The sequence below is a fragment of the Eublepharis macularius genome, chromosome 3, assembly GCF_028583425.1.
Source record: "Eublepharis macularius isolate TG4126 chromosome 3, MPM_Emac_v1.0, whole genome shotgun sequence".
Classification (NCBI taxonomy): Eukaryota; Metazoa; Chordata; class Lepidosauria; order Squamata; family Eublepharidae; genus Eublepharis; species Eublepharis macularius.
This window is the reverse complement of record NC_072792.1, coordinates 97,970,535-98,216,333: the sequence shown is the minus strand read 5'-3', so window position 1 is coordinate 98,216,333 and position 245,799 is coordinate 97,970,535. Positions and strand designations below refer to the sequence as shown.

The 245,799-nt window shown below is 42.9% G+C and overlaps 4 protein-coding genes across 9 annotated transcripts; 1 reads left to right on the top strand and 3 right to left on the bottom strand.

Moving 5' to 3' along the window:
* Positions 1 to 7,893: 7,893 nt before the first annotated feature.
* Positions 7,894 to 49,869, bottom strand: CRYZL1 (crystallin zeta like 1). 4 transcript variants are annotated; one of them, XM_054973367.1, is made up of 13 exons: positions 49,724 to 49,869; positions 47,650 to 47,721; positions 41,860 to 41,937; positions 39,530 to 39,602; positions 36,950 to 36,994; positions 34,388 to 34,456; positions 30,174 to 30,307; positions 28,032 to 28,143; positions 25,831 to 25,929; positions 13,413 to 13,531; positions 10,887 to 10,992; positions 9,930 to 9,975; positions 7,894 to 8,214 (listed from the first exon to the last, which is right to left on the bottom strand). In XM_054973367.1, the coding sequence occupies exons 2-13, from the start codon at positions 47,713 to 47,715 to the stop codon at positions 8,115 to 8,117; spliced, it is 1,047 nt and encodes a 348-aa protein (XP_054829342.1). In that variant the 5' UTR covers positions 47,716 to 47,721; positions 49,724 to 49,869; the 3' UTR covers positions 7,894 to 8,114. The 4 variants fall into 4 exon arrangements, with proteins under 4 accessions (XP_054829342.1, XP_054829341.1, XP_054829344.1 ...); XM_054973366.1 differs by lacking the exon at positions 49,724 to 49,869 and adding an exon at positions 49,395 to 49,454; XM_054973368.1 differs by lacking the exons at positions 7,894 to 8,214; positions 49,724 to 49,869 and adding exons at positions 8,232 to 8,369; positions 49,395 to 49,454.
* LOC129325601 (translation initiation factor IF-2-like) lies at positions 14,447 to 15,484 on the bottom strand. The gene is made up of 2 exons (XM_054973371.1): positions 14,879 to 15,484; positions 14,447 to 14,715 (listed from the first exon to the last, which is right to left on the bottom strand). Exons 1-2 carry the CDS (start codon positions 15,313 to 15,315, stop codon positions 14,706 to 14,708), a joined length of 447 nt encoding a protein of 148 aa, XP_054829346.1. The 5' UTR covers positions 15,316 to 15,484; the 3' UTR covers positions 14,447 to 14,705.
* Positions 49,870 to 50,054: 185 nt separating the features above from the next.
* On the top strand, positions 50,055 to 203,049 carry ITSN1 (intersectin 1). 3 transcript variants are annotated; one of them, XM_054973365.1, is made up of 39 exons: positions 50,055 to 50,293; positions 74,852 to 74,911; positions 81,328 to 81,420; positions 84,498 to 84,561; positions 99,468 to 99,628; positions 99,945 to 100,124; positions 100,947 to 101,040; positions 102,583 to 102,683; positions 106,233 to 106,296; positions 107,128 to 107,265; positions 108,412 to 108,527; positions 109,356 to 109,618; positions 112,934 to 113,083; positions 113,301 to 113,441; positions 116,858 to 116,945; positions 117,450 to 117,589; positions 118,878 to 118,999; positions 125,594 to 125,823; positions 126,052 to 126,173; positions 129,925 to 130,172; positions 132,299 to 132,458; positions 139,551 to 139,756; positions 140,122 to 140,201; positions 144,806 to 144,972; positions 149,804 to 149,849; positions 152,480 to 152,601; positions 154,866 to 154,983; positions 158,601 to 158,792; positions 184,098 to 184,219; positions 186,040 to 186,146; positions 186,941 to 187,124; positions 187,533 to 187,631; positions 191,358 to 191,525; positions 192,674 to 192,886; positions 196,647 to 196,768; positions 198,989 to 199,071; positions 199,159 to 199,242; positions 200,084 to 200,257; positions 201,083 to 203,049. In XM_054973365.1, exons 2-39 carry the CDS (start codon positions 74,884 to 74,886, stop codon positions 201,229 to 201,231), a joined length of 5,139 nt encoding a protein of 1,712 aa, XP_054829340.1. In that variant the 5' UTR covers positions 50,055 to 50,293; positions 74,852 to 74,883; the 3' UTR covers positions 201,232 to 203,049. The 3 variants fall into 3 exon arrangements, with proteins under 3 accessions (XP_054829340.1, XP_054829338.1, XP_054829339.1); XM_054973363.1 differs by lacking the exons at positions 184,098 to 184,219; positions 186,040 to 186,146; positions 186,941 to 187,124; ... (6 more) ...; positions 200,084 to 200,257; positions 201,083 to 203,049 and adding an exon at positions 159,092 to 160,523 and having other exon boundaries at positions 50,060 to 50,293; XM_054973364.1 differs by lacking the exons at positions 184,098 to 184,219; positions 186,040 to 186,146; positions 186,941 to 187,124; ... (6 more) ...; positions 200,084 to 200,257; positions 201,083 to 203,049 and adding an exon at positions 159,092 to 160,523 and having other exon boundaries at positions 50,061 to 50,293; positions 100,056 to 100,124.
* Positions 203,050 to 205,770: 2,721 nt separating this feature from the next.
* ATP5PO (ATP synthase peripheral stalk subunit OSCP) lies at positions 205,771 to 215,116 on the bottom strand. The gene is made up of 7 exons (XM_054973370.1): positions 215,044 to 215,116; positions 212,712 to 212,762; positions 211,280 to 211,390; positions 209,968 to 210,097; positions 209,459 to 209,571; positions 207,836 to 207,922; positions 205,771 to 205,958 (listed from the first exon to the last, which is right to left on the bottom strand). The coding sequence occupies exons 1-7, from the start codon at positions 215,068 to 215,070 to the stop codon at positions 205,845 to 205,847; spliced, it is 633 nt and encodes a 210-aa protein (XP_054829345.1). The 5' UTR covers positions 215,071 to 215,116; the 3' UTR covers positions 205,771 to 205,844.
* Between the last annotated feature and the right edge of the window lie 30,683 nt (positions 215,117 to 245,799).

Here is a 245,799-nt window from a genome sequence, read left to right as displayed (position 1 = left end):
TCTTGCTTTCTCGTTGCACAGTTCCCAGTTTGGTTCTTTCCCCACTACCAGCCTGCGTTGCGATGCTTGGGTAGGCCACAATCTGAATCCAGCGGAGTGACAAAATTCCACCGAACCGCAGACGCTTAGAAATACTTACAGAAATACTATTCCTCCCTTTTATTGCAACCCCCCCACCCCCGTAGCATTGCTGTTTTAAGTAATAATACTGGAATTAGTATAGTCTGAAACATTTCTGTCTCTAGCTTTATAACTGCAACACATGAACCAGAGATAATTGGCCGTTTTGGATTTTTTAAAAACCCAGAAGTTTTTTGGATCCATTATTTAAATAATTTGAGAAAATTGGTTCTGACTACACAACTTAAGAACCGTGTAAAAGCCAGAACAAGCTTCCAGTAATTAAGATAACTGTTAAATATGGTGGGATATCTTAAAGATACTTGAGAACAATAGTTTAGAAATGAAAATACTGAAATATTTTTATTAACCCTTTCCCAGCCATAATACTGAAATATTTTTATTAACCCTTTCCCAGCCATAATACCTAGAATAGCATGGCATGGGCATTTTATCTGCATTTATTTGGCAGAAACAATAAACAGTGTCAGAGACACAAAACAATATCTTAGAAATAAGACTATGGCATGGTTTTATTAACCCCTTCCCAACCAAAATTACAATGCCAGATTCCAGGGGAGCTTAACCAACCAAATAAATATATATAGGCCTAGAGGGCAGGAATATACCAAACTATAAACTCCCCACAGAATCCATGTTCCAATATACTTTTAGTGTAGTTTACTGATCTGTGGAAAAACAGGCCAGAATAGACACTTCCCTTTGGTCTATGCTCACCAAATTACAGGTGCAACAGAACTAATAATGATTAACACTTAGGACTGCCAGCCTCCAGGTGGTGGCTGGAGATCTCCTGGAACTTCAGCTGATTTCTGCACTATAGAGATCAAATCCCCTGGGGAAAATGGCTGATTTAGAGGGTGGACTCTACGGCATTATACCCCAATAAGATCCCTCCCCTCCCCAAACTCTGTCTTCAGGCTCCACCCCCCAAATCTCCCAACCTGGAGCTAGCAACCCTAGTGACTCATTAATTTATAGTCTGCCTTTCTCACTAAGGCTCAAGTCAGATTACCCACGTCTAATAATGATTTCAGAAATCTAAAACGAGAAATCTGAACAAAGTATAAGCATGATTTATAATGATAAATGATACATGATAAGCAGAAAATGGTATTAAATAAGTAGAAATATGATGCAGTAAGAGCAAGATAACACATACTGCATACTGCAAGAGATAACACACACTACACAGTAGTACAGTGCACAGACACATTCCCTTCATCAAAATATCTCCTAAAGCATTCTATTATAACCCTATCACCTTTTAAAAAATGACCTCCTGAACCATTCTGTTTTACACATTTAATGGAATGCCAGAAGTGTGGAAGCCTTGCTGACCTTCTCAGGCAGGCCATTCCACAAACGGGGGGCCACAATATAGAATGCATGTGTATGGTCAGTTGCTGATCTTGCCCACTTTCAGGGGGCCTTGTTTAGTTGGTGAAGTTGTCATGCTGGGGCGTAGGAGGAGAGGCAACCCTGCAAATATGAGGGTCTAAGGCCATAAAGGGATGAGTAAGTTATGGCCAGTACCTTGAACTGCATGTGGAAACTTATGGGCAGCCAACAGTGACTACAGAGTGGCTGTAATATGCACGCTTGACCTAGCTCCTAATAACAACCGAGCTGTGCCATTCTGAACTAATTAGAGTCTCTGAGTTGACTACAAGGGAAAGCCTATATAAAGTGCAGTAAAAGAGTCTAATCTCATTGTTAGCATGGTATGGAACTAAATGGCCAAATCAGGGTGCCATCTTCCAGGCTAAACTGAGAAAAGATTTTTTCCAGCTGTATTAGCTTGCTTCTCCAGTAATGCTTGGTCCCCTAGCTTTTAACACAGTTGGGCTAGGATCAGCTGAACCCCATCAAAGGTGAGTAGCACAATATCCTTCAAGACCTCAGGCTTCTAACCAGCATTACCTCCGCCATGTCAGAATTGTTTCAGTTTATTTGTCCTTTGCCATTTAACCACAGCAGTCAGGCACTGGCTCAAGACCTCTAACATATCCCCAGGATATTTGGATAAAGAAATATAGAGCTCAGTGGGTGCCATCAGTATTTTGATGATACACAATTCCCAGACTACACATGATTTGTCCGAAGGGTTTTACATAGAGATTGAATAGCATGGGTAATAAGACTGCACCCCACAGGATGAGTCCCACATTGATGACAACTGGTCTCCTCTGGTATGTGCAGAATAATTTGAACCAGTCCACCGCACATCCGCCAATACCTACTTGTGCCTCCAAATACTTCAAAAGGATTGCTTTCAGACAGTGATCATCAGTTAAAGCCACCAGTGCCATCTGTATTCCATAGCCTGACTGAAACCAGACTGAAAATGGCCCAGAGCACATAAGTTATCCCAGAAGGCTTAGAGCCTGTCCCCGTTCTCTGAATCCCCTTACCCAGGAAGGGCAGAGTAGAGACAGGGTGATAATTGGCCACATCACTTTTCTATAGGGACTTTTTTTTGAAGTAGTGAGCAGGTAACTACCTCTTTGAGTGGCTGAGGGAAGCCACCTTGAGTCAGCCATTTACGCTGGTCAACAATGATTCATTCATGAAGTGCTAACATGATTTCAGCAGCCATGATGGACAAGGGTCCACAGCACAAGTAGTAGCCTTCCTAGATCCCAGGAGCCTGTCAACATCCATCCTAGTAACTGGGTCAAAATAGATCCAGAGGAGTTAGCCGTGTTAGTCTGTAGTGGCAAAATCAAAAAGAGTCCAGTAGCACCTTTAAGACTAACCAATTTTATTGTAGCATAAGCTTTCGAGAATCACAGTGCATCTGACGAAGAGAACTGTGATTCTCGAAAGCTTATGCTACAATAAAGTTGGTTAGTCTTAAAGGTGCTACTGAACTCTTTTTGATTTTGGGTCAAAATAGTTCATAAATGTTAAAATCAGCATCCAAATAAGAACATATTTGAAAGACTTTATCAGGAAAAACATTTCCAAAAGTATCACTATTAATTTTCTTTTCCTTGGACAATAAAGGTCCAGATTTAGGAGTCGGTAGATGCCTCAATTGGGATGATTGTGAACTGGCTGATGCAATTATAGCAGAAAAGTAACGCGTCTTTGCTGTTGTCACTGCTGCTTCATAGGTCTTCCACTGAGCTCTCCAGTACGCTCTTTCAGATTCAGTACAAATTTTTTGCCAGTGTTGCTCCAGATGTCTCTTGGCCTTCTTCAGGTCACTCTGCAATGTAGTAAACCAGGGGGCCAGATTCTACGCTGAGGGCAAGAGAGATTAAAGAGCATGGATTCTGTGAATGTGATAGGTGTTGACCAAGGAGAAGTGGCCAATTTGGCCTGTTTTGGTATTTCAGTGTGCATTCTGTGGAACTTTTGATTCAGGTATGTCCAGTCTATTCTTAGAAATATACAATGCACCTGACACATGTTGGACCATGGGTGCACAACCAGACGTGGAGTCACACGTATATCAGGTGAACTCACCTTAAAAAGCACTTGTTTGCATGGTGCTGTGAGGGTGGAGAAGGAGCTTCTTGTTTCCCTCCCTCTGCCTTTGTCAGTGGAAAGGGCAGCAGGGAGTGCCAGGAAGGACATGTGGAACCAGAGAAATGCACCTGACCTGTGTTGGACTATGGGTGCACTGGCAAAAGCAGGATGGGAGGGCAACCAGAAGCTCCTTCTCCCCCCTTGCAGTGCTTTCTCATATCACTGAGTGAATGACTCCTTTTTAAGGTGAGTTCCCCCAGTGTATGTCTGACTGTGAGTCTGGCTACATACTCATGATCCAACACGTCAAATTTATTGTGTCGTTTGCAATCCTAAGTCTGCTTGACATACAGCCCTTTACAACTATTTCACTAAAGCTTTAGATAGATGCAGTTCCAATTATGATTAAATGGGATTGTGATGTAAGAATTCTGCACTTACTGTTGGAACATACCTGACCATTTAATTGGTTTGCCAGAATAGTCTGTCCACTTGTAACAGGATCTAGTATATGATGAATTTTTGAACTGATTCAGCATGAAGGAGCGTTACATGAAAACGGTAACAATGCATGGAGCTGTAGCCCATTGGTAGAGCATCTGCTTTGCAGGTGTAACCCCTATGAGGTAATTGGTTTAGCCCAGAGGGGTGGGCAAGAGGCAGGCTGCTGAGGAAGAGGCTGGTTGCTAGGGAGCTGAATAATTTATATGCTCTTATCACCTTGAATAAGGTAATCAAATATTGTATGTAAACCATATGACTTAAAGCAGTGTTTGTGTATTGTGTTTGGTTGGTGTTACTGGGATTGTATTATTTTTTGCAGGGCTGTAATTCTCCAACAGGAGAACAGAAGCCTGGGCTACAGTTGCTCTGAATTAATGAAAAAAGACTCACCACTTCGTGAAATGTTGAACTGTTTTACCTTTTCAAAAACATTGTTGATTTAAAGTTTTCTGTATGGTTGAACTTATGAGTTAGTTTTTTTAAAAGTTGTATTTTATTAGTTGTTAAGAAGTTTTTTTTAAAGAAAAAAAATCTTTCTTAAATTTGTGTGGAAGTTACTTCCTAAGCCCCATAGAACCCATGAAAAGAGAAGTTACACAGGCAGAAAGTCTCAGGTTTTTAAATTAATAGTTAATATTGTTGCTATGCTTGCCTGATATTGCCAGTAGCTGGCCCCTCAACTCCCTGTCGGAATGTCCTCTCACACATCCCTGCAAATTTTTCAAGTGGCACCCTGTCCAGCCTCCCTGCCCCGCTCCTCTCCTCAATGTAACTTCAGGCAGTAGGGTGGGAATTGAAGTGTGGCCATGAATGTCTGTGAGAGCGGGGGCACTGAGGACTTTCATTCTCTGACAGTCTGAGCTGCGGCATCTGAAAAGCCAGGAAGATGGTCCCTGCATGTGGGAAGTTGCTGCCAGGGGGTGGGGTTTGTGTAGTTACTGGGCATCCCCCTCCTTTTCGCCATTTGCGGAAGCAGGGATGGACTTGGGAAATCTAGCGTGGGGAGGGGCTGTCAGTCTATGCTGTGGGGGGGGGCATTGCCCCAGGCCTGGGGCATGGCTATCGAGGTCCAACCCGCATTCTCGCATTGTAGAGATGCAGTGATGTGTTCAAGTGGCGCCGCCGCAAGTATGTGGGCGCTTTTCTTTCCCCTCGCTTCCAATCGGCCTTCTGGCCTCCCACATGGTTTCAATGGGCTCATTGGAACGACCCGCCTCCTCCCCACCTACATCTCCGAAAGGGGGTGTTGGTGAGCAGTGGGGATAGCGCCCTCCCCACTGGCTGTGCCTCTGCTTTCCCCTCGCCCGCCTGTCAGGGGAGCGGTGCAGCCATTGGCCGGTGTGGGCGGGGTTGTCAGGGGAACAGCGGGCAAGTGCTCTTGGCTGCAGATGTGCCTCGCCTCGCTGAGCTTGGTCGCCGGTGGGACTCTCCGGCAAAAGTCCATAGGGAGGAGTGGGGTGCCGCCACATTTACGTCCATGCATGAGCGACAGCGGTGTCTCATGGCTTAGGACTGAGCTGTTAGTTCCTACATGGACTCTATCCTCAGGCCCTATGCCACCAACACACCCAGCTATTTACGGGACACCACTGACTTCCTCAGGAAAATACAGTCCATTGACAACCTACCAGATGACACCATCCTAGCAACCATGGATGTGGGGGCTTTATACACCAATATCCCACATGCAGATGGACTGCTAGCCATAGGGAATACTATCCCGGACAAAACCACAGCACACCTCGCCACTGAACTTTGTCACTTCGTACTCACTCACAATTACTTCGAATTTGGTGACAACTTATATCTACAGATTAATGGCACAGCCATGGGCACACACATGGCACCACAATATGCTAACATATTCATGGCGGACTTGGAACAACGCTTCCTCAGCTCCCATCCACTGGAACCACTACTGTACTTAAGATTCCTGGATGACATCTTCATCATTTGGACCCATGGGAAGGAAGCTCTTGAGAGATTTCATCAGGACTTCAATAACTTTCACCCTACTATCAACCTAAGCCTGGACCACTCTACACAACAGGTACACTTCCTGGACACCACTGTACAACTACATAATGGACGAATAAATACCACCTTATACCGGAAACCAACAGACTGATACTCATATCTACATGCCTCCAGCTACCACCCTAAACATACCACTCGGTCTATTGTCTACAGCCAAGCCTTACGTTACAACCGTATCTGCTCCAATGCTCTCGACCGAGACTCGCACTTAAGAGATTTACAAGCATTTTTGGGACTACAGTACCCACCAAATGAAGTGAAGAAACAAATCAACAGGGCCAGACTAGTACCCAGAAACAGTCTGCTCCAGGACAAACCTAAAGGAACTAACAACAGAATACCACTGGTTGTCACCTGTAGCTCCCAGCTCAAACCCATCCAACGTATCATCAGTGAGCTACAACCCATCCTGGAAAATGATACCCCTCTCTCAGAAGCCCTGGGTGGAAGACCTTTCCTTGCCTACAGACAGCTCCCCAACCTTAAACGACTTCTCACTCACAACCATGAATCGGCCAGCAGAGTCACCAGCACAGGTACCACGCCCTGCAACAGACCCAGATGCCAGCTCTGCCCCTATATCTACCCAGGGAATACAATTACAGGACCCAATGGCATCAACTACACTGTCTCTGGCTCTTACAGCTGCTCATCCTCCAATCTGATATATGCCCTCATGTGCCAGCAATGTCCTTCTGCTCTATACATTGGACAAACCAGCCAACCTCTACGCAAAAGAATAAATGGACACAAATCTGACATTAGAAATGGAAACGTCCAGAAACCAGTGGGAGAACACTTCAATCTACCAGGACATTCCATCAAAGACTTAAAGGTCGCTGTAGTTCAACAGAAACCTTTCAAAAACAAAATCCAACGGGAGGCTGCTGAACTGGAATTCATATGCAAATTTGACTGTCAAGCTGGGACTGAATAGGGACTATGAATGGTTATCACATTATCACAGGTAACAGATTTCCTTTACAGAGGCGGGGTCTGGGGGAGCTCAGTGGCACCTGGCGTGGGCTTTCGGGGACCACAGATCTCTTTGTCAGATGCATCTGGCAGGGAGAGCTGTGGTTATCGAAGGCTCATACTGCATTGGAATTGAATGGTCTAGCTGTTTGGCTGCTACAAACTAACAGGGCAAACTCCTTTGAAGCCAACTGATCCACACACCAAAAGGAGATGTTTACATATACTAGCAAAGGAATGTTTTGGTTGCTCCCCCCCCCCCCCAATTGCCTCTTCTCTCTCCTCCTCTTCTCCTCCCTCCTCTTCTATATTTGACCAGTCTCTGTATCATGCATCTGACGAAGAGAACTTGATTCTCGAAAGCTTATGCTACAATAAAATTGGTTAGTCTTAAAGGTGCTACTGGACTCTTTTTGATTTTGTTAGTTCCTAAGTTAGTCTTATACTGAAACTCTTAAAACAGTAATAATATCACAGGAGAATCAGAATCACACAGCAAAACCACAATGAAAATCAAGTCAGTTTTAAAAAACACTTCTGGAATTCCCTGCCAATGTGAATATATTTCCAGTTATACCCTTTCTCCATTTTAGTAGGATATTTTCTGTCTTGGCTTCCTCCAATATAGTATGCAGAAGTCCCAGTGAAACAAAATACTACCAAATATAAAAAGTAAAAACTCTGACATAAACAAATATTGTCTCTTCAAGCCAAAGTTTTTACTGTTGGGGAAGGGGTCACGCACAAAGAAGAATAGGACTCGATTTATATTTATTACTTTAGAGATGGCTACAGGCAAAATGAAAGCTCTGATTAGAAATCTCAAATGTATCCCCAGGACTTACAAAGAATCTTAAAATAGTGATTACATCATCAGATGTCATTTACTTACTCACTGAACACTATTTTATACATATACACTATACAAAAGTGTGTAATGTTCCACTTCATGTGGCCTCATGAAGCTAGGAATCTGTGCTTCAGAGCTGGACAACTTGTCTTTTTCTTGTTTGATTCTTCTGAACCATTTCCATAGAAACTTTAGCTTCATACAATGGGATTGGCTCATCCAAATGAGGCCTAAAAGAGAACAATCAGAAGTGTCTAGAATGTATGCTCACTCAGACAGAAAAAAACTCCACACATTTCAGGACAATTTCAACAGACTCTACCTTTTAGCACTGCAAGCCTTACTGCTTCAGGAAAACGAATGTGTTATAGTTTGGCTAAGTTCCCTGGAACCACACAGAAGAACAGCAAATAAGAAGCAGATGTGCAATGTATTACACACATTTTCAAAACAGCTTTTAAAAGTAGTTTTAAATATGACCATTTTTGTTACCTTTGAGAATACATTTTTTCAACTCTTGCATTCATCTGCATGCTCAAACACAATGACTGTCATAATTCACATGGCAAGTATGCTACATGCTAACCATTAGCAGATTATTAATTATTGGTAATAATTACCACTAGAAACATATTAACACTAGGACACAACAAGGCTCAGTCTCCTGTGTCTCAAAAGGTGCATTTCCCTTTAGCACTGTTACTATAAGGGAGCTAGGGTAATAAGTGGTTTTGTTTTCTACCTCCCATCAACCCCAACTGTAGCTATAAAAAAGCTCCCCCAAACACTGAAATGACTCTTTGTTGCCCCTTACCTTCCACTCTCCAATATCACCAGTATAGGGAATTTTTCTCTCCCCAACCTGTAAATTAGTTACCAGGTTGGATGGACATAAGCAGCAAATTATTTGCTTCCAATTAGCCTGTCAATGGGCAGAATGAGGGGGTATATATGCTCAAGTCTTCATGGGAAGGGGGATGTATAGAAATGAAAAGCCATTTTTCTGCATGAGGTCTTCCAGGTATGCAGAAACACCTCTATTGTTTAACCCTATAATCAACATTTTGGTTTTAAAAACCTGGCTCCCTAATTTGTTGTTAGCATTTTAAAGGGAAAAAATTATCCTGTATATCAGCGCCTCTCAGGTTGCCCAAGACATCTCGCCCATCTTCTCTGGCACGGTTTCATTGACCCATTTTCTCTGATATGTCTGCAGCTCTGAGCAGGGGCCAGTTCAAATTGGCAGTGGGAGCTGCTGATCATACCACATGCTGTAGTGAGCACATGCGACTTAAGAGCATATCATGTGAACTTTTGCTGCTGTAAGCAGTAAGCTCTAGCAGATCAATTACATTTCCATCAGTTTATCCCCTTTAACTGTAATACACTCAACTGCCTCCATTATTTTCTGGGCATATGCAGTCTGCATCAGGCCATTTGGGTTTTTCCCCCTCCCATCATTTTCTGCATAACTGAGGAGTTTCTCCTGAGTATACAGAAACTTCTGCAGGGCTTGTGGGTGGACTAATTTTGCTGGTTTTGTATTGGCATAAGGTATCTTTTTTGCTATTCTATATCTTAATGGTGATATGGGCTGGGACACAAGAAGCAGTTTAGGTTAATCTAGGAGATTTGTAACATGTCAGTGGAATTTTTGCCTTTCTTTTCTTACATCTATCACCAGTTGCTTTTAAAACTCTTGTAAGTTTGCCATACCATGCAGGGAGGTCCTGCTTAATAAAAAATAAGTCTATAGTCCTCTTGGGCTCACAACCAGTTTTGTGGTTCTTTGGATCTCGGGCAATGTGAATCGCTGCAACTATGTATCATACGGGTGCAATAAAGAAAGACCCAAAGATTTTAGTGATGTAGAGCTATACAAAGAATTAGCATTATTTATGTTACCGTTTGTAGAGATCTATTTCATTGTAATAATATGGCATACCTAAAAACACCATTTGATAACTTCTCCATTATATCTTCTAGCATGCGTATATAAGAAGATTGTCAAGGAAAACAACCTGTACTCTTGTATAACCAAGTAGAAGTGTGTGTTAGTGTTCTTAAAATTACAGTTCTTTTATAAGATATATTTGTTCACACATGAAGAAATAATACTTTTATTTTAAAATAACAAAATAAACTTAAAGGTGTTTTGTACTAAATAGTAATCAAGTTACTCATATCTCATGGAGTCCCACTCCTGTACACATCAGTAGCGTTTACTTTCTCCTCTAGAAATCAATGGAAGCCATTTGGTTTGTTTGCAAGAAAGTAAAGTGCTGTACTGAAGGACAGCTCTAGAGGAGAAAACAAAAACTCCTCCCAATTGTTAGGTGCAAGATAATCTGGGATCAACTTTGTTTCTGAAAAGTTCAATAGAACTGTTATCTAGTTAAAGCATAAGCATGGTATGCCATAAATGAGGATTCTTTAGTGCAGCAATTATTATTTCAAGACAATAACTTTGAGAGCCTGTTTGTAACCTGAGACAATAAAGTTTAATCCATGTTACCAGTCTAAGATTTCATAAAGTTGACTGAGTGAAAAGTAGCAAACACTATATTGGTTGTTTAAAAGGGGTACTATAAGTGACATACATACATACATACAAGGTCAAGAATGGGCTGCACGACCACAGATAAATCTGTACTAGTTTTAACCATCATTAACTCTACTGCTCCCATTCTCTTCGCCATAATAAAAAGACACGAGCTTCTGCACCAACTGAAATGTTTTGATGATCGTATGACAATATATGTACATTCTGTCACCACTCTAGTCAGGTATATTAATCAACTAGATAATCATTCGAAAACAATAATATATAAAGATAAAATAATGATATAAATCATTCCAAAAGAAAGGATATAAAGATATAAATGATATAAAGAAAGGATATAAAGATACTTTCCTTGTTTCATATTTGATAGATTCCACACTTCTTCATTCAGAAAAGAGATGGTAGCACCTTTGAGGAAAAGGCAACGACTATCTGGAGGATCCAACTTTTAAAGAAAAAATGAAAATTAGTTGAAACAGAACAAGTGTCATTTACAGCAGCCAGACGCTGAGTTTGGCCAGTGGGGAAACACCACAGAACAGAACTAAGCAGTATCCAAGCACAAGCACAAGGCATTCCTTTACTTCAGTTTGCTTTTGTTGGGCTTGGTTGCAACAGTGTCCCTTGCTTCAGTTTAGTTTGGGTGGAATGGATATAATTCCTTCACTTTGGTTCTGGGAGGATTCATTCCTGTGCTTTAGTTTGCTTCTGTTGGGCTTTCTCTGGGATAAGCTCAGCTTACATTTGGGAGTGTGCCTTGGCCATGGCAGCCTTGCTCCAGTGTGTTTCTGTAATGAAGTCAGCGTTTACTTTTTCCCCATAGGAAACAATGGAGTGTTTCCTATGGGAAAACTTGTTCAGGGGCTCATAGAACTGGTCTTCGGGATCCAATCTTCCTGAAACTTAAGAGGGGGAGGGCGTCATTAGAGGACAGAAAAATACTTTATATCCTTATATAAAGATACTTTATATCCTTTCTGTGGCTCATCCTGCATTAGGCAGGGAGTTGGACTAGAAGGTCTGTATGGCCCCTTCCAACTCTGTGATTCTGTGATAGTCAGGAGTAGGTCCCCTGAAAATCTGGTGGAATTTGCAGGAAAAATCCCCCCTGCCTCCGGATAGCTCCCAGGCACCTTCTTTGGGGGATCATAAAATTACCCCAGTCCAATCTTCATGAAACTTGGGGGCTCTTTAGAGGACAGTCAGGAGGAGGTTCTAGGGTTGCCTGGCCCCCTCAACTTCCCAGTGGGGGATAGGGGCCTGGCACTTACCGTTGGGGAGGGGTGTGTGTGTGTGCAGGAAGTGACATTATCAAGCGGCCCCTGGGAGCGTGCCCGTGCTCCACAGGGGCCCGCATCAGGCCTGTTTTCGGCCACTGCAGAGCACAGGAATGCTCCTGTGCTCTGCAGCGGCCCCAAATGGCCTTGATCCAGCCCAGATCCGGCTAATTTCAGGCCAGTTTTGGCCTGGATCAGGCCCATTTCAGGCTGCTGCAGAGCACGGAAGTGCTCCTGCACTCTGCAGCAGCCTGAAATGGGCCCGTTTTGGCCCAGATCCAGCTCGTTTCAGGCCCATTTTGGCCCAGATCAGTCCCAGTTTGGGCCGCTGTGGAGCGTGGGAGTGCTCCTGCGTTCCACAGCAGCCTGAAACGGGCCCAATCCAGGCAGAAATGGGCCCCATCCAGGCGGCTGCAGCATATGGGAGTGCGCAGCACCGCAGGGGAGCACGCACCCCCTGCTGGCCAGGTAAGCGGGGGCAGGGTGTAGGGGGGGGGTGGGGGATCCCCCACTCCCGGCGGGGGTTTGGCATCCCTAATAGGTTCCCTCCAAATATGATGAAGTTTGATTGAAAATGACCCAGCCCACTGGATATCTCGGAGTGATTTCCCCATAGAATTTCTCAGAAATATGCAAACCAAATTAGAGAATCAATTCGAAATTCGGGAAATGCCAAACTTTTTCTCAGATTTTGTAAAAAAAAAAAAAAATCAAATTTAACTCATTTGTTTGTGGTGCACAGCCCTACTGCTGACCTCATCTTACTCTTTTCTTCCTTATGATTATCTCTCTCTTTACAGAGACTTCCTCTTTTATGCTGTGTCTCACATTCAGAGCTGGATCCTACTATACACGTGCACAACAACTGCGAACTTCCTTAGGTTCCCCTCCCTCAGCAGCATCTTTCTCTGGGAAAGTTGATTCCTGGAGAACTAGGACCTGTGTGGACTAATAGCCATGCAGGTTGGGTGAATGCAGTGGGCAGGGGATGAAGTTCCTCTTCCTGAGCTGACAGAAAAGGAAGTAGTGGATGGTTTCATCCCTGCCTCCTGACAATTGTGATAGTTCATCCACAACCAGAGCAATAAGCTTTCACAGGCTTTGAAGAAGCTGCTGGGGGGAAGGGAATAAGGGAAAGCTCTGCAACCACCAGTGACTTCCACTAAGATTGCAAGATTCTACTCACTAAGAACTATTTTCTCCAATTCTCCATATTTTGCCCTGATTGCTTCTCATCCATGACTTCCTCTTACAACATTCCTCTCTTTTTCCTGTCAGCTCAAGTAGATCGACTGATATTCCTCCTCTTCTTCTCCTGATTTGTTCTATTCTTTTTCTGGACCTGCATCATCTTCCCCACTTCATGTGAATGTTTCTCCTCTATTTGAATACGTACTTTTCCAGTAAGGCTTATCTTGATCACTTCTTTTTTACTCTCTCTTTAATGCTTTTTATTCATTACCTGGCCCTGCTGTCTCCCCATATCCCTTATTTTAATCCACACATTGCAAAATTACTAAACACTATTAGTAATAAATCTGAGACTAACATTTAGCAATGACTGTATAGAGAAATTATCCATTCTTACTTGAAGATTTTCCTCTGTGGTAACCCAATGGCCTCCAACGCTGAGCAGAGTAATGATGTCATGTTTGTGTGGTAGCAAGTGTTGTGAAGTTGTTTCACTTTCCTTACTGTATAATCTCACTGAAAAAGAAGCAAATTTCCTAAGAAAATAAATTTCACATCTAATAGTCTCATGACTTTTTAAAAATATATTAAGGATTCATCTTCTGTTTCTACTATATCCATATTTAGCACCAACTTTTATTTTTGCCCTGTAGTATTTCAGCAGCATGATCCCCAGTTCAGCTTCATCACTGTTCTCCTTATGGTCATGAACAGCAGGAAATATAGATTAAAATCTGCAGAAATGATGCAAGTAGCAGTCTCTTGCCTGGAGCAAGGGGAGAAGGATCAGTAAATTCAAGCTGTTCCCTCTGCAAAAGTATGTCACTTACATCATATTAATTCCAATGTGATCCCTAATCCCCCCCCACCCCTGCCTCTTATTCTGGAAAGAAGCAATGAGAATGGATTAAAGCCTGCAGAAGTGAACAAATGTCATAAACTTCAGAGGAATGGCAGGGAAATGCTGCAAATGTCTAATATGGAAAGGAGCCAGAACAAAAAATCTTCACAAACAGAGCTAGCCACAACTATAATGCAGGGTTCTACAAATCCAAGGAAACATCCCCAAATTTGCAGGGAAAAAAAGATTTATTAAAAAACTCCCCCGCCCCTCTGCAAAAACTTTTAAGAGGAAAGTGGGAGGGACTGAGCTTAGAAAACATTTTGAACTGCACTAGCAATCCAAAATGACATCTGACATTGCAGTAGTGGAGCTGGCCATCAGCACCATAACGAAGAGGAGGTGAAAGGAAGCCGGGGAAACAGAGCCATTACAGGATGTGAGGAAGATTTAGGGGAGGGGATGGAACTTCCATTCCCACTCAAATCTTCACAATTCCCCACTTGTAGTATCAATACATTTTTTTGCCATCAAGTCACAGCTGACATACAGTGACTCCATAGGGTTTTCAAGGCAAGAGATGCTCAGAGGTAAGTTTGTCATTGCCTCCCTCTGTGTAGTACCCCTAGACTTCCTTGGCAGTCTCCTATTTAAGTACTAACCAGAGCTGACCCTACTTGGTTTCAGAGATCTAACTAGATTGGACTCTCCAGGGCAGGCCAGGCCAGGCCAGGGCAGGGCAGGGCAATCAATCTCTAATTCTCAACATGACCAAATCTATGGATACTTAAATTCAGAGATGAAAGCCATGAACAGATCTTTCTACAAACCTGAAAAATGCCCCAGGTTTCAGAAGAATCTGAAAACGTAAAAAAATGGGTGATTAACTCCCCCACCCCCGCAAAGAAGCAGGGCCTGAAGCTTTAAGAAACAAATGCCCTCAGCAGCCATTGCTAGTTTCTGGCGCCCGCTCCCGCGGCCCGGACGCAGGCCTCCCCCCAGCCCCTCTCGGCCCTCCTCACCTCAATGGGCCGAAGTTGGGGGAAGCCCCTGGAGCAGCCGGAGAGAAGACAGGGATGCCAGGAGGGCCCGGCGAGGCAGCCGCTGCGGGAGAGGCGGCCGAGGTGGTCCTGGCAGCGGTGGTGGTGGCAGGAAGAGCCACCACCGGGACGACGATGGGCGACGGAGGCAGCATGACAGCCGCGGCGGCGCGGGCGGCCCGACCCAGGCAGAAGCCGGGGCGCCGGCGGCCGCGGCGAATGCCGGGCGAGCAGGAGCCCGGCGGTGCGGCCTCTCGGCTCCTGGCAGGGCGACGGGTCCGGCCGCCATTGTGGGCGGCCGCACCCCGGACCGAGATGCTGAAGTGGCAGGCGGGCGGGCCCCCGCCGGCAGGGTGGAGAGTGAGCATTGGGCGAAAGGGCAGAGGTGTTGGGAGAGCGCACGAGAGCAGGGGAGGCATCCGGGGAGAGGAGAACTGGGAAGGAAAGGGCAGGGAAGAACAGGGAGGGGCTTTGGAGTTTGGTCTCACCTGCTTCACGTGATGGGTCTGGCTCTGGGGGGGGGGAGGGTCTTGGGAGCAGGGATGGAAGTAAGCAAAGAGAGGAGGGATAAAAGGCAGAGGGCTCCAGAAGCTGAGGCCGATGAGGAGTGCTGGAAAGGAGAAAAGGACAGAGAGAGAGAGAGAGAGAGAGAGAGAGTATGCTGGCAAGGAGGCTGGGAGGCCAGGTAGCCCCTGCCCCTTTTTCTGAGGCCTGTTAGGGTGGAGCCCCACCTACCCAGGGCAGAGAGAGAAGCGGCCGACCCGGGCGGCCAGCGCCAGGGAGGCAGCGGACCCGTCTGGACGGGCGGCCAGGATGGCCACCCTGCCCGCAGCAGCGCATGCGCCCCCGCCTGATCCTGACAACATGGCAGGTCTTGCCCCAGTGGTAAAACGCTCTCTACCTCATTTGCCCACGCCCTGCGGGTGGACTATTGGCTGGCAAGTGCTGAGACCCGCAACTTTCCAAGCACCGCCTGCATCATTGTCCCGCACGGCCTCGCCTGGAATGGACAGTGGTCAGGCTGCGGGGAGCCAGGGCCCGGCTGGCGCCGCCAACGCGAATCCGGCAGGGCCGATGATCGATCTGGTCCAGTTTGGGCAATGGCTGGCCGATCAACATTTGAGCGGACGGCGGAGGCAGCGCAGTGGCCAGCGGCCCAGTGGACGTTCATCTTGGGCCCTTATCTCACTGGGGAGGCGCAGGCGGTACTCAAGGCCCTTCCTAAGGAAGATGGCGCCAATTATCAACAATTGAAAGTGGCCATCCTCGATCGGTACGCTGTCACGGCAGACTCGTATCGACAGAAGTTCCGGGCCATACTGTATTGGAAGGCTGAACGGCCACACACCTTGGTCACAGCTTTGTGAGATGCGGCGTACCATTGGCTCAAACCCGGGACGGATGGAGAGAAGCGGATTGTCGACCAGGTTATCCTGGAACAGCTGCTGAACATCTTGCCCCCGAAGGCCCGGTACTAGGTAGCGTGTAGCAGGTCCGAAAGCTTGAAAGATACCACGACGCTTTTGGAAAACTTTGTGGCGGCAGCGGATCCTCGGGAGGGCAATCGAGAGGCTCCGGGCGGGCGAGGTGCTGGCAGGGGGCGTCCAACATTATTCCGGCCCCGGACGGGCCCGGACACCCCTGCGGGGTGGTGGTGAGCCCTCCCCGGGGCGGGGGCGGGAGCGGATTGCACCCCTTCCGGGAGGGGGCTGAATAATATCTCCCCCAAGACTGTTGGCAGACCCAGGCCCACGGGCCACGAATGGAGGTGGTGATCGCGGGCCCTGCTTCAAATGTGGTCAGAAGGGGCATTTTCAGCGAGATTGCCCGATGATGGAATGTGATGAAGGGTGGGAAGAGGCCCTCCCCATCTCGGCACAGCAGCAGCGACCTCCGCCCCTGCTTATTGTCATGGAGATAGCAGGACGACGGTTGTCGGCGCTGCTGGATAGTGGAAGCTCCATCTCAATGGTCCGCTCTCGTCTCCTTCCTCCGCGTCTCCCCGTCATCCGTCGGGCCACAGTAGCCTGTTTCCACGGACACACCGAAGAATACCCGGTGGTGAAGGTTCCGTTGCGCTATCAGGGCCACTCCTGGGAGGTGGAAGTGGCCCATGTGACAGCTCTACCATACCCGGTGCTGCTGGGAAGGGACGCCCCGGCATTCATCCACCATCTTAAGACCTCACTGGCTCCCGAGGAGGCGTTGCCGGCCTAAGAAGCCCCTCCCCGAGAGGCGAATCCACCACCACTGGACCCTGAAGGTTCCAGCCAACAGTGGCCCACCGACCCAGCTTTTTGCGCAGACCAAGAACGGGACGAGACATTGAGGTCCCTGCGGGAGGAGGTGGCAGTGAGTGAGGGGAGGTTCGGGACCCTCGACGGGCGGGGAGGTACCCCCGAATAGTGTGGGAGCAGGGTGCCTGGTATCGTGTCATTGAGACCCGGGGGGAGGAGGTTTGCCAGCTCCTGGCCCCGCGGTCAGTCTGTGCAGCCATATTAAATTCGGCCCATGACCACACCTGGGCGGGCCACCAAGGGGCCAAGGGGACGTTGGCCCGAGTCCTAGCCCACTTCTTTTGGCCAACCGTGGCGAAAGATGCCAAGGAGTACTGCCGGACCTGTGCCGTCTGCCAGCGAGCTTCAGGGCGACCCCCGCCACGGGCGCCCCTTAGTCCTCTCCTGGTGATCCAGACTCCGAACGGATCACAATGGATTCCATAGGGCCGTTGCCTCGAACCCCAAGAGGGAACCTATTCCTGTTGGTGATCATGGACTATGCCACACGATACCCGGAGGCCATTCCCCTCCGTACGATGCAAGCCCCCACGATGGCCTGGGCCGTGCTTCATTACTTTGCCCATGTGGGGCTGCTGCGGGAGATCTTGACGGACTGCGGTACCTCCTTCACTGCCGGCCTTACCCGTCAACTGTGCCGGACGCTGGGTATCCACCAGGTTTTCACATCTGTCCACCATCTGCAGACTGATGGCCTGGTGGAACGCTTCAATCAGACCCTCAAAACAATGTTGCGAAAACTAGCCGGGGACCGGCCTGCACAGTGAGACTTACTGGTAGATCCCCTGCTCTTTGCAGTCCGGGAGACCCCACAGGCATCCACGGGGTTCGCGCCATTCGAGTTGGTTTATGGACGGTGGCCCTGCGGAATTTTGGACGTGATGGAGGACCAATGGGCCCTGGTCGCGGAGGCTCCAGGACACCCAGAAGCCAAATACATCCAGTCATTGCGGAACCGCTTGGAAACAGCCCGGGCCCTAGCCCAGCAGCATTTGGAGGCGGCCCAAATCGCCCAGAAGCGGTATTATGATCAGGGGACAAGGTTGCGCTCTTTCCAAGTGGGAGAGCCCGTGTTGGTGCACTGGCATATCTTGAGGCCTGAGGCGACAGATCCGTAGCAGGGGCCGTTCCCGGTGGTGAAGGTTCTGGGACCCCTGTCGCACCTTGTAAGGTGTGGAGAAGTGCAGCGGGATGACCGTCGGATTCACGTGAACGACCTGAAGAACTGGCGGGAGCGGCCCCCCGGCGAATGCCAGCTGGCTGAGGACCCCCTTGAACCTTCAGACGGTCAGTTGCCGTGGACCCCCCAGGGTGGGATACTCGCTGCCCCGGTGATGGAAGTGACCTTGACCACCGAACAGCGCCAGCAGCTGGAACAACTGCTCCAGGACGTGCTGGGGGGGTCTTTTCAAACCAGCCGGGCTGTACCACCTTGGTCCAGCATACCATCCCCACCCCTCCCGGTCAAGTGGCAAGGGCCACGTGGCGTCCGCTGCCGCGTAAACAGTGGGAGCTGGTGGCCCGCGAAGTGGCGGACATGCTTGCCATGGGAATCATCGAGCCGTCACAGAGCGTGTGGCGCAGCCTGGTAGTCCTAGTGCCTAAGCCGGATGGAACAGTGTGCTTTTGTGTGGACTACCGGGAGGTTAATAAGATCGCCAAATTTGATGCTTACCCCATGCCGCGGGCCGAGGTCCTTGTTGAACAACTGGGGACGGCAAAATATTTGTCGGCCTTGGATCTCACAAAGGGCTATTGGCAGGTGCCCATGGCCCTAGAAGATCAAGAGAAGACAGCTTTCGCCACCCCGCAGGAGTTGTTCCACTTTCACGTGATGCCATTCAGGCTGCATGAGGCAGCGGCCACTTTCCAACGGCTCGTGGACCGCGCCCTGGCTCAATGTCAAACTTTTGCAACGGCATATATTGACGACATAATTGTCTATAGCCCTGATTGGCCTTCTCATGTGCGACATCTACGGCAGGTTTTTCTGGCGCTCTGGGCAGCCGGCCTTCGAGCTAACCCCAAGAAGAGTTGTTTGGGGTTCCAGAAGCTCTGATACCTCGGATACCTGGTGGGAAAGGGCCAATTGCGTCCCCTTCCAGATAAGGTGGCCTCCCTAGAAAACTGTCCTCGCCCCTCCACTAAAAGGCAGCTGCGCCGCTTCCTGGGGCTCGTGGGATATTACGGGAGCCCCACTATGCCAGCACTATGCCAGCAGGGCAAGCCCCCTTACAGACAGTCTTAGGAAGGACCAACCCAACCAGATACAGTGGACGGAGGCCAAGGACCGAGCCTTCCGGGATCTTTGAACAGCCTTGACCAGAGTGCCCGTCCTCTGAAACCCAGATTTTTCCCGCCCGTTTATCGTGCAGACGGACGCATCTAATACCGGGCTGGGTGCCGTCCTCTCCCAAGAATTTGGTGATCAGGAACACCCCATTTTGTTTCTGAGCCGAAAGTTGCTGCCGGCTGAGCGGAAGTATGCGACAATTGAGAAAGAGGCCCTGGCGGTGAAGTGGGCCGTGGGGGCCCTTCAGTACTATCTGGTGAATAACCCTTTCACCCTCGTCACTGACCACGCGCCCCTCCAGTGGATGGCCCTTTTGAAGGACCATAATGCGCGAGTCTTACGATGGTACCCCGTCCCTTTTGCCTTTTAGTTTTACGACATGCCATCGACCCGGGTCCCAGTATGCCAACGCGGACTTCTTGTCCTGTATGCTCAACGGAGACCAAGATGACACCACGGCATCAAGGGGGTGGAGTGTCCGGCGCCCGCTCCCGTGGCCCGGACGCAGGGCTCCCCCCAGCCCCCTCTCGGCCCTCCTCACCTCAATGGGCCGAAGTTGGGGGAAGCCCCTGGAGCAGCCGGAGAGAAGACGGGGATGCCAGGAGGGCCCGGCGAGGCCGCCGCCGCAGGAGAGGTGGCCGAGGCGGTCCTGGCAGCGGAGGCGGAGGCAGGAAGAGCCGCCACCGGCCGACGGAGGCAGCATGATAGCCGCGGCGGCGCGGGCAGCCTGACCCAGGCAGAGACTGGGGCGCCGGCGGCCGCGGCGAAAGCCAGGCGAGCGGGAGCCCGGCGGTGCGGGCGCAGCAGCGCCACGTGGCCTCTCGGCTCCTGGCAGGGTGACGGGTCCGGCTGCCATTGTGGGCGGCCGCGCTGGCTGCATCCCGGCCCGAGATGCTGAGGTGGCGGGCGGGCCCGCCCCCACCGGCAGGGTGGAGAGCGAGTATTGGGCGAAAGGGCAGAGGTGTTGGGAGAGTGCACGAGAGCAGGGGAGGCAGCCGGGGAGAGGAGAACTGGGAAGGAAAGGGCAGGGAAGAGCAGGGAGGGGCTCTGGAGTTTGGCCTCACCTGCTTCAGGTGATGGGTCTGGCCCTGGGGGGAGGGTCTTGGAAGCGGGGATGGAAGTAAGCAAAGAGGGGAGGGATAAAAGGCAGAGGGCTCCAGAAGCTGAGGCCGATGAGGAGTGCTGGAAAGGAGAAAAGGACAGAGAGAGAGAGAAAGCAAACGTGATTATGCTGGCAAGGAGGCTGGGAGGCCAGCCAGCCCCTGCCCCTTTTTCTGAGGCCTGTTAGGGCGGAGCCCCACCTACCCAGGGCAGAGAGAGAAGCGGCCGACCGGGCGGCCAGCATCAGGGAGGCAGCGGACCGGTCTGGACGGGCGGCCAGGACGGCCACCCTACCTACAGCGGTGCACACGCCCCCGCCTGATCCTGACAGCTAGGAAACCACAAACATATTGCCAGGCCTCAAGCCTTGTTTTTTTGTCAGTGAAAAGCAAGGAAATGGGCCAGGGCCCTTCTCAGGGCTCTTTGAGGGAGTACTCATTTGGGGAGGCCAGGCAGCAACACAGAGTGACTAGCCACCACCAAACATGTATGACATACTCAGACCAAGGGGCTTGCTACTGTTCAACAACAGTCACCTCACTAAAGCCAGTGTGGTGTAGGGGTCAGGGTTTCAGACCAGGATTTGAGAGACCCAGATTTAAATTCCCATTCTGCCATGGAAGCTTACTAGGTGGTCTCAGGCCAATCACACACTTTCAGCCTATCCTACCTCAAAGGGCTGTTGTGAGGATAAAATGGAGAAAAGAACAATGCAAGCTGCTTTGGGTCCTCATTGGGGAGAAAGATGGGGTATAAATAAAGTAAATAAATAATAAATATAGCTGGAGATGAATAGGAAAAATCAAAGGCATAATTATAGCATGAGGGAGACTTGTTTTGACAGTAATACATGTGAAAAGAATTGAGAGATCTTAGCAGATTATACACTGAATACGAATGAGCAGTGTGGTAGCTAAAAAGGCAATGTGATTTTGGGTTGTATCAACAAAAGTATCTCTGGTATCACTTTGCTCTACTCTGGCTAGACCTCAATTGGAGTACAGTGTTCAGTTTTGGGCACTAGAGTTAAGAAGGAGGTTGACAAGCTGGAATGTGTCCAAAGGAGTGCAACAAAGATGGTGAGGGGGTCTGGAGACCAAGTTCTATGAGGAAAGGTTGAAGGAACTGAGTAAGTTTAGCCTGGAGAGGAGATGACTGAAAGGTGATATGATAGACCTTTTCAAATTTTTTATTTATTTTTTATAATGAATTTTGTTTAGAAAAGAAATAGAGATAGCAATTCAAAGTGCATAGAACCTTATACAAAGTACATTAGGCTATATCAAAGACAGTATATATAATATATAGTAATAAATTTGAACTACATGGAAGATATAATCAAAATATGTAAAATACTTTTACTCCTCTTCCTCACTTACATTATAAAAAAATAAACAAAGGAAAAAGAGAAAGGGAATGAGCTATAATACTTCTAAATATATTTGATAACCTATTTTGGGGGGAATTCAGGATAGGTAAAATGTTAAACATTTTGTATTCTACATTATATTCTATCACACAATATTTAATATATTTAGTTATTAGGTTCACTATTTAGCTTAACTATTAGTCTATTTTAGTATCAATTGTCCATTCTGAATTTTATAGTTAACTTATTATATGTATACTGAATTAATCCAATCATGCAGAGAGCACAGAAATAATAAAGAGATAATAGAAACGATACATCCTATTTAGAAAAAAATTGACAATTTCTGTAACCTAGATATATAAATCACATTAATTATGTAAAAGAATATGAGTTTCAATATAAATTTCCCATCCATCATCAGATATCTCTGAAGTTTGTCCGAAGGTGTACAACACCAAACATTTTACTTTCCACATTTAACTCAGCCTGATTATTTTAATATTAATTATATATACCAAATCTTATGAATTGCCTACTATATAATTAAGTAGTTCTTCCAACGTGGAAAGAGAAAACAAAACCAAGCAAGCAATCCACAGGAGTAAGAATGATGTTGAGAATTTCATAACATAGTCATTAGAACAATAATAATTGTAAGTAACAGAATATATAAACTCAAAGTATGCGTAAGTGGGACTTTAAACATAATTAATAGAATCAACCATAATTGTAGGTAACAACTCAAAGTATATCTTTGCTTCAATAATCCTTAAAATCTTAATAGAAAGGGCCTCCTGGATCAAAGTCATCTTGGACCTTCACGTAGTCTCCATAGAGGCTGAAATCGTTGCTTCTAAGTTCCATTTCCAAGATTTGTTTTCCTCCATCTGCTCTTGATATGAAGTCTGCTTGTAATGCTTGTGATGATTCAGTTTGCCTTTGTGTCTCCCTAGATTTCTTCAGCTGTTTCTTAAGTTCTTTAAGTTCTTGAATAACTTGATTAATTCCTTGGGTTCCCTGTTTTGTTCTTTGCAATCCAAAAGATGATTCAGATCTAGACTCCTGATACTCATATAATCCATTCATGGTCTGGTCGCTTTGTTGAAAATATGGTGATTCCTTATCTTCCGGGCCTGGTTTCTGAGTTTCTTGATTCACTCCGCGCATCAAGGTTAAATATTTTCATACTCTTGTTTTAGTTCTATAAACAAACTTCCAATTTTGCTTGAGAGAGAAGATAATTTGAGATATTATATCTGTAAAATCTTCTGTAACCAGCTCAATGTTGGCCTTTTTCATAGCTGCAACCATTTTTCTCAGTTTAGTTCTTCCTTCTTCAGGCCAGTAGGTGGTGATTGCGTAGCATAAATGTCTTTTTCAATCTGCCTGTAACACCCAAGTCCAAACTACACAGTTGGAAATCAGTTAATGATCGGCCATATTTTTTCATGTCTTAAGATAAAATTATAAACATCTAACCTTATATTCTTTAGGTCCTGTATTTTAGGTAATTTATAATCCAAGATTGACCCAACTGATCCAGCTGATTGGAATCAGTTGTCTCATTTCTTCTTTAGAGAAGAGTAAAATAAGCAGGCAAGGAAATTAGAAAAAAGAAAGTAAGAAATGAAGCAGAGATAACATCCAAGACTGGCTGAATTCTCAGATGCAATTAACAAAGTTCCATAATTGTCTGTAAACATACCAAGATGAAACACTGTTCTGATTATTTTTAAGTCCCCAAAACTGCTATTTACTTGATAAATCAGTGGCTGGGTTTGTGAGCACACATCTTTTGTATGGAAATCAAAAATAAGGCACAAAAAATAAAGCACAGTTGACAGTTTCCTTCCTCTTGAAAAGGGAGAAAAAAAGAAGAAAGGTCCTAGCACAATTAGATAATTAAGTTTATATTTATAGAGTCCCCAGGCTGGCTTAACTGGCTTTTCGGCCATCTCAGTTCTGCTTTGCAGGTGGTCTTGTGTCTTCAGGAGTCGGTGAGTATCTAACTCTCTAATTAAAGAGAGCCAAATAGTTCCCCAATCAATCCAATATCGCATGCTGGGTGCCTCTTAATAAGAGACAGGTTGCAGACTGATTTGTTCAATCCTCCCTAGCTATAATGGCCCTCAAAGCAGAAACTAGCACGAGAGCTCATAAAAATGTGTCACTTGGTCAGCTGCCATGTTGGGGGAGTCGCCTTTTCAAGTATTTGAAGAGCTGTCACATAGATGATGGAGCAGAGTTATTTTTCTGTGACCCCAGAGAGTTAGACCAGAACTAATGAACTGAAATTAAGTCAAAGCAGTAGAAAGGACTTTCTGACAGTTAAAACGGCTCAGTGGAACTGGCTTCCTCAGGAGGTTGTGGGCTCTCCTTCTTTAGAGATTTTAATGAAGAGGCCCATCTGACAGCAATGCTGATTCTATGACTCAATATGAATTTAGACAGATCGAGAGGACAGGAAGGGATGAGCTGGTGATAGGCTCTTGTGGTCCTTTCTTACAAGCCCAGGGTAATGCCAATAGCAACTTTGGAGTCAGGAAAGATTTTTCCTCCAGATTGGTAGGGGACTCTGGCGGTTTTCTGCCTTCCTCTGGGCACAGAGCAGCAGTCACTGGGAGGGCAGGGGAGGGGAGTAGCTGTGAATGTCTTGCATTGTGCAGAGGGCTGGACTAGATGACCCTTCGGGGACCCTTCCAGCTTTATGTTTCCAGATTTGTCAAGGAACCACAGAAAATCCTTCACGCAGCTACTAATCCTTCAGGACATACAGGTTTAGCAGACGTTAGTGGAGTATGTATGACATATCTTGTGCTTTCTTCTATCTCTATTGACTAACAAGGGAACTTTTTAACATTACATTACAACTATACATTAGTCTTTTCATCATGAATGAAAGGCATATCTCAACAGCATGACAGCATTTTAAACTCATCTATACTTGGAGACTGATCAGTTCAGTCTTTTGCTTTACTATTCAACAAAACAAAAAGACTCCTTGACATCGAGATTCAGAATCTCAGGAGTCTTGCAATAGGCAGATGTTCACCCCTAGGTTTGGAGGTTTTACCCCATGGGTATAGGGCAGAATATCTCACTTGTTTAGTGGCCCCACATTATCACAGAGCTTATTCATTAGCTCAGTTTAATGTGCTACCTTCTGCGATACTTTATGGGAGATTCCATAAAACACCATATGCTAACAGGTTACGCACTTGTGCTCAGCGAGACATAGAAACCCTGGAACATGTCTTTTTGTATTGTACTTATTACTGTGATATACGTCCCACACTCATTGACCCGCTGTTGCGAGAGCAAATTGGAAAATCTGATAAATGTAAAGTTATCTTCCTATTGGCTACTCAGAACCAAAAAGTTATTGAAACTGTAGCTAAATTTTTGTATCTTGCATCTATGAGGCGAGTTGTGTATTTGTAGACTGAGTTCTGGTTGTGTAGAGTGTTTTTGTTAACATGGATGTAATGCCAATAAAGGTTGCTGAATTCTGAAAACAACACTTCTGCCTTCAAGTTTTGATGTGGAATAATTTACCCATTTTTCATCCAATTTCTCTGAAATTTATTTTCTATGTCTCTCACCCAATAGATCCCCTGAATCAAGTTACTCTGATACATCATCTCAGTTTAATTAAAAGAGAATTCATGGTTTTAACAGAGAATGCATCGCATGTCAACTCTAGAGCTACTCTTTTGGATGTATAATATTTATATATACAGAAAGAGGACATTGTGTACAGTAAGAGATAATTTTAATATACAGAACTATATAGTAATGGACTACTACTGAATTTGTTAATAATGTAAATTTAAATGCTATATATAATAAGATTTTTTGAGCAATTACAGACCTCCTGCATCGAGGATAATATCCACTCCCAACCCGCCAGTTTCTTCCAAACAGCTTTCTGTCAGGTCATATTTTCCATTTGACTCATCGATAATACGAGCTAAATGGGATAAGAATATTAGTCAACTACCATAATAACTTAGGTGGAAAAAAATGCAGTTCCTGGTCTTCAAACCAATCCAGAAACCAAGGACATAAAGAGAATAATTTCATTTTCCTCAACAAGGTGCAGGAAACAAAACAACTATAAAAGATTAGGCTTGAATAAATTAACGGGGTCCAATCTTCTTGAAATTTGGGGTGGGGATCTTTAGAGGACAGTCAGGAGTAGGTTTCCTGAAAATGTGGTGGAGTTTGCTTGAAAAATGCCCCCCTACTCCTGAACAATGTGCCCCCAGCTACCCATTGTTCCCTATGGTGAACAATGCCCCCCCCCCCCCAGAAAGGCCCCAAGTAGTTTTCCCCATGGAGAATCATGGCTGGATATGAGATTCTCGAATCTTGCCGAATCGGATCAGAGAATCTTACCCAGATTTCAGGGATCCTGGATTTTTTGGGGATCCCTGAAAACCAAATCTGAATTTCTGGGGTGGGTGGGGGGCTTAGTATACATGGCTAATCACTGACCCTATCAGTGATTATACAAGATGGACAGTTTTCAACAAAAATTTTGAAGCATCAGCCCTTGTTATCTCCTGGGTAGGGGATTTGGTCTTTCATCTTGTTTGTTTGACATCCCCATCTGAAATTAAAATTACACACACACACAATATACCACGTTTAAAATTTCATTATGTTTACAAACCACTGGAACAAAACATGTCACAGGGTGTTTTGTGGTGGGGATAATAATGACATACTTTTTAAACTGCTCTGGGTGGGCATTAAGTTGTCCTGAAGGTCAGTATATAAATTGAATTTTGTTGTTGTTATTGTTATTATTATTACTATATTCTCTGCCATATTATACAAGGCTTGGCTATGTTATTAAAAAATTATGATATACTGTCCTAGTCTGAAGTCCAATGATTCACATCTAAATTTCCTGTGAAAAGTTGTAACCTGGTTCAGAAATGTATTTTTTTTGGCATGGAAATGCCATTAGTTCAGTTCTTTTTTTTCATTTTTCATGCTATGTAGATTGTCTCATTTCTCACACTCAAATTAGATGCCATAGTTACAATATATAGCAGTGTGCAGTATAGAAGCTGTCCAAGAAAGTTATTTTACATGAATGGAAACTATATTATCACACCAAGTTTGGAATACACAATTTCAGAATGAGGAGTCAAATGAGGAATGGTGGAGTTTTATGAAGACGAGCTTTCTAAATTGGGATAAGCGTTCATTCACTAGCTTCATGGATATGTGATTGTCTAAAATTAATGATAAACTTTTAAAACAGGAAGTGTGCTTTAAAAAAAACAAAAAGAAGACACATCTAGCACTTCTGTACAAAAATGACATTAATATAAAAGGGAAGTATTTAGGAGATGGAGAAGCTTTGCAGCTGTTTCATTAATGAAGAGCTATTTTTTAATTATGCCATAATCCATCTGTGCATCCCACCTACCCACCTAAAATTCAGTTTTCCTTCTCTTAGCAGCTTATAGGCAGGAGGATACTGCAGGCTCTCAGGTTCTTCCACTCTAATCCAAGACCAACATTACCTACTAAGAAGCTACCAAGAAGCTAAGTATCTTAGAGAGATACTTATGTGGACATATCCATAGATTTTTCTTCCTGCCTTTGGATTCTGACACCATGTTTGCAAAACACATTGGAAACTGTCTTGTTTGAACTGGACCTCAAAGCCACCTAACTTTTCTTAATTTCAGCCCTGGAGCTCACAATGTTCAAAGAAGCAGAATAATAAGGAAAGCGTTATGTGCCTTCACAAGCCAGCAGTGACGAGTTAGTGTGCCCTTCAGCCTAACAGCTAATATTACAAAACTGGTGCTGTCCTACTTTTTTGAATGGCTGAAAGGAAAAACAAACAAGCTACCAATAAATAAAAAGGCTACAAAGGAAAGAATGCCAACTCCATTTTACAAATGTTATACTAGGAAGAACACAACAATGCTATTTTGTCTTTTATTGAAGGTTATAAGTAGCTGTACAGTTTCATAAACTGAATATTTAGAATAAATGTTTATATGACAGGGGCTTAAATAAGTTTCATAAAAAGCCAATGTAACTCACCCAAAGAAGGTGTAAGCCTCTCAAGATACTGTTTGTCTTCAAGACTATACACAGTAGAAATTACCTTGGCTCCTCTATGTTGTGCTAACTGAATAGCTATTGTACCAAATGACTGCAGGAGAGAAAACAAACTGTTTTACAATCACACTGAGAATATGCTTGTACACACACACTTATACACTCTATGTCATGTACTGGTGAATTAAAAAAGGGGTTATAGACCTTTATTCTTTCCCCAAGAACATAATACAGCTCAGAGATCTGGGAACCATTCAGGTGATTCTCACACTCAGAACCTCTAGTCCCAGTGAGATGGAGAGCAAGTCTTAGGTTCATCCACTGCTGTCTTTGCTGGAACTCCTTTACTAACCCCTCCTGCCAAATAGAGATTTGCAATATTTCTCCTACAAATGAGTAGAGATGTTAAGTACCTTAAACTGTATTTTGCATTAGTCAGAAATATGCAGTTTGATGTGCATGTAGGATAGGATACTTGTGCTTCTAGGTCACTTCTACTAAATGATGATAAAATCTATGACAAAATAGCAGTCAATGTTCCTACAGAGGGCAAGATGGCCCACAATTCACTAAGGAGTGACAGGTTCACTTTTACTTCCACACGGTGTGTATTCTCTGTTTCCCTATCACCACCACTACAAATACAGAGGCATTCGTACCGTCTATGGAACATTCACATGAGAGTTTCATGCTTTCTGTTAGCCACCATTTCCCTACATCCCCCCCCCATGCAACACCAGGGCTTTTAATTAGATCTGTAACCAAAAGGACCATAAGAACATACATGCCATACAGACCCTAAAGGCCTATCTAGTCCAGTATTCTTTTCACACAACGGCCAGCCAGCTGCCTCTAGGAAGGCCTCAAGCAGGATGACTGTAACAGCATCCCTCTGCCTGTGCTCCCCAGCAATTGATATAAAAAGGCATATTGTCTCTGGTACTGGATGGAGTCGATCTCCATCATGACTAGTAGTCCAGTCCTCTATGAATTTGTCTGCTCCCCTTTTAAAGCCTTCCAAATTGGCAGCCATCACTGCATCTTGTGGCAACATGTTACACAATTTAATTACACAATGTGTGAAGAAGTACTTCTTTTTAACAACAACAACAACAACAAAATAACATTTGATTTATATACTGCCCTTCAGGACAACTTAACGCCTACTCGGAGTGGTTTACAAAGTGTGTTATTATGATCCTCACAACAATCACCCTGTGAGGTGGGTGGGGCTGAGAGAGCTCAGAGAAGCTGTGACTGACCCAAGGTCACCCGGCTAGCTTCAAGTGGAGTAGTGGAGAATCAAACCTGGTTCTCCAGATCAGAGTCCTGCTGCTCTGTCTGGAATCTCCTACCCATCCGCTTCAATGGATGATCCTGGGTTCTAGTATTACGAGAGAGGAAGAAAATCTTCCTGTCCACTCTCTCCATACCATGAAAAATTTTATAGACCTCTATCATGTCTCCCCTTACTCATTTTTTCTCTAACCTACACAGCCCTAAGAGAGGTAACAGATCCTCATAGTGCCATGTTTATAATATAACCTGGGAAATCAGAGGAGCTACCATATTTACTGAAAAGGCAGATGACCATGAATGTAAGATGACCCCCTCCAAGTTATATACAGTAAGGTTTTTTATATTATTATTCAACATAACTTTAAATTGGGTTTGGAATTTAAACACACACCCCTTTTGATTACATCCATGAAAAAAAACCTTATTTTGCATTAGATCATGGCAACAGATCTAATGGCAATAACAGTATTGTGCTACAATGCAACAGTAATTAATTTTTTTTTAAGCAATAAAAAAGCCCTGTGGTGGCATGGTAGGAGAAATGACAGCTGCAAGGGGCTAACAGAACAAAAACAGCACCAACATGGGCATAGCCTTCAAAAACGTACACCTTCCCATCCAAACACTCACTTTCTTTCTGAGACATTCACACCAAACCAGGTCTGAGAAATAATGTACTGAGGGCAGAGAAAGCTTGGAAAGAAGACGATTAGAAGATGGCTTTTTATGGATGAGTTTGAGAATGAGAGTTTAAAAAAAAATAAAGCAACTGTTTCCTAAGTAGTTTTCATGGAATGCCATTAAAATAGTTTTTCTGTTACCTACACTTGCTCCATCCATTACAAGCAGAGTTTTTTCAGGTGACACGAAGGAAAGGTAATGTAGAGCTGTGTATGCACGAACACCATCACAAATGGTCCCCACTGCTTCAAGCCAGGAGACTTTTTCAGGTTTATGAACTGTTTTATAAGGGAAAATGAAGGGGGGGGGGGGAAACATACATATTGGAACAAGTTTTAATGCCACCTTTAAGCTTGTCTTAGCTGTTTGTTATAGCCTGTTTTGAAAGAGAATGTTTAATTTGCTGTTTCTAAAAGAGAAAAATCTTTTCTGTCGCAAAAATAATAATTGGCCTGTTGTCAATTCACTGATACTCTTTCACAGGAATTTAAATAAAACATTTTGTAAATTTGCCAGCTTTCTTTAAGCTGGCAACTTTATTAGCAAATGAATAAATAGGTTCTTTCTTTAAAATTGATCAACATCAATGAGTTAAATAATTTTGCAGCATTTTTTAAACAGCATGATAACTGATTTTACAATCAAAAAGAGAAACTAGAATATCAGAATTTGGAAAAATAAGCGCTGTAAAATAATGCAAAAGATATGTTAAGATACTGTAGGACATAATATAATATTGCTCTGAATAATGAGAATTCCAAGACTAGTTTCATTAGGTTTGACAGCAATTATTCCAAAAGAACTAAAGATGTGATGTAATAAAACCATATACACAGGAAAATCTGATCTTGATTCTAATTAAACAAGATTTAGGCTACCTAACAGCTTCTTTTTACTAAACAAAAACAAAAAGGATTGTGGTAGTAAAAAGGTATTCAAAACATAAATGCAGGAGTACTCAGTGCAAGACTTCTAACATTATTAGTGCAATCCTAAAGAGTTACTCCATTCTAAGCTCATTGATTTTGATTATCTTACAGCCTCTCTACATGAGACATCTTACATGAGAACGTTCAAGTGTAGGGAGACGCAATGCTAGCTGGGAAGTGTAGTTTAAAGATCGCTCCTCAGAGGGTTTGATAATTTCCTCTGCCTTTGAAGGCTCTGTCAATTTCAACTCCCCTTCAGGGAGAAGAAGAAATTAACAACCCCTGGACAAGGCACTCTGCAGAGAGGTGAAATTGACAGAGCCTTTGGCTCTGTCTTTTTAAACCACACTTCCCAGCTAACATTGCATCGCACTACACTTAAGCGTTCTCATGTACGATGTTTTGTGTAGAGAGACTCTTAGACTGGAGTAACTCTTCTTAGGATTGCACTGTATGAGTACTGATTTCCTTTCCACACCCACTGGTGCAGTGGTGTAGTTGAGGCAGTTGACTGGGGAACTCTTAACTCTAAACCAAGCCTGATTGTATTTGTTGGACCAAGATCAAATTTGTACTGGCAAGAATTACACAGGCTTGTCTTTCCCGGAATGCTCTAAATAAACATTACTTTCTTCATCCAACCTTCCATTCCTCTCCCTTTTCCATTCGCTACCACTTCAAATGTCATAAAAATAAAAACCCTACTGTTCAATTCTATGCAGAGTTACTCCAGTCTTAGGTCCACTGAAATCAACTCTGTGTAAGATTACACTACAAATTACTAGAAAACCTAAATCTTGTTAACATAACAATGTGAATAAATTGAGGCAAATTAATTCCCATAGGGTGTGGAACACACACAAATAAGTGTATATTTCATCCTAATATCATTCTGTAGCCATTTATGTAAAGACCACCCAACAGAGTTTCAAAACTATTATACCATCCACTATGACAGAGTTAAATTGGGTTGTGTTGCTAGCAGATGTTTAAACAAACAGTTCAGCTTCCTGGATTGGATATTTGCCAGAAATTTCATTTCACTTTAAAGGTGGACGTAAAGGGATCCGCATCCAAAGGCCTCCTTACGTGGGGATTTATATTTTTTCATTCTGAACAACTTTTGAAATTGAAGGAGCAAAGCATCTTTTGATATAGTGCCCCTGAATGTCATCAAATCTTACTAAACAACATTTGATTTGGGATGAGATGGTATAAGAGTTTGGTCTATGGTGATTAATCTGTGTGGCTCATTCACACATGCCAGTTAGCACTTAATCCTAGGACTAACTAGGCTTGTCACTTGCCTGCTGGGGGCAGGAGATCTTTTCCCCCAGCTCCCATTGCCCACTGGCACTGGGAGGAAGAAAACTGCCTTCAAGAAATGGTGTCACTTCATTTCTGGGGAAAACCTGGATGTGATGTCACATTGCTCCAGGAATCACAGGAAACTCTGATTTTACCATACTTTCTGGCAGTTCTTAGAGATGTGACATCATTTCTGGGGTTTCCTTGGAAGTGATGCAATGCTGTTACCCAAATGTGCCTCCCCACATATCCCTGCCTCCTTGGACTCCTGCCGGCTTTATAACTGTGATGCAACTGAGAGAGTCTGCTGTTGAGAAAACAAAAGCCCGTCTAAGCATGTGGAGATAACTGTGCAAGTCAGTGGATTATGGGCAAAGAATACATAGCTGCTTGTTTTAATGCTATCTTTATACTATCTTTTGCCTTATATTGGGTACTGCAAATAATAAAAGGATTTTCAAAGTAGGCCCTATTCTTAAGCCATGACATGTGTGCAGAAGCAGCCTTCAGTGTGTGCAGACAAATGTGGATCAAAACATTCCCCACTATACAGTGCAATGCTTATCCAGCGCCAAAATAATCTGGTACATGCCACTTTTAACAAATGGCACTTGTTATACTGGCACTATATTTGGGACTTACAGAGCCAGGTTTACTCAAAACTAAGTCCCATTTTATTCTGTGGAGCTTACTCTAAGGAACGTGTTTGTGTTCTTAAGACTGCTGCCTTTCAGCACAATCCTATGTATGCAGAATTATTTCAGTCTAAACTCTGTGCTGGATTAACTCTGCATAGGATAGCACTGTAAAGATGCAGTCTTAAGCACATTAACTAGGAAGAAAATTCTATTAAACTTGGTGGGAATTATTTCTGAGGAAATATGCTTAAGCTTATGCTGTAGGTAGCATTGCCAACTCCAGGTTAGGAAATTCCTGCTGATTTGGTGGGGACCTCAGCAGGGAATACTGCCAGAGTTCACTCTCCAAAGCAGCCTTTCTTCCCCGGGCGACTTATCTCTGTAGTCTGGACAGCAACTACAATTCTGGGAGATCTCCAGGCCCCATTTGAAAGCTGGCAACTCTAGGTGTAGGTCACTTGACTTGAGCCAAATCTGGATCTACGACTTCACCATCACTTTGAGTAATACAGTAATAATGAGGTTAAATCCCAAGTACTAGGACTGGAACTCAACTCACAGAATGGAACTTTCCTGCATCCCTCCTCCCCCTGAAATGCTGACCCCAGGGTGGTGGTGGTGATCAGGGAACTCCTAGGAATAGCAGAGTGTTCAGTGTGTAGTCTGCAGTGGAAGGGGGGAACCTGCAAAAGTTATCTTCTATTCCACTTTTGAACCTGATCTTTGGCCAGGATCCAAACCATTAACTATCACTTCAGAAAACACACAATTAAAAACATAGAGCAAGCACAGAGTGCAAAGGACTGCAGATAATCACTTAAATTTGCCTGATTCCAGACAATAGTCTAATGACAGAATTGGGCAGGGGCAGAACCACAAGAATTCCAAATCCAATTCCCCACTGAGTAAAAAGAAATGACTTAAAAAACAAGAGTGCAACCCCAACATAAAGGAGACAAATGAAATATTGGCATTATATAATGCAGGGATTTTCCTTAGTTTCTTATCTTTTGGATTTGCCCAGTGTTTTTTTTCTTTTTAGTATATAAATAATTCCTCTGCAAGTAAAACAAAGATGCCCTAGAAGAAAAGATGACAGTTGAAAGAAAATGCAAAGCTCAAAGCAAGGGTGAAAATTGCTTTCAAAAATGGTTGTTTGAGGAGTTTCAGGGTCAATCAGCAAGAAGACAGAATGAAGCAACAAGAGAAACCGCAGAAGAGAAATAAAAGAGTGTCACAGCTCTTGTGGTTTCTGTTGGAACATTAACTCACATACTAGTACTATATTGCTACTATTGTTCAGAAAAATCTTGATTACACAGTATTTAAGACTTCAGTTTAAGACAGTGTGCATCTGAGGACACTCAGGCATTGATAGTTACATACTGATTTTAAAGTTTCAACTTCTTTTAATAGCATTATTCTAAACTGTCATACCTTTAAACTCAGAAGGCTGAATTGGTTGCTAATATGAGATACATACCTAAATAATGCTCATGAATGACAATAACTTCACACAAACCAGACTCGTCTGAATCCAGTGGCAAAATTCCTATGAAAACAAAACAAAACCTTAACAGTTCAAAACATAGAACAAACACATTTCCAAGCAGAATCATTAGCCAAACAATTCACTGCTATCTTATGTCAGTTCAACATAATGCAGCTGCAAGAGAGAAAAGTTGGAAACCTCAGCATGCTTTGCCCAAGTATGCCTTCTTATAGTTGGTAACAGATGGGTCAGAACTGTATCAACTCCACCTTTTAATGAACAACCATTTTACAGAAAAAAGAGTTAGAGAAATATAAATTTTGATAAACTAACTCATGAATAATGGTTATGGAGCTGAGTATTACTGAAACAACAACTTCTGCATACCTTTAAAGTTTGCTCACAGGATTGCCTGAGGACAACTACAGATCACCAATTTCTTGTGCTGTTAATATTATTTGTGTGAAGGGATAGGGAAAATTATCTATCACAGTTTGTGCTCCTCTTCCCATGTTCTTTCACTCCTTCCTCTATCTCCCACTACTTCTTTAAAGAAAAAGAACTGGTCATTTTGCACCATAACTCTTCCTAGCCTTCCTCTTCTCTAGCAAAGGAAACAGCCTTGGACTTTGTTTTTTAAATGCTGAACTGGCACCAGTTTTTTAAAACTTTAATTATCTCTGAGAAAGATTTCTAGAGGAGGATTGGTTGAATCACTGATGTATGATAGGAATTGCCTAAGAGTTGTAAGCTAGGATTTATGAAAAGACAGAATGAGATAAAACAGTTCTATTTACCCCAAGTACACTTGAGAAGGGCTTCAGGGCAAGAGTGGCAAAATTACCCACTCCATTCTCTCTGAAAGTGGAGAACATTGTTCTCTGCACTGAAATGATAACAAGACCCTCACATTTTGAGGCTCCATTGGGATCTAAAAGAGTAGATTACTACACCGTCTCCCTTTTACATCAACAGAAAAGAAAATGAGCAAGAATCTTCTTAGGTAGCCAGGGTCACCATGAAGCTCACTTGGTGATCTTGGGCTGGTCACTTTCTCTAAGCCTCAGAGTTGATGTGACAAAGTAGGGAAGGAAAAACAACATGGCACTATGAGTTCCTTGGAAAAAGAGTGGGATAAAAATGTACCACAGAGATACTGAGTATGACAACTTATATAGTTGATGCAATTACATAATCAAGGTCTAAAGAGTTTAAAATGAGAAATGCTCAGGTCATCAACGCTGTGAAGGAAGCCAAGTTCATGAAAAGGATTGTTGGAACTTACCCCTCCTTACCGGCGCCTAGGGTTGCCAGCTCTGGGCTGGGAAATTCCTGGATATTTTGGGGGTGGAATCTAAGAAGGGTGCAGTTTGGGGAGGTGAGGGACCTCAGCAGTGTACAATGTTAGAATCTACCCACCAAAGCACTATTTTCTCCAGGGGAACCGATCTCTGAGACCTAGAGAACAGTTGTAATTCCAGGAGATCTCCAGCCATCATCTGGAGGTTGGCAACCCTACTGGAGCTTCCTGAGTGCCCTGAATCCTTGGGAAAGGTTTGGGATGCAGAGAAGAAATGGAAGCTGGAAGGAGGAGAAATTACTCCCCCACCCCACCAACCCATTCTTGCACAAACTAAGCGAGAACTCACAAAAGAGAATTAAAATCTCCACTCAGCCATAAAGCTTCTTGGGGCAGTCATTGGTTTCTCAGTCTAATCTGTCTCATAGATTGCTGTAAAGATAAAGGAGGAACGATAAAGGCTACCCTAGAGAAAGAGTAGATAGAAATATAATAGGGAGATAAAGAGGACCAATCTCTTCCCTCCAGCTCCCTGTATATAACACATTCCATTGTTGTTTTTTATTTATTTATTTACATTATTTATAGTCCACCTTCCTCATTGAGACTCAAGGCAGACTACACACTGTGAGTTATACAGTCAGTTTCAAGGACATTTCAATAAGCAATGTAATATTGTCTATAAATGCAAATTTGCAAGGATTTTTGCCAATTCCCCACACCTACTGCAGTCTCCACCCCACCCCCAATTCACCTCTCATGCTGTTTCTGTGGCTCCCGCACACCATAGGGGCAGCAGTCTGGGGAGCTCAGTGGGCTGTTGTAGAAGGCAGGAAATTATCTGAAATCACTGTTTTCTTGTGCAACCCAACGTCAACAGGAATGAGTCAGTCTGATCCAACAGCTAGAGTGCTGCAAATGGATTTGAAGATCAGATAAAAATTCCTGCTTGGTTATGAAGCTTGTTGGCATAGGACAAGACACTGTCTCTGGGTGCACTGCTATTCTCTGAGTATCTTGGAGGAAGAAAGGCATACAAAAGTAACACATATTCCAGTGTGTCAACAGCAACATTTACATTAGCTTTTAATGACTGAAATGTTTTGGAAGTCTTCCAAAACACTGAACAATATTTGAGAAAGAATACAAAAATCTAGTGTTGAGTGATAGCTTATAAGAAAATTAACAAAAGGGCCTGATGCAATTCTAAAATATCAACATTTTAGTGAATTATATAACATGGCAATACCTACCCACTACCTCATCTTGTGGCTGAAAAGAGGACACTTTCCCCCCAACTGAAAGAAAAAAAATACAAAGGGAAAATAAACAATTTTCAATTGAAACAAATTGTATTTTTTGAAAGAATCGTATTTTCTAATGAGTTACAACACAGCCTGCCAGGTATGATTTCCTGGTCTCAGAAAGGATGGGATAGAAAGGGACAGTGTTAAGATCTGTGAAGGTGAAAGAAAAACTGGCAAAATTCTCTCAGATCTGGAACTCAGTGATTGCCCTCAATGGAAGGGAAGTAGATTAGTTATGTCCAGCAACATGCAGGAATCACAGAGAAAGAGATAATTTTCTTTAATTTCCTGCCTGAGTCTGAACAATCCATGCAAAACCCTCTTTATGTCCACAGATCAGTCTACACAATGAGGATCAAAATGTGGTGCAAGCAAAAAGAAGTGCATACAAGGCAAAGACCACAAGGGACATGCAAATGCATTGCATCATAAAGTGCAGTCAAAGGCCATTTCCACACATGTTGAATAATGCACTTTCAATACACTTTCGTAATCCTTTAGAAGTGGATTTTTTGTTCCACACATGGAAAATCAGTTTCAAATCATCACTAAAGAGTATTGAAAGTGGATTATCCAACGTGTGTGGAAGCAGCCCAAGATAGGACACCTCCAAGGTCACTGATTCAGTACAATCTGTGGAAAAACAATCCTCCAACAAAGTGCAATGATTGTAATATAGAGCATGAGGAAAACCTATGTATCAGTCAGCCCAAGGGAAATTGAATTGGGTGCATGTGCACCTCACCCATATTCTGCCAGCTCCTTCCCAAAGAGAAGACTGCTGATGTCTCTCTTCCTTTTTCTCCTGAGTTGTGGCAGCTCATGATTTTTAGCAGCAATACCCAAATATGGCCATGATAGCATACCAGGATTGTTTAGGATTGCAAACGAATGGGCAGAGAGTTGTGATGTGTAAAAGGGGAGATGCGAGAAACCCAGCAAACCCAGGCAAAAGTTCTGGTTGGGTGTGCACACCATACATTACAAGGCATTCTTGAAATGAGGGTCCAAGATGGATATTGAACTTCAAAAACTCCAAGGGTAGCATTTTTTCCAACATCACACCAATATTAATTTAGCTGTCATTTCTTCAGGAAGGATACAGTCATCCCCATATAAAGGAGGAGGACTGGTTTTTGTGTTCCTGAGTTTGCTCCTAAAGCTGATGTCATCACGTTGGTAAAACTAATTTTAAAATAATTACTGCAGTACAGTAAAGCACAGTCTGCTTAAGTAGCTAACTGTAGTAGCTGCAATAATAATAATAACAAATAGAGCAGTACCTCAACACAGAGCAGGCCAAAGCTTTTTTCAAATGTTACCAAGTAAAGAATGCCACCAAGCCGGAAAATGTACTTCATTTGCAATTTCTGATGATATTGGTGGTGGAGGAAGATTCTTTTCAGAGCCTGGATTACATGGTTAGTTCACAGTAGCAGAGGCCTGGAAAGGCAGGACTGCTCTTTGTCTCACTACTCCATGGAAATGGACTTCAGTGAGGAATGGGGGGGCATGGGATGCATGGAAGAGAAATGCTCTCAACTTCCCATTCATTACTGAGGCAATTGTTCCTGTCAAGGGTAGGCTCCTTTGCTGCTGGAATGAATATAGAGAATGGCTGTGGGTAGTGTAACCAATAAGCAGAAACCAGGAGGGGGCTATTCAGAATGAAGCAGGCACGATTCTTAATGGCTTGGGAGGAGTAAGCTGTGGAAACACACTGCCCTTCCCATACATAAAGCATGTGAACCTTCCCCTTTACAAAGGCCAGCAGAAGAGGCCTTGCTCCAATTTTTTTTTCATCTGGTATCAGTTTGGTTGACACCTGGATACAATCTGTTCAATCTCTCTGTTTAAAGACTATTAGAAATTATGTGATTTCAATGTATGCTGGGTGATTTGGTCAGATGTGTTTATTGTTTTATCAGTGATTAAAGTTTGGTCTTATATTTTACTACCGCTTTTAGACTATTTTTTGTATTTTATTGTGTGTTTCATTTTAAAATTGAATTTTTAGATTTAATTGTTACAACCTGCCTTGTGGACTTATGATGCAGCACAGTACTGGAAAGAGTATGAACAAAACCCTAAAGCAGCTTTCAAAAACAGGAGGGACACTGCGCCCCTGTCATAATGGTATTGTTGATAGTAGCTCCACTGTCCAGCATTAGGAGTGATAGGCAGGTTGTGCCATCCACTGCAGAATTATTTTTCCCTTAAGAATTGATGGTAGCCATTTAGTTAAAAAGGAAAAAGTGTTCAGAGGCATTACAAGGTGGGGTTAACTCTGCTCCTTGCACTAGATGACTACCAACAATTAACTCAAGTCTGCGTGGTCTAATTTTAGCTTCTGTTTCTTATTCCAATGTGAAAAAGAACACTGGGGGAAAGTTATATGAATGCCGGGAACTGGATTTTATATACAATCAATGGCTCCGTTTTATACAGTTCAAGTTATGCTTACTGATTTCCACATTCATTTTTCACTGTCAAATGTTGCAATAACATTATGAATAGTATACTCACTTTCCAACACAACACCAGCAATTTCCCTCCCAATAGGTAGAAATTCCTTCTCCATCTTGATTTCTGATAAAAGCTAAACCAATCAATAGTTAGGATGTCTATTGCCAGGATTAGTAAACATATTGCAAAAGTCAAATATGATATGGAAGGAGTAAATACAGCCTCCAGTCAAAAGTGGACTCCAATCACTCTTTGATTAGTCAGAGTAAGAGGATGGAAAGGGTGGATGACATGACCCAGAAAATCCAGAACTCTTGATAATACAGGCTAGGGAGTGGTGCAGAATTTCAGTTCTTCACAATGGCTATAGGATGTTCTCTGTATATACAAAACATGAGTCAGCGTGTGGACAACTAGCAAACTAGATACCAAATACTTGAAAGAATCCACTTTGAGTTTCTGTGAGAAAGGAAGACTATAAAAATGAAGTAAATTAGATAAAGGTTGCCTAATAGTTTCAGTCTTCATATAATCTATCTACCTTCAATTTAGGATTTCAGCAACTTTACCTAATTGCTAAAACGCTGCGAATGTAACTGTGCAAGTAGTCTTCCCTGATCATTCCTTGAACACGCACTTTTTCTATTAAATAATTTTAATTGGTTTTAGTAAGCATTCCAATGTGATTTACAACATCTGCTTTGAATCTTCATGTTCTTTACTTTGTCCCAATCTGTTTCTTCCAAAATACAAAGTTAAATAGGTTTTACCCAAGTTTAGTCAGATATCTAGCAAACTAAAAAATAATTTTCACAACTGTCATTTTTAATTCATTTAAATTCAGAGGTCATCTATAAAGCATATATAGAAGGAACACAGTAAGTTCGAGAACTGCAGTAGCAGACAATGTAATATATGGATCTTTAGGCTATATATACTTTTGAATGTTTAACTTTTCATATTGTAGCTCTGATTCTTTAAGCAATTAGGTACACATTATACAGGATTATGGAATCATAGCACTAAATGTAGCACCAAAGGGAATGCTTCAACTGTAAGCAGAAAACATTCACATTCTGTTATAGCCAGAAATGGCACCAGAGAGGGGGTATTTGAAAGAGCTTCTACACAGCAGTTGATGCAGTGCAACCCTAAATAAATCTACTCAGAATCCTATTCAGGTCTATTTAATGGATTGCACTGTAAATCTCATACATACATAAGCACATGAGGCTGCCTTAAACCAAGTCTCACCATTGGTCTATCAAAGTCAGTGATGTGACTGGCAGGGGCTCTCCAGAATCTCAGACAGAGGTCTTTCACACCACCTGCTACCTGATCTTTTTCACTGGAGATGCAGGGATTGAACCTGGGACCATCCACATGCAAAGCACATGTTCTACCTCTGAGCTATAACCCCTTCCCATGTCAATACATGGATGACCCTTGTAGTACAGAAAATGTCTTCACTGAAAATATTCATTCTTTAATGTCAACTAGTGTCTGCGTATAAACTCTCCAGGCGATGGATGAAATTTATGCTGCAAGCTGCTCTGTCTTTTATGGCTATTGTATGGACTGATCACCATGAGGAAGATTGTTTCAAACAGCTCGCACATAGCTGTTGTAACATGGAAACCAGCCATTTGGGTCTTTCACACTACTTTTTTTTTTAATAAAGTACATAAATATTAATTTCCAGGCTTCAGAAATGTGGGAGTAGATCCATATAGTCAGTTTGGTGTAGCGGTTAAGAGCACGGGACTCTAATCTGGAGAACCAGGTTTGATTCCTCACTCTCGAAGCCAGCTGAGTGACCTTGGGTCAGTCACAGCTTCTAGGAACTCTCTCAGCCCCACCCACCTCACAGGGTGTTTGTTGTGGGGATAATAGTAACATACTTTGTAAACTGCTCTCAGTGGGCATTAAGTTGTCCTGAAGGGTGGTATATAAGTTGAATGTTGTTGTTGTTGTTGTTGTTATATAAATAGTGTTTAATTGCTGGACCAACTTTTTACCTGAAGATGTACAGGCTGGAAACAAAGACTGGAATTCTATTCAACTAACACAACAGCAGTTTGCTACATCCTAATAAACAAGGAACTGAATCTTAATTTCTCTTACTTTGTCCCTATCCCCATTCTGTTTCTTTTACAGTACAAGTGAAATAGGTCATACCTGGTGCAATCCTAAAGAGTTACACCTTTCGAAGTCCACTGAAGATGAAACTTTGCTTAGGATTTCTCTGTCATTTACATATGCACCTTTGCCATATGCAGGCAAATCTGCCACATAAACACACTGTAATAATACTGATATGTTTAATTTACTGAGACATTGATTCACTCTTAGGAAAAAAACTCTTTATTTTATAGAAAATAAAGTAATACCTTCATATTAATCCGGTTGAGAGCACAGGCTTTAACTTGCACTTTTACACAGTTGTCATTCAAAACAGGAAGGTTATCCTAGAATAAAATTACATGACATACATACTACAGAACATATAATTAGGAAGCAACAATAATTTGCTAATTTTTTTGTACAGGAAGTTAAATATCTGACTCTAATGCAAAAAAAAAAGAGTCAAAGATTATGCTCTGAGGGGGGTATAACAGTGCCCCAAAACAATGAAGAGATAATAATGAATTCTGTTATGGTGAAGAAGATATATGATTGACAGCTGACCTTCAATATCCTGCATGCTTCAGCTAGATCACCCCTTCCCAAAAGAGTGCGCAAAACAGTATGCACTCCTTTCTGTGAAGTAGAAGACATCTTCCATGCAGTTAAATGAAGCTATTTCTGGTCTGGATTACTTCTAGAAGAGCCATGCGGGATAGTGTCTTGTTTCTCTGGGATCCCCCATGGTTGTTCCACTGACAGCTCTAAGAGGCTGATGCGATCAGAGTGGCAAGGAAAAGGAAAGATTTTTTTCTGTGTTAAAAGAAACTGCTTTCTCAGAATGAACAGCTCCCAGCCTTCAACGGGGTACAATTGAAACCTTCGCCGACGGTGAGCCTGAGTGTGACCTTGAATGCCACACTTTCAATGGAGGCCCAGGTCGTGACCATTGCCAGGTCTGCCTTTTTTCATCTTCGATAGGCCAGGCAACTGGCGCCCTATCTTTCGCCCCGGGACCTGGCCACAGTAATCCATGCAACGGTCACCTCCAGGCTAGACTACTGCAACTCACTCTACGCTGGGCTGCCCTTGGGCCTGAACCAGACGTTACAGCTGGTCCAGAATGCAGCAGCACGTGTCCTTACCGGAACGCCAATCTGAGAGCACATTCATCCTGTGCTGTGCCAGCTGCACTGGCTCCCAGTGGAGTTTCGGATCCGGTTCAAGGTGTTAACCTTGGTGTTTAAAGCCCTTCACGGACTGGGACCTGCATACCTGCATGACCGCCTCTTCCATTACGTCCCCTGCAGGGTGTTGCGCTCTGCAGACAAGCAACTCCTGGTAGTCCCCGGCCCGAAGGACATCCATCTGGCCTCAACCAGGGCCAGGGCTTTTTCTGCCCTGTCCCCGCCCTGGTGGAAGATCTCCCGCTGGAGATCCAGGCCCTGCAAGACCTGTTACAGTTCTACAGAGCCTGTAAAATGGAGATGTTCCGCCGGGCCTTCGGTTCAGTGCCAGCGGGTATCCTCCTTCTTCCATCTAAGACCACCACTTTTTCTGGGGCTGCCCTCAGCCATCTGCTATGCCCATATATGGACTCCCAATATTTGTTTAAATAGCCTGCTCCTGGACTATTTTAATGACTTTTAAAAAATTATTATTGCTTTTATGGTTTTGTGACTTTTAATGTATTTTTTTTATGTTGTTAGCCGCCCTGAGCCCATCTGTGGGGAGGGCGGGGTACAAATCAAATCAATCAAGGCTGAGGAAAGTGATATGGGGGAGGGTCAGATTACCTCTCTCTCCCCCAGCAGCTTTGCCAGCCCAAATCAAAGCGGTATTTCTCCAACAGAATCTTGCTGCATGTTTGTGTGCAACAGTCTTTTCCACCCAAAGAAACGTTTGATGATATGCAGATTCTTTCCGTGTACACTGGGATTGTGGCCACAAAAAGACACAAAAAGCAGAAGAGCAAGCAAGGGAACCCACAATTACGTAATTACTGACAGATTGTATTCTAACTTTACTTTTAACTGTAATGAGCAACATGTTAAAATATTTCACAATTTCAGTTCAAGAGACATAATAGCATTTTACTGTCAGGCAACTTATCCGCCTTGAGCCTGCTGATGTGGGGAGGGCGGAATATAAATCGAATAAAATAAAAATAAATAAATAAATTCCTCTGGTTGCAGTATGTCTCTTTTACACCTGATATTTAGTATCAACATTGCATTACAGTCTTAATCAGCCTATGTCTAAACTTTACAGCTTGTTCTTTAGATAGGGCTCTTAGTTCTTCCTAGATTACAATGGTATAGTTCCACCTTTGCAAAGATTTATAGCTGTAGTTCATTACTTTAATGTTATAAAACAATGCACTGAAGAGAATACATGCACACTTCACTGCCCCCACCCCCAGAAAGTCTGGTTTTTACTTCCTCTGATTCATGCTGTTACTAAAATTCCCACCCAAATTACTTTCTAATCTGAAGAGCAACTTTTACAAACAAATCTAGATCTTCTTCTCTGCTATAGAGAAAGCAACTCCTGCTCTAAAAAAAAAACCTATTAAAAAGATAAAAATAGTTTCACAAGAGAGCTTTCATTTAAGTCTGTATGGTTTACGAATATAGCATTAAAGCTTTAGGTCAAGAAACCTACAGAAATTTTTAAAAATTGGAAGAATTAGGTGTACACCAGAAAAAAAAAATTGAGTTTCCCGCTTTGGGATTACCCGAAGCGGGAAAAAGCTTCTTAAACACTCGAAATCCTAAGTGGCAAGGCGCTTGGTATTTAAATCACTTTGGTACGCTCTGTAAAGATTCAGAGCATTCCAAAGTGAGGGGAGAAGCTTCTAGCCCCCAATCGCCCCCCACCCCACTTACCTGGCCCTGAAAAGGGGTATTTAAACCCCCACGAAAGCTGATTGGCTGGGATTTCCCTGCCAAACAGCTGATGCCAGGGTTTAAATGCTCCTTTCCCTGCCACTGCGCAGCAGCACGGAAAGCGGTTTTTGGCTCGGTGGCTTGGCAGGAAATCCCTGCCAAGCTGCTGATGCTGGAGTTTAAAATGCTCCTTCCCGTGCCACTGCGCAGCAGCACGGAAAGGGACATTGTAAACTCTGGCTGGCTTCCATCAGCAGCTTGGCAAGCTGCTGATCCAAGGGGGGAATGCTGTTTCCCCAATACTTCAGAGTGACAGGGAAAGGGTATTTAAATGTTCCTTTCCCTGTTGCTGCCAAGTTGCAGGGAAAGGAGCTACCCTCCCCTTGGATCAGCTGCCTCCCATCGGATGGGCTGACAGGAGGGGAATTCCCCTCTCATCAGTTGAAAAAAGCAGCCGCATTTAAAGGGCTTTTTTCAGCTGATGAGAGCGGAATCCCCCCCTCAGTCGAAAAAAGCCCTTTTTAATGCTGGCCACTTTATAGCTGATGGGAAGGGATTCCCCTCTCATCAGCTATAAAGCAGCCAGCATTTAAAGCAGGAATTTAAATGTTCCTTTCCCTGTCGCTGAGAAGCAGCAGGGAAAGGGCATTTTTCTCCCCCACTTGGATCAGCTGCCTGGCCAGGTAGCTGATCGAAGGGGAGGGATGCTCCTTTGCCCGCTGCTTTGCAGCGACAAGGAAAGGGCATTTCCCTCCCCCTTTCAATCAGCTGCTTGGTGGAGATTTCCCAGTCAAGCTGCTGATCCCGGGGTTTAGATTGCTCCTTCCTGTGCTGCTGCACAGTGGCATAGAAAAAGGCACTGTAAGTCCCAGGCAGTTTCCATCTGCAGCTTGGCAAGCTGCTGATCCAAGGGGCAATGCTCCTTTCCCTGCCGCTTCGTAGCTAGGCAGCTGATCGAAGGGGGGAATTTTAAATGCTCCTTTCTCTGCTGCTCTGCAGCGGCAGGGAAAGAGCATTTAACTCTTACCCTTCGATCAGCTACTTGGTAGGGATTTCCAAACAACTGATCCTGGGTTTTAAATGCCCCTTTCCCTGCTGCTTTGCAGCAGCATGGAAAAGAACATTTAAACTCCTTGACCTGAAGCTTCCCGAAGCAATACGAATCACTTCGGGAAGCTTTGATTCAGGGTTTCCGAATTGGTCCCCGCATGCTGGGCCTGATTCGGAAATCCCGAATCTTTGCAAATTGGGTCCGTTTCGGTTATTTTACCCAAATTGGAAACCCGAATTGCACATCCTATTCTGTTAATAGAAAGCTACAATAAACGTATTTCAACAACCTCTATTGAACATGTTTAATGACTGTCTACTGAGTGGCAACATTCTATGTTCTTGGAATGATGCCAGCGTAATATTTATGAATAAAAAGAGTGAGGAACCAACAACCTCCAATTCATACAGACCAGTATCTTTGCTAAAAGCAGACTATAAAATAATCATATTTTTGCAGCAAGGCTAAATAACATATTACATAAATATACATATTCTGATAAAAATGGATTTATTAGTTACTTAACAGATAACACCAGATGTACAATTTTAAATGATGCTGAAAAAATATAAATAGCCTCAATGCTGTTAGACCCCAAGAAAGCATTCGACAGAACAGAATGGAGCTTTTTATTTCTATCTTTAGAGGTATGCGACATTGAAGGGAATGTCTTGAATATAATAAAAGTGTTTTACAATTGTCTGAAAGTATGTCTACAAGTGAATAAAATTTTATCAGTACCCATTACACTTGGTAGAGTACTTGGAAGGGTTGGCCTCTGTCTGCCAATCTACATTATAAAACATATAAACGTATTAACGATCCAAGAAGTTTATTACAGGGGCTTTTACAAGCAGACATTCAGGAATGGTTCTTGATTTTATGGCTGCAGCAAAAATGTTATTTGCATAAAATATGAAAAAGACAGATACTTTAAATCTTGGATAAACAAAGCTTGGGAAACTGTCAAATTATCCAAGGTAACTGAATTGATTAACTTAAGTGATGGAAAGGCAAATTGGACCTATTTTTCAGTGAGCTGGAATCCTTTTTTAAATTTTGGGATAAGAAACTACATTTAAATTTTGATGTATTTAATTGTGCAAAGTTCTTATAGGGTATAAAGTATTTGGCAAATGCAGCCTACGAGATACCTTAGAATTGTTAGTTGAGCAGGGAATAGTTATTCTGATATTTCTAGTTATATTTATTTATTTAAATTGATTTAAAGAATGATTCGGAGAACTATTTAACAATTATGACTTATGTATTTTTAAGTTTTGCATATTTCACTGAGGCATCATGATATATTTGTTTACATATAGTATATTTGTCTCAATGAATATATTATAGAAAACATTACATTGTCTGACTTGTAGCAACTTGTAAATCACATGAAATAGAAATTATTCGTATTATGTAATTAAAAATTATTTTAAAAACATTAAAACAATCTAAGAACTTTAATATGCATGGATTCACATGGAATATTGTGATCTTTGTACAAACACTGGCAAATGGCCCATCAGCATCTAGGTGAAATGACAGTTACATGCATCTCTTTAATTATTTTTTTATTTGTTGCAAAAACATCTGTCTCCACTGTATTATTATGTACAAAGCTGCAGTGCTCAAGATTTACCTTGGAAATCTATATGCAAAATCTTAACTTTGTTCAGAACTTACGTCTGATCTACCCTCTGACTTACAGGCCATTCTGCAGCATTTCCCCTTACACTGCTACCCATCTACTAATTAGGACTTCCTGATTCAAGTGGAAAAGGGTTCTTGTGTTTTTTATAGTTACACAGAAAGGATCATTTTAAAACCAACACTGTGTAAATGTTGAAGAGAGAAACACACAGAATCTGATATCCTACTACAAAAGACTCTTATGGTGATCATAACAGAATACTGTCACAGTCATGTAGTTGTTACATGCTTTCCTTACATGTGAGTGTACAACCCTTATGTGTGTATCATGTATGTCGCATCCGTAGGACACATATAGCAAAAAGAACTAGTGCTGTCCTAAGAAGGTGGTCTCAGAATCCTATTCAGGAACGTTCAATTAGACAGGCCCAGAAAAGTGTTCCTAGTATAGCACAGTAACTCACCTTCTCCAAGATGACAAAATTAGTTTCTTCCCCAGATGATATCTGCTGCCAATATAAGCCCTTCATAGTTACCTTAAAATATAGAAATGAAATAAATAAATGTTAATCTAGAAGAAGTTTAAGAGAAGGGAAGGAAAAATGAAGTGATGCACCTGCTAAATAATGTAACAGAATGTGAATGTATCTGTGTCACACTACCACTGCTGAAGCAGTGAATCAAAGGATGTGAATTTTTAAAACTACACTTTATATTTAATAAAACCAGATTATTCATTTCAGCTCTTGCCCCCTCATAACAATATAAGCTCTGCCAATGAATCTCATTATTTAAAAATTGCAAAGAAATAAAGAATAATGATGCCACCTATTTTTTTTTCTTATTGATAAAGCATGACTCAGTAACACCTACTGAGCTCAATGAGACTATTTTTGGGGTAAACAGGTCTGTGTTTGTGGTGTACGTATGAAAAAATTCATTGCCATGATTATCTGTGGCCTTGATAATTCTGCAAAACAGAGTGTTATTGTCCCATTCCCCTCCCACCCACCCCGAACAGGAATAAAAATGTATGAGCTACTGAATTGGCCCTAAAGCTACCCGGTTGGTTTTTGGTTAAACTGAAACTTGAATTCAAAATCCCCAGATTTAAGAACATTATGTGTATTTCATTAAACTGGGAATCAGATCACGCTTGTCTACTCACTAAAATATCTTTTGAGTGTGGATAGATGAAGGGTTTTCCATCTGTGTTCTGGGGAACTCTGAGGTTCCTACAAAATTGATGAGAAGATTTGAAATGACAGCTAAGTTTCCCTGAAAAGTAGCTTATGGCAGTGCTCATAAATATTGACCTTTTCCTGAAATACACAGTAGAGCAATTGAGCACATTCTAGAGTACACCTCAGTCTTTGTTTGAACATTAAGGGAGCAATCCTAAAGTTGCTTTCCTGGGAGTAAGCCCCATTGAATAAGATGGAACTTACTTCTGAGTTGACCTGCTTAGGATTGCTTCCTAAGCGTACTCAATGCAGTGTTCCAGTGCCTTCTACAGGAAATGGTGAAAGAAAGAAACCAACCAACCCTGTGAGGTGCACACGCATTTTTTCATACACTGCCACATGCTACAAATCCTGAAAGCTCCGTTTTCACCACCCCTCCCCAGGTTTCTGGTTTTAACGACAGAGAGGATTTCCTTCTGTAATTTTCACTGCTCTTCTTCAGTTTCATTCTTGAATCCTCACTAATTCTCTACCTCCGTTCTCCTTATTTTCAATCTTATCCCCAACATACAAAAATGACACACATGGGCTTGTATAGAGAGCTGCGAGCAGGTGAGGTTAGACACCGCAGCTTGCTTATACTAGCCTTGTATGTAATGAACAGGTAGTTCTCAAAATGGGTTACGTCGGCATTAGATGAGCGACTGCGTTCGCAAACACTGCAAAATCCCTTTTAATTCAGTGAACCCCGTATGAGGGTCTGGTCGTTCCTGATACAATCGAGAAGAGCCACGACATTATCGTACATTGCACCTCCGGAGGTCCACATATACACGCGCCTGTGCAGGAGGTAAAACGGGGAGCGTGGAGAAACGAAGCTTTCCCTTCCTAAGACTAGGGCTTAAGTAAAGCAGCTACAGAGCAACATAAATGTACGGCGGCTAAGGGGCGGAAAGGCCAGAGGACGCCTCGCCCCTAGCTCGCTCCATACGAAGAGACCCCGGTTGCCTTGTCACGCCCGTTACCTCTCACAGGCCCCTTCTCCGATTTTCGCCCGAGCGCCTGAAAACCCTAAAAGAGAGCCGCGCAGGAAAACAGGCAGTGAGTAGTCGGCACAGTTGTCACTCAACAAGCGGGCGGGACGACAAGAAAGGCTTCTTTCCCGTTGGACCCGCGCTTTCCTATGGGAGCTCCCTTGATAGTAAAGACTACAGTTCCCAGAAGGCAGAGCAACTGAAAAGTGCCTTTTGGTCCGAGGTTGCAGCGCGTTGACATTGACATTGCTTAAGGAGAGGAAATAAGAACAGAGCCTTGTGAAAAAGATGGTTCACTTTTGAATGAAAGGCGAGATTACCTCGTTATGCTTCCCTTTGTTCTTAAAAAAAGTAGGCGTAATGATCCCTCGCCCCTAATTGCGTCTCCAGTGCGTGTCTTGCCCTTTAGAAAAAGAAGAAAAGAAAGAAAAGGCTGAGCTTCTGTTTCTGGCCAGCGACGGGAGTCCTCGACCCCCCCCCCCCCCGCGATCGCTTTATCAATCTATGCTGGAGTCTTCCGTAAGCGGTGACTCCGTGGCCGTTCCCGTTCCCCTAATGGTGGATGGGCGCGTCCGTCAGGAGGAGAGAGGTGGGCTCTCGAGGTGGGCGAAGGCTTGGTTGGCTGGCTGGCTGCCTCCGGACTGGCGCCTGCCTCTGGGGCGCGCTCGTGCGAGCGACGGGAGGGTTTGGGTGTGCAGCCCTCCGGCGCCTGTGAGAGGGAGCGGGTCGGCTCTTCTCCCTCCCCTCGGCTAGACGCAGGGGCGGCTGAGGAACGGAAGCGGCGGTTACGGCAAGAGCCTTGGCGCGAGGGGATGGCATTTGCCGTCGCCGCCGCCTCTCCGTCCCTGCCTTGGGCGTGAAGAGGACGCCCGGGAGCCGAAAGATATGAGGTAGCGGCTCGTTGCGGAGGGGGAGGCGAGGGCGGGGGGAGTCATCGTGGCGAGAGGGACGCAGGCGCGCTGGTGGAGGCGGATGGGGGGGGTCTCCACCCCCTTTCCCCTCACGCCCTCGGAGGGGGGGGTTGCCTTCACCCGCTGCTGCCCGCCCGTGTGACCCTCCATGTCTGCCCTTCTGGGCAGCTCGGGGTTTTCTCTCCGGCATTGCCCCCTCCTTCTCACTGGGCCCTCTTATCGAGCCCCCTTTTCTCCTCCCTTGATGCGTCTGGAGGGCGGGGGAAGCTGGCTCTTCTACTGAAGGCCTTTGCCGGCTGCCGTGATTTCTTTTCTTTTTAGAGCTACTGGTCCATCATGCAGGGCGCCCCGATCTTTTTGAGGCTACTTGGAATTAGCAGAACGAGGTCCGGGGGCCTGCCGGAGAGTATGCCGAGAGTGGCTTGGGGAGCTTTTTAAACTTTGCTTGGCAAGCGACTGCTGGGGTCTGCCTTGCCTGAAAGGCGAGATCGACGGCTCAGTTGCATGGTTTTTGCAAATCGGCTTGTTCGTTAAATTGAAATTTCTGGCAGACTGTCAGTGGAAAAGATGCAGCAGGCATCTGAGCTGAAGCATGAAGAAATAACTTGCCTAGTGTCCGGGATTGAGAATTGTTGGTAATCCAGAAATCGCTGCCTAAGGGCAGCCATGGTTTCTCAAGAGGAATCTCTGTGACATTCTCTAACAAAACGGAAAGGGAGAGTGTCCACTGTTGTGTTTTTGACTGGACCTTACACTTTCTATTCCTTGTCCCCTTCTGGTGAAAGAGGAATGCTACCCATTGGGGAAGAGAAGACCATTATTATGTTATTTTTGTCTTGGGTTAGTAGAACATAACGGATTCATCACTTTAATACATACAGGCACTTAGCTCAGTTTTCTATTTATGTGTGTACTCATGAATGGAATTTTTTTTTGCACTCTAGGAAATTAGCTACTGCAAGCAAACTCACTGCTAGATTATCTGGAGTCCAGTAAATATTTTTAAGAAGATCATTGTTTTTATAATGACACTTGATTACTGTTTCCATCTGGAGCAAGTTTTACAGATACAATCTATGGAAATATGACAACAGTGGTTTTCTGCTAATGTCTGCCATTTTGCAAATAGCAATACTTTTTGGTTGTGTTATTAATGCATATGATTGTGATGAGTATGGAGCCACGGTTGTTATTACCTTAAATATCATATGGAACTTGCCACATATTTTGTTGTAGTATCTGACCTTTAAGTTTCAGTACTGTTTTAAGACTTATGTCCAAACTGGAGATAACTGGTTAGGCTATAAATGATTTGAGAGTTACAGTATTTTCCAAGATGAATGTATGCACCAGCTGCAATGTTGGAAGAATCAAAAGTTGTTGTAGAGTTGGTAGAATTGACTTGGTAGAATCACAATGCACTTTAAAATAAGGATGTAGAATATTTCTTTGGTTCTAGTTGAGAGATTAGCAAGTGGAGCTTTTCCAGGCCAAATCTGAGAAGTATTATAAGGCTCCCAGTTACCAGTTTAGAGATGAAAGAAATGTAAGTGGCATCTGTGGCAACAGAGCCAGTCACTTCATGGGGAATTTTGAGAGATGAGCAACTTGCAGTGGTACTAATTATTAACTAGGATCTATGTAGTCGGTTTGCTCTCTGTGTCCACATAGTACATTTTTTAGTAAAATATTAATAGAGAAAAATATCTAATAGAAATTAAATAAGCTTTAAAGATCATGCAGCACTGAAACTGGAATCTGTGAGGAAAATTTCCAGGCAGTAGTATGTTTGTGCTACAGTAATGAAAACTCAGATGATAACTCCCACTGATGCAGAAAGTTTCAAGGAGGATAGCGCCAAAATGGTATATCAGTTCTTCACTGCTAATGGCAGGAAATTCAAAGTTGAGCTAAATTAGAGAAAATGTTATTTAAAATATACTGATTCAATATGTAGCCGGCTTATGAGCGTTTAGAATAGATCTATTTTAGATTTGTGATTTTTGTGTATGATGCATAGGCTTGGTAATATATTTGATGGTATTTTGTAGATATACCCATTCCTGATGAGATTCTTGAAATGTAATCTTGTTCTGTTTTGTTTGTTCTTTTTATTATTGCCTTATTACTGCTAAATTCAGATTATAGTATTTTTTAAAAAATAAATCCCACCTTCTAGACCCTTCAAAAAAGGCTGGACTATAAGATTGTATGAGAAGAGTACTACAGTTGCTTACATCTTTTATGTAACTGAAAGCAGGTCTACAGATTCTTTTAGGTGTCAGAGAAACCTGCCAGTAGCATGTGGAGAAAATGCATATTTCTAGCAAGACAGGCAGGCAAAAAGAAGGAAATGGTCTCTAATTCATACCACAGAACGATTGGTATTTAAGTGAAAGCTGCTCATCTACCAAGCTTGTATGATTTGTACTTGTATGCTCTCACTTTGGCAGCTTTTCAGCAGTAATGTTTTCACACAGATGAGCTGTTTCAGAACAATTTCTCCAGTGTATTAAGTCCAGAATCTTGTCTTCAGAATTAGCAAGGAAAGTGTTGCTTAAAGCTTTAGTAAAAGGAATTGATTGTTTTAGTCTCTCTCTCTCTCTCTCTCTCTCTCTCTCTCTCTCTCTCTCTCTCTCTCAACAGTGACATTATTATGAATTTGTTAAAATGTCTGTTTCCTAAGAACTGTCAAATTTTCAGTGTAATCCTAATGACTTTTTCCTGGGAGTAAGCATAGGACTTATTTCTGAGTAGATCTATTTAGAATTGCTCCCTAAGAAACTAAATTTATGTTCCAATTTTAGGCTTACATATACTCAAAGAGATTTCAGTAGAGTTGACTTTCAAGTAAGTAGGCTTAAGTGTGAGAGTGCCAATAAATAGATTTACACAGGAGCTGACCATTATGCTTATGGAAATGGGGCTAGGCATGTTTGTTCTTCACATTTGCTATGAATTTCACAGTAAAAAAATTACTCAAACCCTCAGATGTGAGGCAAAATATTTTCCAGTGCTTTATTTTTTTATTCAGAAAATGTTCTATTTCTAAAGATTTGTTGTGGCATAAAATTAATATCAATTAATCGGTGCCGTTGCCAATATAATATTAGGCAAACTTTGCAGTTTCAAAGTTGTAATTAATGTTTTTCAGTTATCCTTGGGAATTAGTGCAAGAGGATATATGTACATTTTATTGGTTTGTAATCTGAGATGGGGTGGGAATTAAAAGCACAAATACATATATTAATTAAATTAAGTTATGATAGCATAACTTGGCTGTGAATGTGAAATCAAAACCAAAGCTAAAATTTTGATTAGTATATATCCTCTCACGTGGTAGAAAGGATGCAGTAATCATTAAACTGATATAGAACTAAGAAATAATGCAAATGATGAGGGGCCCTAGTGACCTATTTGGTTGAGAGCAAAATTCTGTTGAAATAGATGAGTAAACAATAATAATGAGCTTATATGTAAAGGTTAGTGCCACACAGAGCAGTGAACAAAGTCAGTGTTGTTATCCCCACAATACAGCTGGGACTTAGAGGAGTGGCTTATACTGCAGTAGCATGTCTATAGTATCTCAAGTACAATTCTTTGGATGTGCTAAAACTAGTGGGTCAACACTTTTGAGTGCCTTTGGAATGTTGTGAGGAAAGGTATAGGAGGGGCAGAGTGAAGCTTAGCCATGTGCACATAATTTTTGTAAAAAGTAACCCCACTACTGATTTTGAGGTGGATAGGAACTGCTACTTGACTAACAATGAAATCCTAAACAGAGTTACTCCAGTCTAACCCATTAATTTCAATGGGCTTGGACTAGAGTAACTCTTCTTAGGATTTCACTGTAAAGAAATGGAGTTGCCCCTCTCATGTCTAGTTTGAAGTGAGGTAATAAACTTGTGTTTAGGCTTGTATTACTTCATTGTTTTGGGAACCATTCACACAGTACATTCAAAATATTTTTGAATTGATAAGAAGGCAACTTAAGGTAAATTACTGTAGCATACAGTTTGTGATGTGGTCCATTTAAATGTTAGTACCATTGAAGCCAGGCTGAAATCAAGGTTTTAAGCACTAGTTTAACCAAGGCTAATATTAGCTGCTTGGATCTCTAAACCAGTATGAAGAAAGACAAGGGGAGAATTGATATGATTAGACGGGAAATGCTCAAGTTCATGCCGTCTGATCATACTTGATGACTAGCTTATGATAGCACCAGCAAACTGTCTTGCATGTTTAAAGGTGAGGGCAGTTTTGGGCTTTGAGGCCAGACCCTCTGCTTATTTTCCCTGTACCTAAAGTCATCAAGGACGTCTGCCGTTGATCACAAGCTAAATTCTAAAACTGTCTTTTCTCTACTTGAATAACATAGTAATTATTTCTAGAAATAGAGAATGGAGTTTTTTGAGAGAAATTTTGCTGCCTTTCTAAAAATGTTTTGGAATGTGATATTGCTCTACAAATGTTTTGTAAAGGTCTGAAGTCATTAGAAACTCCAGCAGATACACATCATTGTATGTGGAAGTTGTCGGATGCAAGTTTGAGAGGCATCAGCAAATGGTAAGGTCTTAGGAACCTTGCCCTATGTTTAGAAAACTGCTGGGATTGTGAATTCTGGGCTCATACCCTGTGTCTTGCAGATTAGGTTCCTAACAAGGTTCTAAAGTCATGGATGTATCCTGAGTTGCATTGGTTGGTGAACAATCCTCCTGCCCACTTCTGGAGCCAAACTGCCAGAAGACAACTGAGCTTGGGCTACCGTTTTTGAATAGGAGAAAGGGGATATGCCATTCTGTTGTTTGTTTTATATCAGGTAAGAGCTGGTTGTCCTTGAGCTTCTATCTTGTCCAGAACCAGGTTGGAGCTGATCCCTGGACCTATTTGTTCCGTCCAGATCTGGGTGAGACCTGGCATCTGTTGGTTAAGTGTTGGTTATCTGTGCTTGTGTTCGTGAGAGCAGAATGGGATGGTACCTCTGTCAACAGAGTGTGGGGTAGTGGAGGATATGTGGTGGTGTACAAAGAACAGGCCCGGTAAAGGGAAGAGAGAGCATACATTTACACACTGTTGCCCCTTCCGGGTCTTCTTCCATCCAGGGTGACACTGGTGACATATCAGCATCCAGCTGGGCTATAATATCTTGCTTTGAAATGATAGGTCTATTACAGGGAAAACAGCAGCCATCCAGGATTTAATTCAGAATGAAAGGGTAGACCTGCCATGTGTTACTGAGAAGATGGGAGGAGTTCTCCCAATTATGCCTCCTTCAGGATATCCACTGATGCCATAGTATTAGCCTGGCAGGTGGGGAGGTCTATTAAGATTCTCTCCCCCTCCCTCAGTACGTCTGTTGCTGTACTGCCCCCCCCCACTCAGGTGTCTCCCTGCCTAAGCTAGTAGAGGTGGTGTTGAAGACTCCTAGGCTGGTTGTTTTGGGAGACTTCAACAGCTTAGAATTTCATGGTCTCCATGACAGCCATGGGCCTGTCTCAGGTAACTACAGGTCCTGCATTCTGTGCAGGTCACACTTTTGATCTTGTGTTTTGCTCTTGGCAGGAAGAAGGTGATCGAAGGGTGGGGGGATTGAAGACAGTTCCCTTGTCATCAGGGTGGATTTGATTTAAATCAAACTGATTTAAATCATGATTTAAATCACGATTTAAATCACTAGTCAGTAAGGCTTGATTTAAATCATAGTTTTCTACATAAAGACTCATTCGGGCCACCAGGCCTTGCATTTCTTTGTTGCAGTGTTTGCATTTTGCACGCATGCCTGCCTTACCGATAGGTAAAGGAACTTCATTAAAGTATTCCCAAACTGGGTCTCTTTTATGGCCTGCTGCCATTATAGGTTTTTTCCTCCAAGGAAAGAATGTGATAAACCTCAGGTCATACACACAAAAGATCCAAAGACTTGTGCAGTATTGTGCTCAAAAAGTTTCACTTTCATTTTGTACTGCTTGCCCCTCCCTCCTCACACTTAGTTTCTTCTTGTGCAGATCTATTCCACTCCAAACAATCAGAAAAATATTGTTTCTATTCACTGAACTTCTTGAAACTTAGCACTGAAGGGGTTGATTCTGTCTTCATAGGTTTGTAGAACAATAGGATTAAGGTCTTTTTCTCAACTCTGTTCATGTTATAACATTTTTGCTGTGAAGAAGAGGCATGTGATCTCTGCTGAGCTGACACAAATTCAGTTTTGAGAACTGGATAGAGTTTGAGGGATTGGGTGATGGCTACCATCCAGAAGAGGTTGTCTAGGAAAAAGAGCGCTGAGCAACCAGCACATCAATGTGGAAGCGTTTGGACAGAGGTCTGAGGGTGGCTCATGGAACCGAGGGCATGCACCCAACTATGGCGGAGGTGAAGTCCAGTTATACTGTGGAATGTGCTCTGGGGCAAGATTGCCTCTTCTGCCCCTAAAACAATAACTTAATGGTTGTCTTCAGGGCCACACAAAGAACTGGAAAGTTGTCTCCGGGGTGGGAGAATGCATGGACGAGCCATCTCCAGAGTGAGATAATGAACTGGGTTGGTTTGATAAAAACCTTCCTGGATGAACTAAAGTTATTAACAATGACTGATGATGGATAGGTAGGTAAGGCTATCAGAGCCCTGAATTGCCTAAAAATGGAAGAGTATTTAAGGGAAGATCAGTAGGGTGTGTGTTAAGGTGATTAATTCAGGAACTCCAGGTACTCTATTGTCTTAGGATCTTTGCACATCTCCGGGGCGAAAGGGCTGAAAGTTGGCCTCGCCTGACATCTCACATGCTAGTAATTTTCCGACTTCCAGCTAGGATCTGGCTTCCATATTTCTGCATGGCTTGGGCAGTATTTTGTGTTTAAAACACAGAGACAGGAGCTTATGGCATAGCTGTATTTTCAAGCCTTCTTAGTATCATGAGCGCAAGTCTGAAGGCTAACAGTGGTAGGTATCAAAATTCCAAAAAACCTATACACAGACTCAGACTGGACAAGCTGAAAGGAATCTCACTGAACTAGACAAATTGGCACCCCCTGACCGTCCTATCTTGTCATTGCTATAGTAGAGTCCAAGCAGATGAGAGATTTTATCCACAAAGTGCTTAGCAAAATGATCACAACAGGCTATAGAGCAGTCCATGTCCTCTTTCTGTAGGCCCCAACCATCCAGAACAGCTCTGCAAATCTACACTGCAGATAAAATAATGGCAGAGAAATAATTGTTTCTTTGCTGCCATTACTGCCACAGAAGAGACTAAAATGAGTTCTAGCTCTTGTTGGATTCATCCCGAATCTTTCTTCGCTGTCTCTCTAGCTGCCTCCCTTGCCTTTTCAACATCCACAGGCTCTCAGTAAACCAAGGGACTGCTCAGGCTCTTAAACATTAGAGAGGGTGCCTAAGAGTGATCATGTTAATTTCCTGAATCATTTTCTCATTTCACAGGTCAACAGCAGCATTGACAGGAGCACCAACCATATCAGCAGGAAAATCCCCTAATGCCATTTGAAAGCCAATCAGATCCATTAAGCTACAGAGGCAGATCATCTTAATTGAGCCCTCAAAAATGCGGAGTCTTTGTATCCCTGTAAGTCTAAGAGCCAAGCTACAAGTGACGCCTTACACAGGTTGGACACTTGTCAGTTTCCTTCAAGTTTTGATGGGAAATGTAGGCGTCCTGGTTTTACAGCTTGGCTGTCCATTACAGCTGCAAGACCAGGATGCCTACATTTCCCATCAAAACTTGAGGGAAGCTGACAAGTGTCCAACCTGTGTCAGGCGTCACTTGTAGCTTGGCTCTGAATCTCAACAAGTAGTGATATGTGTATGACAAGCAGGGTGGATAAAAATCAATGATTTTTTTTAAAAAATCAAAAAAATCAGATTTTTTAAATTTAAATCGGATTTTTTTGATTTAAATCGGATTTTTTAAATTTAAATTGGATGTTTTTAAATAAAATGCTTTTTGAGGAAAATATATTACCATCCAAAGGTTATTCCATCATGAAATAAAGATTAGTTTTTAATTATGTAGAATAAGGCTGTATATGTTTAATTTTTTTGGTAAATAAATTCCATTAATCCATTCACAATGTCATGCTCTTCCAGAGGTTTTTGTAAGATTGTTGGGCAGTTTCTCTGCCTACAAGATATTATCACAGATGCTTGGTTTTGCAGTTTTCATCACTGTTTCTCTAGTTAGCTCTGTGTGTGTGCTGTGTGTGTATTTGCTGTGTGTATTTTATGACATTGAGCTTTATTATTTTCAATTAAAAATCCCTTTTAATTGAAACATCTATCTCATTATTGAGTTTTCTAGCTAGAACAATCATATACGCAGTTGGAGATCTCGCAGTTACCCACCTCTCGCTACCTCTCCTTGCATGCTAATACCCCAACTTGCAAGGAGACGTCATTGGGTAACACCACCTGCTCATATGACCCTTGTCCCTTTTGGCTGCTTAATTCTGTCAGGGGAGCTGGTGAGGGAGCCCTGATAGAGGGAGTGGCTTGGATCCCTTCCAGTCTGTTTTCAGGTCTGGTCATGGGATTTTAATGGGCGTAGTCACCTAGGTAGATGATCTTCACCTGGACAGGGGGTGTGATCAGTAGCTTTTGATACTATTAAATATGGCATCCTTCTGGACTGCCTTTCAGGATTGGGACTGGGAATCACTGCTGTATGGTGATTTTGGTCCTAACTTTGAGGGTACCTTTCAGAGTAGGGCACTGAGGGATTGCTGCTCTGCCCTTTGATCTCTAACTACAGGTTCTATCTAGTTCCCATTGCCTTTCAACTTCTATATAAAGCCGCTGAGAGAGGTCATCAAGAGATTTGGGCTGCATTGCTGCTAATATGTGGCTGACACTCAGCTCTTCTAGTGGATTCAGGGAGGTTGTGGAAACTGTGAACAGATGCCTGGAGGCAGTTTTGGGAAAGATGGGGGCTAGAAAACTGAAACTTGATCTCAATGAAATAGAGGTGCTTCTACTGGGGGGAAGGTTTGATCCAGGCATTGGGATATCTCCTGTTCTGGATAGGGTTGTACTCTCCGTAAAGGAGTGTGTTTGTAGCGTGTGGGTGCTGCTGGACCTGTGGCTCATGTTCGATAATAGAGAGCAGCAATGACCAGGGGTGCCTGCATTTCACCATCTCCAGTGCCTGGTGGAAAAGATCTTGCCACTATGGTGCAGGCCTTGGTAACATCTAAATTAGGTTAATACAATGTGTTCTATGTGGGGTTTCTTCTGAAGACTGTCTGGAAACTACAGTTGGTACAGGTTGTTGAATGGAGTGGGTCATAGGGACCTTCTAGTCTTGTCTCTGTATTTGACTGTTGTCTTTAAAGGCTCCAAATCAGTTTCTTTAGAGCTCTATGGTATGCCATAGGAGAACATCCACTGTCTGTAGCCACTCTAGGACTTTGTATCTCCCAGACTCTGTGGTATGAGTCCATGCTTCAAAACTGGCCTTTTACTCTACTGAAACTGTTCTCTGAAGTCTGGAGATCACTTGTAATTATGGGATAACCCCAGGCCCCATCTTGAGGTTAGTAACCCTAACTCAGATTCATGTCAGCCATTAATTTGTAGTATATTATAAAAGTCTATAATATCTGCTATAATTACTACTACTAAATCCTTTATAGTGATACAATATTTAAGAAGGTTTAAATTGGAAATGATTATACCTTAGAATTCTCTCAAATAATTCTTGTTGCCCTAAATATTCCTAATCAGAAGCACTGTATGCATTTTGCTCTTAAGTCATCAGTTTCTTCCCTGGGCGTTTAGGGGAGCAAGAGGAGCACACTTCCCTTCGCTGCTGCCAGCATGCTCCCCTGCTCCCCTAAATGCACTCGGGAGCCGAGCAGATGAGACTCTTTGAGAAAGAACCTCTGCCAGGAAGAGGGGAGATTCTCCATCTTCTCCCTGATAGAGCTTCTTTCTCACTACATTTCCCGTGGAAACTAGCAGGAAGCTGATGAGTGTCCTTCACACGTCAGGCGTCTTGTCTGTTTTGACTCTTAGATATTTATCAGGAAAGCCTGTCTTCTCTGTCACACTGTGTGATTCAGAGCCCCTTGTTATTATTTTGATTAGCAAAAGAGAGAAATGAATACTTAGTGATAAATTTGTTTCTTGTTTCTTGCTCTAGTTCTACTAAAGCATCTCTCAAGTGTATTTTCAACTGCTCATATTAAGGTAATCTTAATTGGTTCCAGGGCTTTTTTTTGAGAGGGAACACTCCAGAATGCCGTTCCAGAAGCTCTAGAATCTGCCCACGTGATTCCTTCCTCCTTCGGCCCTGCAGGCTCTGCAGAGGAGATGAAGCTGCTTTGAGTTCATTCTGCTTTTATGAGAGAGAGCGAGTGAGTGAGCAGAGGCCCAGCATGAGCTCTGCAGAGGAGGATTAGCTGCTTTGGGTTCATTCTGCTTTCTTTTCATTCTTCTCTGAGTGAGAGAGAGAGAGTGCAAACAGAGCTGCTGGGGCTGGCTCTCCAGAGGATCCTTAGCTGCTTTGAGTTCATTCTGCTTTTTTCCCATTCCTCTGTGAGTAGAGAGAGAGCTGGAGCCCGGCACGAGCTCTGCAAAGGAGCTGCTTTGAGTTCATTCTGCTTTTTTTTTTCATTCGTGAAAGAGAGAGAGAGAGAGAGAGAGAGAGAGAGCTGGGACCCAGCACAGGCTCTGCAGAGGAGGTTTAACTGCTTTGAGTTCATTCTGCTTTCCCCCCATTCCTCTGTGAGTAAGAGAGAGAGAGCTGGGGCCCAGCACGTGCTCTCCAGAGGAGGCTAAGCTGCTTTGAGTTCATTCTGCTTTCATTTCATTCAGGGGTTTCTGTGTATGTGTGTGCTGCTTTGAGTTCATTCTGTTTTATTTTCATTGTGGGGGTGGGGGGTGGGGGGGCTGTGTATGTGTGTGTGCTGCTTTGAGTTCATTCTGCTTTCTTTTCAGGGGGTGGGGCTGTTTGTGTGTGCTGCTTTGAATTAATTCTGTTTTATTTTCATTCGGTGCTGTGTGTGTCTGTGTGCTGCTTTGAGTTCATTCTGCTTTCTTTTCATGGGGCTGTGGGGGCTGTGGAGTGCTGTGTGTGTGTGCTGCTTTGAGTTCATTCTGCTGTCTTTTCATGGGGGAGGGTGGGGCTGTGTGTGTGTGTTGCTGTCATTCTTTTGTTGACTGAAATTGGCATTGTTATGGTTCCCACAGCTTTTGAATGCAGATTGGTTCTGTGTTAGTTAAATATATCAGTTATGGTTATTCCAGTTTTATGCTAGGAATCGATAGCTGTGTCCAGGTCACAGAAGGCTTTCATCAATATATTCATCAGCATATAGGCGTTCTTATGTCTTAATAGCTGTAACTCAAATGGTTCGCCCCACCCTCAGCTGATTAACATCACTGAAATTGCAGTGGACATATGGGTGCTAAGGAAGTTTTTATGAATATTGTTTGTGTGGGACATTGGAATATTTATGAGCATTTCACAATGTCACAACAGCTTAGCCATTGGTAAGGTAGAGTTGGCAGGCACCAAAAAAAAGCCATTTAAAACTAAATATAAATCTAATGCAGCTAAAGTTGAGTATCTAATTTTGAATTGCTCCAGTAAAGCAAAACTCTCCCTAAAAATTTGAAAATTCAATATTCATTAGATTAGGAATTTCAGACTCCATGGACTTTTGAGAAAGAATTTTGGATTTTTTTTCTATGCTGGCAGAGGGAATCTGTCAGAATTTAGATTTGTGAAATGGGTTTTGGATTTTTAGAGGCTCCTCCTTCTTGCATATTTTAAAATATGATTCCAGAAATGAAATGTTTGGGAAAGGGAATGGAAGATTTCACTTTTTGTGGAAGATACAGAAAGGAAACAAACCCTTTCTCATAATAGTGTAATTTTCCAGCTTACTAACATTTATCTCGTTGTGCTGCATTCCGGGGGCGACGTCACTGCCGGGAGTGATGTCATCACACATTTCTGGGAGCACATGTGATAATAGAGAGTTCCACCACTTCTTTTCCCAGAAAAAAGCCCTGATTGGTTCCAGCGCTAAACTTAAAGGATATGTTGTTAATTTGAAAAGTTGAGATGTGTGATAGAAATAATTATATAATCTGAAAAAAAATTGTCATGACCAAATACTGTAATTTGTGGCGGTTCCAGTTTAAATACAGAAAGTACGTTTTTAATGTCCACACACTCAGTAGTGCTAGAATTAGCTGTTAACTTTGACTAATGAATATTAACGGTTTGGTGCACCTACGAAGAAATGGAGATAAATTTACAGTGTACCAGTAGGTGTATACTATTGTGCTATCAAATGACTGAATTCCTTTCTTTTTTAATTAATTAATTAGATTTTTAGTTCACTCCCTCCTAAGCGGGCTCAGAGCGGAACACAGCATAATAATATACATAAAAAGATAAAAGCAGTGGTAGCAATTATATTATATTAAAAGCATCCCAGTACAGCACACATAATGCATCCCCATTTTTTCTAAACAGCAGGGCCCGCAGTACAGGGTGGCCATCCATCTGATGACAACCCAAGTCGGGAAGGCTTCTTCCCCCTACCCTGGCAGGAAGCCGGTTGGAGAACAGCCCTCCTCAACCCCTATAACCCTGGCGTAACATTTCTGTCTTACGTTTCTGGTGGAACAACAGCAGGTCCTGCTGGGTTCCGGTCTCCAAAAACAGAGAGTTCCACCAGGTGGATGCCAGAGCTGAAAAAGTTCTGGCCCTGGTTGAAGCAAGGTAGCTGTTTTTCTGCTGACTGGAGCATTCTCCAGGGAACAAAGGGTGAGAGATAGTCCAGCAGGTATGCTGGTCCCAGTAGTAATTAGTAATGTTACTAATACATGTAGAAATGTGTTGCTTCATACCATTTATTACTCCTTGGTATCTTGTAAGATTAAGAAATTCCAAGTGCCACAAGACTGTCAGTGTGTATAAGATTCTTTCTCTTTAATAAACTTGGCATTGCACTGTTATGTGTCAGGTTTTTTGATTGGAGAGTTACATAAACATGCAACATGCAAGAAAAAATGTTATCCCTGTAGCAAGGCAGCAGCAGTAAGTATGGTACTTTAATACTCCCTTCTTCCCCACCTTTCCCCATGTGTCTTTATTTTTTTCCTCTTTGGCGTTAGGAGAAGCCTGAAACAAGATCCAAGCAAATGAGCATCCAACCCTCGTTTTTTTAATTAGGGGAGAGTTACAACCCTGTGAGACATTCTTGCATTCTACCCCTTTAAGCACAATATACATCCTGTTTCCTGATGGCAATTCACATTCCCCACTGATCACTTCTTGGGTTTCCTTTTTCCCCTCTTTCTTTACACCTGGGGCTCATATTCGAAAATAAAAAGCTGGTGTGCATGAGAGTGCCCTGTTAGTGAATACAGGGACAGAGAAGGGCGTGGTGGTGAACAAACTGGGCTCCAACATGGCAACATTACTATGCATGCTCTGAAATTACATCACCTCCAGCCCCCACGAAAGGCAACTTGAAATAGATGCTTCTCCACTCATCTGGAATAAGAAAGCAGACACCAAATCGCCTTGAGGTTGTGCAGTGCAGAATGCTAGGAGCCCATGCCAATTCAGTGCTGATCGGAGTGAATACTCAGTAGTGTGGGCTTAAAGTGTGTTGTGCAGAATGGACCATGGTCAGGAATTTCCCCTTTTTTCTTGATGTGTTGGTGGTAAAAAGTGCTGTCAAGTTGTAGCCAACTTATGGCAACCCCACAGAATTTTCAAGGCAAGAGATGAACAAAGGTGCTTTCCTGTTGCCATCCTGTGCGTGGTGACCCTAGTCATCTTTAGAGCTCTCCCATCCAATTACTTGGCTTGCCTGGGCTATCCTGGTCATGGCTTGATATGTACTGTGTTTTAATTCATGAAGTCTGTCTGGATAGTGGTGTCTGTGCAATGAACATAGTTTATTATAGATTATCTGCCACCTACTACTCATCATTCCCTGAATATTTACTTATGCCTAAACTTTGTAGAAAAACTCAGTTTAGACTTTGATAAATTGGCAGGGGAAGAAAGTTTCATAACTTCGAGGCAGTATCTGAGAATCCTTGTCCATATGCTAATTTTTTCAAATGGAGCGCCTTGTTTTCAGAGTTGCAGAAAAATTACCACTGGCTATTATCTGGCTGTAATTTCAGTATGAACATCTGTTGTCATTTTAATTTGGTGTTTATGTGGCTATCATAGAAGATTAGACCAGACCTTGAGTCAGGATCCTTGGATAGAGTTGTTAGATTCTTTGCAACTTCCGGAGTCTACAGAGGCACAGTGTTGATTTAGTGATATGTATTATATTCTTTTTAAAATACTTCTTAATGTAATGGTTGTATATATGTTCTCATAACTATTATGTTAATGTATGTTTTAGTCTGCTGGTCATAATAAATCATTGATTGGTACATTGAATATTCATTGAAAGTTTGTTTAGGATTGCACCAGTGTTTCAATAATCCTAGCTTTTAATGAACCGATTAGCAGATGCAGAGTATTTACAGTTATGAATGCTGAGAATAGTGCCTACTTTGATGCTGATATATCCAATGAAAATGTGCTTTTTAAATGGGAAACTTCTTGGAATGATTGTGTTTGGGAAATGTATTTAACTTCTAAAATACTATGTCTTTAACCGGTTCTATTTTTAATTTCCATTTAGTTCAAGATTTCTTTGAGGGTATTATGGAGAAACTTGATGAAAGTATAATCTGATCAGGGTGGATTTGATTTAAATCAAACTGATTTAAATCACGATTTAAATCACTAGTCAGTAAGGCTTGATTTAAATCATAGTTTTCTACATAAAGACTAATTCTTGCTGGTATAACTTTAATATGCAAGTAGATGGAGATTTTTAGAATAACAACTTTTCATATTAGTTTTACAGTTGTATAAAATATTGATTTTAATACTATTAGAAACACATTATAGTTAATTTATTGTGAGATGAATTATCCCCAGTTTAGGTTAATCATTCATATTTGGACAACTTTTCTGTTGTACTTTATTGGAAGGAGAAAAATAATCATTACTTTAATAATAACAATTTAAATAGTTTTATTTATTCAACTGAAACAATACCATTACAGCATATGTTATTTGCTTAAACAAACATCCATGTTTGTTAACTAATTTGGCTGAACAAAATATATATATTTTAAGAAACTTAGACTGTCAGCCCAGCCTACACATGAAAAACTTAAATACTGTCCTCTGTAGCTCACTCGTCATCTTCATCTTCTTCTTTGTTCATAATCTGGAAAAGAAAAACAAGCTTTCCTGCTTTATCGGGTCCCAAACGATTTCTCAGTTTAGACTGAATGAGCCCAAAGGAAGAGAATATTCTTTCAACGCCTGCAGAAGAAGCTACTGCTGTTAAAAGTGAAATCATTACTTGAACAGTCTCTAAATCCAAGTGCTTAAGTGACTTCCACCAGTTCACTGGTGTGACTTTCTTTAAAATATCTTCAGCAAACATATATTTCTTGAATGGTTCCTCCTTAGCTCTGAAGTTTATTATAGTTGGCATTACAGATGGATGATTGCTGGATACCCATATCATAGCTAACTCCTCTTCCTCAGCACTTACGTTTTGACCCTGGTACTGGATATTGACAATATTTGCCAAAAATGAGCTGGAGACAGTGCTTGTCCCATTCATTTTTTTTAATGCTTGTAATTTAATTCTGTCCATGTGTAGTTCTGTTTTTAAATGTTCACTCAGTTCCTTCCAAATTTCAACAGCATCAGCAATAAAACAGCTATTTTTCTGTATTTTGTTTAAAGCTTCAGAGATGGGTTTCAGGATGCTCAGCATATGTTCAACATTTCTCTTAAGCCCAATGTTGAGGATTTTGGCCGTGACAGTGCCATCTATTTTATCTCGATTTTGTTCACAGACTGTCATCAGAATAGGCCAGTTCTTGATATACTGCTCAAAACAGTCCACCACAGAGTTCCATCTAACATCTTGTAGGAGCGTTAGCTTGGTTCCACCCATCCTTTTCAGAGCTGCTGCAGCAAAATGATTGTTACAGAAGTATTTAGCAATTTCAACAACAGTAGTCTTTATTTCTGGAACACTTAAGTCTTTGGCTAAGAGGTGCAGCAAATGAGCACTGCAACCATATGTTATTAGCTTTGTATTCCTTTCCTGCTCTTCTAAATTTCTTCTCATCTTGGATACATTTGCAGCATTCTCTGTGACCAAACTGCGTACTAGACATTTGAATTTTTGTTCACATGTTGTTATAGCTTTTACTGCCACTTCTTGTAAGTATTCTGCTGTGTGTGCATTTCCTGACATATCAATTGTGCAAGGAAGACTTTCCCTTCTTCTGTTGTTATACAAGCACATACAACAGGATCATTGTGGACATTACTCCACCCATCAATACTTAGGTTAACAATTCTACCCTCCAGAGCTGTTGCACATTGCTCCATTTCTCTGTCATGCACTTTATCCAGCAGTTTCCCTGCAACATCTGCTCTGCAGGGTGGACTATATCCTGGTCTCAGTGACTGAACCATATTAATGAAATGTGGGTTCTCAGTCAGACGGAAAGAAGAGTTCATTGCATAAACAAACTGGGCAATTTTTTCATCAATTAACTCTTTTTCTAATCTGCTAGTTTTTATCACAAACTTATCTATGGTGGTTCCAGGAGGGAAGGGTTTTTTCTTTCTTTTAGGTGATATACTGTGGGTGTCTGATGATGATGCAAATGAAGCTCTATCCGGGATGGATAACTCTGAAACTGTAGAACAGGAGGACGGTGATCTTGAAGGTGGATAGTTTCCAGAATCCTTAATGTTGACGATGAATTCCCCTAAACAAAAAAGTCAATGCTGTTATTTTATTGTTTATACAATTTCTGCTTATTGTACAGCACTGCCCCAAAAGGAATATTTGCTTTTCTTCATAACTGTACCAAATGACAGTAACATGCAGTAATAATAAGAAATATAATTTTGCTCAAACATGACAGTTCAAGGCAGTCTTTAGAAATATGATTCAATAAAAATGTTTACCAACCTGAAGATCCTGCCTGTTCAAATGTGTTTCTTTGGTCATCTTCATCACAGCACTTCTCATGATGTTGCCTCATTCGGGCCACCAGGCCTTGCATTTCTTTGTTGCAGTGTTTGCATTTTGCACGCATGCCTGCCTTACCGATAGGTAAAGGAACTTCATTAAAGTATTCCCAAACTGGGTCTCTTTTATGGCCTGCTGCCATTATAGGTTTTTTCCTCCAAGGAAAGAATGTGATAAACCTCAGGTCATACACACAAAAGATCCAAAGACTTGTGCAGTATTGTGCTCAAAAAGTTTCACTTTCATTTTGTACTGCTTGCCCCTCCCTCCTCACACTTAGTTTCTTCTTGTGCAGATCTATTCCACTCCAAACAATCAGAAAAATATTGTTTCTATTCACTGAACTTCTTGAAACTTAGCACTGAAGGGGTTGATTCTGTCTTCATAGGTTTGTAGAACAATAGGATTAAGGTCTTTTTCTCAACTCTGTTCATGTTATAACATTTTTGCTGTGAAGAAGAGGCATGTGCTCTCTGCTGAGCTGACACAAATTCAGTTTTCAGAACTGCAAAACCAAGCATCTGTGATAATATCTTGTAGGCAGAGAAACTGCCCAATAATCTTACAAAAACCTCTGGAAGAGCATGACATTGTGAATGGATTAATGGAATTTATTTACCAAAAAAATTAAACATATACAGCCTTATTCTACATAATTAAAAACTAATCTTTATTTCTTGATGGAATAACCTTTGAATGGTAATATATTTTCCTCAAAAAGCATTTTATTTAAAAACATCCGATTTAAATTAAAAAAATCCGATTTAAATAAAAAATCTGATTTTTTTTGATTTTTTAAAAAAAATCATTGATTTTTATCCACCCTGGATCTGATCAGCATTTGCAATCTTACGAATGGCTAAATCCATTTCAGTAATCTCAAACCTGCAGCTGAAGTCCATAGCTTCAGTAAGTTGTTGTGCAGCTTTAACTGATTTTTGTTGTGGTGGTGGTCTTATAGTAAATAGGGAAAATAAATTCTGGGGAGAAACCAGTATGAGGAAAAGGGTTAACACCCTTCCTGCTGTAAACCTAACCCAGATTTCCTCCTCCTTTTCCAAGTGGTTTCAGGGTAACTGATCTTCCATGACACATGTCACACATATGCTGACCTAATTTTATACTGTGTGGTTTGAACTTAATTTTGAACCTCATTTTATATAATTGAAAATCCAAGTGTAGAAAGGCTAGGAACTGAGACTAAAACTGGTGATGGGTATGGGAGAAGTCTGGAAGAAATACAATGCATAATTATAGGATGGGGGAGACTTGTCTTGGCAGCAGACTTGACAGCAGACTAGATGCCAAGATTCTGCTCCGGTTAGACCTCACCTAGAGTATTGTGTTCAGTTTGGGGCACCACAATTTAAGAAGGGTATAGATAAGCTGGAACGTATCCAGAGGAGGGCAGTAAAGATGGTGAGGGGTCTGGAGACCAAGTCCTATGAGGAAAGGTTGAAGGAGCTTAGTATATTTAGCCTGGAGAGGAGACAACTGAGAAGTGATATGATAACCATCTTCAAGTACTTGAAGGGCTGTCATACAGATGATGGTGCAGAGTTGTTTTTTGTTGCCCCAGAAGGTTGGACCAGAACCTTCTGGGTCTCCTTTGGAGGTTTTTAAGCAGAGGCTAGATGGCCATCTGACAGCAATGCTGATTCTGTAAACCTAGACAGATCATGAGAGGGAGGGCAGGAAGGGTTACATCAGGGCTTAGTTCTTGTGGCCCTTACACGCCCAGGGTAATCGCCACTTTGTGGTCAGGAAGCAATTTTCTCTAGGCCAGTTTGGTCAGGGATCCTGGAGGTTTTTTGCCATCTTCTAGGCATGGAGTAGGGGTCACTGGGGGTGTGGGGGGAGGTAGTTGTGAATTTCCTGCATTGTGCAGGGGATTGGGCTAGATGACCCTGGAGATCCCTTCCATGATTATATGAAGTATTTTCTGTATTATTACTTAGTCTGTGGTTTCTTCCGCACTTAAACAGATTGTGTTAGTGGGCAAGAATTGTTCATGTGTAAAGGCATAAATAGCCTTTTTGTACTTAGCCAGACAATGGGGATTCTTGTAGGGCTCTTACTGTACTTCCTATCATCATCCAGGGATTTTTATTAATTGTCATGGCAGTTGATGGATAAGCAACATGGAGAAGGAAATATACTTCCTTGGCTGAATTCTAACAAGCATTGTGCCTGCACCTGTTGGCTGTTTCATGCATGACAAATTCCCTACATGGTATAGGAAGAATAGTATATAAATTATATACAGTAATGTGAGGAACCAGTGTATAAGTCATATAAAGTCAAGTGAAAATTGCTGAAGTGTGTTGGGAAACACAGAGGTCCTCGGTTTCTAGATGTGAACTTCTTGATTGTATCCTGCAACTGCTGTGTGTCAGTAGAATGGAAATCTGAGTTCTGGAGCTTGCTGGTGTTACTCTAGCTGCCTCCTAGCTTGCTGATCTTAAACATCTATCCTAGAATAGACGGACATCTCCTTGGCTCTGCTAACAAACAGCTTTTTGCTGTTTTGAATAAGATTTAATTAAAAGAGAGCTGCTGTAGCATAGTGGATAAGTGGTTGGACTGTGAATCAGCACTCTGCTGGTTCAACTCCCACTAGTGCTATGAGCCACTCCTCACAGTCCCCTCCTCAGCTGTATTGTGGGAATTAATAACACTGACTTCGTTCACCACTATGGGAGGGCAATAATCTGTCCAGAAGGGTGGTACATAAGCACACTGTTGCTGCTGCTGCTGCTATTATTATTATTATTATTAAGTTGTTGTTACTACTACTACTACTACTACTACTACTACTACTACTACTACAACTACTACTGTTAATCTGGTTCCTTAAAATAGGCCTAGCTTTGAAAAATGAGTCAAATGTAGGAAGCAGAAAATGAGAATCAGACTAGTTCAGATGCAAACACTTGAAAGAACTTTGTCATTTATATATCCTGCCTTCTTGGATGTTTGGTTAGTCAAAAGAGACAGAACATTAGTCTGCTTTGGCAGTTGCACTTGAAAGTTTCAAGTAGAAGTCTTTCACATCACCTGCTACCTGATCTTATCTGAATGTACTCATGATTGAACCTGGGATCTTCTGCACGCACAGCAGATGCACTGAGCCAAAGCACTGCCCAGCATAATTAAAAACTCTGTAGCACAACCTCACAGCTAATTTTGTTTCTATATTTTTTGCTTCTCTTTTTGATTTGGCTGCTTTCTGGTTTGCTTCATTCCTTCATATTTTTAAGTTTCTCTGCCAGTGCTGGGTGCTTGTGATGGGTAATCAACGGTCTCATGGAAGTTAGATTTTTATCCTCCTTTTCTTCCCGGAAGTTCAGGGCAATATACATGACATATACATGACATAACTGTCCCTCCCGAGGCTACCTACTGACTTCTATGTTAGTTTCAAACCCATGTTTTCCTGATGCTAGTCCTATACTCGACTATCTAACCAAATCTTCACTGGCTAACACATACATAGTTGGAATTTGCACAATATTTTTCTCTATAGTTCAGTAGGTACTGAAGTGTAAGATTAATAATTTCATCACTATCAACAGGTAACTTTTATACCTAGCGCTTTATAAGTATTACCTTCCTCACAAAGATACAGAAGTAGCAGTTCCCTACTCCTCATGAGCCTGAATCCTGAAGTTAGTGAACTCTCAACTGGCTGTTCACCATGAACTCCTGCCATCCCAGAAAGTATGCCTTGTGGGTTTATAATCTCTCTGTCTGAACCTGTTTGATTATTTTGTAAGATGAATGAGTTTCCAGTTTGCTGGGTACACTGTAGAAATCCTTGGGTTTATTTCAGATCTGAACACTTTGCCAAGTAGCTACTTAGAACTCTCTTGCACTATCTGCAAGGGTTTTTCCTTGTATTTGATTCCAGTCTTCCTTCATTTGCTCATTGATCTTCGTTACAGAGTGTGGCCCTGTGGCAATCAATCCCCAAATAGCACCTCTCCTCCAGGACTCTGAGCCAATCCTTGTGCTTATAGCCTCAGACATATCCAAGTGATTGGCAGCCAGTCAGAGCCCACGGAACTCCACTGCATGGTAGCGAATAGTTTAAAAAGAGGAGGAAAAACTTTTCAGATAAGGGATTCGAGGTACTGGTTAACAGTGTCAGTTTAGCCAGAATTTTTATTTGGGTTTTTAGGTAGGTGGGTAGGCTTGGGGGAGAGAGCTTATTTTTAGGTGATAAATAAGCACCCTGGTAAAAGCCAGATGCACTGTATTTACCTGGGCAGTTTCTAAGAATGTGGGACAGAGATGAAAGGGAAAAACCTACACCTTTGTGGGAACTTAAGTTTTGGTAATCAGGTCCAATAAGCCTGCTAACGGTTAAGACCTAACCTGAGGTAAACTTTCTGAGAAAAAGAAGCAAGAATTTCTCCTCAGTTTTTATTTACTTCAGTTGAAAGCCTTGAGCCTAAAGTACAGATGCCTCAGTGTGTCACCAGTGACATCATTATGTCACCAGAAAGCCCCCCCCCCCAATTCTGGTAAGTCTCCCACCAGTTGCCAGCCTTGTGGAGGCAACCCTATTGGCAACTCTCTCAAATTTGATTCTCTCTGAATGAATAAGAGTTATTCCTAAGTGCTGTTTGTATTAAAGATTTAAAATTTCCAGAAATTTTGAAGCTGTGGAGGGAGGGGGAATCTTTTTTCAGAAAAACAGACATTTTGGGGAAAATGGAAACGTGCAATACTGTCCTATCAAACTTATATTGCTAAAGTAAAATTAGTTTACCATTTGTAACTTACTTAGCATATAAATTTGTGATATTTGACAATTTTATGGAACTAAAAAGTTATAAATGCCATAGTTTTCTACAAAATTGCAAATATTCTCAGTACTTGAGAGAAAATTGCGACCTGATGATCCTATGCTGCCTCAGCATATGTACCTTAGTTCCTGCTGGATGCTGTCTTCTTCCTTCTGTGCTTACTGCTAAGAGAGAGTTTGGTTTTCAATGAAACTTCAAGAGTTTGCCTTTGAGACTTTGGTGCCATTTATGCCTTACTTCTGATCTTTTTTCCCATTCAGCAAGGTAGAGCAATAGGCTACTTGTTACCCAGTCTGTGGGTTTGTGTGTCACAATAGTTTGAGGGAGAGGTAAAAAGGTCAACCACAAGGGAAGAGTCAGGTCAAAAGGATAACAGAATGCAACAGTTAAGAAACAATGAAATCCCTGTGTGTCTCCCCTCCTGATAATTAGGTCTCCTTCTAGGTGTAGAAATGGATTTAAGGAGCTGTATATGTCTACAGGATGTCCACCTTGTCTTTAAAAGCATTTCATTTAGTCTAAAAGAGAAAGTATTTTATAGGGTTTTTAAAGTACTGTCCCAAATTTCCAGATTCTCTGTTTGGAAAAAAGGCCTGGGGGGAATGTTTTTTTCCCTAGGCCTTCATACCTCAGGTTTGTATGTATGTACATGGCTAAAAAAGAATCAATATCATCCTTTATATTCTAACTTATAAAGATAAATCCCCACAGAGCTTACTGAAAAGTAGAGCAATGGAGACAGGCTAATAAGTCTATAATATTTCCGATGGTGACCTCGGAAGGTTTTTTTAACAAATGTACAGGTACTGCATTGCATAAATACTCAATGTAAATGAGCAAGTGATCACTTAAGATAGTTGTGAGACACTGTATGCCTTAGTGTTGTAGTCCAAGGGTCCCTAACCTTTTTTGAGCCTGTGGGCACCATTGGAATTTTAAGAGAGGGTGGACAATGCCACCCCAAAATGACTGCCACAAGAGGTGGAGCTAGACCCCAAATGGCTGCTACAGGAGGCAGAGCATGTGCTCTGTATACCCTTTCCATCGCTTCTGAGATTCTCCAAATTAAGCCTGTATCCATCTGTTTCCAGATCTATCTTTTCTAGTGGATGAGTGTGCCTGCTCTAAAGGCCCACCTTGGGAATAGGAGAAAATTATCAGTGAAAAAATACCTCTGAGCCTGCCACCCCCCAACATTAACCACCTCAATTACATAAAGAATTGGCTGCTAGGGTTACCATCTTTAGTTTGGGAAATTCCTGGTGATTTGGGGCTGGAGCCTGGAGAGGGCAGGGTTTGGGGGGAGGGACCCCAGCAGGATATAATGCTGAATGATCCACCCTCCAAAGCAGCCATTGTCTCCAGGGGAACTAAGCTCTGTCATCTGGAGATCAGCTGTAATTCTGGGAGATCTCCAGGTCTCACCTTCAAACTAGCACCCCAATGCCAGTTCCTAGCTACATTTACCTTCATGCGCACGGGCCATGTCCAAATGTGCCTGGGACCTCCTTGGAAGCCAGTAGAATTTGCTTCCCTGACCAAGGGCCTGCGCTTGCCCTGCATCTAGACATGCAGCCCCTTGCCTTCTTGGAACAAACTTGAATCGGCACCCAAGGCTGAGCCAGGAAGGGACACTTGCCCAGGTGAGACAAGAATGTAGGGAGGCTTCCAGACTGATTCTCTCCTTACTACGGTAGCTGGGTAGGTGCAGGACAAGAGGAGGTATTACTTGGCTGTTGCTAAGACTCTGCTTCTCCAGGGCTGGGGGCTGGAGAGCCGGCTGCCAATGGACAGGCAGCTCCTGACTAGTGAAGCAAGAGCACTCCAGAGGCTGCAGCTGGCTGGGCAGCTGGTGGTTCTGACAATCAGTCCATCATACTGGACTGCTGCTACTGCTGCTGAGCCTTGGCTAGGGCTTGTGAACATGCTGATGTGCAGGCACCTCCAGTCTCTTCTGTCGGGTGGCTCTTCCTCTCCCTGCCTGGCAAAGGCATGTGCCTTTGCCAGCCAAGCCTCCCTGTGCGCACTGATGCCCCCAAAGCTGGCATGGAGTTGAAGGCCTTGCTGGAGCAGTCAGTCCCAGTGTGGGTAAAACCTACTTGATGGTATGCTTCTTCAGGGGAGTCTTCCCGGCCAGCACCAAAGCCACCATGGGTATGGTCAGGGAGAAGGTGGTGGAGACGGAGGGTGAACACATCATGTGCAGCGGGGGAGGGGCTTTTCCCAAGTTGTTCACAGGTGCTGGATGCAATCCACAAGTCGTATGTTTGACATCCTTGGTTTAAATGATGTGGTTGAGCAAGCGCTAGGCTATGATGAGCAAGAACTGGGGCCTTGCTGCAGTTCAGAGAACAATTACAATTTGAATGGGAGTAGTGCTGCAAGCAGCAAAGTGGATAATAGGCATTAATAGTATTTGATTGGTGTTTTGTTAACATTTACCCAACTTTCACATTCAGGGTTTTTTCCTGTATGAATGATACAATAAATGGCCCTATATAATATAACAAATATATACAATGATATAGTTAAGTGGCTTTGAAATAAGTTGTTACTGTTTCTTACATACCTGTTACATACCTATTCCAGTGTACCACTCTTTATTTCAGGCATCAATTAGCAAGTGAAAGGTGATTGAACCATGGCTCAGTTTCCAACAGCTTTTGGGAGTAAGTACCAGGACAGTCTTATACATCTTGGTTAGAATAAATTTTATTTCAGAAAGTGTTTTGTACTAATAGCTTGATTTTAAGAACCAAAAATCTTTATCTTAATAGACAGAGCAATTAGAAAAATGCTTTACAGCTTGTATGAGGTGAAGTATTCCTGGGTTATTGTAAGAAGAAGGGATGGCTGGAGCAAATCCATCAAGAGCCACAGCTTGAGGACCCCATAGATGATCTGTGGGCTAATACACTCATGTCCGACACTGTTGTGGGGTTTATGCCTAAAGTGAGTGAAGACATATCTATCAGTGTGACTCACCTGTCTTCAACAGAGATCTACAAGTTTTGTCTGGGCTTGGTAGCTAGTTTGTGTTTCTAGTAACCTGTGATATTCAGCTTTCTTGCTGGCAACTTTATAACAACATAGCTGTGCCCCTTTCATACCCTCTGTCGAGGGAAATTTTCAGAGGTTACATGGTGGTGGTTCTTCAACAACCCATGATTTTGATGCTGCATCTTGGTGCAGGATGCAACCCAATGGTTATTTTGGAAGAAGTAGTTCTCCCTCTGAGGCGAAGGACATCCTGGGTGCTTTCCCACCATCCTATCAGGGAGGCAGGAAGTTTATTTTTCTTCCCCTTCCTGTAGTGTATGGATGGGAACACCCCCTCAGGGCTCAGTTCTTTTCCTGCCTCCAGGGAGAGCAGATCACTATAGGCTAGCTCTGCTACCTTTTCTAATCTCTTTCCACTAATCTCTACTTTCCTTCTGACTTCTTGCCTTCCCTCCTTTATCTGACTGTCCCTCCTCTCCTACTCTTCTTCTCCCTCTCCCTGATGGCGAGGAAGGAAAGAAGAGAAATGTTTTCAGTGGAGTCATCGGACTCTGAAGAAAGTTTTATGGAAAGGGCGGGCCGTTCCCAAGGAGCTGTCTTACCGATAGCGGGAACAAGCCCAGCCGGCACCGGCATGTCTTCTAAGGCTATGCGGCTCCCCGGCGAGAAGACCACCGGAGAGGAAGAAGCCGAGCCAGAGCCCTCCAGAAAACGGCCCCGTCTGCCACAGAGGGAGCCGAAGAGTCCAGCGCGCCACAGCCGGACGGCCGAGTGCAGCGCAGAAGAGCGGGACTCCATTTTGGCGGCAACAGCAGGCGCGGAGAGCGATTTCCCGCCGAAACAACAGGACGTGCTTCCCAATCTCCCGGTGGGAGATTTGCAGACGAAGCGAATTACGGAACAGCGCAGAGGTAACAATGAGGGTCTGGAGTGCCAAGTAAGTGCTGTCCCTCGTGCGATGCCTCCTGAGTTTGTGTCCTTTTTCAGGCAGACAATGAGGAAGGAAATTCTGGCCCTTTGTAATGCCAGTCCGCCTCAGCCACCACAGGCCCCTAGCCACAGAAGCTCTAATGAGTCACAGGGGGTACAGAGTCGTAGTGGGCCCTGGCCTACCAAGGCAGCAAGGAAGACCCTCTCTAATGGAAACGTAGACAGAACCACAGGGTGGCTGGAAGACGAGCCCTCACCTAGTGAGGACTCTGATATGGGGGATTTCCTTCCTGATGAAGAGGATGAGGAGGAATCCTCGGTCCAGGATCAGCCCAATAGACTATTCCATGCAGAAGATTACCAATATCTTCTAAACAAAACATTGGCTGCATTGGACTTGCAAGAATCCAAGAGGGGGGAGGAGGACGAGCCAACCCCAGGGGGCTCTAAAACAAGACCCAAGGGAAACAAAGAATTTTTTCCTAGGTCAGAAGAGAAAACTAAGGTCTTCCCCTTCCCTGAATATTATGAGTGACAACTCAAAGCAGAATGGGCTACGCCAACTATGTGTAAACATGTCCCTAATGCTGTTAAGAAACTTTACTCTCTCCCCAGATTTGCTAACGAGCTTTTACAGGTGCCAGCCATAGACACACCGGTGGCAGCTCTACAGTCCCAAGGTCTTCTTTCTGAAGATGGCCAAGGGGTCATCAAGGACAGCATAGACAAGAAGGGAGAGAGAGCATTGAAAAGAGTGCACGAGGCGACAGCTATAGCTATCAAGGCCTCAGCCATAGCATCAATGGTGGCTAGAGCTTCAGTGGTATGGATCAGGAGAGTGATCGAGCTATTACCAGAAAATAACAAACACTTACTAGAAGGAGCTAATAGGATATTAAAAGCCAGCACCTTCACTGCCGATGCCACCTTAGATGCACTGTCCTTCTGTTCGAGAGCGATGGCTTCCACTACGGTAGCAAGACGTCTTCTGTGGATCAGAGTGTGGCCAGCGGACATCCAGTCAAAAGTGAACTTGACCTCCTACCCGTATCAAGGAAAAAAGCTGTTTGGAGACCACCTTGATAAGATCCTGGTGGAAACAAAGGACAAAAAGAGAGCTCTACCTAGGTCCTTGAGATGGAACAATAGACGTTCCTTCCAATTTCTATCCTTCAGGACGAGCCACACTCTTCCTAGACCTCGACAGGACACAAAACGATCATGGAGCTTCCAGAGACCCCAAAGCCGCAAGGGGAACTTTGGGAACAGGCCGCACAAGCAGTTAGGAGGCCGTAACTACAGACCTGATGCGGAGGACAAAGGTCAGAAACCCTGACTCGAAGGACGCTCCGGTGGGAGGGAGACTGCTTCTTTTCCAGCAGACCTGGATGCAATCCCAGGCGAATGCCTGGGCCTTGGAAATCGTCTCCTCTAGCTATTTAATAGAGTTTGTCTCTCACCCACTGGAAAGATTTCTGGTCTCTCCACTCAAGAAGGACCCGACCAGATGTGCGATTACAGTCAAAGCCATTCAACATCTTTTCAACAACAGAGCAGTGGAACCAGTCCCTCCGAACGAAAGCGGGACAGGCGTCTACTTGATTTTCTTCACTGTTCCGAAGAGGAACGGCGATTGGAGATCCATACTAGATCTAAAGTATGTGAATCGCTTCATCAAGATCTGACGTTTCAGGATGGAGACACTTCGATCCATCACAGAGGCTCTACGCCAGGGAGATTATATGACATCAATCGACCTGACGGAAGCATATCTCCATGTTCCGATAGCCGTGTCACATCGTTGCTTTCTCAGGTTCTGCGTCGGAGACCTACATTTTCAGTTCCGCGCGATGCCCTTCGGTCTTGCAATGGCTCCAAGGGTCTTTACGAAACTCCTCATCGTTCCAATTGTCAGGCTTCGGGAGAAGGGACTCCAGATTCATCCGTATCTCGACGACATCCTGATCAGATCAGAGTCAAGAGCCTCCTCCATCAAAGACACTCAGATGACAATCCAGTTTCTAGAGAGACACGGGTTCCTCATCAACAGGATCAAGTGTTCTCTGCAACCATCTCAGAGACTGGAGCATCTAGGATTGATCATAGATACGCAAGAAGGCATCTTCAACCGTCCAGAGGAAAAGATAACAGACCAAACGCATGGCTCTAATTGTCATCAAACAACGACGTTCGCTGATCATGGAACTCACCAAACTACTGGGACTCCTCGTGGCCAACTCAGAAGCTGTCTATTGGGGACGTTTTCATTCCAGGCTGCTACAAGCTCTGCTGAGGCCATACCAATTCCAGATAGCACAGAAGCAAGGTGCAGGTACCTCGCGATGTCAAGGACAGTCTCCTGTGGTGGACACGTGGGGACAAACTCAGACAGGGCAAGAGCTTTCTTACCCTTCGATACATGCAAATCTTTATGGACGCCAGCCTGTCCGGTTGGGGAGCAACAATGAACGAAATCCCAGTTCAGGGAACCTGGTCCCTGAACGAACGGACGTTACCAATCAATGTGCTGGAGATGAGAGCTATATACTTGGCTCTGATCCATTTCAACCGCCAGACTCCCCTGTTGCACATACTCATACGCACAGACAACGTGGCAGCAAAAACTTATATCAACAGACAGGGGGGGTCCAAGTCCTCCCGACTCCAGAGAGAAGCGAACAGTATCATCTCCTGGGCGGAGAACCATCTTCTTTTGCTACAGGCGGAACACATAAAGGGTTCCTGCAATGTCCAAGCAGACTGGCTCAGTCGGGAGACATTACACCCGGGAGAATGGTCAATCAACAAGGAGACGTTCACACTCATCACGGCCCATTTCGGCGATCCAATTGTAGATCTGTTTGCGTCTCCCCTAAACCATCAGGTGTCAAGATACTTCACCAGATATTTCCATCAGGAGGTGGAGGGCACAGATGCACTAACATCGATCTGGCCCAGGGGACTCTTATATGCCTTCCCGCCTCTACCAGTACTTCCGAAAGTGCTCCGAAAGATACAGGAGCAAGAAGCCAGCGTGATCCTGGTGGCGCCCTACTGGCCGAGGAGACCCTGGTTTTTGACCCTACTCCTCCTTTCAGAATGCCCTCCATTTCACCTACCAGTGCGACCAGATCTCCTTCACCAGGGACCAATATGGCATCCGAATCTGGAATGGTGGTCCTTGACCGGATGGAGATTGAACGGAGAGCGCTCATCCAGACAGAATACACCTCTCAGGTTGTGAATACTATTCTAGCCTCCAGAAGAATGTCTACTCAAAGAATTTACAACTCCACATGGAAAGCTTACGTACGCTGGTGTCGTCACAAGAAAGTGGAACCGCTTACTCCATCGACAACAGTCATTTTGGGATTCCTCCAGGAGGGTATCGATAGAGGACTAAAACCAGCCACTTTGAGGAAACAAGTGGCTGCCATCAGCTCAATCGTCCCAAGAGTGGGAAAGACACCCATAGTGGCGCACCCTCACATTAGACGGTTTCTTCGGGGAGCAACCCTGTTGAGCCCTCCTGCGGTACATCGTTTCCCGACATGGCGTCTTCACGTGGTTCTTTCAGCGCTCACTAAACATCCATTTGAGCCGATAAAGGACATTTCCCTAAGATGGCTAAAGCTAAAGGCCATCTTCCTTGTAGCAGTTACTTCGGCACGATGTGTATCTGAGTTAGGGGCTCTCTCGGTGAGACCAGACCTGTATATCTTTCATAAAGATAAAGTAGTATTAAGGACAGACCCAACCTTCCTGCCCAAAGCCTTCTCAAGGTTTCATCGGGAACAGGAAATTAATCTCCCATCCTTTTGTCCAGATCCAAAACACCCAAGAGAGCGGGACTGGCATAACTTAGATGTCAGGAGAACGATAAAAACCTACATTATTAGAACAGAACCCATACGAAGGACGGATTCCTTGTTCATTAACATTTCAAACCCTAGGTTGGGACAACACATGCCTCCTTCGGCCATAGCCTGCAGCGTCAAGGCCTGCATCAGGGAGGCATACAAGGCTCTCAAGATGGAAGTCCCGGACGGGATTACTGCCCATTCGGCCAGGAGTGTGGCAACTAATGCGGCCTTAAGAAGAAGCGCCTCTGTGAAAGACATCTGCAAGGCGGCTACGTGGTCGACCTTTATCAAGCATTACCACCTGCACACCTATGCATTGGCTGATGCAGCATTCGGCCAAAGAGTGTTTCAACATATAATAGGAGACGAAGACCTCATCCCACCCTGAATTTCTGGGGACTGCTTTGGGAGCACCCAGGATGTCCTCCACCTCAGAGGGAGAACGGGCCTTTGGACACTTACCGTGAAGGGTCCTTCTCCTCTGAGGTCAGGAGGACATCCTGCCCTCCCAAGGTCTTCGCCCTGACTCTACTTCTACTACTTTCTGTTTACCTGACTGTTTACCTGATGGTTCTAATAGGGTTCTAGTCACCTTGTGTCTTTTCTTACTTATAAAGTTGACTAACAGTTCTTTGTTTTGGAAGTTTTTTCATCTTTTTACTGTTATAGGATAGTTCTATTTAGACAAGGACTGCTGAGGGGAATCTCCCGAAATGAGCCCTGAGGGGGTGTTCCCATCCATACACTACAGGAAGGGGAAGAAAAATAAACTTCCTGCCTCCCCGATAGGATGGTGGGAAAGCACCCAGGATGTCCTCCTGACCTCAGAGGAGAAGGACCCTTCACGGTAAGTGTCCAAAGGCCCGTTTCTGCCTCAATGCTCTGTTGGCAGCCTTTAAAAAAAATAACTTGCTGGTCTTACAACTAGAGTATACTAGAGTTGTTCCTGCTCATTGTTAGAGTAAAATGTATTGCTGCTACTGGTAATGTGGCAGTTGCTGACCCTTCAGCCAGCACACTCTGTTTGTGTTGTTTGTACCTCAGGGCATCACCTGCCTATATGGGCAGATCTACAATGAGGACCTTCACAAAACAGTCTTATCTATAACTCTTGCACAACTGCCAGGCTTTCAGAATGCCTTGGATCTCAAGGAGCTGTCTAAGCTCCTTTCAGGATGGAAGAAATGTTTTCAAATTGGGTTGTGTTGTAGAATATAAACATACTGTGAATATTAGTGATTATTCAGTAATAAAGCTTCCTTTTGTTTTATCAATTTCTTCCCTATAAATAGGCAACCTTGACATCTGGGCAGTAACTGTAGATGAGAGAGCTAAGCATGATCAGCAGTTCCACAGTTTGAAACCAGTGTCTGGATTTATTACTGGTAATGTGTTCTTTTATATAATTTCCATTCCACAGCCATGTAATTTGATGCTTCTCAGGGGAAAACAGTAGATGCGCCAGCCCAGGTCCATGTACCCAAGTGACAACCAACTAGTGTTTTAAGACCTAAGAAGAGGAGAAGAAGTCTAGACATGCATGTAGCCATGCGGTTGCAAAGATACACTTGTCAAAAATGAAAACCTATTGAAATGAGAGAATGAGCTAGTGCGTAGCCCATCACCTCCAGAATTATACCATATGAGGCCGTCAAGGTTCCTGATTTATCATCTCAGGGACAACCCCCCCCCCCAATAAAAAGTGCTTTGAGTCTCCCTCTGGATTTTTTTTTGTCCTTAAGAAAATGGCTTGCTATATTGTATGCACTGAATAAACAATTATTGGCATGTACTCAGAAGGCCAATGTCAATAGCACTTTTTACCTATCTATGTGTGCCTCTTCAGTATTTATTGGAAGGCAAAGAGGCAGAATGTACAGCAGAGTCAGGGAAATAAGCTTCTTTCTAGGCTTATTCACTTATGGCGCATGGGAAAAATTTCATTCTGAGGCTGTTGATTGCCCCACATAAGGGGATCAAATTAAAAACTTTTTTCCATCATGGGGGGATGTCACATCACGACGTTTTCTTGGGATGCCTAGCCCATCACAATTGCCATTGCCTTCCCCAGTCATCTAACCTTTACCCCCAGGAAACTGGGTACTCATTTTACTGACCTCAGAAGGATGGAAGACTGAGTCAACCTTGAGCTGGTTACTTGAACCTGTCTTCTGCCAGCATCAAACTCAGGTTGTGAGTAGGGCTGTGCTATTCGGGTTTCACTTCGCGTAAAGATACCCAAAGCGGACCCGATTCAGCAAGCTTTAGTATTGCTGATCCCGCTTCGGAATACCGAAGCAAAGCATTCGGAAATGCTTCGGAAAGCTTCGGGGCTTGTTTAAAGGGCCGTGCCACTGCTTGCAAGCAGTGGTGGGGCCCTTTAAACATCACCCCCCCACCTCCCCCCCACCTACCTTGCAGTGGCTCCATGCCGGCTCTTCTGCCGCAGCCCTTTGAGGGGCAGGAAGGGCTGGAGGAGGCAGAGAAAGCCTTTCCTGCTCCTCCAATGGCTGCCACGGCATTGGTGCACCACGGCCCTTTGAGGGGCAGGAAGGGCCGGAGGAGGCAGCTCCAGCCTTCCCCACTACCCCACAGGCTCGGGCGGCGGTGCGGTGGCAGAGGAGCCGGCTGGCTCCAGGCTGCACAGCCTTGTGCTGCCGCTGCCACTGTGGCAGCAGTCCACTGCCCAGCTGATAACCCTCCTGCCACCAGGTAAATGGGTGGGGGTTGGAGGGATCTCCCCAGGGTTGGGTGGGGGGTGGAGGGGTCTCCCCAGGGGGATGAGGGGTAGAGGGGTTGCCTCAGGGAGGGTGGTGGGTGGTGGTGGGGAGTTTTCCCCCCTCGCTTCAGTATGCTCCAAATCTTCACAGAGCATACCGAAGCAATTCCGGAAACCCGAAGCCACTTTGGATTTGGGGGTATTCCGAATCGGTCACCCGTGCACAGCCCTAGTCATGAGCAGAGCTTGGGCTGCAGTACTGCAGCTTACCACTCTTCGCCACAGGGCTCCATAAGGTTTCAGTATTGCAGGTTTAGTGGTTTCTTTCCTGGCTTTTAGTTGCTCCTTTTTAGGATTTTAGTCTGGGTTTGCACTTGCATTTCTATTTTATTAATGGTTTTTTTGTTGAGTTTTATTTGTGTTTGTTTTTGTGAACTTCCTTGAACTTTAATTGGGAGATGGTCTAGAAAGAATTTAAACAAACTGGTCTGTACTTCATTTATTTTAATATGGCATCTCCTTAACTAATTATTTGTCCACATGAAGAACTAAAGATTTAGATTTTTTTATTAGATGGCCAGGTAAACTGAAGATTTCTCCTGGAATATAACAAATTTATATGTTCAAATGTTGCCTTATTCTCTGCTACTTTGCATGTTAGCCATACATCTTCGGCTGACAGAAGTTTTGAAATTACATTTGTTTTCTAAAAAGTATGGAAATCTGTGTCATTTATTTGTTGGTTAGTAAAGATATATCCTGTGGAGAAAGTGTTTTGTTTCCTTGCTTTACAAGGCATAATTCCAGTAAATGATAGCCATTAAAATGGACTAGGAAGCAGGAACCATCTGTTTCCCTTTCTTCTGTCAAAGCTGATGTTAATGTAGTGTGCATTTCCTATTGACTAAAGTACAGGTGTTTCGGTTTGTAATCGTGTGTATTTCAGAATCTGAAGAAATGTATCAGTGGTAATAAATTGTTATTAGAATGCTATATTATTGTGACTGTATGGTTTTGTTCTTTCAGCTAGTATAGCATAGTGGCTAAGGTCCAAGCAACATGTTACATTTTACAAGTGATTGCCAGAGAGACTTTGGTGGCTGTAATTTTGTTATAGCAATTTGTTAGAACACTGCAAAGGCCTGACTCTGTTGGTACCATGCTGCAGGGGTAGGAGGGCCTGTCTCCCCATGCCTTGGTACACTGTTTTCCCAATCCAAAAGGGTCCCAGGAGGGTGTTACTTTTCCCCTCAGGGCTTCATGTGCACTGAATGCCTGAATGTGCAGCCCCTCTGCATGGTAAATGAACTCCCTGAGGTGGTTTCAGGCGGGGAAAATAATGCAGGAGAGAAAGGTAGGAGCGCTTCCTCCCTTTGTGCTACAGTTTCCACCAGAATCAGATCCCTGCAGTGTTTCTAAACTGAGTTGCACCAAGAAATTTGCTGCTAGTGTCCTACTGCACATGTTAAACGTAATGTGTAGTTTGGCCCTAAGAAGTTGATCTGTGAACTATCAAGTAACCAATTCATACCTTGCCTTTAGCATGAACACACCTTAGGCATCACTGTCCACTGCCTGCCAGATAGAGGTAATAAAATTGACCTACTTATATGGTTATTGTAAAGATTGTTCAGAAAATGTGTATGGAGCACTTTAACTCTAAAAGCATGATATAACTGCCGATACTTGTTATTATCCAGTTCTTTATGGCTCTTACTGGAAAAATTACCTCCTTCTTTACAGGAGATCAAGCTAGGAACTTTTTTTTCCAGTCTGGATTACCTCAACCAGTTTTAGCACAGATATGGTAAGTTTTTAATTTAATTTTTTTTGAAAATTAACAGTTTGTTGCAGCCAAAACAATAGTTTCTTGTGATGCATTTGTCTTTAAGGTGCCACAAGGCTCTTTGCTACTGTAGAACTGTCAGTGACCTGTAGTCTGCGTAATTCTTTTACTGGCCTCTTTATGGGATTTGTGGCTGGCAAGCCCATAATCCATTAAGAAGCCTCTTATGTGGGCTTACAAATCGAGCTCTGATGCTTCTGAAGACAGTAACCAAATTTAAGTAGGCTTGAGTTTTGCTCTACTCATGCTGAAATTTAGAAAGAAGGGGGACAAGTAATAGACAGTATTATACTTTTCCTTTTGAAACCACAGAATTTACAATTTCTGTGAAATCTGATATCCCTGTTTGTGGTAGAACTAAATATTTTTCATATTGTCAAATCACTTCCTGTCTTTTGCATGTCCATATTTTTGGTTACAGCCATAAATTCTAGTATCACTGACATAGTTTTATGACTGAGAGCATTCCAAGTCTGGAAAGGAATAAAGCAGGCTTCCAAAAATGTTCTAATGTATGGATCTTTGCTTAACAAAAGCTGATGAAAAGGAGTATATTTGTCTTATGGATTTAATGTGACATTTGATTAATGATAGAACATCATTATGTGACACTTGGCAGCAATAACAATACAGGAAATTCCATTACATATTTTTCTTTTAACTATGTGTTCATTTTTGTGTAGCAAATAAATTATCTGATAGATCTCAAATAGAATCAGGATTTTAACGACATCACATTGACTTGCCATCAGTTTCATTCAGATTTTGGTGAAATGAGTTGAAATCTTACAGTTTTAAATTATTTCATTGAATATATTTTTCATGCAGACAGTGTAACAGTAATTTCCCAGATAGGCACTCTTAAATGCTTTCAGGTTATTGGGATAGAGGCAGCTGCTCTGCTCAGCAAAGTTGGGAGACTTCCTCCAATTTAAATGATTCTTCCTCCAATGGAACAGCCTCTTAGGTTGGAGGAAGGCATTAAATGTTGGTGAGCACAGTGGTTGAATCCATTCCAATCTGTTGAATAGTTCGAAAGTTTCAATTTAAAAAATGATTTTAGGGAGGCTGTATCATAGTTATCAAAGGTATTATATGTGCCAGTTTAATTCACTTAAGAATAACCGCTTGATAACCACTGATTCAAATCAAAAATTTCCATTTATTAGATACCTCCTAAATAAAAATTCATACTTACTGCGCAGTCCTATGGCCGGCCCCAACGCCGGCGTGCCTGCACAGATGGAGCAGTGGCGCCGCCAGGCCATATCCTGTTCCAGCAAAGTGCAGCGGCGCCAGCCCTGGCAGCAGCGCAGAGATGCAAATTGGGAGAACCAGAAAGCGTTGTGGGCGGGCCTGATGCGCGGACACCGCCGGGCACAGCCAAAGGGTGCTGTTCCCCACAAGCAGCAGGGGGAGGGGCCAGGATAGGCGCAGCCAATGGGCAGCACGCGATCCCGGCCAGGCCCCAGAGCAGCAGGCAAATCGCGCCCATGCCGGCAGACCACCCCGGCTCGTGCGTTGGGCGGGGCTCGCAGTCGGGAAGGAGAGGGGTGGGCGTGGTCTGAGGAGCCTCTCCCTCATTTGCCCAATGCAGCGCCAAGTCCGTGGCGGCCGCGTCCAGAGAGGTTGGCATGGGACTGCCAGGCGCCCTGCCATGAGGAATCCAGGGCAGCAGCCAGTCCCGGCAGTAGGGAACAGCCACCAAGTCGCGCCGAAGGGGAGGGTTGGCCTGAGGCTGCCACCAAGAGGCAGACACAGCGGGCCTGCCCCCGTCCCCATCCCAAGGCAAAGACCACAGACACCCATTGCACAGAAATCAGTCTTTATTATTATACCATCCCACCTCCCCCAGCAGACGTGAGGAAGGGGAGGCATGTAGGAGAGGGTGGGTGTCGAGGGACCATGGAGAGGCTGGGCTGGGCAGAGCCCATTTGGAAGGACAGGCAGCCAGGGGCCCGTCGACGGCCCGGGCGCTGCCTTGCCAGCCGCCCCCCCGGTCGCCCCCTGCGCCGTCCGGCGCCTGTGCGAGTGCATGGTCAGAAGCAGCTGCCCCTCCACCCAGCCTTCCCGGCTGTGGCGACCAGGTCACGCGGCCAAGCCCCGCTTCGCTGCCCCCGCCCCCCAGGACCCTTCCCCCTTGTCTCCAGCAGCTGTATTACACCCTGGGCTGCAGCCCCGCCTGTCCAGCAGAACACCCCACCCCCCGGAAGGTGGCAGCGGGGCTCATCGGCGAGGCCGGCGGCCAGACCCCCTTGGCCGTCCATGGGCCCGGCCCCTTGCATGCAACTGGGCCCGAGGAAGGGGCGCCTCTGGGGCAGGTGGAGCTGCTGCAGCGGGCGGGGCCGGCGGGTCCAGGATGGTGACGAGGCGCCCGAGCAGGGCTTTGGCACGGGCTTGAGAGGCGCGGAGCCCCTCTCCTACCTCCAGTACCGCGGCCATGAACTCCCACCCTCGGTTGTTCGCCTCCTCCCATGCGGCGTGCACCTCTAGCCGCTCCCTCTCGATCGCCACCCACATCGCGGCCAGTGTCGGGGGAAGCCGCTGGGCAGGGCGGGGGCCGCGAGCCCGTGCGCCTGGAAGGACCCCCTCCATGGGCCCCTCCCTGTCAGAGGCGGAGCCAGGTCCTTCCCGCACACGGCCCATGGCACCCGGGAGTGGGGGGGCTGGAGGGGAGGGGGCTGCAGCCTGGGATGGCTCCTTGAACGGCTCTGTCGACAAGGTGTCCTGAACCAGCGGAGTCCCAGGGCCACCGTCACCCTCCACCGACACAGGGAAGTCGAGCGACTGCAGGAGAGCCGTTCCGGCCGCAGAGGTCCTCCTGGAGGGTGGCAGCTCGCGCAGCTGGGCAATCACATCCCCTTCTATCTCCAGGCGCATGGTCCCTGCCGGAGAGAGACGTGGGTGAGAAGAGGGCCCAGGGAAGGAAGAGCAGTGGCCCGACATGGGCCACCACAGGTCACTGAGCCGGGCCAGGCACACCCATCTCAGCCGCGGGCACAGCCCCCCTCGAGACCAGCTGGCGCCACGAGGGGCCTGGGATGCATGGCCGAGGCCCGTGGCCAAGCCGGTCCCTGGCCCCACCAGCAGCAGGGCCACAGATACATACCATGCTCCGGATCCATGCCCCCCGACGGGCCCGGTTGAGGCTCCTCGTCACTGGCAGCAGGGGCTTGCTGCGGCGGTGGAAGGGCTGCCTGTTCCTGGGACCCGCTCTCTGCCAGGAGGGGCACTGACCCTGCTGCCTCTGCCTCCGCCTGGCTTGGGTCCGGACCCTCAGGGGCTGTGCTTACCCACGGGAGAGGCCCTGTCACACATGCGCCACGATCCATGCTCTCCCTCCCCCCCCTCGCCTCCCTGAATCCACAAATACTAACCGGGCAGGACCTCGACGCCCAGGCCGCCCACCACCGCCTCCGGGATGACCGCTCGCATGACCGCCTCTGGGCCTGGGAGCCCCTCGTCGAGGGCCCGCTCATAAGGAACCCCCTGAGACATGAGGAGGCGCACTCGTTTGCGCGTGGGCCCGAAAGAATCATTCCAGCGCTTCATTGTGGAGTGAGCAGTGCGGGGCGCGTTGCCCACGGCTGAGACCCTCTCAGCTGCCATCTGCCAGAATGCCCGTCGTCAAGACCGGGACGAGGCGCCCCTGTTCGTGCTCAGGGCGACCTCTGCATTCTCCACCACGAGCCCAAAAAGCAGCACTCTCTCAGCCTCCGTCCAGTTTGCCTGGCGCTGGCTCCCGCCGCCACTAGTGCTCACAGCAGACATGGGGGCAGTGCCCGCTGGAATGTCCGGTCCCCGAGATAAGTGGTGGGAATCGGCCACCTAGTCATGTGCCCACCCACCCCCTTGGCAAGATGGAGGAGGGCACAGGGAGTGCAGGACCAGGAAGGGCGGCTGGGGCGGCCCATGCAGCGGACAGAGGACCCGCTCCCGAGCGCCACTCACAACGGGCCGCTGAGACTGGTAGGCCTGCTGCTTCCAGGTGGTGGGGGGGTTCAGGGTGCTTGAACTTAACCTGCGCTCCTTCCAGGCAGGACCCCGGTCATCCCCGCCTGGTGCCTGCCACTGCCGTCGCGGCTCCCAGCCATCCGGACCAGCCACCTCTTGCAGGCCGTGTATGTCCGAGTGGCCCTCAGGCGGCGGCGCCTCAGATGCCGCCGCCGTTTCCAGGCCAGGGTGCCATCCCTGCTCCTGGGTGACATGACTTGCCTGGACCGCTTTCGCCTGGACAGGGCAGCCATACAGGCTGCGAGGAGCTTGCGCCCGCCCTTCAGGGGCAAGCTGCGGCTCCCCGGGGCATCCCCGTCCTCCAGAGGGTCCTGCTGTCCCTCCGCTACCTCGCGACCGGCTCCTTCCAGGGAGTGATGGCTGAGGCCTTGGAGGTCTCCCAATCATCCGCCAGCCGCTGCCTGCATGCCTTCCTGGATGCCCTAGTTGGTCGGATCCGCGAGCACATCCTCTTTCCCACCTCGGAGGCAGAGTTGGCACCCATCTGGGCAGGCTTCTCCTCCTTCGTGGGCTTCCCCAATGTGATTGGCGCAGTCGACTGCACACATGTGGCCATGTGTGCTCCCAGAGAGGAGCCACAGGTCTACAGGAATCGGCACCGGTTCTACAGTATCAACGTCCAGGCGGCCTGTGACCACCAGGGGATCTTCACGGACCTCGTTGCCAAGTTCCTGGGAAGCGTCCACGATGCACAGATCTTCACCACCTCTGGCCTGAACAGGCTCCTGCCATCATGGCCCGAGGGGAGCGGCTGGCTCCTAGGTCAGGAGTTGGAGGGGGAGCCGTGGGGGGACGGGGATGGGAAGGGAGATCCTAATGCCGCCTCCCCGTGCAGGTGACCATGGCTATCCATTGCTGCCCTACCTCCTGACGCCCTACCCTGCGGATGAGCCCGCCGACAGAGCCAACTACAACCAGGCCCACCGGCGCACGAGGATGGTGATCGAACGTGCTTTCAGCCAGCTGAAAATGCGCTTCAGATGTCTCCACCACACGGGCGGCCGCCTGGCCATGCAGCCGTTCACTGTGGCCAAGCTCGTGGCTGCCTGTGTCATGCTGCACAATATCGCCATGCGCCAGCAGCTCCCCTTACCAGCCATGGAGGGCCCCGGCGAGGACCCCTGGCTGCCTCCTGCCAGCCGCCTTTCCCCTGACGCCCCTGAAGAGCCCCAGGAGCATCACCAAGCTGTGCGAGACAGGGTCACGGAGCACCTGTGGCATGCTGCGCGCTGAGGGCCATGCCTGGCCTTGGGGGGCTCGGCCGGCCAGACACTCGCCCTTTGCACCCCCATGGTGTCCCAGGAGGCCCCTCCAAGTGCCCGCTCCCGTGACCCCTGCATGTAGAGAGCATGGGAAAGCCGCCCCGGCCGACAGCCACCGCCCACATGGACACGCTGCACTGGAAGAGCAGTTAGGGAACTGCTCGTTTCCAGGGCCGCATCGGGCACCCAGAGAGCAGCTTGCCAACCCAGCACGCCGGCCTCAGCAGCCAGGAGGGTGAGGGCTAGGTAGCGCGCTGGAGCAGGGGGAGGCAAGTAGCCCCGCCACAGTGTCCCTTTTACAGGACAGGGGCCCAGCTGGGGTCCTAGATGCCTGTGGCTGGGATGGCATATTGGCAGCTGCCTGGCCCTCCACGGGGACAGGCTCCAGCTTCGGCCGCTTCCTGCCAGGCTCCTCCACTGGGTCGCCCTCCGGGTCTTCAACAGGTGGCGGGTAGCGGGGTGGAGACCAGGCGGTGAAGCCCCTCCCAAGTTCCTCCTCATCTGGCGAGGGGCTCCGGGTGGACGCTGCTGTGGAAGCAAGAGGTGGGGGATGGGGGCGTCAGGGCCCCTGTGGGCTCTGGGGCCTCCGTCATGGCCGCAGTCCACCCCACCCCATACGCCCATGCCCCCCCTGTTGTCTAGACTCACATGGTGCCGCTGCTCGGGCCTGCTGGAATGCCCCATGAACCCGGTCCATTGCGGCCATCCACCTGTCATTGATGGTCCCTGCAGAGGGGGGAGGGAGGAAGGGCACCCGTTGGTGGCAGCCCGGCATGTGCTGCAAGCACCTGCAACCTGGGCCTCGACGGAAGCGGCTGGGACGCCTCCGGGCCCTTATGGCCTGCCCTCCGCGACAGCGGAGGAGGCCCCCCAGATGGCGCTGAGGCCCATCTGGCGTAGAGGGACCCCGACTTACTGTGCGCGGGGCCCGCAGCCACCTCCTCTTCCAGGAGGTCATGCACCACCTCGCACAGCGCCGCGTCTAACCACGCTCGCACGAGGCGGGCCTCCTCTGCACGGCCCGGGAAGAGCTCCTCCAGGTAAATTGGGCGCGCTGTCATCGCACCCTCATCTGCCAGGAGGTCATTCCCGGCTGCCTTGGCAATGAGCTGGGCCCCGAGCCTGGCCACCCACTGCTCCCGCCACCCGTCGCCCTCCATGCTGCCAGGACCGCTGTGGGTATTGTGTTTCTGTGCTGCCCACCGAACTACACCGCTCGCCAGCATGACCTTGGAGGGTCTGAGATGTAACAATTCCCTATCTTCTGTCTGGCAGCTGCATAGGCCAGGGATAGGCTCATCAGAGGCCTCCCGGCTTGGACCTGTGGGTTGGAGGGGAGGGGGCCGCGGTGGTTGGCTTCCTATGGCCCCAGGGCCCTCGTCCCTTTCGAGGATGCTGCGCTGCTGAGGTGCATCCTTGCCACATGCCAACCCTTGGGCCTCGCCCTATGGTGCGCTGCGGGTCGGGGAATAAAGCTTATCTGCCCATAGACCCATGTCTGCCTGCAATAATTCGGAGATCTGCCGGCCATATCCTGTTCTGGCACCATGAGCCCATGACCAGGCCCGCGCTGACAGCGCATCCCTTCCAAAAGGGAGGGGGGGAAGAGAAGGATGCACAAGGACTGGCCAGGGGCCGCTCTGGCATGTCTTCCATATCGCCCTGACGCACCTGCCCTGCCTGGCATGCCGCCCTGAGCTGGGGTGCTCGCGCAACTTGCCATTGGGGGGCCCTCCCGGGGTCTGGGGTGGCCACTCAGCCTCCATGGCCCGGGCGGGGGGGGGGGAAGCACTGTGGCAGCCAGCCGGGGGACCTCGGGCGCCTGCGTTTCGGCCACTTTGCGCGGGTGCTGTACTCCTCCACTGCCCCTGTGGGCGGGGCCAGCGGCCTCCCCTGCAGGATTGGTGGGGCTGTCAGCCTAGGAGTGTGTCCCACCCCCCCGCAAGGCAACGCAAGCGACCACAGATGCTGAAAGCAGGAGACGGCGCCGGGCCAGGGCGGAGCCACGCGCAGCCTCGGACACACCCCACCCCACCCAACAACCATGGCATGTTGGCGTGGGAGGCTGGCAACTGCCCCGCAGGATTGGATGCAAGGCGAGGCGCCGCGGGGCGGAGGGTGTTGGAATGGCCAATGGGGCTGCCACAGGCACCCGAGGGGCCGTACCCGCTCTGGGGGGAGGCCGCTTATGGGACTGTGTTGCTGTGGCTGCAACGGGAGCGACCCTCCTCGGGCGCGCGGGACCTCCTGCCGGGATATGGCATCCGCCTGCCTCTACCCTAGTTTCTTTGCTGATGGGGCTAGGGCTTGGGAGAGCGGACCGTTTCCCCTGCCATCTCCCGCCCCCCTGCAGCAGCACCCCTGGCAACCCTCTCCCTGGCTTATCAGGTGCCAGCTGCTCGCCCTACCAGGGATTGATCGCCCTAGGTGGCTCCCCCCTCCCCGCTGACATGCCCTGCCCCAACCCTCTTCCTGACGTTACTGTGAGGGGAGGGGGGGCGAGGAGGCAGAACGGGGTCTGTCAGATACATTTGTGGCGATGTGCAGGTTGAGATATGTGACGGGAGTGTTGGGGGAGCGGCAGAGGACGAAGTCAGGCTCGCAGACACAGAAGGTAGTTGTTTTACAACTCGTTTTATTGCACTGGAACAAGTGGGCTTGTTTTTAGGCTAGCAAGAGAGCCGGGGAATTCTTCACAGCCCTCCTTCCCGCTCGGTGGGGCGGGGCTGAGATGCAGGCCGCGGCGCGAAAGTGCTTCCTGGGCTGCAGCCAACCCTCCATCAGAGATGTTTGGGGAGGGCAGGATGCGGGGGAGCAGCCCTGCCCTGGACGTGCCTGTGGGGGAAAAAGACACATGTGGGCTTTGCCTCGTTCCACTGGCGAGGCAAGCCCCACACTCCGCCATCCGGGAGGATGCACATAGTCGAGGGCAGCAGTGACCAGCTGATGCATGACGGTCTGGCGAGGATGCACTCGGCCATGGCAAGCCTTTACCTTTAAGGGAAGGAATGAGCTGGTCATAACAAACACCTGGTCGCATGTGGTTTTCAGGGCGCTTCCCTCTGAGGCGGCCAGGGGCGGCCATGGTCGCCCCCCACCCCTGCTGGGCCTCACCCGAAGCGGCAAGTGAGCGGGTGGGGTCAGGTGAATGGGCGGTTTGCACTAATCTGCGGAACGGGTCCCCCCTCCCCTACCTCCTCCTCACCTGTCAGCGCTCTATCAGTCAACACCAGGCGGGAATACCAGAGTCAGGGTACCTGCAAGGAAATGGAAGAGGCTGCTGTAAGTTCGCCAAGTGTCACTCCCTTCTCTCACGGAAGGGTTAATTTGTTTGTGCTTAGTTAGAAGCAACTAGCTTGCATGAGCCCAGTTAGATGTTGAGTTGTTCTTCCTGTCGGGGTAAAAAGGGGGTTAGCCAGACATTTGCACTTCTTCCCTTTTACGGGAAGTGCCCCCACTTTTTCACAAAGTCCCCCGAGTGCATTCTGTGCCTGCCACCGTGAATGCCCTCACCCCCGTTCGGTGTTCAAAGGGGCAACGCCACGCAGCACACGGACAGAGCCTCCGGCGACGTGCTCACTTACCTGAGGGTTTTGGGCGGTGCTGGCCGGATGTTTTGTAGGGCCCGGTCGCAGGTGATTGGGTGCGGAGAGGGGGGCTCGTCCCCCTCACGCTGATTGGTCCCCAGGATAGTTCTCATCCTATGCTCCTTCGGGCCATGGAGGCGGGGCTGAGCGCTCAGAGAGGGGGCCGGTTTTTCGCCGTTCCATGAGCGCCTATGGGCTACGACTTCTTTTTCCGTGGCGTAGCTTTTTTGCGCCGCTGGGGGCATTCCCGCTTCTGGAGGGACTTAGGGAGCAGACTAACTCCGACCCCGCCCTGTTCCCCGCCCCCCCCCTGCGCCAGCGTGGGGCTCTACGCCACTCCTCCTCCGCCGCCCGGGCACCTGTGGCTTGCGCCGGTGCCGACCCGCTGGCAGGCCAACGCCGCGTCCCAGCGCGGGCGGAGGGCGACTTACGCGGGCGTAAAGCCCAGATACGCCATCGCAAGCCTTAGTTCGGTTCCTATTCAGTTTCCCCGCCCCTCTTAGGATTGGGCTGTAATTGTGGCAAAAGTAAAACATTCTGATTTTAAACTGTATAGAGCCTTTATGTACCCTTATGAGATACATAATAAGTTGTTTATGTTTAACTGCACATTTCACCATTTTAGAAAACTGTATAATGCTTATTTTTAGATATCAGTGCTTATAACTTCAAATAGGATCTGTCTTACTATTTGTAGCCAGCCATAACAGGTTTTTTGAAGAGATGTATTGGTTAGAATCAGCAGTAAAAGTGTTTCTTTTTTCCACTGCTCCTTTTTTTTCTTCCTCTTCTGTTTTATGACTGCTTTATAATTGCTCTGTGTAATGATTTTAAGTAAATGGGTGCATGTGTCTTTAAATGCTTGGTTTGAGCTAGGTGAAGAGTGGGGGTGAAAGAGGGAAGAGTGAGTGATACGATTGGTTGATGACTGAGAGTGAGGGCAGAGTGAATGCAGTTTAGACTGACAGTGCAAAGAGAAAAGTTTGAGTCAGAAGAAAGCAGGCTAGCTGTGTGCTGCCTGAGAATTTTTAAGCATTTCTGTGAGACAAATATTGAGTTAGAGAAAGAGGCTAACTGTGTGTGAAGCCTTAGAAGAGATCGGTGTGAATGAGTTTATAGGAAGTAACTTTAAGAACTAAGAACTACTTTTATGAAACCAATACGCTTCTTGAAAAATAAACTTTTATTTTGTTTTGTTATATCCCAGTGTAGCTGTCATTGCTATATCCCATTCATATCCTCAGGGCCACATAGAACCACGAAGGAGCCTGATGCTTAAACACGTTACCAAAGGGGAAATTTGAATAAAATATTTTGGAATAATATATTCCTGGTGGCAGCAAACTACCCAGAGGGTGTAAAGGAAAGATTAAAAGAAAAATCTACTCAAAGAAAGTATAGGTCATAACACTCTGCCCCACCAAAAAGTAAATTCATCCAGAAACATGCACTGGCCCTGGTTACATGACTAGGGGTGTGCAGGAGGGGGTTGATTCGGGTTTCCCGCTTCGGGTTTACCTGAAGTGGGAAAAATTTCGGAAATACCTTAATTCCGAAGTGGCTCTGCTTTGGGTATTTTTACCCGGCTCTGCTTTGGGTATTTTTACCCGAAGCGAATACCGAAGTACACAGTCCTATACATGACAGATTATTGTTCTTTGGCTATTAGGTACATTCAGAAATATTTATTGTTATATTACTGACCCAGTTGCAGAGATCAAGGTAGTTCCTAAGGCATAAAATAGGTGTGTAAGTTCAGTCAGATGGATCAGTGGAAGATACCTGGGGTATTGAGATGGAAGCAGCTGCTCTGCTCAGCAAAGTTGGGAGACTTCCTCCAATTTGAATTATTCTTCCTCCAATGGAACAGCAGGATGATTTTACTTCTTAAATTGATACTAAGAAGTAGCTTTTTTGGAGCCATAAACATAGGAAATAGAAGCATTCAGTGGCCTTTCATCTCCCTGTAGAATTTTGCCAATGGCAAGCCATAATATAATATAAGCACATGAACATTAGGGGTACGTGATGATTTATGAAATATTTTTCCATACTTTTTTTTTTGTGACAAAAAGCAACCTTTCATACATTCATAAGAGGGTCATAAATTCTAGGGAAACATTTGTTTGCAGTAATTTCAGATTTAATTTTAAACTATATTTTAAAACTAGGCAATTTTTACATCATGTTTTTATCCTCCCTGAGACTATACAGATGTGAAGACAAAGCAAGTTAGAAAAGTGATTCTTTTTATAATAAACCAAAAAAAGGCATTAAATGTCAGTTCTCAAAGTATCTCAGGCTAATTGTTGCTGGCTAATGAGGTACAAGGTGTTCCAAAGTCTTTTTTTAAAGAATCTGTTAACTGCAAAGTAATACATGTAGTAAACTGCTGTATGTAATAATAATGAATCTCTCTTAGATATGGGTAATAAACTACTACTTTAAACCCCTGGCTTATTTAGTTAAAACAATTAACAGAGCTGGTATAACTTTGTCAGATCATAGAATCATAGAGTTGGAAGGGGCCATACAGACCATCTAGTCCAACCCCCTACCCAGTGCAGGATCAGCCTAAAGCATCTCTGACAAATATTCATCCAGCCTCTTCTTGAAAACTGCCAGTGGGGGGGAGCTCACCACCTCCCTAGGCGGCTGATTCCACTTTTGAACTACTCTGACCATGAAAAAGTTTTTCCTAATATCCAGCCGGTACCTTTGTGCATGTAATTTAAACCCATTTCTTCGGGTCCTACCCTCTGCTGCCAACTGGAACAGCTCCTTGCCCTCCTCCAAATGACAGCCTTTCAAATATTTAAAGAGAGCAATCAGGTCCCCCCTCAATCTCCTTTTCTCCAAACTAAACATTCCCAAGGCCCTCAGCCTTTCCTCGTAGGTCTCAGTCTCCAGACCCCTGATCATCCTTGTCGCTCTCCTCTGCACCCTCTTGATTTTGTCCACATCCTTTTTGAAGTGAGGCCTCCAGAACTGCACACAATACTCCAGGTGCAGCCTGACCAAGGCAGTATAGAGAGGGGTTATGACCTGCTATTTCGATGCTATGGCCCCTTTGATACAACCCAAGATTGAATTAGCCTTTTTTGCCACCGCATCACACTGACTGCTCATATTTAGTTTACAGTCCACTCTTACCCCAAGATCTCTTCCACATATACTACTGCCCAGAAGTGTATCCCCCATCCAGTATTTGTGCTTCCCATTTTTGTGGCCCAGATGTAATACTGTGCACTTGTCTTTGTTGAATTGCATCCTATTCACAGCTGCCCACTTCTCCAGAGTATTCAGGTCTTGTTGAATTTTAATTCTATCTTCTTGGGTGTTTGCTACTCCTCCCAATTTGGTATCATCAGCAAATTTAATGAGCAGCCCTTCCACTCCTTCATCCAGATCATCGATAACAATATTGAAAAGTACCGGGCCCAAAACCGAGCCCTGCGGCACCCCACTGGACACCTCCCTCCAATCTGATGAAACGCCATTGACCACCACTCTTTGGGTGCGGTCCTCTAACCAGTTCCCTATCCACTGAACTGTCCTATAGTCCAGTCCACAGTCTTCCAGTTTGCCCATCAGAATGTCATGGGGGACCTTATCAAAAGCTTTACTGAAATCCAGATAAATCACGTCAACAGAGTTTCCCCGATCCAGTAAGCTGGTCACTCGGTCAAAGAAGGAAACCAGGTTGGTCTGGCAAGATCTGTTAGGGACAAAACCATGCTGACTTCCCCGGATCACTGAGTGGTCCTTCAGATGCTTACAGATTGATCCCTTTAAAAACTGTTCTAATGTCTTCCCAGCAACAGAAGTCAGACTGACCGGCCTGTAGTTTCCCGGGTCATCCTTCTTCCCTTTCTTAAAGATTGGGATAACATTCGCTCTTCTCCAATCTTGTGGCACATCCTCAGTCCTCCAGAAGGCCTTGAAGATGATGGACAGGGGTTCTGCAAGTTCTCTAGAAAGTTCTTTCAGCTCTCTTGGGTACACCCCATCCAGCCCAGGGGATTTGTATTCATCCAGTGCAGCCAGATGCCTCTCCACAACCTCTCTGTCAATGTCAATTAGGTGGCCTGCCACATTTTCTACTATCTCTAGATGTGCCTGAGTTCTTCAGGGAGAAAACAGAGGCAAAAAAGTCATTAAGCCTGTCTGCTTTTTTCTGTCCTGCATCAGAGTTTCTCCATCTACTCCCAACAGTGGTCCAATTGCCTCTTTTACCTTGCGTTTGCTTCTCACATATCTGTAGAAGTTTTTCTTATTGTAGCGAGCCCTCCTGGCCAGATCCAGCTCGTACTGAGCTTTGGCCTCTCTGATGGCTGATCTGCAGTACCTAGTAACCCTCATATACTCCTCTTTAGAGGTCTGTCCTTCTCTCCATTTCCTGAACATTTCCATTTCCTTTTTCTCCCTTAGCTTATTCTGGAGCTCCCTGTACATCCACATCGGTTTCTTGGAGCCCTTACCATGTTTCTGTCTTGCTGGAATAGTGAGGGCTTGAGCTTGCAAAAGCACGTGTTTGAGAAGGGCCCACCCTTCACTCGCTCCTTTCCCTTCCAGCACATTCCCTCACAGAATGACTTTCATCAAGCCTCTGAGTTCATTGAAGTTGGCCCTATGAAAATCTAACCTATGACTCTGGCTACGAACTTCCTTGCCCCCCCCCCAGCAACTGGAATTCAAGGAGGACATGGTCACTTCCCCCTAAGGTCCCCACCACTTTCATCTCATCTACCAGTTCTTCCCTGTTGGTTAATACCAAGTCTAGTATGGCCGAGCCCCTTGTAGCTTCCTCCACCTTTTGAAAAAGGAAGTTATCAGCCAGGCAGGTCAGGAAATTGTGTGATTCATGACATTTTGCCGAGCCTGTCTCCCAGCACACATCAGGGAAGTTGAAGTCACCCATAATTACAAGGTTCTGATGTCTGGATACTCTACCAATCTGTTCAAAGAGGGCAGCATCTGTTTCTTCTCACTGGTCTAGTGGTCTGTAGCAGACTCCAACAATAATACCCTTTGTCCTTCCTCCCCTTATTTCTACCCATATGCTTTCCACTGAGCTGTCCACCCCATTCTCCATAACTTCTTGACAATTAAGCCCTCTCCTCACATACAACGCCACTCCACCTCCTCTTCTACTCTTCCGGTTTTTCTTGAACAACTCATACCCATCCACTAGCACATTCCAGTCATCCCACCAAATCTCAGTAATTCCTACTATATCATAGCCCTCTGTTTGCAATAGAAGCTCAAGCTCTTCTTTCTTATTACCCATATATAAATCATTTGAGACTGTTTTATCCTCTTTACTGTATAATAGGCTTCCAAAAGATGTCCACGGTATCACATAACAATAAAAATACAAATAGCAGAAAATTGATTAAAATGAGATGCATTAACAAATAACCAATTCCAACAATTTTACTAAAAGCAAATTGAAACAAAAATGCCTTCAATTGGAATCTAAACAACAGTAAAGATGGTTCCAAGTGAATTTCTTGGGGGAGGCAATTCCAAAGTCGTAGTACCACCAAAATATTTCATAATGTTCCTCAAGTTTTCCTTGCTAGTCCCCATATATAATCTAGATATAAAAATAATTGATTTTAAGAAGTAGCTTTTTGGAGCCATAAACATAGGAAATAGAAGCATTCAGTGGCCTTTCATCTCCCTGTAGAATTTTGCATACAGTAAGATTCAGTAACAGAGTTCAGGCTTTGTATGCAGAGGATTCTAGTTTTGCTTCCTGGCATCTCTACTTTAAAAGAATCTCAGGTGGCAGGGTTGGGAATGTCCTGTGCCTTAGACTTTGGAGAGTTGCTGCCAGTTAGAATAGACAATATAAGACTAGATAGAACAATTATTTAACGCCGCTTCATATATTCAGAGTTTCAAATTGGGAATCTCTCTCTCTCCCTTTATCTCTCCCTTGTTTTTGCCTTTAGAAGTGTTTTTGAGGTCATGCGTTAAAATCAATTGTTTTTTGTAGGGCTCTTGCAGATATGAACAATGATGGAAGGATGGATCAGCTGGAGTTTTCTATAGCTATGAAGCTTATCAAACTAAAACTGCAAGGTTATCAGCTCCCCTCTGCGTTGCCTCCTATTATGAAACAGCCTCCCCTTGCCATTTCCAGTGCATCAGGATTTGGTAAGAGCAGACATCCCCTTAGCATTTTAATTTGTTTATACTGTTAGACTTCTTGCATATGACTAAATATTGTTTTCAACTCAGTATAGAGTGAATACTTTTCTCTGAAGCAGATCTTAGTTATCTTTTGTCAGAATTGCTTTGGAAGATGTGGTCTCTTCACCTGATCATTTTTAGGCTGTTCATGGTGGTTTCACCATTTTATTTTCATTTTACCCTGCAGCCAAATGTTAAACAAGGTTATATAATTCTTTGCTTTGTAAACAACTTAAATAAAAACATAGACGATGGTAAATTTGAAAAACTTTCCTTTCAGGAATCGGTGGTCTTCCCAGTATGCCACCTCTTACAGCTGTTGCTCCTGTGCCAATAGCATCCATTCCAGTAGTAGGAATGTCTCCACCTTTAGTATCTTCTGTTCCTACAGCAGCTGTACCCCCCCTTGCCAATGGAGCACCTGCTGTTATCCAGCCACTGCCTGCTTTTAGTCATCCTGGTATGCATGAATCATCAACTCTAGTTTTGCTAATTGATATGTAATTATTTGTGTAACTGAAGATCTAGAATGTAGTATTTGAATGCAAACCTTATAATAAAAGGTAAAGGTAGTCCCCTGTGCAAGCACCAAGTCATTACTGACCCATGGGGGGATGTTGCATCACGACTTTTTCTTGGCAGACTTTTTGTTACGGGGTGGTTTGCCATTGCCTTCCCCAGTCATCTACACTTTACCCCCAGGAAACTGGGTACTCATTTTACCAACCTCGGAAGGATGGAAGGCTGAGTCAACCTTGAGCCAGCTATTTGAACCTGGCTTCTACCAGGATCAATGTCAGGTCATGATTAGAGCTTAGACTACAATACTGCAGCTTACCACTCTGCGTCACGGGGCTCTAAACCTTATAATAATAATGAAGTTCTAAAAGACAGCCAATGGTTGTCTTTTAAAACGGTACATGTATTTATGTATCAAAGAAGCAATTAAATAAAATTATGAACAAAATATAGATCTTTCCTAAATAGCAGGATTATTTTACCTCTTGAATTGATAATGCTGATCACATAGCTGTGTGATAGTTTTATATAGCTTGTTACTGTATTTTAATGAAGAGACATGTTTGCTAATATTAATCAATTTAAGCAAATTTTTAATATGTTTAAAATTAGAAGTTTAAAATAAAAAGGGCACCTGGAATAGCAACTATGATTGCTTAATAGTTCAGTACATATGACCTAGTATTTGGGAATCATTACTTATCATTAACTGGCTGACTGTGCTTAACTTTCATGTGATTAAAATGTATTTTTTGTATTTCAGCCACATTGCCAAAGAGTTCTTCCTTCAGTAGATCTGGTGCAGGATCTCAGTTAAATGCGAAATTACAAAAGGCACAATCTTTTGATGTGGCTGGGTAAGTGTATCTGATTTTCTTTATGCAGTTTGGCCACTTTGTCATAGATGAGCCCAGCAGATACTCAGACACAAATCCATTTGATTTAAGGGAATTGGCTGCTTGCAAATATGCAACTTCAGGAATGTGACCTTGAAATATAATGGTAGAATTCAAAAGAATGAATTCTTAAGTTAGAAGAATGCATTTCTGTCAAAGTTGGAGATGTTTGCATGTAACCATAATTATATACAGACTGAAAAACATTTCATATTGCACATCCCATCCCTTTTTGTGTGGTGGAAAGCTCTACACCATTGCATCACTTAAGCAGTTGTCTTCCACTTCTGTTCTTGGTGGCAGAGCCTCTCTACCCCATTTGTCATATACTCTGTCCTACAAAGACAGAATCTCCATATTTTCCCTCCTGTGCTTGTGTTACTTCTCTACGTACATTTTCCAGAAAAAAAAATCATGCTTTCTGTAGCCAATCAGAGGTTGTACCTTGCTTGTTATATCAAATTAATGAACCATTTTGCTTTCATCAATGATAATGTGCAATCTGAAGTTTGGAGAAAATTTATAATTTAAACAAAAATCTTCATGGCAGCTGACACAAAGGAAAACATTAAAACACTACATCACATATTATTTCTAACACCAACCCAATAAAATGACTAAAACAGAAGCTAATAGGTCATGTATTAAGAGCATAGCAAATAAAATATGTTCACTGAAGCTTTAAAAAAATAAAGAATGCACCAAATAAGAAGGGTATTTGAAAAGTTGGATTCTGTCACTGAAATGACACTGAAGTGGACAATCCTTTGCAAGTGTAGGTAACTGAACTGTGAGATGAGCTTAATAAATGAGCAGGTAAATATGGGAGCAAGGAAAGATATACTGAGAGTCTCTCCAAAGGATAAAATGGAAAGGAGGAAGAATAGCAATTTACTGTGCAAATTGTGGTGTGCACAAAGTTTGATAAATACAAACTTGATTCCTTTGGACCAGTGTCGAGTGGGGTGCCAAGTTCAGATAAGCCTAATGATGTGTGAGCTGCTTCAGGCATTCTGACAGCTGCTAACTTCGTAGACTAGTTTTCACTTTGGATTCAGGCTTGAACATCGCAGAGACTGCCATAGTAGCCATGATAAACAGTTCTAGTCTGGAGATAGACAAAGGAAATTGATTGTCCCAGACTTCTTGTTGAGTAAGTCTTTTGGGGCAATAGGTTTTATGTGGGAGTCATGATTTGGCTCTAGCTCCAGCTCCTCACCTCTCCTGAGTCGTATTCAGAGGGTAATATTGGGAGAGCTACTCCTTGGCCTTATTTAATATGTCTTGTAATATACGCTCTCAACTCTAGAACTTGGTACTATCCAATAAAACTTGGATATACTCTGACAAATGCATTTAAATATTATTCAGTTGTAAATTTTATAGAAACTGTTAGAATTTTTAAAAACCATAACTATGTGATTCTTGGAGCTGTTCTTTACTCAGTTGTGTGTTTTGGTTATGAGAAAAATATAATTGCCTGGGTTTTTTATATAATTCCAGTACATCTCCTGCAGCAGAATGGGCAGTTCCACAGTCATCAAGATTAAAATATCGGCAGCTATTCAATAGCCATGACAAAACAATGAGTGGACACTTGACAGGTATTAGAAAACACTTTTGAAAATAATTACTTTTAAAGCTGTTCACTTGGAACTAAATACAGTAGAGATTGTTTTAATGTAATGGTTAAGAGGATGAAATGTGTGGTTTGAAGTTTTCAGCTTTGTCATCTACTTACTTGGCTTCCTTAAGTAAGCTACTGATTTCTTAGCACATATACTCTCCCTGGTAATATATACATAATGAAACTGACCTCCATTTGCAAGTTTGTTTTGGGAATTACTGAGAATGATTAAAAAGCGCTTTATATAAATGCAAGGATTTGACCAGAATAGCTGCCTGGGCAAGATAATATATCAGGAGTAACTAACTTTGCTTCCAGTCCTCTCATTGTGACTGCTAGGATGAAGACAGCCTTGAGCCTGTACCACTTAAACACTGTAGTATATAGATTAGTTCAGTATGAAGAAAATGCAGCAACACGGAATAGCCATTACCACCCCCACCCTGAAAGATTATACTGTTTATGATGCAAGATTGCTGATTTGAGGACATCATACCAGTACAAAAAGGTCATAAAACAATTAATCTGTGTGAAAGCAATCATGGTGACTGACCTCCCTTTTCATTCATCTCTGCTATTATTACTAGAACAGTCTAATACTCATGAGGCAATCTTTATTCCAATGTAAAGAGTATAGTTTTTTAAAAAATAAACAGGATACCTTAGTGTGTTGAGAGCCTCTTCCCAGAAAAGACTTGGCAAAGTTCCAGATTCCCACTGATTACCTGAAGGTGATGGATAGAACTTGTACAAGTTGTTCAGCTCTCGTTTTCTTTGTCCTCACGTTACCTTTAAGGAGAAAATTTTTATTCCCCTTAACCACCATGACAGTTAAGAGTCTGTCAGTAGATCACAGTTGATAGTATACTTTGATTCAGTAATTGTTCAGAAAAGTAGTTGGCTTAATATGGTCACTGCCTGTGATAGAAAACTGATTCACATCTGTTCTGTTTATGGATCATTCAGACCCAGTTACTGTGATGGATGTTGACAGGATCCTGGGATCTGTGGTTACCACTTACGCCCTGGATTCTTGTCCATCCTAGTTGCTGAAACCATGTAAGAAAGGACCACTTTATAAAACACAAGCCAATTCTCTTGTATGCTCTGTTAGCCATTGTAAATTTACAATGTGATCTCTAGTGCTTCTTCTTTTTCTGAATCAAGCTTCAACATCTGGCATTTTTCATTCCATATCTGATAAGATTCTTAGTTGAAGAATTTTGAGCATCACTTTTTTTGTATGGGAAATAATATGATGGTCTGATAAGTTGCTGCGCTCTTTGGCATACCCTTTTTGGAATTGGAATGTAGTGTGAGGTTCTGCCAGGTAGATTCAGTAACTTCTCTGCATGAATTCAGAACTGCATGAGTTAAAGCTTTATTGATAACCTACTAGTTTAGCAATCCATTACAGGTTCATTGCTAGGAATGAAGTTCTGCACCAAGCCCCCAAGTCTATATTGATTTCTAAGTACAGCCCAGTGCCCACCGCCACACCCTTAGTTGCCAGCCTAGTCTAGGTTCCCACTTTCCATCCCCCAACAGATACGGTTTGTAAGCAAAAGCAAAGCAACTAAGGATGAGAGCAAAGAGGATGTTTTAGAAAGTTCAGGAGTTCCAAGGTTATGCATCCATGACAACGATTCTTCTTCTCAGGAATCAGGCAGATAAGCTCAGGAGGGGCCCCCTCTGTACGTTTTCACAGGACAGAGACAGAGGAGACAGCCACAGCTGTCTCTAACTTAAGAGCACAATGTCCATTAGAGTCCAGTCCTTGGCCCAGGCTCTCACCAGGCGGTCGGGGTTGTCAAACCCCTAAAGTATGGCAGGGGATGCCAAGACCCTGACATGTAGATTGTTTCCAGTCTATGGGCCACTGTTTTGTTTTCAATATTTGTTGACATGTTCTTGTTAAGATTTTGATGGACTCCATTTCTGTAGCTTGAAGTAACTCTATTGGTACACCATCTACTCTTGGTGGTTTCTTTCTCCCAATTTCTTTGAGTGCAGTTTTCACTTCACTTTCTAAGGTTTCAGGTTCTTCTTTGCATATTCTTCCTTGACACTGTTTCTGGTTTCAACCCATAGTTCTTCCAGCTTATGATCAATTAAACTTAGTTATGAAATTTGTTCTTTACATTCTTCAGGAATCTTATTTAGATTATATTTTGGCACAATGATTCTTTTCAGCTTTATTCTAATTTTTTATATTCATGATCGGTACCACAGTCAGCTCTTAGTCTTGTTTAGCAGAGAGAATAGAGCCTTTCCATCTTCTGGTTCCGATTATGTAATCTGTTTGGTTCCTGTATTGGCCATCTGGTGATTTCCATGTATACAGTCATTTATTGGGTTGTCTGAAGTATGTGTTTGCAATAAACAAGTAGTTGGCTTCACAGAATTCTATGAGTCACTCGCCTGCTTCATTTTATAATCCTAGTCCAAATTTTTCAATGATGTTTGATGCTGCTTTGTCTCCTACTTTTGTATTCCATTCACCTTTGACTATCAGCATATCTTATTTAGGTATATGATCAATTTCTTCTTTGATGCTTGCGTAAAAGCTTTCAGTTTCTTACTCTTCAGCATCTGTAGTTGGGGCATAAACTTGAATGAAGGTTACCTTGAAGTCTGAAGTCCATGAAATCTCATATTAATTGGTCAGACTCTGCATTATAGCTTGTACTACATCTTGCATCACTATAAGAGCAACACTGTTTTTTCTGAGTTTTTCATTTCTGGAGTAAAAACCCCTTACCACGTTAAGGTATGTATCCAAGAGGGGTTTAAAGGAGTCAAGCTGCACTATAAAAATGATTCAGGATGATGTTTCAATAGAGGGCATGTGACTATGGACTATGCTACTAATACATAATATCATTTGCTGTGTGCTTTTATCTTCCTCACTGCATTTATATTTCTACTTACGTAATACCATATATTGAATTATTTAACATGGTATGTTTAATATTTATGTCTTGCTCCAGATTTCTGCAGTCCTAGTCCTATTACATTGTTTATTACATATCTCCTTATCCTATTGATTGTACTGTCATATAATGTAATCCACTTTGAGTCTCCATGAGAAAAACAGACTACAAAAAATATAAACAATATAATAATATAAATAATGTGCTGTGGTATAGTAGATAAGTGATTGGGTTGTGAATCAGCATATGCTGGTTCGAATCCCACAACTGCCATGAGCTCAGTAGGTACTCCTCTCAGTCCCACTGATTTTGTTCACCTCTCTGTATACTGTATATATTGGCACTCAATCATAGATTGACAGCATGTCCATAACTAAAGGTTGAGACCATTCAGAAAAATGGATACAGGTAGAAAATGTGGTAATTGTTCTATGATCTTCTGTCAAAACTTGAGTGCCTCTAGAGAACTGATTTCCTAGTAGTACTGTTTGTTGAAAATAAGGCCTTATCCCATGTGGTTATTTTGAAAATTGTATACTCAAAACTACATGCATGTGGTTATGTTGCATGTCTCAATGCTTTCAATTCATTAGGTCCACAAGCAAGAACTATCCTTATGCAGTCAAGCTTACCGCAAACCCAGTTGGCTACAATATGGTAAATATTTCTTATAAAACATAATTGAACCTACATTTCTCCTCTCTATACTTCCAGTCATTTTTAATTCACCGTTAATTTTTTCATTTGTCTTTCCCCTCCACAAAAGTGCAGTTACGCACTCCAAAGTGTCCCCTGTGGAGTTGTAACTATCCAACAAACCACTAACCAAAGTGGCTGGTGGATGTGAATTCTTTTGAGGCTTCTCTTCCCTCCAGCAATCCTTTTTGATGCCTGGATGTATGGGACCTGCATGCAGCCCCCCTCCATTGTTTGCAAATAGAGCCAAGTGTGTGGAACTAGGAAGAAAGGGGCAATTTTTACCCAGTTCTTCTTTTTAGCCCCTGACCAATGTAGCTTTTTGTCCATGTGGGTCCCATGACTCTCCAGGAAGGGGAAACTACACGTGCTGCTTGGAGCTTCTTAGAGATAGGGCACGCTAAAACCATGTAATAAAAATACATGCATAATAAAGATTGTCAGGCAGGGAAGAAGAAAAATGGATTTCCTTCAAGAGGCAAGGTTTAGCCCCCAACTCAAGTGCACTTTTCTGTCATGTAAGTGAATAGCATATCTACTGGCAGTATATTGCCCTAAGAAAAGGGCTCACAGTATAAATGGATATGGGAAGGGGGAAAATAAGATAATGTAAAGCAGCTTAAAAATACTGATCGCAACCCAAAAAAACCCCATCTCTCTCATAGAGAACAATTCTTCTGAACATGAGGGTGGGGACATCAAAAGGGGCCACTCCCAGTTGTAAGTAATGTCTTCTCCTGGCTTTGATGAGGGGGGGGGGGGAAAGCCAATAAATACATTTTCTTTCAATAGGAATCTTTCAGACATTGACCAGGATGGAAAATTAACAGCAGAAGAATTTATTTTGGCTATGCACTTAATCGATATGGCTATGTCAGGCCAGCCGTTGCCACCTGTGTTGTCTCCAGAATATATTCCTCCCTCATTTAGGTAAAATTATTGCAACACTGCTTTTAATTCTGACTGCATGATTAGTGGTAAGCTAGAAGAGTGAATATATATATTTTTGTTCATTTCTGAGGAATTCAATAAAAGGATTTAATATTATAATGGGGGTGTATCACATACAAAGTATGGTGTATTGTGGTTTTTCTTAAGTTACAGTTGCTACAGACGATCTGCAATCTTCTATTCTTTCTGAAATCTTCTATTCTTTCTGAAAGAATAGAATAGAAGAATAGAACTATCCGCCCTGAGCCTGCTTGCGGGGAGGGCGGAATATAAATACGATGAAATAAAATAAAAAATAATAGTTGAATTACATTTTTCATGAGATCAATAATGTACAGCTTTGCTTGTGGCAGACTGCATTTCTGTTAGTTCATGTCCAACTGATTATCATTATTCATGATTGCAAACTGCGATTTGCTGTGGCTTGACAAATGCTTTTAAAGTTGTTGAGTAGTAGAGCACTGAAATGCAATCTCATAATGAATGTTTCAGATGACCAGTTGGCCTCAAGGACAGAGTTACTGAAAAACAAGCAGCCATCCACATTTTATTTTGAGTTGTTCATTTATGAACTCTGCTTTTCAGTTTTACTATACACATGGCAAGTTCACTACAGTAAAAGTGTCTCCTGTAATCTGTCGTAAACACTTCATGTGACTTTTATCAGTTGCTGCATAGCTTGCGTGTATGGATGAACTTTCTAAAGACTGAATGTTTTTTATCTTGAATGATTTACATTTAAGTGGATTCAGTTTACATATTCATGTGTTAATCATTGGCTAATAAATCAGTGTGTTTCTGAGGCAGAGCTGCATCACAACATAACATTCTTGAAACTTAATTTTTATATTTATGTATTTAGAAAATTTTGATGCCACTGCATCAGAGACCTGCTCAAGAGAGCTTACAATTAAAATAATAAGTAATCAATATAAAAACAACAAGCCAATAAAACAAGCCATTAAAACAAGTTCAGGGACAGCATAAATAGTATAAAACTATCCATTAGGAAATTAGTAATCTGCATTATACTTTAAGTAGCTAATTGGCAACAGTTTATTACAGTAAGATTATATACATACATACCCATATTTTAAGCAACTTATGATCTGTTTTTACTGGCAGAAGAGTTCGTTCTGGAAGTGGTGTATCTGTCACAAGCTCAGTGTCTTTAGACCAAAGGTTACCAGAAGAGCCAGTATTAGAAGAAGAACAGCAACAGCTGGAAAAGAAATTGCCTGGTGAGTGTTTAAATGAAAAAGGTCTGTAGCTTTTTGGCATGTGGGGTGAGTGGGGGCAGGAATGGAGCCATATGGCAGAAGGACTTGTGGTTGTGTGTTGTAAGATTTTTGTGAATTGCATGTGCCCTGAGTATACGTGGGGAAACATTGATGTAGAATCACTGTTAATTTGATCACTCATCTTGATCTAAGCAGGTTAGGTGGGAGGAGCCTACATCACAGTTTTTCTCCACACTAGTGCCACTACTTTTGTATCTGAAACAAAGCTGGTGTGAGAAGAAACTTCCCACATGACTGGTCCTTCTGACATTATCTCTGTGGCATGGAAGCTGTTGCCTTTTGCAGGATTCTGGAGAAGTGGCATAAAAATTTCCTGAATAAAGAAATATATTTTTGAGTCCTTTTCACACTGCAAAAGAAATGTCTGAAAGATTCCTATAACTAGTTGAGTCCTTTATAGTCATTTATTTACTGGGACTTGTTCTATTCTTAGTATTTCAGTAGTTCTACTGTGAATGCATGATAGGAACTTGTCTCATGAAACAATCCCTGTTTGTCCACTATGAGCTGCTGTAGTAATCACCAGAATAATATGCAGAGGGCATATCTGAAAATATGGTGGTGAACTCGTCCCCAGGATCTGTAATCATCCATTCCTGTCTCCTTACTTACTTAACAGTAGTCACCACGAGGGCACACTATGGACAAATTTTACATAAATTATGAAACTCTAAGTATCTCTGATAGTGAAACATTGTTTGTCCCTAAAAATTCTGAAATAAAGCACATTCCAGTTATATTATATATAATTTTCTATTTTCTTTTAAGTTACATTTGAAGATAAAAAACGTGAGAACTTTGAACGGGGCAATCTGGAGCTTGAAAAGCGGAGGCAAGCCCTTTTGGAACAGCAAAGAAAAGAGCAAGAGCGCCTTGCACAGTTAGAAAGGGCAGAGCAGGAAAGGAAAGAACGTGAGCGACAGGAACAGGAGCGAAAAAGACAGCTGGAGTTAGAAAAACAGCTAGAAAAACAACGTGAGTTGGAACGTCAAAGGGAAGAAGAAAGGAGGAAAGAAATAGAAAGGCGTGAGGTAAATGGACAGTTTCAGAAGAAATACCTACTTGTCTAAAAACAAATTTTGAAAAAGGTATATTAATGTGCTTATTTTTAATGCATAAGGGGAAATCTGTTCCTTAATAAATTGTGATGGAAAGAAATTATATGTGCAAGGCTTTCTGAAAGGTGTAAAAAAATACCCTTTTTTAAACTTGAAATCTCAAGTAAATTCATGTGAGATTTTGCTCTACATAGAACTAAGTCCTTTTGTATTCATATGTTACTGTGACAGCTACATTTGAATTATGCTGGCTCCCAGTTTATTTTGTGGATGCAATTCATAGTGCCATTATTGACATTTACAGATCTGTGTGGCTTGTGAACAGGTTACCTTAAAAAAGTGGCCTCCTGTACAATCCCCTGAGTTTTAAAAAGGTATTCAGGACACTCTGCTTTCAGGATTAGTGCAGGAAATTGCTTCTTTGCTGTTTACTTATTCTCCAGAGGTGCCCTCTAGGGTTGCTGTTAGTTGAGTAGGATTCTAAAATGTGGCTTTTTAGGTTGGTTTCACCTTATAAATATAGTGCCTGGTACTTTTGGATATTAAGATTTTTATTGTGATTTAGCTGCAAGGTACTTTGAGAGTAGGAGAGTGCAGCAAAAAAATTGCGGGAAATCTGAATTTTTTTGCTGAATCTGAATTGATTATCTAATTCGGTTTGGCTATCTCTGAAAATTCAGTAATATTCAGCCATTATTTCCTATGGGAAAATCTCTCTGGAGGCTATCTGGTATGTGTGTGTGGGGGGGCACTTGTCAACCACATTTCACCAGATTTGAAGGGAATTTATTCCTGACTGTCCTCTAAAGATCCCCCAAGTTTTATGAAGATTAGACCCCGGAGAGCCAATTTTATGGGCCAAAGAAGGTGCCTCCAGCCACTCTCCATTATTCCCTATGGTGAAAAATATCTGAGGGCTATCTATGAAGTTGGGGTGGCATTTTTCATGCAAACTCCACTAAATTTTCAGAGGACCTGTCTGTCTGTCTAGACCTTGAAAACCCCAGCTACCGTTCCCAAGCACTGAACCATCAGCCTTGTGGGGAATCTAGTTCTTAAGTTTGCAACCTTTCAGCCCCCAGGTTTGTTTCTGGGAGTACAGGCACACATTCAGTCAGTAACTCTTGACACCAGAAGTAAAATATATTGTGTTTATTAGATTCAGATTAGGAAGAGTATATGTAGGGCAGGAACCACTCTAATAAGCACAGAGCAATAGGCATTGAAAATAATAATTCTCTGAAGTAGCTTCCAGGCGTTGCTCATACTCACAAACAGAAAGGACAAACCATGCCAGGCAGCTTTGATCATCATGGTATCTGGCATGGAGCAAAACCTCTCTCACATGCTGGTAGAATGATTCTGGCTAGAGAGGATCAGATTAAATTCACAATGCTGTAAGGAGCCATCTCTTCAAGAGCTATCAGCGAACCAGGGCACACTTAGATAATAGCGTTGCTAGCATGAGAAACTAGGGAGGGTAGCCAGAGCTGATACTCCCTTCCATGCAAGGACATCTTCCCTTGGGAACAACAGGCTGCAGGTGCAGTTAATTAAGAAGCCAGTTCATTCCTTTCTCAGAGGCCAGGCCAAAACTGGGCCTGTGGAAACACAGTCCTGAACCAAAGTTACTTGGGCAAGCCAGCCATGCAGCTTATAAGGCTGGTCTAAACACTGCCATCTAATTACACCCCCAAGTTTCAGGAAGATTGGACACCAGAGTCCAATTCTATAGGCCCCTGAAGAAGGCACCCTCAGCCACTCTATTGTTTCCTATGGGAATCCCCCCAGAACTAACAGAAGCAAACTGAAGCAAGGGAATGCCTTGTCTTTGTGGCTGGGTACTGCTTGGTTAGGTTCTATAGTGTTGCCCTACAGCAGTGCCTGGCTGCTGTGAATGACACTAGTTCTGTTGGGCTAAGCTGCAACAGTGTCCCTTGGTTTGGATAGAATGGGTGTAATTCTGTATGAAGTTGGGCCCTTTGCTTCACTTTGGTTGTGGGGGGATTCCATTCCCTTGCTTCAGTTTGCTTCTGTTAGGCTTTCTCTGGGATGAGCTCAGCTTGCATTTGGAAGTGTGTTTCTGCAATAGGAGTCAGCTTTGACTTTTTTGCCCATTGGAAACAATGGAGTGGCTGCACTTTGTTCAGGGTCTGTAGAATTGACCCCCAGGGTCCAATCTTCCTGAATCCTGGGAGGCATTTAGAGAACAGTTAGGAGTAGGTCCCCTGCAAGGTTGGTGGAGTTTGCTTGAAAAATGTCACCCCCAGCCTTCCTGATAGTCCCCGGCTATTTTTCCATATAGGGAATAATGGAGAGTGGCTAAGGGCACCACATTTGGGGGCCTATAAAATTGGCCCCCAGGTTCCAGTCTTCATGAAGTGCGAGGGGTCTTTACAGAACAGTCAGGAGCATGTTCCCTACAAATTTGGTAGTTTGAAAAATGACCCTCGCCCCCACCCAGATTGATTTTCCCATAGGAAACAATGGCTGAATTTTACTGAATTAATTTGTTAAACATTCAAAATACCATTTTTTATTAGAAATACCTGGATTTCACCGAAGATTTATATGATCTGAAGAGAAACCAGAGTGATTTTACCAAATCAGCCAGAATTCAGTATTTTAATCCAAATTCTGAATCGAACTGCACACCCCTATTTGAGAGTCTCTTCAAATTATACATTTTAAAATAAATCAGTAAGAGTAGCTTGCTTCTTAAGTTGACTGCTCTTTATCTGATCTTACTTCTTTATTTCAAAGATGTAAATATATGAGTTTAGAAATAATTTATTAGATAAAAGTTAATAAAGCATAGCAGCCTGCTAACACATGAAATTGCCCAAATCTTTGTTTGCCAGGCTGCATCTCTGTAGCCTCCTCTTTTCGTTCTTTATTTTGCAGCCCCTTTCCACTTTTATACCATTGGTTCTAGAACATTAATAACCTCAAAGCCATAAGATTGTGCACATAATTTTGGTTTGGGATCTCCTTTAACCTAGATATCATACCTACATTCTCTAGTATATGCTGTAATTCAGTGTAACGATGATGGTGTGTTAACCACAGGACCTTCCAGTTTAGACATTACTTTATGTACATGATGAAGACGCAGACAGGTGCTCTCACAGTTGTTGAACATAGAGGCATAGCAAAGAAGGTGTATCAGAACAGGTTGTACAAATAAACTGTTAACATAAATCCAGTTCATACAAAATACTAGTTTTGTGTTTGACTCATTTATAAGGAGACACACAATGAATTACTTTCATATGCACTCTGCTGTAGGCTGCAAAAAGGGAACTTGAGAGGCAAAGACAGCTTGAGTGGGAACGCAATCGGCGGCAAGAGCTTCTGAATCAAAGGAACAAAGAACAAGAGGATATAGTTGTTCTAAAAGCTAAGAAAAAAACTTTAGAATTTGAATTGGAAGCTCTGGTAAGTAAAAATGCTTGATGCTCCGTTTACCTTTAATTAAATACTGATGATTTGAATTTGCCATAGAATGAGTTCATGACACAATGGAATAGTTTCCATAATTATTTTTTCCTTTCAATTTACAGGACACTCTAAGGCTAGACTAAGAATATTTGCAGTCATATTGCATTCTAATTAAAACTTGAGTAAACCAATATAATTTTTTTTCTTGTTGAAGAATGATAAAAAGCATCAGCTGGAAGGTAAACTTCAGGATATCAGATGCCGATTGTCTACCCAAAGACAAGAAATTGAGAGCACAAATAAATCTAGAGAGCTAAGAATAGCAGAAATTACACATTTGCAACAGCAGTTACAAGTAAGTGTGTGGTGGTTTTAAAATATTTAGTTATTACATCCAGTCTATTCTAAAGTTAACACCACAAAATAGAACCGAGTGGACAGTGATCTGAACTGGTAATTATTAGAAACCTTAACGTAACATACTACTTTGTAAACCTCTTGGATCCCATGTTGAGAGCCATGCAGAATTGAAATATTTTTAATAAATAACATTAATAAAAACAATAACTGCATGGCAAAAATTATACTCATCCAGAGTGACAGTTTTTATCATGTATGTAGTGATTCAGTGGGCTTAGACTCTTTTTAGGATTACACTGTTAAAGCTTGAATGTCTCCTTAAAGTCAATTTTAAAGGATTCCATAATTGTATTTTTTTAAATAACAGAAAATTAGAATAGTAATTTTCAGGATATTAAACAATAGCTCAGTTTGTCTTTCTGGAATTTAGATCTGTTTTGAAGTTAGCAAATATTTATTTTGAGACCTTTCCCCTTCCCAAATCAAGCTAGCCTTTTGTGCTTTTGGAGCATGTGGAATAACATGTTTATTTTAAAAGCTCAAGGCTCTGTCCAACCAAGCTAAACTCTTTTAGTCATTGATTTCAGTGATGGATTTAAGTCCATGTTGCATTGTTTCTGTTGAAATAAATTGGACTGAAAATTGTTACGTTGTAGGAAGCTGAGGTTGTTGAACACTTTGCTGAGTCTTGCTTAACTATATTTCCTGTTTAAGAGGTATAAGGCTAGCACTGTGGGGCAAAGTACACTGAACATTGCAATGACACCAAGTGAAATCCAGTGGAAAGAGTTCACAGAAGGAACTGGCAGAGCTAACCTTTCCCCAGCTTCCTTTCCCTAATAACCTGCTGTTTGTCCCCAAACCTTCTTGTTTTATCCCTGATTTATTTAGCAGTCAATTCCCAAGTGTTGAAATTTATTTGGTTATGATTCTTCATGTAGAAGAATCTTGCATTTTTACTGTGTTGGGAGTTGGTTTATTTTGTTCAGCATGTCTCTTAAATAATCAGGATTTTCAAGCAATTATACTTTCTTTTTTTTAAATATATTTTTTATTTTCTAAACAATACAAGGGATAGATTAAAAAAATGGAACAGAAATACAAATTATACTAAAGGAAGATTAAGGTACCCATTACAAAGTTTGTCTAGAATACAATAACCATATTTTGTTTAGATATCATATTTGGATTTACAACAACTGGAAATGTTTCCTCTCTATTATATTTCACTTTAAAATCAAATATTGAAAATATAATATTGTATTGCACAGTATTTAACAAGCGAGTATACTTTAGTCTTCAATGATGTCACAACACTCCCCTGTAATTTTTTTTGTTCATGCTTATATCAATAGATTGATATCAATAGATTGATATAAGGACTAAATTATTTTAAGGTTGAAAATGGGGAAGTCTTTGCATGGGGAAGCCTAAAAAGGGAGCAGCTCCACCACCCATACCTAACCCCCACCCCTGCCCAAACCAAAGAACCCTCCTGGGATGATGTAAAACCAAGAAGGGGAGGCTGGCCACAGTGCAGGGAGGATAAACTGATCTCTGTTGCAGTAGAGCCGAGAGCAGCAGTACCTATGTGCTTTTCAAGCTGCAGTGTTTGTTCCAACAACAGGTGGCTACTTCCCTCTCCCTTGGACCACTGAGGCTTTTGCTTATATTTTTTAAACTGTCAATTTCATGTTGAGAGTGACCTAACATTGTAATAAAAGGTACAGTAAGTTCTCTGAATTCCCAGCTTTTATTTTTTAAAGAAAGGTAAGTCTCTAGCACCTTTGTGGAGATATAAGGAAAAAGGCATATTTCTGCAGTGAAAAGGACTAGAGACTTGCTTTTTTAAAATGAAAACTATGAATTCAGAGTACCTCCTGCAGCTATTATTACAATAAGTCAATCTATCGATATGAAATTAACAATTAAAAAAGGTCAAAACAAAACCAGGAAAGAAGGAAAGGAAGGGGAAGAGCAGTTTGACGAGGATGAACATCCAATCATCAAAAAGTGGGTTGGGGGTGGGTGGAGCTGAAACAAACATTATGCTCGAGTGAAAAAAAATAACTCAGAATTGGTTTTCAGAAAAGGATTGGGGCAAAAGTGGTCTGAACAGAAGAAATTCAGGAGAAAACCAAAAAATTAAATGTGAAAACTAAAGGTAAAAAATGCATGCAGAACTAGGGATAAATCAAAGCAGTCTGAGGTGAGAACTGATGGGAAAAAACTGCAGAAAACTGCTAAGAATCAATGGAGCCTTTAAAAGTGCTCCATAGAATGGGGTTCTGTAGCAACATGGGAGCATTGGATAAAAATCACCGCTCTCCCTCGTCCGCTTATTCCTTGAGTCAGCAGAGCAGGGAGAAGGAGACGATTTTATTCCCCCACCCACCCCGTTGCTGCAGCAGTCCTATCCTGTGGCACATTTTGCTTGCAAGCCTCTCCTGTGCCTCAGAGAAGAGTTTTGAGGCAAATGATAGGCTTCTTGGGAAAGGGGGAGACACAAATAGATCCACTCTGCCAAATCTGTATGCCTCCTGTTGCTGAGGGCATGCTTTTACTGAATAGTTCTGCATTGTTTACTATGTCATATCAACCTGCTTGTGCTTGTTTCATAATTTTTTCCAATTCTGTACCCGACTTCTGCTTGTTTTCAAATTTGTCTTTTTTCCCTATTGTATTGCTTATTGAATATCCTATTGAGTGATCATACTGATTTATACTATGTAATCTACCTTGAGTCTCAGTGAGAAAAGCAGACTATAAATTACATAAATAAATCTTTCTATGAACGTTTCTGCTGTCCAGGAAAATCTTGTTAGCTGAACATCAAGGAGCAAACTTCTAACAGCCAGGTATAGCGGCAGGAGGACACGGTCATTAGCCATGTTGGACGTTGATTAAATTCACGGCTGCTGGTGCCTGCCACTGTGCTTATTTCGAACTGGTTTGGTTCAGATTCTATGCTGTGAATTTTTACATGCAGCTTTTACATCCCTGTAACACTACAACACTGTGTATTGTGCACAGTTGGCCAAAATACGTTAACTGAAGAGGGAATTGATTGCCTCTAGTAAATTCTGTGTCCTGGAGAAAATATATTTCTACACATAAAATCTGGTCATAACAGCTTGATACATAAATACAAACAAATGGTACTTAGGCCTACTTTTAATTTGGAACTGCATGGAGTATCGTGATATTTTAAAAATGGGGACACTTATAAAGCAGTTCTTTTAGGTGGTGGTGGGTTATAAAGTTTTGCTATTCATTTTCACATGTAGTTGGTTAAATATTGAGTTAATGAAGTGTGAGCAAAGTATTTCCATGAATGACTGAAATCAGTTTGAAACTTGTGGATGAGGCAAAAATAAAGATTGGCAATAATTCCTATTTTATTCTTTTCAGGAATCTCAGCAAATGCTTGGAAGGCTAATTCCAGAAAAACAGTTACTTAATGATCATTTGAAACAAGTTCAACAAAATAGTGTGCACAGTAAGTATATTTTAAAACATCGGGTTGGTTTCAGCAGCTTTTTCATTCACCATTCTCCTTCTTTATACAGCCTACGTCTAATGTAGTTTTTGTACATTCAGGTCTTATGATCAGCAGCATAGCTTATTTTGGGTTGTCTGTGAAGGCCCTTTCTTCCTTTTTCATCAACAAAAAGCTGGTTGGCTCCAACTCGCTATTCCATACTTTAAGTGTGTGAGCATGGATCCAGAGTTGCCTTGGCTTGAATCCAGTGGTGCCTTAACATAATTATACAAGTTTGTTTTTTGATTTCTGCTAATCCCCCCTGCCCAATGGTGTTTCAAGTCCTGTTCCTGAAGCAGGGTGGGGGTGGCACAAAACTGTAGAGGAGAGTGGAAAGCAGAAAAGTGTAATTCTGTAAGCAGAACTTCACTTTGGTGTTCTTAGGCTTCAGCCCCTTTATTATATTTAGTGCTCTGAGATCTGAATGTCTCAGTGTAATAGAATATCTATTTTTAATAACAGGAGATTCACTTCTCACAGTCAAAAGAGCCTTAGAAGTGAAGGAATTAGCATGCCAGCAGCTTCGTGACCAGTTGGATGAAGTAGAAAAAGAAACCAGGTCAAAACTTCAAGAAATTGATATTTTCAATAATCAGTTAAAGGTAACCATGACAACTGCTATTGTCTGAGTAAATCTAAAAAGCGACAAGGTAATAATAACAATAACAATAATAACATTGATTTATATACTGCCCTTCAGGACAACTTAACACCCACTCAGAGCGATTTACAAAGTATGTTATTATTCCCATAACAATCAACCTATGAGGCGGGTGGGGCTGAGAGAGCTCCAGGAAGCTGTGACTGACCCGGGTCACCCAGCTGGCTTCAAGTGGAGGAGTGGGGAATCAAACCCGGTTTTCCAGATTAGAGAACCACTACACAAAACTGGCTCTAAGGTAGAGGAAGTAATATACTTTACTGAAGGGACATAGATTGTTCACAAATTTTAGCTTATTCTTCTGCAAGTCAAAATCCTAATTACATAGTTGAGCAAGTGCAGTTCTGCAAGCTCAGAAGTAGAAGAATAAATTATGTAAATGTATGATGAATTGAGGTACAAAAATGCAACTTTGGCATCAGATGATATGTACCAGCTTTTAACTTAACTGTGCATCTGCAACAGATTCTCTTTGTTACTACAAAAAAAATCTGCCAGGAGCAGGGGGGACTGCCTGAGTGGGTCTGAGAGGTAGTTAATGCCTTGGACTCAGGAGATCCCAGTAAGTATCAACTGCTTTAAAAGTTTTCATCCTTGAGCCAAAGTGGTGGATGGAAAACTTCAAGGTTTCCTGAATGAAGCAGATTTTTTTCGATCCTTTCCAGTCTGGTTTTAGGCTTGATTATAGGACTAAAGTAACCTTGTTCACCTGCTTTGGCATTATAGGACATTATCCTCCAAGAAGATGGGGAAAGGCTCCTTTGCAGTCCGTCTTACATAAGAAATGTTAGATCATTCTTTTTAGGTGACATTTTGCAGTTAATATTATGGTGGTATTTTGAGAAAAGTTATATAGCTGCGTGTTTCTTTTTCTATGAGACAGGCTTTTTGTGAGCTGCTGTGATTGGTAGGCAAGGTGACATAAATATTTTAATAAATTGGATAGTCGATGATAATGTATACTTGGGGTGATGGTGGCAGTGGATTAAAGGTTGAGAACCACTGCAAATCTGTCCTCGTGTAGCACCTAGTGAACCTAAAGTGATTTGTGGTCGTTTGGAGAAATTTGATTTAACTTTTTATGTACCAAAGCACAGTAGAGTTGAATAGTGGGGTAGTTAATGTAGGACCACTTTGTTCCCAAATATGTGGTTCCTTCTGCTTTAGAAACATAACTATTTAAGATACTTTTGTGTAGTATATGGTAATAGACTACTCCTTTATTGCAGGAGCTGAGAGAGATACATAATAAGCAGCAGCTGCAGAAGCAAAAGAACATAGAAGCTGATAAGCTAAAACAAAAAGAGCAAGAGAAAAAAACTGAATTTGAAAAGCAAAAAGATAGTCAGAGGTAAGTTAATTTATGGAAACCTTATTTCATAATTACTATAGACACATCTGCTGCATACTGAGTCAAGCAGTTGGTTGATCAAGGTCAATATTGTCTACTTTGGACTGGTAGCTGCTGTCTTCAGGGTCTTTCACATCGCCTACTACCTGATCCTTTTAAGTGGAGATGCTAAGGATTAAACCTAGAACCATCTGCACGCAAAAGAACTATTATAGGAACTGTGGAATCTCTTGGGCGTTTATACTTCATACTAAATGCAGCAGCTGCTATTGGAACGGTGCTAATTTCCCAGCATTTTACTCCAGCTGAGATGCACTTACTCCAACCCAGATGCTATCTACAAGCCCAGACCCAGACCAAGGCACCTACTACCACAGTTGCTTGTCAGGTGCTGGAATTTCCTGAGGCTGCCTTGGTGTCTTTGGGGCTCGGGTGGCTGGAGACTGTGAGACCTGTTACTGGCAGGCTGCGCTGGGAGTGAGTGTGAGAAGCTGTGGTGGAGCGCTGGCCGGGTGAGCTGGGTTGGGTCAGCTGTTGAGCTAAGCTGGAAGCTGGAGGCGAGAGACCTGGAATTTGCAGCCAGAAGCCTGGGGCCAGAGTACAGAAACTGACCATCATGTTAGCACCCTGCTTCTTCCTTGTAGCCAGCTATTGCCCTGCTATTCCATTGGAGCAGGGTATGGTGGCTGTTTGGAAGGCCTGGATGATGCTGAAGCCTCTGGGGAACTTTGGGGGCTGACAGCTGCCTCCAGAGGCTTTCAGAGGTGCAGTGGACTAGTGGAACTCGTTGCGGCTGCTGGTACTGTATGTCTCCAGAGCCCCTAGAGATATTGGTGCCATCGGGGCCACCAGGAATCCATCTACCATACTATTTCATTGGGAGTATTCATCAACTGATGGGTTTAGTAGGATGCTGCCGGTTTTTACCCTCTTCTAATTTATGTCTTGGATACTATACATCAGTTATTTATTGTGTATGCTTGGTGGGTTGTAGGGCAACTCCACTGGTTTGTTGATTGGCTTTATGTAATTATGAAACTGGTCTGGATTGACTAGGCCAAGGAGAGAGTGGGATACTTGTGGCATACACACAAGTTGTAGAGGGATAGCAGATATTGACGTGTGTGGGTCTATTATAGGAATTATTGTGGGTCTGCTGTGGGTATGGGATGGTGATTATTGGTGAGGAGGCTGGCTGGGAGTCCCAGTATTCTGAGGACAGTGGAGGTATGGTAGTGGGACAAGGTTTAGAAATTGAAGGGCACAGAGATATGGTATGGCTTGGTGCCCTTCTAACCTGTGCCCCATTCCAAGGTATGTTGGTTGCAGGGCTCGGAAAATTTTGTGAGTAATATTTTGTCTCTCTGCTGTGACCTGCTGGCTACAGTTGATACAGTAATGGAACTGGAGGCACCTTGGCTGTCTTCTGGTCCTGTATTAGATCAGCTTAGTCCACTCTTCCCAGACGAGGTTGACAGGATCCTGTGGGGAATGAGGCTCACCATTTTCCCGTCATGGGCAAGGCCAGTCATAGGCAAGGCCATTGCTGATGGGCTTCAGGCTCCGATGGAGGCCATTGTTAATCTTTCCTTAAGCTCCGTGGTTTTTCCTGGAGCATTAAAGGAAGTGGGGGGGGGCCTCTCTTGAAGAAACCATCTTTGGACCCCACTGACCTAGTCAGTTACCACCCAGTTTTGAACCTCCTGTTTCTGGGTAAGATGATTAAGTGGGCAGTGGAGGAACAACTGCAGGTATTCCTGAAGGATTCCTCTGTCCTGGATCCATTCCAGTCCTGTTTCTGCCCTGGCCATGGGATGGAGATGGCATTGGTCACCCTAACAGACAATCTCTGCAGGTACCTGGATCGGGGTGAGTCGGCACTGCTGGTATTGCTGGATATTACAGCAACAGGTCAGTTACGATCTATTGGCCCACGGTCAGTTATGATCTATTGGCCCACTGCCTCGCTGATGTGGGGATACGTGGGACAACCTTGCAGTGGCTGATCTCTTTTCTCCATGGTTGGGGACAGAGGGTTGCACTTGGGGAGCAGTAGTCGCCATGCCACCCCTTGGTGTGTGGCATCTAGCAGGGGGCGATACTCTCCTTGATGTTATTCAACATCTGTATGTGCCCCCTCACCCGGCTGGTGTGGAGTTTCAGGTTGGGTTGTCATCAGTACACAGACAGCCAGACTCCACCTCAGATAATCTGTCCAGGGCTTTGAAAGCCGTGGCTGGGTGATTAAAACAGAGTTGACTGAAGTTGAACCCTGTAAAGACAGAGATCTTGCATCTGGATCGTGGGTTATCAGGGTTGGGGACTTCTTGAGCTGGCGCCAGTGGTGAGTCTAGGTGTAATTCTGGATGTCTCATTGTCAATGGAGGCCTAGGTTACGGCAGTTGCCAGGTCTGCATTCTTTTACATTTGCCAAGCCAAGCAGCTTGCCCCCTACCTGTCGACCTGTGATTTAGCAGCAGTGATCGATGCAACAGTCACCTCCAGACTGGATTACTATAACTCGCTCTAAGCTGGGCTGCCCTTGGCTCTGCTCTGGAAGTTACAACTAGTCCAGAATGCAGCAGCACGTGTTTTGACCAGGACGCTGTTCTGGTCACATATTACACCTGTTTTGCGCCAGCTGCATTGGCTCCCAGAGGATTTCCAGGTCAGGTTCAAGGTTCTGGTTTTGACCTTCAAGGCCCTTAAGTGGACTGGGACTGGCATACCTGCGGGTCTATCTCTTGCCCTATATTCCCTGGAGGTTGCTTTGATCAGCAAACAAACAGTTACTGGTGATCCCTGGCCCCAAGGAGGTTCGCATTGCGTCAACCAGGGCCAGGGCTTTTTCAGTCCTGGCACCTGTCTGGTAGAACTTTCTGTCTGTGGAGACCCAGTCTCAAAAAGATTTGTTATCATTTCACTGGGCCTGTAAGATGGAGATGTTCCCCAGGCTTATGGGGATTGAGACAGGCGAATCATCCAACCAGCCCCTCCCAGTAGTGGTGGGGGAATATGTGCCCCAACCTTTATTTGTTAAATCTCAGCCACCCTTCCCCGTGGATCTTAAGGATGTTAGATGTAGGGTGCAAGATGGGCTATCTTAACATGTTTTTATCGCTGTATTTATATGACTGCTACCAGAGTTTTAATTGTTTTTATTATATGCATTTATATGTTGTTAATCCACTCTGAGCCCACGTGTGGGGAGAGCGGACTACAAATAAAATAAAATAAATAAATAAAGCAGATGCTCTACCACTGAGCAGTGGCTTATCCCACAATGAAAAGGATCTGATCAAAATTTTGAACATTTGGATCTCTTAACAATTTGTAGAAGAGCCATTGCTTGTGTATTTAAAAAAGACTGAAGTATAAGACAGGGGTCTTCCAGTCTTTAATTTACTACATGAGCATAGCTTATCAGTATGGATCTCTAGATGGTATCTTGATAAGGGGTAGAGGTATTGGCAGATCATTTATTTCAATCCATGCTCATATTATGAATTTCATATGAAAGTCATTCTCTCCCCATGCCTTTCATAGTTTTTTTCCCAGATAACTACTGACCTGTCAGAGGAGAATCCATATAACTGCTGACCTATCCGTACTTGGAAAAGTGTTAGAACAAATCAAACAGTCAGTCTTTGAGCATTTAGAAAAGAAGACTGTAATTACTAAGAGCCATAATGAGATCCCCAAGAGCAAGTCATGTCAGACTATTCTTACCTCCTTTTTGTGATAATTACTACTTTGGTGGTTCAGGAAATGTTGTGGATATAATTTATCTTGATTTCAGTAAGGCTTTTGATAAGGCTCCACATGATATTGTAGCTGACAAGCTGGTAAAATGTGGTTAGGATGGTTTTACTGTTAGGTGAATTTGTAATTGGTTGACAGATCAAACCCAAAGAGTGTTTGTAAATGGTTCCTTATCATCTTGGGGAAGAGTGACAAGTGGAATTCTTCCAGAATTTTCCTGGGACCTGTGTTGTTCAACCTCTTTATAAATGACTTGGATGAAGGAGTAGAGGGGATGCTCATTAAATTTTCAGATGATACTAAATTGGAATAGGTAGCTAATACTCTAGAAGGTACACTGTATTATACTGTATTATCTTGAAAAGTATGATCTTGACAGGCCAAAAAACTGAGCTAAAACTAAGAAATTGATTTTCATCAGAAATAAATGTAAAATTCTGTGTTTAGGTAGGGAAAAAAATCAAAGGTATAATTATAGAATTGATGAGAATTGTCTTGACAGTAGCACATGAGAAAAGGATCTAGGAGTCTTCCTAGACTATGCGCTGAACATGGGTCAGTAGTGTGATGCAGCAGCTAAAAAGGCAAATGCCTGATAGTGTCCAGGGCCCATTCCGCATGGCACACTTTAAGGAGGTGCTTCTGAGTATTCACGGTGATCAGCACTGAATTGGCTTGAATCTGGCATTCTGTACTGCATGACCTCAAGGCAGTTTGGTGTCTGCTTATTCCATATGAATTGAGATGTGTCTTTTTGAAGCCACCTTTTGTGGGGACTAGAGCCCCCACAAAAAAAAATTCAGCGCATGCATCCTAATGTTGCAAAGTTGGAACCCACCATCCCCCTCTTTCTCCCTGCCCTTGTATTTGCAGTCCCGTGCCCATCAATTTTTTACAAAAAAAATTCTGGAGAGGCAGTTGATGGTGGAGTTCTAGGAGGAAAAAGTACTTTTCGCACTTGATCTACTAGCTTCTGGCAGATTGATCTCATGTGATTTGAATTGTCTGCAAAATGGCACCTCTCTGCCAGACCAAAATGTTCAAATGCTACTGCCCCTCAGAAATGGCATTTTCACTGGCCTCCTCATATCACATGACCCTGTTCTGGAATGTTGAAGGAGGATGCTTGACACCCCCCACCTCTATTTCCAAATCACCGTGAACATGAGCCCTGGTTGTAAATAAAGGAAATAAAAAAGTATACTGAAGAAGTGATTATTGAAGCTGTTTGTGCTTTTTAAAACCCATGTATGTTAAATAACTGGTTGAGATTTTTCAAGGGTTTCAGGTGAAATGTCATCAGTATGCTGATGAAGCCCAACTGTATCTCTCATTTTCCTCTGAGCCAGAATAAGTAATGGAAATGCTGAACATGTGTTGGAGGCAGTAATGGACTAGATAGCAGTTCACACATTGAAGAGATAAGCTGGAGGTGTTGTTACTGTGTATATGTTGGACCAGGATGATGGTGTAGTAGCTCTTTTGGACAGGCTAACATTCACCTGAAGTATTAGGCTGGCTGCTTGTATGGTGCTGCAGATCCAGCATGGTCATTGAATACCAAGAGACATATGTGGTTCTTTTGTGAACTTCAGTTAGTATACTAATTACACCCTTTCCTAGGAAAAAAAATACCTCTCTGTGATGATTCATGCTCTTATCAATGTTACAGTTAGGTTATTGTAATGTGGTCTATGTGAAGATCTCTTGTAAATTTGAAGATCTCTTGTAAATTTCCGATGGTCCATCATGTGACAGCAAGGATATTGCCTGGGAAACCATTATATTAACCTTGAATAACATATCTGTTTTTGCTACCATTTTGGTTTGGGGTGCAAATAAACATGCTGGTAGTAAATGCTCTGTCTCTTCTGGGCCCAGGATTTCTAAAGGATTGTCTACTATTATATGAAACTACTCATCCACTGAGGTCTTATTCAGAGGCCCTAATCTGCATAGTGCTGCTCATGGAAGTGAAATGAAACGTATTTGGGAAAGTGGAATATAAATAAATACTGCTTTGGAATATATCTGAAGAACAGCTACTGAGCCTTATCTTTTGGTCAACATAAGGTAGCAGCCTGAGCTTCAGTAGAGGCCTCCTTTGGCAGCCAGGTATCCTAGTAGATCCTGAACTAGCAGAGAGATAAGAACAGGCAATCTTATACTTTTATATGTTCATCAGAATCTGCAATGCTGTGTGGGACCATGTTTGCATTTGCCTCTTGTCTTTCCTATCTTAGTAGCTTGTACAGGAATACAGTGGTGCACCCTGTTTTCATACTTACTTACTATTCTATGGTGTGTGTGTGTGTGTGTGTTTTTAAAGTGTTTGGTCTTTCTGAAACTTCGGAGTAGTATACTGCTCTCAGAAACTGGCGTGCTGGAAGAAAAATTAACTCAATCCTGCCTAGTTGCCTTACTGATTGAACAGAGAAACTTTACCATAAGCCTTAACATTTATATTTGTCAGTTTCTATCAGCAGTGGATCTATTGATTACAGTACTCTGTGTGGTGGTGGAAAGTGCTGTAAATCATACAGCTGTAAATCGTAGCTGACTTAGGGTGTCTCCTGCTGGGGTTTTCAAGGCAAGAGACTAACAGAAATAGTTTGCCCTGGTGTTTTTTGTTGGTCTCCCATCCAAATACTAATCAAGGCTGACCCTGCTGAGCTTCTGAGATCTGACAAAATCAGGCTTGCCTGGGCTAACCAGCTCAGGGCAATCTCAGTAGGCATTGCAAATAATATGAATACATAGTCACAACAGTCTGTTCAGATTGTGAAATATAGTGCTGTGTAATGCCCGTTTATTTTTCTGTACTTTCATTAGAAGAACCCAAGAACGGGAGAGACAGTGGCTTGATAGAATACAGCAGGAAGAAGAACACCAGAGACCAAGAAAAATTCAAGAGGAAGAAAAAACAAAATGGGAAGAATTAAGCAACAAGAAAGAACATGAAGATAAGAACAAACACGAAGTACAAGAAAAATTGAATAAGATTTTTCATCAGCATAAAGATCCTGCAAAGCTGGCTGTCCAAACTCCTTGGTCAAACACAGGTACAAAATAATGGGAGACAATGTGTATGTATTAATATATTAAGTTTATATATGAAATTGTATTAATGGATAACTGTGGAATAATATTTCTGCTTCATTGTCCTGAAGTGGAGATAAAAACTTGAAGTATTATGGTTGTATAAGATCAAACACTTCTATGCAAGTCAATAGGACTTGATTTTTATATATAATATAACTTTTTAAATATTTTTGTTTTTGTGAGTGTAGAAAAGACTCCACTAACAATTTCTGCTCAGGAAGATGTGAAGATAGTGTATTATCGAGCACTATATCCTTTTGAATCTCGAAGTCATGATGAAATCACTATCCAGCCAGGAGACATCATCATGGTAAGAAAAGAATGTATCATTATGAAAGCATATTTTTGCACTTTACAATAAAGTGCCTTGTGATAATGGTAGTTATGACAGCCAATTAACTGAAGCTTAATCCAGAAGATTGAGGGTGTCATTGATTGACAATGGGATTGTATGGGGCTGTGGTCTCATCCAGACTTGATTATTACAATACTTTCTAAACATGATTGCCCTTGAAGACTGCTCAGAAACATTTATTAATTTAGGAAATTTTTGTGCCTTCTTTCCACCCAGGTTATGGCCCCCAAGGTGAAAAACAATAAAAACTTTAAAACAAGCTTTTGATGATGTTTTGCCATCTTCTGGGCATGGAGCAGGGGTCACCGAGTGTGTGTGTTGATGGGAGGGAGGTAGTTGTGAATTTCCTGCATTGTGCAGGGGGTTGGACTAGATGACCCTAGAGGTACCTTCCAACCCTATGATGCTATGATTCTAAATGCATAGTACACAAACAATAATTAAACAAGGCACATACAAATTAAACAAAACACAGGAATACCAAACGTCACCTGCTTTACCTGCTGGTGGAAAACAATGAAAGAGGGGAACAGATGAATCTCCCTGAGAAGATGTGCCATGGCTGAGAAGGCTCTTTATCAGGTTGCCTCAGACAGCAAGGACACCCAGAGAAGGGCTCCTGAATATAACTGCAGTGGTCAGGTAGGTACTTATGGGAGGAGAAGATTCTTAAGGTATGATGGCCCCAACCCATGTAGGGTTTTAAAAGTCAACACCAGCATCCTGAATTGGACCCAGAAGCTAATTTGGAACAACATTAGGTGCCACGAGACTGGACTGATATGGTCCCTGAGACCAGTCAACATTCTGACTGCAGCATTCGGTACTAGTTGTAGCTTTTAAACTCTCTTCAAAGGCAGCCCCATGTAGAGTACATTTCAGCAGTCTGATCTAGTACCAGAGCATGTACTACAGTAGAAAAATCTTTTCTGCCCAGGAGAGGTCTTAGCTGGCTGGTGAAAAGCACTTTTGTCCACCACTGCCACCTCCTTATTCAGCAGAAGGCCTAGATCCAGGAGCATTCCCCCCCACCACACACACACACCAGCTACAGGCCTGCTCCTTTAGACAGAGTGCAATCTCATCCAGAACAGGACACACATAATTCCTGGGTCAATCCTTCTACCCACCAATAACACATCCATTAGTTCACACAGTGCAGTAGCAAGACTGCTGATATCCCTGCCAAGAACATATCTTGCGAGTTCTGAAGTAGCTGTGCTGACTTCTAAGCCCTTCCAAGTTCTCATAAATATTGGAACCATAACAACTGGCATCTCCCATTGAAATATCTAGATACGAAGATCGCCTTCTGAGGTCTGTTGAGTGCCACTGTTCACCAAAGTGAGGTGGATGGTTGTAAGGGATAGGTGACATCCTGATACATTATTTTAGGAATTAGTTTAACTGATTATTTTCTTTATTTTAATGATTAGACTTATTGCTGCTAAACAAATCTTATAGTTAATTGGCTGTTACTGATTCCAGTATCTTAACTGTTTGGAAAGCTTAACTGTTCGTTTATTTGCTGCTGAGATATTGAATTGTTGATATATATTTTTAATTTCTGCTGTTTTCTAATAATCCTGAACATGTTGCTGCTTCTATCAGGGATTTTACATATGGTAATTGGTTTTCATTCTGTTTTTCTTGCTTATCTTGAATCTTGGTTATGAGATGGTATATTACTGTTTCAGTAATTAATAGCATGCTTTGAAATAATAATATCTCATAGATTAAACAGTCTAAAATCACACAGTATCTAAGAATGGTAGATTTAATGGATAACCAACTAATCAAAATCCGGTTGTAGAGGCCTAGACCTTGGGTTGTGTTCAGAAAAAGAGAACTCAAGGCTCTATACATGTCAAACTGCAAACTTCCATATCCATAAGATGAGACCAATTGTAAATGTTGCTGTGGCACAGTGGTTAAGTGGTTCAGCTGTGAATCAGCACTCTACTGGTTTGAATCCCACTACTGTCATGAGCTCAGTATTAGTATTATTATCATTACTGTTAAGTAACATTTAAAATGTTGTTCCTGTGCTCTGTAGCTGAAGCAAGTTGATTGATTTTCATTTTTCTTAACAGGAATGTAAGTAGACAATTGTAACAGAGGATTCCATTTTTGAGGCATAGGCTGTAATTGTTGGAGGCAACCACATAGCAGGAAGCTTGTTCAGAGTAGTTAAGTGTTTTCCCCTCAAACGTTTATTGTTTAGATCATCTTAGGAAACAAATCCAGTGTGGATCTGTGACTTTTCCTGATGCTTTTCATCAGGGAAGATTGATCTAGAAAACTGTTAATCTTGGCAACTAGAAATCGCTCTCCTGTACTACTATTAAAAAGAATTTTGATAAAGATAAAAATGTATAGAATAAATCTAGTCACCATAGTTTCTAACTATGTTAAGTGTAAGTGTAAGTGATGTAGGGGGGCTTACTGATATATTCTAATTTGATACTTCCCTTTGGAGTTTTCCTTTTAAAGTTCTTTTATTGATGAATGGTGATATTCAGCAGCTGATCTGAGAGCATCTTGGCAGGTTAAAATGTTCTACCACAGACTTCTCAGTGTTGCCATTTTTATGTCAAATTTGACAACAGTTTCAGTGATGAATTTGACTGTCGCTCATGAAAGCTTATATTTTGATAAATGTCCTAGTCTTTAAAGTGACACAAGACTTCCTTTAAAGTGACACAAGACTTTTTGGTGCAACAAACTAATACAGGTATTCCATTTGATAATATAAGAACAAAAACAGTTGTGTGTGTAGAGAACTATAAATTATAAATACTAAATAAATAGTTGTGAACATTTCCTAATTGTTCTTTTTGGCTATATTGCCTCATTCTTGTTTGTCAACTATACAGTTGAGCTTCTAAACAAAAAAGTCAGATGTTTAGTTCCTGAAAGAAATACTAGACTGCAAATGGAATATGTTTTAGTTGTCCAGAATCTATTATTTGCCTTATTTTTGTAAAATATATTGCTGCTAATACAAACGGAGGAAAATCTCAGATTAAATAGCAGCGATCGGAAGTAAACATCTTACAAACTGCAGGTTTCAAACCAAATATAGACTTATCTACCATGGTGAGCTTCTGCTAATGGAAGGGAGAATATTTGCCTCTCCTACTGCAGGCCACCAGTTCATCCCTCGTGCTATTCCTGAGGGCGCTCAGTCTTACAGGGGCACCATTTTGGGCTGCAGTTGGAATTTTTCAGTCAGCATAAAGCCTTTGCAAGTTGGAGGGCTTTTGAAAGTACACTTGCAAGTCTTAGTTGAGGAAGCAGAAAAAATATTGTGTAAATGTTAATTTTAATTGTAGATTTAAATTTTTAGCATCATGTATCTTACCACTGTGGTTCATGCCTCAGAAAAATCTAGAATAACCAGTTATTTAAATAATCCTTCTCAAATCCTTGTCAATCAATTTTCTTGGGTCCAATTAGTTTGAACTAATAACAGCTTTCTGAAAGTGTCTGCTTTAATTCCTGTTAGAATTTCATCAAAGAGCTTTGCCGAAATTCTTATATGTATACTTCAGTAATTTCATGAAAGTAGTTATGGTATCACTGATTGACTAGCCCATAAGTAAGAATACTGCTTTTAAATGTAATGTTTCTGGAGAATGTGTTAATTGATGGATAACAGCCATCTTTATATTCCATATAGCTAAACTGTTATTTGTGCTTACAGGTGGATGAAAGCCAAACCGGAGAACCTGGATGGCTTGGAGGTGAACTGAAAGGGAAAACTGGATGGTTTCCTGCAAACTATGCAGAGAGAATTTCTGAAAGTGAAACTCCGACCTCTGTAAAGCCAGTTATTGACACTACAGCTGCCCCTAAAGTTTCAGTGCGTGAAACTCCCACAACACCTCTAGCACCGCCTCTCCCTGCAGATTCAAGTACTACTGCCAACAACTGGGCAGACTTCAGTTCAACGTACGGTTTCATTGGAATTCAACACTACTCTTATGACTTTAGAAGGGAATTATCCACAAAGGGTTAATGTAGTCTTGTCAATAAATTCATAAAAGTGATACCTCAAAAAAAAAAAAAAGATCCTACTTGCTCATACATGGTGCTTTTTGACACATTCATGGCACAGTGAAGATATGTCTGGATAACAAGTTCATTAAAATTACTAGCCTGTAAATTGTTAGTAGATTTGTCATACGGCAATTTTAAAAATTTTAAATTCTTTTTCATCTGTGACATTAGGAAAAAAGTTTAGAAAGTTCAGCAATTGTAGGGTTTCAGTTTAAAGGGGGAGGTAATTTAGAGTTTTTTTCTTTGATCTTTATCTTAATGTAATCTCAACATAGTTGTGACCACCTGGCTATCTCCAGAGATCCAGAAAGGACAGCATGACTCCTTGAAGACCACCCAATCAGCCTCTGTGGCCCTGCAAGGCCTGTTTGACACCTCTGCGCTCTGACCTAGCTAGAAGTAAACATGGCCAGGCAGGGACTGCATGGACAGCAGGCTGTCAGAACAACAGCTGGGGCTGGGCAAAGGGAGAGAAAAGAGAAGCTGCACAGTTTGGGAGAAGAGATCCGCAGCCTGTCCTTGCCTGCCCTAGGAGGCAGGAGCTGCCAAATCTGCTCTGGGCTCAGCAGCTGGAATAGGCTCAGTGCTTAGTAAGGGATGGCGGGGAAGGTTCCCCAAGCTCAGCAGCATCAGATTGAGCAAGTGAGGCAAGACAATGATGCTGGAAAGAAGAAGCTCCAGAGAGAGGTATGAGCATCTCAGGCCCCAGGCAGGCTGACACTGGACAGGCTCCACAGCCAGACTCCCAGGGTTGCAGGGCAGAGGGCCATGCAGGAGAAGAGGGCACACCAGTGTGAGGAACTCTCCTGGAGACAGAAAAACCTTGGTGGACCAATGGTCTGACTCAGTATAAGAAAGCTTTGTGTGTTCAAAACACTAAAAATAGACATGTTAGCATTATATATGGACAGTAGATTTACATTGCTGTTTGCAAACGGCAAGAAAAGTATTCCTTTCAAGCTTCCCACCCTGCTGCTTTTTTCAGCTGATGGGAAGGGGAGGATGGACCTAAAGTGTTGCTGCTTTCAAACGCCCAGCACTTTTTTTCAGCCGATGGTGGTGGAGAAGGAGGCCGCTCTTCCCTCTCATTGGCTGAAAAAAGCAGCGGGGCGGGATACGAATCATTTCAAGAAGCTTTGCTTCAGGATTCCTGAATCGACTCCATAATGCTGGGGCCGATTTGGGAATCCCGAATCTTTCTAAATCGGGCCCAATTTGGGTTAAACCCAAATCAGAAACCCGAAGTGCACATCCCTAATGGGAACACAGTGACAATAGAATAAAGGAACAAATAAATAAAGGCTATAGTTGCCCAGGGGCCTTTTATTGCTGGTTTCCCTTTAAAGACTCTAGCCAAAACAAAATACCAATTATTTATTTAAGAATTTATTTAAAATATTTATATACCCACCCATTTCCCAAACACCACAGTCTAAGGTGGGTGAATATATTTGGTGGCCTGTTTTAGCAGTATTTTTGCACAAGTTGCTTCTTTTGTACAGTAAAACTGCAAGACTTTGCAACTGAACATCCACATCTCCTCTCTGCACCTTTTTTTTTACTGCTGGAGCTCAGTATAAGAATATGAGATGTAATAGATGGTCTCAGAACATTAAATAAGTACAGTTTTTACTTGTAAATGCCCTTGCATTATCCTCCAACTCTATACCACACGGCTGTAATCTTAAGGAAGCTACACAGAACTTTTAAGTCTGCATTGCTCATTAGAATTTTCTTCACACATTTCCCTATGATTTAACATCAAGGCAAGGAAAATACAGACTGACCACTTAGGATACGACTAAATGAGATGTGGGAGATCAGGTCTTCCAGCATCCTTTAATTTATTTAAAAGCAGCAGGGGATCTCTTTTGGATTGGGGGCACAATGCTGAGGTGCACTGGGTCTAACCTTCCACCATTTTGAAGCATATGTCATAGCCGCTAACTGTACAGGAATAAAAGGAAGACGTTCTTGACTATAGTGATTATTGTTATACCTCCACATTTTTTCTTCAGATGGCCAGCAAGTACTAGTGATAAACAGGAGACTGATAACTGGGACGCTTGGGCAGCTCAACCTTCCCTTACTGTTCCGAGTGCAGGGCAGCTGAGGCAGAGATCTGCCTTCACCCCCGCCACTGTGACCGGATCATCTCCTTCTCCAGTTTTGGGTCAGGTGAGTTGCTGCTTTTGTGTGGGAATTGCATTACACAAAACTGTGCCTGGTGATACATTTTACATTTGTGCACTGCATCTGTCAAATAGTTTGTTCTCCATATAGTGTTCATTAATCCTTAATGGGGATGTGATATTAAGATGGAGCGTCTTCTGTATGCAGAAGGTCCCAGATTCAATCTCTGGCATCTTCAGTTAACCGGTAGGTCATATGAAAGACTACTGCAACCCTGGAGGGTAATGGCCTTGATGACCAATGGTCTGACTCAGTATAACAAAGCTTTGTGTGTTTAAAACACTAAAAATAGACATGTTAGCAATATATATGGACAGTAAAGTTACATTAAGCAATTTAGGAATTCTCATTTATCCAGTCATTAAGGCTGAAAAAATGCACAGTAATGCTGTCAATTTTATACTCAGAATAACATATTGGTATTATTTAGTAATGATTTAATGCTGTTTCCAGCCTCCCTCTTCCTCCAGACCTCCACAAAGTTGATACTGGAGTCACATGGGGCACAGGAGACAGCAGAAAGGAGGGGAAACCGGGCAACATCACCCAACTCCCTCTTTTACAGTTTCTGCTAGTGCAAGAGGTACTGTTGGTAGAAGAAGGGGTTGGGGGGAGTGATTTTGCTCAGTTTCCGTTCTCTCTGCAGCCTCTTGTATCCCACTGCATTTCATCCATGATGCTCCCACAATCTCTGTCATCAGCTTTTCAGAAGCCTTCGAGGGCTCCTAGTGGAGGCAGATGAGATATAGGAGTGCTTTCCAATCACAGTTCATATGATCCAACACTTTTTTCATCATTGTGTCTTCAGTGTAGTCCCACATGGGGACTGTACATGTGCAAGCTGGCAGCAGACATTCCAAAACTCAAAACCTCACTTTTTCACATACTTTTCTAGTGGGCACGGGTATAAAATGCAGGGCGAGCAGATCCCTTCCCCAGTTCTTTAGCCACTGCTGAAGAAGGACGTACGTCAAGCTCCTCTCTTCGATTCCATGCAAGTTTCTACAGCCTTCGGAGCCCTGGCTTCGAAGGCACTTTTTAAAAAATGCTTGAAGTGTGGGTCTAAGATGGCCCAGTCCGATGGGCACGCCAAGTGTCTAATGCGCCTTGGCAAGAATCATGACATGCTGCACTGCAGTGTCTGCAAGCAATTCATACCTAAAGCGTGCCATGAAAGGGCATCGCATTTGAAAGTGGCTGTATGGGAGTCAACTCTGAAGGGCATCCAACTTCAAAGTTTCGAAAGCCGCTGAAGAAGGACTGCAGCACCCAGAATGGGCCTCCTCAGTACCTCCATTGGCTTCAGCTCCAAGTGCCAATGTTGCAAACTAGTCGGTTCCATCTACTAAAGACTCCAACCTGGCTCGGTGCCAGTCTGAACCTCCATCGTAAAAGGTCAAACTCAAAGTGAAGCATGCCAATAAGCTCTCTTCTCAGAGGCCTCATAGAAAGAAATGAGTGTCAGTTTGGCTCTGTCTACTTCGATAGCTTCAAGCCCACCTGTGGTTTCAAGAACCCCATTTCCTACTCCAAGGCATTGTTCCACTTCCATTCCGTCTCTCTCTGAGAGAGAGATTCCAGATATTGTAGATCTGTTGATGGCGGTGTCTCCACTACCACCATCCCCTGTGCCACTTGCACAGAAGCAACCATCCTCATTGCTTCCACCTGCCGGCAGCAGTTGCCTTGAAATGGCCAGAGGTCATAGACCAGTTTGGGCCCGTTATCAACCCTACGACTCACCATACCATTATTATACCTACGGCTATGATGGATCTCTGTGTCCGTGCCCACCACCACACTCCTTTCTTCCAGATGATTATCATCTTTCAACTGTTGCTAAGGCCAAACTGGCCTCAGTTCCACCAACAGTTCCTGAGCACACCGAGACAGTGGAACTAACACTTGCCCCACTAATGCAGTCTGATGAAGGCTCTGATACTGGATCTGACATAGCATCTAAATTCTCCCCACCTGAGTGCATAATAGAGGACTCTGCCATGTGACCAAGTGTAGACCTGTGTCTATTCTGAGCCACTAGATAGAATGGTGAGGTCCTTTGAGATAGAAGCTACCTGCTCCTATTTTGACAGACTCTGTCTCAAAGTCCTCTATTCTGAGGCAACTGGCCCAGTTGCGTTTCTGATTATGCAGGGAATGATAGATATCACAAAAGAGGTTTGGTTGACTCTGACATCTGTACCAGCAACGTCAAAAAAATTAGACAACCTCTATAGAACCAAGTAGGAAGGGGCTGGGTTCTTATTCAATCACCCTCCTGTAGATTCCATTGTAACTGAAACCCTTCAAAGCAAGGGTCTTCCGAAGAGCTCCCATGGATAAAGAGGGCAAAAAGATTTTCTAGAAAGGAAGGTCTGTGCTTCTTCAGCACTAAACTTCCGTACTGGTAACTATGAAGCCATTATGGCCAAATATCCTCTGGGACAAAATTGGTCCCTATCTAAGCCTCATCCCTGATGAGAAACAATGTCTCACAAAGATCCTGCAAGGGGAAGCCCTTCGGCTATCGAAACAGCAGATTCTCACTGCGAAACATATTGGCGACTGCTCCTTGCAAGCCATGGCCTCTGCCATTGTTATTAGAAGATCTGTGTGGTGTAGGATCACTGCTTGGCGCCCCCCTCCCAGATTTCTCTACAGACAAGAAAAGGTCTTTATCGTCAAAGGGCAGGTCTTCCACCCGCAATCTGGCGGGGGGGGGGGGGTGCTTAAAAAGAATAAGGATGATAAGGAGACTGCTAGGTCTCTTGGTATCACTCCAGTCATACCTTATAAGAACCGGTTCCCTCCTAGCCCTTGTCCTCATTACAATCCTAGATACAATCAGTTTCCAATTCAACTGAACCAACCATTCCCTAGGAACCAGAAGCATACTGCTTCAATGGTTCCACCTAATCAATCTCAACGGAAATCTAAGGATGGGTCCAACTCTCCCAGAGAACAGTCAGGTTCTACCAAACAGAGTTTTTGATGCCAAGCCCTCTTCTCTCTGTCAATCATTCACTTCCATTTCCTGCCTGTAGGGAAATCACCCAAGAGCTATGGGTATTGTCCATAGTCTGGGAGGGTTATTGTCTGAAGTTCAGATCTGTTCCTCTCAACATTCCTCCCCAGTAGAATGCCGTTCCTCCTCTCACATTGTTGCTGGAGGAAGTTCAAAACCTGTTAGTAATACAGGTGATAGAATCAGTTCTGAACAATGGTTCCAGTGGAGTTCATTCTTGCTGTTTCATGGTGGATAAAAAGTCAGGGGGTTCCTGCCCCATCTTAGATCTGAGTTTTCTAAATAAATTCATCATTCCAAAAAAGTTCAGAATGTTATTATTAAAGGGTGTTTTACCCCTCTTAGAAAGCCATCTTTAGTTTGTTACTGTCGATTTGAAAGATGCTTACTTTCATGTACCAGTAAATCAGAGTTACAGAAAGTATCTTCGTTTTCAGTCTTGTTCCAAAAGGTTCCAATATGAAGTTCTCTGTTTCGGCCTTTCCTCTGCCGCTTGGGTCTTTACCAAAGTTATGGCAGTGATGGTCAGTCACCTTAGGGAAAAAGATTGCACTGTATTCCTCTACCTTGACAACTGGCTTATTGTGAGCCAGTTCAGAGAGTCTGTATCTCATCATACTTCCCTAGTCCTGCTAACCCTTCACCTATTGGGTCTGCGGGTCAACATGGAGAACTTCTCCCTAGTTTTGCAACAGAATGTAACATTCATGGGGTAGTGTTGGACTCCACATTAGCTCGGGTTTTTCCCATCCCAGAACAGATAAGCCGACTTCTATTTGCTCTGAACAGAGTGTGCTCATTCAGGGACCAAAGTGCAAAGCAAATTCAAAAACTGTTGGGTTTCATGGCTTCTCTGACATTGAAAGCGCCATTTGCCAGGTTCCGACTCTGGCCACTACAAAATTGTTTTGTCGGAGTGTTTCATCCTCACTACCAGAACCTGTACAAGTGGTTCTCGGTTCCGAGGGTTGTACACAGATTTCTAACCTGGTAGACCAACAAATGGAACCTAATGGTAGAGACGCTTTTTGGTTTCAACCCTGTCCATCTCTCCATTTACACAGATGCCTCCTTGTAAGGATGGGGGGCATACTCACGGGACAACCTAGTAAAGGGTCTTTGGTCTCACCATGAGTCCAAGATACACATAAACCTTCTAGAAGTCGGAGCTATATAATTTCCTCTGAAAGCTTTTATTCACATTGTCAAGGGCAAAAATGTACAGATATGCACAGACAACACAGCTGCCATGCATTGTTTAAACAAATTGGACAGGGGGGATGGCCTCCCTGGTCCTCTCCTAGGAATCTTCCCGGATTTTGGAATGGGCAGTTTACCATCATATCTCCCTATCAGCCATCCACATTTCTCGGGAAGGCAATACCTTGGCAGACGCGTTGAGTCCGTCCAGGGACCAGAATTACAAATGGCCCATCCACATGGATTTCCTAAATCCAGTGTTTCTAATCTGGGGATTTCCCACCATAGACCTCTTTGCTACTTCCCTCGACAAAAGGTGCCCCCCAGTACTGCTCTTGAGCAGGGAAAGGGAAGTCATTCGTCGGAGATGTTTTCCAGATACCTTGATCAGCCAACCTGCTTTATGCCTTCCCTCTTGTTCCTCTCATGACCTTAGCTCCCAGCAAAATGATGAGGGAGCACTCTTCGGCAATTATGTTCACTCATTATTGGCCGAGGCAAGCTTGGTTCTTCACTCTATCTAGAATGTTGCATGGCAGGACGTATCTCTTCCCCCTGTCACCAACCCCTCTGCAGGATGACATGATTCTTCACTATGACCTGGATACTCTAAAGCTGACAGCTTAGTTTGTGTTCCCCCTGGGTTAAAATTCTCTTCCCCACTCAGAGAAATCCTTTTACAGGCCAGAAAGCCTTCCACTCGGAAGTCATACTCTGGCAACTGGTAACGTTTTTCCCTTTGGGCTGTTGAACCTGGCTTGAATTCTTCTTCCTGGCCATTCATACTGGACTATCTGGTTCTGTTAAAAGACCAAGGGCTTTCTCATTCCTCTTTAAAAGTCCATCTGGCACGCATTTTGACATATAATGAAGGAATACAGGGAAAATCCCTTTTTTCCCATCCTCAGTATAAGTCCTTCCTTAAAGGATTAGCCAATATTTACCCTCCTGTGTCCAAACCCACTCCTCAATGGAGTCTATAGTTCTAACGACTCTCATGCATAAGCCTTTTGAACCTCTAGATACCTGCCCTCACAACCTTCTGACAACCAAAATGGCCTTCATGGTGGCCATAACCTCTGCTAGGAGGGTGAGTGAATTGCAAGCCCTGAGACACGATCCACCCTTCCTAAGGATGTTTGCAGACATAGTAATTGTCCATCCAAGCCTCCAGTTTCTACCCAAGGTCATCTCTGCTTTTCATCTGAATCAGGATATTGTCTTGCCTATATTTTTTCGTACTAACCAATACGGGCACCACCAGAAATGAACTGTAACAAAAAAACCCAAAAAGGTCTCCAGTGGTATAAATACCATAAATTGAATTATATTTCCTGATTTATTTTTTAATTTTCTAAGGTTATTAATTTTTATGAAGTTTCTAAGCATTAAAGTGCAAAGTGCTAATTATGTGCAATAATATTAACAGCCATTCATAAAGTTCATAAATATGCCACTAAATATTCAGAGATACAAAAATATGATATAGAACATTCAATGAGTATAAATACATCATAACATGTCCAATCACAGTCCAACTGGTGAACAGTTCATGAAATATACTGTTTCACTTCACTTTAAAGAATGTTGTTTTCCGTTGTTGCTCAATCATGAAAGGGACCTTCCCGGATCTGCTGTTTAGCAGAAGAGCACCAAGGCTGAACGTTACATTCAATATACAGCCGACGGGAAAATTGCCAGCATCGTTCTCAATTCCCGTTTCATATTTCCACTTCCTCATAGGCTTATTTTTAACTGAAATAAAAATATTTTAAGACATATAGTATCATGTGCTCTGATGTTCAGACGGCATGGTTGTTTGGAATACTTGCAACACTCTCTAATGAGCCACACTATCCAGTTGGAAATGGTCTGAGCAGTGACCTTCTGATCTTTCTTAGGTCCTCTGAAAGAAATGAACAGGTTACGGTCCTTCCAGAAGGCAGTAGTCCTGTCTAGGTAGAAACACAGGGCACATTTAATGTCCAGAGTGTGAAGGAGTCTCTCAGACTCTATAGAGAAGGCATACGAAAAAATAAACTGTAACAAAAAACCCAAAAAGGTCTCCAGTGGTATAAATACCATAAATTGAATTATATTTCCAATCCACCTCAACAGCATTTAACTTGGGCATTCCATTAGTGGACTTAACGTAAAGCGGCCACCTAGTCGACTCAGTCCACCTTTGTTAAACACTGTGCAATTCATGAGGACTTCAGAAAGGACGCAGCTGTCGGCCAAGCAGTCCTAAAGGGTCTCTTCCGATGAAGAGCAACACACCCACTTCCGGGGTAAGTTAGCTTGCTAGTCTCCCATGTGGGACTGCACAGAAGACACAATGAAAACAGGGTTGCGCTTACCGGTAACTGTTGTTCATCGAGTGTTCTTCTGTGCAGGCACGTATCCCTCCCTCCTTTCCCCACCATGTGCTTTTTTACTTTTACTACTTTACCTTCTTCACCAGCGGCTTAGTGAACTGAGGGAGAGGTCTGATCCCCACCTTTTATAGCCATGCCCACTAGAAAAGTACGTGAAAAGGTGAGGCAAGCATCTCGTGCCTTTTGGAGCTTTGGAATGTCTGTAGCTTGCCTGCACATGCGCAGTCCCCATGTGTGCCTGCACAGAAGAACACTCGATGAACAAGTTACCGGTAGGTGTAACCCTGTTTTATCAACACAGTGTGTTGCCTCACAATAAGATGGGCATACATAATTGAAAATACGTCATACAACTCAAAAGTAATACCTAACATAATATAATGGTGTTGTATCTAAATCATCTCAACTATTTCAAGCACTCTTATTTCCTCAAAGGCATTTCATAAATTACTGTTCTCTTCTGTATTGAACTAGGGTGAAAAAGTGGAGGGACTTCAAGCACAAGCCCTGTATCCTTGGAGAGCCAAGAAGGACAACCATCTTAATTTTAACAAGAATGATATAATCACAGTGTTAGAACAGCAGGATATGTGGTGGTTTGGAGAGGTTCAAGGTCAAAAGGGATGGTTTCCTAAATCATATGTGAAGCTTATTTCAGGTCCTATAAGGAAATCAACAAGGTATTTTCCTTACTTGTCTTAAACATCATAGGATCTTTACATGATAATTTGCTTTAGATGATGACTAGGTTTCTTTCTATCCTAAGCAGTTCCTTAGAAAACAACAGTAGCAGTGTCTAGTAACATATCTAGCAAGCAGTCTTGAACAGGGCTTGTGTCATGGGTGAAATCATATATATAGTCTATTTGTTGAAAGTAGATTAACTTTTTAAAATACACAATGTGGAAGTAGTACTAAACTTTATTCAACTTTTCAACGGTACCTTGCCAAAAACAAATGTTTTTTATTTGCATTACTTTGCTGTTTTCAGATCATCTGGTTCTACAGCAGTGTTAATTTATACATGTACACTTTTTTCTTTAAGTATGGATTCTAGCTCTTCAGAGAGCCCTGCTAACCTAAAGAGAGCATCACCAGTTACAAAAGCTGCTGTATCAGGAGAAGGTAAGAAGATCACTGTGACCCCCTTACATACCATAAGCCTTCATATGTAGCTCTGGGGGCTTCTTATACAGTTACAGCAGTCACAAGATTCCATTTGTCTAACCTATATTTATCAGGCAGAGAGCCCTGACCCAAATCCATATAGGGTCCCCTCTCTCCTCTTCCAGAAGCTGTACCAGACAGGCAGCCTGTTCTCTATATTTACTTCCCCTCACCCAGCTACTGCCCAGAGCTATTGGGGAAAGGGAACTTTGTGTTTACTTTCCCTAATATACCCTGGCACCATTAACTTCAACGTGGCCTGTTGGTCTGTGACTAGTATGTTTGAGGTTTATTTATGTGCTTTAATTCCCCTCAGCCAACAACTTCAAGCTAGCCAAGGTTAAAATAAAAACAAGAATAAGCTTTATTTACAACATAAAACACTGAAGTGAATGATTTTAAAACTCAAAAATATATTATGGTTAAATGGGGAATTTTTCAGTGTATCAGAATAGGTTTGTAACAGCCACAGTATCTCTGCTGCCTTCTCTCAGCAGCTCCAAAAGCCTTCTCTCTGCAGCTTCTTTCAAAGAGACTCCAGCTGTCACTGGCTCAGCATTCTACCCACTCTCATTGGCTGTGTTCTCAGGAGAGGCAGAGCTGGAACCAGTACTGTCCTTCACATTGCCTTGACAGCTCTGAGAGTACATTAAAACATTTATTATTACATTGTCTGATATGACATTTTTTGATACTGATAGCGATATTAATCGTCCCTTTATTTTTCAGGAGTATAAAGAGCTACAGTTTTATGTAAGAAATGCAAGGTCATGTTAAGCATTTTGGCTGTCTATAGTGGGGAAGAGAAATGTCCAATTTTTTAGAAAAAAATACCAGATATTATATTTAACTCTAAAATTAAATGAACAAAAATCCGGTAGCACCTGGACTCTTGCTCTTTTCTGCTGCTACAGACAGATTAATACAGCTACCCATCTTGATCTAAAATTAAATGTATGGAGTTAAATGGGTTTGAAGAATAAGACACACTAAATGCATAAATTGATGAAAAATGTTAACTAGGCTTGTTTAAAAGTACAAGAATTTTTAGTTAAATCACCTTTCTTTTAACCAATTAAAATTTAAATATACTTGCATGTGTCTAAAATATCAACATAAGTGCTATTTTGAGAGGTGATTTAAAATTCCAAAACAAATGCATCAATTCATTAGGTTGAATTCCAAAGTACCACAAGTAGAGTTCCACTTAAGAAGCCAATCTCCCACTGTCTCCTGTGCACCTGCCTCCCATGTCACCAGAAAAAAAAATTATTCCTAAAGGTCATGGAACCCTCAGAAACTGCATGGAGGAAAAACTGTAACTTGCATGTGAAGTCTACAGACATTCTGGATGTTTTACTTGCATGAGTAGAAGTGTCTTTCACATGCAATTTTGGATCCAACCTATTGTTGAAAGGAAAGATAATATTAAATATTTCTACTACATAGTATACTATGTAGTAAATAACATCAAAAACTCTTAATATCACTGGCAGAAATTTGCTGTTGTCAGTTAAATTTGGCTGCCTGATTAATTAGCTAATACTTTGATTTATAGTGCAATCATAAGCAGGGTCTTATTTAAGTCAATTAGGTTTAGTCTCAGGAAGCTGTCCTTAGGATTGCACTGGTGGTGGTGGAGAGTACCCTCAAGTCAGAGTTGTCTTATGGCAACCCTTGGTGGGGTTTTCATGGCAAGAAACTAACAGAGGTGGTTTGCCATTGCCTGCCTCTGCAATCCGGTCTTCGTTGGAGGTCTCCCATCCAATCACTCACCAAGACTTGACTAAACCTAATTAGCTTCTGAGTCTGATGAGATCAGCCTCACCTGGGTCATCCAGGTCAGGGCTAGGATTGCACTGTTAGTTGTTAAAATGTATCTCAATTAAACATACTGGTCAATGCTTTACAATTTATGAGTGTAAAACTTATTTACAAAACAATAACCTATATAGATTTTTGTCCTTTTGATAATTCAAGGAGGGAAAACTTATCTGCCGTAGTATATTTTTCTACCATTTGAACATTACAAGAAATTAAATCCTCTTTGAAGAACTTGGTATTCAGAGTGTGTTCCACTGAAGCCGTGCTCCCTCTTAAGTAGAGGTGGGCACAAACTTCAACACAAACCAAAACAAACGCACGAACCAGAAAACGCGGTTCGTGGGGCCATGTTTTCCACGAACCCCATGACTTTTGGGCCCAGTTCATCACTTTTGTGAGCGGTTAATGACCCCAGACAGGCTGGCACTGCTGAGGGGTGTGTGAAACTGACATCCCCGTTCTCCTGCTGCCTGCGAGCGGCAGGAGGAGCTGTCAGTTTCACACACCTCACACTGGGTTCAGACAAAGGGCTGAAGCCAGTGCGGGGTCTGTGAAACTGACAGCCCCGTTCTCCTGCTGCCAGCGAATGGCAGTGAGTGAAGCTGACAGCTCCTGTTCTCCTGCTGCCCTGAGTGGCAGGAGAACAGGGGCTGTCAGTTTGACAGACCCCATGCCAGGTTCAGCCCACGGACTGAACCTGGTACAGGGTCTGTCAAACTGACAGCTGGGTGGCAGTAGTAACCCTGAGTGGCAGGAACGTAGTAACCCTGTCAAACTGACAGCTGGACGGCAGTAGTAACCCTGGCTGGCAGGAGAACGAGAGCTGTCAGTCTGACAGACCCCGCGCCAGGTTCAGCTGATGGGCTGAAGCCAGTGCGGAGTGAGTGAAGCTGACAGCCCCGTTCTCCTGCCACTCAGGGGATGGGAGAACAGGGCTGTCAGCTTCACTCACCCCGCACCGGCTTCAGCCCATCGGCTGAACTCAGCATGGGGTGAGTGAAACTGACAGCCCTGTTCTCATGCCGCCCAAGCAGGAGGAGAACGAGAGCAGTCAGTTTGACAGCTACCCTGAAGGACTACTGGCAGCTAGGAACAAGCTGAGAAAAGTGGCTGGCCCAGGAGCCAAAACTTCCCAGAGTTCCAGCAGAGTGAATTCCTTACCCCATCCTTTCAGTCCTTTTCCCCAAAATTGGCTGTCGAGGTGAAACTGAAAAGGAACGTTTGGAGGATTTGAATCAAGGTCTTTTCCTCTGCGATTCCCATCTTTTTAGGCTGAGCAGGCCCCTTTTGCATCCTGAAATACACATAGGCTATAGCTCTAAGAACAAGTAGCAAGCTGCATTAAATAAATGGGACTTACTACTGCTTGGGGGACAGGAGAACAGGGCTGAACGCAGCACGGGGTGAGTGAAACTGACAGCCCTGTTCTCATGCCACCTGAGTGGGAGGAGAACGAGAGCTGTCAGTTTGACAAACCCTGCGCTGAACCCACACCGAACCCTGAGTGACAGGAGAATGGGACTGTCAGCTTCACTCACCCTGCACCGGCTTCAGCCCATCAGCTGAACCCAGTGCAGGGTGAGTGAAACTGACAGCCCCGTTCTCCTGTCCCCCAAGTGGCAGGAGAATGGGGCTGTCAGCTTCACTCACCCTGCACCGGCTTCAGCCCGTAGGCTGAACCCGGCACAGGGTCTGTCAAACTGAAAGCTCCCATTCTCCTGCCGCCCAGGAGAATGGGAGCTGTCAGCTTCACTCACCCCGCGCCAGCCTCAGCCCATGGGCTGAACCCGGCATGGGGTCTGGGGTCTGAAGCTGGTGCGGGGTGAGTGAAGCTAACAGTCCCGTTCTCCTGTCCCCCGAGTGGCAGGAGAATGGGGCTGTCAACTTCACTCACCCCGCATCGGCTTCAGCCCATCAGCTGAACCCAGCGCGGGGTGAGTGAAACTGACAGCACTGTTCTCCTGCTGCCCGAGCGGGAGAAGAATGAGAGCTGTTAGTTTGACACACCCCATGCCAGATTCAGCCGATTGAGCTGAAGCCGAGGTGAGTGATTCTAACAGCCCCATTCTTATGCTACTTGGGGGACAGGAGAACAGGGCTGTCAGTTTCACTCACCCCATGCTGGGTTCAGCCAATGGGCTGAAGCCAGTGCGGGGTGAGTGAAGCTGATCGCCCTGTTCTTCTGCCATTCAGGGGACGGAGAACAGGGCTGTCAGTGTCACTCACTTCGCAATGGGTTCAGCTGATGGGCTGAAGCTGATGCGGGGTGTGTCATGCTGACAGACCCGTTCTCCTGCCACTCGGGGGACAGGAGAACCGGGCTGTCAGTTTCACATGCCCCGCGCCGGATTCACCTGATCAGATGAAGCCTGCACGGAGTATTTTGAAACTGACAGACTTCTCCTGCCTCTTCAGAGCGACAGGAGAAGAGGGCTGTCAGTTTAAAATACCCCACACTGGCTTCAGAAGCCGGTGCCAGTCATTTGAATTCCACAAACTACAAATCACAAACTGATTCATGAACTGGTAAAAGTTCATGGAAGTTTGTGGTTTGTGGTTCGTGGAACAGTGACAAACCACAAATCAGGTGGTTAAGGTGTTTTTCAGTTCGTGCCCATGTTTACTCTTAAGTAATGCCTTTAAGGAGAAGAAAAATACTGTTGTTCATAAAACATTTATTTGTAAAATAAATATAATTGATAATTCACAGTCATTTCTGTATCTTTTTACATTTTTAGAATATATTGCCATGTATACTTATGAGAGCTCAGAACAAGGAGACTTAACATTTCAACAAGGGGATTTAATTCTGGTGACCAAGAAGGATGGAGATTGGTGGACCGGAACACTGGGTGAAAAAACAGGAGTATTTCCCTCGAACTATGTCAGACTGAAAGATTCTGAGGTAAAGACAGTGTGTGTGTATGTGTGCACGGACACACCACATACAAACATACAATCTTCTTCCCATCTTTTATTGTATATGATTACAAATTGGCAAATTGAATAGCTGGTGTAGGTGGGGAGAAGTACACACACTAACACACATGAAACTGCCTTATCAGACCATCAGTCCATCAAATTTAGTATTGTCTACTCAGACTGGCAGCAGCTCTCCAAGGTCTCAGCCAGAGGCTTTTCACATCATCTGCTACCTGACCTTTTAACTGGAGATGTTGAGGATTGAATTTGAGTCCTTCTGTACACAAGCAGTTGCTCTTCGACTGAGCCACTGCTCAGTTGAACTGAAGAATGCCAAAACCAATCCTGATTATATATATATCTGTCATAAGAGTGAATATATCCATAGAGGGTTGCATCTGACTGAATTCTGAGAAAATTTGTTAAATTCCACAGTCATTAGTTGTATTATTACATTCATTCATGAAAAATACTAAAATATTAATGCTCTTTTCACTGCAGGAGGAAATAAGTAGACAGACATCAGCTGTGTTCAACTACACTGCCTGTTCTTGATGCCAGTTCAAGGTAGCCCTGATAAGCTCCATGCTTTGCAAAGAGCTTCTTGGGAGCGTGCAGGATGCCTTCTGTTTTCACTAATGTCAAAAGATCAGGAGCATTGTTGGGTACATGAAATTGCTACAGCTTGTCTCATCCATAAGCCAGATTGGATAGTCTTTCTGTTGTGAGCAACATTCAGGTATCAAGAAGTTCTTTGTGGTCACAACATATAATGGGATTTGTTCCCAACATTTGCTTTCCCCAGGGAAATAAAGTAGTATCAGGAATTATCGTAACTTCTTGTCTTATCAGCCAGAGAAAACAGGAGCCAAGATCAGAGGGCTGTAGTAGTTGGAAAAAAGTCTTGTCAATTGTACGATTTCCATGTTACTAAGGAATTCTCAACATGGGACATATGTGATGGAACTCTTAAGACACTCTTCCTGCAGAATTAGTGCAGAAAGTAATACTTAATCAGTATTTGTTTTTGGATTGCAATGCACATTTCCTACATTGAACTAGGTATTGTAAGTTGTATAGTATGTTACAACTGTTCAATCTTGGTATTTGTTTTGATAAAAATATGTGGCTGGCAACTGTCTATAATACTATAAAACCTTCAACATTGTGAATTGATTTGCTTCCCAATGAGATGAAACCTGTTCACAGGACTATTTTACTTTGTTAAAAACACACTCTTTCACTAGCTGTGTGACTGTTTCAGTATATCACACTACTGCTGAAAACAGGAAATAAAATATATTGCTAAATGCAATCTGTCCTGTTCTCTGATAATTCAAATGTAAACATTGCTTACTGAAGGTTAGATTCAGTGATCTGTAGGTGCAGGGAGCATTGATCTTTCCCATGTGTCCTTCCCCTCAAGCAGTGTTTTTTTCAACCCAGAGAGAATTGATTGCCAGACCTGCATAAATTAATACTCATGCAGGGTGTGGCACTATGCTGAAGAAGTGGAATGGGGTGAAATGGCTTTCTCCTCCATCTTTCACCTGCAAAGCTCTACTAACAGAAGACACAATAAGGACAATTCCAGCCTCTTTTCTCTGCTCACTGCAGCTCCCTCACTCACAAAAGCACCATAACACAGATAGTCATCTTTCCTGGGGTCAGAAAGGACAGCTTGGGAAAGAGAACATGGGAAATAACCATGACCATCAATGTCTTCTGCTGACACATCACTACACAGTTTGGTGTAGTGCTTAAGAGTGGCAGGATTCTAATCTGGAAATCCAGGTTTGATTTCCCAGTCCTCTGCTTGAAACCAGCTGGGTGATCTTGGGTCAGTCACAACTTCTTGGAGCTCTCTCAGCCCTTTCCTTCTTACAGGGTGATTGTTGTGAGGATAATAATTACACACTTTGTAAATCGCTCTGAGTGGGTGTTAAGTTGTCCTGAAGGGCGGCATATAAATCAAATGTTGTTGTTGTTGTTATAAGATACATTCATACCATTGAAGAATCTGCCCAGAATACTTTTAAATGGTAGAAAAATGAAAAGGAAGCTGTAGATTTCAATAATACTGCAACGTAGCAGTAATATTTTTGGATTTCAGAAATGTTGACTCGATGTACACTGATTTCACACTATTACAGAATCTGTACGTGGAAGGGACAGCTTTGAAAGGATTAGGATTTTACCTGACAGAGTGCAACTGTCCTTCCCTTGTGTAAAATTGCTTTGTGCATACATATTGGATGTCTTGTCTACATTGATTGCTATAGATATGATTTATATAGATGTCATTGTTGAAAGCTGAAGTGCAAAGAATCAAGTCTTAATGACATTTTTGTATACCTAAATATCTGAGTGTACCTGAAGAATAACAGTACAGCAAAAAAGAAAAAAATAAAGTAGATGCTAGGTTATTTGAAGGTCTCTAGGATATTGCTGTTTCTGGTCTTTAGGATGGTCTGAAGTTATTATAGAGTTCAAGTGGTTTATGTTGATCTGAAAGGGAATGCATCTAGAATACCAGTTCCAGGAGGCAACGTCAGGAGAAGGCTGTATCCTGTTTGCCCTATGCCCTATTTGTCAGTTCCCAAGGACAACTATTTGCCTACTGTGTGAAACAGGATGCTGGACTAGAAGGACCACTAGTCTGATTCAGCCAGAGTTCTTCTAACTGTAATGCCAGTGATGCTTGAGCCATTGATTTCATGCATATGTGACGTTACAGAATATGTAGTGTTGATTGATATACAGGCACTAAAAACCAAGTATCATCTCTGACCATGGCTCTGTGCATTCTACAATTCTGTGGGAACATATTAAAAAGCTGCCATGATATGCTTGCAAGTATGTGGGCTATGGCTGTTAGAATAAATAAGAATAGGGCCAGCAGTGGTTGGGGTTTGGTTGTTCTGTAGACATGGGCACGAAATGGAAAAAAACCAAAATGAGAGTTTTGTGTTTCATCGCGATCCACATATTGCGAATTATGAAATTTCACAAAATTGACATGTTTGCCAAAACGATTCATTAGTTTCATGATCCATCAGAACCTGGGGCATTTCAACGCCCCCTTTCATACCCAGAGATACCAAACTTTCAGGGAGACTTCAGCATGCTCTCCTCCACCCACCATCCCAGTTTGCAATACATTGATTGGGAGGGTCAACAGGAAGGGTGGGAAAGGAAGTGCTGCAAGAGGCCTCAGAATCAAGCTAGGACCCAGAGCCAGGCAAAGGCCTGAGAAAGGGGGGTGGTGGAGGAAAAAGGCACCCTTACCCAAAAGACCTTCCCAGCAAGCTCCCAAATCCACTCTCTCTTCCCAAAAAGCTCCCAAATGCTTCCCAAAAGATCTCTATTCTCTGTTTCCAAAAGTTCCCAATCCCACTCCCTCACTCCCAAATTCCAGCAATAACAGATCCCCCCTCCTCTGTACTGAAACTGAAAGCACGAGGCAGAGCTGTGTCTTAAATAAGAAATGCTCACATAGAGCAGAACAGGAGCTCTCTTGTTGGCAGACAGACCTGCCCATTAGGGTTTGGAGGGAAGAGATTGGTGTCCCCATGGCTACAGAAGGCCCATCTCCTCAGTAGCCATCCCCTGCTCCTTGCTGTATAGGGGAAAATGGGAGCTCTCTCCAGTTGGCAGAGAGAGCTGCCTATCAGGGTTTTGAGGGCTAAGATGGGGCAGTGAAAGATCTGCAGACTTTCCTGCCCTCCGTTGCCTAGGGAATCAATAGATTGGCGCCGGCTTGTCTGGTGTTACGAATCAATCACGAAACACACGAAACGGCCCAAAAGATCGTGGATTTCGTGAAACGTCGGCCGCCCCATGAAATGTGTTTCTCAAAGCACGAGAGGGACAGTTTTGTCACGATATTTGTTTTGTATTTCAATTTGTGTCCATGTCTAGTGTTCTGCATAGCTCCTTTCCTTCTTATCATGGCAAGAAAAATCAAAATAAATTATGCTGAACATTAAGAAGTGTAAAACAAATTATACAGAGTTTGATATATGTAGGATTCAGGCGTTCTTGGTGCAGACTGCAGTTGGGTACACACTTTTTTGAACTCAATCCTACCAATGACAACAAAGTTGTAATCTAAGATGAGATCAGTTGAAGTGTTTTCCGAGATAAGAAGTTTAATGCAACTGGCTGTCTTCCACAGCAAAACATTCAGATTGGAGCGAGAGTTATGGTATGTTCTGGTGAATTTTTGCCATGTCACATGTTACTCTGGAAACCATCTTCTGTTTCTAAAGCAGCTTGCCTTATATCACTAGGGGAGGAGGGGGGAGTTTTGTTAAGAAAAGCAAGCTCAAAGACTAGGGGTTCTTTTGGAGGGAAGAGAAGAAACTGGTTAAATGGTACAGCATCTGCTTCACATGCAGAAGCCCCATACTTATTCCTCTATATTTCTGGTTAAAAAGGGTCAGGAAGTAGGTGTTGTGAGACCATGGAGAGCTGTTGCCAGTTAAGGAACACAGCACCCATCTTGGATTGGATCCCGCATGATCTCTGCTGATGGAAGAGATTTCTGTCAGCAGTGTGGGACTTCCTTACCCCATTGCAGGCCCAAATTCCAGGGAGCTCCTAGGAACAGCAGGGGTGGTGTGAATTTGAGGTCTGTCCTGGGAGGGATGAATTGGTGAAAAGTATTCCTTCATCTATGGCAATTTACACTGACCCCCAACCCCAGTGGTCTGACTAAGTCCATATAAGGCAGCTTCATGTGTATGGCCTTTTTGATCTTGCTCTCAAAAGTAGCTTTATGAAAATGAGTAATTTCTCCTTGTTACTTAAAGGTGTCTGGAACTGTTGGAAAGACAGGAAGCCTAGGCAAGAAACCTGGTGAGTTGTGCTCTGAGGGAGACTAAAATAATACCTGTAAAATGTGTATCATCTTGTTTCCATTCTAACTACTTACACAGCTAGTTTGTCTCCTATAACTTTAAAATATCCTACATATTTTTATGTCAGTAGCAAGTGTTGAGATATTTTTTATTATTTCACTTCCAGCTAATAACAAGCATATCCAATTTGAAACCTTAGTATTCCAGACATAAGTTTTGAGAACTGGCTTTACATTTAGTTCAGTGCTGAGATATGAGTTCCTGTTACAGCTAATCTTCAGATGACCAGCTAAGAGGAATTATTTATTCAAATAGTGTGGCAGAACATTTTGACCATGTTGTGCTTCTCAATTTCAAGTAAAGCTTTTAAGTGACAGCATAAGACAGCTGTCTTCAGAACTCTTGGAAGGAATGCACTCCAGAATGCAAAAATGCCAGTTTAATTGGAGAGTGATTCTCTTTCTAAATACTAATTAAATTACTTTTGGCGGCATATGTTTCATCTTAAATTCTTCCCTTGAAGTATATTCAGTTTTTATTGCAGCCATTTATTTTTATGAACATTTTCTTTAGATTTACTTCTAACATTGCTTCTGTGTTGTTTGAAAAAGACTTGAAATTACATTTATATATTACACTTACATTAAGAATCTTATTTGAACACATTAATTGACAAGGAAAGGAAATACAATTTTATAATCTCTTCCTAGATGTTTGCAAGACAAAGATTAGAGGAGCTAAATAATAAGTGGACATGAGGAATGTAATTCTTATTGGTTTGCACAGTTGAATCCAGAGAACTGTGCATGGATCACTTTTCACAAAGTTTGTCTTTACCACCTTTCCTTCCTCTGTGCACCCCTAAACACTGCCCATGAGAGTCTGTGATCTCTCAAGAATGGATGGAAATTACCTATTTTGCCTCCCTCCTGAATAAGCAGTTACACAAGCAGGGCAGGAGATTGTTCAAGTGAGGGATAATTTCTGCTGATCCTGCATCTCATGACATTCCAAGAGTTCTCTAACCCTCAAAAGCAGCTGGGATGGGGTGGGTCGTTCAGGGGGCTGGGGAAAAGGAGGTGGCAGCAGAGATCTGCTCAGCTCTTTCAATCTAATAGTTACTTGGACCTAAACCTTCCTTGAGCCTTCTATATTCTTTTTTAAATTTACAAACCTTTTGCAACAGGATAATTTAAAAAGTATGTGGAACTAAAGACTCAGTAAAATTGTGTACTTGAAAATATAGGACAAAATGCAACTGATTATGTCTAGAATATGTATCATATGTGTCATAGATTTTGGAAGTACAGTTTTGGAATTCTTTACAGTCTTATGATAACACCTCAGAAATCATGATTGATCTCAGTCACTGAATGCTTAGCATTAAGCTTCAGTCCCATAGTGTCTTGCTGTCAGAGTAGTTATTTTGCTCTGTTTGCAACTACTTTTTTTTGTTAATGTTATGGTTAGTATTATACTTGTGTCCAGTATTGGAAAGTTCCAGCTTCAGGGGTACTCTGCTAGATATTTTATTCACTTAGCACCATGGTAATTGCCTTTTTGTGCCCAGGGCTAGTCTCCTGAAGTTACTAGCTGGTCGTTGACTACACATGCTAGCCACTGTCTGGGAATTGCTATTCATTTCAGCAAAACAGTTCCTGTTTCTTCAAGGATCTAATAACCTTAATGTGACATTTACCACTCCTCCCTAATTAATTGCAGACCTTGTTTATAACTGTGGTGATCCTTTGGTCTCTGGTGTTTTCCCTCTAAATGTGATCTAAACAAATATATGCTATAGTGAAAACATTCATATGTATTTTAACTTGTAGGTTTAGACTAGCGATGTGTGCTTCAGGTTTCTGATTCGGCTAAAATACCCGAATTGGACCAGATCTGTAGAGATTAGGGATTTCCTGCTGGCCCTGATTTAGAAATCCCGATTCAAAGCTTTCCGAAGCATTCGTAATGCTTCGGAAAGCTTTGGGGCTGAGTTTAAAGGGCCCCTTTCCTGCCGCTTGCAAGCGGCAGGACCCTTCAAACATCCCCCCAGCCCCAGCCCCCCCCCCACTTACCTTGGCCCTGCCGCGTGGTGGAGGTGGCAGCGGTGGCTCTGGCCCTCCCTGCCACCTTCAGGGTCGCAGGGCAGCGGAGGAGGCAGAGAAAGCCCTTCCTGCCCCTCAAATGGCTGCAGCGGGAAGGGCCAGAGACGGTGGCTCCAGCCTTCCCTGCCACCCGGCAGGCCCAGAGGAGGCGGTTAGGTGGCAGAGGAGCTGGCTCTAGGCCGTCCTGGTCTTGTGCGGGCCACAGCAGCGGCAGAGGAGCCAGCTCCCGGCCATCTCACCCTCGCGCATGCTGCCGCCCAGCTGATCACCCTCCTCCTCTCCCTGCCAGCCAGGTAAGTGGGTGGGGGGGTGGAGGGGTTGGCCCGGGGGGGTGCTCCAAATCTTTACGGAGCATACCAAAGCGAGTAAATACCAGAATTCTGGTATTTCTGAATTTTTTCGGGGTGCACACCCCTAGTTTAGACTATCTCAGTCTTGGTGCAATTGGTGGCACAGTAAATGTGTGTTAAAATTAGGAGATACTACTTTTTTAAAGTAATGAAATTTTTTTTTTCATTAACAGAAATTGCTCAGGTTATTGCCTCATACACTGCAACAGGTCCAGAACAGCTTACACTTGCTCCTGGTCAGCTAATTCTTATCAGAAAGAAAAATCCTGGTGGATGGTGGGAAGGAGAGCTTCAAGTTAGTCACTTCCTTATTTTTTTCTCATTTATATACAAGGAGAAAGTTGGCAGTTGGAATACAAAATAAGGCTAATAATTTTAATTAAACATATGAAGTAAAGGTGTTTATGCCCTAATTATACATTCCAGAATTTTTAAAGCCACGAGAGAAATACATCTTGTTTCAGAGGAGTGTGTATATATTTTTCCTTCTGTTTAGAAAAAAACAGATTTATGATTTGTACTATTTTAAGTTTAATTAAAAAATTGAATATTACAAAATACCTGATTTTCTACAAGAATAATTGTGATTTTATGCAATACCACACAGTGTGTATGCTGCAAACTGTTGCATCTTACGTTAACTGAGTACGTGTATCTTAGTATTTGTCATCTCAGAGGATGGAGAAAAAAAGTTCAGAACACAAATTTATAGTAAACAAAAGGAATTGTATCATTTTGATGGAACCTATCCCATACAGTCACAATAGGGCAAGCAGAATATTTAGATATCTGGTTAAACTTTACAGCATTCAACTTTTCAATGGTGTATTGTCATCATGTACTATAGCATGCTGTAAATAACTATCACATTTAAACAATGACAATAGATTGAAATTATGTACAAACATCATTTTCTAATGCTTTAGAAAATAGTGTACATTTTGATAGAGTAAAACCTCATCTTAAGAAGTATTTCTCTAATTTTAAAAGGGAAAATGAGGAGTGGTGGGTTTTTTTGCTGGAAAAATTTGGGGGAAGTTTTGTGGGGGGACCCATTTTCTGATTTTGGGGGGCGCTCACATATTTAGCCTTAATTTATTGGTATTTCAAATCATGCCAGACACACTTTCTTTCCACTGCCAACAAATTTATTTTCTTGGGCCAATATTTCAGGCGTTTGATAAAAACAGTGTAACTCAGTGCTTTGAAGTTGTTAACCTGTTTGGCTAGTATTTGAAATAGGGTAGCATAGCAGCCCACTCAGTTATGTTGTGTCACAGAATATGGGCAGAAAGTAAGGAAAGTGCAGGAAACTCATGCTTTCAGAGAGGTTTCCTGTCATTGTGCTGTTAGAATATGAAGAAAAACCTGCATGCGTATAGCCTCATATTGTACCAGCATTTAATCGGATTTTGCTTTTGTGCATTTAAAAGCTAGAGAAATCAGAAATATCTATAAAAATGCTGCAGATAATCCTGCCTAAAATAAACAATACCTGCAAAGGTGGTGTAGGTTTAAGAATTAAATGTGTAGTAGAGATGGGCATGAAACGAACCACGGAACAAAATTCCGTACGGAATGGCTGGTTCATTTGCACTGAAACACACGTTCCATGGGATTGCATTTTTACAGAACAAATTTTTCCAGCCGTTCCGTGGCCGATTCAGAGTTTCACAGACCCCACCTCAGTTCTAGCCCATCGGCTGAACCCAGCGCGGGGTCTGTGAAACTGACAGCCTCTTTTCCTGCTGCCCAGGCTGTCAGTTTCACAGACCCTGCACTGGAACCGGTGCGGGGTCTGTGAAACTGACAGCCCGGGCAGCAGGAGACAGGGGCTGTCAGTTTCACAGACCGGTCAGCTTCAGCAGCAGGTGCGGGGCAGTTGAAATGCTATGAACCACGAACCAATTCCTGAAGTGGGAAAAGGTTGGAAGTTCGTGGTTCGTGGAATGCTATGAACCACTAATCATGTGGTTGGGTTTTTTTTGGTTCGTCCCCATGTCTAATGTGTAGTCAACTGTAGATGCAGGCTAAAAACAGGACTTTTTGGTCTTTGTAATTTGTGATGAGAGTTAAAGACTGCAGGTACTTTGTATAGTTATTCCATGATGTACCAGGGCTTCCAGACACATAGTTTTCTTGATCCATTTTGCAATGCAAGGAAATTGTGCAAATAAATTGAATTCATGGGACTTAAATTATGTGCTATACACCAATAGATACAATTATATTTACAGAAATAAACAATGAAAAAGTGCTGTTTTTTGGAGAAACAAATTTTGAAATACGGTACCGAAGGATATTCTTATACAAGCATAGTTTCTGGACAAGCTGAGAATACTTCATTATCAGTGCCATCCTAAACAGAGTTAAGCCCTTTGAAGCCCACTGACTTTAGTAGCCTTAGAATGGTGTAGTTATTCTTAGGATGGCATAGTATGTCTGTTAAGTGTGTATAATTTTTTACAGTTTAATATGCCATTTAACTTGGTGTGCTTCTAGTTGCCTGCCTAGAATAATGTTCACGGACAGAATTTTAAAGTAGTATTTTCTCATTAGGCTCGTGGGAAAAAAAGGCAGATAGGTTGGTTTCCTGCTAACTATGTGAAACTGTTGAGCCCTGGCACTAGTAAAACAACACCAACTGAGCCACCTAAATCAACAGCATTACCTTCAGGTGAGTAAAACCACAGTATTTAATCATATATTTCTGCCTATGACTTAGATAAAATTTTAAAGTCTCATCCTTGAAGCTAGCCTTTTACATTAGTTAATCTACTTCATCAGACTATGTCAGAAACCACTGTTTCTTGCAGAAGGTTCTAGGGCATCTTCCAGAGAGCACAGGTAAGTTCACCTGGGGCACTAACTAGGCTTTGTATCAACCCAAGAGACTAGAGAGTGGACCTTACAATACACTCCACGTTTGAATAAGATTGATAGCAGGGAACAAGTTGCCTTTCAGGAAGCTTGTTCACCGTTATTGATGTTCTCTGTGAATAACCCATGATAAACTTCTATGGGAAAGAACTCAGATTATGGAGATGAAGTAGTGACTTGTGCTCACAGGGGTTTCGAACATGTTAGTTTCTTAATGCACATGCAATTTTTTTCTTTCAATCACATGATTATTTTTCTTTTTTTAACTATCTTTGCAAAGAGGTATAGTCCAGTGATTTAGCATCACATTTTTATTCTATATTTTATCAAATAAGTTTTGGCAGCTAAATGCAATATCCATTCAAAAAGAGTCCATACAGAAAACAATATACTTTATTACTAGTATGTATTTAGCCATTCCAGCTTGAAGGATGAAACAGGTTTGTCAATCTGTGCTTAATATTGTCCACTAAGAACATGGATTAGCACAATCGGTCAAAAAATTTTCAGCAGGATTAACTACAGTGATAGGTTCAAGATGGCTCCTCAGAGAGAAATGATAGTTTGTGCCAAATGTTACTGGAATTTTGCTTAGGATGGCCACTTAACATTTGAGTTGATACCCTGCTGAAGAGTTTTCATAATGCATTGTGGATTCATAATCACAACTGCATCTTCAAGATGGGTTTATAGAGCGGCATTCCCTTTGAGTATCAGGCTATATGAGCAGAGACATTTCAGTGGCTGTACGTGGATATATAGCCTATTCTTGACAGCATTCTAGAATGCATATATCCTAGTACACAATTTGTATTTTAATCCCCTTCAAGTAACATAGTGCGGTGGTGGTGGTGAAAAGTGTGGCAATACCCGGTGAGGTTTTCAAGGCAAGAGACTAACAGAGGTAGTTTGCCCTTGCTTGCCTCTGCAACCCTGGTCTTCATTGGGATTCTCCCACTCAAGGCCCACCCTGCTTAGCTTCTGACATCTGATGAGATTGGGCTTGCTTGGGCTATCTAGGTCAGGGCACACAGAGGATTAGTCCGGCCTTAATTATTTCCCCTGGAATTAATATGTTGGACAGTTTTCTCTTTTCATTGTGTTTTATTGTTGCCTGTTTTCAGTGCTCTTGTTTAGAGGTGTAATATGTTTGTTTACATTAATGCTTATGTAGTGTTTACATATAGTACCTCATTATTGTATGGTTTAAATCACCAAATTCCCTCCTCTTTTCCAAGACCAGAAAACCCATCGTTAAATGCTACCATTATTGGTAGCATTCAAGAATGGCAGCTTTAACTATGCCATTATTGGTGGCATTCAAGAAGATAATAATGAGCATGGTTAAATGGGTAGAACAGACAGTTGCCTTGCTAGCTTGTTTATTAGTTTGACATGCATCCTGTGGTGAGAGAGGGATGTAAATTTGTGATACAATAAGGACTCTCCCAAATTCAGATAAGACTCAGGTTACTTATTTGCTTGGCACTGCTCATTTCTTCCTTCAGGCTAGCAGAAAGAGCAGTTGGGTTAGTTTTTCTTCGAAATCCCTATAAAAGGATGTGTATTAAAAGTACATGGCCAGTAAAAATACTTGGAGGTCTTTCTTCTCTTTGCTATTGGAACACAATATATATACTAGCCAGTAAATAAAGTCCTGATTTTTTTTATTATAATAAATTTATTACACATTAACTTAAAACATAACTGTATAAAACCCAAAATATAACAATTCCTAAGGAGTTCCATACATCTAGAAATTTAATAGTTCTTGACAATGAATGTTAGAAGAAACAATTTCTTTTTCCTGCAAAAATTGCACAATAGGAAACCATATTGCTTGGAAATTTTTTCGATAGGCTTCCAAATTCTGAATGCCTGTAGAGCAATCCACTTTACCCAATATAAAATGGTTCCAGATGGAATCATACCAATTTTGTAGTGAGGGCCCTTTCTTATTTCTCCATTTCTTGGCATTCTCTATCCTAGCAATTGCTAACAAAGTTGTTATTGTAACCAGTTTGTTTTTATCTACTTGTTTAAAGTCCTGATTTAGTTCTCTGTCATGACTAGACATGGGCACGAGCGGAAAAAAACAAATGAACAAGCTGTTCATTGTTTGTTGCCATCCACGAACAACGAACATGACCCTGTTCACAAACATGTTTGTTGTTCGTGGCCCCTTAAAGATCCCTTTAAACTATCAGCTGGCAGGTGGCAGGGGGAATTCCCCACAAACCCCACAAACTGACCTTCCCAATGTCCAATACCCACCAAATTTGCAGGGGACATAGTCCTCACTGTCCTCTGAAGACTCCCCAAGTTTCAGAGAGATTGCACCCCGGGAGAGGCATGATCCATGGGTCCTTCCCTTTGTTGTCATTTTCTCTTCACAGCTGCAAAAACGGGACTCTCTGCTGGAAGGCAGTTACTTTGAGGGGTTACAAACTGACCTTACCAATGTCCAATACCCACCAAATTTGCAGGGGACATAGTCCTCACTGTCTCCAAAGACCTCTCAAGTTTCAGAGAGATTGCACCCCGGGAAAGGCATGATGCATGGGTCTCCCCCTTTGTTGTCATTTTCTCTTCACAGTGGCAAAAACGGGACTCTCTGCTGGAAGTACTTTGAAGGGTGCTTCCCTTCAAAGTAGGAAAGCCAGAAGGAGTTCAGACAGAGTTCAGTCCCTGCCGTTGCCAGGGGAATTGATTGAAAGGCCCCATACTGTCTGGCTTGATGAACGGCTGATGAAGGCGGCTTGCAACAACCACTTGTTCATTTAGAATGGAGCCTCACAAACAGCTTGTTCGTGAACAGATGAATGGGCTGTTCGTGGGTTTTTTCCATTCATAATGCTGTTCGTGCCCATGTCTAGTCATGACCCCTGTCCACATGTTTCAGCTAGACTTTCTTGCCTCTCTTCTAATCATACATTTATTCAGTTACATATATATTTATCTGATTCCACACATGAAAAAATTAAAAACTTTGGAAAACTACTCTGAAGAGGTGGTTCATGTTATCACTGGTTCTCTTCTCCTCCCCACCCCTGTCAGTTCTATACACAGCTGGCTTCTGCAGCAGACATGCAGAACTAATTCTCTTTGAGCCTGGTCCTACAGAGGAGATTGCAGAACAATGTAACTGTACATGCATAAGTGAGATTTACTGCTTAGGTTGAATAGGCTTGCATGTAGTCCCTGATGGCAAAAAAGTTGCTAGAAAGCTGAGGATTGTCACTAACCTCCTGGCTTGTTGTTTGATGAAAGAGTACTACTGTGCCTGGTACTTAAAGCATTTCCTTATCAGATCAAAAATTTGTGAACCAGGACAACTTAAGTAGGTGTTTTATGGATAATTTGTTCTTGTTCAGTGGACGTTTTCAGTCTCAAACACCATTTGTTGTCTTACAGTGTGCCAAGTCATTGGTATGTATGACTACATTGCACAGAATGATGATGAACTGGCATTCAGCAAAGGCCAGATCATTAATGTCCTTAATAAGGAAGACCCTGACTGGTGGAAAGGAGAAGTGAATGGGCAAGTGGGTCTCTTCCCATCCAACTATGTGAAACTGACAACAGATATGGACCCAAGCCAGCAATGTAAGTGACTATTTTCTCACAGTAGTTGCTTACATAGTACTTTAAAACATGCAGCATTGCTGGTATTCTGCTGTGTTTTGCAGAACTTGGAGCTTGGCCACTGCTATTGCCTAACTCTCTTTGAAGACCTTCTGTATTGCAAGCCTAAACATGTGTTGGTTTTTAGTTCCATCCCCCTTGTAGCATGTTACCTTTTATCATTTTTGCACCATGCTGTTTACATGCCTGGCTCATTTTCCTAGCTTGAATTTTGCTCATTGTTTTGTTTTGCTTATGTGTTGTTTTCCTCCTTTTTCTAGGAATCATATGTTGTCCATCCCCCACTCAGGCTTGAAAGTCCTCAAAGAGACCCACTATCCCATATCACTGTCCAGAGGGATGATGGGAGATGCAGCCTTGATCATGTGACTTCCAGCATGATCATCTACTGCCTTCTGAGTAGAAGAACACACTGCAGAGCAGTTTACCTCATTTTACATTAGTTGCATGTAATCGCAATGTTTTTATTTAATATCTACAAATATAGACGCAAAATTACAAAAATTAAAAAACACAGGATAGTGGGTCCTTTTGTGGCTTTCATAGTTATCCATCTTTTTCCCACCTTGACACAGGTGCTTTAGTAGTACAATTATTATGAAATGTCTATTTTATCCTTTTAAAGGAAAACCTTTTGTCACTGCAATTTTGTTATTGCAAAAAGACCCACTATCAAGGAATGCTGCATGTGCTATTAAAATTGTTCCAAATGTTCATAAATCTGAGACTTGTATTTTGATTTTTCACTTGTCCAATGTTGTTGGTGTCTTTGTCTCTTTTTCTGTTCATGTATTATTGAAAAAAACAGGATTTAGTCTGGTTTAAAGGAAATTAAAATGTGCTCAGTCACAAATTCTGCTAAGGTAGTTTGTTTCTTGTACTGTTGTGTGTTGGTTGGTGTTGTAGTATATGTGTGTAATACATCATGGACAGAAGAAATTAATTTCCTTTCATGTACAAGAGAGAATATCCATGTATAATACAGTTAATCCCATTATGGTATATTTTGCACACTTATTTGTAAACTAAACATAGTAAGCACCTTTTGTTCTGTGTCTCAGATTTGATTTTTTTCATTTTCATATAAAATCAGTAGACTACAACACTCATTCATTTTTTGAGAATTAACATGAAGTTTTTCAAGTTAAGTTTTATTTTCACTTGCTTTTTAATGACTATGGAACAGCATCCCTTGAACAAGTAATCTTGACAAAAAGAATGTATAGAAATATCTTTCTGCAATTAATTTCCAATGTTTACATTTTTTTAAACTAGACTGTGGAATTTATACAAGTAATATTAAATGGAGCTTACAGTCAGATTTATGTAGATGCTCTGTAGTCTAAGCTATATTTGTCTTTCAGACATTAGTTACAAGCTTTTAATGAAGTGCCTGGTGTGTCAAGCACACAGGTAGATAAGCCCTATGCCTCAAGCACAATATAGCAACTCTACTAATGACTTTAACATTTTCTGTTTATGTATTTCTTCGATTCCTAAATTTATGCTGGTAATGTTGTAGAATTCTTTTTATCTCCATTGATGTGGTGCAAAGAAAAAGTGAAGCTCCTTATTCAATTGCACTTCAGTATTTTCATTGATATGAATGTAAAATATATAAATATATAAAACCTGCAGCTTTAACAACTGTAATACAGCCTTTACAATTAGCTACATGTATAGATAATTAAATTCTTCATATAAAATTTAGAATAAATGTCTCTGTGTTCTTGTTGGCTGCGTACATAATTGAATTTAGCAAGTTGCATTAACTAAAAAAGAATACCGAAATCTCGGATTTCACCTACTAAAGGTCAACTGCAGCAGTGCCTTTTACACAGCTGATAACTGCTGATTTTTCAGACTGCTTCTCAAACTTTGGGGTTTCCTTAATAGCCAATTTAAAATGGTTGATACGGGTTTTCTGTCACTTACTAGTACTCTGCTGACCTGTGATGGTGCTGGCTTTTTTCCAGCTAATTCTGTTTGAGATCACTTGAATATTTACTCGTTCTGTGTAAACTGTTTTTTCTCCAGAATCATGTACATTATTGTACAGTAGAACATTCTGTAATGATACCCAGATTCATAGCATTTAAAATATCATTATAAACCTTTAGCACGCTTATGAAAACATCTTAGTAGTCATGGTTATCCTTTTTCATTTATTCTCCAATCATCCTTAACTTGCACTGTCCTTAAGGGACCATGCTATATAGAAAGCCAGCATGGTGCTTTAAGAACAATAAGAGCCTGCTGGATCAAATCAGCGGTCTATTCCAGAATACTTTTTCACACAGCAGACAACCAGTTGCCCTGTAGGCTGAAACAGGGCAAAGAAGCCCTCCCCTGCTGCTGCCTCCCAGCATTGGTATTCTCAGGTTTGCTGCCTCTATAGATGGAGGTTCCCTTCAGGCACCATGGCTAGAATTCATTGATGGACCTCTCCTCCATGAATCAGTCTAACCTTTTAAAGCTAGTTATGCTCATGGGTATCACTACCTGCACGGGCAGTGAATTCCACAGTTTAATTGCTCATTGAGTAAAGGAATATTTCCTTCTGTTCATCCTGAAACAATTTCCCAACAATTCATTTGGGTGCCCCTGAGTTTTAGTATTATGGGAGAAGGAGAAAAAGCTCTCCCTATCAACTTCCTCCACCTCATGCATATTTATTTATTTACAGTCTGCCTTGCTCACTGAGACCTAAGGCAGATTACACTGTGCAAGTGAAATACAACAGGTAGGACAGTCACTGATCAAAATACAATAATGAACAATAGGACTTTCTGTGAGCAGATACAATAGGAAATGGTAACAAAATTTGAAGCAAGCATAAAGCCAAGGACAAATGAAATCTTTCTGAAACAAAGCATAACCTCCATCATGTTTCCCCTTATCCATCTTTTTTTCCTAGACTAAAAAGTCTCAGATTCTTAAACCTTTCTTCATAGGAAAGTACTCCAACCCCCTAATCATCTTGGCTTCCCTCTTTTGTACAGAAATTGTGGACAGAAATTGAGCTTTGATTGGTATACCTGGGTTCAGATCCTATTAAGCCATAAAAATATTGTATAGCCTTGGGAAAACTATATTTTGCACCTCAGTTAAGGAATATTAATAAACTTCACAGCTAGAGAGTTGTGAATGTAAATTTACTGTACATTATTGGTACTGTTAATTATGCAAAAATACAAATATTCATAATAAACTATATTTAACCACTAGCACACAGAGAGGAAGAAGCAGCGCAGAGAGAGAGTGTAGATTGGGATATAGCTTTGTAACCAGAGAGGACTTTCTTAGGGTACCATCATTTGCATAGTTATATGCATAGTTGGTATCCATTAGAAACAAAGTGGTCTTAATAACTTGATATTGTTGAATCCTGTGCCCTGAAAGCTTGCTTGGCTTCATCTCTTGGCTCCTTTGGACTTATTGAAAAGAGCCTTTGGAAGTGGCTCTAGTCATTTAAGTTATTTTGCTACTTGTCTTGAATTTTGTTTTTATTTTCAGTTGACTTAAGTTTTATTGTTACTGGTTTTTATTATGTTTTGTGAACCACGATGGAGAACAGAAATATAGTAGATATGAAATCAGTTTAAAGGAGTATTTCCCTCATCCTCAATCATAGGAATATAATTGTTGTTCTTTTACTACCTTAAACAATTGGCCAATAATCTGCCAGTTTGCTCTCCTTGTTCCCAATATGACTGGCACAAGCATGTCAAGCTCCTTTCATCCAATGATCTTGAGCATTGGATAAGGAGTCTTTATTTCTTTAAGGAAAATATGGTGGAGAGATACTTGGCCAAAGCCAGCATGATCCTTGGGTTTCTACCAACAAATAAGGACTGTGTTGTGTTTCGGTATGGTAGGAGGTAGTTTAGTTAAAATAAGAGCAATCCACAGTTCACAATAAAAATTGTACTGAGGGCATTCCAATATCATATGGGACAAAGAATTGACCTTTTCCAAGTTGCATTGACAAAGTCTGTCCGAGTAAGGTATATTACGGTATCTCCCATATAAAACTACTGAAGGAGCAGCATTCAGACATACGAGCATGAATGGTCTGCAATAGCAAGAATCTGTTAAGAGTTTAATGTAGGGTGGGATTTGTGGAGATGGAAGGATGCCAAAGAACTGGGTGGAACCTACTCTCCGAGTATGTATAACTGAACTAGATCTTTTATATGTTTCTTGATAATTAATAATCACTTTCCCCAAGTCTCAGTATGTCATTCTTTACTAAACTGAGGCTAAATAGTTTCTTACCTATTTTTTTTTGCATCCAACAGGAATAGTATTGGTCTTGATTTAGCTTGTAAAGCAGACCATCTTTGTGGAGAAGATCTTTAGCCTATGTTTGAACACATGCAGCCATGCTGTGGCTTCAATAGTGCCCAGACCCAGCTGTAATCTTAAAGCTATCCCAGCTATACATTTTGGGGTTCCTGTGATGCATCACAGAAAATGCAAAGTGGATAATCTAAGTTCTCATTTACTTGGAGATCCATACTGAAACTCCATAAAAGGAGTTACAGAAGGATCTTCATATTAAATACATGCAGACCTCCTGGGATATATTTGTCTCCCTTAGAAAAAAAAGAAGTGTTCAATCACTGATACTGAAGGTTTACTTTTATTTGTTACAACTTTAAAATGAGATTGCCAGTTAAGATGGGAAGCAAAGACGACCCCCAGGTATGGAAATTTGGAGACTTGTTCTAATTGAACACTGCCAATTCTACTGAAGGGGTAATTTTCTTGGCTTTGGAGAAGACCATAACCTTCGATTTTGAATAGTTCATCTTGAGTTCTTCATCTTTACCGTATTTTGAAAAGCAACTTAAAAGTCTTCTCAGTCCAACCAGAGTGTGGGACATAAGAATGGCATCATCCACATAGAAGAGTAAAGTGAATGCCTTTGAGGATAAAAACAGAGGATGGAATTCTGCTGAGGAAAGGGCAATGACAAGGTTATTCAAATATAAATTAAAAAGTAAAGGTGTTAAGAACCAACCTTGCTTCACTTCTGTATCAATAAACACAATCAAAATCACCGTGTGTGAGTTAAAAAACAGCCCACCGAAATCCTACAAGACTGTAAGAATTAACTATGCTAAATCTCCATTAGAAGTATCTGATGCTAAATATGTTGAATAATTGAATCTCAGTGAATGTTGCTATGAACAAGAGAGTTTAATAAACCAACAACCATAGCAAGAATGATAAAGAAGCAGGCTATACAAAATCAAGTACCACACTATAGGTAGTGGATTGGGATAGTGGAAAGTGGTGGTTTATTGATTTGTATAGGCATGATTTTGCCTGCTGTGCTTGCTTATTGAGGGAAGAGTCTATGTTATTCTTGGAGTTTTTCTAAAAGAAATTTACTCCTTTTGCAGCTGAATTCCTTCTCAAGAATCTGACTGCATATGCTACATTGTGTATAATTACATAAACATTTGGAAGCAAGAAATTGTAATGTTCCTGATGAAGATTACTTTTTGAAATGAGCTTGTTACTGTCTCCCCATAGTGTAGTAACAGCTAATGTGTCTTTTGACATCTTGAATATCTGAGTATGGCTTGGTATATAAAGGTTCAAAGGTATTGGATAAGGAATATAGAGAAGTAATAAAATTGTTCTTTAGGTTACTCGAGGGGAGTGTTCTCTCTCTTTCCCAGAATTCTTCAGAATCAGACATCTTAATTACTACCTCCTCAATGGTGGAAGGCCATTGGATATGGTGTGTAAATGCCTGCTTATCAGTTAGATGGACCAAATGCTTATAGCACAGGGGTGCGAAGCCTGAGTGAAATTGGGCTATGGTCCTCCCATATATTCTTTCATATTAACTCTCTCACCTGGATTGAAATGATCTGCTGTTATGATAAAGTAATCAAACTGGCCCAAGACTAAAGAAATTAAAATCACCTATTCCATTAATTTCTCTTTGTCCATTTAAGATGACCATCTTTGCAAGGAAAAATCAAACAATTTAAGACCTGCAGCATTAACTATCTTATCTTTGGATAACCTGTTATACAAATAAGGGAAGATAGTTCCTTCTAGCCTACAACCTAGCTATTTTTGGATCAGACACTCATCGTCTTTACCGATTCTAGCATTGAGGTCACTTGCAATAAGAAATGGATAATTATGGAAATGATGGGACAGATTATCATAAATTTCCAAAAAAAGTGTCCGAACATGTCAATTTTGAGTTGGTGGGCTATAAGTTGACATTACCATGAAAGAGAAATCAATCGTTATCAAAGCCAAACTCAGGTCAAAAGAGCCCACCACTTCCAATCCAGAAGTATTAAGGGCAGATGAAATAAGGCAGGTCAACAAGCCTTTCAACCTCCCCCCATTCTCCCCCTTTTGGGCCTTTTGAGAAGGTAATATATCCTGGGGAGATGATTACTTAACCAAGTCTCTTGTATTAAGATAATATCCAAAGTAGATAAAAAAAAGAATTAACTTCTGAAAAGAGACATTTGGTGTTCCAGCCAGGTACATTCCAACTTAGTATTTTAATATTGCTACAAGCGTATTGTCATTGACTACCAGGAGTGGCATTTTCAGTTTGATTGGCTGAAAAAGCAACATTCAGATTCACAGAGCGGATTTGAATTTTAGGTTCAAGGGGGATTGGAACCGAATAGTCAGATGTTTAAGCATCATGAGAGTTTTTTTTACAAGGAAGGGAAAAATCCTCCCATGGCTTTACAAAGGGGGAGGAGGGTCCCTTTTCTTCTGGTTTCCTTATAGGTTGTTTGCTTGTCTCTCTAAAATGTGGGTTATTGTATGATTGTAATATAACAAGTTCTGCACTCTTACTATTATTCATATCGTTATTTTTGTCATTATTAGACAGTTTGTTTTCCTCTGTTGAATTTTAATCAAATGATCTTGTAGTTGTTCAAATCTCTTAATAATACTGATCTGTTCTTCAATAGAGAGGGCTTCAAAAGAATTTTAAAAACTTTTGTCAATAGCATCCAGATCAATTTCCTCTGCAAGTACTGGAGTACAGTTTTGAATTTTTGCATTTCAGGCACTTTTCTGGTCTCTTGTATGATGAGTGGTTCAGTTAAATCAATCAATGGAATTTCTGGGGCTTAGGGCATGTCTCCTAGCTACTAAGGGTCTGCTGCTATCATTTTTATATAGTTTAGATTCTTTTTAGCGGAAATTTCAAAGAACCTGGAAGGGAAAAGAAGAGTTCCTACAGTTGTTTTAAGGGGATGTTGGGGAAATATGCCATGACCAGGGGTCATTTCCTAGAAAAAGAACTGCAGGAACTCATTAGCATAACTCATTAGCATATGCCACACCCCCTGACATCACCGGAAGTGTGTCAGAAGGCAACATCCACCCCTCAGGCCCCTTTCTGCAAAAATCTCCAGGTATTTCCTTAAAGCAGAATGAACTCAAAGCAGCTTACCCTCCTCTGGAGAGCCAGCCCTGCTTGCACGCAAGTATGCACTCGCTCACTCTCTCACAAGTAAAGCAGCAGAGCAGAATGAATCCAAGCAGCTTACGTTCCTTTGGAGCCCAGCACCACTCAGCTTGCACTCATTCACTCATTTTCTCTCTCTCCCCCCCGCCCTCACGAGTCACGAATGAAAATAAAGCAGCAGAGCAGAATGAATCCAAGCAGCTTACGTTCCTTTGGAGCCCAGCACCACTCGGCTTGCACTCATTCACTCATTTTCTCTCTCCCCTCCCCTTCACGAGTCACAAATGAAAGTAAAGCAGCAGAGCAGACTGAATCCAAGCAGCTTGCGTTCCTTTGGAGCCCAGCACCACTCGGCTTGCACTCATTCACTCATTTTCTCTCTCCCCTCCCCTTCACGAGTCACAAATGAAAGTAAAGCAGCAGAGCAGACTGAATCCAAGCAGCTTGCGTTCCTTTGGAGCCCAGCACCACTCAGCTTGCACTTGGAGGAAAAGGAATCACGTGGGCAGGGCCAAAACCCATGTGACCTCTTTTCAGATCTACCGGAACGCCGTTCCTGTGCGTTCCGCCTCCAAATGAGCCCTGGCCATGACTATGAAACTGCTTTCTATTTGAAATGATTAAGGATGGAAGATTTAAAGAATAAAATAATAATTTATCTGTCAGAATGAAGGTTACTAGACAAATTGTAATAATATTTCAAATCAATTGAAGCAGGGTGTAAATTCAGAAGAAACACTAAATATTCCTTTATGAGCCATTTATTACTCCAATTAATAATTTTCCATCTAAAGCAATGAATATCCAATGCAATTCTACAGGGGTCAGGAGCAGAGGAACGGTCTTTTGTAAAATTACATTCTTTCTCCCAATTTTTCTCTGCATTACTGTTTAGAATTCAAGTGGAGAGATGATCTGTTCTTCCATAAATTAAAGTGTCTGCAGTAAGAAAAGTTTGCAATGCTGATAGATTCAATATTGAATCTCTGTTCTTCAGTATCTCAGATTGGTGAAATGTGTTTGTTCTACAGATCATCTGAATTTGTGGCTGCCTCTTTAGTCTATTTATTTATTTATTCATTTCATTATATTCACTGTCCGTCTTCTGTGCAGCCCCACATGGGGGGGACTGCGCCTGGGCAGGCCTGCCGACCGGATTTTTCTTTTCTAGCCAACGTCCACTAGGGGGCGCACGTACGCACCAATGCGCATGCACGGCTTTTCCCGCCCGAGCGACATTGGGCAACGTCGCCCCCTTCCCCTCAGTTTCTTCTTTGCCGCCGATCGGTAAAGATCTATCTGTCCTCTGTGAGAAACGCCATTTTGTGAGGAGATCGTTCGTTTTCTTCAGAGATGGCTGAAAAAGCTTTATTTAAACGCTGTTCGACTTGTTTGACGAAGATGACCAGAACGGATGGCCATTCCGTTTGCCTCGAGTGCTTGGGTGAAGGACACATCGTTGAGAAATGTGAGCATTGTCAGCGATTTACGCCTAAGGCCAGGGCTGAGAGGACGAATAGATTGAATGCCCTACTCTGGAGGAGGGCTATGAGGGCATTGGGAGCCCCGGATACCCCTCAAAAAAGACTGCCACCAGTAAGCGGGACAGTTGAAGCTCCCTCGGCCGTACAGTCTGTCCATAGCTCCATTCCCACCCCTCACTCCCGTTCTTCGGATCGGTTCCAACGAACTCCAACTCCGACCTCGGATCCGAAAGACGCTTCGGGCTCCACTTCGGATCACGCGAAACCTCCGCAGTCGGATCCGACTCGGAAGCAACAATATCGCTCCAAGTCCCCCTCGAGGTCGGAACCGCTGACTATGTCGACTCCAAAGGTGCAGAGGACTTCATCGGATCCGAACATCCCAGCCAGATCAGCTTCTAAACCGTCGGATCCGACGCCGGAACCAACATCATCGGTTCCGAAGCATACGGAGCCGACTTGCCCCAGCCTCGTTCCGAAGCCTCGTGCCAGGTCGGAACCAAAGGCTTCGGATCCGTTACCTACTTTGACACCGCCGGATCCGATGGACCGGAGTCGAAGCGCCAATCAGGGCTTAGCCTCCAAGGGCGAGAAGAAGGCCATAAAGAAGTCGAAGCACAGACAATTGACTTCCGTCCAGACTGATGAGGTGCTCTGGGAGAAGCCCACGACTCCTTCACCGCACCTGTTGTCTCCGTCGTACCATTCCTCTGATGGTGACAATGACCTGCCCGACGCTCCACCTCGTGTGACCCATAAGCGGTCTTCTGGTGACTATGCTGGTAGAGAGGATCTACCTTATCGCTGGCCTAGAAGTGGATATGACAGGGAGGGCTCCCTTTATGCGAGGTCTCACGGATCCTATTCTCCATCTTTTGGCAGAGAGTATTGGGGTGATGCTCGGAGTGAGTTCTCCCACTATGGTTCTCCTGGGCATGTTTCGCCCTACCGGCAGCCTGAGCCTTACCAAGGTCCCAGCCCTAGCCCTCCGTCTGACCTGTCACCTGATGACATCATCATTGGGACTGGTCGTATCTCGCCTTCGGAAGATTACCGGCTCTATACTGAGCAGATGATCCGAATGGCCCGTTCTTTGTACATTGAGATTTCGGCTGTAGATCCGAAACCAAAGGATAAGATCCTGCAGTATGTCCAGTCTGGGAATCCTCCAACCATTGCATTCCCGTTCACTGAAGGTTTGGTGGAAATCATTACCGCAATCTGTGACAAACCGGCTTCCGTTTACCCGACTTCTCGTAAATTAGAAGCTCTGTATAAGACAAGGGATGACGTCTGTACGTATCTCTTTGCACATCCACCGCCTTCTTCCCTCATTACTGAGGAGATGCAGACCCGTCAACGCCAAAGGTCCTATGCTGTACCCATCGACAAAGAGAGCAGGAAGCTCGATTCATTGGGCAAGAAATTATATTCGTCTGCTGCCCTGACACTCAAAATCTCTAACTACTCGGCCATCATGGGTGCTTATCAAATTTTCCTATGGAATCGCATGGCGGTCTTCATGGAAAAGCTTCCGGCAGACCAGAGAGTGTTGGCGAAGGTAGTGCTTGATGAGGCTCTACGACTGTCACGACAACAGATAAATAATGGCCGCGACACGGTTGACACCTCTGCGAGGGCATTGGCATCATCCATCGTGCTCCGCAGACACTCGTGGCTTCGCACAACTGCACTGCCTGTCGAGACACGAAACAAAGTGGAAAATCTGCCCTTTGAGGGTCAGTCTCTGTTCTCATCTAAAACGGATGAATACCTGTCGCAGAAACGTAAAGATCGGCTGACAGCCCGTTCCTACGGTATTCTCCCAACCAGGCCATTCACCGAGAATCAGTTCCATTATCGTTCCTCGCAGGGCTATCGTGGTTGACAGCAGAAATACCAACCGTATCCACGTTATGGGTCCTACAGGCAGTTCCAGCCGCCTGCGAGATCTTTCCAGCGCCGGAGGCCTAGCTACCACCCACGTCGCGGTCAACAAGCCCACGATGCCAAAGAGTCAGCAACTCAACCTAAACAGTTCTGACTAGAATTTGAACAATCTGTCGTGTTTGGAAACAGATTGGCTCAGTTTGCCTCAGCATGGGCAGAGATTACGTCTGATAGTTGGTTTCTTAACATTGTTACAGTTTGTTATAAAATTCAGTTTGATGTTTCCCCAGTGTTGTCTCTTCCTGACCACTCAGTACATTCCTTTTCTGATAAGTTACAGGCTGAGGTTGTAGCACTGCTGGAGAAGGGGGCCGTACAGGAGGTACTCCCTCAGGACCCCCTCTTGGGTTTTTACTCTGGGATGTTCCTTGTAGACAAGAAGGATGGAGGTGTACGACCCATTTTAGACCTGAGAGAATTGAATAAATTCATTCTTGTAAAGCGGTTCAGAATGCTTACCTTAAATACAGTCCTCCAATTAAGGCCTGAGGACATGTGGTTCACCGTCCTGGATCTCAGGGACGCATACTTCCATATTGCCATCCATCCTAATCATAAGAAATACCTTAGGTTCCTTTGTAACAATAGGGCCTACCATTATCAGGTACTCCCTTTTGGACTGTCAACAGCCCCCTGGGTTTTTTTCTAAATGTATGGCTGTTGTAGTTGCATACTTGAGGGAACAAGGTTGTACCATCTATCCCTATCTTGATGATTGGCTTTTGGCAGCACCCTCTGCTGATGCACTCCTGGCCCAAATTAATAAGGTGATGCTTACCTGCTCCCGGTTAGGGCTTTTGGTTAACCTCAAAAAATCTAACCTTACCCCATCCAGGAGAATACTGTTTATCGGTATGGAACTGGATGGCGATGTGAATAGAGGTTTTCTGCCCAGGGAACGTGCACTAAAGATTGGCAGGATGGTGAATCTCTTTTCGAGATGTAGGTTCCAGTCAGTAACGGCTATCCAGAGACTACTGGGCCTTATGGCCTCTTCTACGGCAGTTACCCCTATGGCCCGGTTGCACATGCGACCTCTCCAGCTGTGGTTCCTATCTGTTCATGATTTTGAACACGAATCCCAGAACAAGCGGTATTCCATCCCTAGAGAGATTCTCCGTGCTTTATGATGGTGGCTTAGTGAGACTAATCTCCTTGGGGGTGTTGCGTTTGGGTCCATCCAAATCAAGATCACAATCTTGACTGATGCCTCCACGATAGGATGGGGAGCCCAGTGTGGTGCCCTTAGGGCACATGGGGTTTGGTCGGAGCAGGAAAGGGAAGATCACATTAACCTGCTAGAATTGAGAGCGGTCTGTTATGCCCTTATCGCATTCGCAGACACGCTGTAGCAGAAATCCGTTCAGGTACGGACAATTGCACCATGATGTTCTACCTGAACAAGCAAGGGGGCACTACCTCCAAGGCCCTCTGCGACAGCTTGGCATTATTTTGATAGCAGCACTCTGCAAACACTACAAATGGTTACCCTTTGCCAGAATATGCAGGAGGTTTTCCCTGCTGGTCACCAGATTTAAATGTATGGTCACTACAGGGAACCTTTGCATTTGGGAATGGGCCATGGACAGAGGCGTGTTCATTCATGCGGTCCATATTCTTGGCACCAGCAATGTCATCGCGGACAAACTGAGTCGTATGCGATCCGAAAGCTACGAATGGACCATAGCAGACGGCTACCTGAACGCCATCTTTTTGGACTGGGGGTTCCCAGACATAGACCTCTTTGCATCAGAGGTCAACAAGAAGGCCCCACGATTTTGCTCCAGGGGAGGTCTAGGTCACCACTCCCTCGGGGACATGTTCCAGATACGCTGGACAGGGCACCCACCTGTTTTATGCCTTCCCTCCGTTCTCGCTGTTGTCTCATGTCGTCAGCAAAGTTCAGAGGGATGGGCCTCACATGATTCTAGTGGCACCCTTTTGGCCCAGACAAGCTTGGTTCCAACATGTCATGCAGCTTTCACGGGGGTCATATTATTGGTTCACTCTGAACCCGGACCTTCTGTCCGACAAAGGGGTTTGGTATCACGACCTACCCAAACTGAGCCTCACTGCTTGGCACATTCTGGGTTGGAAGGGATGTCTGACAGAGTAGCTGAGATTTTGTTGAATGCACGTAGGGACACTACTCGCAGGTCATACTCTGCTAAATGGAAGTGTTTTGAAGCATGGGCTAATGACAAAGGGGTGAATGTATGGGATTGCCAGTTATCGTCTGTGTTTGAGTTCCTTCTGTCTCTAAAGGATGGGGGACTCTCTAATTCCTCTATTAAAGTTTATTTGGCGGCTATTTCAGCCTTCCACCCTAAGATAGATGGGAAAACGGTTTTCTCCCACAGTATGTCAAAATCTTTTTTAAAAGGGTTGTATAACATGTTTCCACAAGTCCAGAAAATTGTTCCCCAATGGTCACTGCAAGTAGTATTGGCGGGGCTTATGAAATCGCCCTTCGAACCGCTGGCTACTTGTGAATTAAAATGGTTGTTCTGGAAAGTGGCTTTCTTGATCGCCATTACATCTGCCCGCAGAGTTAGCGAGTTGGTGGCCCTAAGGTGGGATCCTCCCTTTTTGAAGGTCCATCAAAATAAAGTAGTTCTGAGACCTGACCTTCGTTTTAGACCCAAAGTCTCCACTCAATTTCATACCTCACAAGACATTGTCCTGCCTATCTTTTTTTCCTGACCCTTCTGATAACTCTGAAAGGGCATTACATTCCTTGGATGTGAGAAGGGCTATTTTATTTTACCTTCAACGTTCTTCACAGTTTAGATGTGCCAAACAACTGTTTGTGTGCTATTATGGGCCCAGGAAGGGAAAAGCTGCTACAGCTCAATCAATTTCTCGCTGGGTTACTCAGACTGTTAGGGCTTGCTACTCGCATGCTAAGTTACCTTGCCCTTTGGAAGTAAAAGCTCATTCTACCAGAGCGCAAGCTGGCTCTGCGGCCTTCCTTAGGGGCGTGCCCTTGCAAGACATCTGCAGGGCTGCAACGTGGTCGTCTTCTGACACGTTTGCTAAGCATTATGCACTAGATGTGTGGGAAAGGAAAGAGGCTGCTGTTGGTCAAGCAGTACTTCAGTCTCTTTTTCAATGAGAACACATGCCCGCCTCCTGGGTAAGTGGCTCGTGAGTCTCCCATGTAGGGCTGCACAGAAGACGGACAGTGAAAACAGAGTTGCGCTTACCGTAACTACTGTTCATTGATGTCTTCTGTGCAGACACACAACCCTCCCTCCTACCCCGCTGTGTTCTTCCAGATAATGTGAAGGCATTCGGCGGCAAAGGAGAAACTGAGGGGAAGGGGGCGACGTCACCCAATGTCGCTCGGGCGGGAAAAGCCGTGCATGCACATTGGTGCATACGTGCGCCCCCTAGTGGACGTTGGCTAGAAAAGAAAAATCCGGTCGGCAGGTCTGTGCAGGCGCAGTCCCCCCCATGTGTGTCTGCACAGAAGACATCAATGAACAGTAGTTACGGTAAGCACAACTCTGTTCTTCTATTCCGTCCTCCCCACGAATGGTCTCAGGGCGGATTGCATCCATTAAAACATAATCACAATACAACAAGGATTTATAAATTCATAAATGCATATTAAAATCACAGTTTACGTATAAATAATTTAAAAAGTATCAAGAGGGTGGCAACCACAGTATAACTTATCTCTGCTCAATAAAACAGAATTCTAAAGCAGAATGGTGGTAGAATTCTTTAGAAGATTGTGGGCACTATCCTCATTTATATTATTCAGTAAGAGATGGATGGATGGATGGATAGAATTATTTATGGACCATATATGTCTAAAACTTAGATCTACGAAGGGAAAGGAAACAATATAGACATGTACATTTGCACGCACGCACACACAGCAAAAAGCCAAGTCATTATCTCTAGGTTGGCATAATGCCCAGATCCCATTGTCAAAACATGAAGAAAAAAACTTTTTAAAAGCGGGGGAGGGAGGGAGGATTGGAGGCTGCTTGTTTCCAGATTCATTTGTAAATATATAATTGCTTTTATATTTCTTCAAATGGTCAGCACAAACCAATGAGGTAAGCTTCTGCTGCCTTTGATTTGTAAAACTTCTTAAATTGATTTTAACACTAGATACAAAAGATGGCAGGATACTTGATGTAGTATTGCTGCTTCAGTTCTCTTAGAAGAGCTTTTGCTTTTGTGAACTGATGACATAATATTGACACTTCTTTAGTATAATCTGGGTAAAGCATGATTCGCTGTTTATTAGGATCCCAATACAAGGCCTGTTGCCAAATGTAAATGGTGATCTCTCACCCCCATTTGTAGAAACTGAACTATTATAGGAGCTTTTTTACTTGCACTGCCTGGTGCTCGAGGAATCCTGTAGGTTCATTCAATCTACAACTGATAATCAGCAGGAAGCTGCAGAACCTCACAAGTAAAGTCTCCATGAGTTCAATCAACCTCTTCTGTCCTGTCTTTTCAGACTCTTCTGATAATCCAAGAACTCAATTAATTAGTTGCTTGACATAAGTCTCTAGATGAAAGATTCAGTTAGAGAGAACATTATGTGAAGCTGAGACAGTAGTCTCATGAGTAATAGTTCAGTCTTCCAAGGAAGCAATTTTCATCTCCATCTATTGAATTTGTATACTGATATCTTCAGTCAACTCCCAAAGTTGTCGAATCAACTTATCAAATTGCCTTATTGTTAGTGGAAAGTTGTTTTAGTTGCTTAGATTGTTTTTCTAGCTGAGCCCCCATATTTTTCGACAGCAAAATTACTTTTCTTTGAGTTTCCACACCAGCTCCAGGGGAGGAAGGGGGAGCCATCTTTGTAGCTTTCACCTTACGGCTCATAGTTGAAAGTTATAAGCCCACTTATCAAGTTGAAAGCAAGAGAGAATATATAACAGTACATAAGGCAAATTGCTGCTGCATCAAAGAAGACAGGTCCAAATCAATGCATGATGCACAAAAGAGATGGGAGTGGCACAGAGTTGCTTCTGATTACTCTGCCATCTTCACTGGAAGTCATCATAGATCTATAAGGGGGCATTATAATAGTGGCTATTTTATTTTCAATCCCTTCCCTAAAAATCCCCAGAACAGAGTTTGCCTTTTTCACTGCTGAGGCAGCTGACTTAACACTTTCATTGAGCTATCTCTTCTGACTAGACATGGGCATGGACCGGGAAAAAGCCACAGATCATTGGTTCGTGGTCTGTCACATTCCAAGGACCACAGATCATTCATGGTTTGTGGCTGTCCCAGGTTTGCTGGCTCTCCTCCAGCCACCCTCCAAGTTTGGTCAAGATTGCATTTCGGATGTCTGAGTTACCCACAAAGTGGCTGCTCCCAGGAAACTTCCAGTACATAGAATAGGTACCGCAAATGCCAATTGACTTGCATTAGCTTGCAGAAATTGGCAGAGCCCTGGGCTAGCCCAACACCCCACAAACAAGAATTGAAAGAGGGGAAAGGAGATAGAAGAGTGAGCCCTCAAGGAGCCCAATAAGCTTGCACCCAGAGCCTGACTGCAGCTCTGAGACTGGACGGGGCACAGCTTTAGGCTATCCCACTGCCCCACAAGTAAATAAGAATTGAAAGGGGAAAAAAGGAGAAACAAGAATGAGCCGTTAGCCGAGGAAACCCAATAAGCTTGCACCCAGAGTCTAACTGCAGCTCTGGGTTGCAGCACTGCCCTAGGCTAGCCCACCGCCTCACAAGCAAATAAGAATTGAAAAAAAAGGAGAAACAAGAATGAGCCCTCAGCCAAGGAAACCCAATAAGCTTGCTCCCACCTAGAGCCTTGCTGCAACACAAGCCCCAGGCCTCCTTCCGGCGAAATCTGAAAAAAGCTCCCACAACAAGCAGTTCTTCCAAGCTGGTAAGCAGCTGGAAATTGAAACCGCAGCTCCACGCTGTGTCTTATATACTAAATGCTCACATAGAGAATAATGGGAGCTCTCTGGTTGGCAGACAGAGATGCCTATCAAGGTTTTAAGGGTAAGATTGGTATGTTTCAATGGCGGCAAAAGGTCTGCGGGCAGCTCCTATGTTGCCTAGGGAATTGATTGCTCAGCACCAGGATGTCTGGTTTCACAGACCAATGGACTGGCCAAAGTTTGTTATGCCCGTGAAAAAAGGCGCATCCCATGACCTGCCGGTTTGCGAATGCCAAACCGGCCCGGTCCGTGTAAAATTTTGGTCCATTTTTCAGTCTGTGCTCACCTCTATTTATGACCCCAAGGTCTCTTTCCCTCTCACTCTCCGCAAGTTCAGACCCAATTAGCATATACTTAAGGTTGGGAATTTTTGTTCCCGTGTGTATCACACTTACCTAAACTGAAAATTATTTGCCATGTTGTTGGCCACTCACTCAATTTGTGGACATCCTCTTGGAGCTCATCACAGTTGGCCTTAGTTTTCACTATCCTGAATAGTTTTATGTCATTTGCAAAGTTGGCCACTGCACTGCTCACCCACAGTTCCAGATCATTGATGAACAAATTAAATAGCACTAGACCCAATACCAATCCTTGTGGGACCCCACTGCTTACTTCCCTCCATTGTGAGAATGGTCCATTTATTCCTAGTTTTGCTTCCTGTCGTTTAACCAATTTTTAATCCATAAGAGGAACTGTTCCCTTATCCCATAGCTGCTAAGCTCACCCAGGAGTCTTTGATGAGGTACCTTGCAAAAATCCTTTTGAAAGTCCAAGTGTACGACCTCCTTTCTGTCTTTCAGTTAGATTTTGCCTTTAACCCTTTTCTTCTTGCCCCATCTGGGTAGATTGCTGCCACCAGAAATTATATCCCAAAATAACTTAAATTTCCCCTTTAATAACGTGCCCAAGCGTCAGGCTCCTTTGTGGTACTATGTGGCCCTGAGGAAAGGAATGGGATATAGGAATGACTCTGGAATTTTAAAAAAAACTTATTTTTACAAAAAGTGTATCAGTTTCATATTATTTCTTAAGCTTGATGGTTTCAAAAAGTGTTATCTGTTATTAAAGTTTCTTTACTTAGGCACAGTCACTCACATCTCGCAGTCTGCACACACAGTTTGCCTGCTTCTGATATCAATTTCTCACTCAAATACACATAAGACTTTCTCTCAGGCGCATGCACAGTTTGCCTCTCTTGCCCTGACTGAATGTTCTTTCACAAACATACACAGTTCAGGCTTCCACACAGGTTGTATTTCTCTCAGAAATGGTTAAATACGCTCAGGCTGTACACAGCTTTCCTGCTTTCCCCAGACTTTTTTCTCCACTCAGGGCTAAGCTACAAGGGACGAATGACACAGGTTGGACACTTGTTAGCTTCCTTCAAGTTATGATGGGAAATGTAGGCAGTTTGGCAGAATGTTGGACAAGTAACAGTTGAAACGTCCATTGGACAGCAGTTGGAGAGCCAAGCTGCAAGACTAGGATGCCTATATTTCCCATCAAAACTTGAGGGAAGCTGACAAGTGTCCAACCTGTGTCATTCGTCACTTGTAGCTTGGGCATCAGTAACTGAAACAGCAGTTCAGTCTGCCCACACTCTCATTCATCAACCAATCATCTCACTCACTCATCCCTCTCTTTCACCCCCCACTCTTCAGCTGTACCACCCCAATCATTTAAAGACACACACACATTTGAAATCATTACACAAAGTATATAATGTTTACTGGTTATCGTTATTTACATGTTTGTTCACTGTCTTGAACACCAAAAGGTTGGTGCGGCAGGACTTCCTCTTGCAGAACCCATGCTGATTTTCCCTCAGAAGGCATTGTTTATGTGCCTAATAATCCTGTCTTTGATTACAGTTTCTACTACTTTGCTTGAGACAGACATTAAGCTAACTGTAATTTCCTGGTTCTCCTCCGGACCCCTTTTAAAAAATCAGTGTAACATTTCCTACTCTATTCTCGTAGAATGGGTGATTTTAGTGATAAGTTGCATATATGGGTTAATAGATCAACAGTCTCAAATTTGAATTCCCCAAGAACTCTCAGGTATTTGCCATCAGGACCTAGAGACTTTGTGGTCTTTTGTAGGCTTTTGTATAAGTTCCCATTATTTTGTACATGTTCTATGATAGCCTTTTGTATACGTTCAGCTTCTATCCCCAACAAGTACACAAGACAAAAAACTTCAGGATTGAAGCAGCTAATTTTTCATTTAGAGCTCTTATATTTACACATACTTCTTATTAAAATAATCTCTAACATCACTTAGCTGTCTCATGTTCTTAACTAATTCATTTTCTTGACAGACTTCAAACACCTTACAGTATTGCCTGTACTCATATATTCTCACATAAATCCCCTACTTTTACATGTATACCATGTTAACACCTTTTTACTAGTTTCAATCATAACATCAGTGTATCAAAAACTATGATTAACAAATTCCTTGTCTATTTAATTTTTGATGGCCTTTAACCAATAAACCATACTTCTGAACTATACCTTTTGCAAGTCCTTACTGGGTCATTCTCATTATTTTCTTGGCACTCCTTACTCTTGGATCTGATTTCTAATTATCCTGTTCCTCATATCTATTGGTATAAACTAGACTTGTCTTTGGACTACCTCAGGGCTGTGCTGATTTTTTGTCAAGCATATTCAAGTATTTACTGAAACCAGGATCGAATCCACATTCACCCATTACCCGCATGTTTATCGGATATCTTCCGTTTGCCTCCAATCTGCGATTTTTTCCTCTTCGTTCACATTCCTGCTTCCAATCCGTCTTTCTCTCGTGTCCCTCCGGTCACATGGCTGCTCAAAAACTGCTTTTTTGGGCGGGACCTTTTTTCCCCGCCCATTTTTTTTATTTTTTTGAGCGCACTTTTCCGTTATTTCGATCTTGCCTTATAAAGAAACATCATTGAAGATAATGATGCCTCTCTTTCCCCCACTGACAGCACTGATGGCTCTCTCCCGTTTCTTTTTTGGAAATTTGGAAGCATGTGGGAAGCTCTTTCGTGGGCATTTCCTATGCAGGACAGTTCAGTGCTTGAATTTTACTGAAGTTTCACTTCCTTGGAGTGTCATTATTTTGATATTTCATAATTTCGATATTACAGTAATATAAAATAAAAAAATAAAAAACAGTTAAAAAGGAAGTTTCGCGAGTCCGTTCTGAGGATGGATTCACCCCAAAATGATTTTTCAAACTACCAGATTTGATTCAGAAACAGCATAATCAATAAATCCAATGCTATGAAGTCAAAAACAGTCTTTTGCAGACTACGGAGCACTTGCAAGTTGAATCAGCCAATAGGAACTCTCGGAATGGCCGGAGAGACAGGAAGGGGGGTGGTTTTTAAAAATACCGTGTAAATTGCGCATTGGCCCGTTCACGGCCACCGTGAAACTCCCGTTGAAAACCTGTGACCACATATTCGGGAGAAATGCGAATGCAAAGCATCTGTTTAATGAGGTAATGTGACCAGCAGTCGGGATTGCGTGGGGAATGCGGGGAACATGCGACTTAGAATGAGTAATGTGGATTCGACCCAGGTGTTCCCTACTTGTGGCCTGCAGAAGTGCTCTCAACACTGTTAGCCCAAAAGGGCCCCACCCACTTCTGGCTCAATTAAGGAGAAGGCAGGTGGAGTAGAAGTACAGAAAGTCTTTATTGCAATAAACGGAGGAACAGGTTCTTAACACAAAGAAAGTTAACTCAAGTTCCTCACAGAAAACAAAGCTGCTGCCCCTTTTATGCTAAGGGCAGTCTATTCCATATATGGTAATCCAAGCTAATTGGCTTATTTCAGTGGTGCAGTATGAAGTTGAAGGCACGAGTGTGTCTAAAGAGTTAAACAAGTTAAGTTGATCACATATCCCCTGGTTCCGCCTGTGATCAGTATATTCCTTTAGGGGCACTAGGCCAGACTAGGCCCGAATCAGGTATATGCCATCAATGCTATTGCTACAAGTTTGTGTGTTGATAGCAAGACATTTATTTAGAAAACTTGAGTTCTCCCTTCAGTTGATTGATTGAATACTAACGTGCACCTTCCCTGTGGGCTCCCCTGCGGTGCTGCGCAGTCCCATGCACAGCAGCCACTGGGATCGGGCCCGTTTTGGCCCAGATCAGGGCCACTGTGGAGCACGGGAGTGCTTCTGCATTCCACAGCGCCTGAAAACGGACCCAATCCATGGCAAAATGGACTCGGTTTTGCGTGCTGTGGAGTGCAGGAGAGCTCGTGTGCTCCGCAGAGCCCCAAAACAGGCCTATTTTGCCGCAAATTGGGTCCGTTTTCAGGCACTGCGTAGATCAGGAGCGCTCCTTATGCTCTGCAGCGCCTGAAAATGGGCCCATTCTGCCGTGGATCGGGCCAATTTTGAGGCACTGCGGAGTGCAGAAGCACTCCTGCGCTCCGCAGTGCCTCAAAAACGGGCCCGTTTCAGCGTGGATCGGCCCGTTTTGAGCCTCTGCGGAGCCTGGACGTGCTCCCAGGGGCTGTGCGATGACATCACTTCTGAAGTGACATCATTGCGCCTTTGGGTGTGCATGCACACGCACCCCCTCTCCCCCAAGTTAAGTGCCAGGCCCCTATCCCCCGCCCAGAAGTTGAGGGGGCCTGGCAACCCTATCAGGTCCCCTGGAGAAAATGGTTGCTTTGGAGGGTGTAATCTATGGCATTATACCCTTCTAAGGCCCCTTCCCTCCCCAAACCCCACTCCCAGGCTTCACACTTAATCTCCAGGAATTTCAAGACTCAGAGGTGGCAGTCCTAGTCTTGAGCCACAATGGCATATAAAGTAGGGAAAGTGGCATATAAATATTCTAATTTCATTAAATTGCAGGGATGCATTCAATGATGATACTGTGACCACAGTTCTCTTTGTCAGATGCATCTGGCGGGGAGGGCTGTGGTTCTCAAGGGCTTGTGCTGCAGTGGAATTGGTTGGTCTTGGAGGTGCTGCTTTGAACCTTTACAGAAGCAAACTGATCCCCACATCAAAAGGAGCTGTTTGCATCTCCATATCAAAGGAGTTGTTTGCATCTCCCCTCTCCTCCCCCCTCCCCTATCCTCCTCTATATTTGACCAGTTTCTGTTGGCCCTCCATGCATCTGACGAAGAGAACTGTGAATCTCGAAAGCTTATGCTACAATAAAATTGGTTAGTCTTAAAGGTGCTACTGGCCTTTTTTTGATTTCGCTACTACAGACTAACACGGCTAACTCCTCTGGATCTGTGAACATTACTCTGTTTTTAGGTGGAGCACTCAGAACTGTACATTCTGTGTTTGGTTATGCTGCAAATTTATATAATTGCTGTTTGCTGCTGAGAAATATTAAAAGAAAAACCTCAAATAGGCTAAAAATGTGTTTGCTGTTTCTACTGTGCAAGCCAATGTCAAAAGAATATTTTGGGACATGTCCTCTAAGAGGGTGAATATGACTGAAAAATTCCAAGGGAGAAGTTGTTGCAGCAGAAAAGAACGGAGTTTTGTGCTATTTAAATACTAACAGATTGGCTGGTCTTATGACCATAATAAACCCATTGATTGATTGATTGATTGATTGATTGATTGATTGATTGATTGATTGATTGATTGATTGATTGATTGATTGATTGATTGATTGATTGATTGATTGATTGAATACTAACAGATTTATTGTGGCATAATTATTGTGGAGCTCCATGAGATAATAAAGAATTATTAACAGCTGACAAAAATTTAAAAATATATGTAGAAAAAAATGTGAACAGTGGCATCACCAGGCTGTAAAGTGAAAGGGGTCACAGTGGTCTGAGACATTTCTATGAAAAACTCAAATATATGCAAGGTAAGCGCACAGTGCATATTTTATAACAGCAATGGCAGTGCTCAGTACAAAGGTAATTAGTGTATGCTAATATTTGCTAGCATATGCTAGCAACTATAAGAAGCAGGACAGAGAAAGAGAGGAAGAAGTACTAGCAATGGGGGAAAGTGCAAAGAGATGCAACTTGGAATGACTGATATGGTTTATAGAGCTCTAGAGTAAAGATAGAATTTGAGGGGACAACTGTACCCCTTACCTTAACTGTAATATAGGCCTTACAAACCATTTATCCTGAGTGAATGTATACCTTTAGCAAATGCCATGACACAAATAGAATGTGATTTAATACAACTCAGGACCCTGTATATGGATTGCTATGCATTTATACTCAATCTGAACAAATTATTGAAAAATACAGAGAAATTCTTGTTTTTCAATCTCCAGTCTAAACTTCAAAGTGTGTAACAAATGGAAATTATGTTGACAAAGCTTTCATTAATTTAGTTGGTGTATAAATAGAATAGTATATGAAACAGAAAACAACTCCATTGATAAGAACCGACTCTATTTTCAGTTTGATTTAGAGGTGGATGTTATATATTTTATGAGATTGCTGCACCACTAACATAATTTGGATTAATAAAATATTTTACAATTTCTGTCTGATGCTTGTTTTTACATTGCTAATGGGCAATTGAAAGCAAAAAAAAGTCTCACGCTTTTGTCTTCTGGTGAGGTGTGCTTTTCTCTCCCATCAGGAGCATGTATATAAAAGATGTGAAGCTAACATTGATCCTTTAAAGGAGTAGAGAGGCAATGTTTTTGAGCGGAGCACTTTGATTCTTTACTTCTGCAAATGCCCTGGTGATGATCAGTCAGAAGGCCCCTGTAATAGCAGAACATTGACACATCAGGACAAGGAATGGCTGGAGAGAAGCTGTACTTATACGATCAGCTGTTGTTTCATACAGCAGTAGCGATCAATTCCTTATGTAATTGTGGCTGGGGAAGACTAGTGAGCTATTGGGATGCAGTCATGGGACACCATTGGATCTAATTATTGTCATACCTACCTTTCTTCCTGCTGTACACTATGGTAATGACAATCTGGTGTTTCCCCAACAATGACAGCCAGGTAATAAAAGTGCATCAGCTGTAACTGGAGACCCAAATACAGGTTGGGCACCTTGCTGTCCACATTACTGACCCCTGTACATACTGTCCATCTTCTAGAACAGGAGTCCCCAGCATGATTGGGTGGCCATGGATACCGTGGCACTCACCAATACCTTTCCTGGAGCCTGCCAAATGTTTTTAGAAAGTGTGCAGGGCTAGGTGGGGTTTTGGCCAACAGGACATCGGATTGGCCATTGGAGATCTAATTGGCTGTGTAGATTTTTTAAAAGTTGCTTTGGCAGCAGCTGCCACCACAACACAAGGATTTTCAGTGTGTCAATGAAGGTAAACTGTATCTATGCAGCAAAATATTGTTTATTTTAAAAGGCATCCTATTAAAAAGTTTCTGCCTGAAATGTTGAATTGTTATTATTAGAATTATGCATAACCTCACTCCCTGATATTATGTAGTTGGCTCCGCTTCCTGCAGCAGACGTTTTAGAGGAGACTAGAGAAATTGATTGATCGGGTTAGCCTTAGGTATAGAGGATTATTAGGTCTGATACCTGATATGATTATTTTTAATGCTTTCAACCCCAGATACACATGTGATAATCTTTTTCTGTTCTGCCAAAAGAAAAGACAAACTTGCATTAGCAGTCTATTTATTCAAACTGACCCCTAGCATATTGTTAAAACTGTCAGGAAAAAAACCCTAAAGAAATCTCATTAAAAGAAAGTATCAGATCCTATTAATCCTGGAGGCTTTAATCAAGATCTGTTTACAATCTTCTTTCTACTAAGAAAAAAACCTTTCTAGTCAGCAGTCACCATAAGCTTCAGACTTGAATCTCTTTTTGTAGTCGTCTGATAGTTTACATACTTTTAATTAAATATTGTGGCCTCCTTTTCAATTGCTCCTGGGTGTTTTTAGGAAGGGCATTGTTAGTGCATTGGCCAGACATCATATTTGGACCTTTTCACTCCAGAGTGGTCCTTTCACACTCTAAAAGCTCTCTCTCAAATTTCCATATATACCTTGCTGGGAACTGAGGAGTAATGTTAAGCATCAGGAAGAAAACTCTGGATTATTAAGACAGATACCTTCTTAAATGTGTCAGCAGACAGCTGTATCCTATAATCCATAATTGTTTTGGATAATTTTTTCCCCTGTGTGTTTGTACATAATGTAGACTAGTGCTTTGCAATGTGGGTGCGTTGCATTTTTTTTTTTTTTTTTGCTGTTCAGGAAACCTGAGTTTGTTAGCTTTTTGTCTGAAAAGGTTTTGCTGGATCTTAAGTTATAACTAGCTACCAGTGTTAGTCCTGATTCTCTCTAAGGTGGTTAAGCCTGTCTGGGCAGTACCACTTCCGTCTACAGATACATGTTCTGGTAGTGCTTATCAGGAATATTGTTAATGTTCAACACCATGAATTTTTCTATCTTCCTTGTCTCTTCCAGGGTGTGCTGATTTGCACCTCCTGGACATGTTGACGCCCACTGAAAGGAAACGGCAGGGGTATATCCATGAACTGATTGTAACAGAAGAAAACTATGTGAATGACCTACAATTAGTAACAGAGGTGAGGCTGACTGTGCATGTTTTATAAATTGCTCTGCTTATCTCATAAGGGTATGAGTTTTTCAAATCTCTGAGCTCTAGTGACCTCTGTTGGGTGTTGTATGGAAGCTTTTGTGGGTTAATATTTGTAAAACCAAGCCATTCCATTACCAATTACAAAATTAGCAGCATAACTTTGGACATTCTTTAAAGAAATCTGATTGTTTATTAAACCATTTAATGTGATTATTGAAATATATATGCATAAATTTTCTTCTCCAAAAATAAAATGTAAATGTAAAAGAGCCAGTTCAGTGTAGTGGTTAGAGTGTTAGACTAGGATCTGTGAAGCCCAAGTTCAAACCCCTACACTGCCATGGAGCTGGGTGCTTGTGGGCTAGTCACATGTTTTGAACCTAACCTACCTTCCAGGGTTGTTGTGAGGATAAATGGAGAAGAGGAGACCAATGTAAGCCAAATCCTCAGAGATGCACATCTCCTGTTGTGGTCTAGTATCTTTAACCTTTCATGCACAGATTATATCAAGATTAGATTATTGTAATGCACTCTATGAGGGCAAGTCTTTGTAGGTGGTTCATAAGCTCCAATTGGTACAGAATGCTATGGTAACCTAGACCATTCCTGGCCAGGAGAAGAATGCTAATTGGCTTCCCATTATGCTACCAGGGCCAATTCAAAGTGCTGATTATTACCTTTAAACCCCTAAATGGCTAAGTATCAGGATACCTACATGGATCTTCTTCCATGTGTTCCTGTTAGACAAAGCCATGCTACACCTGCTTCCTTTGTTTGGAGGTGCAGCAAGGAGCAGGGCATTTTCAGTGGCAACACTTCATGTGGAATACCGTCCCCTTGAGGCCTTGCATGGCTCCAAATCTGATGTCTTTGTGGCCCTAGGTAAAGATCCATTTATTCTTCAAACCTTGTCATGTGGAGGGTTTAAAAAGAAAACAGATCTTGATTATAGTTTGTTTTTGTTCTAGTTCTGTATTTTACATTGCTGGTTTTTGTAAAGTACAGCTATTTTATACCTTTATACTTTTATTTCTCTACAGCTTTTTCGTATTATACTTTCTCCGCTGTTCTACAGATTAAAATGCACGCGCATGTTATAACGTTTTCAATTGTTTTACCATGGTGTTTGCTTCCCCATGGAACCTGTTTTCAGGTTGAGAGGGGATATAAATGTTTAAAATTATGATCATTATTGTCTTGCGAGAAGAAACATGATGCTGAGCATATAGCACAACTGAAGGGAGAATGCCACAGGGAAGAAAGGGGTAAAGAGGTCTTTTCCCCACCCATTGGTCAACAGCTCAACCACAATCTGAATGTGTCCTTCATTCCCAAGGCTACCAGGGGCTGGGCAGGCACCTCAGAAGTTACATGTTGCAATCCCCAAAGCACAGTGACCTTGAACCTCCTAATCTGGACTATTGTTTGATCTCTTCAGTGAATTAATAAATTTTTTCATCTTATTTTTGCAGTTGGATTGTAGCAGCAGCAACAACCTTTATTGGCATTACTTCCATGTTAAGAGTAGGAGAGAGATCACTCTGCTTAACAGACTTCTATGTTTGTGTAGTGTAAAGACATACATTGTGGTTTCACTCTTTTCTGATTGTTGTGGGCACGATCCAGATGAATTTATGGTTATTAATGTTATTAAGGTCTCACTGATTTGAATGTAAAAGACAATTTTGCAAATAGTGGCCTCAGGTGATAGATTCTGAGTTTGCAGATCTTTAAACTAAGATTTCTAAGGTAATGCAGGCACAGTTAACAAGTTTATTGTACATTCTTTCCCTTCTGAATCTACAGATCTTCCAGAAGCCACTGATGGATTCAGAGCTGTTGACAGAAAAGGAGGTTGCTATGATTTTTGTAAACTGGAAAGAGCTAATTATGTGCAATATTAAACTACTGAAGTAAGTTGCTTTTTTAAAAAATCATCAACAGTAATATTTGGTGAGGGTATCTCTTCTTACCTTTCCCACTGTTTTAACTTTACATGGGCAAAAAGTATTGTTGGAGATTAAAATAACTGGTTTTTACTGTAGTTTCTGTTTCTTTTGGGGTGAATACAATGTGAGCAAATAGGAAAAATAACTAAATATAGGAAAGCAAGATTTGGATCCAGTAGTTCCTTAAAGACCAACTAGATTTCCAGTATATAAGCTTTTGAGAGTCATTGCCCCCTGATGAAGGGAGCTCTGGTTCTCAAAAGCTCTGACTCTTGTAAGTTCATACCTGGAAATCTAGTTGGTCTTTAAGGTGTTACTACAGCAGAATCTTGCTCTTCTGCTACAGACCAACATGGCTACCCACCTGAAATTGTAGATAGGAAAATACAGATTTTTCAAAATGTGATGCTATAAAATGTTGTGTATTCCCATATCCCAGCGGGAAGAAATGACCTTCCCTCCACTGGTTGCTAGATGGTCATCACCTGTTGTCCTGTTCTGTATATTGTGCATTACAGTATTATCTGAAATAAAGTCATTTTAAAGATGTGTTGTAAAATGATCCTATAGGGGAAGTCAGCTAGCTAGGGGAGATTAGAGGTTACGGAGTCCTTTTTGTTTATTTGCTAATTAAGCGATGGTTGTGCCATTATAATTTTCATGACAGTAATAAATTTCTACTGGCATGCGTGTGTGTGTGTTTATTCAGCTTTAGCACATTTCATAATCCTTCTGTCATTCTTCTGCTTTGTGCTTAGGGCACTGCGTGTTCGTAAGAAAATGTCAGGAGAAAGAATGCCAGTAAAAATGATAGGAGACATTCTGACAGCACAGCTTCCACACATGCAGCCTTACATTCGATTCTGTAGCTGTCAGCTTAACGGGGCAGCGCTCATCCAGCAGAAAACAGATGAAGTGCCTGAGTTCAAGGAATTTGTTAAAGTAAGGGAATATCAATTTTGGTACTCTTATCTTGCAGGAGCTCATTCCCTTATTTCCTGGTATGTTATAAAACCTTGCTATGTAAAAAAAATTATGTAAACACAAACAAATCTCCTTCACATTTGAACTGTTTCTTTGGCTCAAGAAGCCAAGTTCTTCAGGTACTCTAGAAGATGCCTACATTTTGTCAGACTTTCATAAACTGTGAACTACCACTGGCGGTGGCAACATATGACAGAATTCCCAGCATGTCCTTTTTATCCTTAGGAAAGTACCGCCAGGAGGCTACTGTTGACTACATGCAGAGATCAGAGAGAGAGAGAGAGAGAGTTTTGCCTTTAGCATTTTTAAAAGATCAGTCTGATACTCTGATAAACCAGCTACCAATATTTTTTGTTAATATTTCAGAGATTAGCTATGGATCTGCGCTGCAAAGGGATGCCATTGTCAAGCTTTCTGCTAAAGCCTATGCAACGAGTAACACGATATCCTCTAATAATAAAAAATGTAAGTCCTTTTTCTGTCATGTGATAATAAGGAATCAGAACTGCTATTACTGAGAAATAAGAGTAAATTCTGAAGGTTTTTTTTAAATTGGGATACCCATTTGATGAAAAATAAGTTTATCAGAAGGATAGATCCTGAGCTTCTACATATGGAGAAAACTCAGTGATGACTGATTAGATCCATGGGCCGGATCCAGTAGTAATTTCTGCTCATCGGAGGCACTTCCATCACTAGAATGGTACTCTCCTGCCTCCTCTCCCACTGCAGCCGACTGAACTCCCTAAAATGTTTCTCTGGGGGGACAAGGAGTGGTCAAGAGCTGCATGAAGGCTGAATTGCAAGTCTGCAGTGAGGAGGAGGAATTGGAGAAAATTACCCCCTTTTCATTAGCAGAAAATTACTGCTGGATTCAAATCCATAGTTCTATAAATGAACAGCAGAGTGAGGTATAAAAAGGGATAAAATAATAAAGGCAATGAAAGTTTCAGGTTATATTTGATTAACACAGAAAACAAGACTGTTTTAAAGAAAAGTCATCTTTGCAGAATTTTGGCAATAAAGAGACAGAGGATAAAATGAGGTGTTTTTCTTTTTGCTCATTTAGGGTGGGATTTGTTTAATAGTTTGTTCTGTAACATTGTTGGATGCTTAATTATGTGTATTTTGTGGCGCTGGATGGATGGGCAGTGCAATCCTAAGGGGCACTGTAGCAGAGGTGTCCAGATGCTTGCATAACTTCAGTGGCACTAGTCTGCTTCCTAAGGACTTTCCGCAGGAAGATACACCAACAGACAAATCTGGCCACGCACAGGCAGCAGAGCAAACTCTCTAAGTAGAACCACAGACAACATCCACCAATCACACAACAGCTGCAGTCGACAGCTCCACAAGTGGCAGCTACAGGTGGAGCCAATCTCTGGCTGGGAACATGACCACTGCCTCTCAATGCCACCCCTCCCCCACATCCCCAAGAGACAGCAGTCAGGGAGGAAAGACACCCCAAGAGCAGCACCCTGATAGAGGCACTTGGCTCAAAAGGTCCCCTCCCAGCCCCGGGGGGGGGGACACACCCAGCAGCAGACAGGCCCCCTCATTGCTGATGGGGCCCAGAGTGGCAGTAAAAGTGCCACCCACTTGTGAATACCTCTGTTTTGAGCCATACAGCTCCTTTCCCCAGAAAAGTAAAAAACAGAAGGGCAAAAAGACCTAAAAGACCTAGATCAGGCTTGAACTCAAAGCCCCCAACACTCAGGACCAACCCTCTAATCTCAAGACTAGAAGAAGAGGATCCCAAGAGACATGACAGCAGGAACTAGACACCCTGCTGCAACTCTGATTTCACCACCAGCCACATGGGGGAGGCCAGAGAATATCACACAGATGAGCATGGCTTGGTGGAAAGGCTCTTGGATAGCCTGGCTGGGGTTTCTGGTTCAAACACCACTTGGGCAGAAGGGAGAGGCAGGCTAAAGCCCCTAGTCTGAAATGTTTACCCCCTCCCCTGCAAATGGCAAAAGGGGGAACAAGATGACCCAGTCAAAGGGGCGCCCCAGAAAGCCATCATTTTGGCCAGGATGTGGCTCCACAATTCTCCCTGTTATACCCATGGCAGTAGCATCCTACTATCCATTTTGGATCCCACCCATGCGCTAAAAATCTGCACAGCTTATCAGATGTTAGCAGTGCTGTGGGAGAATGTGGGACCCCCTCAGAGACCCCCTTCCCCAGAGCAGACACACACTGTCTTAGACAACCCTCCAAGTTGTACTCATCCCCGTGAAGTATGTACGGGGCGGAGGGGGGGGGGAGTGTGGACCTAAACACAGACTCAGCCTCCAGATTTCCAGCAGACCACTGCTCTGTTGTGCAGCAGAACAAAACATAGGTCCAGTGACACCTGGAAAACCTACTTGAGTCACCCCAGCATTACAACCCTTGAGCCAGAATCCGCCCTCTGGGGTGTGTGAAGGGGCAGCTGTACAGGGAACTGACAGGTGGGAGGCGAGTTGGGGCTGGGAGGGGCATGTAATCCACACACAAGCAGACAGACAGGGAGAGAGGTGGGGAGCACCCTAGACTTTATTAAACTGCAAATCATGAAGGGGGTCCCAGGACCCAGGTTACTAACTTGTGGAGGCAGGCTGAGCCATCCCTAGTGCTGCATGTTCGGAAGCAATGCAGACTCCTAGGTCAAACTGCTGACTAAGGAAGGATGCTTCATGAGCAAGGCTGGAAACACAGTCTGAGCAGAGTGTTGGGAACTGCAGTGGCCATGCACCCAGGTCTCCTGTTTGGATTTCCACCTGTGTATAGGAAAGAAGTGAGATGTGCTACATTGGCAAAGGGCACAGCCTCAGTGTCAGCCACAGCCAAGTCTGCAGCATCCTGGGAGAAAACAGACCAATGCTGCAGGTGGGGGTCTCCTGCCTCCCCCTCCCCAAGGCAGATACTGTTGCTATCCCAACAGCACTCACCCAACCTGGCATGGGAATGCTCTGCAGATGCCAGAGATGGGTTTGCTGTTGCTACTGCATTGGGCTCTGATCCTGCAGGGCAATGAGTCCCCAGGTTTCTTGGCCACCTTATTGTGGGAGTGCAGAGGGGCAGCTCCCATCCACCCCAACCCAGAGTTGTGTGTTCAGAGGGGAAGGAGTCCAGTTGAGGGAGTTTGTAAACAGCCCTGTTATGGGCTGCAAGCATCCCCTTCCCCCCTCCCCCCAATCCAAAGAAGCACTGTCAAGTAATACTTTCCTGGGATCCTGCCTCATTGTTACATATGGTGCCTAGAGAGCCAGGATCAAGCTGTTTCCTCACCTCAACACAACTCTGGCCTCAGTTGTGGAGGCCACCATTGTGAGGGCGGTGCCCAGCCTCATGCTAGGAGAATGGGTAAGGCAGATGTGGATGAACAAGCCAGGGCAGGCAGAACCCCTGCTCTTGCTTACCTCTTTAAGCTAAGTTTCTGGAGACAGGGTACCTGTTAGGGGTCTGTAATGAGAGAGATTAGTCAAACACAGAGTGAATTTTGCTCTCCCCTAGAGGTGTAAGTGCTAAGTGTTCACCCAATTTTGCAAAATCCCCCGCTGTGCTTTTCCCACCACTTAGAGCACCACTTGTGCTCTAAGTATACACAGCAGGGGGATGTGAGACAGAACCCCCTACCACATGCCATGCTTACTGAATTCAGGGGAGTCCTGCCCAGGTTTTATGTAAGGTGAAGGGGCTGTGATTGGGTGCTGGGGAGGGGCTTGGCCACCACCAGGGTGTGAGGGGATTGGTTGTAGCTGTAGTTGGCATCCTGTGCTCCTCTGGGCCATTTGGGCATGGCCATGCGGGTGAGAGGGTGGTTGACTTTTCCCTTTGCGTGGGTGCCTATGGGCTACACCATCTTTTTTCATGACAAAACTGTCTGCCGCTGTTTGGGGGTGTTACCCAGCCTGGAGCAGCTTAGGAAGCTGACTAACTCCCAGCCTACCCACTCCCACGCAGCACAGAAATTTATGCCCAAGGCCCACTGGCAGCTACAGGGATCCACCAAACACTAGTCTTGCAAGGTGGTGCTAGGGAACTGTGCCAGAATAATTTGGGCTTATGTCGATGGAAGCCCAAGATACATCAGTGTAAGGGCTAACTGGTTCCCTGAGCACTTAGGGGTGCTCTGTAAATCTAGTAAATGGAATAGGTTTTGCTGCTTTGTAAGAAATTATCTCATTCATTTTCTTGTAGATATTAGAAAATACTCCTGAAAACCATCCTGATCATAGTCATTTGAAGCATGCTTTGGAGAAAGCCGAAGAACTTTGTTCTCAGGTCAATGAAGGTGTACGTGAGAAGGAGAATTCAGACAGACTTGAATGGATCCAGGCCCATGTTCAGTGTGAAGGGTTATCTGAGGTAAGCCTGCAGTTCTACTGAAGCATTCGAGTAAGTTGCTTTGGGTCCCCATTGTGGAGAAAGGCAGTATATTGCTAAATATAAATGGAGATGGGGCAGGTAAAAGATTTTAGAGGGTTTGAAGGACAGAAGGACATAGGGAAAGGTGAGCATATGGAAGGTGCCAGAGAGACAGAAATAGGAAATAGCATAGGGAAGAGGATACAGGGAAAAGTGAAGTACCCCCTGCAAGTTCATGTAGGTTCTCCACCATCAACTGGGCCTGGTTCAGCTGGCACCATTTAACTGGGCTATAGAGGAGAGGCTGCTGGGAAGGAGGGGGGTAAGGTGAAAACAGGGGAGCAGACAAAGGTGGGTGAGAAGGAGGCAGGAAAAGGGAGAGACACTATGGGGGCAGGGAAGGAAAGAGGTCATGATGGGAAGACAGGAAAATCAGACCCCTCCCCATCCTCTCAAGTCCTTGCAGGTTCCCCGCTTATAATATACTAATTTGCTAAAGCATTAAAACGTGTATAACAAAAACTTCAGAAGCAGCACATGGAAGCTATTTTTTTTTAAACGACAGTGAGGTGAGATTTATAATGTGCTGAAATTAACCCCGCTTTGAGAATAGCCAGTTCTGAAAGTTTTGGTGAAGCTGGATACTAGCAGATTCCAGTTCCTATTGACCACCTGGAGAGGATAGTCTTTGCTTCTGCTAGAATTCTTAAGTATAGAGGGCAGGTGAAAGTCAAGCATAAGATAACCTTAAAATGCATAACAGCAAGTAACAAAGAGTATAAAGTCAATATATTTTAAATATAGAGGTCAGTATATTTTAAATACACATTCCTCAATTTAATAACATATTACTCCTGCCTCCTATGCCAACTGTAGCCTCAGAGAAAATGATCAGGCATTGATACTTGTAGCTTCTTCCATATTCACACAAGTGTAGCTTGGTAGAAAGGTTTAAGTCCAAAGAAGCAACTCTAGCATAAATAGTAAGTTCTGCCATACCACTAAGTACTTGCATTTCCTGATGCGACCGAAATATTAGTGGCCAGCTTTGCAAAGTGAACCAAAGTAGCTGTCAGAATTTCAGCTGCATCAATAATACTGTAACTAGTATATTTTACACATTTCACTGTTGTGTTTTCCTCCCTCAGCAACTTGTTTTTAATTCTGTTACAAACTGTTTGGGGCCACGCAAATTTCTGCACAGTGGGAAACTCTACAAGGCCAAGAGCAACAAGGAATTGTATGGCTTTCTGTTCAACGACTTCCTCCTGCTGACACAGATCATAAAGCCTCTTGGTTCATCTAGCACAGATAAGGTTTTTAGCCCCAAATCAAATCTGCAGTATAAAATGTACAAAACAGTAAGTATCACTTCAGAGTAAACTGGTGATATTTTGATAAAAATCCAAAGACTAAAGTATAGACAGAGGTGATGGATGTTGTTGCATATGGACTACCTCATGCAAGACAATTCTTATATAGATCTCACTTCTGTGCAAGAAAACCACATGTACACCACAATCTGTAGAAAATCCGAATGGGTCTGTTGTGTTCTATGTATATGCAGTGGGGAACTAGCCTTCAATCACATCTTCCCGTTACATATAAATGTGATGAAACAGAGGGGTGAATTTGTCACGTTACCATGAACCCACAATACAGCAGTGATATGTAGCCATTTAGGAAGTAGATAAATTTAGCTAATCTCAATCTATATCATGTTCAATGCAGTTATATCCTGAATTCCTAAGAAAGTCATATTGAGTTATGTTGATCAACAAGCTCTGATGATTTTCATACACTTGCTTTTGGGATAGTAGGATCTACTTGATATTTGGCAGCATACCTGGATTGGGGTACTGCATTATTGGTGAACAGCTGTAGTGCATCCAGAAAGGAGACAATTTGTGCTGGAGAAGCTGAAGACAGGAGAAAGGATGCTTGTATCCCCAGACGCCCCCTTTTCTCAGCTACTTTTCTCAGTCATGTAGAAAGCAGGCATCTGGAACCCCAGCTGGGATCAAGGCTGCTGGAGAAAGGAGGTTGCACATGAGGGGGGAATAGTAGTTAGGGGAAGGATTAAGTACCTCATCCCACCCACCACTTATCTGCTTCAAATCATATCCTCCATCTGCTATTTTGTGACTATTTGTTGGCAATCACAGCTCCTAGCTTGGATTGTGCCACCAAATTACTAGCTTGGTAGATTTTTCTACCTCTGTTTCATTAGGAGAATGTTTGAAAAACAAACCCAATTTGAAAATCCCTGGGGTGTGTGTGTGTGTCCTGATCCACTGTGGCTTTTAGAAGTAAACTTGAGCGTACATCTAATAACATAAAGCATGAATACAACAAATGGGTATTTTGAAAACACAGATATTGTATAGATACACTAATCTGAGAGGCTCCCTGCTAAATATACATTTAACCTACCATTAAACCAAAGTTTGTTGTAACGTAATATGTGAAAGAGCACTGTTATTGCCAGAGAAAAGTAATTGAACATAAAGAAAAAGTAGAGAAATACAGCTGGAAATAGTTTTCTCTCATTCTTTCTAAGGAGAAGTTACTACTTGCTGTGATTAGTCTAGTGAGGGAGCAGGAACTGAAATAGAATGCAACATTAAGGTATTTGCATAGCATCACTAACTATATTACTTGCAATAAAGCATTGTCCCCTTCTCTTAGGTTTATTGTGTTAAAATGTGTATGTAGACATTGGTCAGGCAGGGCCCAAATTAGAAATTCGCAAATATTTGCACTTGTGGTTAAACTTCAGACAGATATCTTAATCCATGGGAAAAATTACTTTCTCCATTGTATTTGAGCCAAGTTTTCATTATCTTTCTATAGGTGGTTTACTTGGTTAACTTTGTTAATCTCTTTGGATTGGCTGTTGGGATCCATTATTCCCGTGCATGGTGATCTTGCCAGTCAGTTACACAGACAAATGTGTATGGTGGTTAACTCTATTCTGGAGCATAATATATATGTGTGTTACATGCTGTCAAGTCACTTCCAACTTATGGTAACCCTATGAATTAATGAACTCTGTAGTGTACTATCATTAACAGTCTTGCTCACGTTTTAAAAAACTGAATGTCATGGCTTCCTTTATTGAATCAATTAGTTTGTGTAGAGTTTTCCTCTTTTCCTATTGCCTTCAACTTTTTCTAGAATTACTGCCTTTTCCAGCGAGTCTTGTCTTCTCATGATGTAAATCAAAATATAGAGAGACCAAATTGAGGAGTTTTGTGTGTGTGGTCATTGATTTGGACTCCCATTCCTAATTGTTTAAAAAGTTGCTAAAATCAAGCACTGGATGAGTTGCTTCCCCTTCATCTAGCCCTAAACCTCAGAAGCTTAGTGATGTAGATCAGCCTATAGAGAGGATTGCTGGGCAGGATAATACTTATTGGGCCTTGCACGCATCCCCTAATTTTAATTAACTGCTGTAGGTGTTATATGCTCACGCAGGCTGATGTTTTCCTTCCCCCTCCCACATCTGCCTTCAATATTCTTTGCTTCTAGAGCTAGAACGATACACAGTACTTACTAGGGTATTATGGGTGGGGTATCAAATATACTAAGGAACAATATAATGTACCTGTACAAGTTGCACTATGTCAGTAGGCCATAGAACCTTAAGAGAATCATGGGAATATTAGCAGCTCCTAAAGTCTTAAAGATATATTCTTTCTGGCCATAGTGTGCAAAGGCAGATCACCCTACAGAGGCCTGAATAGTAGCAAGTGGCATGACCTTACCCTCTTCCAGTTCAGTTTTTCTGTGTCTTGATTAAGCTAAAAGGTGAAGGGGGAGATTTTCTCCAGCCGATAGCACCAGCAGCCGTGTTGATTGATGGTATTGGTGGAACATTGATGGTTCTGGTGGAACATCTGCCTATTTTCCTTCTTTATTTTTATTTTATTTACATTATTTATATATTCCACCTTTCTCACTGAGTCTCAAGGCAGATTACACAGTGTGAGTCAGTACATTTCAATAAACATGTAATAGGGTATATATGCAAATTTGCAAAATTTTAAAACTGGTAGAAATCAATTCAGAGTTGAAGAAATGCTGGGATAGAGCATAAGCAATTCTATGACTGAGATATTAAACAACATAGGAACTATCCAACAGGATCATACTTACAGCAATAGTAATAAAGTCTAAGTATTACAGGAATAGTAGTAAAGTTTATAGTCACTCCTTATTCCTTTTCTGATGCATCTCTCTGAGACTGCTTCCTAATATTACAGCCATCCTATCTGAGTAAAAAAGCCCAATTGAATAATTCAGTTTTTCATAGTTTGCAGAAAGCCAGGAGAGGGGGCTTTCCTAACCTCCTCAGGTGGGCCATTCCATAAAGTGGGGGCCACCTACAGAGAATGCATGTGTTGATTTTGCCCATGTTCCAGGTGGCACCTGCAGAAGGCCCTGTTCAGATGAATGAAACTGCCGTGGTGGAACATAGGGGAAGAGGCAATCCTGTAGATATGATGGACCAAGGCAGTGAAAAGCTTTGTATGTGATAGCCAATACCTTGAATTTAGCCTGGTAATTGATAGGTAAACTGATGGAGTGACTGCAGAATTATAGGTAATAATATTCATGCCCCTCCTAACTCCTGATAGTAGCCGAGCAGCAGTGTTCTGCACCAACTGGAGTCTTTGAGTTCACTTAGCTGGGAGACCTGGACTCCCACTTGGGAGCACATCATGCTCCTTCTGTTTTCTGTCACTAGCTTTGGCTCTGTGCCTGGGACAACAGCAAGCTTTGACTCTTAAGTGGTCATTTCCTTTGTCTTTATCATTCCTCAAAGTGCTCTGTCCATTGCTTTTTGACATCAGAAGTCTTGCTATGGCAGCTTTAAATAGATGATTGCCCAGTCTACTGCAGTGGCCCTAATTAAATTGTTTTAAGCAGGCAGTCCAGATTTGCAGTTAAGAAATGGTTGCATTTTTCAGTTATAATGCATTACCACTATAATGCACTACTTTTGTGAAAGTAACAAAATAATACCTGTCAGAGAGTAGGGCACACTACTCAGCTCTGTGCTCTGTACCCCATTCATTCTGAGTTTGCTTAATGTAACATTGCCTCATATGTTTGCAGCCCATATTTCTAAATGAGGTCTTGGTTAAATTACCCACGGATCCTTCTGGAGATGAGCCTATCTTTCACATTTCTCACATTGATCGAGTCTATACACTCCGTGCAGAAAGCATAAATGAAAGGTAAGATGCCATTGAACTGAAGCACTGAAACATGTATCAACACACAATAAAACGTACTGTATGGGATTCCTCCAGTTCCTGATGCTAACAAAGACTTCTCTAGTACTTTTTTTTGTACATTATTCCAATTAATTTCTCATGTGTGTTTTGATTTTTGTTTCTCTTACCAAATATTCATTTAAATCAGGAGCAAGTTTATTGAGCCTGTGGGCACTTCTGAAATTTGGTTGGTGGGTGTCACCACAAAATGTCAACCATTGGGGTGGGCTCATACAATAAATTACATAGACACCTGTAATGATTTCAAGAAATGGGTGCATGTGTCTTTAAATGTTTGGTGAGATAGGTGAAGAGTGGGGGGTGAAAGAGAGAGATGAGTGAGTGATATGGTTGGTTGATGACAGAGAGTGGGCGGAGTGAAGGCAGTTTTCAGTTACTGAGGGAGAGAAAAAGATTCAGTTAGGGCAAGAGAGGCGAGCTGTGTGCAGCCTGAGTGTGTTCATGTATTTGTGAGGGAAAGGCAACCTGAGTGGAAGCCTGAACTGAATGTGTCTGTGAGACTATATATTCATTCTATTTGAAGCAGGCAAACTGTGTGTGCGCCTGAGAGAGAAAGAATTGAGAGTGAAAAGAAAACAGGCTAGCTGTGTGCTGTCTGAGGAGTTCTCTGTGAGAGAATATAGAGCCTAGAGAAAGAGGCTAACTGTGTGTGAAGCCTTACAAGAGATCTGTGTGAATGAGTTTGGATGAAGCAACTAGAAGAACTAAGAACTACTTTTATGTAACCAATACGCTTCTTAAAAAATAAACTTTTATTTTGTTTTGTTATATCCCAGAGTAGCAGTCATAGTTATCTCCCATTCCTATCCTCAGGGCCACATAGAACCACGAAGGAGCCTGATGCATAAACACGTTACCAAAGGGAAAACTTAAATAAAATATATTGGAATTTAATATTCCTGGTGGCAGCTAACTACCCAGAGGGTGTGAAGGGAAAGATTAAAGCAAAATCCACCCTAAAGAAAGTGAAGATCATAACAACACCCCTATACGTAAATAACACACATGGAATTGCAAATAGAAAGTGTCTGAATTCAGAAGTAGGTTCAGTAACCAGGTACATGAAAGCCTTTAAGCTGCAGTGCCTGAGAGTAGTTCACAAAATTACCACATTTAAAATGTCCTTAAGGTCTACAGAATGTTCCTTAGTCCTCAAATCACTAGTAACAACAAGAACAACAACTGTGTGCTTATATACCTCCCTTCTGGACAGATTAGTGCCACAGAGTGGTGAACAATGTTGTCACTGTCCCCTCAATACAGCTGGGGAGCTGGGGCTGAGATGAGAAGCTTGCCTGAGGCCACCTGCAAAGCTCATGGCAGTAGTGGAAGTAAAACTAGCAGAGTGATGATTCACAACCCAGCCACTTAACCACTATGATACTGCAGCTTTCCAAAACATCTCTGATAGGTTGAGTTTTATGAAAGCCTACAATGTGCCAGTGTTTCAGGATGATATGTTTGTTCTGAGCTAAGTGTAAACATTCCAAAGGAAGACATTTTCTTCCCTTGAAGATTTGTTTTTGAGCAATATATCTGATCTCACTTTACAATCAGCCCTTGTTTTAGGTGCTATAATCACCATTATGTGGTCTCCTCTGGATACCACTGCATTAGATTCCATCTGATATCTATACGGACCGGAAGTTTTACATTTAACATGTGACAGCTTAACATGACTATTCCTTACAAAAAAATGTCCTGCACTTTAAAAAGCTAGCATGTGAGGGAGGCAGGCTAGAATGTTTCTCCTTGACGACTATCTTTCTATGTGGAGTACATATTTACATGAAGGAGCATTCAATCGTTTGAGCCCTTCCTCACCAGCAGTTGATAGTGATCATGCCCAGACCCAAGAACATCATTTCAGGTGGATAGCTGTGTTGGTCTTCAGTAGAAGGGCAAGATTTGAGCCCAGTCGCACCTTAAAGACCAATGAGATTTTCCAGGGAGATTGACTCTAAATGTATACCCTGGAAAATCTCATTGGTCTTTAAGGTGCGACTGGACTTGAATCTAGCCCAGACCCAAGTTTGCCACTGAAAACTAGGCCTGTTTCAAGAGGGGTTAATACAATCCTACCTGTGGTATGCAAACAGTTGTGCTCATCTGCATGCACTTTATAGTTACCAACATTCCTTTTACTTATTTTTGCTTAAGGACTGCTTGGGTTCAGAAGATCAAAGCAGCTTCTGAACTTTACATAGAAACAGAGAAGAAGAAGAGGGAAAAGGCATATTTAGGTATGGCATTGGGGAAAGTCTTTATAAAATTTCCCAGAAATGTTGAAAGAGTATTTTAATTAATTTTGCCTGTTGTTATCACCACAGTCCGATCCCAGAGGGCAACTGGTATCGGAAGGCTAATGGTGAACATTGTCGAAGGTATTGAATTGAAGCCGTGCAGATCCCATGGTAAGACCTTCACAGATTTTTTTTTTTAATATCCAAAGAAAGAGGGTCACTCTACACAAGACATCTAACACGTGTTCTTCATGTGTCAGGAGACGCAATATTAGCCAGGAAACATGGTTTTGAAAGACAGAGATGGTGGAGATCCCCTCCGGAGAGATCTCCACTGGCTCTGTTTTTCAAAACTTAACGTTTTGAAAAACGGAGTCTCGTGTAGAGACTCAAAAGTCTTGTGGTAACTTAAACAGTAACTCATAATTGTGGCATAAGCATTTGTAAGCCAGAACATGTTCCATCAGAGGCAGAGCATATGCCAAAATAAATTCATCATTATTATTCATTATTACTAATTTTGACTGCTACAGATTTATATGGCTCTCTAGAATTTGCTGTAAAATCTTTAATACAAACTTTACCAGGCAAAAAGCTATTTTAATTCTTCTTGCATAGACTTCAAAATAACTATTGTGGATTTCTTATGGTGGAAGCCTGCATAGCTTGTGATTCATTAACCACACAAATCCCATTGGTCGTGTATTGTGAAAGCTTGACAACTGCCTCTACCACTCCACCCTGTTTTAGGCAGAAACAAAACTCCTACACTCAGGAGTTTTGTTGAGCTCCTGGAGGGTCACCATTTATGGCTGGTGGCCACAGGCTGCACATGCCTGCCATAGGGATTATCCTTGTTTGATGGCAGATTCTAGTTTGGGAAATTCACACACTCAAGTTGTTTATATCCAGATGTTGAAGATCCAGCAGTCGCTTTGTAAGAGCCTGAAAAGCAAGTTACTAAATCCAGGCATGTGAAAATAACACCAGCTATAAATCTGAATTCTTTTAGGAAAAAGTAACCCATATTGTGAAGTGACAATGGGCTCTCAGTGTCATATCACCAAGACTATACAGGACACTCTCAACCCCAAATGGAATTCTAACTGCCAGTTCTTTATCAAAGATTTAGAACAGGATGTCCTCTGCATAACAGTGTTTGAGAGGGATCAGTTCTCCCCAGATGGTAAGTAGTGCCCCTTCATTTTTGGGCTTGGTATATGTATGTACAAAAGGAGCCCTGTGGTGCAGAGTGGTAAGCTGCAGTACTGCAGCCCAAGCTCTGCTCACGACCTGAGTTTGATCCTTGCAGAAGCCAAGTTCAAGTAGCCAGCTCAAGGTTGACTCAGCCTTCCATCCTTCTGAGGTCAGTAAAATGAGTACCCAGTTTCCTGGGGGTAAAGTGTAGGTGACTGGGGAAGGCAATGGTAAAGCACCCCATAACAAAAAGTCTGCCAAGAAAATGTTGTGATGTGACGTCCTCCCATGGGTCAGTAATGACTTGGTGATTGCACAGGGGACTACCTTTACCTATATGTATGTACACAGTTCTGCTAATAGTAACCATTCTAAAACATAAAAGGAAACACTGGTGAAACTGGCATTTCTCTTCCTGAAGGCACTGAAGTTAGAGATGTGAAGAACAGAAGTCATGTAATTGCAAAAGCTTTAATCTCTTCTCACGTTGGAGTGCTTATATCTAATATACAAATGACTCCCTGAATGCAGGTTTACAAACACTGGCCATTTCTGCGCACCCAGTACATTCAAGGCAAGGTGAAATGGTTATTTGTTGTCAGAGGAGGTGCAAGTAGAGTTTGAAGAAGCAATGCTGAGATCTTGAAGGAAAATTATTTCTGAAGACAGGAGTTTCACTCCCAGTTCTCACTAAAGCTTAGTGTTCAATATGATTTTGAAGGTTCATGCCCTTTCTGAATTAAGTCCTTGTCAATAATTAAACTTTGGGTGGGCAGACAGTATTTCTTATCATTGTGTGTGTGTTATATTTCAGACTTCTTGGGCCGAACTGAAATCCGTGTAGCAGATATTAAGAAAGATCAGGGCTCAAAGGGACCAGTTACAAAATGTCTTCTTCTGCATGAAGTCCCAACAGGAGAAATAGTCGTCCGACTGGATTTGCAGCTGTTTGATGAACCTTGAAAAGGAACCTTCAAACTGAAATAATTGCAATAGGCGTCTGCAGAATCTGTCTAGAAATTCTTATACTTTTTATATGAGACAAATACTTATCAAAAGGATTTTAAAAGCCACAAGCTAAGAACAGTCTTGTTATCTTGGTAATCCTTGCAGAAAACCGAATTCCCAGTTTGTGAGGAAAATAAAAAAAATTGTTTCATTTTTTTGCTGTAATTTTCAGGATATGAGACTTTGACCCAGACATGTAAAATAAAACAATGCACCTCCTTTGGATTACTTCTGTATGCAGTCTAATCAAAAGAGGCTGCTACTGATGTGTTTTTGAAGGCTTTCTGTAAATTTCCCTTCGAAATATTGTGCCTATTGGCCCACAGAATAGTGTATAAATGTGAATATATTTATAGAGGATATACATACAACATGAATGAATTCTTGCCATGTAAGATACTGGGATTTCTTTTAGGAAGTCCATGAAAATATTTGAATCTGTTTTAAACAAATCATCTCAAGAAGGATAATATAATGATACAAAGTTTAAATGACAGGTGCCCAGTGTGTTAATGCTTAGCTGAATATTTCAATTGCAAAGAAACAAATTCTTTGTGAATTTAAGTCTTGAGTTATTGTTTCAAAGCCCTCTGTATTGCTTAGTTCTCCAAGCTCCTTTAGATTTTGAATGGTACTGATGCTTTGCACTTATCATCTGCCCTGGGATATCATTCACCCCAACTGATTAACATGTATCTCCACATCAGTGCTTTTTAGTTATGTTTCCAATGAGTATGTAGATAAAATAGTTATTGAAAATAGGAAAGATGACAAAGTCTTGCTGTGTGTTGTACTGTACTGCTAACTCGTTAAAGCAGCTGCTGGGTTGTGAAAAAGCTGGAAAGGGTTACCAGCTGTGATGAGGAATTGATTCCTCTGGCTCAGGAAAGGATTGCTGATTTATTTTATATATAGGTAATGCTGAAAAGGCTGCCAGAAGGAATGATTACATTGTACCTAAATAAAATTGACACTATGATCTGATAATCAGGGTGATAGCTCATGAAGGTGATGATTGTTATCCTGATTCATTGTAAATTTGTCAGTTGCACTAGTAGGTATGACAACATTCTGCAAAGTAAGACATCCCAAAGTCAAAGGAGTTTATGTTGCGAATGTAAAGATTTACTCACTGTAACGCACATAGAATACCTTGATTCTGGAAAGTACATTGAAATCCAGTTAAACAGAGGAAGCACGTTCTTAAGAACTTGGCTGAAGTAGGAACAATGTCAATGAGAGCGTGTTCATTTTGATACATTCTTTCTCATTTCCAGCTCTTCATTTTGATAACCAAGGATCATGCCTAAATGGGTATGTTTGTAATGACTTTCAGGATGAGAAGTGTTGACTGTTCTGTTAGCATGTCAATGTTCTTGTAAGATGTGTTGGCTTTGTTGCTGTTTGCATGTTTTGGTGCCAGTTTTCATGTTTCCTGTGGAGATGGTGTTCTTTAGCACAGCAACTCTTTTTTGATTTCCATTAGGAAATTCGGATAACTTGATTGGTAGCTACAGTCTGGTAGTAAGTGTAAACTGTGCTTGAAAGTGTTTGTGTACTATTATTTCCAAGGAGACCACTGTATTATTTTCAGCATTTTTTAAAAATCCTGTTTGTTGGAAGGACAAAAAAGTTTACATTTCATACTTTTAAGAATTGCTTTAGTATTTATTTATTGAAGATAATGTAGAATTTTGTATCAGAAATGACATACTTATGTATTTTTTTGAACAAAGACACACTTTAGTTAGAAATTTTCAATGGACCAAGTTTTAGAGGAAGTTTAACTTACAGGCATGCAATTGTTCACCACTGACTGGTTTAAAATCAATTTAAAATGAACTTAAGTTTCTATTTTTCAATGTTGTTATAAGATTGTTTGAATTAAAACTATGTAAATAGAACAAAATCCACATTTTCCTTTTTCCATATAGTACATTTTACAATATAATGTATATGAAAATAAAACATTGTAGAGAAAAAAGGTACAAATACTTCTTCTATTGATGGAAAAATATTAAATGTCATTGTTCTATCCTCCTATGGTTGTTCGACTTTTATTCAAGTCTTGTAAATTGAATGAAGCTGTGTGTGTTCTAAAATAGTTACGATGGAAAGTCTATCATTAGGCAAGTCTCAGTATAGGCACAAGCCATCATCCTAGGCATGGGCTGGCAATTCACAGACTGCTTGATAATTTAAAAATGAAACAAGTCACTTTGTCAAATTTAAATCACTCTTGCCCTTCTGTGATGACAATCATCACAGCTTTAAAGTAAGTGGTTATAAATGTAGTCATTTATATATGCCAACTTGATTTCAGTGATAGAACAGATAGATAGGGGGTTTCCATATGTTCTACCAGGGCTTTTTTCTGGGAAAAGAGGCGGTGGAACTCAGTGAGTTGCCCTCAGAGAAAATGGCCACATGGCAGGTGGCCCTGCCCCCTGATCTCCAGACAGAGGTGAGTTTAGATTGCCCTCCATGCCACGGCACGGAGGGCAATCTAAACTCCCCTCTGTCTGGAGATCAGGGGGTGGGGCCACCAGCCATGTGACCATTTACAAGAGGTTCCAGAACTCCATTCCACCACATTTCAGCTGAAAAAAAGCCCCTGTGTTCTACCATAATTTCCCCACTGATCTCCATATTTACAAGCAGCAAAGAATGGAGGATGTCACCCATCTTTATGTCCTGCCATGAATTAACAAGATAATTGTTTGAGTGATGCTTGCAGCATCATTCTTGTTGACAATGTAATGTACTTTTCCCCTCCCTGAAGCTTCCCAACCAACAGGTACTTGGGTAACTGAATTACACAATCAGTCAGGACATAGGATTTTTCTCTCACCACAGATGCTAATTTTCTGCACTTTGCACCCCTGTTCTATCAAGCTAATTACCACATGTATTATAGCTAGCTTCCTAGCATTCTACTTTGCAATACCCTCCCAACCTTTGCCTGGATTATAAAGACTCCTACCTTTTCCTACTCCTAGTATCTGACAAAGGGAGCTTTGACTCTTGAAAGCTCGTACCTTGGAAATCTAGTTGATCTCTAAGATTCAACTAGACTTGAATCTTGCTTTTTTACTGCTGATCAACATGGCTACCCATCTGAAACTATCTTCATGTTTAATATTAAGGTTATAACCTTATATAACCTTTCGTAGGTTATATATTATATACTATTACAACAGCACACTTAAGAAATACAAGACTCAACTAGTTTAGCTCTATATTTCCATTCAGTGTCAAGAGAGCATCCCCACAGGGAGTCTTACGTTTCTCTGTGCATTCAATGCACACTCAACCCAGTTATACTGCAGATAAAGCAAATCCAAACCATTACTTGCTCCAAGCACAATTTAGAGATGCAATATTGGATGCATGTGTGCATGTAAGATCCTCCATGACTATATGGCAGCATGTTTCAGAGCTGCAAGCTCATGCGTAAGTTCATCAAGGAATTTTTTCCAGTCCAAGTACTAAGTTTTACTGGTTTTGCTACTAAGCATGCATATCCCAAGATAACACAAAGAGATGGCCATTGATTTAATAGTATATCCAAACAAGTAGCTTCACTTTAACCAAATGGAAACTGATTTTTTAAAATGTTTTCATACAGTGCCTTTCTGTTCTGTTTTAATGCATGCAAATGGCTCATCAGAAGAATAAAGTAACTGCCAATCATAATCACTGGTGAGGAGGGTGACTGAAAGTGTCCATGCACTGAAGAGGTTTCTGCATATCTCCTCTGTCCTTGAATCACCCTCTTTCCTGATAAGTATATAAAATGTATTAAAGATTATATGCTATACTTAAAGGCAGCTGCCAGCAGCTCAAAAAATGTTTCTTTGCATCCCCATTAAGTTTAGCTGGCCTTGAAAAGCTGCACTGTTCCCAAACAAGTATCCATCTGTTACTGGGTAGCCAATTAGTGAACTACTCTCTCGACTTTTACACATTTTACACATTCAAAAACTTTTTAAAAATTCAGGTATGCTTAGCCAAAACTTGTAACTCAATCCTAATACCATCTGCTAAGAAAAGTATAATTTAGTTCAAGCATTTAGGATTGTAGCCTTATTTAACAATTCCTGCCCTTAAAGAGTCATAAATATACAGCTCTCTCTGCTTTGACATGGAGGTACTAAAAAGGAATCAAGGCTTCTCTAGCCAGTCCTGTATGTCTTTCATATGATACGGTTTCACATTTAAAGGTCCATTTTAATGATAAAAGTACAATTTCAAAGATGTGGTGTCCCATAATGCAAGAATCAGACAGTCTGAAGACAGATTCCTGACAATCAACCAACTGAAGAAAAGAATTCTCATATAAAACATCATTACCAATTTTAAAGTCACTTGCATATGGAAGAAAACCTACCAAATAGAAATAAGGTGGTTTTTTTTAAGGTAGCCATTTTGGGATTTGCTTTAATGAACTATAGGTGTTTTCTAAATCGCAAATGAAGTACCACTAAAATCACCATCTTTTAAAGAACCATTTTTATTTTTTTCATAAGAGTTGAATAAATTTAATGAAAAATAGCTTGGGATGAACACTAGACAGCCTCTTTCATGATCTTGGTCAGTTTCTGAATCTTGGACTTTGTCGACATATCCACGTATTTATCCCCAATGTTGACAATCATTCCTCCCAAGATTGATGGGTCAGTCTACAAAAATCAAGCAGGACACTCACATCAATCTCCTATGTTATAAAAGACTAGAATGCTTGCATTTTGGTTATCTGATCAATAGTATCAAGTACATTTTATAATACAGATTTGTTATAATCTGTATATATGTATATTTGCACATGTGTATATTTGCACAAAACCATTTTTGTTAGCTGTCCTGAACTCAGTATGCTTTAGAAAAGAGCAAGAGTCCAGTAGCACTTATAAGACTAACAAAATTTGTGCTAGGGTATGAGCTTTCGTGAGTCACAGTGAAGTGAGCTGTGACTCATGAAAGCTCATACTCTACCACAAATGTTGTTAGTCTTAAATGTTGTATAGTCTTATAGGTGCTACTGGACTCTTGCTCTTTTCTACTGCTGCAGACAGACTAACATGGCTACCCATCTTGATCTATCAGTATGCTTTGTTTAATAATTTCCCTTGTAACAGAGTTACATGACTATGCTAGGGCATGGAGGACAATAAAATGTTTAGTATTTATGTATCCTATTTTTATTGATTACATCTCATATCTAGACTCAAAAAATTCTCACTTCAGCACCAAAACACTTTAATGATCCAGGAATTAGTATACTGATTTTATTATCCATTTTCCTTCCTACTGATCTTGTTTGTCCCATGGCTTAGGACATAACTAGATAGCTGAACTGCCAGATTTGTATTATTCAAATTTTAATACTTTTAGCTTCAGGTAGTCTGCTAGGACAGACTGAGAAAACCTTGTATAGAGATATATTGTTGAAGGCTTTCATGGCTGGAGAACATTAGTTCTTGTAGATTATCTGGGCTGTATAGCCGTGGTCTTGGCATTGTAGTTCCTGACGTTTCATCAGCAGCTGTGACTGGCATCTTCAGAGGTGTAGCACCAAAGGACAGAGATCTCTCAGTATCAATGTGTGGAGAAGATGTTAGCAGGTAATTTGTATCTACTCAGGAAGGTGGGTTCGGGCTGAGTCATCCTGTAAGAGTTTCCCAGGGTCTGCAATGCTAATGGGGGGAAACTTCACTGTATCCTGAGGAGGTTCTTTTGCATATGGATTTGTGGTTGATATGCTAATCTTATCTGCAGGGCTATTGTAAAATGTAGAGTATTTTGTTAGTCTGGTGTTTTTCAGCAATCCATGTGAGTTGGTTTCCTGTAGACCTTGTGACCTAATTGAAAGTTTGCTTTGCAGATGACCAAGGTATCTAGAAATGGAAGTTTACCCTCGGTTTCTTTTTCCATGGTGAATTGTATGTTCGGGTGGATATTGTTGAGGTGGTTTAAAAGTTTTTAAGTTTCAGGACACTAAAATACTGGACAACACATCCAACTACTTTGTCAGATTGCACAGGGAAGCCATTGAAATTCATATGCATAAGCACAATTTCAACAGGAAAGAAGAGAATTTAAGAATGAGTCGGGCATTGTTTCCAGACCTGAAAAACATCAGACTAACAAAATACTCTACATCTTACTATGGCTCTGCAGATAAGATTAGCATATCAACCACCAATCCATATGCAAAAGAACCTCCTCAGGATACAGTGAAGCTTCCCCCCATTAGCATTCCACACCCCTGGGAAACTCTTACAGGATGACTTGGCCCAAACCCACCTTCCTGAGTAGATATAAATTACCTGCTAACATCTCCACATATTGACACTGAGAGATCTGTCTTTTGGTGCTACACCTCTGAAGATGCCAGTCACAGCTGCTGGCGAAACGTCAGGAACTACAATGTATGACCACAGCCATACAGCCCAGAAAATCTACAACAACTAACTTGTGTAGAGAGTTATGGTACCCCATGTAAGAGGTCAGGGAAATGCTTCTGCTTCATGGATCCTTTACAGAACTGCTACTATACCTTGAGCTCCAGTTTCAGTATTTCTCCTTTAGTCAAGAAGCCATTCAAAGCTGTTTTCAGTTCAGTGGCACTGACCTCATCCAAGGGCTACAACACAGAGACCAAAAACAAAAGAGAGAGGGAGACAGAGAAAGAGATGAAGAGTTCAAAAAAGGTACAATAGAAAGGTGAATGTTTCATTTTCAGATGTAATACACAAAAGAATGAAAACTGGCTTAGGTATTTATTAGAAACAAATACACACACACACACACACACACAGTATCCTGATTAGCTTTACTAATGACATTTTGCTATTAACTACACAAACTGAAATTGGCAAGACACTGAAAAGCATGGTGTCAGTACAGAAGAAGGATCCTAACCTGGTAAGTTACAAAAGATACATCTTTATCTTTCCAATTACTATGCTGTACTCCTTTACTGCATGAAACAATAACGGAGGAGCAAGGACAGCTCTACGCCTTACTTTGTAAAAGTGGAATAGACTGGAATAGACTAGTTACCGTCTAGTCTATGTATTCAGTAAATAAATGTATACTGTATATATTTATTTAAATGTCTTTGATATTGACTGTATTAATCTCACCTTATGTAATCCGCTTTGAGTCTCAATGAGAAAGGAGGACTATAAATGACTTAAATGAATAAACATACAGTTGAATTACTTAGAGGGTCTAGCATGTTTGTTCAGAATAGGAATACTAATTCATAGAGAATGAATACCCTATTCAGAGCAGAAGTACTCAATTACCACCAACAGAGAGGTGGTGTGTGTGTGGGGGGGGGGGGGTTGCTACTTTTATTCCAGAACATGGAACATTTTCCTGTTTAAAAGAAAGAGGGCTGGCAAAAGTAACAGAAAGAGAAATGTATTGTCGAAGGCTTTCACGGCCGGAGAACGATGGTTGTTGTGGGTTTTCCGGGCTGTATTGCCGTGGTCTTGGCATTGTAGTTCCTGACGTTTCGCCAGCAGCTGTGGCTGGCATCTTCAGAGGTGTAGCACCTCTGTGACACTGAGAGATCTCTGTCTTTTGGTGCTACACCTCTGAAGATGCCAGCCACAGCTGCTGGCGAAACGTCAGGAACTACAATGCCAAGACCACGGCAATACAGCCCGGAAAACCCACAACCATAGAAAGAGAAATGTTTGCTGCCTTTTAACAGAGATTGTGTTAGAAAGCTTGATAGAACAGGCCAAGCAAACTAAAAGCATATTCTGACATGAATTCTGTGGCTGTTTACCTTTTTAATAGCTATCTTAAAACAAGCCCTCAGGTGCTTATGAATAAAGTGCCATTCACTCGGCAGGCACAGGGCTGTTCAGTTTGTTTTCACCATAGAAAGCCATTAGACAACACGCACATAGCTAAGGAGTCTTCTGTGCCAGAATGTTTTAATCTGGTAGCTGGCCACCCTGCCCCATGGATCTGTTTTAATGTTGGTGGATGTGCAATATGGGTGCGACTATCTTATATAGATTTTATTGAATTGATGGAAATGTTTTAATTTATGCTACCTTGTTTTTATTGTATCTATTATCATCTGTGATCCACTCTGAGCCTGCTTGTGGGGAGATGGAATATAAAGTGAATAAAATAAACAAATAAATAATTAGGTTACCTGGGCAGTGGTAACAGAGCACAGCACTTCTCCACGGTATGCACTCATGATCTTACCAAATGCGGAAATTACACCTGGTGTGTAACGTAAGCGACCGTTTTCAGCAAGCACATCTTAAAGAAAAGATTAAAGGATTACTAGCAACTGCACAAATGATCTTACTGGGCAGTTTCTGTATCTTTTAATAGGGCACATCAAATTCTTATGTTTTGTTTCAGCAATGATTCATTGCTATATTCCTATACTTGAATTGTATGTGTCTTTTCAAATTTCTGCCATGCGTACCCGATAACATTGTTTATTGATTGTCCTGATTGTTGATTGCATGGACTTCCATTGTATAATCTGCCTTGGATCTTAGAGATAGACAGACTATAATAATAAGTAAAAGAAACTATAAATATGACTTTTAAAACGGTGTCTATTAAACAAAAAAGAAATACTGTGCTTTCAGCAACAGCTGACAATGCAAAACTAGTAGGGCCTAAGCCATAGAGAATACTACTTACTCACAAAGTTGACAGTGATCGGACATAGTTTCTCTTTAACTAAAGCATCATTCACAGCCTTTTGCTTTACTGCACCCTTTATGTGAGGGTTCATGACAACACCAGACAATTTAGGATCCCTGATTAGTGCCTGGAATTGGAACAACAGGAATATCATGGTCAAAACCAGAATTTCTTCCAGATAGTTTACCAAGACAAACATAATTAGATCTAGAAATCAAAAATGTTCTCAGTGTAGTTTACTTTTTTTAAAAAAGCATCTCAAAGGTAAGGGGTTGTTTAATCATATTACAATTAACATGCATATTATAGATAAAATAATATTCAGAAAGCATCGCAATATTATCTGAATGACTCTCACTAATTTACAGTACTGCTGATTGGTGGCAATGAACACATATTCAAAGAAAATAATACTTCAATTTTATAATAAATTTTATTTATTTTATTTTATAATAATAATAATAATAATAATAATAATAATAATAATAATAAAATAATACTCCATTTTAAATCTCCAATACATTAATCTATCAACAAACTTTATCTATGTATATGAAAGTGGATTAAAGAGCTGTAAATTTTAGTTGAGCATAATTCCTGCTTCAAATCTCACCTCTACCGCAAACTCCTTAAAAGGGCTTAAGCAAGTCTCTCTCTCAGCCTCAGCACCCCATTCTCAGTAGCTGCTCAACAGCCACAACTCTCTCACCTGACAAGGTTTTCGTGAGGGTTACAACAAAAATAGTGCATGTGAAGCAATCTGAAGATTTGAAAGTGCTGTACAAATGCTCAGTTACAATTACCCTCCTCCCACTTCTTTACTCCTGAGCTCTTTAGACAGCTTGTTAATCTTTCACCGTGTTGTGAAGCCTGCAAGGGAGAAATACCCATAAAGCAAATTGAGATAAAGGGGAAGGCAATAATCAGTGCCCAATTTCTAACCAGCCACCTGGCCATCACTTGAAACCCAGCAGCAACCCTCCCTAACAATGTAATAACACCCATCGCACATGCATCTTCCGAACACAGGGGCCTGTCAGATCTCCAGCAATGCAGTCTGAAATAAAATTTTATGAGCAGTATTTTTTTGCACCTGCTTGTTGTATATGTTTTCATTGTTTTTGTTTTTTTAGCTCTGGCTTTAATTGTTTTAATTATGTGCTAGTGCTGTTTTGGCTGGTTGTAATGGTTTTTAAATGTGATTGTATTATGTGCATCTTAATTTGTTAGCTACCTTAGTGGCCTTTATGAAGGCAGAAAGGAAGGATATAAATTCTGTTAAATAAATACATTCCAAATATCTTATTACCAATACTCGACTCAGCTCTTTTTCTATCTGCTCCAACTTCTTCTGCTTAGAAGCAGCAGAATAGAGTGCAGTGGCATACCGTCCTTCCAGTCCATACACCTGGATTGGGGGCTTCAGAGGAAAAAACAATCAAAGAATACAAAACAGCAAATGTCAAAACTGCATAAGGCAATGAAAATGTTGGATAGTTTTCAAAACTGCATCAGCACATTATCATGTCAATGAAATTCAGAGGGAATTAAAAGCAAGACAGACCAACTTCAGTCTTGCATGGTGTTTTGTCTCATGGTCCCATAACCTCATGGTCCACCGACAGATTTTATTTACAAAGGAACAATTTACATGCAGAACACCTCAATGATTAAGGACTAGATGAGGAACACTTAGTCCAGTATTACCTGATTCAATGGGAATGTATTTGTGGTTTATAAGTGTACCATTTAGGACAGCGCAGTATGTGGTGGCCATTATATTCACTTCCTGGCAGCAGCAACCACACAAGAAGCTGGTTTCTGTAGCAAGTGGCTGTATGGTAAAAAACTCCCCACTCATTTCTATGCAGTAAAGTCATATTCACTACATGGCCAATTATTACAGGTTAAGCCAGTATAGGAAGATAGAAGTGAATTCATAATAGATTTGTAGCTGCCTTGGACCCTTTATGAGGAAAGACAGGTTATATATGGTATTACAAATACATAAACAAATTTAAGTGCCACACATGGTTCAGTGTTTTCTGAAGTTGCACCTGGTCACAAGCCAGTGTATCTGATAACCCAATCTTTATTTGGAACTAAATGCCACTAATCACAATCCAGAGGAGTTAGCCGTGTTAGTCTGTAGTAGCAAAATCAAAAAGAGTCCAGTAGCACCTTTAAGACTAACCAATTTTATTTTATCTAAATCTCCCCTCCTCTTCTGTATTTGACCAGTTTAGATCATGCATCTGACGAAGAGAACTTGATTCTCGAAAGCTTATGCTACAATAAAATTGGTTAGTCTTAAAGGTGCTACTGGACTCTTTTTGATTTTACTAATCGCAATAAAACTTATTTCCAAGTAATTACACATAACAGTCATAGCTTAAAGAGTAAATCTTCAATACTATATATGTTTCATGCATCCATCTGAGATGTCAACATTACTGCACTATTAACACAAGGTCATCGAAATACTGTGTGCCTTAGAAAATTGTCTTAGGATCTGTGCAAGCCATAACCACCCTCTCTTAAAATTCCAAAGGTGCCCACAGGAACAAAAAGTCTGGAGATCCCAGCTCAGCCAGAGCTACCTAGGTAGCTATAATATGCCATGTAAGACACATTTATATACAAAGATCCAAATTCCCATCCTATAGCTTTTCCATTTACATAGAATTTTTAAAAAATAGAGCAATCTGTTAGTAGAATGGGAAAAAAATAAGCATACTTACCTGCACCAGTTTTGATGCTGGCCTGACCAAATTGGTGCTGAAGTGACGCACCTACAAAAAGAAATTCACAATTCCAATTTTTAAAAAATGTGAGAGATTATATATGTATCCATGCAAATCTATGCTTTTCAGAGAACAAAGCACAACTAAGCAAACTAATTCTAAAAGTCACTCTCTCTTAGACTATCTCTTAGGTTTTTAGAAAGGGTAAAATGAGGAAGAAAAAAAACGTATGTGTTACTCTGAGCTCCTTGGAGGAAAAGCAAGAAAAAATATATTGGATTTTAGGATAGGACATGATATTTTAGCAGCCCTGCCAACTTGGCAGAAGATTCCAACTACTGAGGATGGCAAATGCAATCACACACGTATGAGTTTCCAAACACATGACAAAAAGAAATAAATATTAACAGTAATTTCCTTTCTTAACATCAAGTAACTGTAGCACACTCAAGGGTTTACCCTTCATACTCAAATAATACATATATGCTTCTCTATGCTTTAGGCAGTCTGATCATCTGCTTTTCATTTTCAACAAGTCAAACTTGAATGTAAAATTAAACCAAAGCCAAATTATGATTTCACCGAACGGTTTAGGCTGTGTTTGGGGGCAGAAGAGGCTGTTTCAAGCCTGGAAACTATATATGATTTTTAGCTAATGCAACCTTCTGACAGAAGAGTGCCACTTAGAGCAGTATTCTAGCATTATCTTGTTTTCATCTTCTGAGCAGTTAGATTCTGGTTTTTACCCAGACAATTTAAACAGCAGGGATCCAACTTCTCCTATACCAAACTACACTCACTCATGATGACAGAGGGTCCTCCCTAGCAATACCAGCAGATCAATTTACAACACCCCAAAGGGAGAGGCATTCTTGGATGTTGTTCCAAAACATTGCTTTTCAGTAGTACAGTAAAAGCTGCCATCAAGTGACAGCTTGTTTCGTTGTTTGTTATTTTAAAATATTTCTAAGATTCTTACTAATCAAAGGCCTTGAATCAAGCACATCGAAAAGCCAAATTAAATTTAAAAGTCAATCAGAGTAGCCAGCACATGTTACAAGGTTATAAATTGGAACTGTGGTAGGAGCACACTAGTAGGGTTGACAAATGCATGCAGCATATATATCCATTGTATAATAAACTGAGTTCAGACAGGACAGAAGTAATGCTGGTTGAGATGGCCTGAGGTCTTGAAGGACATCATGCTCCCCACTTCTGATGGGATTCAGCTGACCCTTGCTGATTCAGTTAAAAGCCTTGGGATTACACTGAACCCGGCATAAATACTGGAGAAGCAAGTTAACTCAGCTACAAAAAATGCCTTCTTCCAATTTAGTTTAGCTTAGAAAATCTACCTCCCCCGCAAACTTTGCCAATCTGGCTACCTGAATCCACACCATGTTAACATCCAGACTAGACTACAGAAATGCATTTTACCTAGGTCTTCCCTTGAACAGTTGGTGTGGAATGCTGCAGCTTGTTTATATTCAAGAGCTAAACGGAGCATGTACATTACACCCATTCTGCTATCGTGCCATCATTACCAAACAAAATTTAAGATATTGGCTATCACATACAAAGCCCTTCAGAGCCTATGAGTTTCATATTTGCTAGACCGCCTCTCCACCCATGTCCTACTGTTACAATTCCACTCATCTGAGCAGGGCCTTCTACAGGCACCACCCTGCAGATAGGCAAGATCACAACTGCCCATACATATGCCTTCTCTGTTGTGGGCCCTACTCTGTGGAATGGCCTACTTGAGGATGTGAGGAAGGCTCCCATGCTCCTGGCATTTCACAAACTATACGAAACAGAATTGTTCAGGGGGATATTTGGGTAAAGGAAATAGGACTACATCACAACAGATTGGCCAAGAAACTGCACTGTTTCTCTACTGATGTAATACCATATTCTGATTTGTTAAAAGGAAACTTCACAGGCCTCCCTCAAAAGCCCCACGATGTCCTGACCAAGTCTAGGACTAAAGTAACACTGACAAATCAAATGATCTGGGGAAAGATATCAGGGCATTCCAAGAGACTTTCGAAGCAAGGAAGGGTTTACTTAGGGATCTTGAGTACAGCATAAATAGAAGCTCTTTACTTTACACACAGACACAAGCTAGTCCCAGCAAGCCCAGGAACACATTTCTGTTTTCTGTATTAAAATCTCAAACACTAGGAAAGAAAGCAAAGAAGACCCCAGTCCTTCGATAGAATCCTCTTCAACATCACTCGTTTCTCTTCCCACTCTCACAACAGCGAGACTACACGAAAAAAAAAACCCTCCAAAACAAACCTCTTTCTACCCCACCCTGACAGCTCACCTTTAGAGACAGCCCGGCCGCCGCCATCTTCTCCTCTTCTAGGTCAAACCAATCCCTCACCAGCCTTGCCGGTGACTAAAACGCATGCGCAACGGCTTGGCGCAGGATGTCGAGGGGGAATGGCTTTCTGGGAATTGTAGTTTTTATAAATCAAGAAACAAAAATGAGACATGAACGAGATACACAAATAGATTTGCATCGACGAATGGAGCCTGTTCTTCGATAGCTGAATCACATAATTCCGGGGAGTACAACGATGCATGGAGTTTCCCATCCAAAGCATTCTGTTTTGCAACCAGCTGCTCAGACCAGCTAAAATGGGGTCGTAATAAATTTAAGTAATCAGTGCTGTTTTCCCGTCTCTGAAATTCAAAAACCGTGATCTGATCTTTAAACTCAACATCTAATGTGTCCTCTGCAGTCACTCCTGTTTATCAGATGCGGAACTTATTATGCATTAGGTATACAGGTAATGTAGTGAATATATACTCGACTTTTCAATCATTTTTACGGGACAGGGTAAAAGCCGGAACGAGACAGAACAGGCCGGAACGGGCACTAAAGAAATGCCACTGCCACAAAAAAGAGGGGGATGTGTTAGAGACACTCCAGAACAATATTTTAGAAATGAAAACTCTGGACTGGCACCCTTTAATTAACCCGTTCCATGCCAAAAAGCTCCCGGAACAGCACAAAACAGCCCGGAACGGGCACTAAAGAAATGCCAGTGCCACAAAAAACAGTGGGATGTGTTAGAGACACTCCGGAACAATATTTTAGAAATGAAAACTCTGGACTGCCCTGCTTTTATTAACCCGTTCCATGCCAAAAAGCTCCCGGAACAGCACAAAACAGCCCGGAACGGGCACTAAAGAAAGGCCAGTGCCACAAAAAACAGTGGGATGTGTTAGAGACACTCCAGAACAATATTTTAGAAATGAAAACTCTGGACTGGCACCCTTCAATTAACCCTTTCCATGCCAAAAAGCTCCCGGAACAGCACAAAACAGCCCGGAACGGGCACTAAAGAAAGGCCAGTGTCACAAAAAACAGCGGGATGGGTTAGAGACACTCCAGAACAATATTTTAGAAATGAAAACTCTGGACTGGCACCCTTCAATTAACCCTTTCCATGCCAAAAAGCTCCCGGAACAGCACAAAACAGCCCGGAACGGGCACTAAAGAAAGGCCAGTGTCACAAAAAACAGTGGGATGTGTTAGAGACACCCCAGAACAATATTTTAGAAATGAAAACTCTGGAATGGCACCCTTCAATTAACCCTTTCCATGCCAAAAAGCTCCCGGAACAGCACAAAACAGACTGCAGTTTTCTGCAGACTCGGGACTGAAAGCACACCCAGACCATGTTTTTCGCTTCCCTCCACCCCAACAATTATCTGTTGGTAGCCTGGGACTTAGCCTCAGGCGAAGAGGAGTTACCTGGCTGGATGCTCCAAGTAATAATAAAAAATATGTCCTATTTTTTCAGTTATTTATTTGTTTATTTATTTGGAAAAAAAATTAAGAGATGTCCGATTAATATATGTAATAAACCAAAAAAAGGAATCCACTTTAAGGATTGCTTCCCATAGACCAATTCAGTTAGAGGGTCAAAATGAAGGTGAGTGCAAAAATGATGCGAAGGGTGTGTATGTTTGTACAGTGAACAGTGGATCAATGTGAACAAAATCAGTGATGCAAAAATTCATGACAGCTTGGTTGGAAAGCTGCATGAAGTATTGGTATCTGAAGAGGGTTTTGACTAAAGTGTCAGCAGGTGTTTGGAGAGACAGTTCAAGCATACAGGAGGGAACAGCAGAGCTGATTTGAAGAGAAGGAGACTGGGTAAGGTTGCAACCTCCTGATAGAGCCTGGAGTTCTCCTGGAATTACAGCTGATCTCCAGATAAGAGAGATCAACTCCCCTGGAATAGCTGCTTTGGAGGGAGGACTCTATGACATTATATGCCACCGAGGTTCCTTTCCTTCCTAAACCACACCATCCTCTGATATTACCCCTAAATCTGCTGGCACAAGCAGGAGTCAGCAACTGTAAGACTGGGGAGGCTGAGGATGGTGAAGCAGCAAATATCATACTCTAGAATGTAACAGATAAAGGGCTTCTAAGCAAGATCAGGTTTGCCATTATGGCCCCTAGGAGAAAATTTCCTATGGGATGGTGGTCTGGCGTACCACTTGTCTGCACACAACACACACACACGTCAGTGCCCAGGCAGCCAGGAGGGCCAATAAGGCTGGATAGGCAAGAATCAGCCAGTGGTCTAGTGGTGCAGAAAAGCCTGGTGCTGCAGCTGCTGCCTATCCTCCTCACTTGGCTTGCCTTTGCCTCAGTTGCTCCATCAGTGATCCCTCTTGATCAGAAACACCAGCCACAGATGACCAATGATGAGGCAAGTGAGGCAAAGACAAGCCGAGGGAGACAGGCAGCAATAGTCCTTGGCTTCACTGTGGTGCTGCCTCCTGCTGCTGGCTTGTACTTGCATATTAGCCCATTATCTGTTGGATCTCCTCCAGATGAGGCAGTGTTGATGGAAGAGGGATGGGACCAATGGTGAAGAACCATTTTCCATGGCTTCTTTGGCAACCCTGTCCACCCCCGTTGCCACGTCATAAAGATGATCCATTTCAGTCTGATTGTTGCCCTCATCATGGCAGACTAAGATCATTTGTTGCCCTAATGAATGCCCTACACTGATCCTCTTATTTGGAAACTGCATCCTTGTTTGTTTTCCTGTACTTCTTAGTGCCTTTTGATATCATTGACAATGCCATCCTGTGACAGCACAGCATTCATATTTGCTAACACTGTGACCTGGAACCAGGTATTTGGGACACAGGGAAGTTTATATCCCAAACATCTGTCTGCCATGCAGCCACAAAGAGGTAGGTAGATAACATGCACAAATGATGTCTTCCTCACCCACTGGTTTGTAAAGTGTGGGTTGGTGAACCCCCCAAAATGGAGCCAGGGCATCCATTGTAGATGTCAGCACTCAAAAAGCAAGGATTGGTGGGGGGGCGGGGTTTACCTCCCCCTGTCACATATGTGCAAGAGAACAACATCTCACATATGTGAAGGACAAAGGCTTTACATTCAGTAGACAAATGGCAGCTTTCTCCCTCCCTCCTCGACGGTATCTGAAGACAGCCCTGATCAGGTGAGCAAAGCTGCTGTGGTGGAACATAGAGGAAGAGGTTGTCCTACCGATATGCCAGGCCAAGGCCATGTCACAGTCAAGACCTTGAACTGAGTTTGATAACTGATGGCGGAGGCGGGGCGGGGGCGTCGGGGGGAGTGATTTTGCTCGGTCTAACCCCATGACTAGCAAACTTTGAGGGGAAAGACCCAATTTTCCCAGGGATTTCAGAGTCGCCTTTTGCCAATTAGATTGTCTTGGAATAACAGAGGGAGCAGACCTTGCGGGTTTAGACGTCCTGACAGCCATTTGAAAATTGAAAGGATGGTGATTCTGGCCTCTACCCTTAACATTCCTGTTTCCAGTCTAACCCATGAGTTAGGCATGCATTTGGGCACTTGTAATAGAGCTCTAAGGAATTTGGAGTGCACTCTCTCAAGTTGAGAGAAAGAGGAGGATGGCAGCCCCAAGAATGATCCGTATACTAATTGGGCCAATGGTTTGGCTTTAAACAAACTGAGTGCAGCCGGTACATACTGCCCCCCTTGTGATTGATAGAATTTCAGTATGCCGTGTGCTGTTTTTTCTCCCACATCAGCAATGAAGCTGCTATGTGTTGTTTTGGTACCTGAGGCTTGCAAAACTACACCCAAATATTTGAAGCTGGCAAGTTGTTCTAACTGATGCCCCTGAAGCTCCCACCGTCTGATCTTTGGATTTTTACCGAAAGCCAGGATCTTAGTTTTTTGGTAATTAGTTAGAAGGTGTTCAGTATCACAGAATTGGGAGAATTTTTTTAGGGCTCGTTTCAGCCCTATGGGGGTCCTAGAAAGTAATACAGCATCATCTGCATAGAGCAGTACGTGAATGTGCCTATTTGCTAATTTGGGAGGGTGCAATCCAGGGTCATTCAAAAGGTTTACCAAATTGTTGATGTAGAAGATAAACAGAAAGGGGGCTAGAAGGCACACCTGCCTGTAAGTTTGAATGGGGTCAGTCAAATGCCCAATTCGGCTGCACCTTACTCGGGGCAGTTTGCTTGTGCATAGCCCCCAAAAGGGACAGCAGTCGCCTATCAATAGAGGAGGCCTGCAGTTTCCTCCAAAGTCTATTTCTAGAGACTGTGTCAAAAGCTGCTTTTAAATCAACAAATGCCCGGTAAAGTGATGCTTGGTCTCCTGTAGCGTATTTCTCTACAAGGTGTTGCATTACTAGGCAGTGATCTATTGTTGACCTGCCAGCCCTAAACCCAGCTTGCTCATCAGCAATTATATCCTCCTGTTCTAGCCAGTCTAAAAATTTCTTCAGCAGATGTTTTGTAGACAACTTGCTTACAATGCTTAGTAAGCTGATTGGTCTATAATTGGATGGATCCTCCTTCTTTCCCTTCTTATGGAAGTGCAGGGGCAGTCTTAGCATGGCGCAACTGAGGAAGCTGTCCCAGGCCCCATGCTGCTCCCCTTCAACCACGTGCCAACACTCCCTTGCTGCCCTGAAGCCCCCCCCCTTGAGTTGCTGTGGCAGAGTCTTCATTTAGGCAGTAGGTGGCGACCCAGTGTACTGCCTGAGACTCCGGAAGGGGGGCAATCAGCTATATGGGGGGAGAGGTGAGAGCCAGCAGCCTGATCCCCAGGGTGGAGTCATGTGCCTAGTCAAGCCCCTCGCCACATGGGGGGAAGGTGCCTGCTCACCTTGACCAAGCCCAGAGCCTCAGTGAAGGTACCCTGCCTGGCCTGCATGACTGGCTAGACCAGCAGGCTGGGGGGCTGGCTCTTTCTTCCTCTCCCCCTCACTCCTTTGGGGCATCATCTTTGAGTTCTACCCAATGCCCCAAAATTATTAAGACCAACCCTGAGGGGTTAGACTAGTCTGTCTTTTGTTACCTCTAAATTGCTTTCTACACAGAGGACCAAGGTCACTTTCTTGCATACCAAAGCGAAGTTATACTTGTCTAAGTCCACTGAAGTCAATGATCTTTGAAGGGTATAACTCTGCTTAGGATTGTACTGTTAGTACATAAGTATAGGTAAGTTTCTTCAACATGTGTGTTATGAATTGTGTAGCGTGTTCTTTCATCACTAGATGTTGCTGTTGCTATGGTCTGAGAGACTTGATTACTAATAGAATCAAATTTGAAGAATGGTATTACTAAAATACCTTAAGTACTTTTTAAAGGCTGCCAGTAACAAGAAATTAAATCTCATTTAACACTGCTGCTTGATGTGGTCTCTCCTTCCTCCACTTCTCTTCTGCCTTCATTCCAGACAATGTTTATCTGAAGTGACAGGGTTCAAGATTACCTGGAAACTGCACTTTTGACGTGGCAGCCCTTTGTCCTAAGTGTGTCTTCTGACTGGGTTAATGAAGGTACATGATGCAGAGACTCACAGCTACTCTTTGCATTATTGCTACTAATTTCCGCAGTTGAACTGCAGAAAACAAGGTTGCACTTACCTGCAACTGTTGTTCATTGAATGGTCTTCTGTGCAGCCACACATGGAACTGCACATGTGCAGGCCTTCCAGAATCTCCTTGAGGCACAGTCTGGAACTGGCAATAAAGTGTGTGTCCTGCCTTCAGCCGTCTGGGAGAGCATGGTGAACCAGGCTTGCCTTGGCCAGTAAGAAGCTATTATTATTGCTGAGAACTGATCCTTCATCATTTTGCTGAGAGAGAGGGTGAAGAGAGGCAGGGAAGGAAAGGCAAGTGGCCATCTTTCCAAGACACCTGGAAAGCATCCTCTAGGGAAGACTTTCCTTTCCCTGCTCTTGAGCAGAAAAGAGGACTTTAGATAGGGCACTCCAGGTGGAAAATGGGGGCGCAGGAATTTCATTTGTCTGGACCATTTGTAATTCTGTCAGAAGGAGCAGTTCAGAGCATCCGCTAGGACATTGTCCCTTCCCACTATATGGATGGCACATAATTGCACTAGGAGAGTTGCCTACTCCCATAAGAGGGAAGCTTTTCAGCATAGGGCTACGGAGATGGTGCCCCCTTGTCTGTTCAAATAATGCACAGCTGTTGTATTGTCTGTGCAAATTTGAATGCTCTTGCCCTGGTCAAAGGAAAGACAGGTCTTTAGTGCATATCTGATGGCTCTGAGTTTGTGGGCATTGATGTGAAGGAAGAATTTGTGAGCAGATCAAATTCCCTTCACCTGTGTGGTGCCATAACAAGCTCCCCTACCTGTTAGAGAGGCATATGTTGATGGAAATGTGTACGGGGTAGATCTGAATGGGGTGCCAACTAATAAATTTTCTGTATTGGTCCATCATGTTTATGAGTTGAGGGGGGGGCGTGGCGTCGGCACCGAGAGGAATGGACGCCTAAAGCCAGAGCTCCGGTTCAATTCCACCCCTAAACCCCGATAAGCACTTCAAAAACGTTCTACACAACTTAGTATGAAGGGTAAGCAAGATCTTACTGCAAAGAAGCCCAACTCTAAGGCGGTGAAAAATTTGCAGAGCTATTTCCCAGCTTCGCAAGCAGAAGGTACGGAGGGGGAGATAGAGGGAACGAGTGCAAACATGGCGGCCGCGATGGTGAATGCTGAGGCGCGAAAAACTCAGACGGTTTCCTATGACCCAGCACTAAAAGCCCTACTGCTAGACATCGAATCGAGCTTTTCTAACAAAATCTCCCATCTAATGGAACCACTATCACAACAATTAACTGACCTTAAGATAGTGATGGACTCTGTGGTCGCTAAATCGGATCAGGCTCTTACCCAGACTGCGGCTTTAAGGGAGGACGTCCACTCCCTTCAATCAGAACAAGATCGTGTCCACTATAAGATCCTGGACATGGAGATTCAGCTGCGGGGTGCTAATTTGAAGTTTAGGGGGATAGAGGAAAATGTGGCCGTGGATGCAGACCTGGCCGTTTTTTTGGCGGGCTGGCTGATGACGGAGCTAAAGCTGGAGGAAACCCATGCATTGACTATATTCAAAGCTTATCGAGTGGGCCCCAGAAATCCAGATAAGAGGCGGGGACCTAGAGATGTGGTGGCCGTCTTTGCCGACTGGAGGCTGAGGAAAAAAACGCTTGAGGTGGCGAGGGCGCGAAAATTCCTCTCCTACAATGGAGCGCGAATCAGCGTCTATACAGACCTACCGGCCGAGATTTTGGAGCGACGACGACAACTCCGACAGATAACTGAGGAACTCAGAAATGCCCAAATAGAATACAGCTGGACCCGGTATTCTGCATTGAGAATCTCGTTGAAGGGCACACAGCACCTGATCTCTACTCCCGAGGAAGGCCTCCGGTTTCTACGTGAGCTAGGCATAGAGGTCGCCATGGAGACGGAGGCCAGCTCTCAGAAAAGAAAACGACCGCTGCCCATGTCTCCTCAGAAAAATAATAAAATACCGGTCCGGGACACTTGAAGCTCTGACTGGTAGGACTTATGACCAGAATATGTTGTGTTGGAACGTCCCAATCTTACTTAATTTACTCGTGGGTAGGGGTGGTTGGGGTGGGATTGAAGGGATTGCTTCTTTATTAGCCCCTTACACAAACAGTCCTCTGTTCTGTTTATTTACAGCAACCTCGTTGCAGAGATTTCTCGCGAGGCTGCTGAGGACTGTGTAGCACCTTAGTTTCTATTTCTCTATTGGAAACGGTTGCTTTAGAAAAATATTAGATCTTGTGATAATTACATAAATACACTCTTCAAGTTCTTCCTGGAAAATAAGTAACAAGACGCTGAGTGCTCGTTGTATATAGTTTAGTACGGTAGTTAAGGCAAGTTAGTGATTTAATATTAAGAGGTGTGCCCCTTGGGTTGATCCACTTCTACATAAAGTAATAAAGAGAAATCTTAATTAATTAATACCTTCTTGATTGGCATATCAGATACTCGGAACTCATTGCAGCTTGATCCGACGTTGATAAAGGGGGGGAGGTAACGAAGCAATCTATACACCAGTCACAGCTTGCAGTTTTACCAACTGACTATCTGCTTGCTCCTTACTGCATTTTGCAGAGGTAAGGGCAAGAATTAATTAATCATTTATTACAAGTCTGGGGACAGTTGGTTTAAAGGAATATAAATAGTGAGTTAATTGAATATATCTACACTTTCAAGCTTTTACCAAAAACAATATTAAAGTGCTGCGTGCTTATTGTATATAACTTTGTTAAAGTAGTTAGGCAACTTAGTGATTGAGTGCTAGGAGGTGCATCCATCAATTCACTCTACTCCTCCATAAGGTAACAAACAGACATCTTAATTAATTGATTCTTGATTGATTAGCAAATTGTACACTTGGAATTAATTGCAGTTTGATCCATCCATAATCAGAGAGAGAAGGTAACATAGCAAACCACAAGCAACTTAGTGATTTAAGGTTAAGAGGTACATCTATTAATTTGGTCTACCCCCACATACGGTAATAATAAGAAATTTTAATTAATTGGTACTTACTTGATTGTAACTTGATTATCATATACCTGGAATTATTTGCTGTTTGATCCATCCATAATCGGAGAGGGGAGGTAGCATAGCAGACTACAAGCTTATCACAACTGTCAGTTTTGTCCACTGACAGTCTGCTTGCTTCCCACCATATTTTGAACGGGTAAGGGCGGAAGTCGATTATTTATTTATTGAAAATTACCAACATAGTAGATTAACTTACGCTTGCTATACATTTCATTGCATTTGTGTTTTGTGATACAATTTCTCGTTCCTTTCCAATGAATTTGTTGCATGATTGCCTTCAAAGTGATGAAATTTGATTGCTTAATTAATTAACACCAGACAGTGATTTACTTACCTGAATCTTATTGCATTCACGTATTGACCCTTTCTTTGGTGCTTAGATCATTTCAGCCATCTCATTCATATCTATTATAAACTACTGAGGCAGGAGCCCTTACACTCCTGCTAGCGGTCTCTATACTTGCACTTTTGGTTCTGCAATACCAGTACATTTCACTTCAAAGGCCAATTTTGATACTCTACTTTTACCCATTCTATAATGGCCTCACAACCACATGTCCATATTGTCTCGCAAAATGTGAGGGGTTTAAACAACCTGGTGAAGAGAAGGAGAGTTCTGACCAGCCTGGCGAAACTGAACGTAGATGTAGCCCTGATCCAAGAAACACACCTCCATGCATCCTATGAGGCGGAGCTTAAGGCCCCATGGATAAAATTGCAATTCCACGCAAAGGGCTCCTCCAAATCCCGCGGGGTGGCAATCTTACTAGCAAACAGGGTCCAATTTGAACACAAAGCCACCCTACGGGACCCTAGAGGCAGGTTCTTATTCATAAAGGGGCACTTCAATGGACAATTGCTTACACTGGCATCTGTCTATGCGCCCAACACGCAGCAACTGGAGTTCACGGAAGAAATCCTCCGAAAATTAGAGGCATTCCAGGAGGGATCAGTAATTGTGGGAGGGGACTTCAATTATGTAGCACACTATGACCTAGATAAATCCTCATTTCCCCGCAACAATGCACCTCGAGTGTCAAGAAGGCCTAAGAACCCCAACCGTGACACACAGATGCTCACGCTATTTACTCGGTTCCACTTAGTGGACATATGGAGGGAGATGAACAAACTGGCCAAAGATTACACATACTATTCCCCACGCCATGACGTATACACCAGGATTGACTATAACCTGGTGTCCCCAGATTTGAGAGACAGAGTACTACTCTCCAGCATAGGAGACATAAGCTATTCGGATCATGCTTGGGTAACGTGCAAATTATCCCTAGATAGGCCCTACGAAAGGGAGAGGCATTGGACGTTCCAGAAAAACCTCATACTTAATGAGAACAATGTCCTACAAATCGAACGAGATATCACCCAATATCTCACAGATAACCAAACAGGCACGACATCTTCCCAAACGGTGTGGGACGCTCTTAAGGCGGTACTAAGGGGACAACTGATCGCTCTCTCTGCTTCTCTAAATAAGAAGAAAAAACTCCAAAAACAACTCATAATGGATAAAATCCACCAATTGGAACGCTTACACAAGGATAGAGGCAGCAAAAAAACCTATAAACAGCTGCTCCATGAGCGCAAAGCTCTGGAGTCACTTGAAACGTCCCAAATTCAAAAGAACATCTTATATTTAAAACAAAAGTACTGGAACCACTCTCCTAGGACCCTACGTTATCTGTCCTGGAAGGTCAAGGAGAAGAGAATAAACAGGCACGTCAGACTTATAAAAAACGACAAGGGACAAACGTTCACTAAATCTCCCGAAATATTGAATGTATTTACAAAATTTTACACAAATTTATATACTTCCTCCAGGCCAGATAAAACGTCAATTAGGAACTATCTATCAACCCATAAGAACATTAAAAAACTGGCAGCGGAACATAGCCAATTAATGGATACCCCAATCACCGCCGCGGAACTGCTGGAATCCATTAAGAATTTAAAGAGCAATAAGGCATCTGGGCCGGATGGCTACCCGGCCGAATTCTATAAAAAGTTTGCTTTGGTATTAATCCCGCCCCTGTTATCGGCCTGTAATGAGGTGCATAAATTGGGGACCTTACCTGGAACCTGGGCTGAGGCAGTCATCACCATGATCCCCAAGGAAGGCAAAGACCCCTCTAACCCCGGTTCGTATAGACCGATTTCTTTGCTGAATGTCGATTATAAAATCTTTACCTCAATATATGCACGACGCTTCAATTCTTTCATTGGAAATTATATTTGTACGGATCAGATAGGCTTTATCCCCAATAGGGACATCTCCGACAACATTTATAAGGCGCTGAACATTTTAACATTCAGTAGACACAGCAAATTACAAACCACACTCCTCTCCTTGGATGTCGAAAAAGCTTTCGACACCCTGGAGGTCCCGTACCTGCAGTTGCTCCTTTCCCACATGAAATTCGGCCCCAACTTCCTACAAACAATTAAAGCGATATACGCAGGCCCCAAGGCAAGAATCAAACTTAATGACTTAGCGTCCGATCCCTTCACTCTACACCGAGGCACGCGCCAAGGGTGTCCCCTTTCCCCCATCCTTTTCGCCCTCGCGATAGAGCCCTTAGCAGAGGAGATAAGAGCCAATGAAGGGATTCGAGGCATTGAAATAGACAACCGTACTTACAAAATATGCTTATTCGCTGATGACATCTTGCTGTTTCTTACGTGCCCACTTGCTTCCCTAAAGGCTCTGGCAATTGTTCTTGCTCACTTTGGGTGTATATCGGGGTTGAGGATAAACCAAGCCAAATCCACCATCCTATCAGTGAATCTCCCAGAGGAGACGTGTAACGACATAAAACGGCAATTTAAATACCAGTGGGCCAAATCACACCTCCGATATCTGGGCATAAATATCCCTCCCAACCCAGCCCAGCTACTCCAGGTAAACCACGTCCAAAAGATGAAAGAAATCAAACACCTCCTGCTCAAATGGAACAAGCAAAACCTGGCATGGTATGAAAGATACCATTTGATAAAATCCTTCGTCCTCCCAAAATTGACATTTTTGTATAGAACAATTCCGATTGAAATCCCTAGCAAAATTCTGAGCCAATGGCAGACGACATTAAACAGATTCTTGTGGCAGAATAAGCGTCCTAGGATTGCCCTCAAAGTTTTGTGCGCCCCTAAAACAGCAGGGGGCTTTAACTACCCAAATATAGGGCTCTATTCTGATGCAGCCAGATTGACAGACATCCTCCAGATATTACTCCCCTCTGGACACTCTGATTGGATAAACATAGTGGGCACCTATTCCCAGCCAAAAACGTTGCGAGAGACTTTCTGGTCTACCCCAAGTTTGCGTCCTCCCTCCATATATCAAAATATGTTCCTTGCTGCACTGCTGAAGCTTTGGGACAGACATAAGCGTTCCCTTCTCCCGGTCATATCCCGCTTTTCAGTGCTCACATCACATAAGGGCATGCCTCGCCAGCATAATATAACCGCACTGCGCTCCTGGGATGACCTGCGGGACTTGAGGTTGTTGGACATAGCCACCAAGGATGGTATTATAAGCAGAGTAGACTTGAACAACAACCTGGGCAGGGAAGTCCCCTGGTTTTTCTACCTGCAACTGCGATATCTTCTGCACGAACTGAATATAAAAAGCGTAATGACTAAACCACCAACTAAATTTGAAACACTTCTGGACTCCCACTCATTTAACCGTAAAGGTCTCCTGTCAAGACTATATCTCACCCTGCTTGATACCAAACCCCTAAACACTGAAGCGCTGCTCAATAAATGGCAACAGGACTGTGGGATAGAACTCACACAAGAGGATAGAGAGCATGTTTGGCACTCTGCATTGCTTAACTCCCCTGTCACCACTGTGCGCCTCCAAACCTATAAGATTATCCACAGGTGGTACCTTACTCCCCAAAAGCTGGCGAAAATATATCCCAGCAGATCTCCACTCTGCTGGAAAAAATGCGGGGAGCAGGGTACGTTCCTGCACTGCTGGTGGGAGTGTACAAGTGTTGCTGCTTTCTGGAAGGCGGTTCTCCAGGAAATTTCCCGTATCACGACTTATGTGATACCCCCAAGCCCGGGACTTGTCTTCTTGGATCTTTGGGGAGATCTAGATATTCCCCATCTGCGGAAGGCATTGATCAGAACTCTCCTAGCAGCTGCAAAGGCTGCAATTGCACTCAGGTGGAAATCGCGATTCCCTCCCACTCTTGACATATGGTATAGAGTGGTGTGGGACCACCTTATGATGGAAAAGATCACAGACAGAATTCGAGCATTGCATAACCCCTCCAAACCTACACAATTTTACGCACAATGGTACCCTTTCCTGGAATTTTTATCTCAGAATGAATGGCTGATCTCTAAGCTACCTCACTACGCGATTATAAACCCCGAAATTTGAAATATGGATTTACTCTGCGACATAATGGATGTGCCTGTACATGATTCTCTCGATGCTGTTATAATTAGCTTGCTTAACACTGTATTAGACTCCTATTGATTATGTATAATATTTGCACACTTGAATATTGCCAACTGTTAGTGTTTTGATGTTTATGTATTGTTGTATCCGAACATTGTTACGTATGATGTCGTCTTTTTCCTACGCATTTACTGTTGATCTTGTTACTTGTTACACTTTCAATAAAAAATTTTTTGAAAAAAAAAAATGTTTATGAGTTGAGGATGGACCTGGGGACAGTAAACCACTTATACGGGTTGTGGGTGAAAAGTCCTGACAAACCAGTTTTGTAGGGAACAGTCTCAATGTAGCATTGCAAGTCAGAGCCAAGCTACAAGTGACGAATTACATTTGCCTGGCAAGTGAACAGACTCACTTGATCCACTTGATTAAGTGGAGAGCAAGTGAATGGCAAGTGAACAGGGAGGAATACACGTGAGTCTGTTCACTTGCCAGGCAAGTGTAATTCGTCACTTGTAGCTTGGTTCTTAGAGAGACCATAAAACAGCTTTGAATTTCGATGGTTGTTGTGGGTTTTCCGGGCTGTATTGCCGTGGTCTTGGCATTGCGGATGAGGTGGCCATGGGGAGCCCTCTCAGCCCAGTTATAGCAAACTTCTACATGGAACATTTTGAAAAAACAGCTCTAGAATCAGCACCCCACAAACCTAGTGTATGGTTCCGGTTTGTGGATGATACATTTATCATTTGGAGCCATGGGGAGGAAGAATTGATGGGGTTTTTGAATCATCTCAACAACATCCACCTGAACATACAATTCACAATGGAGAAAGAAATCGAGGGAAAACTCCCATTTCTGGATACCTTGGTCATCCGCAAAGCAAACTTTCAGTTAGGTCACAAGGTCTACAGGAAACCAACTCACACTGATCGGTACTTACACAAAAACTCCAATCACCACCCCCGACAGAAAAGAGGCATAATGAAAACATTAGTGGATCGTGCAAGACGGATATGTGAGCCGCACTTTCTCAATGAGGAAATTAATCATCTAAACCACGCACTTCAGGCAAATGGCTACTCCAGAAATGAAATCCGAAGAGCAATCAAACCCAGGATGAATCAAACAACCAAGGAAAAACAGTCTCCTACAGGAAAAGTGTTTTTGCCATATATCAAAGGAATTACTGATCAGATGGGAAAGCTTATGAAAAAGCATCACCTTCAAGCAGTATTCAGACCCACCCGAAAAATACAACAGATGCTACGATCAGCAAAAGACAGTAGAGACCCCCTCACCTCTGCAGGAGTATACCGTATACCCTGCAGCTGTGGACAAGTTTACATCGGGACCACAAAGCGTAGCATCCAGACAAGAATAAAAGAACATGAAAGACACTGCAGACTTGGACAACCTGAAAAATCAGCAGTGGCTGAACATAGCCTAACTCAAACAGGGCACAGTATCTTATTCCAGGACACCAAAATACTGGACAACACTTCCAACTACTTTGTCAGACTGCACAGGGAAGCCATTGAAATTCACAAGCATAAGCAAAACTTCAACAGGAAAGAAGAAACCTTAAGAATGAACAGAGCATGGTTTCCAGTTCTGAAAAACACCAGGCTAACAAAACACTCTACACCCGACAATAGCCCTGCAGAGAAGATTAGCACATCAAGCACCAATCCATATGCAAAAGAACCTCCTCAGGATACAGTGAAGCCTCCCTCCATTAGCATTCCACACCCTGGGAAACTCTTACAGGATGACTCAGCTCAACCCCACCCCTCCTGAGTAGATACAAATGACCTGCCAACATCTTTTCCACACTGTGACACTGAGAGATCTCTGTCTTTTGGTGCTACACCTCTGAAGATGCCAGCCACAGCTGCTGGCGAAACGTCAGGAACTACAATGCCAAGACCACGGCAATACAGCCCGGAAAACCCACAACAACCATCGTTCTCCGTCCGTGAAAGCCTTCGACAATACAGCTTTGAATTTCCTTTGGCCTTTGACACCTGCAGGCAATCCTGTCCTGAGTGGGGTAGGCTAGACCTTTTGTAGAATCTAGCACTGTACCTATAATAGTTGAAGAGTGAGGTAGGACTTTTCTAGCATGACCTTGAGGCCCTATTGACTTGGAATTTTCGGTATGAAAGGAATTTGTTGAATTGTTTCAGCATTTCTTCAACTCTGTATTGGATTTCTGCTAGTTTAAATTTTTTGCAAAGTTGCAGGTATATACCCTATTAGGTGTGTATTGTAATGCCTTTGAAACTGACAGTACTGACTCACAGTGTAATCCACATTCCCCTTTGAGTCTCATTGAGAAAGGCAGACTACAAATAAATAAATAAGGGTCTTTTTGGAGTGAGCCACAATTAACCTATAGTCAAGACAGAAGAAGACATTGCAACCTTTCTCCCTGAGGTGACCAAGAACAGCAGATATGATCTTCATAAACACTCGGGGGATGGGGAAGAGACCAAAAGACAGAACACTGTACTGGTATTTTTGGAGCCACATTAGAAGCGCAGAAACTTTCTGAACTCTGTTCAGATATGGATATGGCAGGATGGGCACCTTGGCTACTTCTAGGTTGTGGGAGGTCCCATGGTATTTCAATATCATGGGCACAATTGGCCACTTGTGGACATGGCGGTACACGCAGGAGATTTGGGTCCAGCAACACACCAGGAGGTCAGAGGATAGGAGGTGAGCCTGCACCATGGTGATAGTGCTACCAGAATCCAAGAGGGCCCTAATGTTTCATCCCCATAAACGCACAGAAGTGAGTAGTACCATGGCCTTGGCCATGCCACTAGCTGCTGGCAAAGCAACCTCCCAACCAGCATTGCATTCCATGAGGGAGCACTCCCTCCAGAAGTGCCCTAGCTGGCCACAGGAGAAGCAGGGCCCTCATTCGGGCCCTGTCCGCTGGATCCCAGGTCTTGTGAGGCTCCTCCCCCCGGTCTGATGGGCATCTGGGTCAGGAGCCTGGGGGCTCACCTGGGCAGGGTCCAACGGAAGGTAGGAGCTAACGCCCTGGCTGGTGTCATGGCCCTGAGCCATCCCTCGGTTGAGGGGGTCGATAGGTGTCTTCAGAGGGCCCTGCATTGCAGGTGCGGCGTGCACCAGTGAGGCCAGAACAAGACACCAACCTGGCAGCCAGGCTGGCAGGAGCCCCAGGCCCAGCAGAGCCCAGGGAACAACTCGCCCCATCCCAATGGCTGCAGCCCGGCTGAGCCTGGCAGGGCCCAGACAGCCCCACACTGTGCTTCATGCTGCTTCTCCCAGGGCCGCCGCCAGCCCGGCCATCATGCCAAAAGATAAGGCTGTTCCCAATTACAGTCACTAAATAAAGGTGGTCAAAAGACCATCGGGAAGGAAAATTCTACAATATACTATATGGAATACAATATACTACAAGATACTATAGTGCAACAGTTTATAAACCTTTTCAAGTGATTTTAACAATAATACATAATTACATCATATTACATATCATATCATTTTTCAACATTTTTCAGCAATCTTACTCATAATACATAGAAACAAGAGTCCTCTGCAAGAGGACCTGAGGGTGTGACAGCAATGCAGCAGGAAAAGTCTTTAAAGACTCAAAATAACGTGTCTTCTTTAGCTTTTTTCTTTTTTTCTTTTTTCAAATTTTTCAAATGCCAAGATGGAAAGTACGTGGCTGGTCCAAAGATGAAAGTTGGAAAGCCCAGCGGTGCCCGGAACTAAGACCGGCAGATTTTCCTATAGTTCTTCGTCCATAAGGACTTCCTCAGGGGCATCCAGCTATTTCTATATTTCAAAAAATAAATGCCATACAATATAAGCCACTCCTGGCTTTACGTGTATTTCTTTACAATGACAATAGCAAACATAATACATGAACATCCAGCTTACCCGTACACAGTTGCATCATATACGCGCTGAGAGAACACCCATGGACGTGGAGATAATCCTACGTACTATGAGTTTGGGCATTCTAGCTTTTGTACATTAGAACCATCCTGATCCTGAGAAAACTTACAGCATATTATCCCCAAATGGCAAGTATCCGTCTATACCAAAAAACATTTCAAAGATAGTTCATTGTTCAAGCCCCGGGGGTGCATGGTATTTAAAGAATGAATCCATCTTGCCTCTTTCTGGAGGAGATGTAATTGCAAGTCAGATCCTCTAATGGTAGTATAGAGACCTGCCACTCTAATGTCTTCTGTGTTATGCTTCTTGTCCAAAAAATGTTGTGTGAGTGGCGCTTCTAATACTCCATTTTTAATTCTTGATATGTGTTCCAGGATCCGTACCCGTAATGGACGCGTAGTGCTACCCACATATAATTTAGGGCACGGGCATATAATCAAATAGACCACCCCCATGGTTTGACAAGTGATAAGTTGTTTCAGGCGAACCTTAACATTGATACTTCCTAGTTCCACAGAATCCCCCTGTAGCATATATTTACATGCAGCCAGCCCGGCCATCATGGCAGCATTTGCTGCGAGTCTCGCCACCTGTGTTTGGGCTGCTACGGGCTCCGTGTCTGCCCCAGCTGTCGCTTCTGTTCCTCTCCCACAGGGGCCCCAGCCAGCATGTTGGGAGTTCCCACTGGCCCCATTGTCTCTCTGCAGGCTGCCTTGGGCCCCATCACAGCTTCAGACCCTTTCTTGGGCTCCCTGCTGGGCCAGCAAGGTAAGTCCAGAAGGAGGAACACATACGATGCTCCTCATGGTGTTGTGTGCTTCACCCAAACACATTGAGCATTTATCGTGGACTTCTGACTGAGCCATCTTTGTCCTGCAGTGGAAGTATTTCTTAAAGAGTACTTTCAATGCCATGGAACCAAAGGCAGCAGTTCACATAAAAGCATTGTGGATCTAAGGAGAGGACAAAAGAATGTCCTTCGGCAGTGGCAAAAAAAGAACTGCGGGAGGAAGCCACTCACCCACAATTTTTTAGACACACTGGGGAGAAAAATGAACAAAAAGAACAGGTGAGTGTCTTGCACCTCCAGGAGCTTTTGGAATGTCCACTGCAGGTCTGTGGATAGTTCCCATGTGGGACTGCACAAAAGCCACATGAATTAACTGAATGAAATTTTGGGGGATCTGGGAAGTTCTGCCTCAACGAAGTCCTGCACCTAGGGAAGGCTATTGGAGAAAAAGAAAAAAGTGAGTAGAAAAAAGGAGGCCAATTTGCCTAATTTGACCTATAAAGGTAAATACTTTGAATTAGGGTCAAAAGTTACCCCAAAGGGGTAACATTTTAGCCAAAGCACATTCCACAAGCCATTGTATGAAGTTACTGCCTCGACTAATTCTTTTTGATCAAATTCTTATTGAAAGTTAATTCTTCAGGAAAACATACAAGGGACTGTTGAACTTCTGTTGCTATCATTTGCATTTTTAGCTGACACTGTTACCCACTGAAGCTCAGTTGTGAACAATCCAGTATTTTCCTGAGAGAGAGAGAGGTCTAATTCAATGGAAAACAAAAACAAACCACTCCCTTCTTGGTTGTTGTGGGTTTTCCAGGCTGTATTGCCGTGGTCTTGGCATTGTAGTTCCTGACGTTTCGCCAGCAGCTGTGGCTGGCATCTTCAGAGGTGTAGCACCAAAAGACAGAGATCTCTCAGTGTCACAGTGTGGAAAAGATGTTGGCAGGTCATTTGTATCTACTCAGGAGGGGTGGGGTTGAGCTGAGTCATCCTGTAAGAGTTTCCCAGGGTGTGGAATGCTAATGGAGGGAGGCTTCACTGTATCCTGAGGAGGTTCTTTTGCATATGGATTGGTGCTTGATGTGCTAATCTTCTCTGCAGGGCTATTGTCAGGTGTAGAGTGTTTTGTTAGCCTGGTGTTTTTCAGAACTGGAAACCATGCTCTGTTCATTCTTAAGGTTTCTTCTTTCCTGTTGAAGTTTTGCTTATGCTTGTGAATTTCAATGGCTTCCCTGTGCAGTCTGACAAAGTAGTTGGAAGTGTTGTCCAGTATTTTGGTGTCCTGGAATAAGATACTGTGCCCTGTTTGAGTTAGGCTATGTTCAGCCACTGCTGATTTTTCAGGTTGTCCAAGTCTGCAGTGTCTTTCATGTTCTTTTATTCTTGTCTGGATGCTACGCTTTGTGGTCCCGATGTAAACTTGTCCACAGCTGCAGGGTATACGGTATACTCCTGCAGAGGTGAGGGGGTCTCTACTGTCTTTTGCTGATCGTAGCATCTGTTGTATTTTTCGGGTGGGTCTGAATACTGCTTGAAGGTGATGCTTTTTCATAAGCTTTCCCATCTGATCAGTAATTCCTTTGATATACGGCAAAAACACTTTTCCTGTAGGAGACTGTTTTTCCTTGGTTGTTTGATTCATCCTGGGTTTGATTGCTCTTCGGATTTCATTTCTGGAGTAGCCATTTGCCTGAAGTGCGTGGTTTAGATGATTAATTTCCTCATTGAGAAAGTGCGGCTCACATATCCGTCTTGCACGATCCACTAATGTTTTCATTATGCCTCTTTTCTGTCGGGGGTGGTGATTGGAGTTTTTGTGTAAGTACCGATCAGTGTGAGTTGGTTTCCTGTAGACCTTGTGACCTAACTGAAAGTTTGCTTTGCGGATGACCAAGGTATCCAGAAATGGGAGTTTTCCCTTGATTTCTTTCTCCATTGTGAATTGTATGTTCAGGTGGATGTTGTTGAGATGATTCAAAAACCCCATCAATTCTTCCTCCCCATGGCTCCAAATGATAAATGTATCATCCACAAACCGGAACCATACACTAGGTTTGTGGGGTGAACCTCCTCAGGATACAGTGAAGCCTCCCACCATTAGCATTCCACACCCTGGGAAACTCTTACTGGATGACTCAGCTCAACCCCACCCCTCCTGAGTAGATATAAATGACCTGCCAACATCTTTTCCACACTGTGACACTGAGAGATCTCTGTCTTTTGGTGCTACACCTCTGAAGATGCCAGCCACAGCTTATTACTCAAATTACTCTTAACCATAATTTTCTAAATCCTATATATGTTATATCACTTATTCTAAGCATATTCAAATTCTTTTATATCTCCAATTTTCTAATATATCAATCTACATTTCACTGTTTAAATTATCCATTTTTAATACAATCTCCTTATTACTAATGTTAGCTTAGATTAATTAATAGCTAAGTTTCCCCATTAATGGTAAAGTTACTTCTCTCTCCCCTTTATAAAGTCGCATATTAATAATTCTCAAACTGCCACAATCCTCCTTTCACATCCCATTTTTTTCTAGATATTGTTTCAATTTCTCCCAGTCTGCAATGTATTCTCCTGGATCAAGATCTTTAAGTTTTCTTGTCATTTTGTCCATCTCAGCCATGTACAGCAATTTGTAAATCCAATCTTCTATGGTTGGTATTTCTTGCACTTTCCATTTCTGCGCATACAAAAGTCTTGCTGCTGTAGTCATGTAAAATAACAATGTTTTGTACTGCCTTGGAACTTCTTCCATTCCCAAGTTCAGTAGCAACAACTCTGGGTTCTTATTTATTTGGGTTTGCAAAACCTCATTAATTATTTCTATTATATCTCCCCAGTATTGCTTAGCTACCTCACAAGTCTACCACATATGATAAAATGATCCTTCATTCTTTTTACATTTCCAGCATTTATCTGACATATTTGCATTTCCATGCACAATCTTCTTAGGCATTAAATACCACCTGTCCATCATTTTGTATACATTCTCTTTAATATTGGTACAAGTTGAAATCTTCAAAGTATTTTTCCACAAGTATTCCCATGATTCCATTGTTATTTCTTTATGAAGGTTTATTGCCCATTTCACCATCTGGACTTTAACTGTCTCGTCTTCCGTATACCATTTTAAAAGTATTTTGTATATTTTCGAAATGTCTTTTTTGCCTTCTTGTAAAATCACTTCTTCTAACCGAGTTTTTTAGTCTTATTCCTCCCTTTAGACAGTCCGAGTTGTAAAGATCCCTAATTTGCCTATATTGAAACCATCCATAGTGAGGAGATAGCTCTTCTTGTGTCTTTATTTTTGGTATTCTATGTTCTATCGACATTATCTCTTTATAAGTTAAACATTGTTGTTCATTATAAACAGTTCTCGGATCTATTACTTCATATGGTACCACCCATGAAGGGATACCACTTTCCATGTAATTCTTATATTTCTTCCAGATTGTGAAAAGGCTTCTTCTGATATAGTGATGCAAAAACATAGAGTCCGCTTTAACTTTATCATACCACAAATAGGCATGCCATCCAAACAACTTTTTATGTCCCTCCAAAGTCAGCAGTTTACGGTCTTTTAACGTTATCCAATCTTTTAACCATGTCAGACAAATTGCTTCATAATATAATCTTATGTTTGGCAGTTGCAGCCCCCCTCTTTCTTTCGAGTCTTGTAATACTTTCATTTTCACTCGGGGTTTCCTGCCTGCCCACACAAAGTCCGAAATTTTTCTTCGCCATTTGTCAAATTGTTTGAAGTCTCGGATAATTGGAATAGTTTGCAGCAAAAACATCACACGTGGTAGCACATTCATCTTCACTGCTGCTCTTCTTCCCAACCATGACAAATTTAATTTATTCCATTTTATCAAATCTCTTTCTATTTGTTGCCACAGTTTCTCATAATTATTTTTAAATAAATCTATATTTTTTGCAGTCAACTCAATTCCTAAATATTTCACTTTATTAGTTACCTCACAGTCTGTTATATCCATTAATTCTTGCTGTTTTTGCTTCGTCATGTTCTTACACAATATCTTCGACTTCTTTTTGTTCACATAAAATCCCGCCAAATCACCAAATTCCTTTATTTTATCCATTATTTTTGGCATATTGTCTATTGGATCTTCCACTATCAACATTACATCATCCGCAAATGCCCTGACTTTGTAGGAAAATTCCTTTATTTTTATGCCACGGATTGTATCGTCCTCTCGAATTTGAATCAGCAAAATTTCCAAAATCAAAATGAACAACAATGGAGACAATGGGCAACCTTGTCTTGTACCTTTACCTATTTTCAATTTTTTAGTCAAATCATCATTAACTACAATCGCTGCACACTGGTCTTTGTAAATTCCTTTAACTGCTTGTATGAACTTTTCTCCCACTTGCAGCTTTTCCATAGTGGCAAACATAAAATCCCAGTTCAAATTGTCAAATGCTTTTTCCGCGTCTACAAAAAAGAAACCAACTTCCCTATCACAGTGCTTATCGTAATATTCAATAGCGTTTATTACTGTCCTTAAATTGTCCTTAATTTGTCTATTGGGTAGGAATCCAGCTTGTTCTTCTGCAATAAATTCCGACATCCATCCCTTTAATCTTTCCACCATAATTTTCGCAAATATTTTATAGTCATTATTCAGCAACGAAATTGGCCGATAATTCTTAACGTTGGTCAAATCCTGTCCATCTTTTGGGATCAATGATATATTAGCTTCATTCCATGAATCAGGAATCTTTTGGCCTTGTAATATTCCATTAATTACCTCACTTAGAAACAGTGTCAGCTCATTGGCCATCATTCTATAAAACTTTGCTGTTATTCCATCTGGTCCCGGTGCTTTCCCTAATTTTGTTGATTGTATAGCTTCTTTTATTTCTTCCTCTGTCACTTCCCTATTTAACTTCTCTTTCCATTCCTCTGAAATTACTGGAAGCTTCACTTTCTCCAAATATTCCACTATTGAATCTCTGTTCACCTCTTTCTTTTGGTACAGCTTTGCATAAAATTTAAAAAAGGCTCTACTAATGGCTGATTGATTTGTCAATGTTTTATCTTCCTCTCGAATCTGAGTTATGATTTTCTTCTCCCTTTTTTTAAAAATTGCCACGCTAAATATTTCCCAGGCTTATTTGCACCTTCGAACGACTTCTGTTTCATTTTTTTAAAATTCCACTCCAATTCTCTATTGTTCATTGCCGTCAATTGTTCCTGCAGGATTTTCATATCCTGAAATATTTTCTTTTTTCCTGGTCTTTTTTTAAGTTGTATCTCTTTGGCTTTAATTTTTTCCATAATTTCAAGTCTCTTTTCTTCCCTACTCTTCCTAACTCTTGCATTCAGATACATTAGCATTCCTCTAATTACAGCTTTATATGTGTCCCATACCTTGTTAGTTGGTACATCCTTATTCAAATTGCACTGTATAAAAAATTTGGTCTCTCTTCATAACAACGCCATATTTTCTTCTGTTTGCAGCAAGTCTTCCTTTATCCTCCATCCTCTTTTCTTTTTCTTTTCCCCAAATCTCCACATAACTAGATTGTGATCTGAGCCTACCTTGGGCATTATCTCCACATCTCTAGTCCATACCACCAGTTCTTTGGAGGCCCAGATCATGTTAATTCTTGATAGTGTAAAATGTTTTGCAGAGTAAAATGTATATTGTTTATTTTTCGGATTTTGTCTCCTCCACACATCTTCCAGATTTTGGCAAAAGTCCTCTCTTTTTCTGTGCACTTTTAGATTTCTTGTCTTCTTCCAGATTTGTAACTCCATTGAAGTCACCTGCCAAAATTATTTGATCATAAGTCAATTCATCTAATTGTTCCTGTAAGTCCTTGAAAAAATTTTCTTTTGCCCCATTAGGCGCATAAATTCCAATCACCAAAATCTTCTTAGAGTTCCAAATTATTTCCACTGCAATATATCTAGCTTCTGTATCACTTAGAACCAGTTTTGGCTGTAGCTCCTCCTTTATATATAATACAACTCCTCTCTTTTTCTTTTTGGAAGCTGCTACAAATTCATTTCCAAGTTTTGCAAGTTTCAAATATTTCACATCCTGTTTTTTGATATGTGTCTCTTGCAAACACACTATATTACATTTTTGTTTTAAAAGCCAGTGGGAAATAGTCTTACATTTAAAAGGTGAATTTAGTCCATTTACATTCCAAGATATGATTTTACACTCCATGATCAAATTTTAGCTCCTTTTGGTAAGTCTTTTTCATTGTCCCTGATAAATCTTTCCATCTCCTGGCCAGATCTGATGATTTTCCTTACACCACCAAATTCGAAAGCCAGTCCTTCAGGTATTTCCCATCTGTATCTGATTGTCATGTCTTTTAACATCTGGACCAGCTCTCTATACTTCTTCCTCTTCAACAACACCGATCTGGGCAATTCTTTCATGATTCTCACCACTTTCCCTTCAACCTCTAATGGGTCCTGAAATTGTTTACTCACAATTGACTCTCTTGTCTTTCTGGTTGTAAATTGCACAATCATATCTCTTGGTAACTTCCTTTGAGCTGCAAATTTTGAGTTAATTCTGTATGCCACGTCTAGAAGCACTGCAATCTCCTCTTCTTCTTTTCCCAGGTATGCCGCCAAAATTTCTGTAATCTGCTCTTGGGCTGATTTTTCCAAAACTTCTGGGATTCCACGAAATCTCACTTGTCTTTCCATTTGTTTACATTCAGCTACAGCCTTTCTTCCCTTCACGCCTCTCAGCTCCATTCTCTGCACATCTGCCAAGGTATCAGCCGCCTTTTCTACTGCGTTAACTCTCTGCTGTGTAACTTGCATTTCTTTTTGAACCTGATTCATATTCTTCGCTAATTCTGCCATCTCTGATTTAAGTGCTTCTTTAAAGTCTTTCAAATTTTTCGCCATCTCTTGCATCATATCTTTAAGTTCTTTATTCCCTTCCGAAACTTTTTTGTCTAGGTTTTCCAGCGCCATTTGCCATTCCTTCTTCAACATCGTGGGGCTAGCTCTACTTTGCTCCCACGAGTGCTCTTTTCCTTAGCTCCGTGGCGCGATTTTATTATTTTCCTTTATTTTTAAAAGTCAAAGTTTAAGTTATTTTTGTAAAAACTGATGTTTATGCGGTCCAAAATGTTGGGCGTGTTTTCTCTATGGTTTTATTCTGAGGCAACCGCCCTTACCCTTGTCTAAGATGGCCTACTTCCGTTTTCCTTGAAGCTGCAGCTTTGCCCTCTTCAAAAATGGCGATATTCTACTTCCACTGCTTACAAGCCGCTTCTCGCCAAGCTCTTTATGGTTCTGACGCACTTCCTGTTCCTCTCCATTTCAAAGCAGTTCTCGCGATGTTAAAAGTTTCTCACAGTCCACTATCTCTCTCTAGCTGCAGGTATGTAAACAATAATTGTTTTTCCGCTCTAACTTTTCTTTACAATGTCACTTTTTAATAATTTATTTGCTGGAGTTTTCTCAGTTATATATCAAGTCTTTTTCAGTTTTCTAGATCTCTTTGTCACTTTATTTCTTATTGTAATCAGTCCCGTAATGAGAGATAGCAATCTTTACCTTCTTAGATGTTTCTCTTGGGTTGTAATCGCTGCTTCGATTATCCAATTGATTCAGGTTCCCTTCTTAGTTTGTTGAAGCTTGGGCATGTAGGTCTTATGCCAAAATTTGACTCCAAAGTCGCTGCAGAGATCTCAGCAACCTCTCTTCGGGTGGCATCTCAAGGGTGGATGGGGGCTCGTTACGTAGAACCCCCCTCACACCTGAGATCAACGTGCCCTCAAGGTCTTGAGCATACTTGTCTGTTCTCCGCCTGAGAACAGGGGGCTGCGGGCAGTTTGCACCCCTCCAGCCCTACAAACAGCGACTCGGACAGCCCAGCTCCCTGAGCTGTGTTAGACCTCCATGGATCCCAAGCCGGGAGTCCTATAACTGAGTATTCCTGTGTATAGCTACTGAATTTTTATTCAAGGCAGTGGAATTACTCCAGAAAAGACCCCGTTTATTAATTGTGTGTGAGGTACACGAAGCAAAACCAGTTAGATTACAGCTGGTTGAAGGGGGCAGATTAGTTTGCAAGACTGTGTACATTATAGGAATTATACAAGTGCTCATAGACGTCCTATTCATGAGGTAGGAGGGCGCCTGTATGTTTTCAAGACTCAGGTCTTATTGCTTATAATGAGTTGGAGGATACAACTGAATGCCAAAAAAAGTTTTTTCTATCCACACTGGATACAACAAACTTAACACTTCTTTTCCTCAAAGCTGATGTGCATTTATGCACTTCAAAGGACAGATATATACTAGGTTTTTTGTTGAATGTAGTATGAAACAAATTCTATGTTTTTTTAACTGCCATGTTCAAGCGGCATGAATAATACTGAACATTGGAACAACTTCGATTTAGTTGTTTTTTTTTAGTGAAGCTGAACTTCCTACACACAAACAAAGGGAAACCTGACTTGTGTTAAATCCAGTAAAATAAAAATTCTGTTCTCCCTCATTTGACCTTAATGCTCTAGAACTTGTAAGGCATAAATACTCCAAACAAATCCCATAGTTATTGGACTTCATCTTTTGAAAATAAGCATCTAGATGAGCACTACCCTTTTATATGTATCTGGCAAGGCTTCCCACTAAGGGTAGCTACCAAGTGTCATGGCCCAGTCTGAGAGTGAGGTCTCCTCTGGAGGAGAGGAGCCTCGTGTAGCCAGCCAGGACTCCTCAGGAGAAGAGGAGCCCTGTGTAGCCAGCCCTAGCCCTGATTCAGCAGAAGCCAGCAATCAGGAGCAACAGCTGCTGGCTGATCAGAGCTTGCAGCCAGCATCTGAGACACCAGCACCCTCTAGCTCCAACACCACAGGGGAAGCTCAGCCAGGGGCTTCTACAGGTGCAGCGCAGCCAAGAGCCTCCACCCCCCCAGGTTCACCCACACCCAAGGAACGCCGCAGGCAACGCCAGAGACTGGAACTGCAGGAGAGACAGCGCAGTGCTCGCCTCTTGAGCCAATGCCAGCTGCTGGAGAGTGACGATGAGTAGCATCAGGATGGTGCCTCAGCAGCTGGCTGAAAACCACGCCTGGCTATAAGAGCCAGTCTGGAGGAACTGCTGGGCGTGGAAGCAATGTGTGTACTGCCTGCAACCACTCTGTGTTCCTTGCCCATGCCTGCTTTTGGACCTGACACTACCGGTAAATGACCTTGGATTGTACCTGACCTTGCTCTTGGACTTTGGACTCACTCCTGGCATTATCTCATGCTCTGACTACCGGTTTGACCTGGCTTTTGCTCTTGGAACTCCCCTCAGACTCTGGCATTAAGGTTTGGACTTGAACCACCCTGCTTGGGCTGGCCCAGCCCGTGACAGATTGCTTCCACCTCGCTTCCCGGCATGGACACAGCGATGCCCACCCCGGGAAGCCTGGCAATGCTGCAGGACCAGGTGCTGCAATTAACCCAAGCACTGGTGACTTTGCAGTAGCAGCTACTCTTCTTGTTGCCCCTGCTGCACCTCTACCTGCAAAATGCCCAGTGAAGCCTCCTGACAGTTTTTAGGGCAATGTGGAAGAATTTCCAGCATTTCTTGCCCAGTGCGAGCTATACATTGAGCTCCGGGCCAGAGACTTCTCCACGGATAAAATCAAAGTTTGCTTCATCCTCAGCCTGTTAAAGGGGCAGGCAGCAAGATGGGCCACACCCTTGTTACTGGCCAAATCCCCTCTGCTGGGGGACTTTCCAAACTTTGTGGCTCACATTACCGCTGCCTTTGCAAACCCTCTGAAAGCCATCAAAGCAAACCAGGAAATCCGCACCCTCACCCAGGGGAACGGGACTGTGGCTCAATATACCACAGAATTCCAGCTACTGGCTCAGGACCTGGAGTGGAACGAGGCAGCCCTAGTGGACCAGTACCTGGAAGGGCTGTCTGATGAAGTTCTCAATGAAGTGGCCCGATCGGAACGGCCAGTGGAACTGCAGGCGCTCATTCTCCTATGCCTACGAATCGAGGGGCGACTGGAGAGCAGGAAAACAGCCCGTGCATTGAGCCATCGGCCTCCGCCCAGAGCCTCACCTGAAGACAGAGATCAGCCTGCGCAGTTAGGTGGGCCTCATACCCACTTGCCTCCAGAGGAAAAGGAGTGACGCCAAGCCCACCACCTCTGTTGGTACTGTGGTGAGGCAGGCCACTATGCCAACAGCTGCCCTGCAAAGAAGAAAATCTCAGCTACAGGGCGGGAGCAGCCTCCTGTAAAACAACTGGTTGGGGTGGCCAATGCCTCTGACGACCATCCTGAACCTTTCCTGGTACCAGTGAAGCTTTGCTTACCTGATGGCCGGTGGCTGTTTGTGTACGCCATGATAGATTCGGGAGCCTCCCGCTGTTTCATGGATGCTCACTTTGCAACCCAGCACAAAATTCCTCTTCGGTCCAAGGAGGCACCCACCATAGTTGAAGCCATTGATGGGCACCCGCTATGCTCTGGCCCAGTGGTCAAAGAGACCCAGCCACTCATGCTACGAATCCAGCAGCATCAGGAGAAGCTCTGCTTTGATGTTGCGAGTACACCTTGGGTCCCCCTCATCTTGGGACTTTCCTGGCTCAGCCTCCACGACCCTGTCGTCAGATGGGCCCAACTGGACCTCCAATTTCGGGACCCATGTCTGCACCTGACCCAGCCTACGGTCCTGGCCACTGCCGCAGCTGCACCAACCTCTTCCACTCTCCCCAAACTGTATATGGACTTCCAGGATGTGTTTGAGGAGAAGGGAGTGGACCAACTTCCCCCCCACTGGCCATACGACTGTGCCATTGGCCTGCTTCCAGGCTCACCCCTGCCAGTAGGACGCTTGTATTCACTGTCAGAGCCTGAGCTGGCTGCACTCAGGGATTTTCTTGCCAAAAACCTGCAGCAGGGGTTCATCCACCCGTCCACCTCTCCCACCTCTGCTCCCGTATTATTCATCAAAAAGAAAAGTGGGGAACTCCGGTTATGCAACGATTACCAGGCCCTGAATAAAATCACCGTCCGAGACAGGTACCCACTTCCCCTGATCGCTGACCTACTAGAGCAATTGAGTGGAGCCCAGATCTATACCAAACTTGATCTTCGGGGGGCATATAACCTGGTGCGCATCCGGAAAGGAGACGAGTGGAAGACAGCTTTCAGTACTTGATATGGACGGTATGAGTACCTTGTGATGCCATTCGGGCTGACCAATGCACCAGCTGTGTTCCAGAGGTTCATGAACGACATCTTTCGCGACCTCCTGGATCAATTTGTCATCATCTATTTGGATGACATCTTGATTTATTCCCGGGATCCCGCAGACCACCCACAGCATGTACGAACCGTGCTCCAGTGACTACGGCAACATGGTTTGCTTGCCAGGTTGGAAAAGTGTGCCTTCCACCTCCGAGCGGTGGAATTCCTTGGCCATGTAATCTCACCCCGAGGGATTCAGATGGACCCCGGGAAGGTTGAGGCCGTACAGACTTGGCAAGCCCCCCGTTCCCAAAAGGATGTGCAGCGTTTTCTGGGCTTCGCCAATTATTATAGCCAGTTTATCCCAGGCTTTGCCGAGACCACAGTACCACTGACACAGCTACTGCGGCCCAGGGTGCCATTCCAATGGACTCCTGGAGCAGATCAAGCATTCAAAGCCCTGAAGGGCTGCTTCACTGCTGGACCAGTCTTGCGACACCCAGACCCCCAGCTGCCATTCACTGTGGAGGCGGACGCTTCTAGCACCGTGATTGGTGCTGTACTTTCCCAGTGAGAGACATCCTCAAGCCCTCTGCGACCCTGCGCCTATTACTCCCGCCAGCTCACCCCAGCAGAGAAAAACTACACCGTCTGGGAGCGGGAATTACTCGCCATCAAGGCGGCCTTTGAGGTTTGGCGGCACCACCTCGAGGGGGCTCAACACCCGGTCCAGGTACTCACTGACCAACGAAATCTGGAACACCTCCAGACAGCTCATCGCCTGAACCAGAGACAGATCCGGTGGTCCTTATTCTTTTCCTGGTTCAACTTTAAAATCACCTATGTGCCCAGCTCCCAGAATAAACGAGCCGATGCCCTCTCGGGGAAGCCAGAGTATGCTTCACCGTCTGGAGAGGAACGTCCCCTGACCACCATAGTACCTCCAGAAGCTCTTGCAGCCATCCAAATTACCCCGGGACTCTCTGCCAGAATTCGCATGCAACAATTGCAGGACTCGTTTGCCCAGAAGCAGCTCCAGGACCTCCACACATCCTCACACCCAAATGCAGCTGGATTTGGGGAAGAACATGGCCTGCTCACCCACCGGGGCCGGGTTTATATTCCCCCAGGCCCGTTGCGCACCGAGGTACTACAACTGGCACACGATGCCAGGCCTGCTGGACATTTTGGCCATCACAAAACCACCCACCTACTGACCCGGGAGTTTTGGTGGCCCCGGGTTCAATCTGACGTGGCCCGGTATGTGAGCACCTGTGATACCTGCAGACGGGCCAAGGACCACCCTGAGAAACCCTCTGGGCTCTTATTACCCCTGCCTACACCCCCAGGGCCCTGGAAGTTTATCTCCATGGACTTTATCACTGACCTACCCTGCTCCAAAGGTCACACATGTATCCTGGTGGTGGTGGACCTGTTCACTAAGATGGCTCATTTTGTTCCCTGTCCCAGACTTCCTACAGCCCCGGCTACTGCACAGCTCTACTTACAACACATCTTCAGGCTCCATGGGATACCAGACCATCTGATCACAGACCGGGGAGTCCAATTCACCTCCCGGTTCTGGCACGCCCTGCATACCCTCCTCGGCACCCAGGTCCACTTGTCCTCTGCACACCACCCCCAATCCAATGGGCAAACCGAACGCACTAATGCAACCCTGGAACAGTACCTGAGGTGCTATACGAACTACCAGCAAGATAATTGGGTGGCCCTACTCCCCCTGGCCAAATTCGCCTACAACAA

Coding starts and splice junctions, on each gene's coding strand:
- LOC129325601 (XM_054973371.1), bottom strand. CDS start 15,315: ATGCCTCCCCTGCTCTCGTGCGCTCTCCCAACACCTCTGCCCTTTCGC.
- CRYZL1 (XM_054973367.1), bottom strand. CDS start 47,715: ATGAAGGGCTTATATTGGCAGCAGATATCATCTGGGGAAGAAACTAAT. Junction 28,144..30,173: donor TTGTAATGGATGGAGCAAGT/GTAGGTAACAGA, acceptor TCTCTCCTGCAG/TCATTTGGTACAATAGCTAT. Junction 9,976..10,886: donor GAAACAAGGAAAGTATCTTT/ATATCCTTTCTT, acceptor CTTCTTATATAC/GCATGCTAGAAGATATAATG.
- ITSN1 (XM_054973365.1), top strand. CDS start 74,884: ATGGCTCAGTTTCCAACAGCTTTTGGGA. Junction 187,632..191,357: donor ATCCTCTAATAATAAAAAAT/GTAAGTCCTTTT, acceptor ATTTTCTTGTAG/ATATTAGAAAATACTCCTGA. Junction 196,769..198,988: donor GCAGAAAGCATAAATGAAAG/GTAAGATGCCAT, acceptor TTTTTGCTTAAG/GACTGCTTGGGTTCAGAAGA.
- ATP5PO (XM_054973370.1), bottom strand. CDS start 215,070: ATGGCGGCGGCCGGGCTGTCTCTAAAG. Junction 211,391..212,711: donor CAGCATCAAAACTGGTGCAG/GTAAGTATGCTT, acceptor TTTCCTCTGAAG/CCCCCAATCCAGGTGTATGG. Junction 209,572..209,967: donor GATCACTGTCAACTTTGTGA/GTAAGTAGTATT, acceptor CTTTTCTTTAAG/ATGTGCTTGCTGAAAACGGT.